Genomic DNA, 272,120 nt, shown 5'->3' with positions numbered 1-272,120 from the left:
TGGAGTTTAGACCTGGATCTATATCCAGACTACACTATATTATGGTCTCCAGCTGTGCCCCTATAAAGGTTTAATGAAAGCCAGTGGATCAAAACACTACTCCCACACATCTGTTCTGGGCAAGACTCAACAGCGCAGGATTAACTGAGCAGGCAAAGCTGCAGGAGTAAGCTACCTGCACCCTGTCAGTACTGTCAGAAAAACCTCAGTACATATACTGCTGTTCTGCTAACAGCAATAGTGCATTCTCAGGGTACACTGATGCTAAAGCCACAGCACTGACTTTAGCAAAGCAGAAAAAACACCAGAAATACCTCTGAACCAGCTATTTTTGGCAGCAAGGAACTTAAGGTAGGAAGTGCTTTATCTTGTTTTACAGGTAGTGCAGCAACAGTTTGGAGACCCTGTCTGTGGCTTTGGAATCTTATCTACTTTAATGCCAGCTCAGGTCAGTCTACACAGTGTTGGAATTGATGCTGTGAATGCTGTGTACACTTTTTTTCTTTACTTGGATCCCTCTCTAGTCAAAATTATAATCTCTACCCGAGGTATGACTGTCTGCCAAAGCAGAATACCACCAAAAAACATGATTGTGAAAAAGAGACATCGTCTAAAAGAGAAAACACTTCTGTCAGAAGGAACCACACAATTGCTCACTCCTAGTCTTGCTAAGATAACATTTCATCTTGTGCAGCCACAAACAATGAGAAGGAAGAGATTTGAAGTTACACACATGGGGTCACCATAGGCCAAAACTCTTCACTGGATTTGAAGTCCCCTCTTTTAAACTGAAGGCCCAGCTGTACCAAACCCAACACATTAAAGATGCTGAGTCTAAAAAAACCTTTGGGCAAAACCCCTTCCAAGTTTTAAAGCCCAGCTTGATGCAGAACCCAAGACCATGTCTCCCAGCTCTGTTAAATTTGAGTTAGATTCTCATGATTCCTTTTACTCTTCTGTAAACTGAAGCCCCTGTGATGTTACACTTGTACTGCCCAGGCATAAACACTGACAGAAGGCAAGATGCAGCAGAGAATCTGCAGGAATATCCAACATGCAGATTAATTCTGTCCTTAACCAGCTCCCACTATTCCCAGAGTTGGACAGGAACAATTTGAGTGGAGAAGGCACAGTGCCAGGCAAGCCACTTCAGCCCCCCATGACAGACTCATCTGCACTTTGCAGAGAACACCACAGTGCCCACAGCCCTCACTCTGCACTGCTGACTCTGAGCTTGTCTAAACAGCCCTGTAAGCGGAGCTCCTGAGGCCACATCCAAGTCCTTACACAACCTGGTGGCAGCAGGATGCTGTTCAACCCTTACGATGCTCGCTAACATTAGAGATTTCCAAGAGAAATCCAAGGGATTTTCTGGGGTGTTGATTCCAACACACATGCAAGACTCAAGCTACATGCATTAGGAGAGTTCCTCCTCCAGCAGGGTAACAGTTCCCTGCAGCAGAAGGGTTTCTGGTCATTCACTCCAAGGAAAGGCATCATCTCTGCAACTCTTCTTTACGGCATCAACAGAGGAAGCATCTTTCAAGCTCTCTCCCTAAAAACAGATGCTGGAAGCTGTTGTCTAGATGTCAGCACTGTCGGCTTTATCCTTTTTTGGCAAGGAGCACAAATTGCATTTGGAAACTGCTTTCCTACTGCTTCATAGAACTCCACTTTCTCTCTGCTATTGAGATGTGGTGCTGGTTATGGATGCTGGAAGAGGCTAGCACCACCATGGAGTCAATGCATCTTCTGCATCTTTGCCTTCTCTTGAGAAAGGGAAGTATCTTGCTATGATATCAAATTATGGGGAAAAAAAAAAAAGTTTAAAGTCCATCTTTGGAGTCATGCTGGGAGTCCAGCCCCAGCACACAGTGCCTCTGCACGTGTACTTGGCACATGGATGCCAGCAGACTGAATGTGCTGCATTTCCATCACCTGCCAGGCCTGACTCATCTCCTATCTGGAGTCACAAAGCCATAGCTGTGGGCTATGTCTGTGGCACAGCAACAGCACTGTTGAATCAGAGAAGTCATCTGCATCGGAGCAACAAGCAGCAACTTGTGAAGTGGGGTCACTCAAACAGTGCAGGAAGGTAAGACAGCAACACTATGGCCCCTTCCACATAACCCAGGCGCTGTAGTGTCCTTGTGGCAGCCACAGAAACTGAGAACTTGCAGCCATTTTGGCACTAGGAACCAGGAGAGGTGTGGCACTGCCACACTTGTGCAGCTGCTTCTTTGCACAGCACTGAAAGCAGGATAGTAATAACTGCCCAGCACTGCAAGATATGCTCAGATTGTGCTTTCCACAAAAGCCTGACAATGCAGGGTAACTCTTGCATCCCCTGTTCCACTTCACTGCAGTGCAACACTGGCAAGGACACTAAGCCATTCTGAGATGGGACAGTCAATCCCTCTTATCATTTTAGAATCTAGGTATTGTATGCAATGGTAATAAAGTTTATTACTGATATCTTTCAAAGGGGAGTGGAATAATCAAAGGTGTCCTTTGGTGGAAAAATCAAAGCAAGCATATTTCAGATACTTTCATCCCTCCACAATGATCTCCCAGTTTTCATCTCACAATGCTGTTGTACTCCCAGCTCATCCTTTCAGCTCTCTCCTCTCTCCAGAGGTTCCAGCTGTGAGACACTCCATTAGGACAAAGAGGCACCTGCAGGTGCTGAGATAAATAATATTTAATGTCAGCAGAACCTTTTGATCATAAATACTCTGACACTTAGCAGATGTCTCCAAATGATACCACTGACTATGTCTCCCGTCACATCACATGTTTTTTAGGTGTCCCTTCCTGTTAACCAAGCCTTTCAGCTACCACTGGCCTGCAACTAAAAGAAGTGGTTAAAAAATGATCCCTTATCTCTTTTGATCCCACAGACTAGGAATTTGATCTTCTTGTTCTGTTCTAAAAGCTGTTACTTTCAAGTCATTTAATCAAAACCAACACAGTTACAATTGAATACACCAAATCATACTTCCAAATCTGCTCATTTTGTGGGCTGAAATGATGCAAATGCCAGGGAAGCAGGTTAGATGACCAGCCAAAGCTTGGACATGCTCTAGGAGCCAAATTCTGCCCTGCCTACAGCCTGTCCTGGCTTCTTTGACACCAATATGTGCTCACATCTCAGAGCACAAGCAACACCAGTGCCCAGACTTCACTCTGCTCTGCCAGACACCTTCCTTTCAAAAATATGTCCTCGCCATCTCTCCTTGTGCTACTCAAAAAGAAATAGGCCATTCTGACCTGCACAAACTTCTTGGCCCTGGCACAGAAAAGGAGACAAACAATCTGGTATTAATGAGAGAAGTGTTTGCAGAATGGGAAAGATTTGCTGTCACCATTTCACAAATGAAGCAACCAGTCATGGAAAAGTACCTTCTCTAAAATAATTCAAGTCAGTCTAAAGACAGAAAAAGGCAAATCTTTTACTTTATGCCACTGTGGTCAAACTGCTGGACTTGCTGTAGAAAGGTTTCAAATTGATTCTCAAATCACACTCTTCTGACTTACTGCGACTAAAACACCTCATAATCTTTTATGACAAAAATACAGCACAAAGTACATAATCAATGAGTCATTGCTGATAACAAACTCACTTTGAGAAAAAGCAGTTTGTCCATGGCAACACAAACTTTCACGCAGAAGCAGTTCTAGGCATTCTCATGACTAGAGATTTATTCCTTAATATTATACCCTGCACCCAGCATCTGAAGCTCTAATTTACAATCACTACTCTCCAGTATATTCCGATTCTGCTCACTTTTAAAAACAGCCAACAGATGATCTGCATTTCACCATGCCAATACACTTATGGGACAGAGAAATTCAGCTAAACTTTATAAATTTTTCAGTCATTTCACAAAACGCATTAACAATGTACCTATAACTTGGCTTCACATTTCGTTTCTCCAGCAGGTAAACTCCTTTCACTGGATACTCACTTCAAACGAGTAGTATTCACTGACAAACAGAAACCCAAAATGACCCAGCCCTTAAGCAAACTTGTTTTTATATTCTATTCCCCATAGAAAAACACCTGCTTTATCCTGCCTGAAAAGTCAGCCTTGTTCTTAAAGGAATCTGGAAGACAGAAAATAAAGGATATCTTTTTCCACCTTTTTTTTTTTTTTTTAAGTTAATGTAACTTACCTGGAGTGCTTTGATTACTGAAATGAGTATCTTTTTTTCTCCTCAACTTCTTCCCTTCTACCAAGAATTTGCCACCTGCACTTTATATCATATCCTTCCAAAGGTGTGTGGAACCTGAGTGATCATCCAAAAATGTTCACCTCTTCTTTACTTCTCCTGTTTTATTCTCTCCCTTCTTTTGCTTTTCTATTCCCGTGCTCTTATACAAGTCCCAACAAAGGCGTGTCATGGTTTCCTGCCTCACCCTAACCTTCAAATTATCTGACACTCACTGGAAAAAAAAGATCTGCCTCCAGGAATCAAACTTTATTGAAAGTAAAAATGCTCCTTCCTATTAGCTCAGGTAGATTAACTATTAAGATCCCAAAGGTATAAAGGCTTATGTCAGGGAACGTGAACATGCACAGCAGTACTTTCTGATAAATGATCTGAGATCTGTTTGGGAATTTTCTTGCAGGAAATTACAAAGCACTTGCTGATGCCACTGCAAAGCTGCCTGCAAGTTAAGCATATTCTGCTGCTTGCAAATATAACAGGCTGAACTACCAGCTACTACAAACTGTCTGAAAACAACTCATGTCAGGGATCTGAAGTATTTGCCAACCCCACAGATAATTTCTCTGTTCAGAAGACAGCAACAGGAGCTCTTCAGAACTGATCAATGCATCTCCTAAATCCCAGACCTTGCATTTATATTTATCTTTAGTCAGATATTTATGCAGCATCTATTACTCTGCTTTTGGAACACTAATCAAAGAACACTTAGTTGTCTAAACAAGCTGCATCTGGTAATTAAGTCATTAAGAGGTCTAGAACTCAGTCAAAGACCTGGTCAAACTGCACTTGGCTTTAAGCCTTGACCAAAAGGATAAAAGTGGCTTTAGTTTTCTGAACTTCATGCTCTTTGAACATGACACAAAACTGTCCCTCTTGTCATCAACTGCACCTAAAACTTGCACTTCATTCATCTAATTTTACATTCACTTTCAGCACAATCCAGTGTGTGCTTCAGACACACACATTGTTCAAGGCAAGACAGAACTGAATGCACTGGGATATTCTAGCTTTGTAAAATCTACCAGTATGAGGGAGACTTACAGGAATGGCACACAGACTTCACTGGAGCAAGAGATAGGACCTCACATTTTCAGACAAAGTTCTCAGGATAGGAGAAATTTCCACCCTCCTTTACCTGTGTCTACTAGATTTTTTTAATGTATAAACAAAATGAAGCCATCACAATTTTGATAAAATGAGAAACTTACAGTATTTTAATCCCTGCAATGTTGTGACAAAGATCCTGGTTTAATGTTTATTAAGAACAAAGTGCTCCACGAGCAGCTCTTCATGAGACATTCTGCCAATTTCTCACTGCAAAGTTAAAGAAGGCAGAGGTAGGGTATAACATGAAGGTGATTTAAAAGGAAACTGAAAATAAATCACATCTTGAGAGCCTTTTGAAAATTGACCTCACATTTCACAGGGACAATGGAAGACAAGACAGAGTTGAGAGTGCTGTCTGCTGAAACACATTGATTAGTTCACTCAGGTCCCTGCTGGGCAAGTGTCAACGTCAATGACATAATTTAGAGAGGTCCTGAGCTGTTCCACAGCTTTTACTACAGTCAGTGATTGCCTCAGATACTCAGAGTCACTGTAAGCCAGGTGTCTAGCGGCAGAGTGCAAAAAATTGCAGCAGACCCAGCTTCAGGTCATCAGCTGCCACTCCCGCACTAACAGTGGTGTGTGGACTGGTGGTTATAGCAGAGGAGGCACCATGAGCTTCTTTTGGAGTAACAATCACCATCATCCCACCTCCCATCTGTCCTGTGCAGTTTTGATTGTAGAAGCCACAGAAGTCTGCTGAGATAGAGACATGTTCCTGTTGGGTGTACCTGGGAATGTTCTACCAGATGCAGAGTTTGCTACTTTTCCTGCTCCCAGCACAAGAAGAAGCTGCAGAGACACTGAGCTTTCAATCAGTACCTCGGTCTGGTAGCTAGAGACACCAAATCTCAGTTGAAGACAGCACCATTTTCCTGGTGAAAGATGCTTCAAGAGTTTATGGCACCTGATGCTTGCACTGAAAAAGCTGAGAAGATGAGGCAGGACTCTGCTCATTCACTGCTCCTGGAGCTGGGCTGTGCTACAGCACATCTGAATCACTTCTTACTCTGCAAGGGAAGTCCGAACATAAAGGTTCTCAAAGCTGAACCAGCTCATTCTGCTGTGGCCATTCTCTAAAAGCTTAAGGTGTGTTCATGGTTTAGAAGCAGACAAGTTATGATAACTTGTCACCTTCAAAGAAAGCTGTGAAGAAATGAATAAGGTGCACACTGGTTTGATAATTCTGTCTTGATTGGAACAGAAATTACACAACTCGTGAATCAGCCAAGAAGCTGATTGGAATAGTGCAGGCCCACACAAGGATGGTTTGCACAAGGAAGAAGAAACCACACCTATTTCTGTATAGCAACTGTAGTTGCCTCCATGCCTTGGTTTTACACAAGGCAGCCAGGCAGCCACTGAACCAACCAGAGCCTCTTGAGTCACCCCTTGACTCAATGCCCTGAGTCCATGGTTTGCACATCACTTGGGAAACTTACCATGAGTAACCTCAGGCATGAATAAAAGCCTTGCTGGGAACTGATCATCTTTTCTGCGGTGCAGGGAGGTGAGTAATGTCAGGATGCAAAAAAACTTTGCTAATTCCATCTCGCAGGTCCCAGGGTACTTGGGACCAAGATAGGGATCAAGCGTCTTGGCTGTTTATACTCATTAATACAAAGCTTGTACAGCTAAGGACTGTCTTTCCTCTCTCCTTCTGGCTTTATATAGCATTCCACATAGCTCCTCAGTGCAAACAATAAATAACAATATTTATAATAAAGTTATACATTCATATTATGGAGTATTATAAAACACAGTTTTTCAACAATGCAGGACAAACTGAATTGTACTGGCCCAGAGAGGTGGGGCTGTACTGTTCTGATGGGGTACAGGAAATGGAAGTTGCTGAAGACTTGGGCTTGCTGCTCTTATTATCACCATGTAGACAGGAGGAGTGGGTCTTTTCAGCAGCTGTAGACAGCTGTGTACCTCGGAACATGACACAAAATCTAATCTCTAATCCTGTGATTAGAGACAAGTCTGTACAGACACCAGGGCCTTGGCGCTGCCATGATGCTCTGCAATACAACTGCCTAACAGTTACTAGCAAGCAGCCCAGTCCAAGGACAGGGGATAGACATGTGCATTGTCTTGCGTCTGGGACTGCTCCTGATTATGTAAGTTTTGGTGACAGACAGATCCAAACAAAACACACCTCTCAGAGGCCCCCTTGTCCCCTATGCTGCTTTTTATGCACATCAATGCTTGGGCACATTTTACAATTCAGTACAGGTCAGGCTGTACAGCAGGAGTTGGCTGGCAGAACTAGGAGTTATCACCCAGACTCACCTCTAATGGCATCAAGGCTGTGATGTAAACAGATCTGTGTGCAAAAGTGACCAGCTGTTATCTCTCCCTCCCCCTCTCTCCACACCCCACCTCACTGCCCCCATAGAAATCAGGGAGCTACCCCAGCTGTCCAGCACACCACAGCATCTGCCAGGCAAAAGGGTTGTGAAGCAGATGAGCCTGATCACTGCCTCTCTGAGGGGTTTCACTGTGAGTTTAGGTTAAGTAATTTGCACCCATAAGATTCTTCTCCTTCACAGTGCTGGCGTGATGAATAATCCCTTTCACTTTGTCCTCTAGGTAAAAGCTGCCTGCAACACATGCTGCATATGGCAGCACAGCTATGAGCTAGGTGAGGCTCTTGTTTGATGCTGGTAGTTATTCCCAATGAGCCCACTGCCCAATCTGCTGCATCAAAAGGAACCAGTCCTTGACTATTTTTACCATACAAGTTGCATTCACAGAATCAAATAATTTCCTGTCTCCTGGCTTTTAGAGAACGGCTGCCTGTTTGAAAGTCCACCTGTGAACCCTTAAAACAGTTTTAGCACCAATGCCTTTTAGACAAAAATCCATGTGTGCTAACCTCACATGTTTCAGGGCTGAGCTACAGCACATCTGAATACTGAATATCTGAATATCAAACACTTCAGGCAAACAGCAAAGGGACACAATTAGTGCCAGATGATCTGGCTGTGGTGCTGCCAATACACACAGCGGAGAAAAGTCAAAGCAAGCTGTTTACAAAAAACTGTCACCATGGGAAAAAAAAAAACCAAAAAAACCCTAACAAAAAAAAAACAACCAAAAAACAAACAAACAAACAAACAAACAAACAAAAAAACCAAAAAAAAAAACTACCCCAAACAAAATATTTTAAAAAACATCTTTCTGGCAGCTCCAAAGAAAATTAGGTATTATTTGTAAACAGCTCACCAGAACATCCACGGTTGAAATTTCAAGCAATTAGTATTTCAAACAAACAATTCTATCAGTTCTACCTGTGCCAGTCCAAAGCCTTCAAGTTTAAGCACCCTTACAAAAAGCAACAGGGAGAATTGCAGAGCAAAGTGCATTCAGGATAAAAGCTGGAGACAAAAGCTGGACAAAAGCTTAGCTTATCTTGGAGATCTGCCTCAGAAAATTATGGGTGTTGGCAAATAAGCATTTCTGTCTGCAATCTTAACAGAAAATTCAAGGCACATATTGACAAAAAAATCCTGATGAAAAAATTCAGGCAGGCTCAGCTACAGTTTGTAGCAACTGACCTCCTATACAGAGAGACGGATTCTCGTTAGCAGGAAGGCAAATGCAGGGGACGGTGTCTGAAAGGTCTCTGAGAACAGTTTTCTTCTGCTTTCCCCTTTCCCAGTCCTACACATTCCTGCCCTGCAAGTCCTTTTCCCTGCTAAGTCATTTTGGATCAAGGATTATTTCACAATCCAGAAATCTTTGGGAACAGAAGTGCCACTGATGCTGTGACACTCAGGTGAGTTTGTGCATAGAACAAAAATATCTCCTGGAAGTACCTGGGCACTGAGAAGAAATGAAACACAAGATTGTTCTTAAAGCCCACAGCTCACACCCAGTCCAAGGAACCTGGCCAAGCATTTGGGATCACCGCTGGGGAAAAAGTGAAGAAAGCATCAGGCCTGTGGCAGCAGGGACAGCTGAACTGCAATCTTAGTCTAAAACCTATGACAAAATGGAAATCAAAACTCTGATTTTTTGTGGAGAACCGAGAGAAGGTCATCCCAATGGTGAATATAGTCACTTGGGACATGCAAACATGTACAGTACATGTACAGTAAACCTGTGATTTTCACATTGTTCTCTCCAACCCTGTAATTAGACAGTCTGCCCTGAGTTGAAGGGCCTTTGAGAAAATGCTTCCTTTAAAATAATCAGGTTTTTGAGGGAATTGTCAAGCTTAGGTGCAAAGTGTCTGAGGGGGGAAAATAAGGTGGGGGGGCTGTACAACCATGTTAGAACATATGTTCTCTGTATATCCTGTGAAGTTTTGGCTACCCCCATGAAAAATAAAGACTGAGATCAGTCAGCAAATTTCCTGAGTCAGACTTTGAATGGAAAGCTGCAGAGCTCTGTAAGATTTCTGTCCAGAGATGGTCTCTGTCCACATCATCCTTCTTCTTTGCTAGGAAGGTACTTCCTGTGATTAGGCTCTCAAGCATTTCAGGGTGGTGCTCACTTTTCACTGCCAAGGTAAACAACAGAATGAAAAATCTCTGCTGGGCTACTACGGTGTTCCCTCTAAGGGAACATGCTCTGCTATAAGCCCTGTTTATTGCCACTGATCATTATGGATTTATCATGGATTGGAATTTATCACCGTACAGACTGGTGTTATAATTAGGGATGGGTATTTCAGCTCACACCAGCTTTATGTTCTCCTGGGTTCTTCACAACCATAAATCAATTTCCAAACATATGCTTATCTGAGTATTGCAAAACAGTTTTAAATCAAGAGCTTTGTTTCCATTAGCATAAAGCTGGATTGGGCTTGTTCCTGTCGCATTTGTTTAGATCTGGATTAATAACACACAATAAATGAGCAATCTGGATCTTATTTTGGTTCCGAAGGTGACATAGCACTTGTTGTAACTGCTTGTGCCAAGAAAGTGTGTGAAACTGCTTTTATTTCTGTTTCTACTGCTATCTATTTGCTGAACTGGTCCTCAGAAAGGCTTGAATCCTTCTTGGCTGCTGTCATGCTGCACCTGCTTTTCCTGGGGCACACAGGCTCAACCTGCCATGTGCAGGCTTGCAAAGCCCCAGTTTAAATGGCACTCCTTTATTAGAGGATACATTCCAGAGGCATAAAATATTATTATCCGATACACATGACTAGAAGACTGCTGATCTCCTGCAGGACTGCAAGCACAAGATGGGACATGAGACTCGGTAAAACTGCTCTCCAGAACACACCTCACGTGGCAGCTGGAGCTTCAAACGTGTTGTCAGTACTGAGGCTGGAGACCCTTCTCTCTCATACTGCAAAAATTACTGAAGTAAAGAATAGTCAATCTCATTGAGACAGCAGCTCTCACATCTTCAGTTGTCTCTTCTGTGGCAACATTCTCCTACATTGTCGAAATTATGTTTCTAACATTCTTCTACCTCTTCCAGTCTTCAAGAATTTCCCAGTATCCTCCTCAAGACGGAGATATTAACAGTCCTCTTTCTATTTCTTTCATAAATTTTCCTCATCGTCTCTTTTTAGCAAGTAGTTATGGGAATTTATTAATTCCTAGGTTTTGTGGTCATAGGAGAGATGTTATTTCAATTCACATTGAAACAGAAATATGTGAGTTTTTCAAATTTAGTACTTCAACTGTGCCTGTATTTCCATAGGGAAGTTATAGGTGTCTTCACCAGAACATACTTCTGTCTTGACTTGTTGGGTCAATTGGTTGTTTACAAAGAGACTCCTTTATACGATGTTTGTAGAAACCAGTGTTCTTTTTTCAATTGGTCACTGAAAAAGTTTGGAGAGAGTAAAATCTCTACAGTGTGCTGCCTGCTCCCTGATGGTTATGCTGGAGATAACACAGATCTTTGCTCTGTTCATGAGTAAGTTGGCACAGACTGAAATTGGCAACCTTTTTTTCTCTGCACTGGGATTTTTTTTTACGATCTTGGCCAAAAGGTGCAAGGTCTATCTTGCTCAAGTTCTGCTGTTAAATATGGATTTTTATAAATACTAATTATTTATCTCTTTCACAGTGTACTTCACCTGTATCTTGTGTTAAAATGATAGCATTTGTGGACTTGCTTCTATTTTGACATACAGCACATCAACAATCTTGATCAAGTTTCTCATCTACATCTGTGACCCTGGCACAGAATTCTTGACCATACCAAATGTCCCCACAGAAACAGAACAGACCAGATCCACAAAGAACAGTCACAACACAGACTCAATACTTCTCTTCAGAAACCATTTGGAAAAAAACAGATACAAGGGTTAAAATAAGCCAGACCTCACACTTTCTTTTTTGCCTTGACTCTGAGTCAGTTAAGAACAGACAATTGTAAAAGCTGGAAACTGTGGCTGGAGTCACAATGCAGTTAGAGACACACCATTTATCAATAGTTAGAACAAGAATAAATATTTGAGCAATATTACAGAAGCAAAAAGTCATGGCTTACAGCTCATTAACAAGTATTTTCCAATTTTTTTTTATGATCTCTCACTGTTCTTTAATCTAGGACAATCTTTTAGTTTGCAGCTTTCTTCTCATATGGGTTCTTTCAGCACCATTCATGGTTATTTTATTTATGCTCCCATTCTCTCAGAATGGGAAACTTTCCAAGTTTCTCACTTTTCATTAGAGATCATGCTTCTGCAAGCAAATCTCTAGCCAGACACACCTTTGCCATACAAACCACAAGTGATATGCTAATTCCAACCCAAAAATGTGTGTTCAAGAATAAACAAAGAGGAGATTTTTGACCCAGAACAGAACAGATGAGTGTGAGCCCTCTCATATTATTTACTTCTGCCTTGTAAGAACAGAGGTAGAATCCTAGAATCACAGAATGGTTTGGGTTGGAAGAGACCTCAAAAATCATCTAGTTCCAGCCCCCTGCCATGGGCAGAGACCCCTCCCACTAGACCAGGCTGCTCAGACCCCCATCCAACCTGGCCTTGAACACTTCCAGGGATGGGGAATACACAGCTTCTCTAGGAAACCTGTGCCAGTGCTTCAACATCCTCACAGTAAAGAATTTCTTCCTAACATCTGATCTAAGCCTGCTCTCTTTCAGTTTGAAGCCATTCAGCTCTTGTCCTGTCACTACCTGCACTTGTCGTAAGTCCCTCCCCAGCTCTCTTATGCGCTCCCTTTAGGTACTGGAATGCCATCATTAAGTCATCTCACAGCCTTATATTCTTGACCATGCAGTCTCTGGAATATCTGCCCATGTCTGCTGGTGTAGTAGTAGTAAAAAGAGTAGTAATAATAACATAACAATAATAAGAGCTAATGACGTTTTTATAGAAATCATGCAGCTCTTTCATGCACGGTAGTCTTACAGTTAGCTCATGCGTAGTAGGAACTCAGACAATCCTAAGTTGCTGCATCTATCAAAATTCATTTAATTGAGATGTCACTCTTCGCTATGATTAAAACAACAATGTTAAGGGGACAACTGTGGGACCAGCTCTCCAATATGCCAGGGCTGATGGAGACATTTTTTCTTTTCATCAAGACTCATTTTTGTGGAGTTAGGCAGGAACACTTCTTCATTTTTCCTCCTGACTTCTTTCACTCATTTCTCTTGATGATCCCAAGCTGGCTGAGGGTCACACTGCCTTGCACAAGGGGGTTTTTCCTGGAATAGCTCACTATTTTTGCTAAACAAGTATTACATTTTGCTAAACAAGTATTTTGCTAAACAAGTATGACAATTTCAGTTGCATTGAGCAAAACAACAAACATATAAACAAGAAATATTCAGAGAAACATAATGAGCAGCAGCTGGCTTTACTGGGAAAGCCTCTACATAATCTGATTCCCAAGCTGCAAGTGACTCTTACTCCTTGCTCTCCCCAGTCAGGGACAGCAGTGGTTCTATCACTCCTTCACAGAACGTCACCTGTAAGAGGATCTCATTTTACAAACCAGTTTTTCTCCAGTACCAAGAACATATCTAAAATCAAAAGCAAAAGGATGAAAGACGGCATGATGGCAAACGCACTGTGCTCCAGCTGCTCAGCTGGAAGGGCAGAACCCTGGTGAAAAAGGAAGTTTTCCTTTCCAGGACTTGATCACTGACTTCAGGCTAGCAGATTATTTTTTCTAAATAGTTCTGAGCAAAACATTTGCAAGTGAACATTCAAAACTTGGATCCAAGCTATTTAAGTTGCCTCTGCTTCCAGTTTCTGGCAGGTTTTCTGACTTGGCTCTGAACCTTTTGACTGTGCCCATCTCTATTTTCATGTCTCTGCTTGAAAAATCCTGTTTCTTATCCAAAGCACAAAAGTATTGCCTTTTCCAAGAGCCAGGTCTGTTGTTTGTTATTTCTTCTCAGCAAGATGACTGGCTGGAAACTTAGTTGTTACTCAAACTTTTCATTTCACAGCCATTCAGATTCTCATTAATTTGCTTCCATCAGAAATTCGTCTTGTGAGACCTGTGATAACACGCAGTTCTCTCTTATTAAAATCAAGGCTCATCCTCACTCCATATGTTGTGTATTTCAGACATTCCTGCTGGCATGGAGCCTTTTGGGTATTTTTATTGCTATCATAGGGTTGCCAGATGCATGGTATGGTGGCTGCTTTCTTTGCCCAGTGCCTGCAAAGGTGCTTTTTGGATTCTACTTTAATAATATTCATTATTAAAGCTGTCGGCTGAAGGCTTTGTAACTACAACACCTAAAGGTGTTTTTAGTTTTCAGCATAAATTAACAAGTTCAGAACAAAATATTTACACCTCCTCCCCAAATATTAAAATTTGTATTAAGAAATCCTTCTGTTAGTGTTTAAAACACTTTTAAAACTTTCCATGAGGTTTCAGAGCCTCCTGATGTGATCTGCTCTGTAACTCCCATACTTGCTGTTAGAAAATGTCTTGAAGTTCCAAACAAGTATCTTGAGCCTACAATCACTTCCTTTCTTCCCTTTTCAGTATAATTCATCTCCTTTTATGTATTTAAATGCTGTTGTCACATACGCCATGAGAGTTTTCAACACCAAACTAAGCTTTTCCTGTTCCTGCAGCTTTCCTCAGACACTGAGTTTCCCAGGCCTCCAACCATTGGGAGCTACCTCCAGCCTTCACAGGGACTACCCGTGTACTTAAAGCCACACACATTTTAAGTACTGTGCTGAGCTGGGGACTTAATTTCTAGTGTTGCCCAAGGCTGTCAAACACATGCTGGTCTGGTTTAATTGCATGACATTTCAGTTAATTACTGTCTTGATGATAAATCTGGCAGTTTTGCAAATGACTTTAAAATTGTAACTGCAGGTAAAAAGTACCCTATTTTGCTAATGAAGGACAAGCAGTGCCAAAATATTGTGAACCTTATCTACCTGATGAGCAGGCAGTGCTTAACTTCTAGTTTTGTAAGGTATTTCCTTAAGGGTGCAGGCATGAACAGTGTGTATTGGAAACTGGTGTTCTTAATATGTCTGGAACCAAATTCACTTGCTAATAAACAGCCATGCCCAATACCTACTGCACAGCGAGACATTGATACACACATATATCCTCATCCATGAAGAGATTCAATCCCCTCCATCTGAGTACCCAAAATGTAGCAGAACAGCATCTGTGGCGCTGACACATGCCAAGTGTATGCAATCAAGCAAAACATAAAGAAATCAACAAGCCAATACATGAGCATAAAATATTATAATGAAAACTTAGGCAGACAGAGACCAAGTGGGAATAAGATGGAATGGAAACAGAGACCAAGCAACTGCCAGAGTCAAGAGCAATTAGCTCACAGGTGGGAGGGCAGTGAACCATGGCTGGGCTGGTGTTAAAGGGGCTATTAGAATTACATGCTTCTACTTCTGTTCTGTTTACTTAACTGTAGCTATTTGCAGTGTCAGCAGAATCCTTCAGCTTTTCCTAAAACTAATGCATAGTGTTTGCACAATGAAAGAACAAGCTAGTAAAAAAAGACCAGCATCTGGAAGCAATGCAAGTCAAGCGCACGATAAAAAATCTACAGTTCCCAACACACAAACAACTTAGCAACAAGCAAGTGTATGATCCAATACAGGACAACTGTTTCCTGTGCATTGTGTGAATGTGCAATATTCATAGAATGTGTCTGTGTCAAGTATTCAGGAACTGTCAGGGACAAATGAAAACAGTACTTTAAAGAATTAGGAAGAATGTACTAAGAGTGTTCATTCAATGCATTTTTTTAATACTTTACTTAGGATCTCCATTTTGTAAAATCAGTGGAAAAACACACTCAACATTCCTTTGTGGAATATATTCTAAAGATGCTCTGAACACACACCCATCTTTTCATTAAAACCTTCCCGATCTGGTAACCACCCCTTGGGATTCCTCCACCTAAGCTGATGAATTCACAGTTTAATTACCTACAGCACCAGTTTGAACATGGCTGTGGGACATAATTGTAAAGGGAATCTTGGAGTATAGCTGCATTAATTCTAGTAATGGCTTTAACAGACCAAAACACTGAAGAAGGCTCCATCTCCTACACAGCTTCTTCCCACAAAAAAAAGCACTTGAGCATTCAATCTTATCTCACTTTACTTACCTTTCTTCTGCCCAAATTATGCAGATGAATGAAATTCTTACAAATTAATTAAATGAAATTAGTTGTTGATATAAAATCGTCAATTCTCATGAAATCACCTAAGCTAAAGATGAAAATGGCACATGTGGTTTTGCTGCTTAAAAAATAAATGCAGCAATAATTAACAGCTGCAAGAAAGTTTGTCATGGTAACCTCAGTGTGAGGTTTGATCCTCCACATCTGGATGGTAAATCATTGCAACTTCTCCATCGTATCTGTGGGGATGGTTCTCACACATAGTTTTACTTAAAAAACTAAATCCTTCTTTGTAAGGAATACGTATGAGCCACATCTTTCTTATTTTGTTCCTCCTCTCCTGGTAACACACCCAAGTTATAAAAGTGCATCACTGAATGACTTCACCTCTCTGGCCTGTGCCTGAGGCTTGGCAATATGCATGGCAATCAATCTTTGACGGACTAGAATTTATATTAAAATGAAAACTTATTGATTATTTAGCTTCTTGAGGTTCTTTCAGCCTCTCCACTGCCTGGTGGATTCTTTAGAGTGCTGTACCTCAGGCTGGCTGTCTGGTGTCAAAATCAGACTGCAGGTTTGACTGTGAAAAATCTACAATAATGAGGCTGGCAGAGCTGATGGAGATCTGGCTGCAGCACTGAGCAGAAAGGGTAATTTCTTCATTTGCAGTTTTCCTGGCAGTGCTATGCAGGTACTCTGCCAGCATAAGCTTGCAGCATCTCTCTCAGTGTTGGCTTTTGAGATGTATTTGTACTTCTTGCCTGTAAGATGTAAGCATGTTTACCTGAGAAGTTGGACATAGGTAAGGAGAGCTATTTATTTGTACTAAATGGAACTTGAAACTCCTTGAGAAGGCAAAACACCAAGACCTTTCAGTAACAGATACTGGCACAAACATTTTCTCTGGAGGAGAGATCCTCCTCATTGTCATTTCTCAGCTCTGTCTATTGCCCTTTCTTTGTTTTTGATTTGTTTTTCCTGTTGTTAAACAGATCTTTTGAAAATCAGCAGTTACAGCTAGGCACATTAACTGGTTGGGCAAAGTAGAAGTAGCTCTTGCATGATAGTGGTATTTGTGAGAAAGCAGGTCTCTATATTTGGGAGGAAACCTTAGGACCAGGAAGTATTAAACCAGAGCATTTCACAGCTTCTAGACTTGATTTTACATAGTTAGAATCCTGCTTTAAGGGAAAAAAAGTCTGACCCAGAATTCCTCACTGAGATGGAAAAGAAACATGTCACCAAACAGTGTAAACTGTAGGGAGTAGATAATGATATCCATGATTAATCTTTGCACCCACATGTCACACATGATTAGGTAGTGTACACCCGTATGTGCACTGTTGATCCTAGAAAAAAGAATCCCATATAAGACTTCCTATCCAGACATCACGTGAACAGTTTCAAGACTATCCATTCCCAGTTTCACAGTCTCGACAACAGGCAGGGTATACACCATGTAAAATTTAAGAGTGGTCTATCTGCTCATCTAAATCCTGAGGAGCCTTTCAAGAGAAAACTTGTCAGTGCATACCCATGTGCTGAGTTACCATCATGCATTTAACAGTGATGAAATTGCTTATTCTGGCATATGCTACCCATGAAATGCTTGTAATTAACTCAAGGAAAAAAATGCACTAAACTTTAAAGCATCAAAACCAGAATAACTCTTTCAGCTGTGAACGAACTGCAAGGTTTCCCATTTCAGGAGTGTCATGTAATATGGCACGGCATTGCTGTCATCAAAGAGGCTGAAGACAAAGAGTGTGTTCTCTCTTGTTCAGTGTCATTTGATGTGCGCAGTGGGGGTCATTGCAGCCAGGACACAGACTTGAAGTCACCTGGGTTACTGAAGGGAAAACATCCCATCAGTTAAAGCAGGTGGCATTTGCTAGCTTGGTTCACTGAGCATCAGTTCAGTGTTCCTGCACTCCACTTAAGACAAATGTTCTTCACCCAAAATACAGTTGCCTTAATGTGTTGAGAGGGAGACTGGTGGCTTTCCCACACAGTGCAAAACACACTAATGCAGGCAGCTGCAATTCCAGTATCCTCAGCACCACATGAAATAATACCATTAGCTGACTCCATATGCCACACTTCCACTAAAGCTCCATCAGGACAGCAGAGCTCTGCTTCCCTTCAGTTCAGCAGGAACTTTTTCACTGACTTCAAATATCAAAAGGGCTAAGCTGCCCTTCCACAGGAAGACAACACAAGATCAGTAAAAATAATATAACAGTAATCATTTGAACCCACAGAGGTTCTAAGAAAATATTACACACTCATCAGTAAAGCTTTCTGTATGTCTGTGTAGAGAAAGAGACTCAAAATGCACTTATTTCAGATAGGAATATGAGTAGAAAATTTGCATTGAAATTGCTTTAGAAATAATTGAAAAAAAAAAACCAATATAGGTCATAAACACTGAAAAAATTATTTTTTAACGAGCCATGTATTTCACTCAAGAAAAAGGGAGAAGTCAAAGAAGCTTCACTGCCCATTTTACTTGCTAAAGGAAATGGCACTGAAGCCAATTATTGTGTCTTCCCTTTAGCTGAGTATTTTGGGAGAAGGGGTGATAAGAGAGTATTTATTGAGTTCCTGTTGTTTTTGAGTATCTTAAATCTTTTGAATTTTAAGAATTTGCCTCAACCTTTACATTAAGTGACAATTTCATATCTGTTCACAAATTTTGGTGAATTGCCAGCCTCACAATTCTGAGGCAGCTGTCCTTAGACATGTGATTTGTTTGCATAAATATTCCCCATCTCACAACAATCATGGACACTTGAAATGTTACATTGGTTATTCACTGTATGGAAACCAGGAGAGAGCTTTAAGCCAGCTGTCAGCTCACTCACAGTGAGCCTGATTGCCACATAAGGTGGTGGTAGTGCCTGACAACACTGCCACATTGAAATCTCAGCCCTCTAGATATGACTTTATTCTCAGCAGTATAAGAGATGGAAAACAGCCATGAACACTTTAATATTTCATCCTCAGGAAAAGACTTCTAAAATTTTACTTTATAAGGCTTTCTCCAGCCTCAGGTAAATGATCTAATTCATTTCCGGGGAGGAAGCGTATTTTTAAACCTTGCCTGCTGATGCTGCAGTTTGCTAGGGTGTGCTCAGTAGAATGGCTATTCTAAACAAAAAAAATAACCAGTGGTGCTGCTGAGGTGATGACGAATACTAGTCACTCAAGTCTGCACTCAGAGCAACAAGGAAACCCCCTTAAGTTCAGGAAATAGGAGAAGTCTCCATGTCTGCCTACATGCTCACTGGATGACTTGTTTTGGTACACCAGTTTAATCCACTGGGTCCAACCAAGGCCTCCAAACTGCTCAAAGCAGCTCATCTGCACTTGCAAATAAACCACGTTCACTTTTTCAGTTTCACCAATTCCAGCAGTACAGATAAATGCAAGCAACACAAGAGTTATGTGCACACAGCACAGAGTGAGCTCTTTTAACAGGTATATGAGAAAATGAAATTACTCTTCTAGCTCTGTTACAAAACTTTAACAAAAAAATATGCTCAAGACCATCAGAGATGGCAAAAGCTGTACCAGAAACTAGTTTGGGCAAGGGCTTAGATTTAAGAGGCTTGAATTTTCTTAAAATAATAATCAACCAGTTCTCCAGCAAAGACAAGAACACTGAGGGTCGTTTATTCTTTCCTTTGTATGCTACAGTCTCATAAAGACTTCATACTGTAATCTTTGACTCATAACGTCAGAGAAAATCCCACAGACACAGAAATAAGAGACAATTGTACGCCGACCCCTTTTATTAGCCCAGTGCCTCACCCAGTTGGTTATTCACACACACAGCAGTGAGAGCTACACCGCTCACCTCACCTGGCTCTTACATTATCTTTTGTAATGGCAAATTGCAGTGCCCCTCAGCTACAATAAATCCAGCCAATTTTTCTTTTCAAGACAGATACCTCAAAAATAGTAAGCCACAGATGTAAAGCAGACAAGGCAAAAAAAATTTTACTTTTGGTTTAGCTTATGCTGATGTCATTCTAGAGACTTCACTTTTAGTTACTGGGCATTTGCACCATTAAGAGAGCAGAATCCATCTCCCAAGGACAGGTTTTGTAGTAGTAAACTGGTTTTACTCCAGCTAGTCTGTAAAGTCCTTCCCTTGGTATATTTACACAGCTATAAGCAAGTCAGAACATCTTTCAGAGAAGTGAATTGCAGCCAGCAAAACCACAGCCCTAGGCTGATGCAGAAGTGGGTAGGGTTTTAAAACTTTCTGCAGCAGTTAGTGGTTAGGCACATAAAAGCACCCCACCCTCCTGCCCCAGGCAAGAGAGAATACACAGACAGTGCAGAGTGTACCTCATGCATCAGGATACATCACTTGGCTTTAAACAAGATCAACAGATTTCAGAAAAATGAGAGAAAGGGGTAATACATATGAGCCTTAAGACATAGTATGTTGACTAACATCCCAGATACTCAGTGGCAATGTTTAGGGGGAAAAGGCCTGGTTGTTGTGCCCAGCAAACTGTTAAATGGAAGTGATGCTCCTGACACTCTGGAAGAGAAGAATGCATAAAGCTCAGACTGGAATTTCTAAACTCCAAGCTGTATCCTTTACTATTACTTTCCATTTTGGCTTTGCTACTACAGATGATGCCCTTAGAATTAAAACATGTCATTGTCCTGAGAACGCTGATGTGTCAGCCCCAGTGCTCTTCTGGTACCACACGATTATTGAGAGGGGTAACACAGATAGTTACCTTTCAACTGTGCAGCCAAACTGGTGTACGCTTGGAAGAAAAAATAATCTGATCACTAAAATCTCAACACAGAAATACCAAAGAAAACAAAACCAAGGAGCACATTTTCCTTTTAGTTCCTTGGGGAAACTAATTTCTCTGAAGGGAAGTGGTATGCTCAGTAAATAGAGATCAATAATTTTATTACCCAGTGCTCAATTACCTACACTTTTTTCAATTATTTTACTTATCCTGAACTATTCTGATCACAAGAGGAATCAAACAAATCAAACAATAGCATTACAGTTCTTAATAAACACTGTATTGCAATGAATGTTCTACTGTGTGCACATACTGGTGATCTTAGCTGAACAGCATGAGAAACACTCAGCAGCGTGCCATAAACATGCCAGAATCAATGACACGTGGATAATCTGTTTTCCTCAAGGGAAAGAGATGAGCAGTTTTTGAGAGGAAGGTTTCAGTCTGAATCTGGTTTGCCAATTGAAGAAAACAGAATATCCATCACTTGTGTTTCTGCAACAGAAATACTGGAGAGTCACTGGATAGTGCCTGATGGCACTCTAGTTCCCAGCTGTGTCAGGGGCTTCCGGCCCAGTGCTGGGTGAGCCATGTTTTTGCAGTACTGTGTAAACACCAGGTAAATTCACAGGTAAATGGAGTAAACACAGCTAAACACTTAATACCAACCTGAACAAGATCTTTTCCTAGAGTCACTGCCCATCAGTGAATACAGTATTTCCTTTCCTCTACTCTAGATGTAGCACACTAAACTCACACACCCAATGTGTGGCACCATTGCTCCATAGTCCCAGTCCCAAACAATCTGTCATCTCACCTGGGGTGGGGCATGCGGGCGTTGCTCTAATTAAGTGCAATGATAATGCACAGGATGACTTTTTCATGTGTTATGTTCCTCTAAATTCTTACTGGAATCTCACCTGGCAAATGATCTAAAATCTCAAACTTTCTGTTTTTCTTGTGCAACTCATCTGTTAACATGTCTGTACAACAGAGCATGAGTAATTTAAAGCAGGGACCATCCTTGAGATTGAAGGAAATACCCTGTGAACTTGGAGACATGCCATCACAAAGCTCCAGAGTATATGAGATCCAACCCTCTTGATAAATTTGCAGCAGAAGTTCTATTAGCACTTTCGCTCTTGCACTCAGGAGTCCATTTTTAACATATTTAAAAATTAAAATATTTATGACGTTAAATTAGCTGAAGGTTTGAAAAAACAAACTCAAAACCCAAAAAAGAGGCAGATTTAAAAAATGCTTCCAAACTACCTCAACACTTGGGATATCGTTCAACAGTGTTTTTTTGGTAGATGGTTACAAAACATAGTACAACACCACATAAGGAAAATTCCCACATTTGCTACTGAAAATATTACTTCTAAATCAATTTCACCCACAGATATAATCTTATAAAAGGTGTAACCTTAAGGCCTCAAGTTCTCAGATTTCCCAAAACAGCTTGTTGTAGATGGGTTTTGAATGCTTTGATACCTTTTACTGCAGGAAAGTAAAAGGTTGCTATCAACCCTGTCAAATCCTACTTGAAGTGTGTGAATCTATGAAAACTCATGGTCAAAACCTCAGCAACTGCTAACATGTTATCACACCTACAACACTCAGTGCTTACTCACCTCTCAGCTCCAGACTCTCTCTGGTCTCAACAGAGATAGGAGTTACACAAGGTGAAGAGAAAATAGAGTGTCCTCATCTGCAGCAGTGAGGAGGAACCAGGCAGGAAATTAATGCAGTCCTGACAGACAAGCTAAGGGCATGATCGAGCGAGAGCTTGTGGGTGCCTGTACCCCACGTGCAGCCCTCAGCACAGTGCGTGAGGCATCGATGCACAGCTCGGGGCCCTTCAGCTGTGGGCAGTGCTGGAGGAACCCTGGAAATCATCCCTAAGGATTGGGAGCTGTTGTTCCTATGGCTTCCTCAGCTCATTCTGTTGGTCCTGACAGTTACAGCTGAAAAACATTTTGTACAAATCAGTTTTGAGAAAAGTAAATCCACATGGGGAAGCCAGGTGCGCAGCTGATAGAGACAGGAAGATCACTCTTGCTTCAGCAAGTGTCAGGGAACTCTCTAATCCTGAACTGCACAGTGCAGCCCCAGCTGGGACTGCTCCTTGTCACAGTCACCATCTCCCTGTTTCTCCAGTCAAATTTCTTCATTTTCTCTTCTTTCCCATAACCATGACAGTGCTGCTCAGGTCACACACCTCCAGTGAGTCCCTCAGTTACACTTTTTCCCCTTGTGTGAGGAGACAGTTCCTCAGATAAACGCTTTTGCAGCTTGAGGTGAGAGCTGTGGCTCCCTTGGCTGTGACAAAAGGGCCTACTGTGCTATCCATGGTGGGGAGCGCTCCATGCTGAGGCAGAGCCCTGCTCCCTGGCACAGGGACACTTGAAGGGACATTGTCTTATCTTCTTCAGCTAGGCCAGGGAAGGTTTAGGTTGGTCACTAGGAAAAATTTCTTCATAGAAACGGTGAGTGGAATTGGAACAGACTGCCCAGGTAGCTCCTGGAGTCACATCCCTGGAAGTGTTTAAGACTGAATGTGGTACTTGGTGTCATGGTCTAGTTGCCATGGTGGTGCTGGGTCATAGGCTGGATTCGATGATTTTAAAGAACTTTTCAGCCTAACTGATTCTGTGAGGTGGCACCTAGCCTCGGCCCAGACCCCAGCCATGGGGTGGTGGGCCCACGCTGGCCTACGAGACACAGCACCGCCTGGCATGCCCGGATGCAACAGGAAAGACTATGAAGTCCCCGGGGATGCTCCGTACTTCCCACTCGTGGGACCGGGATCAGGACCTCCCTCAGGCTCGGCGCCCGCCCCTCAGCCCCACAGCGCCTCCCCCTGCGCGCAGGCGCGAACAGCTCGCGCCGCCCGAGCACGCGCGGCGCGCAGGCGCGGGGCCGCCCAGGCCCGCCCAGGCCGGCAGCGGGAGCTTGAAGCGCTGAGGGGAGCGAGGGACGGAAGGGCGGTTCCGCCGGGCGCTTTCCTTCCTCGCCCGGGTCCTGGGGGATTTGTGCTCCCCAGGGGCCTCCCTTCGCTCCTCAGCCCTGCAGGTCGGTGCTGTGGCTGCGTTTTTGGGGTGTAGCACCTCAGAACGAGCTCCACGGGTCTGTGGCTCTGCTTATGGGCTGCCCAGCGTTCATCCTGCTGCTCTGCGGGTGGAAAACTAGCAAGGCAAAAGTTTGAGTGTTAATAGCGTTGTGTTAAAAGTATTGAGTGTTAATAGAGCCTTTTGTTGTTGAGACAGTAAAAGGAGTGAGTGCCTTTATATAACGTAGCTATAAGCAGGAAAACTGAGGACGTAGTTACAGACCTACCCAAAGTGCACAAGTCAAGTAAGTACTGAAAAGCAAAATTGTCTTTTCCCCTTCTAATTCAAATTTTCTTTACTTGCTGGACAGATTTTTTTTGTGCAGTGAACAGCATTACTGGTTGAGAATGCCAAGGATTCTTAGCCAAAGATACAGAAGAAGGATTTCAAGAGTGCAGGAGATCTGTGTGAATATGCTCCCAAGTAACAGCATCAGCAAACCAGTTGAAAAAGTATTTGTTATGGCCATTTAAAAACGAATTTGCATTAGAAAGTAAAGGCAGAGAATCGTAGGATTGCTTGGGTTTTTTAAAGCTATCTCTTAGACTTAAAATGATTTTGCTTCTTGGGAAGACTTACTACATATTTGTGATACCCAGTATGCATAAGAATGATGCTTTTTCTAGGCTCTTGCTTACAACAAGGAATAATAATATTAAGCTTTGATTGTATTTAATGGATGCTGTGGGCTTCCTGTTTAATTGATAGATTGCTAAAATACCCAATTAACTAGACTTCTTACTAAGGTCTGGGTTTTTTTAATAGAGTACCATATGTTCAGTTTTGAACAGCTGTGGGAGAATGTTGACCTCTAAGATAAATGAGGACCTCCATCCTTTGGTAGCAAGCCAGGAAGACCAGGGTTGCTGGGCTGTTAAGGCTTTGGCATGCTGAAGCTTTGGCACTTTTCATCTGTGAAGAGGAAGCCCCTCGTGCCAGCCCTGTGTTGCCTAGTTTTGGTTTGCAGGATTTTATTCTTGAGAGGCTTCTGTTTCAAAGCTCATAATTGCAGTTTGCAGGTGAGTGGAGGTGTAGCTGTTGATTTTCCAGCTGCATTCTGGTCATCAATTGCTAAATGAAATTAAACATTGCCAAATCGATTTGAAGTTGGCTCGTGCTGGGAGGTGTGACTTAACCATTTTAATTAAGGTGCCTTTCTGAGTGAGGTTGGGATGTTTCCTGTTAATCAAAACTTCCACCTGTGTGAGTAATTACTTTTTTAAGCAGCACCCCCAGAAGGATCAAATGAGACTGGATTGTTTTCAGAGACCTGGATACCCAATTATATTGTTCTGTAGAAAAGATTAATTGTTTATATTTGTGGACAACAAAAACCTTCCTGGCTCCATAGAGCTTTAGGAGTGAGGGGAAAAATAATATATAAAATGGATAAAATTTATATAAATTAGATATATTTTATATAAATAAATATATTTTACATAAAATTTATATAAAAATGTAAAATTGATAGTAAAAGACTTTATGGCAGTTAGTAGTGTCATGCATCCTCTCAAAGAAAAGCTGTTCACAAAGCAAGGTGCTACTTAGCACATGAAACAGTTGTGTAACTTATGCAAATGTCCTTTTTGAACATGCAGATGTCTTTTTTGAACATCTAATTCTTTTTTGAATTAGAAAATAAGCCTTAGAATTTCATATTAGAGCTTTTTATTCATTTCTGCAGCCAAGGGCTCCTTATAATGAGGTGACAATGACACCATAATTCCTTCTGTCATTTAGCAGAGACAGCTATTCATCTCGAGATGGAAGGGTCAGTGCTGGATAAATTGCCATCTTTGTGCAACACTCCAAAGGATTCTGGGGCACCACCTGCACAGGGGACTAGTTCAGGGAAACAGGTATAAAATTTCCTACTTTTCCAATAATATGATTGTTCATAGTAACAAAAATGCTGGTGAAGTCATGAAGGAGTCAGAAGTCACTGAGACAGTGCTTGCTGGAAGGCTGGAGACAGGCACCTTATACCTCCAGCTACGAGGCTGTGCAGGTAAGGAATGTGCCTGGGGTACTTTTCCGTGAATACAAAGTGATGGAGCAAGAAAACCCAATGTCATATTAATAAATTTAAATACTATATAGGGTGTGTGGTGGATTTTTTTCTTCTTTGTTTTAACCTATCATCTTCAGTTTTCTCAAATCCTAGTTTTCTGGGTTGCTGTGCATGCAGGATGACTTTCTGTGACTTCTGCCTGCAGTGGAACAAAGTACAATGCTTTCAGTTTGTGTATTCTCCATAGTGCTGAGCTCTGCTTTGGTTTATCCTGGGATGTGAAATGGTGACACTGTCACACTCAGCATCCAGATCTATGCAGGACAGGCCTGGTTTGAAAGCATTCCATAACTAATCCCTCATTTCTGTATTTTAGTGCATTTCTATAAATAAAAATGTTAGTCACAGATTATAAAAAATAGTTATTTTGAAGAACAAAAAGTCTTTCTAGAGGGTAGTGAATTATGTCAAAGAACATACCTCCATTAAACTAGGGGGAAATTGATAGAATAAAATGAGCCAAGTTGAAATATGCCTTTTTTTTTTTTTTTTACACGAACACCAGATGAGTAAGTTTGCCTCAACAGAATACAGGATTTTGTCCAAGAAAATGTGAAGCCACACCTTTCCATATCTTGCAGCTGTGTGTGCAAATACAAGTGAAAGGAAGAAGCTGACCTTGTTCAAGTTTTTGAAGGCTATACAGAGTATGAGGAAGTCTGGCTTTACAATGATAGTTAAACATATTACACATTCTATGTAAATAATAATGATTGGTAAACAGTTATTTGATAAAAATTTAAGAATATTCTGACCACCTGGGTTTTCTGGGTTTATTTTATTTTTTAGCAAATGAGTGCAGCTCTGAGGGAACGATTAAGGAAAACAAGACGTTCATTTAATGCCAATTTTACAGTGGCAAAGCGGCTCAAAATAGACTCTGAAGAAAAAGACGCTGCTGGTGCTGCCACAGGGTGCTTGCCAGAGACAAGTTCAGACTGTTCCAGGTTACAAGATGGTGCTGAAAACCTGGAAGGAAATGGTACTGGACATACATGTTTCAAAAGTCCCTCACAGGAGGGTGATCCCTCTGGATCAGCAGAGAATTCGGATGTGCTACAGGTTGTTCTTGGTCAGCAACAGTCCCTTGAAGAGAAAGTAAAGCTGGAGAAACAAGTGCAAGAGAAGGAAGAGCTACTTCGTAGGCTCAGACTGGTGAAGATGTATCGATCCAAGGTGAGGCAATACTTACTCACTGGTTTTTTACTGTGGTGGGTGTGTATTGTCTCAGTTAAGGCATTTTATAAGAATATCTGCAGGGTATCAGAACCCCCTTTATGTCAGCAGATGATGACTCTTTTTTTTTTGTTTGTCCCAATTTCAGAACAACCTGTCTGAGCTGCAGGCTTTGATAGTGAAATGGAGGAGTAGCACCCAGCTGATGCTGTATGAGCTGCAGTCGGCCTTTTCTGCAGACGGCAAGAAAGTGAGTCTCACTCAGCTCATCGACACTTTTGGGTTAGAAGACCAGTTACTGCACTACAGCAGAACAGAAGAAGATTTTGTAGATGCATAATCTACAGCTGCAGAGCTTTCTTTGCACAGACACAAAAGCAGACTGAATAAATTCTGATTGTGTCAGAAGTGTTGGTCAGACAATGGACTTTATGCTTTGGGATTAGGAGGTTTTCTCCAGACATACTTGTGAAGCTGTGTGCATACATACAGTAGGCACTGTAAAAGGCATTACTTAATGGAAAAAAAATCAAACTGGTGATGCTTTGGAGAATCTGGCTTAATGACTTGGTCGGTGAATTTTTATTTAATAAAAATAAAATTAAGTCATAGTTTAACGGGTAGAAAGCAGTCAATTTTTTTATTAGTGTCTGCATGGTTACTTGTATTGAAATAACTCAAATTGTCAATTCTGTTTATGTTCAGATGGGGAAGAGTTCAGTTTGTTTATAGATACACCCATTTTACACATCTTCCTGGTGCCAGTCAGCCAGTGAAGGCTAATGACAGCAGTTTGTGAGTTAAGTGAAGATAACTAATTTTCATTATGGTAATATTCCAGAGCTGAGATAAGATGTTTACACTAGCTTTAGCTCCTACTGAGGGAAATGTGTCATAATGCAGTTGCTTTCAGGTCATGGTTGCAGACAGTCTCTTCAGAGCTGCTGTCTCATAAGCATTCTGCTACAGCCTGAGGTAATAGAAGGGAAGGCAAGAAAATTGAAACCAGTTTTCTATTCTACATCTGAGAGCCAAGGTGTTTTCTCTCTTCAAATAAATAAGAAAAACAAGGCCTTGTTTAATGGGATTGCTTCAAACAGCATCATAAAGCTGAATAAATCTTTATAATTTCATTTATTCTCCAACAAATGCCTTTTTTGAAAGTTGTTTTTATTTAACTTGAAATTGCTTATTTTCTCATCATGGTACCTTTTGTTTTTTATTTTCCCTAAAATCACTGCTTCTCAAGTGTAGCAATACATAAATCTTAATGACTATACAACTCTCCTTGCTAGGAATCTTGTTTTCTTATTGGTTATACCCTACCTCTTTTGTCTGCAGGTTCTATATCCTGTGTCCTTAATAAGGGAGTAATTTCTTAGCTCAAGAGAAAGAAAATCAAAGATCATACAGAACCTTTTAACCATTGGTAAGGCTCATTAGACTTCAGCCTCTACCTACAACTTGCTCTTAAGAATACTGACTCTTGCTATCCAGAGAGAATTAATGCAGAACAGCCTTTATTGCAAATCACATTTTGAGTATTAAAGCACTATTTCTCTGCCTTTTTAAGGCATGTGTAAAAAGATGATGGTTCCTTGTGCAGGGGCCAGTTATCTTCCCCAAGGCTGGAATGATGCTGCTTCTAGGGCAGTTTTAGCACAAAGGCAAAAGGTCTTTTAGTAAGTGAGGTGTAATTAGAATCCTTACAAATCCCACTTAGAGATGGCAAAGCAAAAAAAAGAGATGTACAGGATCACAACTGACGTAGCAGAATTTTAAGCTGAGGGCTCAAAGCTACAATGAAATAGGTTTAGGTTCCATGTGACTTTATGAAAGGAGAAGGATTGACACACACCATGGAGCAGGGAAATGAAAAGCAGGGACAATGCCCAAGAAGGTAGATCAGGCTCCAGCAGTGGTTAATTTTATCACAGGTTCTTTATCTTTCTGTCGTGGAAGGAGCTGGCAGGAAAATGCATTGCATCTCAGTGTAAAGGGGTGGGAGATGCCAGCAACTATTTCAGGAGGCCAGATGCTTCCAAACCTGGTTTTCCTGTGATTCTGCCCGTGGCAGCAGCCACAGTTCCTGCTGGTTGTGGGTGATTATACCACAATGAGGCACAGCTGCCTTTGGGATGTGGCCAGGTTACACACATGGTTGTTTTCTGTAATGAGCTGTATGGTTTGTATAATAAAACCAGTAGAAATAAACCAGTAGAAATAAATCTCATAAACTGAAATATAACAGGGTTAAGACCAGGTATAAAAAATACAAATCAGACAACCACGCATCTTTCAAACGGAAGTTATTTAAAGGAATTGCAGAAGAAACAATTTGTGGAAAGAAAAGTTCAGAGAGAAAAATCAGCTGTCGAAAGTCTTTTCCCTTAGATAAGACCATGGTGTTATCAAGCTCTGATTTTTAAATAATATGGAGTGTTCTTGGATTCCAGCTTTCAATTTCTGATTGAAGAATTGCAAGCTGTTTTTCCTGTTCCCTTATAAGGTTCCGTAGATATTTCTGCTTCACAATCTCTTGGTAACGCTGCCTTGTGATCTCTTCAGAAATATCCCGTGTGTCTGCAGAAAACAAAGTATTAGTGTCAGCCTGTGCTCACAGGGGCTGTGCAGTCTATATGGGACCTGTCCTGGGGTTATTCCAATTTCTGTATAAAACAGACAAGCATTTTAAAAAAGGCTCACAGTTGGGTTTAAGAGCCTTTATAGTACAGAATAAAGCAAAATATTCCAAAAAGGCACTGGGCATGCTTTCTTTAGCTTCTAGCAAGTACCCACTGTGTTGCAAATCTCTAACTGTTTTCCACTAGTGGAAAGATCTCTCTGAGTTTTCCTAACAGTGAATACTATTCTTAGCTCCACATTACTTTCTCTGTTCTCTTGGAAGGGTGGAAAGAAGCCCATAGAACAGCTCTCAGAAAAAAATGAAAGCATGTTGCCTAATGAAGTTATTAATGACTGTAATATTTTGACTTGAACATTTCCAGGAATTCAGCTAGCTTTGGTTACAAAAGCCACAAGAGTCTCCAGGTAACTCTTCAGTAACCATGTCAGTTTTGGCAGGAAGGACTCTGCTCATTGTGCAAACACACAACAGACAGGCATTCCTTGCCCCTCAGCTGATGGTGGAGAACAGCACTGTCCAGCCTTGGAGTTATTTTCTGAATGTTTTTGCTTGTGCCTTAAGTTTATCACTGGACTCACCAGCTGCCTCAAAGATGTGCATCCTTTCTGACACAGAGACAAGCATTTCCTTCAGCTGCAGGCTGAGCTCGTAGTTCTCTTGCTCTTTTAGACAGATGCACTTCTTCAGCTCTCTGACTTTTTTCTGATGGTTTCTCACATTCTTCTTGTGCAACTGTCCATTTTGGGATGAATAAAGCAAATATATGAGGTCATACAAAACTGTTTAGACAAACTTATGTTTAGACAAACTTATGATGAAAAGTTATAATTTTAAGCGCTGTGTTGCACCTTGATAAACTCTAATGTATGTTGAATTGACTAGTAGCACATGGTAAGCTTTACTTTGGAAAGTGTCTTTCACACATGGTATCTCAGTTTGCAGAGTTCTAATTTAAGGACCAGCCAAGGAATAAAGAGGTATAGGTCAGGAAGAGAGCTATATTAAAGATAAAACTCAAAAGGCAAAGCGAGGAAAGGAAGTCAATGGAATCAGTGAGTTAAGGACATGCTCTAAGCTGCTGAAGCTGATGGATGGGCTGTAAAGGGACAAGATAATACTAAAGCTTGAAGAGGAAGAGAAAGCTGATGCCAACTAGCACAACTTGGAGAAAATCCAGTGAAATCACTTTAAAAAAAAGGACAGTCATAATTTCAATGATGAAATACATGAAGTAGCCAGCAAATCAGATCGTTGTGTCTCCTATCTTGAATACAAAGGGGAGGGATACTTTGAACAGGCTGGTGCTCCTGGAGAGACATTAAACAGTGAAAATTGAAAGAATGCTTCATTAGAAATGGAGGAGTGACTTTTATAGGCAGTGCTGTGTAAGAAATGATTAGCACATCTGCATTCAGATGCTCAGGATAGGAAAGTATTTAATTCCAGTAACAGAGCAAGTAGACAGGCTTCATCTCTGCAGCAATCCATGTGTGATGACTGCTTCCAAATACTAGAGAACTGCTGCTGTAGACAGCACAGCTCAAGTTGAGGAAACAGTTGAAAGCTAGATGGACAAATACATGATATATCTATATTTATATCTATATATCTATCTGTCTCTCAGATGTGGTGGTTCCCTTGGATTTACCTTATCCATGATGCCAAGGCTCTGCTCCATCCCTGACAGATGCTGAGCAATGTGGGTCTCGTAGTTATGCACAGTTAGGAACTGAAGAAATAAAACCAGAAAGAAATTATCTTATGCCTGTTCATTCTTAACAATTCCACCCTTCTATGAAGAAAATCATACTATGTGAAACTCAAAACACTGGAATTCTGCAGTGGTAAAGATTACTAGTGATCATAAATGGACCTTGTAAGCATATGCTTGGATGCTGTGTCAGTACTAGACTGTGCAGCTGTTAAAAAGGATGTTATCTATTATATATTTATAGTGGAAACAAGGGCCAAACAAGTATGTGAAGCTGTCAAAAACCCCAAGCTATGCTTTTGCTTGTAATCTAAGTTAACATAGCTGGAGGCCTAAGACAGTCTGTCTTTAGGCTAGAGAGGAAAATTATTATTTTCTGTCTAGTGGCTTCCTAATCATTCTTACTTCTTTTATTCTATCTGCATAGTAACTGACATATCAGAGAATTTATTGATTTTTTCCTTGCGCACACTGCTGCTAAAATACCTCTTTATCAAAGGACAAATGGTAAACCTCATAATGTTTTATGGATCTATAACAGGCAGTAGACAGGTTTCTGCAGATGTAGATTCATCCTTCCAGAGTACTGTCCCACCATAGTGCCAGGCAGAATCCTGTGGAATGTTCTAGTTAGAGGAGGAGAAACAGAAAAGACCCAGAAGGGGCTCCTTGCCTACAGGATTAAACTTCTTTCACTCACTGCTTCATTAACAACCCTCATTCCAAATGGTCTCAAATCCTTGCTCACACACGTTTTTATAAGCCATCTTTCTTTGCATTCCTGTTGTTGGGGTATCTGTTACCTTGTCCTTCCCACTAACCCCATATTTCTAATCAAAAAGTGACCTAAGTCAATTCCCTCAGGGCATTCAAATTCTGATTAAACTGGTAAATGCCTTTACTATGGGCAGTTTAACTCTCTCTGAAGGGCAAGAGCTCTGCTCATCAGTTTAATGAACTGAGCTAACGGCAACACTGGTGATAAATTTGCCACAAGAATTTTTCAATGCACTGTCACAACACCTCTTCGGAAAGCTGTTCTGGTGATTGGTGTTAGTAATGAAAGTCCTGTGGCTGTGATTCAGAACAAGCATTTTGTGGACCAGCAATACAAATGAAGATTAAGCAAAACATATATTTTGAATTTTCTTCTAATCCTTCAATTGAATTGCAATATCCTTACCTGCTGTCCAACAATTTCCTTTTCCTCTGTGCTTTATAGCTGTCCCACTGCTTATCTCCAACCTACCCATCCTTCAACATCCCTTACTCCAAACCTTTATGCCACCCACATCATCACCACATGACCATAAAATTTCCCTAGTCTTCTACATCCCATACTGCAATACCCTCAGGCTTTCCCTACAGCCTTTCTTCTTCCTCCTCCTTTCTTCTCCCAGTGGTATCCTTGGCTGTGTCCCACAACCTCTACCTCTTTCTCCTGGCCTGCCAGCTGGGCTGGTTCGAAGCTGCGTAGGTGCTGACACGCTGCCCCTCCTGCCTGCCGGGCATGGCACACAACTCCCTGCTCTGCTGCTGGGCCAGGGAATGGCAGCGGGAGGGTGGGACTCGGGGAGGCTGCCCTAGGAATGCTCAGGCTCCGAGCAGAGCAGAGTTTAAAAATGTCTGTGCGATACCAGGTGGGGGCACCTCAGATCATCCACTTCAAAAGGACTGCTCGATTTAAGAGATCTGTTCCTTGTGGCTGCAAAATCCTGATTCCTTATTCAACACCAATTTTGAAACACTAAGAGTTAGGACTAATTTTGCCTTAATTTATACTGTAACATCCCAAAGAATTTCATCACTGCTCAATCTCATGAGTAAGACTTCGCTTTGAAAGCTGAATTGTTGACCTATTAGGAATCATGTTTCTCTAGTAATAAGATATTTATGAGGTATACATATAAAACTATCTTTCTTATAGGTATAGGCAGCATAATTTTCTGCAGTTAAAATATAAATCAGAAAAAGCAACTCACTAGCTGGCAATCTTTTGAAATGGGTAGGATTACAATATCCCGAGCCTTCTCTTTCAGATCTTGTATCTGCATTTTCATTTTCTTGTGTTCCCATTCCAGCTGTATTATCTCTTTAGAGAAATCCTTAAATTCTACCATGGCAGTAATTTTTTTTTCTCCTTGAGCCTAAAAAAAATAGATCAATCTTAATTAACACACTTAACAGATTATGGAATAATTGTTTGCAACAAGATGGGCAAGTTTCCAAAGTCATAATTTTAGTCAATTAAACATGCTATACTGCATGCCTCTTTTCAGACTTTGCTCCAGGTGGTTATCTTTTAAGGAAGTTCATTCTCTTTTATGCTCTGTGTCAAAGCCTTAGATCATAGAAATAGATGAAGAAAATGACAACTAACCTCTCCCTCCATCTATCTATCTTATATAAGAATGGAAAGGCATTTTAGGTCTACAAAATACAAGCTTGCTCTGTTTAAGGTATTTTGCAGATGTTACTGAAGGTTTTGTGCAGTAGCAGTAAAAGACAATTTTTGTACAGCTAGAATGCCTCAAAAAAGAACATTTCATGAGGGCATGAAAAACAGTTTTAACTACCATCACCAATTTCACCTTACATAAAAAACAATTAATTTTTAAATTTAATGTGAGCCACTATTTGAATGCTTCTTAACATGACTGTAAGTTTGCCTTGAGAGAATTTTTGGACTGCTGCCCATGAGATTAGCATTTTCTAGTTACAATGTGTGTGTAAGTGATGGTGTGTCTAAAGACTGTCACCATTTCTTTGATCTGAATTGTATTGATCAAACATCAAGAAAGCAGTCTGCACTGCAATCTCTACATCATGAGAAGAGACATTAGAGAATGCTTAATAGTGTCTAGATTACAATTGAGCCTGCTGGTGTGTTGCAATGAATTGAAACTAGATGTCAGACTGGAGAAAAAGCTGAGCCCCTGAAGGACAATACATTTGTTTAGAAAGCTTAAATTTCCTCCAGATAATGTAAATTACCGCAAGAGAGCAATTCAGCTCCTCAACAACACTCCTATCAATGAGAACAGCATCACTGTACTCTGGGATCTGAGTACTTTCCAATTCCACCTGTCCTTGTTTTAGCAAAAACTGGACAGTCAAATTCTGCTGAAGCTTCATCTTCTCCTCCTTCAGCCTAAGATGGCAGAAAACAAAAACAGCATTTAGTGATTTCAACAGGATTATATACATCCTCCCATGATTCTCAGTGTTTATATTTATTACTGGTAGGTGGTATGTTCATGTGGGGCTTACTCTTTTACAGACTCTGTCCTCTATTTGCTGCTAAAGTGACAACAAAATCTGAAACTTCTGGTATATATATATACTTAAAGTTTTCAAGCACTGGATTCAGTTTAATATACACTAGCAGTGTTCTGGGGAAAATGTTATTACTGAAATGAAATCTTAATATCCATTGAAAAGAAAACAGAAGAGACTTCCAGCAAGGACACATTTTCCTGTATATTTTACTTTGGAATTTATGAAGCCTAGATAAAAGACTGCAGGGAAACAAAGGTGTATAATTTTGTTTGTAACTTTTGGTTCTGTGTTAGTGGAGTATTAAAGATCAGCTGAACATAGGAAAAGACAAAAAATTACCAAGTGAGCTCTTGGAAAGTGTTCTCTAATTCTGATTTCATCTTGTCATTTTCATCGGTTCTTCTCCGGAGACAGGTCTGCATCTCTGACAGTGCTAGGGCCTTCCATTTCACCTAGGCAAGCAACATTGTCACATTTCCAACCTTTTCAACTTTGTCAGTATGTCAGGGCAAGCTTCTTCAAGGACAGAAAAGCCAAGTTCTTAAGAAGGTATCTGTATATATAAATATGCAGCCCAGTATTTTGAGAATCTCAGTACATTTTATGTCTCAGCATATGAGACATAAAGGTACAATCCTTATACTCTGCTCAGGAAATTATTTGTTCATATATTAATAGTTTATTCATGTGAAGGGAAATCATATTTGCTTCTCTTTTGGTCAAATTTCATGTGTATCTGTCTCTGGATAATTCAGATTTATTCATTCATGCTTTTATAATGAATAAATACATCTCCAGAATGACCTTTTGTTAAGAATTTCTCTTTATAGTCTAGAAAAGTATTGGAATGCAATGGTGCAAGTGTAGAATGCTTATCAAAGAGGACGACTTAAAGAGGTAACGGGAATCAAATACCTTATAGTTTTTTTTTTGTATGGATAGAGAAAAGGAAAATGATGGTTTTTTATTTTTAATGAAACCATATCAAGATCACAATCACTCTGATCAAATCCATCCATATTAATATACTAATTTTTCCTCTGAAGAACTAGCTAGAACTAGGGAACAGGTTCACCTGTTATTCTGAATTGAATGTAGCCAGAACAAACTTTCAGAGGCTAATGGAGTATATATATCCTGCATTGTTATTTCACCACTAGCTTGACCCTATGTGACAACTCCACTAAAGTTTAAGATTCAAAAATATCAAGAAGTATATGGGCAAAATAAAGAATTTTACATACCAGCTCCTCATTCTTGATTTTATTTCGTCTAGCTAGACAAAAATGTTCCCACATGGACTGGTCTAAGCCACTAGGCTTGTGCTCAGGACTATCCACTTCATCCATGGCTTTCATTAAAAGGGAAACTGCATCTTGGTAATCCTCAGGTGATCCCTTCACATAGGGGTTAGCTGTGTCAAGGAGGGTTTCTGTATTTGGGGTCCTAGAGCACACACACAGCACAGACAGGATGTACTTTGTATTTTCTGTTGCATAGCAAAAGGACACAAAAAACTAAGAATGTTTCATACTCTCAATCTTTTGCGAAAAGCAAATAGATAAGACTATAAAAAAACCCAATATTGTCTTGGAACCTGATGATTGGTTAGACTGCATTTAAAATAGATTTTGTGGAGTAAATAAGGAAATATATATTAAAATAGCAAGTTTTAGTGTGATGGGAAATTAGCTATTGTTAACTATCCCATAAAAAGCAGGCAATATAATTTAGACTATTAGAATAAATAGTATTCTCATTCTTGACTCATGAAGAATATTGGTATTTAAACAATGGAATCAGAGGGGATCTTACTCTGGTCGATGTTTGTAAAGTTGTAAAAGCTCCTCAAAGAGATTGCCAGGTATATGAGCAAACCGCTTCATAAAACCATGTTCCAGGCTCTGGGGGTGGGGAAGAAAGCTTTCTTGTTACCACAATATTATTTTTTAAAAAGCATCAACCTGCCCATATCTTAGAAATACAGGATACAGTGCTTTTCCAAGTGCTCCCAAACATCACAGGAATCTGCACTATTTCATAAATTCTTCAATGCACACACTGTCCTTTACTGCCTAATTTCATTGATCAGTGAGTTGGCCAGAACTCTTGCTTACAGAGCAGTACATTCTTCTCGTTATGAAGATACAACATTAATTTTTAAATTCTGAAACTCCTTGTGTTTTCAAAAGTCTCACCTTCTCTTCATGTAATGCCTCTTTATAGGGGCCTGTGCAAGCCTCAACACCATGTTTTGCACTCAGGATTTTTCTTGCACCCTTGACCTATAGTAGAACCAAGAGATTTCAGGAATGAAAAAGCCAGCAGAAGCAGTGAATTCACATACAGTGATGAAGCTCACACCTTCTTATTTCTAGAGATAACCTTGTGAGCTATTTTAAGTAACCATACAGTGCCTTCTTCAGGGTCACTTGTAGATATTGGTGGAAGATGAAGAGCTGTGAAATTAAACAAACCTGCTGCTTAAGAAAGTAACAAATTTGTGTAAGAAATGCTTATAAAACTTTTGAAACATTGAATGTAACTATGTATGTTGATACCTTTTTTTCTATAAAGATTTCTCTTTCATGTCATCTCAGGTAAGACCAGTCAAAAAATCTCAGATGTTGTTCAATGGAGAGTTCTTAACTTTAGAATGCAATTTCCCCATTGTCATGGCAGAGTTCTGCTATGTGTCAGGATACTGAAGTCATGTTTTATAGAGGCTGTTAAATGCTAATACTCTGCTGGGGAGACAGTTTTGTTGTATGACAAACTTGTTGTTGTGACAGTTTTTGATGGTTTCCTTGGACCAAAAGTTGTACCAATGGGACCATTTAGAAAATGATGGGGGAAAAAAAAAAATTTAAAATTGTAAGCTGGTATACACTTGGCCTCAGATGGCTTTAAAACTAGTCCAGCCAGGTGGGAGTTTAGATGCCTGTTTGGAATCACTCCCTGCAGCTCACAACGGGCTGCTGGCAGCTCCAAACACACACAGACTGAGCAGGAGAGCTGCCATGTGGAGGCAGCAGTATATTTATTATCTGAGGATTCATGAACAGCTCCATGAAGACAAAGTGGGCAAATGGGATAATATTGTCCCACAAGATCTGGGAGAATATTGTCCCAGAACCAGCCTGCAGACTACCACAGTAAGAGACTTGCATTGAAACCTAGACCTACTACTGTACTTTCAGCTTGATACCAGGTACAAAAGAATATTATATGTAGCAAACAAATAATAAAGCAGCATGCCCTTCTGAATGTATGAAGTTTTACCAAAGAACTCCAGATGAACTGAGCTGAGTACCTATCAAGAAAACCAGAGGTATTTATAATGTATGTCACAAATTGAAAAAAAAAAGACTCTGTAAATTGTCAGAAAGTCCTTTATGGCAATATTTTGGTTTGGAAAGAGCAGACTTCACATGAAACTACACTGTAAACATTACACTACTCCTAACAACAGCAGTCCAAATGATAACTTACTTTTTCTTTTTTCTTTTTCATAAGGAATTTATGAAGTCCAGATTCTCTGGTGTCCAACTCTTCATCCAACAGTAAAGAATAAATGAGATTGACTATTTTGAGTTCTTCCTGTGAAGTGATTGTAATAAAAAAAGTAAAAATTTCTGCTGCACAGAGGTAGAGATGAAAAATTAATGCTTTTTGAAATACCTGGTAGATGACCATCTGTGATTTCAGTTTCTTTTCAGAGAGTTTGCAGACAATCTCATCAAAATTTTGTGTTGTTTCCTTGATGGAAGCTTCAATTTTGTTCCATTCATTTCTCAGAAACTGGGGAAGGGAAGGACAAGAGCAGCAATATTACATCTGGAGGAACAAGTAATTTTTATGTCTCTCTCAATATATATCTATATATATGAAATGATGGAGAATGCACAATACAGAAATATATAATTCAGCCAAAAGGCCACAGAAATTACTTGTTTGGAAAGAGAGTTCTGCCAGGCTACAAAGTTATGTTGTTCCAATACCACTTTGAAGAATAAATATAATTTTATTATTTGTGTATGGCATCAGCAACTCTGGGAATGAAACTGAAAAACACATTTTAGAAATACTGGTACATTTGTGAAGGAAAGTTACCTTCTTAGGATATCACAACTTTTATAAGTTTTTGCCCATAGGAATTGTTATAAATGGAGACTGCCTGATTCTGTCTAAGGTAAGATTTATTTAATATACCATATGATCTTTGATGATCATTTATTGTTAGTTTTTCCTATTTATTAGTATTAATTTTTAGAAGCTGCTTCTGAAAAAGATTGGAAGCTTTGGTCATGAGCACTGTGAACAAACCCATCTTTTCCTCATTTTAATTTACCTGTCTATAATCTTCTTTTTCTTCATTCAATTCCTTGACTTTTTTCTCATATTCTTCAAATACTTTCTTTTCTTCTTCAGTCCAAAGATCCTCAGGTCTGGATACAAAATCAGGTGGAGGAATATCCTGGAAGTATTGAAGAATAATATGCTTAAAAAGCAATATTGAGTCTAGATCAGCACACTAAGAAACTACAGCATGCACTAAATTTAACAAAAGGTATTTCTTAGTAAGGTACAAGCCTTAAGTCAAAATAACATATATTCTGTTGCTTTGGTCTGTTACTTGCACCATGAATATAGTATATATATCATATATATATTATATATATATAGACTCATTGGCTTACAGGAATACACTACTGGATCTTGCAAAATACAAGGATTTGATACTCAAATACTACTGGCAGTACAAGATACACCAAATTTTCTGTTTCAGAACCCCAAACCGAACTCCATGCTCACATAAGCTTCTATGTGGAGTCCTAATTTTCCAAAACTGATTGATTTCAGAGGAGTGCTTGGGTCTGCCCTACCCTTTTTCTGTGGCAGCTCTTCACATCCTTTCCTTCCTCTACTGCTGCACTATCTATATTTGGTAAGTTAAATGAAACACAGTGGTTTTCTGTAAGATCACAGGCTTCCCCCAGTAATATAGTTATTATAATGGTAATATATTAGATGTACATTAAATAGATGATGTTCCTACAGTATTCTCCTGTGACAGGAACAGGTCTTGATAGGTAATTCTACACAGGCAGTAGAATCTTGTGGTCTTTTTTTTGTGTATGCTCTCTTATGGAGTCTCTCTGGTCATAATGCAATTCTACAGTTCTCCAGCTTTCTTTGATCACTGAGGTTGGAGATATTTGCTGGTTGAATTTCACACTGCCAGAAGAGCCCAGAGGTTTCCTAAAGAACATGGCAGAAACACATCTCACCATTTTCAAAATGTCTTCCCTCCTGATTTCCAGCACTCCACCCATCATGTCATCAAGAGCACGCAGTCTTTCATCGTCCTGGGAAGAAACACAAAAAATACAAAAAAAAATTGAAGGTACAAAAGGAAGCGTAGCAATTGCAAGTTTTGGGGATGATAACAGTGTTTACCTCTAATTATTCAGCATGAAAAAGCAGACATGCTTTTTGAGGATGTGTATGAAACGTGAAAAGTTTCAGTTTTTCCTGGTAAACAGCTACTCATATGCCAAATAACTTACTAAAACTGCCATTTTGGCAGTTTTGGAAAGAACACAGGCATAGGTTACTTCTGGCCAACTGACAAGCTGTGATGAAGGAAGTTGTAATTGTGCATCTGTTTTGGGGCCAGAACCATCTTAGTTTTTTTGCAGATGCATTTTAAAGCCATAGGAAAGCACTATAGTCTTCTAGTCTGAATCATGGAGAACACAAGCTGCTGAATCAACAAACAGATATCAAGCAAAAAGATCTTGATTGAGGAGTGGCATGAATTTGGACATATATCTAGTTCCCAGCTACCTGATATGGTATTTTAAATTGCCCCTAAGCACATGTTTAAAAACTGTGAGTCTAACACTCTATTTTTTCTTCTCCCACTTGACCTATATAGTTCTGATTGTAAACAATAATAAGAAGGAAGAGGCACATCTCATCAATACCTACCAGTTTAGATTTATTCTGCCATACTACATTACTGGAATGTTTCAGTGCTATGCTAATAAGCAATAATAAATGAAATAAGCCTAAACAGAGACAATGGCCTGTCAAAGGGATGTTTCTTTACTTACTGTAGCAGCCAGGCGTCTTTCCATTTCAAGCTTAGCCTGCATCTCTGCCTGCTCTTTCTCCTCTTGAGTCATGTATTTCTCAGCTTTAATCTGAAGGCAGAAAATGAAGTTTGTATCAGGGTTCTTTTCTCTAAACGTGATCACAGGGACTAAGAACCTTTGGAAAAATGGTGGCCCTGGTTTTGGCTGGGATGGAGTTAACTGTCTTCCAAGCAGCTGGTGTACAGTGTGTCCCACAGCCTGGGGATTGCTATGTTGGTGGTGAGCAATTGTTTTTCATTTGCATCAGTTGTTTTTCTTGGGTTTTATTCCTTTCTCTTTTCATTATTTTCCTCTTAATTACATTTATGATTATGTTTTAATTGCATTAATTACATTACGATTATCATTGCTGTCATTATTATTATATTTTATTTCAGTTATGGAACTGTTCTAAAACTGTTCCACGAGTTTTCTCACTTTTACCCGTCCAATTGTTTCCCTCACCCTGGTGAGAAGGGGCAGTGAGTGAGCAGCTGTGTGGTGCATAGTTGCTGACTGGGCTTAAACCATGACAATGGTATAATACAAATTCTCAATGTTTGCTGTATCTCTGCTGTATGACAATATTCCTCAAGTTGAAACTTCTTCTTTTGGACAGCAACAGAAATTACATTTAAATATCCTAAAATATAAACCACCATCACTTTTGTTGCTATTAGTTGTGTTTTGTGTATGCCTTCTCTTACAGTGGGATAACATGGACTGGTGAGAGAGAAAAGAAAAATGGGAAAAGATTGACCAAATGAGCAGATAAGATCAGTGGAATTTATTACATAAGAAATATGGTGTTTTTTTGTAAAGAATTAACTGGATTTATAAGTACATTACTAAGTATGCTCTAATACTTAGATTTTTAGTTTAAAACTGCTTTGTTTCAAAATGGCACTCAGAGAAAACAGAGAAACCCTTAACTATGGAAGCAATTCCTGAAAGCCTGGTTTGAATGTTAGAAACAGAACTTCTATCTAATTTGTGGGCATTTTGAAAACTTTTAACAGCAATAAATTAAGTTTGTATAAATTTTTCATTTCAGATTGACTTATTAAGTATTTTCTCCCTAAAAAAGAAAGGGAAGAAAATGGACCAAAAAGATGATTTTATCTATACAGACACATCTGCTTGAAGGTTTTTCAGTAGTGACACAAAATGACAAGAATTAGAAAGGTGGGTTTGAATGGATCAAATACAAAGATGCATTTCTCAGACACCTCTGAATCCTGAACAGTGAGCACTCGCTCCGGCATCTCCTCATCTGTAAGGACTGGCTCCCACACTTCCACTTGAAGGTCAAGCTGCTCCAAGATTTCTTGGATCTTCAGGTTTCTTTCTTTCACTCGTGCTATCTCCTGCTCCTTTCGTTGTACAACCATGTCAAATTCCTCATTAAAAGCAGTTTTCACTTTGTAAATGACGTCCTGGAATCCCAAAAAAGGAAACTGCAAGTTCTGTTCAGGTCACATCCATCCATGTTTATATACTACTCCTCAAGCATCAGAATCATGAATGTGTGTATTTGTGTGTGTGACAAGGAAATAAACTGGTAAAACCTTTTTGTGAAAATCATAAGCATAGAGTTCAAGTTTGTTAAATGGACTTAGATGATCTGTTTTTTCTTTTTTTTTTCCCCTAGAAATTTTAATTCATTTTCTTCTACACATTTGGCATTTAAGAAACAGTCTGAAAGAAACATGCTGCTGCCAAAGCTAGATGAAAAATTAGGTTGTCCTCTATTTGCTTCTTTTTTGGCCCTCTCCAAGTGACTGAAGGAGCAGCTTCAAAGAAAAAAACATGTGACCTGTAAATCTAGAGACTGTAAATCACAGGTGCAGGGAGGCAGAGCAAAGGATATACTTTCCTGATACAACCTGCAGTTTCAATATGTTTCCATGTAAGTAAAATGTGCCCATTAAACAAACAAACATTGGAAACTGACTTTTTAAGAACACCTTAGACTTTATAATCATCTAAAAAAGCATGTATTCTTAGTGGATAAATTCTTCTTTTAGCATAAAGAACTTATCTCAACAAAGGAAAGCAGAACTTTAAAGAGGGTAAAGCATATGTCTCTCTTACTGTGTTAATTTACTAAAATGCACCATGAAAAGGATACAGATATCCTGAAACTGGATAACCAATTTCATAAAAACTTTTTCTTCCACACCCAAGCTGGCAAAGGCACAGCACTAAGTGCATTTATCAGCTTTTGTCTCAGTTACTCAGAGACTGGTGAGTAACAATGGAGACTCTCCATTGTTTAGTGTCAGTATGTCCAAAATCTAACAGTGGCTGTGACTCGTGTAAAAACCAACAGATACAAGAGTGTCACTGCAGTAGGACAGATTTCAGAAGATATCACCTTCAATAATATTGTCTGATTGAGTTTCTGCTCCTTTGTGTGCAGGTCACATTGGTGGTATAGGATAGATGTGTCCCCACCATACTGAGAGCTCAGGCTTCCATTTAGGCAGAAAGATGCACCATCATCAGTCACTGCTCCTGCTGCCTTCTCTCCTTCCTCAGATAAAGCAGTCTCAGAGTCAAGATTTTCCTTCTGAGCCTGCAGATCAGAAACATGACAACTGTGTTAAGTTTGTACACAGTCCAGTGGCACACAATGAAGAAAATTCTAGAGGTTATATTCTTCAATTAACTCAGTGATCAAAATAATACAAGTTGAAATGATCACATCTGGAATATTGGGTCCATTTGTAGGGTCCCAGTACAACACTGGGAATATTGAAGTAAGTCCAGTGATAGGGCACTAATATCAGTAAAGATTTTAAACATTTTATATGTGAGGACAGACTGAAAGAACTGGAATTGTTTACCCTCAGGAAGGAGAAGGCTTGGGGGATTCTTCTTCCTGTGGGAGTTGTCAAACATGAGAAAAGGTAGCACAGAGAGCTTATGAATTCTTTCACCATGGAGATACTCCAAGCCTCATGGACATAGCCCTGAGTAAATGCTCCAGGAATGCTGAACTAGGTAACTTCCAAAGGGTTCTTCTAACCTCAGCTATTCTGTGATTATTTAAGACTAATATATTTTTTTAAACAACATTTCACCTTTATTTATGTTTTTAAATTTTTTTGGCCAACTTAAACAGCAAGAAAATGGGCCTTAGGTATGTAACTAGATAAAGAAGTTATAAGATCTTCTGCCAGCTCAGAAGATCACAATCTGTACCTGAAGATCAGCTGTCTCAGTCTGCTTTAACTGGAGAACTTTCTTCAAAGTTTCCATCTCTTCTTTACTACGTTCCTTCAGTGGATAATTCCTCACTTCACAATCCCTATGGAAGCACTGCTCAAATTTAAAATAAAAAACCCCAAAGTAAGAAGTTCTTCATAATGCTTCTGTCAGTTCATTTGTTCAATATGAGAATGCTAAACAGTTACAAACTGCTTCAAATCAGGAATAAAACTGAGGATCAGTTAGTACAACAGACAATGTATTAAATACAGTTTTAAAAAATAATCCACGGGTGTGGTCTCTTTATCCATGTTCATCTACAGGATTAAGCCAGAACTAGTTTGTTTGGTTGTTTTGTAAAATGACTTGGTCTTTCAGTACCCTTGGGATAATTCAGTATCATCAGTTTGACTCATCTCCCTCTGTTTAAAATAGGCAAAATCAGGGTTAAATTTTGCCTTTATTTTCTCTGTAGCAGAAGTCATATGGACTAACAAAGAAAAATAGTATTTACTTCTCCTTTTAGCAATAATGTGTAAATATATTGTCTGAGATCAAGGAATTAAAGAATGCCCTATTTGCTTATCAGCACTACTTTCCACTTTAGAAGGTAAGATCTCCCAGGCTCAGACAAAAATTAACAGAATAAAAGATTTCCCCGAGCCTTGGGAAGAAGTAAAGTTTTTCCCACACCGTAAGCAAATCAGAAATATGTTATTTTGTCTCTGTACCTTAAGGTATAATAAACTACTGCAGAAAATGTCTTAGAAAGCAGAGGTTACCTTAACTGCACGTTCTTTTACACACATGTCATCCCAGCACTCATATTTGATTAAATCCTGCAAATAGCAGTAGGATAAAATCTCCATCTCAATCTCTCTCCTTGCCTTTCAAGAAAAAGAAGAGAAAATAACAGGATGTGGTGCAAAGCAACAAGATGTGGACAATTTGCATTGAGTTAATGAAAGAAGACTAACAAATTAAATGAATTATCAATATTTCATCATACTGAAGGCATCATTTTCTATGAGAAGAAAAGCATTCTAGAACTTAAACAACAATCTCAAGGCCACAGTGTGAGATTTATAGTTTCTGGCATAAATCATATTCCAATTTGCCTTCTCTGCCTCAGCAGTTTCACCTGCTTCAAAAGTGACTTAAATACTTTTCTGGTTTTCTGCTTCTCCGCAGTGAACAGCAACTTTGAACTAATCTTCTCTTATTTAATAACTTTTCTCCTTTCCACTGACAGCTTTAAAATGTTCCCCCATTCTGCCATACCCTGGCCACATCTTCTTCAGCTTCTGCTTGCGCTTGTTCCTGTTCTTCTAAATCCAGGTTGAACTCCCAGAGTTCGAGTTTCTCAATGTCTGGCACCTGCTCATTTTCATGCATCATTTTCTGAATCTGTTTAAAAAAAAAAACCATAAAGAATAAAAAGCAATTTGAATGTGAATAGAGGAAATGCTATTTTAAACACTATTGAACTTGATATCAGAGAAAATTATTTTAATTACCTGCAATTTTAACTGCCTTATGGGAAGAAACAGAAGAAAAAGGAGAGGACAGTCTTTTTTATAATGGAAGGTTGTTAGACAAGCAGAAATTAGCTTGCTGAGGGGACAGATAGCTCAAGGTATGAGGCTGGTACAAAATATTCATTTGGAGCAAAGGAAAATGAGAAGCAGACAGTAGCTCCTGGCAGTTTCAGCACTGGTCCCTGAAGAAGCACATCTCTTCAATGCCTGTCTGCTCAGAGTTTATGACAAAACTGTAACTGAGCACTAGAGCTCACAGCCATAAAGGAAGTGTTCTTTTAAACAAAACTGGAAAGCTGAGCCATTACCCTGGTAAGAAACTCACAGTTTCACGCAGCTTTCTAATTCCCATTTGCAGCTCTTCCTTCTGGTTAGCAAACATCCGCGTCTCTTCTCTCATAACCTGACATACAACAAATGCATTGTTGAAAGGCAAAAAAAAGGCAAGAGAAAAAAATACTGAAGTAATCTAAAGGAACATTATCTGTACAGAAAATAAAATGCCAGAGGGGTTAATAACTGAAGCAGACATAACCCTAATTCAACAGGATGATCCTTAGAATTGCACAAGAGAAAAGAGATTTTATAGCCAGGTCACACTGTAAACTGGTTGTACAGCAATAGTGCTGGAAAAAAAAAGAAAATACTAAGGAAAGATGTAATTACAAGTGCAATGCTTACAGACACATTGAACTGCATAAAGCCTACTCCCAGAATTTTTTAATCCTTAGATTTTTCATCATTGAAAATTTTCACTGTTTTCATTTTTTATTGAGCAACCTGCTTGTTTTCTGGTAATAACCATTCTTGGCAACTTTTTGACATATAGTATAAAAAGTCTTTTAAGTTTCTAAAATAAGTCAATTTGTCAGGCTTTTCTTTCCCTTGTTTTTCTTTGCCTTTTTTTTTTTTTTTTTTTTTTTTTTTTTTTTTTTGTATACTCCTTGTATATAAGTGTTCTTCTGGCCTTCAGAGCTCCTCAGAGCTCCTATTGTGCTAGGCGCCTTCTCTGATGTGTTTATAACCTTGGCCTAGAATTTCTGAAAGTCTAGATTGCAATGATTAAAGAAAGGGCCAAATGTGAGTAAAACTTTTGCAACTAGATCTGTTTACAGCAAATACTTTGGTACTCCAAATGACTAATGACCCTTGAAAACTCTGGCTTTGATTAATACTTGTTTTGTGAAAGTACCTTCTGTGTTTTCTGGCCTATCCATGTTGTGCCATCAGTATTTGTGATGTCTCCATCTTCTTCTGTCACCTGTGCATTAAAAGATTTCAGTGGTACCTCCTGATGTTTATATTAAGGATATAAACATCTAGCTCAGGTACTTTGAGAGTGAGTGAAAGAAAAAGTGAACTCCCATTAGAAACACCACCACCACCTTGAAATTAGAGAGTGTTACATTTTTGTTGCCTAACTAGTCCCCAGATCTGATCCTGCAAACCCTTGCTATTATGCAAAGCATTTTGACTCAAATGATTGACTGGACTAATCTCTGTAATCCCTATTTTGGTTGATTTCAATAAAAAACCATACAATTAGTAACACACAATGTACAGCAGTAACATCACACTGGGAAGGACACGTAACTTCACATGAGGAGAAACTGACTTTCACAGAGTTTTCTGTGGCTGAGGAAACCAAGTGAAACTGAAGATGTGAATGTCATCTTCACATAAATATCCTATTTCTTTGACAGTACTTTTCCACAAATTACTATTTAAGCATATTCAGCCTATCCTCAGGAGTATTCTTCTGCTTTAACAAAAGGGACAGTGTATTAAGGACAATTTTTATCATATACAATTTTAGGATAATGATCCAACTTTTTCCCTCATAAAAATAAAGAAAGCACTTTAAATTTCTTTACTGAAAGTGATTTTGATGTGGATTCTGGGTCCAACTTCCATTCTGCCATAGATTTTAAAACAGAATTTTCATCTGAAGTAGACTTGTTCAGTATATCACGCAGAGACTTCCAGTAAAGAGCAGCTTCCTCAACTCCAGGAACTTTCTTTATCTCCCTGGTAAACAGAAAAGGAACTGATGTGTTTTTTGTATATTATGGAAAAGGACAAAGTATTGAATATTCTTTATAACACAATTATTAAATTGTTTAAAAATGCATATTCAATATTTTTGTATTGTTTGAGTTCTAGAATTGCATAAATAAGTTAACTCTCCACAGAAATAAAAATTCTGAAAGATGGATTACCCATATTAGAAATATTGCTCTGACAGAATCATCTTTATTAATCTACCTGAACACTTATTTTCCTGCAGAAAAACTGTACTTGCAAATGTCTCTTACTCCTAATGTTGCTAAGAGCTCTCTAAAGCCACAGTAGAATTTCCATTAAAGCTGTGATGTCCCCTTTTTGCTGAGCTAAAAGAGTATCTCAGATTACATCCCTTACATCCCCAGAGAGCCCTTTCCAGAGCTGGTTATGTTTAGTAAGGCCAAGTGCTCAGTCCTGCATTTTGGCCACAATAGCCCCCTGCAGCGTTACAGGCTGGAGATGGCGTGGCTGGACAGAGCTCTGGCAGAAAGGGACCTGGGGGTGCTGGACAACTGACTGAACATGAGCCAGCAGTGTGCCCTGGTGGCCAAGCCAACAGCATCCTGGCCTCCATCAGGAATAGTGTGGCCAGCAGGAGCAGGGAGGTCATCCTTCCCCTGTGCTTGGCACTGGTGAGGGCACACCTTGAGTGCTGTGTCCAGTTCTGGCCCCTCAGTTTGGGAAGGACCTTGAGGCGCTGGAGCGCATCCAGACGAGACAATAAGGCTGGTGAGGGGCTGGGAACACAAACCCTGTGAGGAATGACTGAGGGAGCTGGGGGTGTTTAGCCTGGAGAAAAGCAGGCTCAGGGGTGACTTTATCACCATCTACAACGCCCTGAAATGTGGTTATAGTCAGGTGGGGGTCGGTCTCTTTCTCCTGGCAGCACTGACAGAATGAGAGGTCACAGTCTCAAGCTGCACCAAGGAAAATACGGGCTGGATATTAGGAAAAAGTTTTTTTATGGGAAGAGTGATAAAGTTCTGGAATGGTCTGCCCAGGGAGGTGGTGGAGTCACCACCCCTGGATGTGTTTAAAAAAAGACTGGATGTGGCACTTGGTGCCAGGGTTTAGTTGAGGTGTTAGGGCATGTGTTGGACTTGATGATCTTGAAGGTCTCTTCCAACCTGGTCATTCTGTGATTCTGTAATACTTCTCAGAAGATATTCCTGTATGTTGTGCTGCAATCAGACCCAAAGTGTAAGACTTTTCCTGAGCTAGGGAGGTCAGGCTGCCTCTGAAGATGAGAATGATTTTATTTCTATTCAATTCTTCTCCTTACTTTGAGACTAAGAAAAAGAAAGTCTAGAATCACAAGCAGATGCAAAAATTAATCTATCAGGTTACAAGAAATGACACAATCAATATTAGTCTGTCACTTTATACATACTTCCACTTCAGACACACCAGGGCACAATCATTTTCACCGTTAACTAGGATGAAATTGCCGTCCAGGGAGAATACCATGGATCTGATTCCCCCTCCTTGATATGAGTGACAATGCTTTTGAGCAAGTATATCCTAGAGAAGTCATAGAAGCAGTATCAGCAAATATGTTTTTATAAAGAAATATGTCTTTAAATTATTTTTATTATTTAAATTTAAAAAATATGTTAATGTTTCTTTATTTTTAGATAAAATTCAATCCAAAATGGCAATACAAAATACATAAAATACTAGGGTTTTTAAGTTTAAAAGGTTTGACTGGACATGAAACAAGTTTGTAGTATATTGATTTTGCAGGCGGTAAGAACAGTAGCAAAATTATCTTTGCTAAAATTCACTGAAGAAGGAAGTAAGTGGTTTGTACGCTTGTATACACATTCATTATAAAAATAATTGTCTTGTATAATGCTATGCCAGTTCATTTTCAACATAAATTTTTGTCAAACACCTTCTATTCAAGTGAGGAAAAATTTACAGTTAAAGGAAGTAATTTTCATACTTCTGTCTCACGTAAATTAAACAAAGCCTGTGCCCAGACGCCCACCTACCAGAGTAGAAGAATTGTAGATAAACAAAACACCATCCTTGGCTGATGCTGCCAGCCACTGGCTGTTGGGTGATAAACAGAGCAAACCTGATCCAAACTGTTTGCTAGGAATCTTCTTTTCAGATGAAAATACTGATGTATCTTGAAACTTATTCTGCCAAACAAGTAAAAGGTTAGCAGCAGTTCAGATGATATCTATGCCATTTGGAGAAAATTAATGAGAGGTTTGTGGGTTACCACATGCATTGCAGTTTAAATTGTTGTTGGATTACTGAGCTGAGGAAGTAGTGCCATTTCTGTGCTGCTGATTTGCTTCTCATTTCTGCAAAAGGGTCTGGATTCATTACATTTGAGCCTGAATTTCTTGGCTCAGAAAGGATGGGACATGTCAAGGAGGAATGCTGACCTTATAATTCACCTTTTTACCTGCCTTGACTCTTAAACCTATGAGCTGCAGAGAGCTGCAGCTCCTTAGCAGGCAGTGACAGTGGCTTCCTGAAGCCCCCACTGCTTCCTTGTGAGGTTGGCTTTGCATCTGAGACTCCTGGGCTGACATTGGCTCAGTCCCTTCAGGAGCTGCATGTCCAGGTTACTCAGCAGACTGCACAAACCCACAGCTCCAGCTCAGAAGCCACTTGTGAAGTGCCTGCAAGCTGTGTGGATTTTAAAAACCAATATAATAGAACAAGGACATTATTTTTGCCAGGTTTCTGAGCAAGTGGTAGGATACTGAAAGTTGATGAGTATGTATGGAGTAGGTATTTTGAGTGGAGAGAGGACTTTAAGATAACATCCTGCTATATTAATTTCATCTGCAGCCTGTGTTTTTATTTAGCTGGTATTTAACCACCACCCACAATAATGCAACTTCAGAGAATTACCTCTTCAGAGAGGTGGTATTTACAGATGAAAGGTGCACAGGAGCAGTAGCCATACACAGTGTTATCCTTCAGTCTGACTGCTGAGCTCAAAGGGAAATCCAGATCATATTGCTTCTTTTTCAGGTCACTAGCATTAAACATTCCTTGTTCATTCACATACTTATCATTATCTAAAAGACAAAAGAAAGAGGGAGGAAGAAGAGGCATGACTTCCACTAATACAGGTGCTTTGTCTATCATGTAATTATGAAAATGATCCTCAGCAAGGAGGGAGCATGAGGTGAGTTTTCAGGGATGTGACTGGAAATTAATTAATACTTAGATTTAACACCAGCTCAGTGAGTTGTGCTGATGCAGCACACTGCAGTGAAGCAGAGCAATAGCTCTGCTTGCTCTAAAGAACTACTGGAAACAGTTTAACCACCATGATGTGACTATTTGCATACACTAATTTACTCTGCTTCTTGAGTATTACGTCAACATAATTAGTGCTAATTTGTTTGCATGTAGGTTCATGTCACTATTTCCTTCATCTAGAACTTGTTTTAGGAATCTCTGCCATGAGGAACACACAGCCTGGGTGGTATTGATTAAACTCACATCTTCAAAAAGGCATTTTATTCGTTGATAAAATTAATATATTTTATTAGTTAATAAAAGTGAATAATATAAAGTTAATATATTTTATTAGTTCCCTAATTTAAGCTTTAAAGAGACACCAGAAATTAAGACTGACAAGGCACCTGATAAAATGTTGAAATGAAGACAATAGAGTTATTGTAGACAATCTACAATAACTGTAGATCTTCAGCAGCTTTGAAAATAAAGCCCCATTTTATATATCTAAACATAGGCACAAAAATAAGTCCAAAACTAGTGAATACTTAAAGAAAATACTAAGTTTCCTGAAAACGATAAAACTACTTTTTGAAAAGTCTGTAAAATGTAAGGTCTTTTAAAAATTAATTGTAAATAACTTGAAAATCTGACATTAGGCTTAATGCCCTAGAAAATGTAAGTATATATTTCAATTTTTACCTGTTATCATTGCTGAAGACAGACGAAAAATTTCCAGTCTTGCTTGTTGGACCTCTGCTACATTAAGAAGTACCATCACTTCAACTAAGTCATTCTTAAAGTCAGAAATTACAGAAAGATGGAGCACTTCATCTGCCAGCACTGAAGGAGGTAAGGAACATCAGTGGAAATTGTTATTGTGGCATGGTAACATTGTTGTTATTAAAATATGCTGTGACACAAAACGAGATCCCTGTTGGGAGCACAGCTCAGGAGTGCTGCATGCACTCGGCTCCCCTTGAGGGACTGGGTTCTGGGAATCCCTAAGCACCAGCACATTATTGTTACATTAAATAGTCAAATCTGAATTCACCTCAAGCTTGAATTGTAGCAATTCTGAGGCTATCTGGCTGATAACTGCCAGATAAAGAACAGAAAAACCCTCTTCTAACAAACCCTCCAGACAATGAGAATATGATCAAGCAAATTACTTAAGTTATTTAAGGAGATATAATTCTGTTTGTTAAACCAATTAAAATGATAAAATAATGTCCTTTATACTTAAAATTATGGTGAAGATCTATACACACAGATATGATCTGTAAGAATAATGCTTTTGGAAAAATAAACTCACAAATTCCAAATTTTTTTTGTGAGTTAAAATTCATCATATTTTATTGCTCACTATCAATCACTGAAGCTGACAATTTCAGCAGTTCCCATGTTAAAGATGTCTGTGGTAGAAATTTGAAACAGGAGATTACACACAATGATTATAACCTACAGTATTTTAGTCCAAATTCTCACAAAGTTCTTTAGTTCTTTGCCATCACTATGAATTTTATGCTGGAGCTGTGATCAGTTTGTCAGCTAGTCCATTCTTTTCCCTGTGATTTATACATACTCTGAAAGAAAGGTAATATTGGTACATTTGCTAACTAAAATTATAAAGGGGAAAACAAAAGCAAAAACCAAAACCAACCAACCAAATCCTCCAAAACAAAAAATCCCAAAAAAGAACTCTGGCCCTTAGAAAATAGGTGGGAAGAATATGTTTAGTCATCCAAGAAAATAAATAGAAGGAAGGTGAATGGCTTAGCCTGACTGACAAGTATACTTTAAATGCAGAAAATAGAGAAAAGAAAATGTAATTAATGTTGTTACATGTATTACCTATATATCCCAGAACCTGGAATAATTTTGATGGACGAGCATCTAGAATAAAGATGTGTCCTTCTGTAGCTCTTGCAATGAGGAACTGGCCACTCTGATCATAACTAGGTAAAGTGCACATCCAAGTAGAAATCAATTCAATACAGTCAATAGAAAGACTCAAATAATTTCACTCCCATAACTTGCTGACTTCACTGAATGCATAAACATAAATTTCAGCTCCTGGGTTTACAGGTTTAGGGTCAGATATAAAGCCCAGTGCTATGAGTGCAGTTTCTAATTGAGTGGGAGGTGAATCTAAAGGTAACCATACTCTACAGCAGTCTGCATCAACAACTTTGTTAAGTCAAAATTTCTTTTACATTCACTTTTTTTAGAAATAAAACTATTACACAGATCTTAATATTATATTGGAAAAAACACATTTTTGCATTGATTTAATTTTGAACAAGTTGCTTTCTGTATCTATATTTAAAGTTCTGACTTAGGTGGCTGTGAAAAGGGATACATCTGAGTCTCAAATAAGAGGCAGATTTATATTAAAGAGTTCAAAATCCATTCTATCTTTTGTAAAGTAGAGTAAAATACTCTCAGAAATACTCTCAGATTATAACTGGGTGGTGGGGAGGGAGGGATGGAAACCCAACCAACAAAAAATCCCAACCAAACAAAACAGCCTTTTAGATCACTAGAGCTAATTACACGAGGACTGGTAATCTCCAGAACTTCAAGTAAATGAATAATCAGCAATGGTAACAAAAATCCACCATATAGAAAGAGATGACCAAAAGGCTTAGACTTAACTTCGCAAAACCTTAAATTAATATTCAGTGAGAAATAACCCTCTGAAGTCAGATACATGGAATTGTGCATAATTACTACATAAGTATGATATCCTTAAGAAAGGATCTTATACACCAGTATCTTCTCTGTTCAGTTACACCATCTTAAATACAGATTTATTACATTTCTTTCATATAAATCCTGCTACTACCTCTTGCAAGCAATTCAGAATATGCTGAAAAAGTGTAGAAGCCGTTAAAATATTTTAATTTTTTATCTGTAGAATAAAAAAGTCACATTTTTTTGTTCAACTAATATCACTACTCAACAAATAAATTGACAATATCTCAACCCTACTACATACTTACTGCAAAGACAGCACTGGAAGTTTGGAAAGAAAAGTCCTGTGAACAACTCGTGGAGCTTCAGCTTTGGTAACATCAAGGAAACAGATTTGACCTCTTTGGGTCCCTACAGCAACACTGTTGGAGGAGGGACAGCAAGCCAAAGAAGTTGCCTAGTTGAGAAGTAGAAGATTCTTAAAAATTCAACATATTTTTATATATTATGCTATTTGTTACTATGCAATTTCCTTTGCTATTTAAAAGTCCTTAAAATTTGAAGAAGAAAGCACAAGTGGTTTATTTAAAAAACATGTTTTTAACAAAGAAAGTATTTAGAGACATAATGGAAATTTTATCTATACTTTGTAGCTACACATCAAAACTTAATTCTGTTCTTTATAGAGAAAAAACAACCATTATATCCACTCTCCAGATTTTAAAAGAAAGAAGTTTCACCTAAATAAAACAGTGAGTGCACTGTTGTGTGTATAGCTGTTACAGAATGGAGTTTTTTTCTTTACTATGTCAGATTTCAGGGCCTGAATGCATCTTAAATCAGGACAAAGCATTAACAGTTTGAAATATTTTTATCAACTCAATTCTTAAAGCCTGTTTTTCATTATCAGTCAAGGCATTTAGCTTTTATACTTTTGAAACTTTTCTGTTACTCATTAAAAAGAAAAAAAAAAAAAGGAATACCATAAAAATTTAGATTTTTTTTTTTTTTACAAAGATGTGCTGCAAGATGCATCACGAGGACATTTGGCTGAAATGTTTCCTCTGCTTTGAAGTCAAGATAAAAACATGACAGGATTAGCTCAAGGAAACATTCTGAAAGATAATCTTTAAATCTCATTGATGGGTTGCTCAAAGACATTACTGAGCTTTCCTCAGCAATGATTGATGCAAATCTGTGGAATATGATGCTATCAATTTAAAAACACAGAAAATTTTAAGTATCAGACATGATATAAGCTTCTGGTTACTTGTACCTCAGTACCAAGGTTTAGCTTGCTGAGGAAAGTTCCATCTTCCAAGGACCAAACTTGTACTTCACCTGCAGTTGTTACAGACTGTTGAACAGAGAAAAACAGAGTCAAAAGAGGATGAAATAACCAAATAGTCTGGAACTGATTAGTGATCTCCTATAGAATATAGATTCAAATAATTGCTGAGCATGGCAGATTAAGGGTTACTTGGGATTATTTTACTTTTCATTAAATCCATGTGCTGCAAAGTACACCTGCTTAAGGAACACTTTCAATAATTTTTGTGCATTCGTGCAGCTTCTAGCAGAATGAGACAATTTAGGGCAAAATTTGTTAGCTGATCAATATTAGCACTCCTGACATCCTGCCAGCAATAGAACAACCTGCTTATAATTTTATTTGCAAAGGAAAGGCCTGGAAGAGAGGTCTCATCTCACATGAAAAATAATGGGTATCAAAACAATTGAGTTCTTCCTATATCCAGGTATTTTGTAATTCCACAATTACAAGTAGTAAGTTTTACAAGAAGTAAGGCTAGAGATCACTCAACCTTCACACTACTCATACACAGTCAGGTAAAGTTTAGTGTTCCCATGCTAATGGTGAACAAAGAGATTCAGCCAACTTGATAGACTATGATCCCAGGTTTTCTAGGCTGGCTACCTGGAGAATTCATGACCTGTAAATGAACTGTGGATAAGATATATGTCTTGCAGGAGTAAAAGCAAGGAATTTCTAAGAATGGACAGGTGCATGAGTAAGGCCTTCTTTGTCCCTGGACCCAGCACAGAGGTATCTCTCAGGACACTCCAATCTGTGCCGAGGGCTGAAAAGATCAGTAGCAACTGTTGGACCACATCAGTTCTCTGAACTGAATCCATCCTTTGCTCAGCTGTCTTCCTGAACAATCTAAGTCATACAAATCAGCAGCAGAACCAATACAACATAAATTATCCAACCTGAAATCCAGTATAAAAGTTCTGACCCTTTTATAGACTATAGCTGAATGAATGCCATTTACTTCCTTAATGAGAAGTTACACAACTGTAACAAATATCAGAACAACCTGGCTTCTGCAAGGCTTTTCATTTTGTGCCTTAGCAACATACTGGTTACCTGAAAAGAGCTATTATTCTATATTAGAAATAATACAATTACTTACCACACAGTAGTTGTTCCCTGGAGTAAGAAAATCAGCTGCCAGAAAACAACTGCTGGATGTGTCCAAGAGTTTGACAGCTTCTCCACTATGGGCAGGTCTATAACTATAGACTGTCCCCTGATAAATAAAGAGAAATAATCCATCACTGGGATATGAAATTCTTCATTAGAAGCTTTTGAAGACTTCAAAAAAAACCCTCCCATCTTTCTGAGCTTCACTCTTTGAACTTTTATATTTGACTCTAACCTGCGGTAAAATGTGCCCAGTAGGATTCATCTGAGTTTAGAGGATTCTATTAATTTACACTGGCTAATGTTAGTTCCTTTTAGAGCACTCCAGCTAACCATATTTTCAAGAAATTTTTTCTCAAACTTGCTTTAATAAAGTAGTTAAACATACCCAATTTCATGTTACTCAAGAAATGGATAAATATTCTACACCAACACTTCATGTCTGCAGAGAAAACAACCCTACTGCAGAGTCACAGTAGGTCTCATACACCCAAGCTACACTTTTCTCCCTGTGCAGGCACACATCAAGCCTGGAATTCATGCCCAGTAGATCCATGACTTGGACACATGAGAGACCCTGAACATGTACTCAACTGTACAGACACAAGGATTTCTGTTGGGAAATCTCAACATTAGGTACTTTATATTACACCATCTGTAGGAAACAATTGTTCTGCGCTTCATTAAAAGTATTTCCAATTTTCAGTAAAAACACAGAATGGACTATGTTCACTTCTGATAGAATTTGTTGACTTGTGTGATTACATTAAAGATTTTGTACTAATAGTACCAGCATATTCATATAGCATCCCAGGAATATCCCATTATGTAGTGCTGTTATCTCCAATGTTGTACCTGGTCAGTGACAAGCAGCAGACTGGTGTAATCAGGAGAAAATATGAGGCTGGATATGGGCTGTGAGATATCAGCACAGATTTTTATCTCATACTCCAGATCTTTGATGTGATAAAAGGTTAAAAAGCCCTCCTGTGCAGAAAAGTACAAATCCACATGAGGTCTATGTCACTTATACTATCTGGCAAACTAAACTGCAAGATCATCTGAAAATCACTAGAGCAGCAGAGTTTAACTGCATCCCATCACCAGTGGTGTCATTTGTCTTTAGCAGGTTTAAATCAACCACTCTAAACTGAAATAATAAATCTATTGAACATAAAGGTGTTCTTTAATACAATTCTTAGTGACAGTCCATGTTTGATAACAACAGACTCTCTCATTAGATAATGTTTTTGATTTCATATTGTTGTTTTTGAGACAGTGTAAGAATTTGTCTCCCACTTGAGCAGGAATGTACAATGGCATTTTCAGATTGGGTTAGATATTGAGTTAGATTTTGCACAAAATAATTTGGCAGTTCTATTGGCCTTTTTCTCTCCTTTCCTATTTTGTCCATCCTTCTTTTCTGTTTCTCTACAATATTCTTAAATAAAACCAGTATTGTCCTCTTTTATTGCTTCTTTGAGTACAAAAATTGAATCCTTTCACACTTTGCTCCCTTGTGTCAAGCCTTAACAAAGTAATATAGTCAACACCAGAGAGAAACTTTATGGTCGTGCAGCCCTTCACTTTTTCCTAATTCCTGTCTTTGCAGTGAACTCTGCAAATATACTCCATTTAAATGCAGATTTTCACACACTCAGAGTAAGTTAAAAGCACAAAGGATCCTTACATGTCCAGCTGCATACAGTCCCTCATTACAAAATGCCATGGCAAGTAAAACTGGGTTTTGCACATTGCTTGGTTTGTGACCTGAAAGCACAAAACCAACATAAAATATCAAATTTAATTTATTTCAACAATGCGTTGCAACTCCAAATCTGGGATAATTTACTATTTTTTTGTGAGTAAAAGGATCATAGAGTCATTTCGATTGGAAGGGACCCTAGAAGTCCTCTAATCCAACCTCCTGCTCAGCACAGAGCCAATTTCAAACTGAGAACCATCTTCAAAGTTGGATTATGTTCCCCAGACCCATATCAGCTAAGGTTTGAATATACCCAAAAATGGAAATTCCATATCTACTCTGGGTAATTTGTCTCAATACTTTCACTGTGAAAGTATTTATTTCCTAAAATATACCCAGAATTCCTGTTGATGCAAACTTCTCTGTAACCTTTCATTGGATAGCTAAAGCAATAGTAAAATCCCTCATTTCCTTTTCTCCAGGCTGAACAAACAGTTTTCTCACACCAAATTTGTATGTAATGTACTAAGACTGTAACAACCTTTGTGGAAATGTGCTGAACTTCGTCCATTCTTTTTTGTACTGTGGTCCCCAAAATAAAGTGTTTGACCCCTAAATCTTAACTCAGATAAATTATGAGTGATTGCAGTTCTAAAGAAATGCTAAAACTAAGCAGTAGGGAATCTCTTCTAGCACCACTTTAAATTTAAATTAGAATGAACACAATTTTTTTCCACTGTCACTATTTCTCCTGAGGCCTTTAATTTGGCTGTCTCTTAGTAAAAAAGCTATTAATCTTTTGTCATGTAAACACACATAAGATTGCCAACCACGTGTCTTACAGAGGCCAGTGTGAGATGAGTTTTTGTAACCAGTGGCTTCCAGCTGTACTCACATATTATTACTCCCAGACATCAGCAGTGCTGCCTAAAAATCTATTAGCTTCATTTGAACATAGAAATACCTTTCTTTTTCTGCACTTGACTACGAATATAGGACACCACATCTGCTATTTTCTGCATGACCTCTGCACAAAAGAAAACAATTTATAATGTCAACCTTGTTTGTAGATCAATATTTCAAAACAAGTCAGTTGTATTCCACTCTATTCAACAAAAGGCCAGGTTCAGTATGCTAAATGAAATATGTGCATTCTTCCTGAATATCTACCATTTCTGCCATCTATGCAACTGAGTAAGCACAGTTCCATTATTCAGTTTACAGCTGTAACAAGGAGATAACATGGACTTGGGGTGGAGAGTGGTTCAGATGCAGATTTATCTTCCTTCTAGTACCAAGTTATGGTATTCTTATTTCTAACAATTATTTATTTTTTTTATACACTTAAAAGGAAAATTCAGCCACTCTGAAAACAATGCCTAAGTGAAATGTTGTGGCTGCTTATGAATCTGTTTGCAACACTGTGTCAGGAATTCAGCATGTGCTTGAAGCTGGCCATGCACTTAAGCACATTCTGCTATATAGATACAGATTGCAGTCTGTTTTAAATTAAGCAGAAGCTTCAGTATAATATAAATACACAGGATTTTGTTACACAGTTTTAGGACAGGACTCAAAGATGAACACACAGGCCAAGAAAAAGCCCAAATGGCCAATATTATTGTTGCTTTCTACTCAACTAACAAAAACAGTTCTGGTCATACTTCAGGTTTGTATTTCTTGATGATTTCCAACTCTTGATTTGCTAAATTTAACAGTCCGATAGTTTCAAAACGAGAAATAATGCTGATTTGTTAGGTTGTTTTAAAAGCAGCCTTCCATTTTGGTGTTAACTACCAAAAATGAAGTCGGGGTACTTAACTGCAGCTTAAAAAATCATGTACTATATGAAAACAGAAGAAAATAAGATTACCAGGAGATAATCTATTACCATTAATTCAGTGTTTGTTAGGGCAACAGCTCTGTGTTAGAAAGAAGTATATTCCAGTAGTCCTCCTAGCCCTGACCAAAGTATGAACTTCATGTGCACCATAGGATTGACACCTTCCATCCCATCAAAGGATGATGGGGTACAGATTGCCTAAGGAACAATTTTTGCTGGCTGTGTCTCAGCAGCCTCCATTTAGAAGCCCTCTGAATGGGCACAGAAGGCAGTAGCATTTAGCAGAGGAGACCCCTCAGCATTCCCAGAAAAAGACATTCAGAAATGGGCTGCCCTTGATGTGAAACTTTAGTCAGTCATAGCCTGCTAAAGGTCCCTATGAAAAAAGACAGGTGGGAATGCATATAGGGCACACAAACTGTGCTGGTGACTTGCAATCAATCAGAGGTCCTCCCATTCCAGAATAAATTAAAACCAGATTTCTCCATTTGAAGCCAAAGATATCTTCTGTTCACTCTCTGTGCCTTCATACATTCTGCCAGTAAAGCCTGGCAGTGTTTGCAGCCTTGTTTTCATTATAAAATAGTCTAAGTAAGAGCTTCAGTTTTGTTTTTTGAAGACTCATAAACCCTCAAAGATCATATCTAACTTTATCTAACACAGCAAATGAAGACTATCCAACATTTCATGCAAAATAAAATAAATTATTGGTACTTAACTAATAGTAAAAATAGTACTGCTATTAGTACTACTATTAGTAGCTTGTATATTAATAGTTTGATGTTAATCTAGTAGGGCTGGCTAATAAGATCTGGACTCATGGAAATATAGTTAATTTAATCAATGTTGATGTATTTACAGGGTTTGGTTTTTTTATGAAGAAAAATGAAAGTCAGTTATTGGGTGTTAGAAGACATTCTCATATGTTTACTTTACTAATAAAAAAACCAGGGTTCTACAAACCAGCTTTATAATTTCTGGAAGGTACCCAATAGAAGAACAGAAGAAAGTACAAAAGCCTTTCACTTACCTACTTTCCTCCCTGCTTGAATGAAACACACTCAGCTATTTCTTACCAGGTGGAGCTTTTTGTTGAAGAACAGAAACACTGTATTCCTCAGCATCGATTGCCAAAACATATCCTTCTTTACATCCCATGTATATTTCTGAGGCTGCAGTCCAGCAGTGGGCAATGGGATGCACTGAAGTCTTAATACAATTTCTAGGCTTCAGCATGAAAATAAACAAGTTCAATCAAGAATTGACAAATATCTGTACAAGCTGTTACATACACTTCAAGATAAGAAAAAAAAATCATTACCTCATAGAGTCTGACATCATGTTTAACATCAGCATATTTTATTCAGTTATCCCTTCACTGAAGCCAGTAACTTGACAAAGAACATTCTCCAAAACAGTGTATGTCTGGAGACTGTGGTGGAGAACTCACTTCTCCCTCTAGAAACTTGTTTAAATGGTGAATCATATTTTCAATTAAAAACTATATATTTTTAAATTTGCATTTGTCTGAATTTATTCTCCAGCACTTGCATCTGTTACAATTTTATCTCTTAGCTTGGAAACCCCTCCAGTATCTTCCCTATCCTCACAAAAATATTGACCCACCGTAACAAGGGCATTTCCCAAACTTTTAATGATAGAATTATGATAAAATTCAACACACTGAGCCCTTATAAAGTTCTTTAAATGTCAAAAGGACACTAGAAGCCCCAATTTAAATGGTTACTTATTATGACCTCACCACAACAAATGCCTTTCAAAGTGTTTTTTAGAATATTCTTCCACGTTACAGCCAAAACGTGAACATGTGGTTTTTGCATACCTGACAGTATTTTTTTTAAACAGAGTTTGTTAAGCTTATCTTATTGTATAATCCAAATTGCTCTGTAAAACAGCTTTGTCAATCTTTGTGCCATCTGCAAATAAGTGCTAGAAATATCCCTGACCTGGACTTCCCAAGTGCCTTGAATTTCATTTTGCTAAAATAACTCTCGTAAATCTGTCCTCCATAAAACAGGAATAACAGAACTTCTCCAGCAAGTATTATTAAAGACAGAGAGTGGCCTGTTCAGAGACAACAGTAACGGAGGTCATAAAATTACCATGACAGAAAGAACCAGATTAAAGAGAATTCAGGGAGGGGAAGAGGGAGACAAAACACAAGAAAACCGTGGGAGAACATTTAAAAGAGAGGACTCAAAGCACCATGCATGTGTGCAGAAGTGGTGAGGATCACTAAGCAATATGATGGATGAGAAAAAAGAAGGTTCTACATATGATTCTGTAAAACACCTGCTGTCTCACTAAAGGTTCTATAAAAAGAGAAAATATGGATGGACTTGTGATGAAAACGTAGGACAGAGATCCATAAGTACCTAGATTTCATTAGAAAAATATACCAAGCCCTTGTTATATGATTCTGGGTAAGTAGCTTATATTCTATTTATTTATGCTTGCAAAGCATTTTTAGTTTCTCAGGGGGAAAATGTTATGGAAATAAAGTACATTAATATTTACTTTATAAATCAAATATGGCTGACAGTAACAAATTTATAGCAAATAGGGCTTTACATCACCCAGAAAAACATCTAATATAGGCATTTTCACTGATTTTATAAGGCTTGAACAGCACAAATCTTTGGGAAGGTTGTAAATGAACTCCTGCAAAACAGAAGCTATCTGAGTAAACACAATTTGTGCAATGTTCCTTTGTACCTTCTGCCATGACTGTCTTTACACCTAAAAATATGCTAAGCCTAGGATGAGACTATGTAAATCCCAAACCAGGTTGCTTCTTGGACTGTGCAATGGTATGGTGGTGAATAATAATAATAATGCTGTATTTCTTTGAACTTCTCTCCCTTTTGAGTAGCACCTCATCAGGGGAAAAAAAAAATCCATGATGGATCCTTGCCACAAAAAGTTTTATAAAAAGACAATGGAATAAAATTGGTGCTAGAGATTAAATCGATTCAAGTGGGCTTGATTGTTCCACTCTGTTCTGCACTGAGGCTGCCTCACCTTGAATACTGTGAGTAGTTTTGGTCACTGCGATATAAGAAAGACAATAAACTATTAGAGAGTGTCCAAAGGAGGGCTAGGAAGATAGTTAAGGGTCTAGAGGGGGAGCCATATAAAGAGCAGTTAAAGTTATTTGGTCTTTTCAGCCTGGAGAAGAAGAGACAGAAGGGACATCCACTGCAGTTACAACTTCCTTGTGAGGGGAAGAGCTGGGACAGACACCGATCTCTGCTCCGTGGTGACAGTGACAGGACCCAAGGGAACGGCCTGTATCAGGGGAGCTTTAGATTGGACATTAGAGAAAGATTCTTCACCAAAGGCTGGCTGGGCATTGGAAGAGGTTCTCCAGGAGGTGGTCACAGCACCAAGGCTGACAGAGTTCAAGAAGAGTTTGGACAACATCCTCAGGGACAGGGTGTGACTCCTGGGCATGGTCCTGTGCAGGGCCAAGAGTTGGACTCGATGGTCCTTGTAGGGCCCTTCCAACCCAGCATATTGTGTGATTCTGTAGTAAAGCACATTTAGAAAATTCTGATCTAGAAAAATCTCATGCAAGAAAGAAAAGGATGGAAAGCTGTGGGATATTTCAATCCTTTCCCTCTGCTGCCCTGCTGTGGTTATACTTGGCTGCGTAGCCAGCCTCAGTAGTGGTTCTGCAGCAGGGAACACTGACACGCTTCCAAGAGGCAAACAAGCACACTGGGCTTGCTCTTCAGTGCTGGGGTGTTGGAAAGAGGTGCTTAACTTGACAGGACAATCATAAGCATGTGATTTCCCTCCAGTGTCAGGGCTTAGAAGATCTAAGAGTGCTCAGTTTTTCTGCTCGGTTAGAGATGGGGTTTACGTGCAGAGGCATGAGCAGTGGAGAAAATCAGTGCTGTAAGGCATAATAAATTCAAGTCCTAAAAAAAAAAAAAATACTCAGCTACCATATCCTGGAGCAAGGTGAAGACATGCCAGAAACAGATTCACTGCCTCCCAGTGTTAACCTGTGAGTGTAGGACCTCCTAGTTTAGTACATAGGAAACAACATACCACCACAACAACAAAAGGAACAAGAGCCTGTATTTCTGAAAAAAACCCCATTTCATTTCTAAATAACTTGTTCATTACCTACCAATATTGACAACCAAAATACACACATCTAAGAAAACTGGACAATAAATAACTATCAAAATATTTAAGAAAATTAAATCTTCAATGAAGACTATTAGAACAGAAAATCTTACTCCAGAAATATTTCTATGGATAAGGAGAACATAATCACATTGAAGGTGCTAAAAAGAAATTGAGGTTTTTCTGAAGGCAGCTGGGAATGCAAAGACCCTATAGAGATCTCTAGTACATATATCTAGCGTGGTTAAAGCATAAACTTTTTCATGTGGAAAAGTCCCCAACATGGTTCTGCGAGTTCAAGCATAATAACCTACTACTACTGCACAGAATGGCATCTATTCAAGGACTAATTCTATTAAGCCTCAGAGACCTAATACAGGAACTGCTTTTTCTCCAATACTTCTTGTAATTTACTTTACAGAATAAAGAACAAAGTGGGTTTTGCAGATTTCATTATCTGCACATAACATAAGAGGCAGTAAGGCAGAAGATCATGGCAAGGCCCCAGATGAGCATATATTATCTTCACTTTCTATGTTCTAAGTGATCTCAAATATAAACAGTTCACATGTATTTAGAATCAATAAAGGATTTTTTAAGAATTTTTTGATTGTCCTGAAAATCATAGGAAACTAGTTACACAGTTAAAAACCTCTACCATTGTGAAAGCATGAAGCAACAAAAAGATGATGAAGTCAGGAAAATATAATTTCCTGGTTTTACTTTTTGACTCTACTTCACACACTAATACAGAACTCCCATTTGTCCATTGAGAAGATGCAATATATAATGCCAGTGTCATCTTATGCATGCCAGTTTTGGAGTCTCATATACACCACAAGCCACCAAATAGAAATTGATGGTGTTAATCTTAGAAGAGAATCCCAGATTTGCAAATTAAATGTTTTCACACTTCTAGCTGGTAGTCATGTGAAAGTAAATTTCAAACAAAATGAGGAGACTTTTATAGCCTCTAAAAAGAGGCACCTCAAGGGAAGATAAAAAGTAAACAATCAAATACAAGCGAGACAAATGGCAAGGTCCAACACTTACAGTGGTATGGGAATGTATTTCAGAAGCAGGAGTTTCTGTCTGGAAAAAAGCCTTCATTCAATGTTTTCATAGTTTGAAATATTTTCAATGTCAAAAAGAAAGCAATCCCAAAGGGAAGTAAGGATATGTGAGGGTTACCATCAGTTTAGCATGGGAATAAGTTTTCAAGTTTTCAGCAGGTCATTTTAGCTTGGGCACAGCTAAATGCTGACACACTTCATATTGCTTCTGGGACACAGATTCAAACCCCCACTGCACAGATATATGCTAGGAGCTGTGTCAAACATCTCAACACTGTACTGCACTATGCAGCAGCATTGGGCCTTCTCAGTCTCCTGGAAAAATGGATTTCAAAAATATTGTTAAGGTAACAGATCCATTTATTGGGTTGTACCTATTTAATAAGCATTAGAATTATGAATTTATTAACACCTATATGTATAGAAAATATAAAGACTTGCAATAGTAAAAAAGAAAAAAATCAGCAACTACCACAAATGTTTCTGCTTCATCTCCTTCCAGTCCAGCAATGGCTGAAATTGGCAAATCAGGGCCATAGTATGGATCATCATTACGAAAAAATGGGAAAAACAAATCCTCGGGAGGACTTATGACCCCTTGTTCATCAGGGAGTTCCACAGGGCTGTGAAAAGGCAAAAGACACAGTCTGAGGAGAAGAAATATGAATAGCAACCACTGATACAAAACAGAGAAGCTGTTTTCACACTGGGCTTTATTTCTGCAAATCGAGTGGAGGAAAGGTGAGTATGCCTATGTGTTTACATATGCATTCTGTAATGCCAAAGGTAAAAACCCTTTGGTATTTTTTTCAGATCACAAATTAAGGCCTTGTTTATACTTTTACTAGTGCAACTGTGAATGAGGCAATATGTTGATTACATTAAGAGTTAATGAGATTAAACACAGGTGGGAATGGTAGAGTAGCTGCCACTTCGAAGCACAGGTTTTGTACGTCAAAAACTCCAACTTGAGTGATACGTGCTACTTTTACACCAACCCCAAAACACATTTTGGGATAAATAAATTCTAGTTTTGCTGTGCTCAGTGAATTGCACTGACAGAGTCATGCTCTCCGGACCTGTAAATTAGCCACAAAAGCTGAAAATCACACAGAAAACTGATACAGCTTTTGGTTCAATTTGTGATTAGAACAAGATATTGTTTCTCTGTGCTTACTAGGAACAAATTGATCCAAATTTGATGGTTTCATAGCTACAAAAGCAATTTCTCAACATAGCCATGTACAGAAAAGCAGTCCAGGCACTATATTCAGTCACACAGCTTTTGATCAACACTGCCAAAGCAGCTGATTAGTATTAGCTTCATGGTGTGCATAATCTGGTCATATGAGTACTAAGAAATGAAATCATAAATTTAATTTGCTTGATTGACTAGACAGATTTATAGTGGTTGTGATTTAGTAATTACTGACTGCAATACCTAGGTGAACTAAGTGGGACTAAATCCTTTGCAAATAGATGTGTGCTGCTAGTCTTTATTATTAAAATATAGATGTTGCTCTCAGCCTGAGGGGTGTTCCACTCACTGTCGTGTAAGAAGATGCTCGTCCTTGCTCCTTTCAATGCACCAGATGGTAACAGAGCTCTCAGCAACAAAACACAGCTGCTGCCAATTCATGGGGTTAAAACTCAGAGAGGTTCCCGTTAGCCCTGGCTGAGACTCACTGCACAGGAGGATATTTTCTTGCCAGTTCCTTCATTAAGGAGAATAAAAGAAAATCAAATCCATTAAACAGGTAAAAAACATTGAAGCCAAAGGTCTGGATGTGATTAAGGCTGATATTCAAGATCCAGTTTGGAAAACAAATACTTTGTCACTGACAAAAAATTTCTGCTGTCAAAACAGTAAGGTCCTCTTCAGAAAGAAAAGGATGTGGTTAATTAGCCATACATGCAATTATTGCTGCTAGAAAATGATTGAATAACTGACATTTTAGAAACATTATCAGGCACTCCCTTTTGTGAAAAGACCAAAGGTCATGAGAAATGGATTTTTTTTTCATTATCTCTATCAGCGAGTACTAAAATGGGCCCAAACAATTAATTCTTCAGCACCCCAGCCTTGCTCTTCTAATCTGTAACATAATGACTGTAATGCTTGCAGCTGGAAGGTGTGATAATGAGGAAACAAACCACATTCAGCCTATGATTATCTATGGATTAATTACCTAGATAATACAGTAATTGTGTTGTAAGTGCAGACATACAAGCAATGGCTGCATTAACTAACTTGGCCACAAACCAGGGCAGAGTTTGTGTGGGGCTGTTATGTGTAGCTAACAGAAGACTGGGAATCTGCTTTCTGCTGACTTTTCTTTTGTCCAGTACAACCTATTTTATGTTCTCCTCATTTCATTTGCATATTTTCAATATTCAGATTAATATTTGATTGCATTTGCATTTTTAGGTGCTATTGAATAACTGATCAACATAATTTGAAGAAAATTGTTAAAATTGTTTCTTAATTTATTGGACTGTTAATCTAAATAACATTTATAGCTTTAGTATTTGTAATTATTGCTGAAAGGAGAAATTTAAAATGCATACACTGCTGTAAATAGATTCAGTATAATCCCTTAGTCTGGCTGTAAAAAAATTCACTCTTAGAAATGATCACGAAGCAAACAATGGTTAACATTTATAGCATATGCAAAAAAATGGGAAATATTCACATATATGCAGTTGCCCTCATTAAAATTACAGGAAGCTATAAACTACAATTCTGACTTTTACAGATATCAGCTTATCTTGCTTTCTAAAGATCTGTCAGCATGTTCTTGTCTCATACCTACCAGATAGTGCCAAGAGGGTTTTATGGTAGATAATTTACTAAGATCTGAAACTATGGTGACACATGTATCAGAAAAGGAATCTGACATTAAGTTTCTCCTTTGAACAGAAAAGAATAAATATTAGGGATAAAATATCTCAGATGAAAGGCAGCTTTTAGTTATCCACAAGCTCTTTATATTTTGAGACTGACATCTTTCAAAACATCTCCTTACACCTCTGATTCCAAACTAGCTGCTTAAAGTACTGGGGCTGTGCAATTGTCATATAGTCATGACATCTAATGCTCTACACTGTGATTTCTGACCTTTATACACACATATATCTTCAATGAATGCACAATATAATCCAATCACAAAAATGAAGGTCCTGATTTCACAGTAAATTCACATACCTCTGTTCAAATTAATACACATTCTAAGCTTAACATTCTAATGTCATTGTATTTTGTTACTAAATTCTTTGTGACTTAGGGTGGTTTTTATGACAATTACCTGCTGATAGTTTTAACATGCTAATTCAAACTGGTTAAAATTGTTTGGCCTTGGAAATTACTACTACTTTAAAGCATTTAAACATTTCTAGGTATTTCTGGTTGTAAGAATAAGCTAGAGAAGTCTTTAAGGATGGTGCATTTTTGTTTAAGAGCACACAGTGAACACACTGGACCACGTGTGTTACTTCTGCTGTAGGTGACAAGGGTGTCAGCTGTCAGGCCAGTGAGCCTTCGCTGGTTTCCAGTGTGATATGCACAGACATCCTTCTTGAACTACTGTGTATGAGCAGAGTTCACAGCAAACGTTATTCTTCTTCAGAAGAGATAAAGAAGGGGCATCTGTAATAGTATCTACTCTCATTACTGAAATTCTGAAATTCCAGAAGTTTCTTCATCTTCACTCATAATTGTACAAGAAAAGATCATCAGGAAACTGAGACTATACTGACTATTCCTTACATGTCCTCACTTGCCTCTCTCCTACTCCACCCTCCACATTTATTTTGAAGTGCTCAGACTCCACAGTCAATGGCAGCTTGCTGGCAATGAAGGCAAGAGCAGGTTTGTATTTTATAGTACAGTTAAAATATTAAATATTTTACCTTTCTGTATCTGCACTGCATTATATAATACTTCACATCAATGAACAGCAAATTATGATCTAACCCAATGATCCAAGTTAGTGTAATCACTGAGCAAAATTGTAAGCCAGAACTAGGATCAAGCAAAAGTAATTAAGAGGACCACTGAACAGTCCAGGAGGACAAACCAGTGCCAATCGGCTTTAGAACCCTTTTCCTCTTTTCAGCAGGCAACTTTCTTCCACAACCAGCATGGTGCTCAACCTCCAACAGTGAACAGATAATTAACTGATGCTGAAGGCTCTGGAAGCACTCCAAAAAACAAAATTTGGAAGAAGGTAAAAGAACTTTGCTACCACTAACAGTCATTTTGACTAGTGTCTAGTAACACTAGAAAAGAAACAGCATTTTTGGTACAGAAAGTTTGCAGACAATAATCAGTCAGGAAAAAAACCAAGAGATGAAGGCAACCAGTATGTGTTCCATATTTGTTAGCTTAATCTATGCTAAAACACAGCAGTCACACAAAAATATTAATTAAATGCAAATGGTATAAGAGAATTTTGGGTTTTTTACTCTTACCATACTGAAAGAACAAACTCTGGGATTGAAGAGTAACTGGCCAGATATGGGCCTTTAAAACTAAATGCAAGTAAGGTATAGTCCAGCTGAGCATCACCTGAAATGTAAAAATAAAGAACACGGTCTTTGATTGTCCCAGACTTTATTTTATAATACCACAGATACTCTTCTCACTTCCTTTATATCCATTTTAACTCTTTAAATATTCTTCAGGCCCTTGATTTCTTTGCTTCTCTGCAAAGATTAATATTCACTGCTTCACTGCATATTATTCTTTTGATTTAATCATAAAAATGCTCCCTATGAATTTTTTCAATTTCCTTTCCAATAATACCTTGAAATTGTAAAGTATTTTTCCCCAAGTCCCATAAAATCCTTTGCAGTCATAATTTTATTTAAATACATGAAAAAGCAAGTATCATGATCCTTATTTAAATGGCAAGGGAACTGAAACATGAATAGGGTAAGCAACTAAACCAAGGAGAGAAATTACATGAAGCAGGCAAAAACATACATTAGATCCTGGACTCCAAAGTTTAACTGCAAGAACCCTCATTCCTCACATCCCGGATTTCTCATCTGGCTTTCAGCAGTCTGCTTGGGAGTCTACTGCAGTATGATTTTATTGCTTATTCTGACTACATTTTCCTAAAACTAATTCCATTTAACTCATTTTCTTTTCCTTTTAAATTAACTTCATTATGTACAGTCATATTCCTCCCTAGCTTAAACCTAAATAAAAATAGTGCAGTGGAAAGTTCCTTCCACTGCTTTCCACGAATCTCGTAATGAGAGAGTACCCTGTCACATGTCCTGTGACAGGGACAAACAATCCCTGGTTTTCAAGTCTTATAAAAAGCCCCATGACTTCAGAAGCTGATGATTAAAGTATTCTTTCAATGAAATGGTGATGATGAGGGTTACTACATCACTACCTTTTAATTCTGCCAGTTTTCTCAGTTCTGGAAAAGTGTAGATGTGTATGAGGGGATTCAGCTGCCGGTCGGAAAAGGCCACCACTTGGCTGTTGGCATTTGCTGCAAAGGCTCCCACCTGGCCAGTCTGACACTGCACTGCTCTTGTCTTCTTTGTTTTGATGTCCAGGAAGAGGATGTAATTACCACAAGGGTAGCAGAGAGTTTGATTGTTGACAAAGGCCAAGTTCTTGTTTGAGAACCCCTGAACCCAACTGCAAACAGAGTAACTGAATGTTAAAACATGAATCAGACACCTGTCTCAAAATACTCTGCAAAAGGGAATGCTGTAGCCTAAGTTAAACCGAACTGATGATTGGGATTTGTCAGACTCATCCTCATCCCAGTGTTGCAAAACCATAACAACTAAGATCTGGTATTATGAGTCACTAGTTCACTGTTTCCAAAAACATACAGTCACAACATGCACAAAGGACTGGCATAAGAATATGAAGAGATGCTTTTCTTTCTTTCAGTTTTCACTAAAAATAAAGTCAGCCAAGTTCACAGGCTCTGGTTTCCTACTCATATATCTCAGCAGAGGGTATAACTTTATTTGCAAGAATTGCATGGGTATGATCTGTACTTGGGACCCAACTGTGTTTGCTTAACCTTTTTGCACTTTCATAGTTCATCTCATGCACATAAAATATAAAAGATATAAAGGTACAGCTTCTGTTTATATGAAGCAAACCAGGAGGACTGTTCTGCTTTAAAGACACCAGTACTTTAACATGGTAAAACTCTGGAATGTAAACAGGATGTGTTACACAAGGACTGAAATAAATTACCAAAGAGGACTCTGTTTATGAGCTTACAACATGTCAACAAATTTGTAACTGCTTGCAGATGTTTTTGTTTTTCAAAAAGAGTGGACAAACATCAGGATCGTCTTACCAAAGGGATTTGCATTTACCACCAAGTGAGGATGTCAGTTTAGCCTGCAGGTACCACAGCAGGAAAGTTCCTGCAGTGTCAGAGACACCCTCTGTGAACAACACTGCTGTTAGCATCCTCTCTTTGAATTTTTATTCAGAAACATCCCATCTCTGCTCTTGTTCCAAATCAGAGAATTTGACTGGGAGAGACCTTTGCTCTCTGCAATGACCAGAAATATTTTTATGCTCCTTTCACAAACATAAGTCAGTCATAAAATCAGCTCAGTTGCTGATCCTTTGTACTATTCAGAGAAGATGGTACTAAAGCCTCAGCACTCTCATACTTAGGAATGTTTTAAAATTAGTGGTCTTGAGATAAATTTATGACCAGCAATAACTTCCTATTATCTCTATTCGGAGGAGTTTCTGCTCTTGGCTTCCTCTGCTACACAGGAGTCAAGCGGAGCCAGAGAGGAGAGGGAGCACGGACAATGTGCTTGTGGAGATGAACTGGAAGCCATGGCAACAGAGGAGACATTTCAGCTGACAATGTTTTTCTCGGCCTTCCTTCATACAAGAACAGTTGTATGGGGTGGCATGGCACATGAGACCTGTCTGAACACGCTTACAGAACTAGCTCTGTGCTTTTCAGCAACATTAGCTCTGAATCACTGGAAATGAAGTATTCCTAACTTCTGTTTGCGGAGGTCAAACGAAATCTAGAAAAAACTTGTATCCAGGGATAAATTAATGTGGGTGACAGCGCAATTTATTATTCTTATACATCCAGTAAAGCCCTAAGGGGACAAAGGTTCAGGCCGTTATATATTACAGAGATAGATAGATAGATGGATAGACAGACAGAGAGAGAGATAACTACTGTGCGAGCGACCACGCACTGGAACAGGGTTTTTTTTCAGACAGGCTGCGGAGTCTCCGTCACTGGAGCTCTCCCAGAACCGTCTGGATGTAATCCCACGCACAGTGCTCTGGGATGACCCTGCCTGAGCAGGGAGCTGGGACCAGACGACCCACTGTGGTCCCTCGGATCGCCCCGTTCCGTGTCCTGCCATCCGTGCCCACGGTTCTTTCTCCTTCCCCCCGCGCTGTCCTGCCAGACCCCCACAGCGCAGCCTCCCTTCCTCTCCCCGTCTGACCGCCCAATTCCCAGAGCCGCCGCGGGCTAAGCACAGCGCAGGACACCGCGCACCCCTCCCGGGCTCAGGAGCGTGTGGGGACGATGCCGGCCGCCCCCACCTCACTTCCAGGGCGGGCCCCTCCGTGCCGGGTCCCTGCGAACCGGGTCCCTGCGAGCCCGGCCCCGCCGCCATGCCCGCCGCCGCGGGACCCCCGCGCCCTGGCAACAGCAACGGCGCCCGCCATTGGCCGGGCTCGGAGCACGCAGCTGATTGGCCCGCGCCCATGTGCCAGCCAATCAATGAGCACGGGCGGGTATTTAAGAGCCCGCGGACATGACCTCTCTCCTGAGCAGTGAGAAGCGTGAGGGGCGTTGCACGAGCTCCTATTGTTGATAAGGTGGGGTAGTTCTGCCCCTGAGCTGCTGATACCTGTGCCCTTTCACCTGGGCGGTCATTGCTGTTGAATTTAAGAAGCAGGTGCTGAATTAAGTGTAGGAGTGCATCAGTCTTGGGGGAGGGACTGTGGGTTCCATCTCTTGGTCACCCTGCGTGTCCCTGCACCTGGTCCAGTGCCATCTGCCTGTCTCTTTGCAGGACATATTTTCTGTAGCTGTACCTATTTTCTCATTGTGTTTTATGTCTTTCTGGAGTCACCATCCCTAAAGGCATTCAGGTAGTGGTCTGGATCTGGTGCTGGGTGATGTGGTTTAGGGGTGACAGTTGGACTTGATGATCTTGAATGTCTCTTCCAACCCTGATGATCCTGTAATTCTACAAGGTAAAAAAGTTCTTCTTGGATTGTGTACAATAAAGCTCCTGAAGCTTCAGAGTGAGCTGAGGAGAAGTTTTCCCCAGAAAAAAAGAGAAAGTACACCTGCAGCCTTTCCCTCTGTACTTGAAGCTTTTAGCTTGGTGACACAGTAAGAACCTCCAAGTATTTAAAGAATAGATTTTCTTTCCTAGGGGAGGATTGTTATTTATCGTGTGTTGTTTGTGTTAGCTTGCTGTAACTTCCCTGTACAGTGGAAGTGTGCAGTTTTGCAATTCTGGTGTGCACTCACAGTGCTAGAAGGCAATGCATGGAGAGTGGCAGTAGGACAAGCCCATTCCTTACCTCCTGTCTCCACAGGCACTCTGCATGCCAGGCAACGCCAGGAGACAATGAGGAAGTGGATTTATTTTCTTTGGTACTTCAGAGGGCCTATTGTAGCATGTGGGTCTTGTGATGCTGGTTTGAGTTCCTACATGCCTGTCTCCAGGCTGTGAGTCAGCAAACTGCCTGTGTGTTTCATAATTGCTATGACAAGTTTCAAACTAATCTGCTCTATTTTTATCATGCAAAATTTTGCTGAATCTTTACTAAGGATAGGTACTTAGAGGAACAAGGACTATGTCCTCTAACACAATTGGGTTGTTTTTTTTTTTGTTGTTGTTTTTTTTTTTTTTTTAATGGTAGGAGAAATTTTTTTGTTGGCAAAGAGCGCCATATGTACAGGTTGTGTTTGCCTAGGGCATGGCAGACTTGTGCAACAAATTACCACTCCCTTTCTGTGCTGAGCTGCTTAATATGCACATAATCAAGAAGCAGTGACTCAACAAAAATCATGTTCTTCCATTGCAATGGATAATGGTGTCAAGGTCATGGTTATGTTACTAGTGACCACCTTGGTGTTTATCTGCAGGTGAGACCACCACAGAAAATAGTGGTCTGTGTTATCTGGTGCCTGAGGCCCAACTCCAGTGACAAAACCAAACCAAAACAGGTAGGACTTGTCCCCTGTGCAAGCATGGGGAGAGAATGCTCTGTTACCCTTGGGGGTTTGACATTGCCAGGAAGGCCAGGATTTTCCCTCCCTTTGGCACAGCTGTTCCAGCCTACTGGTCCTTACAGATGTGCTGTTTCCTATTAATGTCCAGTGCCAACCTGAAGACTGGTGTGTGGAGCCACAGGAAAGGAATCACTTTACCTCTGTGGTCAGAAATCAACTTGGACACTGTGTGAATATATGAAAATCATTAAGAGGAAAGCACGTCCATTTCCATTATTATACTTCAAGGAAAGCTGGTACAAGAAGGCCCTGGTGCCCTAATCTCAAGTGAAGAGGGAGCAAAGGGATGGAGAAGACTTCAATCTGTGCTTTGGTTCTTTCTTCTGCTCTATGCACACACTGATGTTCCCACAAAGATGTTTGCACAAGCAAGCATGAATCCCTCATAATTGCACTGTAGTAATTAAGTTATATTTAACTTTTGCTATGCTCTGTTGTTTGCTGGGTTATTATCTCCTCTCGGGGTTTTTATCATGAAGCAGAACAGCTGCAGGAGAGATAAACCCTTCATGTTACCCTCAAGGTGGGGTTGGATGGAGTTTTGGTGGGTGATGCAGGAGGAGGCACTGAGGGGAACCTGGTACCCCAGCAGCTGCTGGAGGCACTGAGCATAGACACACCTGGCCCGTGAGGGGCAGTTCGGCCGTGGGTGTCCTATCTCCACGGGAATACCGGAGGTGGTTGTGCAGTTATTTGTAAACGAGGAGGGAGAGCATCGAGAGCAGCTGAACAGTGCCTGTCCCAGCCGGGTGGGGCGGGCGGCCAGCTCAGGGAGAGACCATCGGGCAGCTCTGAGGGGCAGCAGCGCTGTCCCGGGACGAGAGGGAGGCGGGAGGGAGGGAAGGGAGGCAGGGAGAGAGGCGGGGCCGCACTCCCGTCCCCCCGGCGGGCGGTGCTGGCGGCCCTGGGCCGGGCGCTGCCGAGGGGCCCTCCCAGATCGGAGCCGTCCCGGATCGGAGCCCATCGCGTCCTGTCGGGATGTCGGGCGATCACTCCCGCAGCCTGGGCAAGGGTAAGCGCCGCGGGGCCGGCACAGCTCACGGGCTGGGGCAGTGCCGGCGCTCACAGCCGCTCTGCTCTCCCCGCAGGCAGCGCGGCGCCGGGCCCGGTGCCCGCGGGGCTGATCCGGCTCTACAGCATGCGCTTCTGCCCCTACGCGCAGCGGACGCGCCTGGTTCTCCGCGCCAAGGGCATCAGGTGAGCTCCGCCCGCAGCCCCGGGCCCGCACGGAGCGGGCGGCGGGCCTGGCTTCCTCTGTTTCCTACGCTAAACATCCCTGAACGAACTGGCTGGGGAGAGGCTTCTGTGCGTGATTTTGCTCTGAAGCTTGAATGAGTAGGGTGTGTATGAAAGCAGCTGCATAAAGGCCCAAAGTAAAAACCCCAAGCTGATTTTCTTTTATAAGTTTTACCCTGTGTAAATGTGAGCAGAGACATAACATTCGCTGTTTGTTTTTGATGTGAATGGCTGTGAAAATTCTGGAAGCTACGGGTATTCAGTGTTTCTGTTGTGGCACTGCCCAACAAAACCACTCCCATTAGTGAGTGAATGACGTTTTTAAAAGAGGAAATGTGCTGTGTTCCTATAACATTGTCTTGTTCTTGTGCTGTAGTAAGTTAATAAAATTCAGTGCTTGTGTTTGTTTCAAGATAGCCATTTCAGCATTCTTGAAAGGGGTCTAATGTCTCCTCAGGTAAAAATTAAAATTAACCATTTTTTCCATCTTTTTGTGGTTCTGCCAAGTTCAAGGCCTGCTAGTGGTTTGTTAACCAGCACAGGGCTGGGAGTTCATGCTGGAATAGGGAATGCTAACAGGTCCCTTGAAAGTAAGGTGAGAGTTGAGTTAGTTAATTTTGTTTTTTACATGTGTGTTTTTGTTTTGGAGGAGTAGATGCAATAAAACTTTTGGGTCAGTTTAAATCTGTTTTTATTTAGTGTCTTTGGACTGATGTTGGAGCTGGAAGATTTGTTGTAGCATAGTGATTTTGGAGAGGTTTTATGGCTACTTAGATGTGATAGTTGTTTTCTGGTAACATCTTAATTGTTTTGAAGGTTCAGCTGTGTTTAGCAGACCTTTGGACTTAACTGGAATTTTCTGGGGTCACACGTATAACTCAGCATATAACTTCTGGGTTTTTTAAAATATAGACATATTTCCCATGTATTCATTTCAATCAATATCTATTTGCCTTTACCCTAAGCACTTGTTCCTTATGAGGCCATAGGTTGGGAAGATAAGTAGGAAGGATGCTCTCCTGATTTGCTCTTTGGTGTAAGGGCAGGTTAAGGTTCAGGTGCATTTCTTAATTGAGGTGTAGCTCATTTGCAGTCAGCTGCTTCTTTCTTAGACTGTCCCTGAACTCACATGTGTGATAAGTGTGCTGAATTCTAATCTTTGTTTTTAGCCTGGTAGCTGGGTGCTTGTTAAACTAATAAAAGACACACGTGCAGTGTGCAAACAACTCATTGCAAGTCAGTGTATGCTTTCTCCAGCAAAGTTGGTAGTACTTCTGTACTACCAACACATTAGGTTGGATTAGTCCTGCAAACAGCTTCAAAGAAAACAGGGGAGTACAGGGGCTTGGGGGTTGAGCCTCTCAAGTACTAACTGTTGAGGTGACTGCATTTCACCGTGGTATGGACTGGAGCAGAACTGAGCCTGTCTGGGTCTTGTTTCTTTTGCTCTTTTAGCCATGAAGTAATCAACATCAATCTGAAGAACAAACCTGACTGGTACTTTGAGAAGAACCCCTCTGGGCTGGTTCCTGTTCTGGAGACCAGCAAGGGCCAGCTGATCTGGGAGTCCCCAATCACCTGTGAGTACTTGGATGAAGCATTTCCAGGGAGGAAGCTGATGCCTTCAGACCCCTATGAGCGAGCTTGTCAGAAGATGCTCTTGGAAGACTTCTCAAAGGTACTGTGTGATCAGAGTGGGACTGTTTCTGACTTCACCATTGCACTAAAAACTGCAGCTCTGTTGCTGATGTTGCTTTCATCCTTGAAGGCAGGTTTTGTGTCTGGGATGAGCATTTCAATAAGCAGAGGGGATGTTTGGGGCCTTTTGCTGTGAGCACATACAATCCGCTGTGTCTCTGAATTGCTCCCAGAATTATGTGCAGTGATGGATGCAGGAAGGCATCCAAGGAAGTGAAAGTTTGTGTGACAGATGTAGGTTTTTGAGCATCCTACAGTAGAGCAAAGGTTAGCAGACCAAACCAGCCAAATATTTGAGACCTGGAAAGTGACAATAGCTGTATTTTATTCTGATCCTTTCTGTAGGAAGTACTGTGTGAATGCAGGATGTGGGAAGTGCCTGACTGAGAGAGCCTAAAACCATGGACAGGAGATGGCACGTGACTGTAAACATGAGACTTGTGTAGGGAGGCTGTTTTTGGCTCTTGTTTGGGGTTGGAGCTGGTTGACTGGGATTAACCTCTCTGTACGTTCAGACATACAAAGCGTGTGAGTTGAGGAGTCTAGGAAATGAAAGAAGTGTGAAAGAAGTCACATGGATATGAAAGAAACAGAAGATGCAAATAGATGTGGACAAAGAAGGGGAATAAAAGGGAGAGTGTATTTACAATAGGCTTTTGTAAATAGACTGAATGGAAAGAGGGAGTGTGTTGCAAGAAAGAAAATGTGCAGATAGGAAACACTTCTCACTATTCTCTTCTTATTACAAGACTAAAGTTCATTACTGTTTGTATTAATTCTTCCTCTAGGCTTTTCCTTGCCTTTTATGAAGTATAGAAGATTTTTATCAATGGACTTTATGTAGCTCTTTAACATCAAATCTCTTAAGATTTAATTTGCATTTAATATCTTAGCATCTAAGTTAACATTTTAAGTTTGAGTGACTAACTTGTATTCTTGTAATAGATGCATTAAAAACTTTGTACTTTCCTTTGTATAGATAACATCCTTGCTTTTCAAGCATGTTTTGGCAGTCAAAGATGGACAGGACACCGCTTCACTGAAAGCAGAGATTGCTGAAAAGTTTGGCAAACTTGAAGAGGTGAGAGTATTTCATGATAATGAGGAGATCGCCAGCCTTTATATGTTCCCTTTTTTCCTGTCATGCTGTGGCATTTGGAGGTAGATCTCCTATTTAGTTGGTAGTTACAACGAAACAATGTCTCAAATTATTAGCCTCAGCTCAGGATGCGCAACGGCACCATTGGAATAGATTTCAAGGACCAAAACTAGCTAAACTGAACTTTATCTAATGATGAAGACTGTGTAGACTTCTAGAGATTTTTGAATTCTAGCAGACTGCTGTTGTCTTGGATATCTTTGTTCTGCTCTAAGTGAAGGAGACCTTGCAGCATGTACTAAGAGCAAGGGCTGAAGAGTCTGGGCTGCTGAAAAGCATCTGTGCTGAAACTGACCAGAGCAGATACCTTGGTGATGACATAAAAACTTTTGCATTCTAGAGGTTACCTTTGGGAATGTGTGGAAGCAGAATGTAATGTGTGCTTTGTAGAAATCCAGCCCTGGACCATGTTCTGCTAGTGGGGATGTAATGCAACTTCAGTGGAGCTCTAGAATTGTCAGGTGGCTTTGATGCTGTGTTAGCCACTTGACAGTCCGTGTCAGTAATGGTTCTTGGCTAGTCTATACAGCTGTTGGACTTGTCTCTGTCATGAACCCATTCCTTCTGTCTTTAGCAGCCACAGCCAATGCCTGGGTGGGTCAATGAAGAAGAGTTCCTCCAGAGTATTTCTGTTCTGGTGCAAAGCTGCCAATAACCTTTTAGTACTTTCCTAGTTCTCCTAGCAGTCCGGTGCATTCTGCTTTCCCATCACCTTGGGCTGCCAAAACACAGTTGTTTCCAGGGTAGTCTTGTCCATCTGGTCAGACTGAGGCTGGAGTAGTGCAGATGACAAGTTCTTGGGGGAAGTTGTGTTTCACTTCCCTAAAATACAGATGTATTAAACATTAAGGAAGGATTAACCTTCTTCCTACTTGATTAATACTGTGAAATGACTTGCTGTTCCTTCGATGTCTATTTTACTATACCCTGAATGATTTTACAGCAGCAGCTGATGGTCAGCTGTGAATGAGAGGCTGAAACAGAGCCATGCAAACTTCCCTCAGTCTATTGTAAGAAAAATTCCAGAGGGGAAGTACTTTGGAACACTTCTGTATTTCCATTTCTGCTGCCCGACAGAGGGGGCTGTGTTCCCGTCGCTGCCCCTGTGCAGCTGCTGGTTGTGTTCTGTCTGACACCTGGGAGCTCAAAAACTCCATGCTTCCTGAAGGGCTGCTTCAAGATTTCTACTAGATCATAGGGGTTGTGGACAGGCAGTAAATGCCATGTGAGTTATAGGGGGTGTGTGTTCAAAAATACCAAGTTTTGTAAGGTCTTTTGAGTTCCACCTTTAAAACAGCAAAGTGCCCGAAAATAGTCACTAATTAATCTGGAGCCACTAATCTAATGAAAGAAGAGAACAAGCTCTGGAGGGTCCTTAAAGCATATTAAACTTGGATGACCATGGCACTTAAAAATGCATCAGAGTCATAAATGTAACAGGAGAGCTTGCTGCATGCTCTGTTGGCCCTGCTTTCTGTGTTGAGCTGTGAGGAGGATATCTTTCTGGTGTAAGTTACACTTGCTTCCTGTTGCCTTTGCACCTGGAATCAAATGCAGTTTGAGATGTAATGTTAGAAATGCTTCCCTGATACCACTTGGCCTCAACTGCCATGAGAAAAGAGTTCCTGCTAAAATGGTGCTCTAATTTAGCAGGATGATTAATTTAGCTGGATATATTGCTCAAGAAATGCATGTTTGCTGCTGTGTTTGATTAGTCTGTGCCATTTATGCTTTATGACAAGCAAGAAATCAGAAACATTCTGAGCTAATCTCCTCTTTGTTTGTGCACATGCTGCAGCTTGTTAATGGTTCATATTTCATGACAGATTTTGAACCTCTGGAGAAGAGCTGGGCTGAGTTTGTGCAATAGCAGCTGTAGTATTAATCTTAACTATACTGACTCTGCTAATAATGCGTGCACAAGAGAAATGTACTGCATCTCCTTCATTTGCTCACTGATCCCTCTAGTATGCCACTACTTCCACTATGCAGTGGGGTTTTTGTGTAGTGTTCTGCTGCACTTTTCCTTTGGGGGGCAGCTGACACCTCTCACCCTTCCCAGGTTCTGTCCAAACGCAACACGATGTTTTATGGTGGGGACTCAGTCTCAATGGTTGACTACATGATCTGGCCATGGTTTGAACGTCTGGAACCATTCCAGCTGAAGGAGTGAGTACTTTGCCTGGCTTCTGGTGTGTTCTGAAGTGCCTCAGTATCAGTATTCCTGGTGTACCCTGCAGCAATGGGCCACACTTGAGGGCTGCTGAAGGAAGCTTGTATTCTCTTGCAGTTTGGGGGAGCATCCTGCTCTAAACTGGACATTGTACTGGGACAGAGAAAGTAGTAAAATGGAATTTTTCAAGCTGTTTTGTTTCCTTGATGCCCTCCAAATTTTCCATTTGCGTTACTCAGTCTCTTCCTTTTTCCTGTAGCTCTTTGAATCACACCCCAAAGCTCCAACGCTGGATGGAGGCCATGAAGGAGGACCCTGCTGTCAAGGCTACAATAACTGACCCACAGACATACAAAAACTACCTCCAGCTGTATCTGAAGAACAGCCCTGAGGCATGTGATTATGGGCTCTGAGGTGCTAGTAGGAAGGTGCTGGCTGAAGTGTTAGTGCTGTTTTTCGGTGTGGGATGTCAGTGTAATTTGGTGGGTTGCATTCATAATGGGGAATATATCTGCTGAAAAGGCTGAGAAACCTTCTGTGAACTCCAGTCCTTCCTGTTGGGGGAAGGATGTGCTGGCTTCAAGGAGATGGAAAGTCATTGTTGGTCATGAATATTACATAAAGGAAAATGTCTCCACTCAAGAGGTGATGGTCTGTAATCTCTGGGCTCTCTCTAGGCATTGCAGTGGGCAGTCCCTGAACTGATGCTGTTACCTGATTTAAAAATTGTAATACTTGTGTCTTGAAAATGAATAAAAAACAAGCAATGTCTTCAAACAGTTTTTCCTCCCTGTTTCTGGGCAGCTCTTAGTCACTGGACTGGTTCTAGTAAGGGCTTCTAGTTTTTGTTAGATATGCTAGGGGAGTGTATGGTTATAATCCTCTGCCCTTCTGAAGTACTGGTGTGTTTATTCTAGGTTCTAACCTAAAGGCTGGAGAAGTGGGTAAAGCCAACAAAAACAATATCCTGAGCAGAAGGACATTTATTTTCTGTTCTCAGAATTTGAAGCATTGCTCTGCTTGTCAAGGTGTAGGTAAAATTAGAGAGCAGAAACTAAAGGAGTTTAGTCAGAACATTATGTTGGTGATGTCTTGCTGCTGGTGAAGGAAAGAATGTGTTCTGTTTCATCAGGTAAGTGGCAGGATCAGAGCTTTTTAGTTGAACATCTTTGAGGCTTGTATGTTAGTATAGCAGTGTGGGGACAAGATTATTTCAAGCACAAGTAGTCACATGAAAAACTTCTTCCTCTCCTGTTTTTTCCCTTTTTTTTTTCCTGTTCACATCTATGACTCATTCTGATTTTGCTCAGTTCTGTATGTCTGTCAGAGCACTAGCAACCCAAACTAGCCATAATTCCAGGGGATAAGCACACAGAAATAAGGCAAAGCAGAGTATCCAAGGGCAGGGCTGTGGTTCCCATGGGGATGAGGTGGTTGTTGTGAGAGTTCCAAGACTGTTCCTATCTGTCTTCCATTGCAGTGAGGTATGAGGTAGCATAGCAGAATGTGGTGGTTTCATGGATTTCATGGTAATTGAGACACTGGGAGTCTTGGAGCTTTTCTGGAGGAAAAGTAAACTGAACTTTTTCCTGTAACATGTCCTGCCCTGGCATGGTAACTCTGAGGTGGTGCATGCTTGTGTAACTTCAAGTAGGAAAGAGATTTGATTGTGGATAAAAGAATGAGCTGGAACTTGGTCTGTGGCTCTTGGAGGGGCTTGTTTATGCTCTTACTAGCTTTAATTCAAACTGTGCAGCTTTTCACCTCCTGTTTATCTTTGTGGCTTTTAAACACATCTGTCACTACTTAGAAAAATAATAATTACGCTGCTGTTCCTTCTAGAATACTGTAGCTTTTAAAAGAGTTTCCAGTTGGGAAGTGGTGCAACACATGTTTCATAGATTGTCAGAGGACCCAGAGGGAGCCAAGAGCTGTCAAGTGTTGTCAGGATGTGGATCTGGGCCCTTTCATTAGATGAAAGCAGGGTTTGAGCTTTATAAAGCCAATGTCTCTGAAGTAGTGTTGGTGGGATCTCAATGGCAAACTTCCAGGAATTAACTGCAGAGCATTTTGGTTTTATTAGCAGCTCTGCTTTGTGTAGGGCTTGTTAAAAGCTGTTAGGATAGTGCTAGAAATGTGTTACAATTTGCTCCAATGTGTTATTTGACTGTAGTGGGAGATGTGACATTAGGGAAATCTAGTAATAGGTTAAGAGCAGAGATCAGCATCCAAAAACTGGCTCCAGCCAGACCACAGTAACCCAGAGATGGTGTTATCTGAACAGAAAGAAATACTCTCCCCATCTTTATTTAGTGGCTGTAGTGTACCATTATAAATGTGCTACTTCAGCAAAAAAAAAAAAAAAAAAAATAATTTACCTATTAAATATCTGTGTTCTAAATCCCCAAGCAGACAGCTCGGGTCTTGAACTCATTACAGCACAGCAAGAAATGCAGGCCTCAGGCAAAGTGTTTTTAATGTGGTAATGAATATGCAATACTGGCCCAGTCTGGAAAGGAAAAGACAAGTTATGTGGAAGGGACTGGCTCTCTCCTTTCAGGGTGGATGGGTGTAAAGGAGACATTTGCATTTTAAGCATTGGTCAACAGAAGAGAAAGATGGAAGTCTGTAAGGAAAGGATCAAGCAGATGAATAGCTCTCCCCTTTGGTCAGAGCTCTCCTTAAAACCTGTGGATCTGGTAGTGCAGTAAGTAGGTCTTTACTTGTCTTCTGCTCCATGTTTTTTGCTTGAAATTTGCTAGCACTCTTGCTTTTGAAAAAAGAGGGTGCTTGTTTTTGTTTTTTTTTTTTTATTGTGCCACCAGCTCTTGCTTTTGAAAAAAAAGGGTGCTTGTTTTTGTTTTTTTTTTATTGTGCCACCAAATATAACTGCTACTAGCACAGGTTAAAAAAGATAAATTCAGTGTCAAGCAAACAAGGGCAGAGTCTGTCTTATAAAAATAGTGAGTTAAGTAGCATGATGGATAATAGATACTTCAGATTAGCAAGGCAGAGGGCCTTGTTCTGTCCTGCATTTGTAGCATGTCCCTGTATCTTTACTGACATCCTTGAGGTGTTTGGTACTCCCATACAAGATGTGTTCCAGTGTTTGTTCATTATAATTTTAGGATCCCTTATATTGAAGCTAAGGGAAAGGTAGAGGGGAGCCAAGACAGGAGGAAGGAATGGGGATCCCAGGTTTGCAGATCTGGGAAGTTTTGCTGAGTTTTGGGTAAGTTGAGTGGGAACCTGGGCGAGTGGGACTGCAGCTCTAACAGAAGGCCCTTGCTTGGGAAATTGTTGCAACGTTTCTGTCTAGGGAGGTATTAAAAGGGCCAGTGTTTCTTGCTCTGAAAGTGGTAGTAACTGGATATACTGGTTTGAAAAGTTTCAAAAATAATGTACTACAGACAAGTGGAACTCTTGTGTCAACTTGACGCAGATGCCTGTGGATTTGTTGCTTTTTCTAGTCAATCAGAAAGGAAGAGAAACAGAAATCTCAACTTTTTGCTGTTTCGCTTAATGTCACATTCTTGCATGCTTCATTTAGCAGCTGTCTGTCCTGCTCACCAGACAGGCCTGGCTGTGAGTGCACGTGTTGGGCATGAGGTGTTGGCACAGTGTTACATGTCCTAGGACTGCTCTCCCCAGTTTTCCACTGTCATGGCATCTCTAATGTTCCCCTGCATTAGCAGGGTTTGAGAACTGGCTGTTACCCTCTCTCCTGTCTTTACTAGTAGCCTGATTATTTCACCACCGTTCCTCAGACATGGATTTCACTTGGGAATGGCTCATGAAAATGCAGTACCTCTAAAGTCATGAGGTCAGGGGCAGTTTTACTAAATCACCCCCATTTTCTGTAAGATGGAAACAGTCTTTTCTACTGCTAGCCCAAAGCCAACAGGGATGGCAATTGCTGATTTATGTGAGTGAAGTAATGATGCCACATGATATCATTAGTATTTTTCCCCTTCTACAACACTTTGATTTACCAAAACAGGAGTTTCAATACTTGTCAGTGAGATGCAACTGTGCTTGGGGTAGAATGTGGCAGCTGTTTAGCAGTCTGCAATAATAGAGTCCAGGAGTGAGAATGCAGCCGGTATGAGGGGGCTGATGTGTGGAGCCTGTTCTGTGCCTCTCACAGCATCTTCTGGTGAGCAGGAAGCAGCTTGTGAGAGCTGCAGCACGTGCTGCAGGTTTGTGTCTTAGAACCACCACCCTTGGCAAAGCTGATGGAAAAAGCCATCTCTCCAGTGGAAAGGGAGCCAGGAATAGGGGCACTGAACACAGCCACAAGCTGGGTAGGGAACAGGCAGTGTTTCCTGTAAGCTGCAAACCATTTGCATGAGTCACCTATGTGACTGCACAGCAAAAGCATAGGAGGGCTGAGAAAAAAAGAGGAAAAAAGCTGTCAGCTTCAGACTGCCTGAAGAATCAGTGAGGACTAATAGAGACATTATGAATTAATACTGTCCTTCCTGCAGCTTTCTGCAGCATTCCTTCTACCCCAAAGGATGCTTTTGTACCTTTCCTTCTGTCACTCAAACCATCCTCAGAAAGGAGCTCTCAACAAGAATGTGCTTTGGGCCAATCCACAGGTTGGAGTGCGGGTGTTTTTTTCCCCTATACATTCATCACAGAGCTCTTTTCTCTGCCTGTTTAGGCTTGGAAGCAGAGTTTGTCTCCTCTTACGTGTAGTAATTAAGGTGTGGTCATTAATCAGCTGTTTGTGGGAAGGCAGCTCTGATCTAACCTGTGCATTCAAGCCCACAGATTTTGTGCCTCAGTTCCTCTCCATATACCTTATGTGTCTTGGCTGTTCTCTGCTGGCCTATCTCTGCTCTGGATCAAACCTTTCACTTCCAAATCTTTGCCAGGTGTGGCTCTGGCAGGGGAGTCAGTGTGGGGCTCTGGTAGACAGCTGCATGTGGGCAAGCCTTGCTTTTCTCTAGTTTTGGATACTGGAGGTTTGTAACACTGACATGATGTGATAGCCCTGAAGGTGAACTGAACTGGCAGGAATATCCTGCTGAGAGTGCAGAACACCTCTGTTCTGTGGGGAACTCCCAGGTGATGGAGGCAGGAGGGGCTGCTGTGGATCATCTGTGCTTACAGGCACAGGAACCATCCAGGGCTGCCCTGCCCTGCCTGGTGTGAGCAGGTAGGGATGAGACATGTTCACAAGCTACATACCATCTCCCTGAGGATTTGGGAAATCCCTCTGTGCTGTCTGATTCCCAGCAGAGGGCTAGAAAGCAAGACTGAAGGTTGGGAGCCAGAGAATGGATTTCTTGGTGCATCTGGGGAGGTGAAGTGACTGATGAGTCAGGCTGTGCACTGTGGTTACTGATCCCAGACCTGCCTAGCTCTGCCCCAAGCTGTATTGCACTGTGTTGGATTCTGAATGTTGGATGGTCTGCACAAAGGTGCCTAATTGGACTTCCAATGGCATTATAAGTGTCATGGCTCTCCTGCCAAGTAGGACAATACAGACAGAAACTTAATCTTGTCTCCTTACATGGTTGAATCTCTGAGTTGAGACTGTTAAAGGCTGTGGGCCCTCCAGTGGATTTGAAGATGGTGTCACATCTAAAATAGACTTATTTTCCTGCTGAGTGCCTAAGACACCTTTAAGAACTTCACTGGTTTTATTTTTATTTTTGGGCATGATTTTTAACATAGTGTCACAGTCAGACATTTTACAGGCACTCAAATATCTGAACAGGCTGTATTTAAATGTTTCACCTCAGCACTTTCTGTGCTTTCCCCTCAGAACAGATCAATAAAGCTAATACCTTTCTTTTCTCCCTCTAACATTCTGGGTGAGCTCTGGTTTTAGCTAGACAGGTTTATAATTACTTGTAAACTCAGAGCCTTTATTTGCAGAGGTGCTGCCTTTGAATAATGACTGAGAAGCTTTGTTCTCTGCCTCTGCAGCCAGAGATTTTACTTCCAGCAGTTGAGGAATCTCAGATGACACTCTTAAATGCAACATAACTGGAAAATGAAGTTTCTTTTGAAAAACATTGTAACATTAATTGATCCACAGCAGGGGCTTACTCAGATTTCCATTTTGATACCAGACTAGTCCAATAGATATGATGGGAATAACTGCTTGCATCCATCTTCCCTCAAGGCTCTGCTGCAAAGTTGGGTGGATCATTTTGAGAGCAGCAGAAGCAGTAACACAACTTTGCATTTTCTCACAGCATATTTCTTCAGGTCAAAGAAGACATGAGGCTACCTTTTATTGCACTGGGAACATTTAAAATCCCTCTTTTGTGCTTTTGAAGCATTATGAGAGTCTTTGTCTCCTATCCAATATTCCTGCTTGCTTAAAGATTATCAGAGGTTTTTCTGAGCTCTCTCAAATTGAGTGAAAGTTGTTTGATGGATTCAGAAGCTACTTGGAAGGAGATGAAAGCATAGGCCTTTCCCCCTGGCCCAGATGTGTGAACACAGAGACTGCTAAAAATAACCTAGTTTATGTAGCCATAAGAAATTTATTATTTCAGAAAAAGGACTGCCTGGAATTTTACTTGGAAGGGATGCAACAATTCAATGTTTGGTTGAACCCAATGACCCAACACCTTGAGACATCCTTTTCCCAAACAAATAAAATCCAGTGAAATATAAGTTAAAATCTCACCCTGTGCCAGTGGCACTTGAGGACAGTCCTGTATTAGCCTTTAGTCCTGCAAGCAACAAACCCTAATGCAGAGCTGAGCAGAGTGGATGGAACCTGCTCAATGTATGGGCAAATCCTGAGCAGTATCCCATTCTGAGACCAGTGTTACCAGTCTGATCCCTGCTGGTACCTTACTGAATTCATGTTAGCATGCTTGTGAGTTGCCATATCCTCTGAGGTTGCTTTGCTATTTTTTTTTTATAGCACAGGTATTTCTGCCTGCTTGAAATAAAGGAGATTGTGTCTTCGCTTACAGCTACCCCATGAGTGATAAAAAGTCATTAGACAAATTTTTAAGCTAAAAACCAATCTCTAGTGGGTGGCTTTCTCTTTCTGCTCTGCTTACTCTATGACAGATAATACTGCAATAATGGTCATGGCATGGTTCAAAAATCTGCCAATTGCCCTTCTGAAAAAGGATTATTTTAGGGATGTTACCCTTTATGTTCCACAGCAACACTGAAGCAGTAAACTGAGGCAAAGAAAAAAAGTGTTCTAGAAAATCAAGAGCTCAATGGAGAAAATGTTGCTGAGCTAGTCAGATAGCTTTGAAGCAGGATGGGTTTATTTTTGTTTGGTTTGACTTTTTTTTTTTTTTTTTTGTTTTGACAAAGTAGTTGCACCAAACCAAGACTGCTGATGATCCTGGGCTACAGAATTCCCCTTCCACCAGTGTGTGGTTGACCCTGGGAAATTCTAACTTCTGGCTAAGTAGATTTGGGCTGCAGCTCTTAAGTCAGCTGCTTCTCAGACCTAACAGTGGTGATTCAGCCCCAGTGAGCACTGGAAGGCAGAGTTATTAAAAGTGTGCAGGGCATTCTGTGGAGCTGGAAGACATTTTGCTAAGGAAACAGTGGTGCTTTTATTATATGAATTAATGACTAGCTCTGGGTATGCTTCCAGAGCCAGAGCATATTAGAATATTAACAAGGAGGTGTCATTCCCTTAAACCAGGCAAAGGAGTTAAGCAGGATGTGGGTGGTTGCTGAACTTGGCTGTGGATACCCATAAAATAAGCAGGTAAAAGGATTCCTCTGGGTGAAATGGAAATTTAGATTTCTTGTTCAGCCCATAAGGGCAAAATCTATCAGCATTATTTAGGACTTGCCACAAAAGAGGGTGTTTTTGAGCAGACATATTCAGAATAATTACTTTGATTTCCTGTGGATTCATATTCTCAAGAAGACTGGCATCCCTGGCATTATTCTGGAATAGCTATCCCACTTTATGTTCATGTTGCAGTTCATTCTGGAATCATTTCTCCAGAGATTCTTGCTGCTGGGCTCACTGTGCTAGGATCACACTGGAAACATCCCCACTCCTTCCTTCTGCTCTCTTAGAAACATTTTTGCAGGGAACTAGAAACAAAAGAAACTTCATGCTCATTTAGATTTTGTACAAGACTTCCTTTATTATAAATAAAGCTGCATGAGAAGATCTATACAAATTCAACAGTGTCCTGCTATAGAAGCAGCGGTTTAAGTACAGCCTTGTCCATCAAGGAAGACCTTTGTCTGGAGAGTTCTGGTGTTACTGCCCATCTTGGCTGCATTGCCAAGATTCATCTCTGTACTAGTTTTGCTTCTGAGCTAACACGTTACACACAGACCCCCCCCAATTCTAAAAAAAGGACAAGTAATAAATAAAGCTGTTTACCAGGTAGGGTCCTATGACAAAGCTGTTACAGGTGCCTAAAGTCTAATTTCTTCACCTCAGAGAAAACACTGCAAAGACTTTGCATTAAAAATGGCTGGTGAACGAACACAAAATCCTGCTGCTTGAATACTGGATAAATTTTTGGATCATTTTGCTAAACTACATCTTTATACCCCTGTATATACCTGTATACAGAGCAGCTTGGAAAGAGAGAAACTCTTTTCTGTGGCTGCTTAACAGTGAACACCCAACACCGCCCCTTAGAAGACATGCAGCTCCTGTACAGCAATAATAACCTTAGACCAAGACATTTTCTAAGGGCAAATGGCTCCTGAGGCTATGCTGTAGATCAGTGGTTGCTATCAACTCACCACTAATTCCACTGCTTTGACAGAGCCTGTAATAAAATATTAAAACCACAAGCTGAGGGCTCAGGGAGTGGCTGGAAACCAGTGGAAGGCACTTGGAGTTCATGTGTTGAATTCACTTGGTTAGCAAATGACAAGAACAGTATCGAGAGTCCAGGACAGGCTGTTTACCTTTCCTTAGGATGTCTCACAGAGATACAGGCATTGCCAAAGAGATGTTTGTTACTCAGGTGCCGTAAGCAGTTTGGTTTTAAAAGGACATTTTTCACTTTAAACCACAAAATCTCGCTTCTACTCCCATCCTTAAAAGCTGCTTCCTATGATTACTCACCTAGATTTCAATCAAGGCAGAACTGCCCATGGGCAACACTAAAATGTTTTAGGACATTTTTACTGGCTGGCAGCTGATGGAACTGAATTGTCTTATGAACCTTTTTTTGTGAAATGTGAGCATGGGCTTTTACAAATAGGCTAGTATTTGGTGGGCAAAGATTTGATCCAGAAGAGACAAGGAAGTCCAAGGAATGATGTGCTTCACATCATGGCCTCCTTGTACCATGGCAGATGTGTGATCCAAAGAAACACGGTGTAGCAGCCTCTCCTCTGATGGGACGTCTGTACCTTTGGTTTGCAAGGAAGATCTCCACTCTGAGGCTGACTGGAGCACAGCTTATAATCACAGATAATATTTCCCCCCAACAGGTATGAATGGGTCCCCTCACAGCCTAAATGCACAGACCAGATCACTCCAAAAGTGCTCAGGGAAAAATGAGCATATTGCATGTAGGAAAACTAAGCCAAGCAATTTGCTTTCAGTGGAATCAAATCCATAAATTACTTGATTCAGATCCAGCTTCTGTTCAACTAAACCCCATGGGAATACTTCAGGGTCAGTTTGGGCACAAGAGAGAACAGGCATACAAGTACAGAAAACAAAGAACAAAAGATTCAATCCACTTATCAGTTCAGGTTCCCTTTGAGTCTGAGCAGCAGTGCTTGGGGCTGTGTAAAGACGAGTTTGGGCACGTTTACAAGCCCTTTGGTGTTGCAAAGCTTTCTTCTGACATTTTAATAAGGGAGTTACCTTATTCTGTTCAACAGCCTTTTCTTCTGATGGTCCTCCTGCTCAACCTTATATAAAAGTTATTTTTCAACTCTGAATGTCATTTCCTGAGAGACCTGGGTCACAAATTTGTTTCTGTTCTTTGGACAGTCTAAATTTAGACTCCTGACAGGAAATGGCAGAGAAATTCTAATTTCTCTCTGGCTGGGCTAGGAGCACATTTAGATCAACCACAACTGCTCCAGCGTGACCTGCCTGCCAGCAGTCTATGTAAAGCTGGGTCTGCTACAGGCACTTTGCAGTAAACCTGGGCAGGTAAAAATGGCAAATCACCTGGGTTTGCAAATGACTTATGCAGCTTCTGAGGTAGCCTCCAGGCTCCAGTACTGACCCACCCTCCCTGTACCTTGCTTGTCACTACCTGCTTGCCATGGCCCTTGAGATTGCTCCTGCTCTCTTTCCTACTGGGGAAAGCCACCTTGGCTGTACTAAGGAAAGCCAGGGATTTACAGCACTCGTTAGCGTCAGCAATTAGTCCTGCCCTGTTGCTCTCCTGGCAGTCTACCAGAAACTCATCACCAAAGATGCTGAAGCAAGCACTATGATCCAAGACTTTTTCCTACTGTCACTACCCACCAGCCTCTTCTCCCCCATTCCTACCTACCCTTTACTTTCTGTTCAGAGACCTTACTTAACTACCTATGGTAATAAAAGCCAAGGGAGGCAGCACTTTGGGAATAGCTCTGTCACCATCTGTGCTTTCTTACAAACCAGGTGTGGAGACAGGAGTTACAGCTTTCTCTGCCTTTGTGTGTGAAGTGTCCCTCAGTGGTGGCAGGACAGAGAAGAACAGACACCAATGAGGTGGTGAAACAGTTTTTACCAGGAAAAGAGACAAGAGGACATGTCTGTGGAGAGTTTGCTTATCAACTGGATAACGCTGGATAACAAGCTTCATGCTGTGTGCTGTTACCAGCAGTGATACGGGATTGAATCTTCTCTCTGATGTGATAGAGAGGATTGATGAAAAGAGCCCTGTGGAGTGATGGTAAAAGCATCCCTGATGGGTCCTACCTCACAGAACAACCACCCGCTTGTAAACAGGATTAAGGGAAGCCCTAGTGTAAAACTTTGCAGGAAATCCTAGTGTGAGAAAAAGGTAGGAAAGGCCCCCTAGCACTGGAGGCCAGGCTTCTGGGACTAGCATAAAGCAATTATGCACTGGGGCCCTGGTTTGGAACCCACACTCAGAAGAATGAGGATCTCCTGAGTCCTCTCCTTCAGCAAAGCCACCTTCTGGGGCTGGGCAGCCCAATGGCACAGCACTAACATGCTTCCTGTGGGATTTCAGGCATTTCCATTTCTGCAATGTTTTGGTTTTTGTTTTAGCACACACCTCAAGACTCTCCCCTGGCCTGAAAGCCTGCAGCAGCTCTCCCCCTTTGCACTCCCAGCTCAGCAAATTACAGTTTATAGTGCAGGTCCTCAGAGCAGCAGTCTTTAAAAAGATTGAGGAGAATGTACAAAGTAGCTTTTGCCTGCATATGTGGAGCAGAAGGGATGCAACATGGATCATAAAGCAGCTGCAAGCAGCACTGCCCAGATCTACTACATGTGCATCTTTTTCATCCCTTCCTTCTCCCTCCTGCTGGCCTTGGCCTAATTAAAACCATGTGCAGAGAGTCACAATCTCATTTGGAGGGTGATTGTTCACTCCTGCTACCAGACTTCTGAGATCGGCTTCATTGCAGGATAATTTTGGAGAACTGCTTCTTTTGTGAAAGCAAAACTTACAGCAGTATAGAATCAGAGTAGTTTAGACTGGAAGGGACCTTCAAAGCTGATACAGTTCAAGCCCTGCTTTTCCTTTCTCTCTAGGCTGTTATCACACCTTAGTGCCCCAAGGTACGGAAAACAAACAACCCAAAATATCAGAACCCAGTAGTGGTGTTTCTTTTAGCTAAGATAATAAAGGTTCCTGTTCATGAATCCATACAAAATGGGCAGGAATGTAAATCACTAGCCATGTTACCATGGAAGACTTGAATGAAATGGTCTGAAGACAGACCCTGCTCTGCTACATCCTCCCAGAGGAGAAAAAAGGTGCAGGGGTATTTTTGAAAGACAGGACAAGCCATTTAAGTTACTGCTGCAAGTTCAATCAAGAAGGCTTTTGTTTTCTTCTTCTCCTTTTTAACTACAGTACCCTTTTGCAGCTGTGCTTTAAGGATCTCCATCCAGTCCAGATCTTGTGCATGACCCTCCTCCTCTCCACACCAGCATGTAGACTTATGTTGCACTTCCCATTGGTGAAAGAGCTCCTGCTGTCTGCAAGCAGACAGGCTCCTTTGATCCCAAGATCCTGTCTTTGATTCCTCCACCCTGTTCTTATCTGCCCCTTCTGAAGGAAATGAAGTATTTGGCCACCATCACACCCCCACCCCCATTTGCATTGCAGGCATCTGAATAAATTACTTCTATTTGTTGCTCACCACTGCTGTAGCATGACTGAAGCACAATAGAAAAAATATATTCTTAGCTGCACAAAACCAAGCACAGCAGTGGAACAGAAACCTACTTCACCACCACATCTTCCAGTTTCTCCCTATTCTTCCCCCCAAGCCTCTTCCTTTCAGCAGGAACCATGGCCCAGGACTGGTTCAGCTCCACACAAGAAGCTCCATTGGCAAAGTCAGTTGTCTCCAGAAGGCTTCAGAAAGTTGCCCTCTGGACTTGTGCTTAGAGTTTGGCTTTGGTTAAAGGGGTTCCTTACGGATCCCATTGGTGTGTGCAAGGGGAATGTGCACCGTGTACTCATTTATCAATGCAGACATGTTCCTGAGCATCTCGTGGAACGTGTCCACCATCTTCCTGTAAATGTCCCTGCGTAGCACAAAGGGACGGAAAAGGTTGAGAGGCTCAGCCCTCTGAAATATGATGGGGAAACCCAGCTCTGCTGGTACCTTCCCATTGCCAATAAAGAAGTGATAAAGCTTCTTTTCATGCAAACATTTCTCTAGGAATTTCAGCATGTCCTGTAGGCGGGCCTCCAGCTTTTCTGGGGCCCAGTCCTGGCTGGGACGAGCCTGCAGGAGATGCAGCAGCACTGTCTTCAGGTGGTAGTTGGTGAGCCCGCTGGGACCTGTGAGGCTGCACTGCTTCCCATGGAGGAAGGAGAGGATCTGAAGGCAGCTGACGTGGCAGGCATTGGCAGGCAGTGTTTTGGAGACCAGCTGGATGAACCTCCTCTCATAAACTGCAAAAGTGAGAAACCAGTGGGTGCTGGAGGGGATGTCTGCTACCAGGCTGCTCCGAGGGAAGTGGGAGATGAAGTAAACATCAGAGTTCTCATACTGCACCACAGGGGTGAGGTTGAAGGCAATCGATTTCCCCGATTTAAATTTTATCTTCAGGGCTCCTGGTGAGTCCAGGAGGCTGAAGGAAAGGTCAAATTCATATTTGTGGGAGATTCTGTTCCAGGCCTTGGTGACAGCAATCTGGAACCACTTCATGACTTGGTCAGCATCCAGATATTGAGTATTTTTGAAGCACAGGAGGTCCTCCATCTCACTGCTGGGCCTGGTACTACTGACTTGGCTATGGAGGAGGCACAGCATATCTTCCCCTAGTTTAGTCTTGTCACAGATGCAACCTGTCTGATCCTCATCTGCCCTGCACACCTTGATAGTGCCATAACCTTGTTCATCTGGGGGAAAAGAGTCACCAGAGCACCAGGTCTGGCAGCAAAAGCAGTAAGGCTCTGGGGGAGCAAAAGGCACTATCAGATCACAGACGAAGGGTTTACGCACTCTCCAGTTCTCATACATGCTCCCCACGCCCATGCAATCTTCCACTTCCATGTCAGCATCCCGGTTACAAACGCTCCTCAAGGCCTCCAGCAGGTCATCTGCAAAGCCTTCCACCATCTCCCGCATCCTGGCCATGTCTCCAGTGGTACCCAGGATACGCTTCTCATAGAAGCTGGCCAGGACAGCCTTGTCGGGCAAGGCCACTCCTTTAAATGCTTTCCCCAGGACTGCCATGTCATCCTCTTCTCCTCCTATGTCCTGCCAATTCCCTTCCTGGAAATCCTGCCTCCAGAGCTCGATCAGCAGGAAGATGACCATGGAGAGGGCAGTCCACATATCCCATCGGACCTTCTCCTCTTTGCTTTCCTCCACTACCACTGCAGCCTTTTCCAGAGCCTTCTGTGTGGCTTCCTGGTCTGCAATTTCCTGCTCCAAGCGCAACTGCTCCAGCCGCAGGCTCTCCTCCCGCTCCTTCATCTTCTGGATGATTTCTTCTGTGTTCTCGGGGACGGTGCCATTCTCCTTAGGGAAGAAGAGCGGGTGGTTGACAATAGCTGTAATCACCAGTAGGCACACCCGGAAGAGTCCCACGGGCATGGCAGTTCCTTCCCTGGAAGAGAAAGAAAGGTGAAATAACCCATGACTTGGAATATATTCCCTCAGGTGCAAAACTGAAAGAAACTCCTCATGCAACAAGAACTTTGACATTCTTTCCAGCCCAGGAAAAAAAGCTTGAATCTAGAAACCACTAAGTGCACACCCATTTCTGCAAGTTATCAACCAGCTTCCCAAAGAGGCTTTATCAGCTGATCGTGAGGATGAAAGTGGCTCTTATCAAATGAACTTGGAAAAACAGAGCTCTGAAGGCACTTCCTGCTGTCAACCCACTACGATGCTGTTGGACAGTATGGAAGGGCACGTCCTTCCTTTGCCTCTCCTTTCAAATTCCCTGGACAGAAAAGGAAAGAAATAAGCAGGCAGAACCTCCCCAGCCGTCTAAAAGCAGGACTAGAGATGAGCACTGCTCTTCCTCAAGATAAAGTTAATATTTCAGATGTGGCAGTGGCATAGGCAGGTCTGTCCTGGCTACGTTCCATGTTAAGTATGTCTGGGAACCCACACAGCCTGCCTGGATCAGGGCAACCTTTATGGCCCTGCTGGTGAGCTGCACCTTGGTGGGAACAAGCCTGCACAGTTTTGTGCTTCTAAGCAGGCATTACAGGCAAAGCTCCTCCTGCCTTTCAGCACCATCAGGATGAGGCTGTGGAAAACCCTCCTGGCCCCCAGGATGCCTCATGATCGCAGTTCCCAGAAAAAGGGCACAGACAGAGACTCTGCTAAAATGGAAAGTGTTTCCTTTAGCCCAATGGTTCTAAAAGCACCAGGCTCCTTATTTTTGGTGCTTACTACACTACTGACCTGTGGAGGACGTTAGTAAACACCATGGCTCTGATCTAAACCATCTCCCCCAAGCACCCCTTAAGCTGGCTTGCAGCCAGCTCACTCCTATTTGCAGTGACCTCAACAAGGCTGTGAGCCCCATCCCAGCCATGGGCCAGCAGCAGCCCCGTGTGTCACCCCTTGCACAGGCCCTTGGCATGACTGAGACCACTGGGGTGTTTTGGAGTGGCTTTGTGTGGTTACTGGCTCTGCTGCTCCAGCCCCACATTTAATAAAGCTTTTTGTGCCATGGGGCTCACAATGAAAGGATTTAATTCCCAGCCTTCTGGGACATGGCCCCATTGCCAGGGTCTCTGCCTTGTGGTGACAAAGCCTCCTAGAGGGCTGGGCCAGATGGTGCCCAGGCTAAAACCTGGGCTGTCTCCTCCCAGCTGGCATTTCTGTTTCTGGAGGGCTGGCATCACTATCAAGAGCCCAAGTGCCTGCTCAGGGCAGTAAAATCTGAGGTTGTCTGAGGTTGCTGTGATGTTGGAAGCTCACCAGTTCCCCTTTCTAGCAAAATCACCTCTCAGTCCTAGCACAGGAAGATCAGAAGGACAAGATGGACAAGCAGGGACATTTCTTCCAGCTGGGAAATTTTAGGACATCTGCTTTAATGCCTCAAAAGTGCTTGAGAGAGAAGGGTTTCTGTTACAGAAATAAAGTCTACCAATAACATACTTCATCAATCAGACCAGAAATAGCAATCTCATTCCTAAGTAATTCTGCTGTGGGAATGAAGCCGTTTCACAGAGAGCCAAGAGATGGTGAGGCACTCTGTGTGCTCTAGGGGCTCAGGGCTGTAATTCCCATCCTCTGGAATAGCTCCTTCCTGTCTTGAACCCAGCATGTTTTGGTGCCACAGCAATCCTGCTGTCCCAGCATCTGGGCAAGAAGGAAAATATCTCTGGCAATCTCATTTATACCTCCACAGGGCACACAATAAAGATAGATCCACCCCAGTGGACCTTGTTATGGTAACTGCACAACAAACTGCTGGTTTTGATTGCAGGAATCTGGATTTCCTCAATGTGAGCAGTTACTGTACATGGGAACTGTATCCCTCAGCACACAATTATCTTTGCTTATGAGAGGGCTGAGACTGGAATAACAAGGGAAGGGAACAGGATTGAGATGCATTGTTCAAGCAGCAAGAAAATTCACACGGTGCTCAGGATAATGCTCCATGCCCCTCCCTGTGTAACATTTACCAGCTACCTTTTTTTCAGATCCCATACACATGCAGAGATGAATGTTCTTATGCAGACATTGCTCTGGAAATAGTTTGTGGCCCTATCTTGTCCTTTTTTACATTTACATTAACTCTTTAATTCATCAGGCAATGAATTAAAGCTGAATTAATCCCCAAATCTGGGTGTTCCAGTTATTCTGTGAGCTCCATACCCGGCCACACTTTAAAAATAAACTGAGGTTGCCCTGCATTGCAAAGGGCTTTATCAGTTTGCTGGGGCAGGGCAGGAAGTGCTGGTGAGTTCCTTTCCTTAGTGCTACCCTCTTGCAGACCACGTGTGCCTTCCAAGCTTAAAAATAACATGACCAGGGACCAGGTGCCTCCTTCTTGCAGTCTTGACCAGGATGACATCACTGCTCTGCTCTGCCCGGCCACTGTCCCCGCAGATGAAATGTTTTACTGTTACCACTTTACTTCTGAGGTGTGTAAGGCTGAAAGAAACCAGCTTCCTTAGGATCTCCTTTCTCATGCCCAGCTGCCCATGGTGACACTGCTGCCACAGGTTACCTGTCCCAAAGCTCTGCTAGCAGCAGGGGTTAGGCCAGACAGCCCCAGGTCCATCAGTGGCTGGCTCAGCTGAATTCACTCCGGGTCACACTGACATTGTAGGATACCCCAGCTCATTTTGCAGCAACCTCTTCCCTCAGCAAGCGCTACAGGCATCAGCCTCTGGAAACTGGAAGTGACAAGATCTTCAGATCACACTGATTGGCAAGAGGCATGTCTGTTTTCAGCCCAGAGCAATGGTCAAAACTGCCCTTTTGCTACTGCAGCTACTCACTCCAGAAAATGAAGCCAAACATTAACCTCAATGAAGGCTTAAGGTCAATGCTGCTCAGTGGCCAAAGTCAGTGGAGCCTGCCCTTGGCAGCAGCCAGGGTGGAAGGGCAGAGCATTCCCACACCTCTCAGACGCAGCTTTTCTGGCTAAATGAAAGACTCAATAATACAGGTGAAACCAGTAGCACTGCCTGTTATGGCGCTCCAGCATTCCCCATAACAAAGGCTGCTCTTTTCCCTTGCTTTTAACTTCAGCCCAAGCTATTTAAGTCTGATAAAAATATTTATGCCTGCTCAGGCTGAGACAGCTTTTGTGTGGGGAAGAGAGAGAGAGTCCAAACCTTTCCAAGCTTGAAACTAAGAAAGAGAAATGGCAATTTTTCAATCTATGCATCAAATTTAGCAAAATTTCAAATATAGGGGAAAAAAATAAAAGGTATTTGTAAGTTTTAAAATAGCAAGTTCTCTGAGCAATCTGCAACCTTTTCTGAATTTCTCACCCTGACAGTTTTTTCCCATTTAGAGTATAAATGACATCTGGACTCAGTAACAGGCTTACATCCTACCTACCTTCTGCAGACCCTCCTGTGGCAGTCCTGGGGCTCCAAAGACTCCCTAGAGAGTGCTGTGGTCACAGGCAGGCCACTTCTGCCAGGAGCCAAAGTAGCCTGCTCCCTGGGCCAGGTGAGAATGCAGAGACCCCTCTTTTCTCCCGTGGGCACAAAGCAGGGAAAGGTGCAGGAAGACCAAAGAAAGCTGCTTGGGAAATGAAGAAGGGCCAGGGTATGTGAAACCTCAGTCTTGATGTGAAGCTGTCTCTGCTCACTGCCCAGCATGTGATGCTACTTGTTCAAACCTGCCTCTGGCACTAGAATTCATTTCTTCTGGGCTTTTCTGTGGCACTAACTGCTGTAGCAACTAGGGGCTTCACCAAGTTTAAGGTAAATGACCACTCTGCACAACCCTGGGAAGTGAGGGGGCAGACACCATCCCACCCTCCAGCTGGGAGTGAGGTTTCAGAGAGATAAAAACAGCTGATCACTCTGTTGCCTGATTACAAACAATCAGCTGCATCCTGCAGCACTTGGTATGTTCAAAGGGTCCACCAAGATCACCCACAGCCCTCCACCCTCAGCTCCCAGGCAGGCTGGGTCTCATCCTTTCAAACCTGAGGCTTCCTCCCCAGCAGGAGGATCCTGACCAGCTCCAGAGACGATGCAGGAAGCCCCAAGAGAGGAAGGGGAATGGTAATGCTGCTGTCATGCAGTTCAGGTTGGTGCCAGGAAGCCACAAGCAGAAGGAGGCCAGCTCTCACCCTAACTGATCTGAAAGCCCTTTGCTGCACAATTTACTAATGTTTGGCTTGCCTGGAGCACAGTTCCAGGTAGCACAGCATAAGGAAAGGGAAGCAGCACAGGAAGAAGCCTTCACAGAGCCAGGTAGCAGCAGCTCCACCTTCAGCTTCTTCTCCTCACCTGGGAGCATCACAGAGCTCATACAGAGTTTGTGTGGACCAGCCTGAAGCTGCTGCCCTGTGGCAATGTGTGCCCCTTCCCAAGCCACCCTGCCACAGGGGATTTCCCTGAGGGGCAGCAAAGTCCTTCATGGAGATGATGATACTCAAAGTTATAACAATGTCCTGTCCCTTCCAGCTACATGTGCTTAATTTCTGATGACCCTAAGCCTTCCTCACATCCTGTTCCATAGCAGCTTCAGAACCTTTTGACTCCTGCTCAGCCTGGCAAAGGAAAGAAAGAGATGGCAGCTTGCAGCTTGCCTCTGCAGGCTGCTCATGTGCTCTGAGCCCAGATAACCCTCCACCTTCTCTGAAGACAAGGGAAAGTATTTCTCTTTCATTAACAGTGAACTTTCTTTACTCAGGAATTCCTCATGCACCTTTATTTTTTCAGCCATTTTATTCCTCTAAATTTTGAATCACGGTAAGCAAAACATGCTCTGGCTGTTGTTCAGCAATAAACCAGGCAGGTTTGTTGCTGAGCTGAAGCTTTGATTCTTAAATTGGAAAAACCCAAGTCAAGCCACTGAGTGCAGTTCAGTATTACACTGGAACACGCCAAGACATCACTTACAACACACTCGATTGCTTCCTGCAATCTGGCTGACACAAAAGGCAATGAATAGGTGGCTGCTACATTGTGTTTTGCTTTGGTAGGCTGCAAGAAAAAAGCATTTCAAGTAGATGATAGAAAATACAGCTGGTTGGGAGGCTTTTTTCATGGAAAGCTGCCAAATTTTTGAAACCAGAACTTTCATGGGAACAAATATGATTTCTGACTCTCTTATTGGGAAGGTCCTTGAGGTTTGGAAAGGACTCTCCTACTTGTTTTGACTGCAGAGATTAACAGGTCAAACCAGGCACTAAACCTGCAACTGGAACTTTCTTACTGGGAAGATGTGAACCTCAGTCTGAGGGGTTTCAGGCCCAGCCCAGCCGTGCTTCCTCATGGTTGAACTTCTGGGAGCTCTCTAATTCCTTCTCTTGCTGTACAACAGCGAACAAATTGCCTTTTGGCCTTTGAGTGTTTAGTCTGAAAAAAGCTTCTGCTGCATATATGAAGGTCTAGTGAAGAAAAAAGTTTGCTGAAAGCCCTTAGTAACGCATCTATCCTTCTCCAATTTGCAAGTATCACTGCCACCTCTGCAGGTATTCACAGATATGATCCAGCTGCCACTGAAAGAAATCATAGTTTCTCTCAGCAGGGACTACAAGCTTTGATTTGTAAGAAACTTGCACAATTACAGAGAAATGTGAATTATAGAGATGCATGTCAGTCAAAAACTGGGACAGATGCAGTTTCTTAGACAACCCCACATCCACACAGCACAGAGCACCCAGGATAGGCTCTTGCACTCCCATCTCCTGAGCACTGTCAGCTGCAGCACACACAGCCCAGACAGGAAAATAAGGGATAAAAATCCAATTCAGAGCCTGAGCAGCACCAACTTGTGCTGTTCTTTCAGCCATTATGATTAAGCTGTGTGTAGGACATCAGTGGGATGAGATGTCAACTGGGACAGAACAGTGCCAGCCACAGCAGCTCTAACTCATGTTCTGACTTGTTTATCAGCATTAAATTAGTGCTACAGACAAAAGTACGGAATTCCAGCTGCCAGCACCACCACAGTTGGTTCAGCACAGACAGGTGGGATTGGGCTCTGTCTTTGGCTCTCTACCAAAGCCTCAAGTGGGGAAGGACCAAATGCACCAGTACATGAGGTATTGGTACACTGGCATGCATTGGTACAATACATGCAGGGGCCTGGATGTTGAGACTGGTAACAGAAGCACATTTAAAACCAGAACAAGCCACCTGGCCTGCACAGGACTACGGCAGTCAGATATGGCAGAACAACTGAACAACTGCCTTCCAAACCATGCCTGGAAGCCACACCCAGATTAGCTGCTTGGCCACAGCACAGCAGTTGGACAAGGCCACTTGCCTGACAGCTATTGTTCTGCTGTTTCACTGAGAACATGAGCCTTTCGTAATATCCATGGACATCCTGTCCCAGGCCTGCTGCAGTGCCAACGGGGTCAGTCGCGCAGCCCGCGTCGGACATCCTGCCCAACAGGTCTGCTGTGCACTTTCGGAAACAATATTTTCCTCCTGGGGGTCACCAGATCAGGTATTTCCAAGGAAATGCTGATGCTCATCCTGTGTACAGGACTAGATAGCCCTCCCTTCCCACGGGCAGGCGGATTCGGGGGGAATAAGCACGTGAAGGGCACTGAGAGTGCTCTGGAAGCAGACACTGCTGTGCAGCCTCAGGTCCAATGAGAGATTTTGCAGCTTCTCTCCAAGCAGAGGAGAGCTTGACTGGCCTAGGAAAGACAGGTAGTCTCTCTCCTGTCTTCCAGTCATGTGCTGCCTTTGCCATCAGGAAGCTTTTTCTCAAGCCTTGTTAAGTCTCCCTTGCTGCAGTTTGAACCCCCTAAAATTCCAGTGCCCACTGTGGGTACAAGTAGGATGGATTCTTTGTTTTCTTCTTGCAGTAGCACGCAGGATGTTCAGAGGTACTCCCATCTTGCCTCAGCTTTCACTTTACGCAGGTGCATTCACAAACTCTTGCCATAAAATCCCACAGTCCCCCATACCCCAAAACCTAGACAGTACAAAGTATTTTTCCTGGCTCAAAGGGGGCTATTTGCCTTCTAGGGCTCTTTTCCAAAACCCAGAGATGTGGGCATGTGTTAGATTTTCAGTTTGATCAGCAACTGGGGATTTATTGGGCCCATTTCTAAATTATTGTTTCTCAGTGCATACAGGTATCATGCCACTAATCAAAACATGCCACTAATCAAAACATGATCCTCTTTCTGCCCCAGGAGCCAGAAGCCACTATTAAAGGCAGCTTTAATGACTAATGAATAACACAGGGACACATCATGTCCCCAAAGCACTCACTGTTTACTCTGTGCAACGCTGGATCCAAGAGAGGGTGCCCATGGAGACCGAGAGACAGCCAACAGCATGAGGAGTGTGTTACTCAGCATCCTGCTCATTGCATGAATGTGTTTTTATTGCTTTTTGACTGTGCAAGCCAGCTCAGCTCCTGTCAGCAAGCAGGACATATGCAGTCTGTGGAGTGCCTCGGGTTCCCTCTGATATGGCCAAGAAGGGGTTGTACAAATTGGAACATAGTGTTGGCTGCAGGAGAGGCAGGAGGGCAAAGGTAGGAAGTGTGTATGTGACTCCCACCCACGGATTGAGCTGTTGTAGTAGGACCACAGCCAGGAACAGCTTGTGTTTTTAAGCCATATAAATTTTGTTTGCTTTTGTCTGTTAATAGTGAGGAAGACAACTGGAGTAGACCAAACTTTTGTGGGTTTTGTTGGTTTTAGGATCTTTTGGGGTTTTTTGGTTTTTTTTTTTTTTGTTTGTTTGTTTGGTTGGTTTTTTTAAGAGGAGAAAAGACACAGGCAAAGAAAAAACCCTTAGCTTACCAACCTTACCAGCACCCTCCTCCTCCAACCCAACATGATGGCAGCCTGGGCAATAGTTGGTCATTCCTTTGCACAATGCTTTATCAGCACAGATGGACAAACATCCCTGCTGCTCCACCAAAAGCCTGATAGTGTCAACCACAATGGATGGAGCGTTGCCACTGCACAGATCCTCTCTGACCTCCATCTGGTGCTCATGCTGGGCCCTGCTCTGGCTGTCACCCCCCCAGCCACACAACAGCTCCTCACACGTGAGGCAGCCGTGGCTCATGGATCCCACCTGGCAGTCACCTCAGGGAGTGGTGGTGAGTAGAGAAAGAGATTAATTGCCAAGATGTTTGTTTAAATCTTCCCTCCTTTTCCCCGCTTAGTTCTCAGCAAGGTGGAGAAACCCCACACCAGGGTTGTTCAATCAGGCAGTGGTTACTCTGGCTCTCCTTATCCTGTGTTAAGCATATGCATCCTTGTACATTCTACTTAATCGTGCACCCACTGGAACAAATGCTTTGGTATTAAAATAATTGGTGGAAGCTTTATTAGAAAGTTGATTTCCCAGCAGGGATACAGCACTCCAGCACATCTCAGAAGAGCACATGTGGATGCTGGCAGGGCTCAGACATGACTCGCAGAGTGATTACATTTTACATGTGAAATTTCAGTCCCATTTCAGTCATGAACAATGAGCACTTACATATTACAGATAGTAGAAAGCACTGCAGTCACCAGACACTTCCACACTGAGACATTGAACAAAAACACAGCAAAAAGAACTTATCATCTTGGGTTGGGAATTTTGCTGATCTGAGATCTTCTACTCCATCACAGTCTTGACTCAGTTACAAAGGCACACTCATAGGTCAGGAAAACTGCAGGCTCAAGTATCGCTTAAACAGGACCCAAAACCACTGGATGGGATTGAAGGTTTGTGTGATATTGGACCATTGTTTTGCTAACTAGTCACTGCTGTTTGTATTCAAACAATAGGGAAAGAACTGTATTTAAAAGCTGGCTATTGTTGCCAAAACGTCACCACACAAATCAAAAGCAATGCTTTATTCTGTTGCCTGAAATTCCAGCTCTTTTTTTTTTTTTTAAACACAATATAGTTCTTTAAATAAACTAAAAATCAAAACACAACCCAACCGACTGTGAAAGCCCCTGCAGGGATGGGTAGAGGGTGTGGAAGGAAGAGAGAACAAGAGCACTTGTACTGCATTGCCCCATTTCCTTGCCCCTCACCAAGATGACTCCCTGATCTAAGCAGAGACACTGTGCATTGCACACAGCCTCTGAGGAAGAATCAAATCCTCTTACTTCATTACCTAGTGACTCTAGAAAAGATCAGGAGAAACAACACAAATGCTTTGGGAAGCAGAAATCCCAGTCTTGGCTTAGTTGCCATAAACCTAAAAACTGCCAAGGCAGACGCATGCACAAAAATATGTTGGCTGCAGAGTACTTCTGGCTAATCCTGCTCTTCAAAATGAGTTTGAATAAATAAAAAGCAGCAGAAGAAAGCAAAGTCATACAAGAAAACAAACTGCCCCACTTCCATACAATATTTCCATGAAGCTCATCCTTTCAGCACCCATGGCCACCAATCCAGAGCCATTTTCACCCAAGGGAATAACTCAGAGACAGGCTATTGCCACATGCACTCATAGTTAATAATTTTCATGTGCTCTCTGCTCAGTCAGTCCCCTCTTTACCAAGAAAATGAAACATCTCTAAGCTCTTTGTTCTGCTGAAGAATTTGTAAACTGAATGCTGTGAAGAAAAACTCTAAAAAGACTCAAGGGGAAAGGAGCAATGTAACTTGCAGTGCTGCAGCAGAAATATCAAACACACATATATTAAGGTTGTGAAGCCACGTGGTTTTCATTTGGGATGTGTGGGTGAACACATACGGTTGCTTTCTTTATACCCTAAGCACAACAAAGGAAGGCTTTGTTTGAAAGCCAAGGGACAGCCTCTCAGCTCACTTAAAGGCTAAGTTACATCGTAATGGGAACTGTGAGTCAGAGCTGTGGGGCCCCTGCTCACAGGACAAAACCCCTCTGCTGCAGCAGGCAAGGAGCTCAGCAAGGAGCAGAGACCCAAAGCGTCCAGGACTAGCAGCAAATACAAGGCTGAGCTGAGAACACGTGTTGTGGATGACTTAGCACACAAACACACCCCTTTCAGCCAACATTCCTGCCTGTAACTCTGTCAGAGCGTGAGATCATAAACCTGCACCTATTCCAAGAGCACGATGCAGCTATGAGTCAACAGGAAGGTGGGATAAACACAATCCAAACATCTTCAGACCATCTTTTGATTTTGGCTGCGGAAGAGTATGGCCATGATTCTTAGACTGAGCATAGCTAGGTGGGAGCTGAGAAAAGTAGCTCACCAGATGGGACCACACTAGAGCTCTGTCCTTAAGTCACCTACTGTGCCAGATAATTTGTGTCATTGTGTGTTACAGGAGGGGAGGATCAGCTGATGGATTCCAGCTACCCAAAATAAAGACATCACCTCCATTCTTGCCCTTGTAAGACTGGAAGATAAGGGCAAGTTTTAGTTATCATGAATGAGTTGCAATCTGCAGTGCAGAGGTGTCTGTGTGCTGCAGAAACTTCAAGTATTTTCCCTCACATTTCCAATAGTCCCAATGTATTTGGTTGCTAAATCCCCAGAGGGCTTTAGAAATCAAATTCTCCTCTGAAACCAGTGGTAGTAAGTTACCTGAATATCCAGGAGGAAACAGATTAGGATCTAAGCATTCTGGGTGCAGATACAGAACACTAAGCCCCTCTGAGAAGCATTATGGTGTGAATATCAAGTGTGACATTTTAAGCTTGAGAACATCTCCTTGGCTCTGCCTCTGATATGTGTTAACACTCTACAAGAGTTTAAAAAATAGGAGGAAAAAGAGGTCTGAAAAAGCAATAGAGTTTATTTCTTCTGCCTACACGCATGGCTTACACTGCGCCTCGATGATTTCTGGCAAGTCTCTGTTTAGTTTGTTCGGAAAGGCTTCCAGCAAATCTCTGCCTCCCAAGGCAGTCTAGACTACTGCTTAGCTGCCCCTACCTGCAGGAAAGTCTCCTTATCACTGCATGTGCTTTCTCCAAAACAAGCAGTTTGGATCCCTGCAGGGATCCTGGCACAGGCAGGTGTTATCTTGTCTTAGGGAGCTACTCTACCTCTTTGCAAACAGCGTGGGAACCATTTGCTCCCATTCCTCATCAGGTGCTCACCACTCACCACCAAACCCTCTGCAACTTGGAAGAGCTGAAAGCAAGGCATTCTCAAGCCAATTTACATTGGTTTTTCTGGGTCTTACCACAAACTCTACTTTTTCAACTGAAAGCACCCACCATCCCCAGAGGCAACCCAGGGAAAGATGAGTTGGTTATACAGGTGGCTCAGCTGACACCTTACAACTCACGTCCCTTTTTCTGCTCAGGCATAAGAACCTTCTCTACGTGCTCTTCCCCTGGTTTCAAAAGTGAAGGAACAGTAACAGTTTTCCTTTGCCAGGCAACCAGAATAACCCAATGACGGTGCCTAGCAGGGCTTAAATGCTGCAACAGCTGGCTGCAATGGTCCTCATCCTTGCCAACACCATGCTTGGTTTTTCTGAGCCACATATATGGCAGTGGATGCATCAGATGTTTTCTGTATAACTGCTGAAAAAGCATCTCTGCCTTGAGGCAAATATTGCTGATACAAATAAGGTGCTAGATCAGCCAGAAAAACCTGCCTCTGGAGGAGGGATAATAATGAAACATGGTGAATGGAAAGGAAAAAGAGAAAGAGCTTCATTTACACACAGGAGAATGGCAGTGGGCCAACTCTCACAACTTTGATCGGGGCTGGCTGGAGGAGCATGCCAGGGAACTCTCTGAGCTGAGCTTTGCTAGAGCAGAGCAGCAGTTTGAACTCTGTGATGGGAAAAAGGGGACAGACACCACCCAACACAGATCCAGAATAAATAAGTTAAAAAAAAAAAAATCACGTGGAGTGCATGAGCTAACAGGTACTCAGAGCTGTAGCAGGACATTGTGGCAGCCAGGAGTGCTGCTCTGGCAGCTCCCTCTGTCATCAGCTCCAGTTCTCGCCCTCCCACCACTGCTACCCGTAGAGTCTCCTGTCACACACTTGCAGAACAGCACTGCCAGACATCTTGGTTTCACCCAGTTCTCCTTTCAGTGTGTTTTTAGGGGTTTTCATACAAACATGAAAACTCTACATTTTGCTGGCTTGTCAAAGCACTATTTCCCTTTGTCTGCCTCTGCTGTCACCCTTGATCATCTGGAAGTTGTCCAGGCACTTCCAGGCATCTGCTCTCCCTCTAACACTTAGAAGAGGGGAATTCCAGTACTTTCCCAATCTGGATAAGGTATTTCTGGCAAGTTCTCCTCCACAGCAGAAAATGCATCAGTAACTGATGTCAGCAAAGCTTTGGACCCTTTGGTTCCCCTCTGCCATCACTCTCTGACTAGATCCCAACTGTACCAAGCAGTCAGCTATGACCAATTTTATATTCAAAGTCCAAAGGGAGAGGCTTTTAACACTGATCTTCCACACTGAAGCCATTTCCAAATTAAACCTTCACAACATTGCTACTTTTGCTTTGCAAGAAGCTGTCTGTACCTCACTGCTGGGAACATTTCTAAAATATGAGCCACACCAATTTCCTTTCAGCATTTCTGCTGCAAGGCTCAAGATCTCCTAGTGAGAGCCCATCAAGAAGCTTTTTAAAATCACATCAAATCTGGAAGGAAGAATGACCCCTGGAGCACTTACCTGCTACACAGCTTTGCAGGTACTCATTAAACTTCGCATTACTACTATCACCGTGATGTAGAGAAGACTAAATTCAGTCACCCGCCACTGAAGCACAGCCAGGAAGTCTGCAAAACACAAAGAGCATGAATGAGGAAGTGCAGGCAGAAGACGGGTACGTAATGCAGTTATCTAAATGATGGATTGATTAAAAGAGAGATTAACTCACCCCCTTACCTAATAAAATGATCATAAAAGCTCAAGAGACCAGGAATAATCAGTTTGAAGTGATCACGGAAGAGTTAAAAAGCTGCTTCTCCCATGGGTGTCGGCAAGCAAGGACTTCCCTCCTCTGACTCCATCCTCACCCACCAGCACTCTCCTTTTAAAATGGATTAGGGTCAAATGAGCAGCTGCATAAGTGCAAGGGCTGGGACAGTTTTGTCTGGGATTGGTTTGTCTAGAAAAGGCATCTAGCTTCTGTAAGCAGCTTGTAAGGTAGAAATACTTGCTCGGGGAGTTGGGTTTACAGAGCTAATGGGAGAAACAGAAAACAGAAGAGGCAGGAAGCAAGGGTAAGAGCACAGGAAGATGTGAAACGCAGAACCGCAGAAGATAAACTACAATATTTTAGGACAGAGAAGTGAAGAAATTTTATATGCAACAGGAAACAACCAAGAGGAGGAGAAGACCAAAGCTGGTTGCAGGCAGACAACAGAGACATTCCTCTTCCCCAGCTGCACACAAATGGGTTGGGGAGGAGGAATGCAGCACCCTCATTTCCAGCTACCACCACTTCAAACCTTCCCACTGTCCTCGTCCAAAGCCTGATGAAATGATCAGTGTGGGCTAAGCTGAGCTTGAAGCCCATTTTCAGGGCTCAGCATTAGGTTGACGCATCCTTGCTCTCTTGAACTTCTTCAGTTCACTCCCTCCCACGTATCTGCTTTGACCAGACAGTGTGTACAGTTTCACTTCTCTGTTTCCATCTTCCACTGTGAGGCCAAATTGGCCAAATGGGCTCTGCCCAGCCCTCCCATCTTGCAGGGCTGCTGGTGCCTCTGCTCAACTGGTGTGCCACAGCATCACAGACTGCTGAACACAGGAGAAAGACACCCCAAGCCCCAAAGGTCTGGATCTGCACTGTAATATCCCAGTGGATATTTGTAAACCCTCGGGGCCTGCAATGTCTGGTCTTGTGGTGGCTCAGGGCCAGTGAGGTAGAGCAGGTGTGTCTGCTTAGAGGAAAGGAGCTATTAAATGCTGGGCAGGAACTGCTGCTATGGGACATACAATTAACTTGTTAAGAAAATTTTTGCATCTCAAATGAGAAACTTTAAGTTAGGGTCTCCCTCAACTTTGTTTACAGATGTTGGAGAGACCTTGACTAAGCCTTATGGGTTAGCCAAAGTCTGGAAGGCCAAAATGATGTCTTTCCAGAACCTCCAGGCTGAACCACTCTCTCAGCCTGTTTTGATAGGAGAGGTGCTGCAGCACTGTGATCATCTTTGTGGCCTCCTGTGTACCTGCTCTAAGAGTTCCATGTCCTTCCTGTTCTGAGAACCCCAGAGATGGATGCAGCACTGTGGGTAGAGTCTCAGCAGAGTAGAGTAGAGAGGCAGAACCCCCTCCCTCGACCTGCTGCTTCGGATGCAGCCCAGGACTTTGGCTTTCTGGGCTGTGGGCACACATTGCTGCATTGGTCCAGTTTTTCATTCAGAGAGACCCCAAGTCATTCTCCACAGGGCTGCTCTCAGTGAGTTCTCCCAGTCAGTCCTCATATCTGGGGTTGCCCCAAACCAGGTGCAACATCTTACACTTGGCCTTGTTGAACTTCCTGAGACTCTCGTGGGCCCACCTCTCAAGTTTGTCCGGGTCTCCCTGGATGCCAGCCCTTCCCTCTGTTGTGCCAACAGCACCACTCAGGTGTGTGTCATCTGCAAAGCTGCTGAGGGGGCACTAGATCTCACTATGCCACTGATCCAGGTATTAAGGACACCAGTTCCTGAGGGACATGACTGGCTCTGACCTGGACAGAGAGCCAATGACCACAACTCTCTGGATGCGTCCATCCAACCAAATCCTTATCCACTGAACAGTCAACCCTCCCAATTCATTCTCTCCAATTTGGAGATTAGGATATCATATGGAATCACATCAAAGGTCTTAGAGAAGTGTAGGTATATTACATTAATCTGTCTTCTCTCGCCAAACATTGCAGTCACTCCATCATAGAAGGCCACCAGATTGGTCAGGCATGATCTGCCCCCAGTCAAGCGATGCTGGCTACCTCAAATCACCTCCTTTTCTTGCATAAGCCTTCTTAACACTGCTTCCATGAGGAAGTCTGAGCAGCCCAGCACCATGTTTGTTTTTAGCCAGCCCTATATGAGAGCCTCCTCTCCTTGACAGAAATGAAAGCTGTCCTGCTCCAGTGAAGCTCAGCAGCTGATCTGGCCTTCGGGTCATGGCAGTAAAACCTGTTTGTTTTGCTGCTGGTCAAGGTTGGCTCAGCCAGCTTGGCATGGCCCACGTGTGTGTGTGTAAGAATAAGCAAGCTAAAAAAAGAGTCCTGCTGCAGCTACACCCCAGGCCAGCTCTCCATCCCTCAAGCTGCTTGAAGGTTGGCCACCTGCCTCCCTGCCTGCCCCAAGGAGTGATTGGGCAGAAGGTTTTGCTTACACAGCTGAGCCCACATCCCTGTAAAACCTGGAATTCATGGCTGGGTACATGACAATGCTGCCCAGTGCACACCCTGGCCACTCTCTCTCCCTCCAGCCTGGAAACCAGAGTCTCTACCTCTCTCCGCCACCAACAATTACAAGTGCCGATGGAAAATATGCTGCCTGGCAGCAAACCTGCTTTTTCCCCAGTATAAATGGACTGTAATAACACTTGGGAGAGAAAAAGCTGGCCCACCCAACAATCCATTTTAAAGGGGATCTAAAGGAACAAGCCAGAAGCTTTTTTCAGCTTCCTTTTCCATTGCACCATTGCTATAGATTGCAATTGCAATTCCACAGAGCAGAGCGAGCAGGACAGGACAGCAAAGGACAGCAGGGAGACTCATGCAGGCTCTTCTTGGAGCTCATATTCTGTGCTAATTCATTTGCAGGCAAGTCCAAGATACTGAAACCACAGCCAACAGGTAGACAGTTGTAAAAGCCAGACTAAAATTGTCCTTTGGAACACCCTAGAGTTTTACTTAAAAAACAAACTCAGAAATTAGTGAGATCAGCTTGTGAAACACCAGTGTTAGGTTTCTGTGGATCAGGTTCCTTTCCCGTGTTAGTCATTGCCATGCAAGAAGAATCACAAGCATTGGCATCCCTCTGAGACATCATGCAGAGACACACAGGAGCCCTTATTGCCATGGATAGCACCAACAAAAAAACAAAACAGGAGCAGTACATGCAGCTTTTGGCTGCCCTAGCCATCAGATGGCCCAAAACAATTATTCAGGAAAACCAAATTCCTGAGTCCCTGACTAGGGCTACTTAAATTAACTTGAGGGGGAAAAAGAAATGTTAAAAAAAAAAAAAAAAAAAAGGGTTCTAAGTATATAATAATGTTCCAAGCAACAAAAAGAGGAAGACAGGTGAGGGGCCACCACATGAGCTCTTGATAAATAAGTTCAGTGCCTTTGGTGTGCACAGGGTGCTTCTTCCTTGCCAATGCCACTGGACACAGACAGATCACTGAGTCCTGTACACACAAGTCATGCAAGCAAAAAATAGTATGATCTACAGCTGGGAGCCAAGAAACCCTAAGAATTGGTCCCAGTACTCTGCTTCTCTGAATTTGGGAAATCAATTCACCTTTCTCTACATCTGTGGCAATCACACATAATATGTGCAGTTCCCATGTGAAAGCAGCACGAAGCATCTATTGTGTTGAAAACAAAGCTGAAGAGAAGGCTTGAAGCTTTTATTCCTAATTTGTATGCTCTACTTTTGTTTGAAGACTGAGAGAACCCCTTTCACTTATACTAAGGAAAATCTGATTTTAAAAGCAGATGGCTATGAAGGTGGCCAGAATCACTTTAGTCAGAGCTGCAGAAGAGCATTGCCATCATCAGCAAACCAAACTAAAAAACCTCACACAACATAATATGCTGCACTATCGCGGCTCTCCTGTCCTAGTGCTGCTTTCATGGTAGCTCAGGTCCTTGCCTGGCAGGTCATGGCAGACACTTGAGCCTGAAGGGCACGCACTGGGTATGGAGGAGGCCTACAGCCCTCATTAAAAACATATGAATAGTAATGTTCACTCAGAGACACTGCTCATCTTGCCTGACCACGTAAAGATGCCAATAGCAACATGTCCTATTTTCCTGAAGGATTTTAGCATGGCAGTTCCCAAGAGAACTGCTTCAGTGGGCGACTGCCAAGCTGAAGACGCCAAGGCCAGTAAGGCTCACGCTCTGCACATGAGTTTTACAGCCCACTGACCTCCAGTACCACAGTCCTGGCTCACTCTGCTTTGAGCTACAAATACCTGCTGGCCACCTTCAGAAACATGCCTACACACGTGAAGAGCAGCTCTACTGAAACTATCCTCCAGCTCCACTGAAAGCTTCACTCCTGTCTGTGCTCTTTAGTGAGATGCTGTGTATCTCAGAAGAAAGAAGTTTTAAACCCATGTCGCGTAACACTGAACAAGCAGCGAGGCTCAGTGAGGCTCAGTGATGCATTTTCTATGGACTGTACATGTCCGAGGTCAGCGCTGGCCCCAGGACACCACGGGCTGTGTCACCGGCAAAGGGCGATGGCCGAGAGGTCTCCGTTCACTCGGCTCGGTCCCGCCGAGTCCCGCGGGGCTGCGGCCGCTCTCCCGCCGCCCGGCGCGTTCGGCTCCCGCCTGGGCTGCAGGGAGAGGGATGCCCAGAGCTCTGCAGGAACTTTGGTGGGCACAGTACCCCCTCCCAGGGGCCCGACCCTGCCTGTGCCCCGGTACCCACCGGGACGGAGAACACGCACAAAACAAAAGTTACCCCGTCAGGAGAACCCGGGGACAGCCACACCAACGCGACCCGCCGCGGGCAGCCCGCACGGCCGCTCCGTCCCGACCCGCATCCCCCGCAGCCCCGGGCGCGCTCCGGGTCCCCGTGGCCCCGGACAGACTCACCGGGCCGGGCCGGGTCGGCGGCCCCGCTCCGGGCGCTCCGCGCACACCGGCGCTGTCGGCGCGGCGGCTCCGCGCGGCGAGGGGCAGGAGCCGCCCCGCCCGGGCTGCCGCTGCTCTCCGCTTTGTTGCTTCTCTCCTCCTTCAAGCCACCCCCGCCAGCCCTAGGAGCCGAGCCGTGCCCCGGCGGGCGGCAGCGGGCTGTCTGATCTCCCCCTCGGCTCCCCCATTAGCTTCCCAGATGGTGTTGGACCGAGGGCACGGCGGACGGAGAGGAAATGCGCTCATCTTGCTTCTCGGATGTGTTCTGACCTCCTGGTGGTCGTGCCTGAAAGTCAGGAAAGCAGCTGAAACACGGAACCCCATGTACTGTTCTTATCAAAGCAAAGGAGTAGATCTTGGAACTGCTGACCCATTTTCGTGCTCTAAGCTGGCACAAGTAAAAAGCTGTGGGACTGCTAACATCCTTCCCCAGAAGTGGCCCAGAAGCAGTACTAGTTTCTCTAAAATCATTGTGTATCCTGAGTTGGAGGGGACCCAGAGGGTCAAGTCCTGGCTGTGCACATGACAGCCCCACCATGTGCCTGACAGCTTGTCCGAACACTTTCTGAATTCTGACAGGCTTGGTCCTAGCAGGGATGAGGGAACTGAGGCACAGCAAGTGTTAGCTAATGATCGAGGCCACAGTGAGGGGTTTTTGAAAGTGTTTTTGAACACCATCCTCATTCTAGAGTTAAGGGCCATCTTGTATTTCTCACAAAAATGTTTTCTCAACAACTGTCAGTTTCACAGGAAGCTTAAGGGCACGAGCATAGTAACATCTATGTGACTTAAACTATATTGTGCCCCTCTCTTTCCACAGGATTGCAACAACTGGTTTATATTACTACTGCTCTGGCATGCTGCATGTTCTCCACCACTGCTTTGATTTTTTTTTTTTTAAGCTCAGATGGTGGACATGTGTGGTGGTGGGTGACAATCTGTGTTTTATGTTGCACTAAGACTTTGTGCTATCATGAATTCACCAGGAAAATGTGGTGGCATAGATTTGTTCTGAAGCTGGCTAGCACATGAGTGATAACTGGGACTGTTAACTCATCCTGTTCTTTGTATTTCCTGAAGCGCTTATAGAATCAAGTAACGGTTTTAGTGTTGTTCCAAGGGTTTGTGATTGTAAATGTGTATACGGGCATTATTTCCTCAGTGTCCAAATCAAGTTTATTCAGTTTTATTAGCAACCTGGGTGTTATTAATGCATTCCTTCCTCATATGCCCTAATCTATGGAAATATCTCTAGCAAGAGCAGTACTGGAATCTCCCTGCTTCCCTGCTGCAGGACCCAGCCTATCTGATGCATTGTTTATTTCCCCTGGGAACTTCAGAGCAGCAGGAAGACAGAAGGCAGCTCCTTTGCCTGCATCACAGCTATTCATCACCTAACCCAGAGGAAAACATCTATTAAATATCACCACATAAAGCCCAATAAGGTAGAAATTACTGATTCTGAATGTGTATCTATATGGATATACACACTGGACAATACAAATCACTATAGGTTACAGTGGCTATAATTTATATGTATCTGCAAAATTTCTCTGGGATACAGGGAAAAGACCTGAACATTTTTCACAGGAAGGCTCACATCTCAACAGATTATATTACATACCTGCCATCCTAGATTCAGGATCTACTTTCTGTGCCACCTAAGATGGTATAAAATTATTATAACAATACAATACACATAATGGAAAACTCAAACCAAGACACATTAATTTGATTTGTATTAGGGGGCTTTTGATGCAGTTCAGCAGTCTGAAAGAGGGAAAGCTAGAAGCAACTGACAACTCTAGGACATGATTCATTGTTTGACTATTGCTGCACTGCAGAAGGCTTGAGATCATTATCTTGCTAAAGGTAGTAATTTATTTGATAATGAACCAAGCTCTGCTAACCTTACTCACATGCTGGGCAGACCCTGAAGTTGCAAGCAGTGGAGTAACAGTACCACAGTTCTTCACACATTGGGACTTAACTATGGCTCTGTGATGTGGCTACTACTGCAGCAGAAATCAGATATAATAATATAATTTCTAAAATGGACTCTAAGATCCCATCAGCAGGTGGAGGACAAGAGCTGGATTTGGGCTGAGACTCAAATTTTAGGTACCTTTCCCAGCTGTTTTCAGATATGTTAGATGATTGAGAACTTATTCTTTCCACTAGTATTTATAATTCATTACAAAACCATCAATAGTTCCTTAAACTATTAGAAAGAGTAAATAAAAAAATCAAAGAATACTGGAGACAACTTCAAGCCTGGAGTACACAGAAGATTACATTAACACTTCACAAAGAGAAAGCAGGAGTGATAATCTTGCACTTGTCAGGCCTTGCTGGGGCCTACCCTTGTGTAAGCCTGAAGGAGACTGCAGCAGGACAGTGCTTTAGCAGGCATGGCAGGAGCAGATCGAGGAGAGAAGGGAGTGGGGGACTCCCACCCATGGACATTTCACACCTTACATATCATGCAAGGACATGTGCAGGGAGATGGGATCACCTCCTCACAGCTCACCATACAGTGTCCTCATCTACCCCCTACACCTGACCTTATAAACATCTTAAATCGCTGGGATTTCTCCACCCGTCTCTGGGTATTAAAATTCTTCTAATAGCCTCTTCCTTCCAGAGGAGTCAGGTGTCAAATAGTGAAAGATGCCTAACAAATTTTTCATCTAGGGAAAGATTTGGTGGCTGAGAATTAAAAGGCTGAAGAATAAAATGTGAGTGGAACAGGAATATGGTATTAGGGCCTGGATTCTGCTGCTGGAACCAAAATGCTGTTGGAAGGCTAATGAGCATACAATGACTCTACACATATTTGAAACTCATTTTTAAATAGACCCAAATGTTCCTGATTGGGAAGACAGCCATGGCTCAGAACTGGTAAGCAGGTAATGGAAATCATTGATTGAAGAAACCTAAGAGCTCTCCAGGGCCAAGTGTATTTAAAAGCCTTGTAGGCTTTCCTTTATAGCCTCTCCAGTGATTAAAGATACTGGGCAACAGGATAGGAGGGGTTACTTCTATCAGACCATTCCTTCATGTACAGGAAGAAAAGTCCCCCCATCTCACTCTCTAAAGCTGAAGGCCAGACTCATAGCATAAACCATAACACTGGTGATGGTAGGAGCCCAGAGTGAACAGTGATGGTCATGGGGATCTGCAGACTTCCAGCAGTCTTGGAGAATTCCTGTGTTTAGCTTGCAGGAGGGTAACAGAGAGGAATTTTCTAACACGCCACAGTGATCCCAGTTTCAGAACTGGCAGGAAAAACTGGGATGGAAAACTGTTCTGTAGTTTCAAACCATACTGGGGAATAGCAAGTTCGACTTAGTTTCAGGATTATTGAATTAATTTTATTCTCATCTATTTTTTATGTAGAACATGTAATTGTACATTATACACAGACCACTTGTCAGCTTTAGCTTCTCAGAACTAGCCAAGGTCTTTATTTGGGTGTTTCTATTAATTGAAACATTGCCATGATTTAACTTCATATGAAAACGGTAATGTTTCCTCTCTTGAGATCATTAGCTCAACTCTAGTGCCAAACATGATCAAAGGTTACTGTTATTTGAGATCTGTTGCATTATCTTTATGAACAAAGTAGAAAGTCTCAATCCAATTTAAACTGAACAACCGTTCTTGTTATAAAACTATCATTAAATTTGAAAATAACAGGTGGAGAGGACATTAAAAAAGAATATAGTAAAAATATCCGTTAGATAATGAAGTAATTGAGAACTATATAGCATTTCCTTGTCACTGGAGAAAAAGGAGCATTTTCAGTAAGCTTTTGTTCCTTTTAACACTGCAAGACTGATGTAACTCAGAGAAGGTAATCTGGTTTGCAGGGTATGTCCCAGGATGTCAGCCCACTGACAGAGCCTGAAGCATCTCTGCTCTTTGGGGCCATGAGGCTCTGCTAGATTTCCATCCTGCTGGGGAAATTACAAGACTTGCAGTTAGATTAAGTAATATTTATATAACATATTTGTAATGAACGTCAAACAATAACTCAGTATTAGCAAATCGGTAGATAACTTTTGCTTTCCTTAATGGTAATTTTCCATTGATGATGTTTATCTGAGTAAACGGAGCAAACCCGAATTGAAATGCAGAGCCTCATGCGCGATCACGTGCTCACCCCGCATTCCATCCCCGGCATTTCGGGATGTTTGTAGCCCGGTCTGGGGTGGGGAGCGGTGCGGGTCAGCTCAGCGGCCACGGCCGCGGTGCGGTGCTGCCGCCTCCCGACAGCAGCGGGGCTGGGAGGAACCACCGCAGCCCCGCGCCTTCCTTCAGCGCTTCATCCTCTCCTTACAAGGCTCCTTTTGCACTTTCCAGAAGACACGTACTGTCATGGTCCCTGCCCCAAATGGCTTACATACTCCTGGGTCATCTTATGATGAGATTTTACTTTATTATTTATATCTCTGCAACAGCCCATAAATCCTTACATTCAGGAAGTAATGGCTTATCATTTTCATGCTACTACAGTTTAAAACGTGCCTTAAATTAACTGCACAAGGGTTGTGACCTCAAATAAATCAGTGAGCAAACATTTTTTCTCTAGTAACCCTTTCTGCATGCACACCAACACACCCCACTGACGCAAAACTCTTTTATGCAGCTGGTGAGACAAGTGATTCTTCTTATTTACCATAAAGTGCATGTGCCTCTTGAACGAAGACATTCAGGGAAATAAATAACAATTTTTTCAATGAACTGAAACTTTCTAGGTCTGTCTTGTCCTTGCTATTAATGGAGATTTGTTTGTTTTTATTTAAGGTATTTTTTCTTCTGCGGCCATTGGAGTTTTTTGCTCTTATTAGCAGAAAGGTTTTTGCAGAGGGGGACATATGCTCATCTTAAAAGGGAGAGTTAAAACGTGATCCCACTTGAAGAGCTCCACCTTGTCCAGAGGTTCTCTCCATGACATGATTGCATCATTTATAGCCATGACAGTCACAGCAAATTGCAGGAGAGCAGATGTGGTTATTTACACTTCACTGATGAATCTCGAGCACCGAATTTTAGGTGGCTCGTCCTCAGCTAAAGTAAATTCTTGCTAAGGTCAGAAACCCAGGTGTCCTCTTGAGTGTCAGTGCAGCTCCATGTTTATGAAGCTGTTGAGGCATTCTCTCGTTGTTAATATAATTTGTTGCAGAATTAATTAAATGTGAATATTTGGGTCTTCACAGTCACACAGATTTGTGTCCTGGTTGCACTTATGTGCTATGACTTGTGATGTTTTAAGGCTTTAAAATAAAATGGGCTTTTGCATGAGCTACCATGGACTCCTAACACTCACCCCACTATGCCTGCACTACAGTTAGAGATGTGGCTGCCACAAGGGTGAACTTGCAGAATTTGGGTGAATTTAGCTCAAATGGAAGTTGTCATGAAGACCAGCCTATACAATCACACTTACACAGTCTCAGAGGACACAGATCATGAGGGGTTTGAAAAACATATGAATAGAATCACAGAATAGTTTGGGTTGGGAGGGGCCTTTAAAGATCCAAGCCTATGCAGTGAACAGGGACATTTTCAACCAGGCCAGGAAGCTCATGGAAATGTCTTAATAAATGGGTATAATTTTTAAACACATTTATGCTGTTTCCTTCAAGCACAAATATGAACCTGAAGCCCAAGGCTGACTATCTCCCTTCCACTCCTGATTTGCTTTTAAAGAGATAAGAAACAGTATTAAAAATATCAAAGTTATATATTTGAGATGTAAATTGGAGGGCCTTTTTTTGTTCATCATATAATATTGTTTTTTAAAATTCTGAGCATGTCCCCTTCCTCCAGCAGTATTTTGCTCACAAAATTAAAATTGTATCATTTGATATTTCATTACATGTGCAGTTGTTTTATGTTGAAGGTCTAGAAGTTTGGTCCTCTTCAGAACTGAAATCCTAGAATCAAGGAATTTATCATAATCATCTTCCTTGTAATCTTATTATGTAAGAAACATCAGTACAAAAGAAAATGAGGAAAAAGGGGAGTACAAAACTTAGAAAAGGAACTTTAGTGATTTTTTTTTTATTAGAAGTGTGCATTGAAATGATTGAATGTTTCAGTGTATAGGGTATTTTGTAAATTAAGTCACACATAAAAAGAATACATTATAAAATGTGTATTATTCTCCAGTTCTAGTGGTAAAATCAGGCCATTTGAAAGCATCCATTTGAAACTGCCTATTTTGCCACGTAATCAGTAAAATAAAGTGCTACAATTCAGGCTTCATTAAGCCAGCAAGAGAAAAAGTTTTCTGTCATCAGTATTTGTTTTAAGTGGTACTTTAAGGTCCTAACCAACATGCATGCTGCTAGGGAGTGTATACATGGTACAGTACATTCCCTGCCCTAAAATGCTATCAGATGGAAAAATTTGTGTGCTTAGAGAGATAAACCCCACCATTTCAGGGGTTAGCTGGGAGTGGAGAGAACAGTAGCAGCTGATCCTTGAGCCACCACTGCCTCCCCTTTTCCTGCGCCATGGATTGTGCCAGAGCATCCACATGCACAGACAGGCTACTGTGAATAGCTGGGTACAATGATATTCTGCCAGCCTGGCAGAAGTCAGGCTCCAAATACCATCTGGCATGTAGTGACAGGACAAGAGGAACTGGCCTTAAGCTGAAAGAAGGTAGGTTTAGATCAGATTTTAGGAAGAAATTCTTCACTGTGAGGGTGATGAGGCACTGGAATAGGTTGCCTAGAGAAGCTGTGGATGCCCCATCCCTGGAAGTGTTCCATCCCGGGCTGGATGGAGCTCTGAACAACCTGGGATAGTGGAAGGTGTCCTTGCCTGTGGCAATGGGGTTGAAATGAGATGATCTTTAAGGTCCCTTCCTACCCAGTGTATTCTGTGGTTCTATGATTTGTACTCCCAAACTGCACAAATCCCTGTTTATTGCCTTCCATGGGATATGCCTTGAGTGGACTCTGTACAAGAAAGACAAGGAGCGCTGGAAAGGGTCCAGTGGAGGCCATGAAGATGATGATGGGTGTGGAGCATCTTTTGAATGATGAGAGACTGCAGGAGCTGGGCCTGTTCAGCCTGACAGAACAGAGAAGACTGAGAGGGATCTCATCAATGCGTATAAATGTCTCAAAGGCAGGTGCCAAGGGCATGGTGCCAGGCTCTGTTCAGTGGAGGCCAGCAACAGGACAAGGAGCAACGGCCATAAACTAAACTACAAGACATTCCACTTAATGAGGAAGAAATTCTTTACATTGAGAGTGGCAAAGCACTGGAACAGGCTGCCCAGGGAGGTCGTGAGTGAGATCTCCCTCGGTGGAATCATCAAAACCCACCTGGAGACATTCCTGTGTGGGTGGGACCCTGCCTTGGCAGGGCGGTTGGACGGGATGATACCGGAGGTCCGTCCAACCCTAACAATCCTGTGACTGAGCTGGCCCACCCTGCCGGCCGCGCTCGGCTGCTCTGCTCCGGGAGCCTTTTGGGCCAGAGGGGAAACATTCCTCGGTGTCCTTGGTTAAAATCCCCGACGGCCGAACTTCAGCAGCAAGACGGACACACAGTTGCTGCAGGACAAGTCACCCTTCGCCAGCGGGGCCATCCCTGTACGCGGCCGCCGCCGGCCCGTGGCTGACGGTGGCCCCGGGCCCAGCGCGGCCCCGCCCGCAGCCGCCGCCGTTGCTACGATACCACAGCGGCGCTGGCTGCGAGCAGCGGCCTCGGCACCGCCGCGGGCCCGGGCCGCCTCCGCCACCGCCCGGCACCGGCACCGGCACCGGCACCGGCACCGCCCCTGCCCGCGGCACCGCCACCGCCGCCGGCACCGCCGCCCGTGCCGACACCGGCACTGACGCCGACCCGCTGCACCGCGCCCGCCACCTCCACCCGACGGCAGCATGGCTGAGGTAACCCGTCACCTGCCCCACCCTTCCTTCCTGTCCCCTGGACAGGACGAAGGCTGCACCTCAGGATAAGCCCGACAACATCAGCTGTGTATCATCTGTAGCCATATTCCGTGTTTATGTGTCACTGTGTGAGCAGAGCTTAGTTAGGTCCTGTGCTGAAAGTAGGAGCGATCAGCTACTTGTACCCAGGCAGTAGTAACTCTTAAATTTTAGGAGCAGCTGCTACATATAAGATCGTGGGTGTGATTCCTGCCCTGCCTCCCCCTCCTCGCTGCTCGTCTTTTAACTCTACAGTCACAAACATGAACAAGATCAAGACTGAAGTACCTGAAGGGAGCCTACAAGAGAGCTGGAGAGGGACTTTTCACAAGAGCATGTAGTGGGGACAGGACAGAGGGGAGCAGATTCACACTGAGAGTAGGTTTAGATTAGATTAGACATTAGGAGACAATTCTTTACTGTGAGGGTGGTGAGAAGCTGGCACAGGTTGCCCAGAGAATTTGCAGATGGTCCATCCCTGGAAGTGTTCAAGGCCAGGTAGGATGGAGCTCTGAGCAACATGGTCTAGTGGAAGGTCCATGGCAGAGAACTGGAATAAGATGATCTTTAAGGTCCCTTCCAACCCAAACCATTTTGTGATTCTGTGGCTTGGAGAGGAGGATTAAATGAGAAGAAAGTCCCAGAGCAGGTTTGAAGGAGGGATGCATTAAGTTTCAGCTTACAGCTCATAGCTCAGAGTGTTCTTTGATGCTGGCCAGAGCATGGGCTCAGCGTTAAAGTTACCCTTGAGGTTTTCCTGCTGACAGGAATGCTGCTTCCCTATCCTAGTGGGACCACCTCAGAGGTGCATTTGCAAGGATTTGGCATCAGAACTGAGCTAGCTGAAAAATGTCTTCTGTGTAAGGCTTAACTGTAGCATTTCCCACAGAGGAAAGACTGAATTGTGTTGGCATTACTGGAGCTTTGAGATGTGCTTGTCTGCATGTCTCTGGCACTATCTGGATAGAAATCATAAACTAATCAGACTTTAGAGGGTAGAGAACTAGGCAGAATTAGGGTTAAGATACTGGGTTTCCTCAGTGGTTGATGAATTATTCAAACACTATCACAATGATGGTATTTTATAGACTTGTCTTTAAAGCAGTTGTGGGACTTAATTATAAGAACTCTGGCTGGTAAAGCACAAGTTATTTCAGTAAAATTGGGGGAGATGTGTTTGAAAAATAGCCTACAACATACATATTATATGCTAGCAAAAGAACTGTTATTACAGAAAATTTTGTCATGCTTTCTTAGTAGCTGTGATACGCTCAATATATTACTTTTTTTGTATTCTGGGGTCATAAGTGAGATGTTGAATTCTTCCTGTTTGTTGATTATTTCACTCAGGAAGAGTCTGACAAACCATATCTAGAAGAAAGTGCCTTTGAAGCACTGGAAAAGGACTCCCAAGAATTCATCAGTATATTGAGTAGAGATGAAGCTCTGGAAAAATTCCGTGTCGAATATGAGAAGCTTCTTGCTATTATGAAGAAGTCTCGTGAAAATGAAAAACATCTCATGGAGAAATGCAGGAAGCTGAGTGCTGAGCTTGTGGAAAAGTCATCCAAAGTAGCTGTGCTTACCAAACTCACTCATGATGATGGGGAAACTATATCATCATTGAAGTCGGTAAAGTTTTAAATAGAATGAAGTATGATCTGGAATTGTTAATGAAAAACATGGTAATAAGAAAAGCTCCTGCAAGAACACTTGATTTTATGTAGAGAACTAGCTGGAGGATTAAGCATAGAGCTGGCATCTCCAGTTGTTTAACCTCTGCTTTGCTTTGTTTGCTCAGTCTGGTATATTTACAGGTTTCAGTCAATTTCTGTGTTTGTTTGCATTAAACCAACTCTGCCAGCTTTCAAGTACTTACTAATAGTTTTTGTTTAAGCATTCCCTCTGTAAAATGGCACATTTTCAACTTAATGTACTGTTTTTGATTCATTATATCTTTTGAAGGATTGCTTGGATATTAACTATTGCCAGAACATTAAAAAAAATCTATTTTTTTTTGAAGTATGGATTTTAGGCCAGGGAAGTGACAACTTATATAAATAAATGTTTCACAGTGCTTTTGAAAAGGAATCCTATATAGCATTTCAGTGTGATTTCACCAATTTACTCTGATGTGTTGTTTGTTATTATTGATTTAAACTCTGTCAAATCAAAGTGCTTGGCTCACTAAAAACAGTTGATGTTTTTAGGCTTACAGTGAATTTTCACTGTCAGAAACCTAAAGCTGCCAAGTGATTATAAGACTGTGTGTGGAACTTCTTCATTCTGATGGTTTAAAAACTTAGCTTTGTGATACCTAGATAGGCTTTAATTTAGCACTTATTTGGGAAACCTCCATGCCTTACAATAAAGTGGTTTGTTCTAGTAAAATTAAGTCAGTGTAGCAATCCAAAGTGATTTTTGAGCACTACAGAAATAGAAGTTCTTTGAAATGGAGTTTCTTGTCCTTAGAATTATGAAGAAAATACATTCAGAGTAAATATAAATAGCAGCACTGTCATCCTATGGCCACAGCTTGCAAACACGTGGTGCTGCCCAAAGCCTCTTCAAGGAGGAGGAAAAGTGTGGAAAATCGTGTTGATTTTCACTGCTGCTAATCAAAACCTGGTAGATGAACATCAGGAACCATGATGATCCTTACAATTTCCTTTTTGCTATCACATGGCAATACTCTGTGTGTGAACATTAGGAGAGGTGATCCTTCAAGACGTTCCCAAACTGAGGAGACGTCTTGGTAACATCATAAACCTAAGGAGTGGAAATATTGGGAAAACAAGAGCCTTTCCAATTTCAGCAGCTAATTTGAAGCTCAAGCAGGATATGACTGAACCATACCGCCTACTATTGAACCCATTAAGTGATTTTCTAGTGAAAAAGCTGCTTTACAGTATGATCCTGCAAGAAGAAATGTGCAATGCACAACATGGAATGTTTCATTTCTAGGGCTGTGTTGTGAGTCAAGTATGCAGCTGATACTTTTTCAGTTGGTTATAAGAATTAGTCCTCTTAAAGGTTCAGGAATTATTTTGGTATTGTTTAAAATGTTCATGTCTTTTTTGAGGTTTTGCTTGATAAACCCTTTATGTTCCGTATTATTCTTCTTTCTGAAGGAAAGTTCTGTAAGAGTTGTAGTATTTCACTGCAATTTTGTTATCATTCAAGCAATATGGTTCTCATGTATCCAAGCTAAGTGTTGAAGGAAGTTCAAGTGCTAAAGTAGCCAAGATTATATTCTTCAGTGCTAAATTCAACAAACAATCTGTCCTACAATTTAGTTATTTATAAACCATAAAAGAATCCTGATGGGGCTGTTCTTGTAAAAATTGAACAGTTGCTGTAAAAATGGAATAGTTGCTCCAAATTAAAGCCCTACATCTTGGTGACTTGATGGGTCATTAGGGTAAGAAATAAAAGTTGCAGAAGAAAAATTTTTCTCCATGTGAAGCCTGTTTGTAATCAGTAGGGTTTGTTTAGGGCAGGGGTTAAGCACACAGATCAGTGGCTGGTAGGAGGTGGGTCAGTGATAATCAATAGCTGTTAACTGTCAGGTGGCAGTTAAATGATCTGTTTTGTAGTTTTAATAAACTGGACATAACAATCTGCTGTTTACAGTAATATCAAAGGAGCAAAGGGCCAAGCTAATCATGAAGGGAATACAATTCTATTTTTCATGGCTAGGGCACTGATCCATGAGTCTGCACTGGAAGAATGCTAGAAGAGGAATTTGTAGGAGCTTGTACTGCCCTGCTTGGAATTACCAAATTTTCAATTTCCAGGCGTATCAATCCAATATAATAAGAAAACGTTTCATTAATTCTCAGTTTCTGAGCAATGAAACTGATGTGATCTTTTGGGGTATTTAATGAAAGCAAAGTAAAGCAGTCACACTTCATAAGTCCTGCTTCACAAGTTCCAGTGTTCAGTACTTCTCCAAAGATTTTTGAATTATTCTAACAGCAAACATCCAGGGTACTTCCTTTAATTATGCAGCAGACTGCCATGCATTACCTACCTATCTTGTACTGCAATTACCCTGTGTTACTGGCATACTGCAATCTTTCACACTGAATAACAACGTGAATATTTCTTCTATGAAGACTTCCATCATCAAAATTTTACTCCTTTTTACTGCTGAAAATAACAGATCTATTGATCTGCTCTTACAGCAGAAGACACAACCAAGGAGCAACTACAATGAATCTCAGTTTTGCTGATGCTGAAGTCTGTAGAAAATTCTTATTTAGATTTTGCTTATTAGTGTTGCCATCACCCGTGTCTTCTTACTTTATTGATAAAAATTGTTATTATCAATACAAATTCAATATAATAGTTTTTACAGGCCAAAGATAAAGTTCAAAAAGCACAGCTTAGAGTGACCTTAAATCAGTGCTTATCTGAATGGCCTCCCTGACTTGAGTAGATCACTTTTGCAAATACTCATCAGAACAGAAGACTCTCTGAAGCCACTAAAACCTTTCAGAGGCTAATTGATTTTATTCCCCAGTTCTATTCCCCAAAACTCCAATCGTAATGATTTAATTCACCAATTTTAATCAGAGTCTAATCAGCCAGCAGGCAGCTCTGATGTAAGTAATCAGCTTTAATCTTATTTTCAATTTACATTTTTCTAGAGAAAGGGTGGTTGACTCTTACTGGTTGACAAATCTGAAACATGTTTATTTACAGTTATGTTTTATGCTTTTCTGCCAGTCAATATGATACACTGTGTCTTTGTGCCATTATTTCAGCCCAACATGCACTTATTTAAATTTCAGAATTTAGCATTGTGTGTAAGATATTAATGAATGAAAAACTTATAATTTATTAGATAATACTTAATGCTTTATGTGTGATCATTGCTGCATTGAATGGAAATTAGAACTCAAAATGTATGACATAAAAATTGATTTTATATATAAAATTGTTTAGAAATGCTTGATACAGAAGTGAAAAAGCACATTTTCAGGCTAAATTTTCAGGCTAAGTAATTTATTAAGTAATGAAAATACTGTTTGTAGGTAGTGAGTTTAATTGACTGTAATTTCAGAATTTCTGAGCAAGGAAAGCTCATTGTTTACCTCTTTATTAGTATGTGTGGAAAAAAAGGAAGAGGAAAGATTCCTCATCTTTATGTTCCAGATGGTTTCTCAAATTTGGATATGCTGAGCTAGTTGAATAAATAAAATGGAAATGTATTCCCTCTGCAGTTTGAAGAGGCTACAGATGTTATACTTTGTGTTATCTTTCAGCAAAATCTTGTAGCCTGTTACTTCTGCTAGTTCTATAGTTTGAGTTTTTAATTTAGGCAGTAAATAGCTAAATATTACATATATTTGATTTTTAAGGGTTCCATAAGTATATTAACAATATAACATAACATAGGTGTCATAATTTAGAGTTTAACATTAAATAGGGTTTTTGTTTTAGAAAACAGAAATGTCAATTAAAATAAAGAATTTCTGTAAACAATTTGATATAAATTATTTTATTTTCTTCCTTGTGGAGATGGTTTCTAAAATTTTTCTAAAGTATTTTTCTCCTGCCTCAATTTCATATGATGCAAGTAGGAGTTGAAAGGGATTTTATGGCCTGATATAATGATGCTTCTATTTGGCTTTCCTTGGGGAGACCCTAGAGCTAATGTAGAACTGCACAGCCACACTTGGGGTCTAAATCTGTACAAGATCATGAAGTCCAGAAGTCTGCCAGGAGCCAGCTGAGGAAAGAGCATCATGCTGTGATTTGAAGCTCAGGGACGTCTAGTGTAAAAGTAGTATCTTCATGATTTACTGTGACTTCAGGAACTTTCTTTCCCATCCAGTCACTTGCTGAATTTCTGCATTTCTTTTAGCACAGGATTCCAGAAATGGTATGAGCTTCATTTGAACCTGGCAAGGAATAAGATTTTTTTTTTTTTTTTTTTTTTTTTGATTCTTAGGGATCTGATTCAAGGGAGAGAGATGCAGAGGAAGTTATACAATGAAATGAATCCTCCTCTCCTATCCTCTTTGTGGGTGTCAAACCCTAAGCTTGTGAGAGGCACACAAATCTGTCATTTAAGTAACTCCATGTGTTAAAATTTGGCATAAGAAAAGTGCCTTGTCTAAAAAACTAGTTAAAATCAAATTACACTAAGTCCTCACAGATGAAAATGAACGAAGAGGAAGAAAAGTTGAGTAACATCTTTTTCTCATCCAAATCAAATTGGATTCTCATTGTCCTAATAGGAATTTACAGACATAAGGTATTTAAGTAGATGATAGCTTTGTGGGCACTGAATTGTCAGTAAATTTTTACTGATATTGGTGGTACTCACGTGATCAAAGCCTCAGAGAGTCCATGCCCTCAGCCAAAACAAAAGATACCAACAGAAGGGGACTGTTGTGAACCTAATCATGAAAAGGCACAAAAATCTATTTTTTCAACTAAGTAAAGTGCAAGGCAATTAATTTCTAATTTGTGGTTATTTTTAAACACAATTTAATTTATTTAATTATTTTCCATTTCATTCCTAGGAGCTTGAAAAGGCCTGGAAAATGGTGGATAAAGTCTATGAAAGGGAACAGAAAACGAAGGAAACAATTGATTCACTGCAAAAGGAAATTTCACGCCTAAATAATTTAATGAAGGAAAGAGCTGGACAGGAGTACAAGTAAGTTTTCCTCAGGGAGAGGGAAAGCCTGGTCTGATTTTCTATAATTCTATACCTTGTTTAGCCATGTAGACACAGTGGAAAACATAGATCTTTTCTGTCTTTTACTTTTCTCATGAGTACACATTTATTTGTGTGTTTATGCAGTGAGCAAGTACAGAATCAGGCTCTGACTGAGTTCATTCAGTATTGGATTAAGCTGAAAGATCAAATAAAATGAATACTATGCACTTTCTCAGTATGTGTCATATTGTTTTATCTGACAAACTCTTCAGCATACTTTGAGAATAGGATCCTGTCAACATTTTTACATTTCACAGCAGCAAGGGCAAGTAGATAAATCAGGAAGGCAGGACACTTGATTTCTCTTCTGTTCCAGCTTTGTTATAAGGCTCTAACACTGTCTGTGTTCTTATTTGTGTTTTATACACTTTCAAGATTATGTTTCGGTTTTTTTAACCAAACACATAGATGGACCTAGCCTGAGATGGAGCCTCTAAGCCACTGCATTGTGCACATAATAATCATGCTCTGGAGCTGCTCAGAAGCTGTCCAGAGCCTACTGTTTGTAGTATCAGGTCTTCAGAGACTGCTTATGCTGTAACATGAAGTTAAACTCAAAGATAAGATTAAGTGTATTGACCCCATGGCCTGTGCACTTTCTACTGAAATTGCTGGTGATTGGCCTGCCTGATTATGGCTTAAAATTTTCACACTGTTTAAGGTATTTATTTATAATATGCATGCAGGATATGTATGGAACATGCTTGTCTCTGCACTCTCTGTGTATCCAGGCTGCAAAAACAGGAGGCCTTCAGTGTGCTCAGGCACTTCCCCCTCCAAGAAATGTGCCAGCACATAAACCACCTGGGTCCATGACAAATCTACTCCTTCACCTTTTGTCTCTGACATCTTCTGGATCTGTTTAACAGCTTTCCTTGGATCTAAAACCTTGGTCATTCAGTCTCCCCTTAGTATAACTCCTTAAAGTCATCTCTCTTTAGCTGCTTTTTGCATTTTCCAGCAAGAGCCAGGAGCTGTTACTTTGCTGACACCTCACTCCTGTTTCCAGCTCTGCCCAGGCTGCTGCCAGCTTACAATTTCTTCTTGAAGTTCCCTCTGTATTGCCCTCCAGTTCTGTGCTTAAATACCCTGTCCAGTGACAAGGCCATTAGATAAAGTAACTCCTTTGCAGATTTCAGCTTTGAAAACCCAATAATCTTTTAGAAAAATTAGATTGCTTTTTAAGACTGAGCTTGAACCCACAGCTTGGACTTCCTTTCATATTGGAAATGTGTCAAAACAGAGTCAGTTTTTATTTTTACATGATGTGACTGTAAGACATACCCTAGTCAGGTGTCCAGTCAGGTGAGGTGCAGAGAGACAGGTTACAACAGTATAACATTTTTAGTTATATTAAAACTAAAATTAGTCCCTGACTAATTTTGCAGTGGGAATAGAAGAGGAAATTTTTTTCCCCTGTTACCTGGGGAATGGAAGGTTTATTCAGACTCATGAGGATGTGAGACAACAAGAAAGAGTTTTGACTTGGCTGATGGTGACTGCTCACAGCAGATAAAGCATATAATTCAATTGACCATCAGTCTTCATACAGAGGAGTTTGAAATAAAAAAAAAAAAAAATTAAACTCCTCTTTCTCATAAAAGTCTTTGTCTGGCATAGGAGGAAGAACAGAAATGGCCTGTGACACTGCTTGACTATTATTTCCTTGCTTCCAGTGTTGAGGATTTGCTAAGACTTCAAGAAGAGGTAACAGAAGAGCGAGACCAACTGTTGTCAGAAGTTGTGAAGTTACGTCAAAGTCTCACTGAAATCACAGAGCAGCAGCAGGAAACAGAAAAGGCAAAAAATGAAGCAGAGCAATCTGTTTTGCAGGTTTGTGCTGACCACCAGATGGTGATTTTAGGCTTTGTCCTGAGCCTTTCTCCACCCTTGGAATTGATCTCCAGTGACTGGGACACTACCACCTGTTCTTTTGCATCTTTTCAGGAGTGCTCTGAGTGGACTCTGCTGTGAATGACTTTTATATTTTTCTGTAGTTTTAGGCTATGTACTTTGCAAAGTGTATTGTCATGTATCAGCTGCTTCCACAGCTTCCCAATACCCCAGTGAGGCCAAGGTTGTTTTTTTGTGAATTGTGATAATCTTTAATGCTGAAGAAATGGGATGTTTTCTGTATTTTAAATCCTTATGCCTCAAAAGAGACACTTAGAACATGGACCTGGAATAGGGATTCTTGGTCCCTTGCTGTTGGCAGTGGTTGCCATATTATGAGATACCATCATTCTTAAGAATGTGTCAAAATCTGTATTAAAAATAATGAAGTTATTTTCTCTCCTTTATGGGAAGCTTTTTCCAGATTTTTGCTTTTTTCATCATTAGGTACCTCCTACTTTCTCCTTTACTCTGATTCTGGATTACTGGTTTTCCACTTAAATTTTTCACAACACAATTGTCTGTAGAGAGCAGTCATACTCCATCTCAGCTTTACATGAAGTTAGGCTTTCTATTTTTCTGACCATTTGAGATCACATATTGTGATCAATATGTATGGATTTCTTGAAATGTGTAGAGCAGCTAGAGATAAGAAGACTGAGGATCAGTGGAATAGCCACTGAATGGCAGGTGGAAAAAGATGGAAGATGGCATACAGAACTCTGATATATCAAATATATAAGCATGATAATGAGAAATGAAAGAATTAAAGCAGAATATAAATAGGGGTGGAGCAAGACACCTGGAGAAAGGAAGAGTAGAAAATCACACTTAAACAAAGAACAGAGAAAAGGTAGAATGAGCATTTAGCTTTCAATTTTTTATAAATCACAAATAGGAAAGTAATGATCAGTCTAGGTTTCATGCACAGAAATTGTTTCTATTTATAAAGCAGATGATGGTAATGTACAAGAAGAGAATATAAAATCTTTGTTTTTCTGACAGCATTGTGGGCATGAGAGAAAAGAGTAAAAACTTGTTGAATCTTGGCAGCCTTAATCTTCTGATACTCACTTCATCAACCCTTAAATTTACAGAATTGTTACAGCATTTGTAATCACCTCCCATTCTTCCAGTATGGAATTATTCTCCACTTCAGACTGCTTAAATGACAATGTCTCTTTGAAGATCCTGTTGAAGAAGCTGTTAGTTCTGGCAACTTTTCATCTGTGGACTCAGAGGGGGAGGAATCCTTAAGCAAAGAACATCTTTCAATTGCTGGTCCCTGGCTGAACCGAATATTTCCATATGGATCAGCCCCCTGTGACTCCTCTCTGCTGATTCTGCTCCATCAAATTTTTGTGAAGGGAGAGAGCAGGAGTCACAAGACAGTCTATTAAATATGAGAAAAATTTCCTCTTTCAGATTTCCCACATAGGAACTTTGAGAGTAGAAAGATTGAGACCAGTTGGGAAAATGAACACTGGTCTGACATCTCTCTATTTCCTTTAACATCAATGTAATAAGTGTTTCTGCTAGTCAGAGAGAATAATAAAAAGAAAAATCCTTGCAATACAGCATCAAGCCCCAATTAATTTTGATGCTGCATTCAGAAAGTACCACTTTGCAAGTAACTTATAACAGTAAAGATATTTATGCCACTGCTTCTCCAGATGAATGCTTTTATGTTTGGACTGTATCAGACCCTTCTGTCTGGGTGAACTGACTGGTGTTTAACAAATTTTTGTCATCAATAATAGGGCCCACATCCAGAATTTTTTGTTCAACCATTAGAAAACAATTACTTCTGAGAAGATCTGGCATACAATGATCGTTGCAGTAATATAGAAGCTCTTGTTTTTAAAGTCAAACAGAATCAGAGAGGTGAGAGGACTTGTTTCCTGAGTAAAAGGCAGCAGAATTTAAAATTGTTTTTTTCTCTATTATTATAGCTTCAGCAAGACATCCAGCTGCATCAAAGCGAGGAATTACGAGAGGCACGAAAGAAGGAAAAAATGGAGACTGATCTGAAAAATCTTCTAGCTGAAATGGATAAGAAGCAAGCTGAGGTCCAGAAGTTGCAGCAACAAATAGAGAATGACAAAGAGGAACAACTGAAAATAGAAAATAATCTTAAAGAGCAGAAGGTAGGGTACATGGCACACTGTATTTATCAGGTCTAAGATTTGAGTAAAATCTGTAATTAAGAAGAAAATGGATTTTTCTGAAAGGAAAGGGAGGGAGAGTAAGTGATTAAATTTTAATAAACATTAATTTTTATATAAATATTAATTTACTAATAAATAAGTATGTAAAGCTTGCTGACAGATTTCAGATAGATTTCTCACAGAAGTCGGTAGTGGATCACAATGATATCGTTCATCTTGAAAAAATCACAGCAAATGAGACACAGTCTGTGGAGAACATGGATGATCTATAGGAGCAGGAGACTGCCAGGTTGGACTTCTGGCTATATTGCCAGCGTTGCTACTGATTGTGTCTAGTGGCATTGGTAAAATAATTTTACCTCCATCCCCTTCTTTCTTCTTTTTCACAATAATTTTTATCTGCCTCTCAAGCCTGTGAAAGGGCAGGGAACTGTCTTCATAAACCTTTGTGATTTATTTTCCTCATTCTGTTTCTAAAAACTTTATCTGTACATGTCCTAACATAGTGTTCTGCAAGTGTGTGAATTTTCAGGTTTTCAGTCCATTTCCCCTGACTTTGAGAAACTCTCAGAGAAGCAATTTCAGTTAATGGCAGGGGAGATCTCATCACTGTAAACCAGTCCTACCTCAAGGGAAACTTCCTTTTGAGTTGTGTGTTTCTTGTAAATTTATAACTTTTATGGCTTTTTCTTCCCTTCTGGTCCCTGAATTTAAGAAGGTAGAGGTCTGTGCCAATTTTTAGTCAACACAAAGTCTTACTAAAATACTCAAAAAAGAGATAGAGAGAAGACTTGATTAATTTTCTGAATATCACTGATTTGATGCAGCTTTTGAGGGCAGCTCCATCATCTGCCATGGCAATCACATTGTATATACTGGTTCCATTACATTCTTGCTCCTTTTAATAGTCTCTTTGAGCCTTTCAAAGTGTAGATTTTAGGAGCATTCAATTATCCAAACTGTCCTGGAAACCGAGAGTTCACATAAAGTGCTCTGTGTGGGCTGATTAACCAGACTTCTGCATTGTCTTCCTTGTCTGTGCTGGCTTGAAGGTGTCTGTGAATGCCTTAAATGGTCTTTTGCATGAAGTCTGTCCAAAACACAGGCTGTCCAACTCTGCAAGGGTCAGGGTAGAAATCTTCTAAGAGGGTAAGACAGCTATGCAACTTCATCAGGTTATTGTCTCAGTTGAATTGTAGTTGTTGTGATGCCTGCTATTCTTTTATTCTTACTCTTATTTTATAAGAAATTTCTAATAAAAGGCCCTTTCTTGTATGACATTGAAAATGGTTTGATACAGCTGCTGTAAGCTGTATCCCATCCCTGTCCAAGACTGAATAAAGGGTTGCCTGAAAGTGTTATCCTGACATTTGCAATATATAAAGGAGTATTTCTTGTTTTTACACTAGGTTCTACTTCTCTTCCTTTAATGTTTTTTAAAGGTGCAATGTATATTGACTTCATCAGGAGTGAAAAATATGATAGTTGTTCTTTCCTCATTTATGTATGTAATATCTGCAAGGAAATTTCCATCAAGCAGAAGATAAATCTGGTAGCTCCAGTATTGAAATATGTTCTGTATAGAAACCACAAAACCACTAGTCCATATGTTTAACTGAAGAAAAATTAAAGAGCAGAATGCTTTGTCCTGGTCTCAGCAAACCATGTACCCAGAGAAATGTTATCAGCACATTAATGTAGGGTGCTTGCTCATAAAACAGAGCTTCCCTGCCCTCTGCTGATTGAAGTGATTTGAATCTTATACTCATTTTCAATAATTGTATGTATCAAGCTGTATTATGTGATGGTTGCCAGATGCCTAACAAGAAGTAAAATATCTATTTACCACCTGCAATAAACACCTGCTAAGCTTCCAGAAAAAAAAAAAAAAAAAAAGTTACACTGGGTCTGTTGTTCATTAGAAATTATGATTTCTCCATGTCATTATGACCATGTATCATATTTAGTAATATTAGTAATTTCATCAACAGGCTGGTTTTTAAGCAGACAACAATCTGCAGCAGCTTTTGTCTCCTGAGTAGCAGGAAAGTTTGGTCTTCAGGTGTATTTAGGTATTGTAATGAAATTTAGAAGAATTAATAGGATTGTTCTTTAATCTAACAGACCTTGAATGAAAAAGCTGGTAAGGAACTTGAGCAATTGAAGATGAAACATCAAAAGCTCACACAAGAGAGTGAGCAGCAGAGTGCAATGCTTGATGATGTGATGAAGGACATTGGTCAGAAGACGGCACAACTGAAAGTAAGTTCCAGAAGGTGCATCCTCCCAGCTGTGTCATTCCAATGAAGTCTTACCACTTGGGACAGGGATGACTTCAGTTCTTGTCCTGATAGTTCCCCACAGGTAGTTTTGGAGGAAACATGAGTAGTTTTTAGGAATAATCTGATGCTGGATGCCATTCGTTCTATGGCAGGTAGTCTTCAGCCCTCTCATCTGACATTGTAGCACCTGTTCTCCTGGAGGAGTTGTTTCATAAAACACATGAACCAAAATGTTCAACACTGTTCGTAAAGAATGGGTGGTCACAAACATGGGTCTCTTTTCAATCCTGAGATCTTCAAATAAGAGGGATGATTTTCTTACAATGATGAACATAATTTGAATTTTGCCAAAATCCATCGAAAAATGGTTATAGATGATAAAAATGGTGTCCTGGATAGTTTCCACTGAAGAGAATTACTTTCAACACTAATTTCTTCTCCCTTCAAGTATCGATTGAGAAAGTTGAATATAAATAACCAAGATGGTGTTTACTTTCAGATATAAATGGGTTTGTTGCCTGACTTCACATTACTTAACAGTCATTTCATACAACTCAGAAGCAGATGAGTCTCTGTTGAGGAGGAATTAAAGGATTCCTGCACATTCTTATTAGGGTATTTTGAGAGCACTTGACAAAGGGTAATGTATAGATGTTGGATGCTATTATGCTATTTACCATATCTTGCATTTTGTGTCACCATTGGGGTTAAAATACTAAACATTAGAAAATTCAGGTAGAAAATAATTATATTCTTGAGTTTTATTGAGTATAACAAATTCCTTTGTTGAGTATAACCTAAATAAAAAGCTTGTTTGCTTGTTAGTCTGATAGAAACTAACCCCTGACTGATTAAAAGCTCAGTTCACAACTAATATGACAAAAATGATTCTGATTTGGATCCTTAATGGAGGATGATAGGAGCTTTCTTTCTGTTGTATTTTACTAGTGAAACTGAAGGCCGTTTTTCTTACTTATTTGAAAAACAAATTACTCTCTTTTCCAGGTTATCCAGTTTTATCATTACCAATGCCACCTTTATTTAAAACTTTACAAATATGACTTACATCTGGGACTTCAGAGTGTCAGAGGATTTTGATTCTGTGATCTATCTGATCCTGATTTCAGGAAAAGTTGATGGAACTTTCAGAGTCATGCTCAAGGACTTCTGGGAAGAAAAAATAGAGATACTGCCCAGTTAGCAGTTAAGCCAGCTGCTAAAGGTTAAGAGCCCTAGTCATGATCTGGGGTGCAGTTTTTGTAGGGATTGTGCCTGCAATACCATCCTGCAGTGTGCTGGGCAATGTGAATTGTCAAACTACTCTTAAACCTCTTGAAGCTTATTGTCAGTAAGAACTAAGAAGATTCCCATTCTCCCAGAGGATGCTTCATAGCAGGATTCCCCTTCTCACACAATCAGTATCTGAGGCTGTAAGTGGAACACAGTAGTCTGTGATGGCTGTAAAACCTAGCAGTGGCACTGAATTATACAAAGTTATACTTCTTAAAAGGAAAAAGACTGATTGCTGTTGTGATTATTGGTTATGTTTCCCAGTAACCAGTTATGCAGTACTTTGCTTGATTATTTTTTCCTCTATTGTATAGCAAATGAGACAGATTCTGGATTTTGCTTTTTCTTTAAAGCCATAGGTTATGAAAGAGATGGGGATAATACATACCTGCTATTTATGGACATGCAATCAAGACTACACTATGGATATCTTTCTCATCACAATCACTGTGCCTAGTACTTCAAATGAAAATTGATCTGCCTGTTTTTAATTAACTGGACTAATTGGGTAGTGCTGTGTGAGGTTTGCAGCTCGAGGTTCTTTGTTGATCATCTTCAGCCCTAAAGTATAAGATTTGATTATAATTTTCATTTCCCAAGCTGGCTTTGTTTAAATTATTTTAAATATTTTTCAATTAGCTAATTATCTTTCTGCAGCTGACCCACAGCACTTACATGTTTTCTTCCTGAGTTTCATGGAGTAAGTGTACACCAAATAAAAAAGCATTTTCTTCCTTCTTTCTGTGGATGTTTTCTCTCCCCTTTCCTTGTTGCTGTTCTGTAGGAGACAGAGGATGAAGCAGCTCATATGAGCCTTGAAATTTCAAAGCTGAGCAAAATGAGAGATGTTCTCCAGCATAAGCTGCGTACTGCAGAGGAACAAAAAGTTGATGCAGAACATGAAAAAAGCATGCTAAAAAATCAAATAATCAGACTGGAGAAAGGTAGGTGCTTAAGAGATAGGTGGATCTGTTTTCTGAGTTCTTTTAAGTTATTCTAGGTACCCAGATAAGCATTAGCATCAGCTAATACCTAGGGTTGTAAAACCTGTTCAAAACTACTTGAATTGGTTATGTAATGTCAAGGTTTTAAAAAAAGTCCACTAAATTGTGGATTTCTGCATTTTTAACAGCTGTACAATTTGAACACAGAATTCACTGTCTTTCCTCTTTTTCTCTAGAGTTGGAGACAGGCAAAAAACAGGCAGAGACTGACAAGAGAGCCATAGATGGGCTTGTGAGGGAGAGGGATATGCTAAACCAGGTGAGTTTGCATTGGTCATATTGATAAGCCTCACAGCTTGAGAATGAAGTGCTTGTAGCTTCAACATTCACAGCAACACAGAAATGTAGAATACATAATATTAAGTTAAAGCCTTCAGATTTCCCTAAGCAGATGTACAAACTACTTCTATTCTGTACATTGAAATAGTATTAGTATCCATAAACACACAGAAGATTTCCAAGTTTTAATGTATAAACCATCAGGGAGTTCAAACTGCAAGCCCATTGTTTGGTATCCAAAGAGTTTGCTATATCTGTGTTTTTACGCAGATCTTTTACTCTGTATCTTATGACGTTTGGTACTAATCTAGACAAACTGTTTGCTAATAGAAGAACAACCAGAGTGTTACGCTGTGTAGCAGCTTGGCAGGTTGAGTAGTAATCCTTGCTTTTAGAACTGTTTCTCATACTGATTGCTTCCCATCAGCCCAAGGTTCTTGTACTGCAGTATAGCATTTCATGTTTGTGGGCAGTCCTGAAGTGTTATCTACTAAATTCAATGCTAAAACATGATTTCTGACATGCTTTATTTGGTGTAGATTCACTGTCCTGTGTCTTGAATCTAGCAGAGGTTCTCATTTGACAGGTAACAAATATTTGTTTTGTATAGGGATGGAAATTTTGAAGTGGGACCAGGAGGCTGATTTTGTAAAGATGATATGTTGATGTTTTCTGTTTAATCTTTATGCAAAATTTTAAAGTAAGCTTGGTTAATTTCAAGCTTGAACTTTCTATTGAAGACATGAGAAAGAAGTGTATTTGGCTTTATTATTAATGCTACTGGCTATTGGCAAGCTTTACCATCAAAATGCCTTAAAGCTGGTAAGGATTTTCCAGTTATTAGTTATATCCACTTGTAAACAATCCTGTCAATTTTATTTTTTTTAATGCAGACACTAGTGCTTTAACTTGAAATCAGTAAAAGCTCTATTTAGCAGCTGTGCTAGAGATTTTTGTTGTTTAAATCAGATTTAAGGTTCAAGTATTTCAACTGAACAAATTAGATAAGGAATAATAACATTGAAAAGTCCGTAATCCGCTTTGACAATGGCATGCTTTTGTCATAGTGGTGACAGTGTTGCATTTTCAGCTCAGGACTCATTATATTTTGTTCCCTTTAGAACTTGATCAAGGCTACAAATGCTACTCAGAAGCAGATAGATTTGGTGAAGCTCTATGAACAGTCAAAACAGAACTTGGAGACTGAAATCCAACATTATAAGATAGAAGCTCAGAAACAAAGGAAAATTATTTACCAATTGGAGAAGGAGAGAGATAGTTTCATCAAGGAACTGAGTGAGCTCAAAGAGAAGGTAGGAACAGCTCTTTGTGCAAGGGGTTCTTTCCTGTCTTACTCTCAGAACTGTGAAGATGATATGTTAATTTTCCTAACATGCCAGTGGGAGAAAGCTTGGACTGGTGGTCTTCATACCCTATACAAATATTTTTTGCTGTCAATGCATGTTGCCTTCTACTGCTTCAGCTCTCTCTAGGGAAACCTTATCAATGGGAGAGAGACTTGTTAATTCCGTGAGAGACTTGGAGTCCAGCCATGTATTGCTCTTATTCAGCAATCAATTGTGAAATGAAGCTAGGGCTGGAGTTCAAACCAAGGCCTCTTGACTTCTTATACACGAGTCCCACAGTTGAAACTCTCATATGCATTTGGAAGTTACACTTTGATTGTTCTGTCTTATCTGCAAAGGACCTTATCTTGCATACAACCACTGTCCTAAAATTGAGGCCAGTGAGACCTAACAGTGCTTGACACCTTTGGAAGGTACTTAACATTTTGAAGGCTTACTTCAGTATGTGAAAACATCTCAGATATTCAAGATAGATTGCAAAACAAGTTTTCCAGGAGCAGCTGCAGAGAAATACTGCATAAAATTTGTGTTGCCTGCTGCCCGTTTTTATGTATAACTTTATTCCTGATGAAGTAAAATCAGGAACATGTTTTTAACATGTTCCATTAATTGCTGAATATCACATTGGAGAGCCCTCCAAAGAGCTCATCGATTTACTGGGATTAGCTCCCAAGCAGTTTCAACTCAAAAGTTATTTGCTATCTTTTCACAGTAAAATTATCCTTCCAACTTCATTTGACCAGGGGCTTTTAAATCATTTTAGAATGGTGTATGCTCTATTGCCTGGAATACCTCTTGTCATTTCCTTGTAAATAATATTCCACAAAAGTGAGATTTGTCTTTGTTGCAAAGTCATATTTTGCTTCTTTCCCTCATAGTGCATTTCTAACAGTGTAGATATGAGTTAAGAACATTGTAAACTAGGGACAGAGAGTAATTCATAATACTCAGAACTACAAGGCTATTTCTTTTCATTCTATTTGGGGTTGCCCATAGTATTTTGAGGGTGAGAATGACAAATGTTTGTCTGCTTACTTTTTCTTTTTTTTCCCCTGCCAGTTTGGGTGTAAATTTTCTATCATTTCTTATAAGGGAGAGGCTCAGTAAATGGCTTATGACACTTGAGATGTTTGTATAATCCTGCCTGCATTGTGACTGCAGCTTTCCAAAGGACTGGCAGGCTTCCTTGGCTCACCAAAGGGGCAATTCCTGGCTCTCCTTACAGGTGAAGAGCAGCAAGAACAGTTTTGAGCACGGGAGTATGTGAGACAGCAGTCTTGTCCTTCAAGTCCACATGCAGGGTAGGAGAACATAGGATCAGGATTATTATGTAAATAGGTAATATTTAGGTTCACTGTTTGACCTATTTAGACTTGACAAGCTGTGTCAAAACTACAGGAGTTATTTCACAGCTGCTGGGGAATGAGCTACTGATGGCAGTAAGACCATGGCCAGTCAGTGTTCTTCTGTCACTTTTTGCCACCAACCTGGTTTTTCAGGAGTTGCACCCTACCTTTGGAATTGCATAAGAGTTAGAAAAGAGCCAAACCCATCTAAGGCCAGAGACGTAGCTATTCTGGCTCTGAAATATCTCTGGCTATTTATAGCAGCACGTACTATGCAGAGCTGCAGAATTAATCTTTCAAAATCATCATTTGTAGGCACACAGTTTGTGGTGATTGGGAGTGGGGCTGTGGCTGAGCCCCATCCCCAGTGGGCACAGCTGTGAGCAGCAGGTGAGCAGCACTGACAGCAATGAGCCTGGAGTGCCCAGGGGCACTGACCAGCCACCAAAGGGAGCAGAGGGCACACAGGGGCACTGCATCAACATGATGAGGGTAAAAGGTTGGGCTGAAGAACAAGAGGAGCAGTCTTCTGAAGTGATGTGGTGTTATTCTGTATGGGCAGATGCCTGAAGCCTTCTGGTGTGGTGTGGTATGGTATGGTGTTACTGTGTTTGGGCAAATGCTTAAGGCTTTCTGAACTTGCATGGTGATGCTCTGTGTATTGTGGCAACAATCATTTACTATTAACTGATGAACAGAGTCAACAAAATTATATACACAACAGTAAAATATTTTTAGGGTGAGAATTCGTGCATGACTTCCTCTTCTAACTATTGCCTTGGCTGACTGCTTATTTTCAAGTTACTGCCACTTGTTGAAAAGTCTTACTTCTAGATTAGCCAGCACAAATGAGAAACAACATCCTTGCTCTTTGTTATGTAGCCTGTATTACTGTGTACAACTTTTAGCAGATTTTTTTCCTTTTTGAATTGAAATTCTTAAATTATGAAGTGTTGGTTTCTCTGTGTAAGGTTTAGGCTGCTGAAAAGAAGGCAGTGAAGTACACTTTTCAGTTCCATCTGAACTATTATCTGGCTGTGTTTTCTGAGGAGTCACAAAACCAGTCTTTAATATGTTGACTTTTTTCAAATACACTCTTTTAAAATGTTGAGTTTGCAGTTAACAACCTATCCAGGAAAATAAAAATATACATTTCCTTTTTTGAATTCACATAATCTTTTTGAAAACCTGTTTTTCAATAGGCATATCATTAAGGCCATGGCAGCACTTCCTAGAGTGGTTAAAAATGGGTAAACAAATAAGGACAGCACCATTACTGACCTATTGAGTAGGTTTATAGAACTAAACAGGTAACCAGCAGTAGATGATACTGAAATGTACAAATAAAAGAGGTACAAGGATAGAGGAAAAACTATGAATACCAAATCCTTTTTGCTTAGCTTTGGGCCCTTATTGCCAAATCTGAGGGGTGTAGTGTGCCTGTTGACTAAACAGGAATTGAGCATGCTCAGCCTCCCACGGGGCTGTGTTGTGAAACACTGCATGTATCTATAAGAGAGAATAATTTGCGTTTAATCATTCCTGAAAAAGCAAAATCAGCATCTAGCCTGTAAGCACAACTCAAAAAACTTTTTCCACAATCTTACTGCAGTTATCTTATATCAGGAACAAGCAAAACACAAATGCAGTGACCTACTTTCAAAACTTGCTCCAGCCTATGATCACCATAGTGCAGATAGAAAACATGCCTTATTGATTTCTTCTCTGTGCTATCACTATTGGCAGATTGTTTAAACAGCAAAGGAAAAGGCAGGAGTGGGTTATAAACTGGGATAAGCTCTTGTTTTTGTATTGCATTGTAAGCATTCCTGGGATCACCTGAAGTCAGCTACAATGTGCTGGAATTGTATTCCTGCTTCTGTAATAAAATTTTTGATATTTATCTCTCCCCTATCTTCAAAGTTGGTTGGAGGTACTTGGCTGGTGGAATATTTAATTATTTAAGCTCCTGTCCCATAGTTAGGCCTCCCCAAGGCTTTACTGCTGAGGAAGACAATGCTGTAATTGCAAACTTTGCAGTTATTGACTATTTGATGTAAGCATCTGTTTTATTCTTCTGCTTTGACATACAGGCATGTATTAAAGTCCAAAACTCTACTTTCAAAAGTGGAGTCAGGAGAACAGGATATGAACTGCATTTGGACATTGACTTCTCTCCTGGATTTTGTCGGTGTGATTCCTCAGCTTTTTTTTAATGCCTAATTTTTTTCCTAGCTTTAGGGATGGCATTGTTTTCTCCTCCTGGGTAGTGAACCTGGTAAACTGTGTTTTTGATGTGTGTGCCCCTTAGTATTGTTTTTCTTTCCGTTTTTTCTTTTTTGAATGCTGAATTCTGTATGAATGCTACTTCCTTGAGCTCCTCAGTTTTCAGATTTGTACAGCAGGAGAAAAAGAAAAAATTAATTAATAAAAATATTTTTAAATTAAAAAATAAGTTTAGAATCTCCTCATAATGATTAGCAACGATTCGTATTTTTGCCCCGTAACATAGCAATTATGTGTTCTTATGGTAGTAACTGCTTAATAAAGGTGTCTGTAAAATTTTGTGGTTTTCTTTATTGATACTGCATGTAATCATCTTTCTATAGTCTACAGTACTCCATTCTCCTTAGGTAATCTTCACATAATTATTTCTAATCTTTCATAGAAGCAACTAATGGTGATTACCTACTTATTTAGACCAAGTGTAAGTTACATTAACTGTCTTTCTTATTATAGTAATTATATCTGAACAGTTTGTAGTCATCAACTCTGTGGTCACATGTTCATTAAAAAAATTTGGTTGTTAGAATGTAAGAGTGCATGTAGGGCTTCTGGAAAAACATATGTGTTAATTCATCTCATCATACAGCTGCCATCCAAAACAACATCCAAAATCTAGATTTGCTTCATAAAGAAACTGAGTCTATTCTTGATGGAAGCTTTTATGTTGATATTATTGCATCCACCCTGTGGCAATATTTTCTTTCAGTAGCTTGTTTTTAAGTTCAATATGTACCCCTCTATAAGTTTTAGTTTTGAGTGAAACCTAGGTATCAGATTAAAATACAATTTTGTCCAACATAAGCAGGTCAGAAAGGTTAAACTTGTATTTGGACTGGAGCAATTTTCAGCTGTAGTTAAAACTGCATATCACAGGGATTTGAACTTGTCATTTTCAAATCACAAATTTTGTCCCATCCTTCTAATCTTGTGATGATGGTTTAATCATGTTAATTTCTTTCCTTTCCTTTTGCTCCAGGTTCTCAATCACATGAAAGATGTTGAAATGCATCAAATTCAGATCTGCAATTATGAGAAGGAAATAGAAGTGCAAGGGGTTAAACTAAAACAGCAAAAAAATCTTTGTGAAACTCTGAGAGCAGAGAGGACCCTGTACAGTAAAAATCTGATTGAAGCTAAGGTAGAAGGATACATTTTTCCTTGTGCTTCTCTCTGCTCTTTTTTTTTTTTTTTTTTTTTTTTTCCTGATTTAATTTTAATTTGTTAAAGGCAAGTTCAGTGGATCAATGGCAGAAGTGGTTTTTTCATTCCTGTGGCTTTTGGGGAGATGAATGTTTTAGGTCTCTGAAGTTTTATCTACACCATTTGTATTTGGACTGGAAATAGGAGTCCTCAGTCATGATGTGGAAATATCCCTGCTGCAAACCATGTGTAAAATCATGGTACACTGGAGCCACAGACTCATAAAGCCATCCTGCCTCCAGTCTGTTTTATCCCTTTAGGAGTTGTATGCATGTATGTGAAATAGGGTATAAGGGGAATAAGATTGCCTCCTTAGCCCTGAATGAGTATGAACATTACTGTGAATAATGATTTAGGAAGCAGAGAAACACTTTCCCAGCTGAAGAGGAATTTTCTGACGAGAACCAAAAGCTTCCACTTTGCTTGTTTCTTTCAGAGAGTGCAATTTTCCTCAGGAGATGATTCTTTCCATTCATATCTCCTCCTTGGGGATCTCACTACAATACTAGGAGAGCAGAGGAGAACTTAAGGATATATTGTTATTCTGATGTAAAGATCTAAAATACTACACAAATCCTATTGTAATTGGCAGATATTGGGACCCTGGATAGCTGTCATTTTAAGCCTTGGGATATTTCCAAATAAGTATTTATGACCTGTATAGTAAATTACAAATTTATACTTAGGTTTGAATAGGTAGGTGTTTTATTTGAGAAGCACATGGGAATGAACTGTCAAAGTTCCTAACAAGCTGTGTGCTGAATTTTATGAGGAATGCGCCATTTTGCCATTTATGTGGAATGCTTTACTTGACCTTAGTCAGCCTCTCATCTGGTGGATTCAGTGCTGGGATTCTTGCTGCTCCCAAAAAATCTGTCAGGAGAAATAAGGTTGAAAAATCACAATTTATTTTTTTCCTAGTTATTTTTATTTTAAAACACACTAAATAAATGTGGTTATTTATAAAAAACAGGAATCTATGTGCTGAGTTAGAAAATGGAGAAGCCTTTTCATCTTTTGGTTTTGAATGTTACATGGTGGTAACACTATGCTGTTCACAGTTCCAGTTGTTAGAGGCCAATATGTAGACTTTAATAGCTTGCTTGTCATACTACTAAACTCTTTTAGCAAGTCCTGTGTGAGAAAATAGCTGACCCCAAAAGATGTTTTGGCCAAGGCAGTGTTATGTTTAGCAATGAGAAAAATAGCTATTCAGTGTTCAGTAACAGGTCATCCAGTCATGAAAGGAAAAAAAAAACAAAACATAAAAGATTGTTGTTTTAAACATTATGGCAAATTCTTTCTCATTTTGGGAAGTAAAATTTGCACAAGCCTCTTTAGGTAAAGCTGGATGCAAATATTTTTGGATTGCTTAATGTGAAATAATCTTATGCCCACCTTGCCAGTGGTCTCCAGACCACCATAATATTCAAGCCATTAAAATGGAAAAGGCATCCTGGCAGGCTGTTATTATGATATAAATAGCTGATGCTTTCATCCTGGGGCTTTCTTTTGGTGCTAGGAGTTCATTTATTTAAGCAAGTTGATTAGGAGACCAGTTTGCAAAATTGTGTATTCTTACAATTTTGCATTAAATAAAGAATTAAGAATGTATTTGGGTGGGTTTGGGCTCTCTGTGCTGAATCTGTCATCTTTTACAACACCAAAGAGATTTATAGGCTGTGTACCAAGGGCAGCTTTTAATAACTTTTGCTTTCATGGAAGTGGTTGTATGTGCAAACAGCTGAGCGTGGTGCCTATTACTACTAATCAGTGCTCTCTCTGTGCTGCTTGGGTGAAGATTGCCATGACTCAAGATCTTGCTTAGCTACATTAGCACTTTGTGCAGGTAAAATCCCTCATTTGTTGAGTAAATCCACACCTATGGTGGATAGAGCTGAAGGAGCTTTAAGCTACCCTGGTTTGGCACTGGAAGAGGGTGTATCACGTGAGAGATTGTGATGTCCTCTCTCTGTGAGGTGGTAGGCTCTGGCAGAGGAGTAATAGCCTCTAAAGCTGCTTTCATTACATCCAGAAGAACATAACTGTCTAATCATTGACTGTTAGCTTCCATTTCATGGCATAGCATGTGCTGTCACTGTGGTGAGCTGAAATGCTAATTTTGTACAGGCAGGCAGCTTTGCACTGTGAGTAGAAGTGTTCCTACTGACCTGATCTCTCTTCAGTGCTACCAGCCTTTTTGCTCTGTTCAATCTTCAAGTACATGCTAAATATTTTCACAGAGCCTTCTAAAAGACTAAGCCCTCTTTTGAACTTTGCACCTCTGTCCAAACTAGCATATATATTGGTATCTTACTGAGGGCTATATTTGTCTGCATAAAATAAGCTTCTCTCCAAAGATTTGTGCCCAACTATGCATGACCTTATTGGAAAAGCATGTTATTAGAAGCATGAAAACAGATGGATATGATCAGAATCTTAGTGATTTGGATTTACTGCTAGTTCTTATAGTGTGTCCAGCACTTTAAATTAAATGTCTTATTAAACTCATGATTGATGGTCATTATTTTTGTCAGTGTATCTTTAAAAGGGTTTTTTATTGCAGTGTCATGCTGGCTTAAACAAAAAACTGTTGTTTAATAAAACTGTTTTCTGTTGGATTAAAAAGTGGTGTCTTATAGTAGGTACAACACATATACTTTCATGCACCATGGCTACATTTTCCAATGTCTAAATAGCCTGAACCCAGCATCAAAAACAACTTGCTTTAACCCTCTCTGTGATCACACTTCCTCTTCTATTAGGATGAGATAGCAGAAATGATGATGAAACTGAGAAATTCCACACGTCAGGTGGATCAGCTGAAAGAGGAGATCAAAGAAAAGGATGTAGCCCTTGAGAAAGTACAAGTGGAATTCCAGCAGTCAGAGGCTGAGAAAGAGTCGGTGAAAGTAAGACCCTTGACACAGATACTTTCTTTCAAAGGGTGGGCTCCGTGATTTCCCAGACTGCATTGTGTTCTGACCTGTGGTAGTTGTTTTACTGTATTTTAATAAACTATCCTGTATTTGAAGTACAAGATCTCAGCACCCTTTAGAGATACTAGTTGCAGAAATCTGTGTATCTGACAAATTTAATCTCTGCCTATAATTATAATAAAAGAGTCCAGAATTGTCTGTTGGAAGCTTTAAATCTCTTGGTGACAACATTTTTTACTAAAATGTTCCATTTTGCTTGCAGAGATGTTGATTTTGTGGATAAACTGGTTCTAGCAAACTCTTTAATGTAGACCCTTATAACTCAACTTTTTATTTTTAAGAACTTTTTCTTTCTACTGTTTTTAAGTGCAAATCCTATTATATTGCACAATGTTGTATTTCTATGTAACTAGCAAGCATTAGCCTTTTGGGAGTTAGGCAGTGCTTTTTAGTAGGTCCCTCTGCAGAGAAAGTTATTTTAATATTGTGGTATAAAGCAGCAAGATTCTGTCTTAAAGGAAATCTAAGCTTGATGCTCGGGTTCTTCTCAGTGCTGCTGCAGCCCATCCTTAGATAAGCTATTAGATTTGTGGTGGTATTTCAACCCAGTTTGCTGTATTCTGAAAAGATTTATGGAGTTGTGTTCACAGGAGTTTATTTTTAATCTTCACTAGGCACTAGGAAAAAAAAAATACCAGGAAAAAATGCAAACAAGACCCCCAAAAACCAAAAGTTCCCTGTCACTTTTCACGATGTTTTCTTTTGTCAGTTTATTGCTTTGCTGCTATGACTCCTTGAATTTTCAGCCTCTCTCAGCACATAGAGTTATGACAAGATGTCAATAGGCTTTGTAAAAGGGTGATGAATTTGTATTCTTGTACCTGATCTGTTTCAGAGATGTTCTACCAGTGATGGAGAAGTCAAACAGCATCTCATTCCCTGTGTGCAGCTCTCTGCCTTAACTAGTCCCCAATTCTGTCCCATCATCTCAGAACTGTCTGCCATTTATTTGACAAACATATGATTGCTGCATGGTTTACCCACTCAATTATTCACCAGCAGGTTTGTCCATACACTGACATGACATTACTGACTTGCTTCAGGGCATTGTGGTCTTCCACCTGAGTGTCACTGCTGAGTACTAAACTAGAAAAAAAATCAGAGGCAGCTGATTGTCACAGGCACCAAAGAACCCAATTATTTGTGTTGCAAGCCAGCATCAATTTGTCCTGTTTGCACTGATGTGAAGGAACTAAGAAAGCTGTTCCTGGGAAATAAGTTTAAAGAGTGTGCTAAATCACAGAGGACTGGGATTCGTAGGAATGAGGTTATACAGACATGCTCACCTCAGATGGCATAAAGGCCTTAAAAATATGCAATCATGGTAAATCCAAGCTCTATTAAAGCCAGTACAATGCCATCTTTTTGCTTCAGTTGGCCTTCATGCAGGGCTGCAGGTTAGAGTTAGACAAAGTATCTCAATATTGGAGAAAAAAAAATATCTATCTGTGGCCCTCGAAATTGGAGCTGCTGGCAAGTCAGGTGATTTGTATAATTTTGTAGATGTTTATGCATATTTTTTCTGGAAATCTGAATATGAAATCTGACTTGTTATTTCAGCATTCTGTGTTCAGTCCCAGTTATTACTTGTGTAAAACTCCTGCTTTCCTCTCACCTCTAGTATAGCATACCAATAAAAGTATCACTTGCACTAATATTTCAGAATCTAAACAAGAATTTAGTTTAAATTTGGTTTGAGATATTGGTGTAGGTCCCATATATGTTATTTTTTTCTTGCTGACTGTTCTTCAGTTCTTACAAATTCTCTGAACTGACTTCAGGTGAGCTGTGCTGATTTACAGCAGTTTCAAACGTGACCATTTTTCTGCTTGCACAGTGACTGTGTTTATTAATTTCCTTTTCTCTTACCTGATGTATACAGACCCTCATGCTGTGGTTGTGGGCATATTTAATCTAACTGAAAATCCTTGTGTGCCTTTAAGTATTTATGTTCCTTACTATACAAGGCAGCTCAGATTTATTTCAACTGAGTGCGTTCCAGTGAGATTTGTTTATATGAATGTTTGCTGACCACATTTAATGCCACTTCTTGTTTACAATTCATATTTTTCTGACATAAGGAGACCATAGAATTGTGATCTATTAAAAAAAATATTATCAGCAATGCTGAACACAAGAGCAGTTTTACATTTGTGGGCAGCTTTTCTACAGTGTTTATTGAATTTCAGGATGAAGTGACTTGCATTTTATTCAACTGATGAATATCTGACACTGACTAAGAGAGCTATGTCTTACACATATAGGAAAATGAGAATTTTATTAAAGAAAATAAGAATGGAATAAGCTATTTTATTATTATGATGGAACTGTTTGTCTTAAATCAATGTTTTTGCAGGTGCACCCTTCAACACAGCCTCAATCTTTCAGCATTAGATGATGCTTATTTTGAACATCATTCTTTATAAGGGTCAGAGTTGTGGTGAAGTCTTTGAGTTGAGGCTTGAAAGTTTCCATAGCTATGACAATGAGCTGTGGTCAGCTAGTTCGACCTTGCCTCTGATTGCCTAGCAGTGATAAAAACTTCTAATAATCCAGGATGACCCTATTATTTTTTATCTACATACATGCCTTAAATTGAAGATTTTGTGCCAGTGGGATAGAATGACAGGGCAGATTCCAGTGTTAGTTTATGTTGGTGCTGGGCAGTTGCTGTAGCAGTGCATTGCTCCTCCTTGCTTTGGGACACCCCCTCTTTTCACAGTCTTCCCCATTTACACATCCACTAAACAAAGTGCTGTGGCTCTTAAATCTTGCTGTTCCCTTCCTGGTTGCCACCAATTCTTTTACTCCAGTCTGAAGCCTTTCTTGAGTTGATGCTGTTTTGTACTATACAGGAGAGATTGTTGCCCTTTTCAGCAAGGTGAACTGTTCTTTCTCACATCCCAGACTGACTATGAATAACAACTCCATTGAAGAGCTTTCTAAATATGTGCTGTATAATTAAAAAAAATAAAATTAAATAAGGTATCTCTGAATTACAAATTGAACCATTGTCATAGATAAAAATACTTTCACATTTCTATTGTGTATGAGACGATTACATTAAAATAGTATTTATAGTATTTTTTATGGGTCTTCAAGCTTGCCTGTGTTGTTGATTAGTTCTCAAAAACTAACAAAATGTGTACCTCTCAGGAAGGTAAAATAATGTATGAAATATTTGTAAGTAACTCTTAATTGTAGGTTTCTGTAATGGGAAGTTATTAATTAACAGTTGCTCACCTATATTCTTTATCTTCATCAGGCTGAACTGCTTAAGATGACAAAACAGGCTCATGAAGCCAAAGCCTATATTGAGAATCAAGAGGCAGAAGAGAAAAGACTCCTAAAAATCATTTCTGAAGCTGATGCAGAAAGACTGAAGCAGAAGAAGGAATTTGATAAGGTTGGATCCCTAATTTGAGTTTTCAAATACTCTGCATTCTGTTCCCTCATTTGCCCAGTGTATTTTTAAGATGAAGATTCTTAGCTACTGTGAATGTAAGAGTACTAAAGCTTTATAATGCCATTAAAACAAAAATGTTAAGATACTGAAGTGAACGAAATCTGTAGTTTGTACTATTCAGGTGATTGAACCCTTCTAGGGGAAATTATTAGGTTCTTGCTGTATTTCTTTAATTAATAACAGTGAAACCTCTTAATGCCCATGATTTTGACTGATACAAGCATAGTCGCAGTACTCTGGGATTGTGTGAAGGAAGTGTAACTGAGTTCATGGCTTTGCCCGTGCCCACAGTTGCTCTGTGAGAGACGTGCCCTGGGGACGCAGCTCATTCACCGCAACGATGAGGTGGCGCTGCTCTACGAGAAGATAAAGATCCAGCAGGCCATCTTAAACCGGGGCGAGAGCGAGTACCGGCAGAGGTTGGAAGACATGAGGATTCTCAAGCTGGAGATCAAAAAACTTCGGCGTGAGAAGGGAATACTTGGCAAGAGTGTGGCTAATGTGCAGGAGCTCAGGTAGGAAACCCAGGGGAATGCATTTCCATAGTGACTGCAGCCATGGTTTTGTGGTTGAGACAGAAAATGTAGTTTATACATAGTAAAGACTTGTATCAACTGTGGAGAAGGGCTTTCTTTTGTTTGACCTCAAACACAGACTGGATTAAATTCATTAAACAATTTACCAACAATTAGGAAATTTGAAATATCATAATAAGGAAAGAAGAGATCTTGGCTAAAGTTGAAATAGTTTCTGTATTTCCCTTTGTACTCTGAGTTACTGCCTACAGAATAAACCTGACAGCAGCAGAAAAGGTGTTCACAGTCCAGTGAGCTCCTAAGTGGTACAGTGGTACAAGGCCTAGATTAGTGGAACTCCTTTTGGTTAAGCAATCCACAGAGTATGGGAGACACTTGACATATTCAGAACAAAATCCTGTTTTTGGAGCTCTCTCCTTCTAGATTTAGGTGCAGATCTTATGATCTATGAGAAAGTTTTAGTTAAATTTTCATTGAAGATTTTGTTTCTTTAAAACAGCAATTTTCTAGCACCTGATTTATCTCCTTCTTCCCCAGCTTAATGCTTCCTCTCTTGTTTACCCCTCATGTATTTGAAGTGTATTCTTTCCTGATAGGAAACTGGATATTTTCTAAGAATCAGTCTTGATTTGTAAGGAGAGGCAGTTATGTTTTTAGCAGATAACCATTGTACCAATTTGGTGTAGCTATCACAGTTTTGGGTGAGATCTTTACTTTATCAGTGTGATTCCGTGGCTTTCAGCAGAACAAATTAACTTCAGTCCATGGTCAGTCCCATTGACTCCAGTGGAATTATGCCAGTTTGATTTGGTGAAACAGAAAGGAGAACTGGGCACACAGCATTAGCAATTGCAGTTTTCATCGACTGACTGCAGATAGGAATGGAATTTGAACTTGCTGCCCAAATGCATTCAGCTGAAAGTCTGTTACTGTATTGAAACTCAGTGACGGTATTGAAGTGTAGTGTGCTGCATGCCATGATGGGTGGATCAATTCTTGCTAACTGCAGCAGCAATCTCATACTTTAATGAAGTCCAAAACCATCATGAAAACTGCCTGTCAAAAAGATTCCATTTATCACTTGTGCTGCTAATTAGCTTTCCCGATTTGCCAATTGGAAATGTGAGTTTTTTTCCCCTTCTCCATAACCTTGTCCAACCTCACAGTTAAAAAAAGAGCTTTTTCTCTCTAGTGAGCTAAATACACTTCTGAGCTTAGCAGGAAAAGATTCAGTGGTGGAGGAGGCACATCTCAATCTTTCACCCCCTTTTGACATTGGTGAATTTAGAGGATCCCATCACTAAAGTGACAAGGGTCAGATAATTACAAAATGTGCCTTTTTTCCTGCTCTTAAACCCCCTATCCCCACCATAATAGCCTAGTTTTCAAAGAATCTTGGTAGTGCTCAATTAATTTTAAATTCAGCAACAAGTCACCTCTGAAATTCCTTGAGGAGGTGTAACAAAAGAAATCAAAGTTCAGTTCTCTTAGGCATGGTGTCCATCTTACTTAGGTCCTAGAGTGTGCTTTATTTGATGGATTGTGTGAGCCATGTACATTTAAAACCTTTCAAACACAACCTGTTAGATTCAACACAGGAGTAACTTGGATATGACCCATGACTGATTTGTAGGTTTATGAACTAACTGTCCTTCTGGCCTTAATGTACATGGGAAGATGTGAAGAGTGAGGTTCAGCAGTCTGTGGAGTAGATTCCCTGGGAGCCTCTTTTCTGAGCTATTCTTAATGAAGCAAGAAAAGAGGTCCAAGTGTGTTATTTTATGGTTCCACCTGTTCAGTGGTATTCTGTTGATACATTTTGCCATCACAGTATTGCTGCAGTGGCAAAGTGCCTCTTTGTGCTTTCCATGTAGTGCTTCCTGTGCACCATAGTGCATGGGAGACTGATTTGTTAATGTCCATGTTAGTGCCTTGGTCACATCAAAGTATTTTTGGCGTGTTTTTTCTTTCTATTTTATGCTGGTCTTCAGATGGGAGTTTAATCACATGCAGAAGGAACTGTTAAAGGAACAGACTCGGTGCAAAATTTTGGAAGAAGAGCTGCAGAAGCCCTTGCAAGTTCACAGATGGAGAAAATTAGAGGTGATGTGTGAGGATTTTGTGTTTCCAAAGCCCCTATTATGACATCAGTGACCCAGCAAAAGCCTATTTCAATTGCTGTTATGCAAATGATGTGGAGGGACTGGGCAGACTGAAATTTCCATTGTACAAATGGAATCCTTACCTGCTGAATGCTTTCCTTGCGCAATACAATCGGTGTTATTTTTGTGGCACTTTCTCAATGAAAAATTGCAGGGAGATTTGTAAAGAGACAGTGAAGTGCTAAAGGGAATAAGAATCATTAGGTGAATTTAGAAGGGGGTGATTCCTTAACATGGATGGTGAGAAATAAGAGGATAGGGGAAAGATACAATCTTAGCCTCACTGAGCAGAGAGATGTATATGGGAATGCATATGTGAAGAAAGACAGTAATTGAAAGGCTAATAGAATAGGTAGATTGGAGAATGGACAGATATGAAGTCAGAAGGTAAATTACATCTGAGAAAAAAACAGAGAGTCCTCCACATAAACAGTGGTGGACTCACAAGGATAGTCATTCCAGGTAATGTGAGTTCAACTGCTTTACATAAACAGCAAATGTGAGTTTTCTCATGATTTGAACCTGCCAAGTGAAGGGGAAAAATAAAAAATCCATCAAGCATAGATGAAATATATGAACATCAGTTGGCATCACTGGATATTTTTGATGTAAGTCAGTGCCATCTGAGATTCCTCAGTTGCATGGATCTCTGATCTGATGCCAGCCTGGGTTGCTTAGCTTGTCTAATATTGAGTGATAATGTGCTCTGTCCCTGCAGAAGCAAAGCTGAATATTTTGACTGTGCTTACTAGTGTGATAGTAAATTTCTGATCTTTCCATGCTGAGCTTAAAGTTGGATGGTGTGATTAGCTTTTGTCATGGAAGGGAGATATAATGCAGGATGTTGAACTAGGTTAAACACATCTAGGTACAAACTCTAGCAGCACTTTGTAACAAAGAAAAATCAGGCCAGTCAAAACATCCAGTGACGGGAAAATGAATGTATGAAGAGACTGGTAGTGGGAAATCATGTCTTTCCATTCTAGGTAACTGGTTTGTATTTGGAACACAGAGAGGCCAGCAGATGGCAAGATCCATATGAAATAATCCTGATGGGGTTTTGGTTCAATTCCTAATGAACAAACACTCTCATATCACTACAGTAGTCCCAAATTGGCACCGTGCTTGGGCAGTGCTATAAAAAAAATCAAGGACTGAGTGGATCATGAGGACTGGTCTACTTTTTAGCCTGGTTTCTCAGGAGATCTGTTGTGTTGTGAGCACTGCATGTGTATCTGTGTCAGTGTCCTAGTTATGCTTGAATTGATTAGTCAATTTAGATAAAATCAGACAAAAGATTAAGAATAATGAGATACTGAGTTCCTTATAAGCTCAAGCGAATATAAAAGAGCTGGACTTTATTGGAGCCTTTACTGCAGTGTGAGTTTAATCCTTATGAGACACCCCATGAGACAGGAAAAGCCAGATGGGAGGGAGCTGTTATGAGTCCCTGAGTGAGGAAAAGTTGCAGTCAGAGTTTGCCCTTCACTGGAAGATCCAACAAGAAGACACAAAGTACTGGGAAAGTAAGCTGGGCTGGCTCCTCTTTACAGAATTATTTCTTTGCTTCTTAGAGCTTTCTCCAGCTTCTATCTATGCCAAAAGAATGAAAAGGAAGAGATGGAGAGACAGACAGCTACTAGCTCCTGTTCTTATGGGCTGTGTAGGTAGAGGGCAACAGTACAGTGCAAACACTCTGTCACCATTTTAAGCATTTAATTCCATTGAAGAATGGGATTTCACATGTATGGGCACTTTAGAACCCCATAATAATTCATCAGTGTACCCCCCAAATTTGTTCCTCTTAAATTCTCCACCTGTTTAAAGACTAAATTAGTCTAAATTAAAGTTAGTCTTCCTTTTTTTTAAATAGAAAAATCTTCTCCTTAAAAATTAAATTGGCACTGTTTGAAATTCTTGAACAGCAGGAAGTACTTGCACTGGTCTTAATTTGTCAGTGGACAGTTCCAGTTGCTGCTAAAATAGAGATAATAAGTTCCAGGACTGCTTGGATACATACAGTTTTTTAAAAAAATACCTGAATGTGTCCTCTCCTAGCCCCCCTTTTATGCTTGTTATTTTTGAACACTGAGATATGGTTTTAATTTGCAAAAAAGAAACAGTAACTTGTTATAATGTATAATTTTTGAGACTCCTTTGTTCTTTCCTAGGCCAGCGACCCCACTACCTATGAACTGATTCTGAAAGTTCAGAGACTACAGAAGCGACTTATCAGCAAGACAGGTGAAGTGATAGAGAAAGAATTTCTCCTTCAGGTACTGCAGCATCACTATTTTATTGCATCTCATTAATATATTTGACTTACTCTGTGTTCTCTGTCTACTGACATGTGCTTCCTGAATGTTATTTAGATGTAACTTTGGATTTCTTTTGCATGCCCTTTAGGTAGCTTTAGATGGCAGCAGTGACTCACTGGAAGAGAACAAAAAGCATCAGATTAGTTGATTTTTATATTCTGGTTACTGATACCTGGTCAGCTCTGGAAAATGCACTTAAAGGTTGGCCTTAGTTTATTCATGTTATAGATTAGTCTTCAGGTCAGTCTTAGACTATTTGAAAGGTTTTTCTGTGTCAGTTTAAACAAGTATGCTATGACCAGAACATGAAGGAAAATTCCTGATTGATTCCATTTGTGCTTTGCTTGGCTTTTGGCAGGAGGAATCCTAAAGAGTTTGTGTGATTTAGATATGCTACTTGCTGGGGCATGTTTGACTTCAAGGTTTTTGTGCTGAACTTTGCAAAACTTTTTTGTGATAGCTTATCTTTTTTTAAACTGTATCAGATGTCCCTTAACCCCAGTGATAACAGTAAGATTTATGCTGTAGAATGAAGGAAAGAGTGTATTCCTGTAGTGCAAATGTTGCTATCAAATATAACAGAGGAGGACTCCAGAGGCTTCTGGCTTTAACCAGAGGTGTTAATCTGTTCTCTCTGGTGACTGTAGGGCTAGCTAGAGATTACCGGCTCTAGATGTGATTTTAACACTTTAAATACCCAAATAGTCTTGATGCCTGTGTTGGGTATCACTCACTGGAGAGTAAAATGTGACCTGAATCTCCCTCTGTCTTGAGAAGAAGCTCAGCAGATCATATCAAAACAGGGTTTGTCTCTATTTATTGTTTCATGGGAAAACATTGATCTGAAATTTCGTTTGAGTGTAATTTATGGTGTATTATTCCTCTGCTTGGAAAAATGTGATCTTTATTTCACTGACAGCATTTTAGTGCTATGCAACAGCGTAAAATGTAGCAAAAATAGCTCCCAATTTACTGTGCTTTGCACATGCACAAAACAAGTTCTGTTAGATAGTCTCTATTGCATATCTGGCCTTATCCTTAGTATGCTCCCATTTTGCTATTTTCAGCTGAAGAACTGAGATATAGAGGTATTAAGTTGCCTGCACAAAAAAATCTTTGAAATAGTAGGTATTTGAGCTTACATTTCTGTACTAGCCATTGGTATAATCTTTCTGTCTCTGCAATGGTCCTTCTATGGCAACTCTGTGATTTTTTTTTATTATTTTTCTAGATTTAAGACAGGGCTTGGCTATATAAAATCTAATTATTATTGCTAGAATTGCTAATGAGTTCCTTTGTGTTCTTAATTCAGGCACCAATTTCCTGTGTAACAATGCTGAAATGAAGGTTTCCCTTGGAGAAATAACAGTGAAGGCCAAAAATACTGTGCTCCACACTGTGTTCAGGGATTTAACATCAATGTTTCTGAGCACTTTTCTGTTTTTCCAGAGCATTTTGAGTCCTTCACCATGACTGAAAAAGGGCTCTTTCATAGCAGGATGTGGGTATGAGGAGGTAACCAGAGATGGAGGACCAACCCAAATTTGTTCCCGTGAAGGGCTCTAAGGGCTACTGATTAGCTCACTGGCACAATTATCACAAATTAAGGGTACTAGCAGAGCTGCTTCTGCTGAGTGTCTGGATAACCTGGTACAAGGCATTTCATTATCCTTTGGACTGGTTGTCCTTGGTATGATGGTAGTATCTCTTTTGTAAAATCATACCCTAATACTCACCAAAACAAACCCCTTGCTAATAACTTACTAAACTGATGTTACCAAATTCCAAACTGCTGTGGTGAAGGAGCAAGCCCAAGGATCACTTCCAGCAGAAGGAAATAAACAGAACAATCACATCAGCTTTCTGGAGAGAGCTGAGTTTCACACACCAGGAGGGTGTCTTCACTAGACCACCTTCTGGGCAGTTTGAAAGATTTGAAATGTATTTGAAGTGAAGTATTTGAAGGGTAGTGTAGGATTTGATCCTGACTGAAATTTAGAATTATGGGAAACAGCAGTAATTTAGCTCCAATTTCAGGAATTTTAAATTTTCTTCCCTCAATATAATTTGTATGTTGAGAGTGTTCTTCTCTCTTTTTTCCTATTTTTTTAAAAAAGAATCCTGGTAAGCCCTTCATGCTTAAAGGCATTCAGCATCTTTTTAATATGGGTCTCTCCTGAAGTCAGCTCAGCTCAGTTACTGCTCATTTGCAGGAGTGGGGGAATTGCTGATGACTGGCCTGTGCCTACTTGGCAGAACATCCCCCATACTCAGAGCTGGAGCCTGCAGACTGAAGGATACAAACTTATTAGGTCAGAGAACCACTGCTATCCCTGTGTTATGTTTGCTTGCATAAGTCACACTTCCTCAACCCCAGTCATCTTCATTCACATCTTGCCCTGTGACAAGGGCATAGCCCTTAATCTCTTGCTTGCCATACATAATCTTCTTCTATGTGTGTGTGGCCATCATTTTAGCAAATAGGATATTTGTTTAAGGTGAAGCTTGTATCTGTGTCTATTGTGCATATTATGTAGCCTAAATTCCCTCACATCAAAGTGTATTAATGAAACAGAGTACAAAAAACCTTGTGTGTTGAACACTGAGTATTAAAAATAATAATAATATTAAATATTATTAAATAATATTAAATACTTTAGAGTTTAGAAATAACCCATGTGAGGAAATGGTTGAGCCCAGTGTCAGCAACCTGCAGTTTGATTTGTAGGGTCTTCACCCTGCTGCATACTCATGCAGAGCCGTAATGTTTTTATAAGGGAAAAATAATTCCATTTGTATTGTATGCACTGTAGCTCTGTCTTCCTTTTTTACTTTTTGGTAAATGGTCTTTTAAATAAAAGTGCAGGGAACAAGGTTTCAGCTGGATATATCACAGTATATAGATTCATGTAGAAAAGCATCTGCTTACTTTACCTGCTTCTGATGTGCATTTGATCATATCCTTTTTATTAGCTTTTTCATTGTTTCTAACCTGTAATTTCTTTAAAACTGAGGCAGATGTAGAAGCAAGCTACAATCCATGCTACGTGATTAAAAGAATGATTTGCTGTGTTTGAGTCAGAAAATTTAGATTGCTGAAAATATGGGAAAAACCCAGCTTGATTCTAAAATCTCATGCAAAAATTCACCTTAATCTCTCTTAACCGGTCATCAGGGCACATTTTTTGGATCAGACATTTGCTGAGAGATAGTGAATATGCAGCATGCTGAATGTTGGGTTTCGCTAGAACAGCTTTTCAGAGTTGAACATTTCAATAAAAATGTAAAAGTTTCCTCTGTTAGAGAAATTACTGAAGTCTTTTCTTGTTTCTGATTTATCTGTGCCCTGTCACCACAGCATCTTGGGTTATAAGGTATCAGCTCTCATATATTAGATAAATATGGTCATCCTGGGATGCTACCTTGAAGAGTAGCTGCAAAGCAGGTGGTCATACTTTCTCTTTTAATTCAGGCATTCTCACAGTTGTGAGCTGCTGTGCTGATGAAAAATGCTGTCTTAAAAATCAGATCCAAACCCAAGGTCTTGAATACTTATGGTCAATAAAAATCCAATGGCATTTTTTTCCAAACATAGGAAATGTTATTTCAGGGATAGCCAGTTTTCCTCTCTGAGTTGCTACCTTCCTTCTGAATTTGTGCAGTCAAGATAGAGCACGTTTTTGGTTCTTTTCTAAACTGTTGAGTAATATTGCAGGGCTTTGTGGAGCAATATGTTGTGTGTTGTCCAGGAGGTCTCACGGATGGGTGAAGGTCTTTGTGAACACATGGGGGATGAATGATATGTTGTAAGGCCACAAGGAATAATTATTAATAAACAGGAGTGCTCTGCAATTCCTGACTGCAAAAATACAGTTGCTCAGTTTGCATGTGGGGCAAATCCCTCTTGTGACTGAAGCTCTGTTCTGCTGTGTACTGAGCAGTGATGAGGTAAACTTACAGTGGAAAGTATTACCTTGTTAGGATTATGATTAGTGTGGTTTTAGGAACTTATCCCATTAAAAGTGAATTATGCACTGCTTTATTTGTTTCAAATTTAGTTCTTTCTCTTCAGAGCGAACTCCTCTAATTTGATTTTATGTCTGACTGAGCAGAATTTTATTCAGCTGCATGTCTTGGAATGGATAACAGCATAAAGATTCACATTATATGTCAGTTACCACTTTTGTCAGTCATCTCAGAAGATTGTTCATAAATGTAAAATGTAAATGTAAAAGAAAGTGCAATCTAGATTATTTGTTCAGGGAGGCAAAGGCAAATGTCTTATTTAAGCCTTGCGTGTAGTAGTGAAAGCATTGTTTTTCTGTACATAGGTATTGTTTGAAGTTGTCAGCAGTGAAAGCCCAGGACTGGGCAGTCAGGATGTGATGCTGTGCTGCCTGTGTCTTGAGCTCATAGTTCAAAGAGTGCAAGGGCAAAAGGCATGATTAGCTCATGTATCTGACTCAGAGATTACAGCCAGATAGCACCCACAAGTCCTTGCACTGAGCCAAGTTTTGAGCTAAGTTGCAATCCCTGCAGAGAACTGACTGTCCCAGTGACAGAGAGTAGGAGGAATTGAAGGGATGCTGCTGTCTCCAGCCCTGTTCCATTTCAGGTATTGTGAGATACAGGGAGGGGAGAGCAAGAGACTTTCTCTGTGACCTTGGCAGACTACTTAGCTTTTGCATGCCTCACATCAAGTAAAAAGGGAATAAAATAATTTCCATTCTTGTTCTGGTGTGTGAATGAATATATTAGAGACATGACTCAATTCAGTAGCGAAACACTCAAAATAGGCAGATGTTTTATTTTATTTGTGCTAAGTTGGTAGTAGAGCTGTTCTATCCAGTTTGAGGTGCTCGTTGCTATAGTGTCTGAACATATACATAACCATCTTTATTTCTCAGAGCTGGTACTATAGTTTCATAAAGAAATCTGCTTTAGAACAGTGTGTTACCGTGTGGGTTTATGCAGGTTGGCAGCTATTGAAATCAAAGTTTTCTCCCAAGAAATGGGGAAGCTTGGGGATTTGCTTCCCTGTATTTGTTATGCCTTTCCCCCCCATTCCTTATATAATTTTATTTTTTTTTTAATCCTGTGGTTTTTTTTTTTTTTCATCCCACTTTATGGGAGCCTAGTCCTTCTGAAAAATAATTTCTTTCCCTAGCTTGGGAGTTTCATGAGGCATGCTTCTTCTAAGTTCTTTACTCCTTTCAGTGCTGAAGTGGCTTCCACATAAGAGATGTGTGCTTAAATGCTGACTAAGAGATTTTCTTATCAGACAACCTGCTAGGAAAAATAAGAGAATTCTCTCCTATCCCCTACCTTTATTTTTGTATTAATAAGACCCAGATGAGTTTTTTCTTAGGTGTTATCTTTGCATATTCAAAATGGCAGAGATTTATTTTACCCTCTCAAATTTGACATTTATTTGTTTTTAGTGCTCAGTGTAGATTCTACTAGGATTTGAGAGTATAAACTACTTGCATGTTGCAGGTAGGGTACAGAGTCTGAACTGAGAATTTTTTTGGCAGAATTGTCTATTTTCATAAAAAATAACTGCAATTCACTTCAGGGAGCTAATGACTGTAGAATCCCTAAAAGTTTCTTTTGACCTGCCCATTATTGTTCCTCTGTCATCTTGTCTTTAGAGAGATTTCAGCAGAGGTAGCTTGGGATAGTGCTTTGTATGCACTGAAACTTACAGGTGAACTGCAAAATCCACTGCCAAAATGTACTCCTTTCTTTACTGCTCCTTTTCCGTTTATATATGAAGTCAGCCTTTTGAAGGGATTTTCCATCCAAAAATGAAAAGGGAAATTTTCTTTTTAGCTTTTTATAGTGTAGTAGGACTTGGTGCTTTTCTATCTCTGTTTCCTGGAGGATTTGAGTTCCTCTTGGAAGCACTCGATTAATACCCTATCTTACAGCTCAAGCTAGCAGTTCTCTCAGCCCTCAATTAAAAGGGTGAGTATATTGAGCTCTAGCCTTTTCTATGCTTAAAAGCCCCATTTCTACCAGCAAAAAAACCACTTTTCTGATTTAGCTTATAGCAGCTCTTGAATGGCAGAAGAATTTCCTGCCAGAAAAATTGCATCTAATTGCATAAGCAGTAGCTGGCATAAACAGATCAGCACAAAGGAATTGCACCACTAACTGAACTGAAATTGGCCAGACTTGTCAAAAACCACGAAAAAAGAGCTGTTCAGGTATGTAAACAGCAAGCAAAAACAGACAGAAAATATTGGCCCACTGTTAGATAGGAGAAGTGAAATAGCAACAATGCTTTAAAAGAGTGAAGTTCAGCAAGGACAAGTGTAAGGTCTTACAGCTGGGAAATTCAATGCAGGAGTGCAGGACAGCCTGGGATCCACCTGGCTGGGCAGCAGCTCTCTGGAAAGAGACCTGGGCATCCTGGTGGACAACAAGCTCAATATGAGTGAACATTCTGCTGCTGCAGCAAGGAAGGGCAGGAGGGTGCTGGGTAATGTCAAAAAGGGCATCATGGCAGAGGTTATTCCACTCTATTCAGCACTTGTCAGGCCACACGTAGAATACTGTGTTCAGTTTTGGTTCCTGCTCTGTAGAAAAGATGGACAGGCTGGAGTGGGTCCAAAAGAGGGCCACAAAGATAATCAAAGGACCGGGAAGCTTGCCATAGGAGGAAAGTCTGAAACTACTGAATTTGTTTGGCTTTGAAAAAACAAGACTGAGGGGAAACTGTATATCCATGCTCCAGTATTTAAAGAGTGGTTAAAAAGATGGTGGAGATTTTCTTTTTACAAGGAATTACATGGCAAAGATGGGGGTAATAGGTACAGGTTACTCCTGTGGAATTCTGATTGAACACAAGAGGAAAGTTAGTAACAATGAGAACATTTGGAAGGCATGGCAATAATCACCCTAGGGAAGTGGTGCATTTCCTAATGCTGGACACTTCTAAGATCCATCTGGACAGGGTACTGGGCCATCTTGGATAGATGGTGCTTTTGCTGAGAAAGGTTGGACCAGATGATCCTTGAGGTCCCCTTACAACCTTCTATTAAATGATTCTGAGATTTAAAAGGTGTCAAGATCTAATCCCAAAGCCCTTGCAGGAGTGGTCTCATTAAAGGGACAGCAAATTTACTGTTTGCTCTCATAGATGGTCACCAATATAAGCAAATGGGAATGAAAGAAAGGTTGGACCATATGAATCTTGAGGTTTACTTCCAACACGGTATTCTATGATTCTGACTGAGAAACCTAAGCTGCCAAAACTTCTAGCCATTGATCAAATGGTTCTGGGGGAAGGGGTGGGGGAGGAGAAAGGCAGAAAAATGCTCTCCTTTCCTTATAAAAACCTGAAGTGTTGCTATGTACCTTCAGGGAACAAGAGAAAGAAAACAGTACCGGGTGGAGTGTGAGGTTTGAGGTTATGACTCCAGTTCTAAGTTGGTGACTGGAATTTCAAGGGATTTGCATTGAAATATAGAAATGGGAAATACCATAAGGACTCAGGCCTAACATTTACTTTTTGGCTTTCAGCTGGATATGAATCATAAAGAAAAAGTTTACTTCCCCAGTGTCATGCAGAATTAGGCGGATGTGTCAAAGGCACACAGTAAGAAAAGCCTTGATTTAGACTCCAAAGACAAGCTCTGTTCTTTTTTCATATGAAAAAATAATGTGTGCCCATGAACTCTGGCTGCAACGCAGTTCTAACTTGTGATGGATAAAAAATATCTCACTACCAGCTCAATATTATGATGCAAAACAATCTACTGAATTAGTGCCATCAAAATAATTTCAGTCCAATACCTTGAAACTTATTTGAACTGGAATCTCCAGTGCAGTATGAAGTGACATATGGATCAAGTCACCCTTTAGGACTACTCTTAGATTCTTTCCTTCTTGTGCAATTCTTTTCCTTTTGTTGTGTTTGAAAGGTTCATTGCTAAAGTAGGACTTTGAGTTAGGATTTTAGCTTTGACTCTAAGTGGAGATGTTTTGTTTTTAATACTGGTTTTAAATTGAAAGATTGATGTCTTTCAGTAGTTCTATGTCTGGCATGATGATTTTTCCATGCAATTAGAGTATCTCTAGTGTCTTTTTTTCTAACACTGATATTTTTTTCCCAATTAATTTAATTATTTAATTCTTAAAATTTTGATTGTGTAGCCAGCAGCGTTCTCTGAGTAGGGCAGAACCACTCACACTAAGCCAATTGCAGGATAATTGTGTTAAATCTTGGTGCCATTTACCAGGGCTCATATGCAATCCTGTGATGATGTAGTAAGGAATCACATCTCAAAAACATGAAAGGTATGAGTCACCTGTGTGAAGGTCTCTTGATGGTCTACATACCTACCTGAAAGTTTTGTGTAGACTTTAATAATTTAATAGATATCTGAGGAATGTCCAGTTCTTGCCCTAGCTCTCCTCAGGAAGGAGTTGATTTTGTATTTATGCATATTTCCAATACACTTCTTGGTGCATTAGTTTATTTTAGACCTTCTAATCTCAGTCCATCTAGAATTAGAAGATGTTCTATGCTATAGAAATTTACAGCATGATAAACTGCTCTTAAAAACACACTGACATTTAGATTCTTTCCCTCCTCCCACATATGTTGCAATCAAGTGGAAGAGAATAAAGTCTTCCCAGAAAAATAGCCTTTTTTTTGGTATGTTTGTTTAAACAAGGATTTGAAAAAAAGGGTAGGAAGTATGCTGATCACTTTAATGTCACCAAGTGGAGATAATTGGCTGCTCTTTAGGGTGAGAAAATAATTTTCCAATAAAAATAGTGCAAATATTTCTGGCACTGAGAAATGGGAAGCAAAGCAGATTACCTATTGAGCAAACAAAATACTTTTGGTTAACAGTTTTCTTAGTGGAAGAGAGAATTTTTACTGACTCTTTGTGAAACTACCCCACCCTCATAAACAAAACACATTTCCCATGATAAATGGTTCTGGACAGAAGCAAGGTGCAAGTTTATTTGAGAAAATAACTTCTGGGGATCTGCACCATTTTTAGCTCATCTGATGATGTTTTGGTCAGAAATATTCAGATGTTATTTACAAAGCTGAGAAAGTTGCTGGCAGAGTAAAAATCCTTTAGGCTTTATAGATGGCAAGCATACATGAATGCTGAATCTGTCTTACAAGTTTTTTAAAATAATTGATATATTTACTTGAGTTTGAGCTTGAAAGAGAACTCTAGTGGGTCATCAGATGTCATCCCTCTTTATTGTGCAAGATTGTTTTAATTACTATCCTTCATAGATGAGTGTCGAGCATAGTTTTGTGTCCTGCATTCTAATACATGTACTCCCAAGTCCACAAAGTTTAGCATGCCTGAAGAGGTTGCTGTCTTCAAGTACACTGTGGCTTATTCTGAGTTTTCTCCCACATTTGTAACCTCCTGGTGTAGTCCAGGCCTGTTATTTCTGAAAAGCAAGGAGCAGGAGTATTGACACAGCCACCAGCATGGGGGGACTGGGAGACTGAGTTTCATTCCTCTGTGTCTTCAAGGAGTTTTAGTGAATTTTGGCAACTCATGTTGCCAACTCATGAGTGCCTGGACACTCCTTGTGTCCAGAACTCTTGTAGAATGAGAAGAGGATCACTGCCCTGGCTGGAAGCAGTTCTTCAGCATGTGTACAATAAAGATTTAATACCATTCATATACTGAAACAACAATGCCATGTAAGAACCTAAGACACAGCACTGTCATCTGAAATCTGCATCACCAAAACAGAAACAGTGATCACCAAAGTGTTTTATTCAAATACGTTATGTTTGGTTTGAACCCAGAATCCTGAGCGTGGATACCTTGTATCACTGGACTAAAAATATTTTGTAAAATGACCCAATCCTAAAGTTCTTAGTCAGAATTGCCCTTAACTTCAACATTACTTTGCTAGGAAAAAAGCTTGGATAAAAAGTTCAGGAATTGCTCCAGCAAATAACAACTGAAAACAACCTTGTTTACTCCTCATTCCTGTGTTCAGCATGTATCTGAGAAGGAAATAAATCTGCTGTGCACCTCAGGGTAAAGTATATTAATCAACCAGTTATCTTGTTAAGGGAAAATAAATGACTCGCTGTGCTGACTGAATACATTGCAGCGCACAGACTTTGCAGTGCTGTAGCAATCCGATACTGACTGTCAGCCATCCAGAATCTGCTAGAGGAGCTGAAATATTGCAGGAGTGCAGGAGCAGTGTAGCAAAACATCCACAAGCCCATGTTCTATAGGATGGCCCAAAGCTAGAGGTACAGCTTTAGTATTCACCCTTTGGCAGGTGTTCTTGTGTTAAGATGAGAGGTGTTCTGCTCTTCCCTCAGGAGCAAGATATGGACAATCTACAGCATCCCAGTCAGTGATGGATTATTATCCTGTATGACAGTTAACAGTTTGCTGTAACAACAGCAAAACCCTACAAAGAAAAGAAATTGCACAGGGACAGACAAATTTTGTTCTATTCTAGTTCTCTTATTTTCATTCTTACTGTGAATGGTGCTGTTCTTGAGGGAACACATGCAGAAAGATGCTGCAGCTACGGCTGTTTTGCAGCAGTTAGAGGAAGGAAGGCAGAGTCACTGTGGCTGGTTGGTTTTTTTTTTGGAAGGTTGGCTTAAAATGGTACACAATCAGGTGTAGAAAGCACCCCATTTCTCCACTCTTCTTTTGAGACATCCAGAAATGTGCTGCTGAGTGCACAGGAGCCATGAACCTCAGTAGGGAGAGTCTCTGCCAAGTGGGGTGCATCAGTCAGCCAAGTGCTGCACCTCATGGAGGCTCAGAGCTCAAGGCTTCCAGTGCCTGTCTAAGCAGATACAGCTGCAATCTTAAACAGGGAATGGGACACTTGAGCATAGCAATTGCCTTTACATGGACATTGGGATCCACTGTCTTTCCCTTTCCTTTAGTCCTGTTTCAGTTTCTTTGAATTTTAAGAAGCAGGCAAGGGGAGCTGAAACAGAACTCCTTGAAGAATAGCAGAGTCTCGGCTCTAATTACAGTGAGCCTGAAAGAAGCCATGCATTAAAACATTCATGATTTCAGAACTGCTGCTGTGTGTTTCTTAGATGTACTATTATTTCTTAATAGGTTCCAAAGTGTAGCAGGAGACTAGTCTTTTCTTCCCTGAGGTACTTGACATATGCAGGGGAACTTTGCTGTCCTGTCAAAAAGATGTATGTAGGCTTTACTGCCTTGTTAGACAGGTATTGTAGATTTAAGTGGTGGCTTGACTTTGAGACAGCTGTTCAGAGGTAGCAATTCCAGAACACCGAAGGACTTGAAGCAAAGTGCTCTCATCTTTCAGGGAAATCTAAAGATCTAAGTCAAGCAGGTGACTAAAGAGATGTAGGTGCCTAACTTAAAAATAGATGTTTCTTGAAGGAGCCCTGCAATCCCTCTGACCCTTCAAGGTCATCTGTCAGATCAGTCTGAAGTGAGAACAGAAGCTGGGTCTACTGGGAATCCTCATCCCAAGCTGTCACCTGCAGGAGCAGCTAATCATTATCAACAGAGCTATGATAATTCTTCTTTGATTAATCTAAAATTTTAAAAATCTAAATGGCTATTGAATAGCTGAAATATATGCTGTTACACTGACATTAAAATACAGAGGTTTTTAAGTCAAATAGTCTAGATCTGAAGAAGAGACTTAATTTTTTTTTTCTTAGAACCCTGCATAAAGTAATTATTATACAGTAAAAGGATCCTCATCATTTGCTTCGTACTTACTCACTTAGAATATTTAGAAACCTTGTTGATAAGATTTGTATCTTATCAACTTCTGATCTCCTCCAGGTCACTTCAAGACAAACTGCTACTAGAATGCAAAACAAAGGTTTGTTTAGAGCTCTCTTCAACCCAGCTGTCAAGCTGCAGGCACTGTGAAAATAGTTGGAATATTTACATCAATCCATGTCATGTCAGGGGCAATTCTCACCTTCAAGGAACAGCTCACTTTCATGTGTGTGTGTATTTCTGCTCACACATGTAGAATAGGAGATAATTGATTTCTGCAATGTAAAGTAGAAACACTGTGATTAAATGAGCTACTCTGAGTAATGATTTTGTAAACTCTTGTGTAATGTCAATAGTAAGAAGGGTAGCTGTAGCTGTTATTTCAGCAAGACACATCCATGCCATTTTCCTTGGATAGATTCTTAACCTTGTGTCTCAGAGTTCAGAAGTTGAAAGGAGCATATGTATTTATTTGTTCATTGGAAAAAATACTGTTTTCCTACACCCTTATGAGGGAAGATCTGATAGTAACAGTTCCTAGCAATAATAATAATACTAATAAGTTGCAGCTGCACTCCAGGTTCATACTTTGTTGTTCATACTTTGTTGTTCCTGGAAGACGGTGATATTGCCGCATTTAGCTCTTGCTGTTGCAAAAAGCAGCCAAGGGTGAAGACCTTGCGAGGTGCTCCAAGGTTTCTTTCCTCTCTCATTAAGCTGTTTTGAAAATGCCAGTCAATTTGGTACAGTTTGCTCTGTGCCAGAGGAAACAGAATTGCTCTTGAGAAGCATTATTATCATCTGGAGAAATAAGTTACAAGACCAGTTTGGGCGATGCAGATTTCACCAAAGATGAGACTATCCCAGCCTTTCCTTCAAGCTGGTGGTTTTCACAGGAAAACCCAAAACATCTAGCACAGTGTTAGTGTTGCCTCACTGTGAAAGGGCCTCAGTGTCCTCTTTAAACTTAATTAATACATCCAATAAAAAAACCTCACACTGGTGAGATTAAGAAGTGTCTAGGTGATAATGAAAAGAGGAGCTGTTCTAGGGAACTGCATCCTTGCGAGGGTGTTTGCTGATGGATGCGGAATAGACAGGAAAGAGCAGGAGCTTTTGGAAAGTGTTTACAGAGAAAGTTTATACTGCACATTTTTCACAGTGCTGGAGGCAACTTTCTTCTGTTATTATAAAATTTCTGAAGGTCACCATATGCTAATTTTTTTTTCTTTACCTCATAAAACTTTCAAAGATAGACGTCCTGAGCCAGCAGCTACTGCTAGGTATACACAACAACAAATAAATGTAGGGCTTATACAGTGAAAATGACTATGGCTAGATATGTGTGTCTGTGTATGTATTTAATCCAGATTTCTGTGTCCTGTTTAACACTTATGAAGAGGAATCACTACCCCTGAGGATGCTCTGCTGCTCCATGGCATCATAAACAAAATGTCTCTGGAGTTCTGCACAGCCCTGGCATTTTGGTTATAGTGCCAATAAACAAGAAACCCCCCATGGCACGTTGGCTGACTTGTTATCCCCACCAAAGCCATGAGGAACTATGGAGTGCTTGCATGGTTGCTATATTGCCTTCACCACTTACTGCTTAAAGGTTTTGGAATTAGAATTTTTATTTAGGTTGAATATTTTAGGGACTGCTGCCATATATTACATCACACACTTTTGCACTACATCTTTATCTTGTGGAGTTTTTACTTTACCTCAGTTGCTGGAGGCAGGAGCTGGCATAATTTAAATTTACTCTGATGCAAAGTTTTTGGACTTTTTTGGTGTTTTTTTTTTTTTCCCTTTTTTTTTGTTTTGTTTTGTATTTTTTTTTTCAGTAATTCATGTGATAGAAAGCTTTTGGTACATGATAGGATTTGTGTGGGTCTCGTGGAGAAGGCTCTTGGGGTACTGCTTTGCCAGGTAAATTTGTTGAATTATCTATTTGGAAAGAACTGATAAAAATGAGGAAGCTGGGACTGCAGGGCCTATTTCTGCTGTGAAATCATCTTCATTAAATGTATGGTCATCCATCACCTCTGGTTCAGAATAAAACCCTGGGCTAACTAACAAGATGTGCCATTTCCTGGTGTCATGGTGGGGGACAGGATGACACAAAATGAGGTCACATCTTTAGAGCTCTGTTCCAGCCTGGGACTGGTGAATGCTTCCCATTCCCTGTCAATGGCCGTCAATGCCTTGCTGCCACTTTGGGAATGTATCTGATGGTACTGATGGTCCTTCTCACATGGAAAAGCAAATGGTGCTGTGCTGGTCAGCAGCAGCAGCTTCTTTTGAAGTTGGGTTTTGCTGGCAAAAGTGATTCTTCTTGCTGAAGATGGAGGCAACTCGTGACCACCTGATCCTGCACAATCAACTGAAGTTTGCCAAATGCTAGCCAGTCTTCTACAGAAGAAAATATTTTTTTTTCTCAATTTGCTGTAAAGCAAGCAGGCCAGGAGAAGTACAGAATATGGCTGAGACAGCACCTAGTTAAATTTAGGGGAAAGCACCACTTACTTCCCCACCTTCCCTCTCCAAATTAATAGGTGAGAGACTTAGGGATGAAGAAAATTACTGTCATGGCTGGGCTACAGACAGATCTGTGAGCTCCTCAGAGATCCCCTGGGAAACAAACCTAAGACAAGAAGGGCTATTCTAAAAATAATACGCCATTTTATTTGTAGAATTTTTACAGCAAGTATTCACAGAGGTCTTGAAATTCTCTTTGGAATGCCTGAAATTTAGCTGTAATCCTCAGCCTGAGTGTCCCAGCATGCCCTACATACACAAAATGAATGTGCCATCATCTCTCCACCATCATCTTGGCTTAGTTTGTGTCATAAACCAGTGAAGCTTGTTGATGTTATGGGCTCAGTCCTACAGTCAAACGTCTGCTGAATTCCATGGGAATTTCATGGTGGAAGGGTCCCATAAAAAGATTTGTTACTGGCCTAGACCTGATCTGAGCACAGGTACATTACTCTTACCAGTGGAGGCTTAACAGCGTGGGTTTACAGAGATTTTATGGATCTTCCTTCACCTCAAGAAGAAGAGCTGTGCCTCACAGTGTATTTGTTCCTTGATGTCAAAACCTCACAACCATGGTAAGGTGTGTGTTGTGATGGCAGCCTGGTGTGAGGATGGAGGGAAATGTGAAGGGAGGCAGTTTGGGATGAGCTAAAGAAACCCAGTCATAATGAATTGACTTAATCTATTACAGAAGACAAATTTTTTCTTTATGAATTTGTGCTGATATTTTTTTCTTGGTCATTTCTGATTTCTTATGTGTAGAGATGGAAGTACCTGCAAATGCACCTTGTGACTCACATAGGTTTACTCTTGTGGTTGGTGTTTTTAAATTAATTGAAATTAATTTATATCTTTTAAATTTATTTTTTGAATACTGAGGTAAAATTTCAGAAATTTAAAAAATGCCAACCTGTGAATACAAGCTTCTGCTGAGGAGGAAAGAAGTATCCAGGGTTTTCTTTAATGTTTTGCTGACATATGGTGCTTCTAACCCAGTGACAAATTAATTGACTAGATGTAAAAGAGATGGACAGTGCTCAGCAAGGAAGGACAAGATACGCATTATAAGACATCTGGTTCTGCCTCTGTTGGATTATGGATACAATGTACATTGGACACCTAACGAGTCTCTGCTGCATAAAATAGATTCTCCTTACAATAGAATTGCATGCTTTGTCTCTAGATGAGGTTATTATACACACCATTGCACAGTGTTTGAAGAGCTTGGTTGGCTTTTGTAGAGGGTAGGGAGAGAAAAAGTTGGAAAGCAATTACACTTAAGACCTTCAATCTATCAATTGCCCCATGTTTATCCAAATTACCATTACACTACTACTACTACAAAATACAAATATATGATACATTCAGGGTTGAAATGTTAATATTGACTGGCCAGATTTTGACAAGGTGGATTACTCTTTTGCAGTTGTTTTTACCTTGAAGTAAAATTTATCTCCTCAGAAAGAAAAGCTGGTAGTTGGAATACCACTATGAAGTGGAATAATAACTCTTCACTCAGACTGAATTCTCAATTTAGTATTTGTTGCTATTCAAACCTCAGTCTGAGACTACTCAGGAGGTTTTGATTTTTCCAGAGATAAACTGTGAACAATTTCATTTATAAGGAACTCTTCCTCAGTAATCTGCATAGTTTGAGAACATTGTTTGCAAAAGTAAGGCATGATTTGAAGTGATTCCATTTTGGGGTCCCAACTTGTGACCATTGTAGTGCATAGTTTTAGAAAATGATGAGGTCTAAAAGCTCCACACTCCTCATGTTCTTGAAGACTGGACACCTAAAATTTTATACCTTCAAAATAGCAAACCACTTCTAAAAGCCGTGGCTTAACCACTGAGAAAGACCAAATGTAGCAGTTTTAGATGGTGTGATGGCACCATTTCCCACATCAACAGATGAATTCTGTGGTAAGAGTTGTAGAGAGACCTTATAAAAAAGACAGTTAAAAGGGACTTTGCCAAATCCAGTATAAATAATCACCTATCCTGCCTTCTTCTTGGAATTTTTGTCTTCCTCAGTTAAATCTTTTGTTTGCTAGTCTCCTTTTTAATTCCAGTTTTCAATGTACCAGAAAAGAATGTGATCTTACTAAATAATACTATTTAATGATCTTAGTTTTCCAGGGTAGATAGTAAAACTATTGTAATGTGCAAAACTATGAAGGTGGCTTTTTTCAGAGCTTTATTCCTTAGACTACAAACAAGCACACTCTCAAAACACAGCTGAAAGCAGCATTTCAGTACAGAAAGCTGTAAGTGGGTCCATGGTGTGGTTTCTTTTCAGGCATGGCAATATCCAACTCCCACAAGTATTACTGTTCCAACATAAAGGATGAGGAGACACATGACAAAAATTACTTGGTAATTGTGCTAGTCATAATTGTTGCTGTTTATAATTTCTTTCCCAGAGCCCCTGCAGTTAAACTGAAAGGTTATATATATATATATATATAATTATCTGTGTGTGTGTACATGTGCTTTGCAGGATTTTCTTTGGAAGAAGTAACTCTTTTGTACAGTCCTTTGCTGACATTTCTATAGCCAGCTCACATCCTGTTGGGTGAAGCTGAGATCTTTAATGTAAGGCAGTGTGACTCATAAGAAGAAAGATAGCAATAAGCACACTTTCCAGTGATTAATTTCCCAGCCCTGGATACTCTTCCAGTAAGTGCTGAGGTAGAGAGTGCTTGCTGGTGATGGTGTTTAAGAGCATTTCATTCATGGTTTGAAGTAGCTGGATGTTTATCTTAATGAGCTCTCCCATCGCTATCACAACAACTTTAAATACCTTATGGCTAGTGAGGAAAGCCTGACACACAGGCAGATTTGTTTCTCCAAATACCTTCCTGACTGAGTTGCAATTTCCAGTGAGGTTGATTTCCTCTCAGGCTGTGCTGCTGCTGTAGTGGTTTGCTAAGAGCTCCTCCTCTTGTCCCTTCCTTAGGAAAAGGAGAAGCTGTACGTGGAGCTGAGGCACGTGCTGGCCCGGCAGCCTGGGCCCGAGGCCACGGAGCAGCTGCAGCAGTACCGGAACATCCTCCGGGAGAAGGTGAAGCAGATCAAAGTAAGAGGTGCCCACTGTCCCTGGGGAGGGGCTGCAGCCTGGCAGAGGGGCTGCAGGGGATCCTCAGGGAACTGTGTGCCTGCCCTAGTGCGCGAGACCGGGAAAGCAGGGTTGTCACTGCATCTCCTCAAGGGACAGCACAGAGCAGCAAATGAACTTATATTGCACATTGTTCTACTTTGTTTAATTAAAATAGAAGAAAAGTCTTATTACAATATGAGTTAGCAGCACAATGCTGTAAATACGTTTTTTTACATGAGCATTCTAGGTTATTGCCAGCTTTTTATTCAGCTTATTCTCCTTCCCTTTATCTTAAACTATTAATATCTTTAAGAAGCAAATCAAAGCCATTTTTTTTTCTTTTTAACAAACTAGTGGGAATATACTGAGAATCCAGTCTTAAGTTACTATTATTTCTCTTGCCATGTGTACATGTATATTTAGATTTGCAGATTTTGTGGAGATGACAGGAGGAACCTGTTCTAACCCCTTGTCAGTTGGAGGGAGGAGTTCCTGCTTCCAAAAGAATCTTGTAGAAAATTTTAAAATCATAATATTAAAAAGCGATTCTTTGATAGAATTCTATGATATTCTATGAATAAGCTGATCCTCTTCTATTCTTGCCTGCATGAGAGATCAGTCTCCCCAGGAGTTCATCTACTTCTGCAGCTCCTGTCTCTGTTGAAGTCATCATCTCCTCTTCACTGCATCATAATCACGTCTATACTAACCACGAGGAAAAAAATGCAGGAGCAGATGGGCCCTTAGGAAACAAAGAGGCTGTTATGCAAATCTTAGCTTTCCATGGAGAAGAAAAACAATGTAGAAAATGTAAAATAGAAGCCGAAGTTTAGCTAAACTGAACGTGATTTGAAGTTTTCCATACGGTCCTTATTTGTCCTTAATGCAGGCAATTGCTGCTTTGTATTTCAGGCACAGCATGCTGTAGCATGATGGCATGCATGCCATTTTGGGGTGCCAGGTCAAACTATTACTCTTTTGAAAGAAAGAAGGTGCACTATGCATGCTCCTCCTTTTTTAAAATTTTACTGATTCACATATAAGTGGCTTTGTATTCATATTTGAAGTGCCTGGTACTACTTTGCCTGTGTGGATTGAATTACCCCACTTAGCAGTGCATCCCTGTGAATAAACCCTGTTATTATAAAATAATTCCCTGATTTATTAACTTTGGTTTTTTGCCCAGCTTTATGTCCCAGAAATTAAGAGCTAATGTAGCTATTAATGCCATTCCCGTAAAGCTTGGAGTGTATTTTACATGTTGTATTATGGTTAAATGACATAACCTTTATTTTGTAAGATGTTTTTAGGTGAACAGAGGTGAGATCAAATGAAACATCAAGTGGGAAAAAGAATTGTGTAGAAAATGATCATGTCATACATCATCAAATATAAAAAGAGAAAGCGCTTGTAAAAGTATTCACTTATGTGTAAGTAAAGCAACATCTCCTGTTTCTGCTGTTTGTGTTTTGTTTATTAGGTTTTGTCCTCAGAACTGAGTATGTGTGAAACACAGAGCAAAGAATACAAACATGAAATTGAAAGACTTAACAATGAGCTTCTGGAAGTGAAAAAGAAATATCTGTCTCAGAAACGCAAGGAGCAACAGAAGAAGTATGGGAAAACAACAGTTTTGTCTACACAACTTTCTGCATAAGCTAGATTTTTGTTTTAGACCCTTTGGATCAGAAAGTGGCCAAATTTGACTGAGGTGATACAGTTTTGTTGCCTAATTTTCCTGAATGTTATCCTCCATGTTCCTTCAGTCTGGTCTGGATTTACCATGATCTATGGCCAGGACAAGAACATCCATCAGAGATGTTGCTGAACACATTCTGCAGTCCAGTTAAATTATTGATACCAATGAGATGGTGCCCAGAGAACACAGATTAGTGTCTTTTCTCTGACATCAAAGCATAGAATTATAGAACGGTTTGGGTTGGAAGGAACATTTAAAGGCCATCTAGTCCAACCCCCCTGCAATGAGCAGGGACATCTCCATCCAGATGAGGTGCTCAGAGCCCCAGCCTGACCTTGAATGTTTCTGGGATGGGCATCTACCACCTCTCTGGGCAACTTGGGCCAGTCTTTCACCAGCCTCATAATAAAAAATTTTCTTCTTATATCTAGTCTAAATCTACCCTACTTTAGTTAAAAACCCTTATCCCTTGTCCTATTGCAGCAGGATTTCTGGGCTGTGAGTGCACATGGCTGGCTCACAGCCTCTCACCCACAGCACCCCCAAGTCCTGCTGGGCAGGGCTGCTCTCCATCTCTTCATGCCCCAGCCTGGATTGATGCCAGGGCTTGCCCTGACTCAGGTGCAGCACCCCACACTTGGTCTTGTGGAACCTCAAGAGATTCCCATAGGCCCATTCTTGAGCTTATCCAGGTCCCTCTGGATGGCATCCCATGCCTCAGGTCAACTGCCCCATTCAGCTTGTCATCTGAAAACTTGCTGAGGGTGCTGAGGGTGGGCTTTTAATGAGAGATTTCTTAGATTTCTGCAGTCAGATGATGTGATCTGTTACCAAGTTTTTCTGTATGCACAGAAAGCCTTTTGTCTTTATACTCATTTCCATCCTCAGCTGGTGCCTTCCTCACACACTAAAACCAATGGTTCTCTACCACTGCTGAATAGCTGCCTTTATTAATTCTTCCTTAATTTCAGACAACAAATGATTTGATGACTAAATTAGCAAAATAATCAGTGATAAACAGTGACTTTTGTCCATCTGCAAATTGCATAATGTCACCTTAATGTTTGGAATTAGCAACAATTGTGCAGTGCTAATGGCCTTTCTGGAGCTTTAGGATCAGTATGTGAGGCTACCATAATGCCTGATAATCCATTTCCAGCAGCTAAATGTCTCCTTCACAGTAGATTTGATGTTTCCATTTCAGACTCTGGCATCGTGTCTCTTTCTGTTCATAAAATGAGGAGAAGTTTACCCACATTTTGTTGTTATATCTCACCTAGAATTAATTCCTGTCATAAAAACTCCACTTGAAAAGGACATAATTGCTTTTAAAAAAAAATACTGTGCGAGTTGATGGTAGCTGAATGGGGGCATGCTATACAGCAAAAGAAATTTCATATTGAAAGTAATTTAGTGCTGGATACACTGTTTATAGGTTCAGGATAGATACCTGCTAATGGGGCAGCTTGTCAGTTTGTTATTTTGGGCAATCATGCCTGTAGTCTGATGAGCATTGGTGTCTCTGTGACATTAGTGTTTTGGAAGCACATTCAGGTACTGTTAGTGGTGCTTCTTCAGGCTGGCATCATCTTGTGCCCCCCAGAGCCTCAGAAGGCACCAGCCTGTGCTGCCAGCCCTGGCTTGCACCTCTCTCATCTTGTGGCAGCTGAGGGAGGGGTGGTGCTGGGCTTTGCTCTCCTCTTCCCCTCATGGCTTTGTACCCCAGTCAAGCCTGTTGGACTGCATCCTGCTTTGGAGAGCCCAGAGGCACAGCTGGGCATACCAGTCCTGGGTAACTGCAACTTCTGCTGTCTCTAGGCTGTGCTTTGTGTTGGCAAGGGAAACAACCTTGTGCAGCCCTCCTTCTCCAGCCTGCCAGGTGTGCAATACACTGCTGGCTTTCTGCAGCAGAGAGAACCTGGTGTGCAGTCAGGTTCTTCCCCAAGGAGTCCTCTTCCCTGCCATCCAGCCATCCCACAGCGTGCTGCCTCAGGCAGGGCTGGACAGGCAGTGCCTGCTGTGTGGATGCTGGCCAAAGAGCCAGGGCCATTTGATTCATACAATCTCAGATATCTCTAAATTCCAGCTGACAGAAAACCACTGACTTGATTCTCTATCTTGCTGGCTAATGTTAACATCATGTCTGAAATAAATGTAGCTGGTTTTGCTAATACAAAGAGGATCCTGTCAGGACAATAGCATTAACAACATTATTGACTACCCTGGTATGAAAGAGAATTAATACTCTCAGATAACCTTACACAAAGTTATCATCTAAAGTTTTTATTGATTTGCACAAGATAGCTTTGAGTTGTGATTTAACATCGTGGTACTGAATAAATGTAGCTTTGTATGTGATACTCAAGGGATATAGTGACAGTGGGAATTTAGCTTTGTTTTGTGTTAAAAATGAAAATTCAGTGTTTAAGATTTTGGCTGTGAATTTGAAATCCTCTTTTTCAGCTCTCTGATTCTGAATGTTGCTTTTCCCAGTTGTCTTAGCTGTTCTTGTTCTATCTCTTCCTATTTTTAACTTCAGCTCCTTGAACCTTTTCTGCGTCACTATTTTCCTAGTTGCTTCTAGCACCCGGATCCCATTTTGATCTTGATAAGGATTTGTGAGAAAATATGAAGCTTAAATCCACACCAGAGACCTAATCCAGCAGTCCTATATATGTAAATAACTGCACTGAGGGATGTCAGTAGTAAGTGGGAGCTTTTGCACGTGGCTGGTTGCACATTAATTCTGCATAATATATTATAGTATTCAGTTGCATAGAATTTTCCATACTGATGAGCACATCTGTTTGTTGTCTTCATGAGGAGCACGAGGAAAAAATGAGCATGGATTCTGGATAATTTCTCTTCCCAGACTTGGAAGCCCAACAGTGAGATGGGATAAGCCATCAAAATACAGAATGTTAATTATGGCTGTCAGTTGCCATATCCATTAGGGCTACATTAATACAGTTAAAACCAGTTATAAGTGGTTTTCATGTGTTAAGTTCATCTGTGCCATCTTTTGGCTATTCTTCTACCTCTGTATGGGTCAAGTTTGGAAAAGGATGCATAGCTAGACATCTGACATGGTTTCCCCAAACTTCTTCCCATCCAGACAGTTATTTAGGGGCAAACAGAAAAGTAATAATTACAGAAGTGTTTTCCTTTCCCTTAGTGGGGACTGAGCAAAGATTCTCACGTGAGAAGGCTAGATTTTGTAGAAGTGTCACACTCACATTTGTTTTACAATCCCAGTGACTTTGAAATAAAGTAATGGTACTGACATTCTTTGTAAAGCCTTGAGACTTCTGCTGTTGTGATAAACTAAAAGTTCATAAAGCTCCCCTTGGTTAATCTTAAGTGTCTCAGGACCTCTCTCTGAAGCATCCAGGAATATCACAGTGAGGTTGGAATATTGCTCTTTGTCTTTGTAGTGCTCTGCTCACCTCCCCAACTTTGTGAGAGTGGAACCAGCTAACTCTTGTTCCCTCCTCTTGAGGCCATCAAAGTCAAGACCTCCTGGATTCTCAGATGGAGCAGCTCCCTGGGGCTGTCAGTGTACCTACAGCATTTTCTGCAAACAGACAGGGCAATTATCACTGGAACTTTGTTAAAATGTGAAGACAGATAGCACTATATATTCATTGAAATTCAACAAAGGACAAAAACCTCCCCATTGTGCCTTTGATGAATATAGCTGTTTGTTTGGAAACAGGCATATTCCAGCTAGAACAGGATGGTGATTAGAAATCTGAAGTCATGGAGCTCACGTATGTACTTGCTCTAATGAGGTGCTCTGACCATTTTGGGGTGTAGCACAAAGAAAGCTCATTTATTTCTAATTTTTAATAATTCCAAACCCCATCGGTGGTTTTGTAATTACATCCAAACAGACACCTAGTCTTGGAGGTTTAGCCTAACAGGCTTTAATCAACACTTTTAAAATTGATACGTGGTTGCATCAAAGAAACTCTGGAGGACACAGATTTCCTTGGTTTTTAAACATCTCTGCGCTGCAGAATGAAAGATGAATTTTCTGTTTCTTTGTTTCTATTTAAAGGGAGAAGGAGCGATCCAGCATTGATATGAGGACAAAATTACCACCCCTCAAGACTGATGTGCCTCACTTCAACATAGGGGGCTTTCCTTCAAGCAAACCCATTCCCAAAATTGCAGTCTAGGAATGCACTCAACTAGTTGCATTCCTGTTCCCAGTTTCTTGTTTGAGAAACTGTAATTTTAAAAGAGATTCAGAATCTACTGAAATCACTGTATAACCTGCAGGAAAAAATGGTATATTGTATGCAATAAAACACATTTTTACGCTGGAATTACATTTTATATTGCATTTATATATTTTACATTTTATATTGGAATTAACATAGTTCTTTTTACAACCTGTATACCAAATGTGCCCATTTGATGCCAGCAGATGCCTGCATGGATGTAAATGGATGGTGGAGATATTTCTTCTTCAATACTGTGTCTCTATTTAGCACTGTAATGCCACAAAATGCCTTAATATGTAGTTATTTCTCTTTTATCTACCTCAGTTGTAAGCACTCATTCCATTTATCTTCTGACTCAAAGCACCTGAAAGAAATGAGAATACAGAAAAGAAGAAAAATTAATAGGCTGATGTTTCAAGCCCTGCTGAGCAAATGCAAAATTAACAAGTCTTTACTTAGATGTACATATGTAGCAGTTCTCTGTGTAGGTAGTGTATAATAGGGTTTATGCAGTGTTTGCTACGGTTGTTAGGAAGATCAAGGAAGTTTGTGGCCACAATGTACATTATTAAGAGCACGATTTTGTTTACTCTAGTAGATACAAAGTGACATAATTATGTCTGTTCAATCTGGGGGGACTGTGCACACTCACTGGGACATGCTGTTCTCCCACACAAATCCTTCCGAGCGATTAAAACTTGGACTCAAAACATGGCAAACTTTATGCTTTAATTTCTAGACACTTGGGCATTTTTGTAACTTTCAGAAATTGTTTTTGTAATACAGCAGGAGCCCTCCAACCTTTTCAGCCAAAAGAGATTTAATTACCATTCATTAACAAGTGAAATAACAAAGTCACGGCATGAGGTGCTGAAGTATAGGAAAATTTCAAGCTGTAAAATAAAATGTTTTGAAACTGATTTGAACGTGGAAGTTTTTTTTTTTCCCTGCCTGGGGGATAAAAATACTTGTCCAAAGAGATATGCTGATAAATATTTCACATCTAGGAAAAAAAAAAGCCCAAAAAAACCCTTTGCAAAGATTTTGTTCTTTTCTTTGGTGGAATACATAATTAAATATTAAAGCTACTGTGGGAAACTTTAATGGAAGTGTTTAATTCAAAAGAATCAAGTTAAATACGACAGGGATCTACTTTGCTTTTACATTGGGGACCAGAACACTTAGTCATCAGATCCATTGTATTTTTCTTTTGTCCCCAAAATAGCTATTATTGCTTTTCTCATTGTCAAGTGCATTATGCTAAAGTTATCATTTTAGGGCAGTCATGCTGTCAGAATAGTGTCTTTTGTGTATCTGACGTGTCCTTATAGATGGAATAATTGACAGCAACTGACATGGGCACTTGTGTTTGATGGAATCCCAAGTAGGTTGTACTGAAGCTTTTAGGAGCTGGTATTTGCTAAGGTCCAAAGTATCCTGCCTGGAGCTGGATTTGCTGTGCTTACACTGGCAAGTAATTTGTATTGAAATAAATCATCAAAGACACATTTATTAATTCACATGAACTAGAGGCACAGTTGGACTCCAAGAACCCCATCACTCTGTAGAGAAGCTGCTGATGGATTACACTCCAAAATGTACAGTGTGCCCCTTAACTCATCCAGAGGTAATCCGAGTCTGTGCAATCTCCCACAGAATCATTCAGGTTGGGAAAAACCTCCAAGATCATCCAGTCCCACCTTTGGCTGAGCAGCAGCTTGTCAACTAAACCAGGACACTAAGTGTAACATCCAGTGGTTTCTTGAGCAACTCTTGAGCAGATGGTGGCTCCACCACCTCCCTGGGCAGCCTGTTCCAATGCTTAACCACCCTTTCTGTGAAGAAATTCTTCCTGGTGTCCAACCTGGGCCTCCCGTGGCACAGCCTGAGGCCATGTCTTCTTCTCCTGTCACTTGTTACCTGGGAGAAGAGGCCAAGCCCCAGCTTCTGTCAACTCCTTTAAGGTAGTTGTAGAATGATAAAGTCACTCCTGAGTCTTCTTTTCTCCAGGCTGAGCCCCCCAGCTCCTTCAGCAACTCATTTTAGGACTCTCTAGACTTTCCCCAGCTCCTTTACCCTTCTCTGAGCACACTCCAGTCCCTCCATGTCTTTCTTGGGGTGAGGGACCCAGACCTGGACACAGCACTCGAGGAGTGGCCTCACCAGTGTGGTCTCGCTTTCTCTCTGCTTGTTACCAGGGTTTAGGAGACAAATTGTCTCAGCGGTCAGGGGAAAGGAGGGGAAGCCAAGCAGATGGAATTTGTTTCCTACTTTCATATATTTTTATGAGTGCAGTAGTAAACAGATGCTTTTCTGTCTTGAGTTGTATTAATAATAGCTTGTACAGCATGAGTAAAAAGCTTTTCTGTAAATTATTCTTGACCTAAGTTTTTCCTGTCTTTAAAATGGTTGGGATGGTATTTCTCTAAAGACTTGCAAAGGTAAATTCACTTACATTGAAAAGGTGGCTAGTCTTCAGTCTTCTAGATTAAAAAAAAAATGTAGGGGACTGCAAAATAATGTGATTTTCTCGTACAACAAGTTCTTCCAGCCTAAAGAGCTGGGAATTGAATACAGTAAATTTCACCTACAAGGTAAAGAAGCTTTAATTTGTTCATCCACAATTTCAGGCATCAAGATGTGAATGTGCTGGCTACTATCTTCAGTTTTATTGCATTAGTTACTTACTACCACAGAAACTAAATTCACAGGTTAATTTGGAAAAGAAGAAAAAAAAAAGACAAGAAAATATAGTCATCAAATTATTGCCAGTAACTTTCAGCATAATCAGGAATAGAACAACTGCAGCCAGTTTAATTTATGGTGCTAGAGAATGAAAACCATTTCTGAGTTCATATAATAGAACGGATTAAAGCACACCAAATCCCTTCCCCCCTGGTCTATAAAAGTCAGGGAGCTTGAAAAATTGCTCTGGATGTCTGTGAACCCAGCTGATGCTGAGGTGCTTTTAGTGTTCAAGGATTTGGCTTGCGCAGCAGGGAAAGGCAGAGCGCTAATGAGAATATCATTTGTTCACTTGCTTCTGCATTGTGAGCAGCAGCTCTGAAGTGCTTCTATAAGTTTTGTTGCAGAAAAATGTTAATTGAATTCCAATCTGTGCAAGATGTAGCAAGTATATATTTAACTTCTTGTTCCTGTAAAGATATGTGAAAAGATGGAGGTGAAGGGCTATGATCCATGGCACTTAAGTTAGAGGAAATCTTTCTTCACTTTAATTGCTTTGGATTGGAGCTTGCACAGTAAATCCATCTTGGAGCCTTTTTTAGTGAGCAAAGTATGTAATATGGTTCACTTTCAGAGCTCTTGCAGTATGTAGATAATATTTTAAGTAATTTCACATCAAACTTAAGCTCTGTCTGGTCTTGTTTGGCAGGTCTGTGTTCAGTGTATTGCATGAGCAGGACACAAAAAAAGACACCATACACTGAACTATCAAGTTCAAATATGGGACCATGACCCTTCTGGGATCACCTGCCAGCTATGACAGACACAAGAATCCAGTCCTTAATTTACCCTTGCTTGGTGAATCTGGAGCAGCAGATTCACACACACAGTAACATGTCCTGCTGCTGTAAATCTGGGAACCCTTTGAGTCAACAGCAGTGAAAACCAGGACACAGCTCAGACCCTGTTGTGCTGAGATCTGCAAACCCCAGGACGGGCTGGGGAGGCAGGGAGAGGGGCTGAGAACCTGGCACATGCAGGCTTTTAGCAGCAGCACAGAGCAGAGGCTTTGCTGTGAGGGGAGCAGCAGGTGCTGGGCCCTGGGGCACTGATGGGTGTGGAGAGCCCTGCTCAGCTCCTCCTGGGCACATTTAACAAGCTCAGCCCTGCAGCTGAGCTCCTGGTGCTGTCCTGTCCTTCAGGGAGCCACTGGTGCCTGCTGTGCTGACAGGAACAACTTCAGTGCTGCCTCCTGTGTGCTGGCCAAGACCAAGCTGCCCGCAGGATGAAGAGGGGTGGATTGCACTTCCAGAAAAGGGATCTGTGCGTGTGGAAAGCTCAGGTGGAGAAGGTGAAAGGTTTCTCTCCCAGAGCCTTCAAACAAGGAGCGGCTCCGGAGGCATCCAGCAGCATGGCCCAGAGCACTGCCTGCAGGTGGGCTGTCGATTACTGTGTGAGTCCACAGTGCCTGGAGTGCCTGGTCTCAGGCTGCTGTTTTGTACCTTTGTTTAGTGTGACACTGTTGTGTCCCAAAAATGTTGCAAGATAGAGCAGAGAAAGAGATCCCCTTGCCTTATTCCCTGTTGCCCACGTGAGGTTAACAGAGGGCAGAGGTGGCAGGGGAGGCAAAAAGAGAAGCTGGGCAGCAAAAGCAGTGCCTGCCATCACTGAAATGTTAATGACTCTTCCTGAAAATGGAAGATAGTTGGACCATCCCAACTATCTTTACCCAAATTTGGGCATCTAAATCATGTATATTTATTTGTATTTAGGCACTTTAGCAATTGAGTATTATTTTCCTAGCTGGTGGTTTAGCTGTTGTGCCATCTCCTCTAGCAGAGTGTATTTTTAGTGTGCTTAGTGCATTTCTAAAAGCAGACACTTGATTTTGATGCTCCTTCTCTTCCCTACTTGGATGCTTTGTAAACAGCCTCACACAGATCAGTAACTTGTGCTGTTCAGCATACAGAAAGATGTCAGGATCTCATCCCCTGGGCTTGTCTGGGAGCCCTGTTTTCCAAAGGGGAGCTGAAGCCATGCCTGTAGCATCTGTGGGTGTGAGGGAGCAGGGCAGGACCTGTAGGACATGCTGCAAGTGGCTGAGGTCAGAGCAGCTGTCTGCCCCTCTAAGCCTTACCCTTCAGCTTGCTTTCTCCCTGAAGTGGAGCAGCTGTGAAGGTTTACTGAAATTTTTGGTCCCTCTGCAGACCTCAGTACGTTTAAAAAACCTATAAACCTCATCTTAGATAAGTTGGCTTCTTCGTGGTCGTGTTGTTTTCGTTTTTCTTTTCTTGTTTTTGTTTTGTGGGGGTTTTGTTGTTAGTTGTGGTGTTTTTTTTTTTTTTTTTTTTTTTGTGATGAGATCTTCAGCTTACCCAAGACCCAGGAAGAAAAAAAAACAAGTGCAAAAGTTGTTTTGAAGGACGTTATATTTGCAAAACGGATCTCGACAGATCTGAGTTTCCTTCCATGGTGGCCAGGAGCCTCTCTTTTTGGTGGTGGGCACTTTAATATGCCCAGGTGTGAAGTGGATATAAAAACTACGATTTCAGCCATTCTAAACTGATTTAAACTTCACAGTGCTTCACAGCAAGAGCCATTTCTCAGGGCTCTTTCTTGGCAGAAGACTAAGCAGTAATTTAAAGCCATTTTAATCTGAAATGAGAATCTCTACATGGGGTTTGAATGCACTTCAAGTGAAGTATGTATTTGCAACTTTTGTTGATCCCTCTTAATTTTCCAAGTGTCCCTGTAGAAACAAAGCATGTTTGTGTAGTGGCAAGATGCAATGATAGCTCAGACTTATTGAGACCCATAAGATGATAAAAGTAAAAGTACTAAAGGAGTGGTATATTTGGCATCACCCTGGGATGTTGCTGATTAACCATTCTTTTCTACAAAAAATATAGACACTGATCAACATGACCTCCCCATGAACAGCCTGAAATTCTATCCTAAGAACAGAGTGTTTCTGGAGGAAAGATTGGTATTTTGTTGAAAGAATAAATAAATAAAAAAAAAATTAGAATGCTGTGCCCAGCTTCTGGCAACAGCACATTTTTCTAGGATTGCTTTGACATTCATGTGATCACGCTGAAAGCTATTCTGTGGCAGCTGAGCTGCAGGAGCTGACCACAGGTACTTAGCTGTCCCCAGCTGCAGAGTAAAATGTGTTTGCTTAAACCATCTTTCTCACTTCAATGAAAAGGTTGCCCAAAGCAGCAGTTTAAGTAAGCTTGTTTTACTTTGCAGTCAGGTCAGGCTATGAGCAAAACCGTGAGGGGTGTGACCCTAAGGGTGGTAACTCACAAATTTGGTAAAATCCTCAGAAGGGTTTGGTTTTGCTCTGTAAAGGCTGTGCCTCTCTGCAGCCCCCTTTGATGAAGGATGTTCAGAACCTCATGATGTTGAATGACAGGGCAAACTCTGGGAGTTACCTGGGAAATAAATATCCTTGCTTCTGAGCCCCCAGTGGAGCTACCTCCTCCCATGCAATTTCTGTGCTATTGTTCAGAGGTATTCCCTCTTGGCCAGTTAGGAAAACTTATCATTGGAGTTTTATTTTAACTGAGTGTACACAAGTCTTCAGAAATTGCCAAGTCCCTTGCTGATTCAGGTGCTGTAGAGGAAAAAGACAAGCAGACCTGAAATGTCTTGGACCAGACTTTTTTAACAGCCCTGCATTGATTTATTTGCTCAGTGGTGAGCTATTTGCTAACTCCTGGTGCTTGCAGCACTCCTGAATTTGCAGCAGCTTTGCTAGTCAGCTTCTCTTGCCAAAGTTACCTTCAAAATTCCTCAGAGCAACTCTGCTGTGGCTTGGTTTTAGAGTGGATTCTGTTGTCCTTGTTGCAGAAAAGCTGTTTCAATTGGTATGCAGCACAGAAGAGGAGTGATGTGCATTAACTGGAAGAAGTGAGCAATTAAGTGAACTTTAGTTACAGAAGTCAACAGATTTCTGCCTGGGTATACGAGTGAGGGTTTAGGGTATTCCATTTTCATCTAAACGGATCAAATTTCTACTTTGCTTTTAAAATGGTGTGGGCTTAGTGAATCCAAGTCTCATTTTATTTTGTTTGTTTTCTGAATTTCACCATTGATTGAATGTTGATGGCATGCAAACCATTCCCAGTCCAGAGAGACCCTGACAAATCAGAGAGATGGGCAATCATCAACTGTATGATTTTTAGCAAGGGCAAGTGCCAGATTCTGCACTTGGGATGGGGTTGTGTGCATAGATTGGGGAATGAAAATCTGGAGAGCTGCGCTGTGGAAAGAGACCTGGGAGTCCCGATTGATGGCAAATTGAACAAGAGCCAGCAGTGCCCTGGCAGCCAGGAGGCCAAGTGTGTCCTGGGGGGCACCAGGGACAGCATGGCCAGCTGGGAAAGGGAGGGGATTGTCCTGCTCTGCTCTGGGCTGGGGCAGCCTCACCTCCAGTGCTGGGGCAGGTTTGGGTGACACAATACAGAAAAGACATTAAACTGTCAGAGAGCATCTGAAGGAGGCCACAAGGATGGTGAAGGGTCTGGAGGGGAAGCTGTGTGAGGAGTGGCTGAGGTCACCTGGACTGTTCAGCCTGGGGAGGAGGAGACTGAGAGGAGACCTCACTGCAGTTACAGCTTCCTTGAGAGGGGAAGAGCAGGGGCAGACACTGATCTCTTCTTTCTCATGACCAGTGACAGGGCTCAAGAACATGGCATGAAGCTGAGCCAGGGAATGTTAGGAGAAGGTTCTTCGCCCAGAGGACGATTGGGCACTGGAACAGGCTCCCCAGGGAAAGTGGTCACAGCACCAAGCCTGACAGGGTTTGAGAAGTGTTTGGACAATGCTCTCAAGGCATGTGGTGTGACTCTTGGGGTGTCCTTGCAGGGCCTGGAGCTGGAGTGGATGACCTTGATGGGTCCCTTCCAACTCAGTGAATTCTATGAATAGCTGCCCCTTGGTCAGTAACTCAGGATAAGCAGCCTGGATGGATACTCTGAGGGGCATCCTCAGTAATGAGGTGTTTCTGTCTTACAGGACTCCGGGGGCTCGGGAGGTGGTGTTTCTGGTGGGTTTTGCTGTTGGTAGACCCCATGGTTGATCCTGGGAGAATGAATGTCCAAGAGACTCCTTTGGTACTGATCTGGTGTTGGAATATGTTCTCCCCTCTACTTCTGCAGCTCCCACCCAGCTCTCATGGTTAGGTGGATATCTCATGTGGATAGGTGTCAGAAGAATGGGATCCATAACCCTGGGAGATCTTATCCTTTCTGTGGCTAAGTTTAAATTTTACATAATATGAGGCAAATGTCGGTGTTCACAAGGCACCAACAGGCCCCATATGCCCAGTTCTGATGCTGTGCACAAGGGCTGGCTGGAGCATGGATGAGCTCTGTCCTCCTTCCCCAGATGTGCCACCCTTCCCTGCAGCTCCAGCCAGCAGCAGAGCTGCCATGGGGATGCTCGTGCCCAGGGCTGTGTGCTCTGCTTCTGCATGGGAACAGATGCCTGCAGATTCCAGAGCTGTCAGTCATGCACCCTTCATAAGCACTAAAATTCAAATCAGCTGATATCAAGGGAAATTACATGCCAGCATTGCTTGTCTGATCAAGAGCTTCACCTTGTGCTCTTGAGGGATGTCTTGTAATTTACTTCAGGCTGAGGGATAACTGATTTTTTTTTCTTTCCTATCTTCTTTAGTGCAAGCTGGCAGCCAACTCCAGAGCCCTCTGTCCCCCACTGCCTCTCCCCTGCCTGTTCCCTTCACTGGCAGCCTGCAGATTTCTGCTGGGCTTTGATCAAGTTTTGCAGCTGGGACCTTCCTTTCTTCACTTTCTTTTATTCCATGTGCTGCCAGTTCTGGTTTCCTCAGCACCATCCTGTGTCCCTGGGCTGCACCCACTTTGCCCCTGGCTGCCTCCAGTCCCTGAGCTGAGGCATCCAAACAGCCCCAGGTCTGCCTGGAGAAAGAGTGATGGTGTTCACTGCTGTACCCCAGGATTGGCCTCTGCCTTTATCCAGGCATCTGCCCTGCCTGGGTTGGAGATGAATTTTAGTGAAGAAGCAAAGCATGATGCAGTGACCATCTCTGGTGCTCTGTCAGCATCGTGGGCAAGACGGGTCACTGAGATTTTTTCTTTTTTTTTTTTCTTTTTTTTTTCTTTTTTTCCTTTTTTTCTGGAGTTGAAGATGGGAACTTGAGACTTTGTGTCATATCTTCAGCTAAAATTCACCTGAGCACAGTGCAAAGGAGCATTGGGGTCTGTGATACACTCCTGCCTCCTGATATAAGATAAAACATCTTCTCCTGTAACCTGCTCGATTCCCTCCTGTCACCTTTGCCCCCAGCCTGGTGCATGTGTGGACAAATTCCCCCAGGTGAACTCGGCAGGGCTGCACTCTGCGGAGTGCCCCTCTCCTGCCCTCTTCCCCAGCTCACCAGGACAGGCCAGCTGTGCTGAGAAGCCACTGGAGTTTAGTTAAGCCTACCATGAAGTGGAGTGTGGGGAAAGTCATCCCCTAGGGCTGGGAGAGTGCAGGGCAGCCTTGGGAAACTGCCTTTGGGACATGCCTGATGGGACAGTCAGCAATCCTGGGGGGAAAAACCAACCCTTTGGTGGCTTTTATTTGAGTCTAGGAAAAGCAGTAAGGCTGGGATTGCTGCGCAACGCTTCCATGAGGAAATGCCTACATTTAAGGCACAGTCCGTAGAGTGATGTGCTGCAGGCAGAATGTTGCTCAGGGAACTGATAAGCGTTGGGAGCAGAGATCCTCAGGGTGGATGAGAGGCTGAAGTGTTGTCTCCAACGTGACTGTGTGGTACCTTCATCCCTCTCCTCTCTGATCACCTGCAAGGAAGAGAAAGGCAACAAAGCTTTCACACCATGGCTCGCATCTTCCTTGTTTTTGTGTTGGACTCAAGCTGAGGGAGAAGGGAATTTGGAACAAAGATGTTGTGTTAATTGCCTGCTGGGAGGAAGGCTCTTGCCTAGGATCAGACGTGGTGAGGTCTGTAACCGTATTTCACCTTTCTCTAGCACAGATGAAGACTGCATAGTCCAGATGAAGACTGCAAGGAGAGGGGCCAACACCAACCAGATCAAAACAGCCCCGCTCAGACACTGCATCACATCTTGCACAGGCAGCTGGAAGCACAAGGTATTTCTTCCCTATGGCAGAGTCCCTCAGAGAAAAGTTTCAGGTGCGCAGGATTCAATCATCATCCCAATTATCTCCCAGCTTTTGGCCCAGCAGTGATGAGGACAGGCCCCCCAGCCCTGCTGCTCAGACAGGGCAGTGGAGTGAAGCTGGGGAGGGCAGCTGGGAGATGCTTTGCAGGCAGAACCTCAGCCAGGTCCCCCATACCAGGCATCCTGGCTCTGGGCATTTTTTCTCTTTGATTTGTCAAGAAAAGAACCCAGTTTCAATGTCAAGCCTTGGGCAATCCCTTGCTGGTTCAGAATATTACAAGCATAGCTGCAAATCTACCAAGAAGTTTTTCAAGTCTCTGCTTTCCCTCTGGAATCAGCCCAGCAAAAGCCATGTCTAGGTGAGAAGCTTCATCCCTTTTTTGAATTTTTTTCATCTAATACCCTTGTCAAATACTTGCAGGCAGCTGCAGCTCAAATCATCTCGTGCTTTTCTTGTGATTGCTTTGCCTGATATCATGGTGAGCATTCATATCAAGTGAGTGCATGATAGATGGTTAGATTTATGCTTTATGTTGTGATCTGGGGGTATAAATGTATTTAAGTGACTTATTCAGCTTAAAACCCAGCACAGTTTGCTGCTCTCTCATCAGCATTACAGGCAGAGAGAGATAAAATAGTGGTGGTAATTGTGGCAATGGAGTGTCACTGACAAACAATATGAGCACAAACCCCACTTTTAGAGACAGATGGAGTACAACTCCTCTGTAATTTCTCTAGAATTATTTTTAGAGTGGGACAGACTGAAATCCCCTTGGGGAGAAGGGCATCATGGAAGGTGAGAAGGGCTGAGGCCATAAGAAAACATCAGGACTTTGATAAGTTTATTGCTTATTTAAGGAAAAAAAAAAAGGGCAAGAGAGAGAAAAGAACCAAAAAGTAAAAGACCTGGCAATCCTAGAAACATGAGCCATTTTCCAGGGAAACTGCTCCCAGAACTAGAGCAGAGTTTAGTGGGTGCAGTGGTGATTAATGGAGCTGTCTGGATCACGGGATTGTAACCACAGCTCAGGGCTGTGCATCAATCACCAGGGTGCATTTATGGCCCTTTCATGCCACCCCCTCCTTTAAATCTAATTTACTGTGCAGATCAGTTGCCAAAGCCCCTTTGGTCCCACCTTGCCGAGCTTTCCTGCTTTGCTTGCAGAGTTTAGGGGTGGCAGAAGCTGCCTCTCCTGTGCAAGGACTGGTTTCCAGGCTGGTGTGTCTGCCAGAGGGGTCTGGGCTGTCTCACGGCTGCCTTTAGCAACTCTGCTGCTCCTTCCTAATAGCTGGTGCCTCCTCCAGGGCCAAGGGAGCTCTGCTGCCTGGGAATATTGGGGAAGGGCGTCCCTTGCTGCAATGGGTGTGAGGCTGCCCTGCTCCCTTGTGATGGAAGATCTCTGGGGTGGGTGGGTGCCTGTTGGTCACGTCTTGCTCCACAGAAGAACTAAAAATATACCCCATGGGTCAGACCTCTGTACTGAAGGGTTTGAATTATTTCTTGGTGGGTTTAGGATGTTGTTCTCATGCCTGTTTGCTTGGATGGTGAGCACCATGTGGGAGAAGTTTCTAAGGTTTGGTGGGGAGTTTTTCTGAAGGCCCAGTGTGTTTCCAGGTGCTGAGAGGTGGAGGGAATGCAAGGGCCCAGGCTGTGCAGAAGCAATAATCCCCCTCCAAATGGTGTCAGCTGGGGAAATTAAAATAAGGAATGAGAAGGAAAGGTGCAGTGAGTCTTTCTGGCACAGAGACTGAACATGAGGGAGCAAACATTTTTGCACTGTATACGTGTTAGCTTTTGACAACTGGATGACATTTTGGCTTGCTTGCTGAGCAGGGGATACAGAGAGACTAATGAAGAACTGGAATAATTTGGGATGCAAAGCTAGAGACTCCTGGGAGACACAAGAGGAACATATGCATAATCTTAACATCTTTTTTTTGTCCCAGATCCCCAAGTCTCCTTTCTGGGAACTTCACAAACTCTTCCTCTGGATGTTGCTGTAACAACACCCTCCTCTCCCTGCCCCTCTTCATGCTTCCCTAGTGCAGCAGCTTTGGGTTTTTGTAAGGGGCTCTGCTCCTCTGCTTCCTGACTGCTTGGCCAGGTCTGCTGGAGAGGAGGCAGGACTGTGCCTGTGACACAGCCTGGTGCCTGCTGTTTATCCAGCTGTGTGTGTGTGAGCTGTGTGGAGCCAGGGTCAGCTCTGCCTTGGGCTGTGGGGTCTGCTGGGGTGCTCTTGGCTGCTCCTGCTCCTTTCTGGAGCCACTCGTGGTGGTGCTGGAAGGGTTCTGCCCGTGCTGGATGCCCTGGTCACCATTCCAGCAGGTCCTGAGCAGCTCAGCTGGAGCCACGAGGGCTCACCTTTGCTGATGGAGGCTGTTGCCATTGCTGGGTGGGCACCTGGTGCAGTATGATTGCTCCTGATTCATCCCTGAGCTTATGTAAAGCTTTGCTTGGTAAAGTCAGCCTCGTCTAGGGAGAGCTAAGTGCCTGTACCTGTGCAGTAGCTGGATTTGATGGCAGTGTTGGCAGCAGGATGTTACAGGGACAGGTGGTGGCAGGTGGAGCACTGGAATGCTCACATGTCTTGGGCTGATGCCTGCGAGCACAGAGCCTGCAGCCCTGCTCAGGCACTGCCAGAGTCCTCCCATCTCTGCTGAGCCCACTCTGCTCTTTTGTCAGAACTTTTGTGGGACTTTTAACAAAGGTTTGGTGCAAGATGCCACTGCCTGACAATTTGGTGAGTAGTGTTTCCAGTACAAAACTGTGTTCCTTATTTATGGTGCAATGTGAGAGTGTAATGATTGCATTCCACATGGGAAAATTAAGCAGGGATCTTTGTTGGGAGAGAAGGAGAAGGGGTATTGAGGTGCACAGCAAGTTTAGTGCACTGTGGAGCATTGGAGCATCTTTCTTTTGTGCTGGGGCTGCAAAGTCTTATCCCATGTGTGAGATACTGGCCAAATGTTGAGCTAAAAGCAGCCTGACTTGCAAGGACCTCATAGTCTCAAAGATTTAAAATGATGCTCAGGAGAGCATGCACTGTGGAGAGTGAACAAAGGATCATGGGCAGGGACTGAGCCACCAGGACAGACTTTCCCTGGGCTCAAGCAAGTCTGAAGTGCCCAGATGAGCTCTAAAGACTCTGCTTTTAGAGTTGTATGAGAAGAGGGTCTTTGCCCTGGCCTGTGAGAGCAGCAGGTGCTGGTGAGGGCTCTGGCTTACAGGATTTCTGTGGACAGCACCTCCATCCCCACGGCCTCTGTGCCAGGGCCTCTGCTCCTGCAGAGCAGCTGTGTGGGTGATGGGACTTGGAATTCTGGAGCATCCTCCTGGAGCTGCTCTGTCATCTTGGGGCAGATTCTCTGCTTTGGAGGCCTCCACAGGCAGGATTGAATTTGCTTTTTTGCAACACTTGTCTTTATTACTGTCACACAAATGCTGTGATCCTCTCCTAGAGTGTCCTCTCTCCACCCTTCACTGAAAGTGGCACCACATCTGCCAGATATTGGGGTATGGGGAAATAGCAGAGGAGTTGATTCTTGAAGTGAGCAGCATCACTTTTTTATCATTAGAGAAAGGACATTAGTGAGTCCCAAACTCTCTCACATGAGAGCTGCTATGCCAGGGCAGGCTCTTCCCTGGCTCTGGAGTGCACATTTCCCTGATTCTTGCCTGGGGATCAGTGATGACAACAGGAGACTTCAAGGCACCCAGGGCCACATTACTCTAGGTTGAGAAATGACTGCACCATGTTGCTGCTGACAGGATTTCTCCTCCCTGACTGCTGAGGCAGGGGCACAACACACTTTTATTCTGAATGTCACTTTTCTTAATTTAAAGTGTGTTGAGAACACAAGGAAAACAGCACAGCTATGCCAACATGCTGCTCCTCAGCACTGCTGTGTGTTTAGGATGGGAAAGCTCTGATTTACAGAGCTGAAGATGTATTTTCCCATCCTCTGCCTAATTTTTATTTTATTATGTTGCCTTTTTGCAATTATCCCCTCTGGGGATATTATTTTTTCTTTAATATCTAAATCATTCTTAAAGGCAAAGTCATCACTGTTCTGGAACTATGAGTAGATTTTATTTTTATTATTTTATTTAATACAGCAGTCATAAGCAATTTTAAAGCACTGCTTTTCTGTATAAAATGATCTTCCCTTATGGTTTGATGTTGATGCTGCAGTCTGATTTATTGAGGAGGGTTGTAGCAAATGACATAAATACTCAGAAGATAATTGTGTTGGTGACGAAGCCATGCACAGCACATATTTAAAAGACAGGATGCCTCACACTGTCTGCTGCCAAGATTCCCTGGAGTATCCAGCACACAGGGGTAACTGCATCAGACTGTAGGGCTTGTGACCTTCCATCCTGGATTTGGTGCTTGACACAAGCTCAGCCTGGCACCAGCTTTAAAGCAGATGGCAAAAGTATTTGGATCCTGTCTGCTGAGGCAGATCCCAGTGGGCTGTGTGGGTTCTGTAGGGGTGGCTCAGGCCCAGATGTGGAGGGTTGAGTGAGAGGGAGGGGAAGGGCAGAGCTGTGGGAGCCTGGAGGAGCAGCAGTAGAGTGCCAGGCCCTGCAGCAGGACCAGCTCTGCATGTACAGAGGGGCCCTGGGCTTGGCCCCCACCTCCTCCTCTTTGCCTTCTGCTGCCTCCCGTGCAGACACCACCCCAACCAATGTTTTGGTGGGCTGAGCTGCTGCACCGTCATTAACATCTGATTTGTGGGGGCATAAATGTGGCTGGCAGCAATTACCATCTGTGCTGAAAGTAAACACAGATTTTTAGCCAATAATGTAATTGTTGGACTTCCATGCAGTGTAAGTTTTTGTGGAAGCCCTGCTGCCAGGGGCTGCATGCACCCTCTGCTCTCACTGTAAGGGTAGGGAGGCTGGTTTTGTTTTTTCCTTTTGAAGCAGGACTCACACCCTTGTTTTCTGGCTTTTTTATCCTTAACATACACCAAAAAATATTGTGTGGAAGCTGCAGGTTTGAGGGGAAGAGAGAAAATGAGATGGTGTGAGGTGGGGGAGGAGAGAGCAGGGAGGAGCAGCAGGGAAAGAGATGTGATGAAGAGGTATTTAAGCAGTAGGAAGGTGGCTTTGTGCCTTTGTGGTGCCACTGGAGAGACTGTAGTGTGGCTACAGAGCCTGCTGTAAGGGCTGAACTTCACTGGCCCTTGCAAGGTAGGGCTGTCTCAGCCCTGTGGCTGGGGGCTGGCTGCTCTGAAGGATTTCCTTGTGTCAGGTGGCCCTGGCCATGGGTGGGCTTGGAGTTCCATCCCTACTGGAGCTGTTTCTGGGGAGGCTTCTGGAAGCCTCTCTAAAGTTGAAAGTTATTTTATTAGTTTTTCCCCCCTACTGGTGGATGAAATGCAGACTGGTGGTAGATGTGACAGTGATGTGCTTGTTTGAAGTTTGCATTAAACCTCTTTGGTCTAGAAACCAAAACTGCAGGCTCTTCTCTGGCCTCTCTCCCCTTCCAAGCTCAACAGCTCAGAGTAGGGCAAACTGCACTGAGGTAAATTAGAAAAGTTTGAGTGACTGCATTCAGCTCAGCTTCTCCAGTCTCAGATTCCTGCTGCTCCAGCATCCCCAGAGAGCCCCAGGGCAGAGAAGGAGCTGATCTCTTCCAAGAACTGCAATCCTGCAGCTTTGCTGGCTCTCCCCTCTCATAACCAAGATGAACACCCAGGGACTGCACTGAGTATCCGTGGAGCTTTGTCTGTCTCATCCTGTCTCCTTCAGCTTCTCTGGTGTGATGACTTTTGCAGAGTGAACCTCCCCTGCCTCTGCCCCAACCCACTGCATACCTTGAATGGAATATCTGTGCAAGGAATTGGACATGCTGCTGACATAACCCTGGGAAAAAAAATCTGTTTTATAGCTAGGAGTCACACTAAGAAAAAAAAAAAAAAAAAAGTATATTGAGGGCTTCTCTGTTGGAAACAGTGAATTTTCATAGGACAGTAATGGACACTTTTACTGTCTTTGTAGAGGATTTTTGTTGTAATTTTTCAGACTCCTACACTATGACAAGGGGCAGGACTATTAAAACAGAAGGATGAATTCTTGGCTGTCTCCCTGTGAGGTACTTCAGGTTCAGTACAAAGTGTCTAAGTAATGGGATACCTCACACAGCTGCTTCATTTTCCTGACTCCCAATGAGTTGAGACAGCAAATACCTCAGCAGCCGTGGAGCTCTGGCAGTCTCATGCAACATATCTAAGGGTGATTAATCCTGAGAAATAGCTTGGCCATTTATCTAGCTCAGGTTCCATTTGCTGTATTGGGTTGTCTGGGCTGTGCAAAATGTAGAGCAAAGGAACTGCAGGCAGGGCAGGATGCTGGTGCTGGTGTCAGCTCCTCTCTGCACTGGTGTGACCTCCAGAGCAGAAAGGGTGCAGAAAGGGAGCGAGGGTGTTGCAGTGTAAGGGGTGGACATCCTGCCCAGTGTCCTGCCTGAGACAGAAAATGTCCAGGAGCTGCGGCAGGTGGTGGGGAGCAGCCTTGTACCACCCATGGGGGAGCTCTTCCCCATCCATCCTCTGGCACACAGTGCCAAGGTGTGTCAGCATGTCACTGTTCAGCTCCTCCAAAGGTCTGACTCAGCTCAAGGGGATTATTTAGCCTCTATCAGGCTAAAGTAAAGCTTGTAGTGCTCTGTTCTGTTTTCTTCGTCTCCTTCTCCTGATTTGGTGCAGCTGGGCTGTCTTTTCTCATGTCCTGCCCTGCATGTCCACTTGGAAGCATGATTTGCATAGAGGTGATGGATTGTGCTTTCTAAATAAAGCCCCTGTGCCCAGGAAGATAATGAGCTTTATCCTGAGGCTGCTGTGCACAGGTTGGGTGAACTGGTCACTGCAGCCATGGCAGGACCCTTCTTTGCCCAGCATGGTAAAAAGGTTGCAACACAGGAGATGCTCAGTCCCTTGCTGAGGCTGCTGTGGAGATGGCACATCCTGAGATGGCTCATGGAAGGTTGCAGGAGCACTCTGAAACCCAGGGCTGCAGCAGGAGTGAGAGACACTCAGGCATAACTTGTGCTGCCCCCAGATGCTCCAGGCTTTTCTTCCCTCTGGTTACACCGTGCACAAGCAGAGGGGACTGATACCACAGCAGATCTGCCTTTCTCCAGACTCAGGGCAGGTGCTGATCCCTCTGCTCCAGCAGGGTCAGTGTCTGTGCTGCTCCTTTTGGTGTTAAAGACGAGGCAGGGCTCATCCCGGGGAGCCCGGGGCAGGGCTGCGTGCTGGGAGAGAAAAGAGAAAATCGCTGCCCCCGTGCAGCCGCTGCTCTTCCATCGCTGTCATATCAGAGGCTGCTCCCCGTGTGGGGCTGGCTCTCAGTCCAATGTGCAAGCATTGTGCACAGAGGACGTGACTCTGTAGCTCTTCCATCGCTGTCATATCAGAGGCTGCTCCCCGTGTGGGGCTCTCAGTCCTTGCCCTGTGCACAGAGGACGTGACTCTGTGTGCCCTGCTGGGGGGAGAGCTCTTGTGGCTTTATTCTCTTACACGCCTTGGAGGGAGCTGTTGACGGATTAAGACTGAGCTGCTAAAGCAAATACTTCTCCAGGACCTTGCCCTTTACTTTGGTTTGCTCCACCTGAAAAGTCTGTCTGGGTAGCGGCTACTCAGGCTCCTGTTTTGAACTCTTGTGCCAATTCCTCTGCTGATAATTGCTGTTTCTGTGGTATGAGTACAGAGAGAAAGCAGAACTACTCCTCTGCTTGCTTCTGCAGCCAACTGAAAGCTGCAAAATGCCTCCATTTAATTGCTAGAGATTGGTTTATTCTGGGTGCTTGTGGGAGGCTTGTAAGCTTCTGAAGGGCCCCACAAATGTTTGTGTTCTCTTAGAGATCAGGAAAGCTTAAAGGGGAATAAGAGCCAGGGGAAACAAGGCATGAAACAGAGCAACATTAGAGGGGGGAAAATTCTGGACACAAGGCTCTGCCACTGGCTATGTGCTGGAGTATGAAGAAAGACAAAGTGACTTTCTCCACAGACTGACACTGTTGCTCCATCACTGCCTTAGTTTGAAGACCCCACAGAAATAATTTGGGTGTTGACAGGAACTAATTGTGCTCTTTTTCTCAGCAGTCCATCTAATCTTCTCCATTGATGTTTCTGCAGTCTTTCCCCTTCTCTTTTAAAATTAAAGGTATTGTTTTTCCTCTTGGGGAGCTGCCACTAAAAGAAGCAATGTTGGAGGCATAGAAACTTTTCTCAGTCACTTTCTAACTTAAAAATACTGACAGTCTTTATGAATGAAAAAGAAAATTCAAAGAAATTTTGAATGCTATCACAGCTGGTTGGGAGTTTTCTAACTAAATGCATTTTGGCAGAATGTGTCAGCTTCTTGAAACTGAAACTCCTCAAGTGCTTATTTTAACAAAACTCGCAACAGCGAGGTGCTCTCAGCTCCATGACAAAAATTTCTGGCTAGAAGTGGGGGAAAGGAGTAGGAGCAGCTAATGCCTTGGTGCTGGAGTATTTGCTTCTGATGGGGAAGGTCCTGGCCAGACCCAGCTTTGGGACACTGGGTGTCTTGAGGAGCTGGCTTGGTGGTGGGAAGGGAATGTCCCCTTCAGCTGCCACTGAACCTCAGTGCTCCCATGACTTGTCCCTTCCCTACAGTGTCTGCAGCTTTGTACTGTGGTGTAATGCTGCAGTGGGATACACGAGCTCCTGGAGTCCCCATGGATCTTGTGGGGGCAGCAATCTGTGGGTCACATGAAGCTGTTTGACAACATGCCAGATCTGTGAAAGAAAGATTTTTTTTTTTAATTTAAATTTTTTTTTAAGGCCAAACTACTTTCCCTCATGAAAGAGAAATGAAAAGGAGGCAGGGGGCAGCTACAGAGAGAATGCACTGGAAAGGCTGTTCTTTCATTTGGGGTTAAAAGCAGATTTCTGTGCATTTCAGGCTATAAGCCCTGGTAAGTGCAGCTCTAGGCAGTCTGGAGCTCTGTGACAAGCACTAATTTTGAGAGATTGTTCCTTGCTGATGGACAATTACACACCAATCACAGCAGGAATCTGAGCATGGCTAATGTAAATGGCCTGGCATTTTGCTATTTGGGAAGTAATGCTTTTTGATTTGTTAATGTTATATAGCTTTTACCCGGTACAATAAAAGTTCAAATGTTCTCCACCTGTTTCATTATTTCTCAGATTTACTCAGTAAAGGCAGGAATGAAATACATAGGCACCGACATTGTTTACAGTTACAGAAAATTGCCATTTTACTGCAGGTAACCACTCCTGTGCATGCCACCTGTAGGGCTTGGAAGAAGGTAGGCTCTTGTCTGGGGCTTGTTCCTGATGGGTCTTGAATTGTTAAATCCTTGTGCTACTGAGTCCCACAAACAACAGGACCAGCCCAAGGGACCTGCATCTCAAACAGGAAGCTCTTTGTGAACGTGGTGTCCTTGGGCGCGTGAATGTGTCATCATCAGATGGAAGCTGTAGGGTAGAAAGACAAAATAATAAGTCTGAGACACATTTTTTTTCCTGCTAATGTACTGTAGCAATGAGAGGTTCTGGACAAAGGTCGAACTGAGCTGTTTGGTGTCTGTCTGTCAGAGTTGAGAGCAGTTTTGACATTCAGGTGTTGCTCTGAGTGTGCACAGTATCACTTCTCTCTCAGCAGCACTGCCCAAAGGTCAGTGCCATCTGCCACAAGTGCAAAACCTCACACAGCTTATGATGCCATGGCTCGGTGCTGTGAATTCCACTAAAAAGATCTCACTGATACTTGGGAGGTATTTAACTTGGAAATCTGCCTGGAAATTGGTCCCCCCCCTTCTCTCCCTCTCTCAGGGATTTTTTATTTGGATCAAATATCTGAAAGTTTGGTGTGAGAGCTCTAGGGTCTGCTCAAGGAAATGATGATACTCAGAGGTGTCTCACTCAGAATTGTGTCTCAGACACCCCTGATGACAAGTGCAGCAGAAATTCTGAGGGTGCCTGGGGGTGGCTGTTGTTGCACTATGCAATGAACTGGGATCCAGCATCATCAATGAACTGGGATCCAGCATCCCCATGCATGATTAAGTGGGCTGGTCAATAAATCTTTGGGTAGTATGAAGCACCAAACTTTAAGGGAATTTAACTTCCTTGTGCCAAAGAATCCACTCATGAGCACCCAAATTCATCTGAGAGCAGCTTGTTAGTAGCACCTAGATAGCACAGTAATTGGTGAGCTATAAATACCAAAGGCAGACATAATATTAAACAGGCTGTGTCATCAATTAGCTAATGACAGAAGCATAGAAACATTGGATAAAAATAACCTGTAGCAGCACAATACTTTCTTCTCACCCCCCTCCTACTCTCCCTCCTCCAGAAATTAGCAGCTCTGGGACACCTCATTTTTTAATATTAATAATTTAGGAGCTGTAACATTCTGCAACGAACAGTGTCTGATCTGAAAAGCATTCACTTTTTCAGATTGCTTTGCACTTCCAATCATTTTCAAGAAGTAAAGCTGGTAAAAGCAGTGGGATTTGATGCATGGGATTGTTTCAGGTCATGTAGTGGAGCCTGTGGCACAGCTTCTGAATGGAATTTGTTTAGTTCAGTGGCACTTATGTGATGGCAACAGCTGCCCATTGTTTCTCAGTGTGACACAACAAAGAGCACACAGACACAAGGCATGGAGGGGGACCCCAAAAACTTAACTCTGAGCTTGGATTTGCAGCTGTCAATCAGCTGTCAACCAATGCATATCAGATCAATAAAACCTGGACTTACCCTGATGGAGACAGTGTGGTGTCAGAGTCTGTGTCAGGCTTTCATTGCACAGCAGAGCCCTGATCCTACCTGGTGCTACAAGTGGGTAAATGCTGTCATGGGTGGGGAATTCTGGCTCCCTGTGGAGCACTGGCAGTAGCTCCTGTGTTTCTCCTTGTTCTCCCCTGGGCAGAGCATAGGGCTGTGTTCCCCACATCAGCCTTGAGCAGCCTCGTGGCATTTTCCTGGCCCATAGAGAAAATTGCAGGGGGATTGAGAGGACTGACCTGCCCATCCCTAAGGAGCAAAGCCCCTTTCCCTCTGGATGTGTCTGTTGTAGAAGAGCACAAGCTTTGTGAGGCAGGGATCTCTGCAGCCACAGCTGCATTGCTCTGGTAAGGGCAGAGAGCAGATTTCCTTCAGGACTTTTTCCAAAAGTGCTGAGCTTAAGAGGTTGTGAAGGAGGAGGCAAACAAGGTGGACAGACAGACTAGCTACAGTGTGAGCTTGTAGACCCTGTCCTTCAAGTTTATCTGCCCAAGAAAACCCCTTAGCAAATTTCCAGGAAATAAAACAGAAGCACAGAAAGCTCTCCTGAATCCCTGTCCCAGCTATTAATACCCTTATCAAGCTTCTTGCTTTGGCAAGGAGATGTTCTGGATGTGTGAGGCTGTTCTGAGAGCTGGAGTCTGGGAGCCTTTTTCTCCCTTCTAAGTTTGTCTCCATGATTTAATAATTGCTCAAGATCCTTTTTATAAAGCAGCAAGACAAGTGATCCATGACTTTGTGTGGATTTTTAGGTGGGTGCAGAGCTGACTGGAAGGCTGTGGGATCACTCCCTGCCTCTGGAAGCCTCAGTGCTGCTGCATGCCTGGGTCATGGCTGAGCTTGTCCTTGAGCTTCAAATGGAACCCTGGGCTCAGCCTGGTCCCCAGGCAGGGATCACAGGTGGCTTTCAGGGCTGAATTTTGATGATGTTCTATCTGGGATGGTGTGTAGCACAAGCAAAAGTGGCTCCTGCTATCTGCTCTGCCCCAACTATTTTTGTTCTGTTTGCTTGATGGGGCTGGCAGTGACAGTTTAAGATTTGGGCTGTGTGGGTTAAGCCCTGCAGCAGACTTTGTGAGACACTGGGGATGAGGATTCACAGAGGAAAACTTGCTGCTGATCTTTCCAGCTCCTTTTGTAGTCAGAGAGCAGCCCTCTTCCCTGCAGGGTGATTCAGAGAGGCTAAATTCAGCTCTTTCTGTGAATCAGCCTCTGGGGCAGCTCACCCTGCAGTTGCCATCTCCACAGCAGCCCCAGGCACTGCAGCAGGGGCAGGGCCGGGGTCTGCAGCACTCCTGGGAGCAGCAGGGCTCGTGGTGCTCCAGCCCCATGGAGCTGGAACACATCGTGAGTGCCACGTGCTGCGTTGTGGCAGGGAACCCCCCGAGCAGGGAGTGATGTGTGCTGACTCCATGACTGCAGAAGGCTGAACAAATACTTCATTAAGCTCTGCTATATTTCACTGTACTATACTATACTATACACTAGATCACTAAAAAAACCCCGTTGCCCTTGCCAGGCAGTCCGATACCCACACATGGATCCAATTGGTCAATGAATCCAAACACCATCACCAGAGTCCAGTTAAGAAATCCCTTTGGTAAACAATCTCCATAACACATTCCACATGTGCAAAACAACAGGAGCAGCAAATAGAGATGAGAATTGTTTATCATTCCCTTCTCTGAGCTTTCTCACAGCCTTCCCCAGGAAAATGCTTGGGAAAGTTGTGCCTGCTGCTCTCTTTGAAGAGAGCTGTGGCCGCATGCTGGTGATTTGGAGAGTCTGGGGTTCCCCAGGAGAACTGTGATTTGGGGAACCTCCTGACAATCCTGCTTCATATCAGGGAGTCAAATCAGGAGAGCTCTGCACAGCCAGCTGCTCTGTCTGCATAGCCCTGAGCTGGGAGACTCAAGGGCCAAAGATGGCAAGAAGGAGAAATGCTGAACCTGAGCTGGAGCAGCGGAGAGAAACAGCCATGATGCAGCTTTTGTCTCCACTGAAATTGCCTGCTGTTTTTTAACCAAGTTAAATCTACTTTGTTTCTATGTAAAAAAAAAAAAAAAAAAAAAAAAAGCATTGTAAAGTTGAAATTCAAACATTTTGACTTTTACAGCTTTTTCAGGTTCATTTCCTGCATTTCCTGTCTTTTTCATCACATCATTTTCTCTCTTGCAAGCTGTGGAGATTAGGATAGGGTTTAATGGGGATATCTTGAAATACCTCAGTGTTTGAAAATGGAAAGGAAATCAGTTTATTTTTGTTTGCTTGCTTCTTTGGGAACTTCTTTAGGAAAAAAACCCAAGCAGCCAACTCAAAACAAAAACAACTTCCAGATATTGCACGCCAAATGCTCTGTTTCTTCTTTTCCCCTGGCTAAAACACCTACCTGTGTGCAAGAAGCAATGCCCTTGTCTCGTTGTGGGCAGCCTGAGCCTCATTGATGGGCAGGCTGGAAAAGCTTCTAAAGGAAGGCTCTGGCTGCCTTGTGCTGCTGGGATACCCAGGCTTACAGCAAATCCAACCAGGACAGGGGGAACTGTCGTGGATAGGCTGAGAAAAGAGCAGTGGTGGGCACAGAGAGCAAGGGTGTAGGGATGGAGCTGGGCTGGAGGGGGGCTGGGAAGGGAGGGAGGGTGCCAGGTCCTGCCAGGACTGTGGGGAGCAGTGGGAGCTGCAGCCTGTTCCCAGGAGAGCAGGCGGGGACTCCTCTCACTGCTCCTTCTTCCCACTTCTGGCTTTTGTGGAGCTCTAGAAATTGCAAGCGGGGGTGATTTAGCATGTCACTGCTGAACACGGGAGCCTTTGTGGTAATTAGCTTACTGCTAATTAGGAATATCTTTGGGTACTTTGCAGGAAAGCACTGATCCATTTATAACAAGTCATCACTTGTGAAGCCATTATCTGAAATACGTTTCCCCCTTTTTATATAAAAAATTGTCTTCCTTTTCTTTCTTTAATTTTTATATCAAAACATGTTGAATATGCCTGTCAAGGATGATAGGTCTTTGTAATTTAAATGTTGCGAACATATCTTGTGAAATGTCTCAATAAGTAATTTTATTATTTAAAAAAAAATCAACTAAAACCCCAAACCCAGAATAACCCCACAATAAAAGCAAGCATGACTAACTCAGAGTAGAAAAAGGACATTTATCTTTTTAAAATTGAGAGAAACTTTTGAAATTCAAAGACCTCTGTGTGCACACCTTTCTATGTAAAATGCATGGCTGCATGTACAGGTGATGGAGGTGACACTGGTCTCTTCCTTGCTTGTGTATGAACAGTTGCTCTGGAGAGAAACCTGTGACCTTTGGGTGCCCAGCTTGTTTCATGCTATGAATATTGTGCTGTTAAACTGCAGATGTTTTATGTGTAGCCAAAAGATAGAAATCGAACATGTCTCAAAGCTATTTCACATAGAGTGAGTAAAAAATAAGTGAACTCTTACAGTGAAGCAAAAAAAGCAATGGTTGAACCAGAACAGATTTTAACCAACAGATTCATGGTAGTGCAGAGAACTGATCTGAGGTGTGTGAACAGTGCCTGAGTCTTATTTATTCCCAGACACATGAGTTACAGGGCTGATGTCCTGCTCTCTGCTCTGGGAGGCAGCGTGGTGTGCAGGCACTGCTGCCCCCCTGCCTGCTGTGCTTCTCCATCCCCACTGCTTGTTCCAGCAGGTTCCTCTTTCTCTGTTTGCTTGTGGGCTGTGTGAGCAGGAGGGAGTGGGCTTTGCTGGGCTCACTGGGGTGTCTCGCTCCAGCTCTGCACTGGAAGCTGCTCGCCGCGACTTGAAGGGAGGAAGATAAATGCCACCTTGTTCTCCAAACCTTTATAACAGGTGATGATGGCAAGCTAGGCTGAATAAATTAAAAGATGTAAGAGCTCAAAGGGGAGGAAATATTGTGTTTATTTTGAAAAATACATACCACTTGTTACAATGTTTTCATGTCTCATTAAGTTAGCTTAAATTTTCTTCCTAGAAACTGTATGATGTGCTACTCACTGCTCAAACTCAAAATGGGATTTTTATCATTGGTGCTATCTGTTTAAAACATGTTTGTCAGTAAATTCCTCTTATTTCCCCTTTTCTACCCACCCCTGGGTTTAAATAGCTCATAAACAACAATGAAATCAACAAAAATTGTTTTGTTATTCAAATGAGACTTCTTTTTTCTACTGAAAATTCCTTTCTCCCGACAAACTGTGTTTTTTAACAATAACAATTGCCTAAAGCTCTCTGATTTTTCTTCATAGGCAATCATTCTGGTCAAAAACAAACAAAATAGGGAGCCTATTAAGCTAGAGCCTCTTTTGCATACACCTGCAATAATTATTGAGTTATGCATATCAAAATGAATAAGCTGTTGCACAACATAATTGGTTAATTTTAATTAGGCAGGAGCTCATCTTGCTGCTTTGATACAGGAAGCTCTTGCTTGTAGGCTGGGCAGTGGTTAGAAATGGACAGGGTACTTCACAAATACAGGACAGGTATCTGTGAGGCTGGGGAGGCTTTGCCATCTGTCCACAGATAACTTTTGGTACTTTCCCACTTGCTAACCTCATGCCTGTTGCTACAGACCCTGAGATGTACTCGGTCAAGGGCTGGCACTCATGAAGTGCACAGCCTGCCTATGTGTGTGCCTATAACAAATATCTAGAAATCTTCACATACATTAAAATAATTAACTAAGCCTTACTGTGACTTAGTGAGATATTATCAACATCATTTGACATATCATTGAAAGAGACATGGAACGTTTGAGTGATTTGACCAACACTGACTTGCTCTTGCACCAGACTTACAACCAGCTATGAGAGGGGGGATCCTTGCAGGCAGCACTGAGGGGGGCTGGCAGAAGGACTGGCTGCTCTGCAATGGTGCTCTGAGGGATGGGACGTAGCACAGAGCTGGTGTTCCCAAAGGGAACACACTATTGATGCTCTGTAACCTGCTTGGGCCCATGGTTGTCATCAGAAGTTGGGTGTGGCACCAGGTGGCATAAGAGGGGTCCTCAGGTGGTAGTTGCTGGTGGAGGAGGTGGGGAATGCATAACCTCCATGGGGAGGCTTTGTGCCACAGTCACAGGCAGGGGAGAGAGAATGGAATCACAGCAGCAGTAACAAGCAGCTCACTATTTTCCAAAAGTTCTGAGAGTTTAAAGTGCTCTGTGGATGAGGAAATGCTTTCCCTTTTCTTTACTCTGGCTGACAAATACTCCTCACCCCCATGTCTGCCCTTTGGAGCGACGTGGCTGCCCCAGCCCTGATGGGAGGGCTCCCCTGAGCTCTCCCTGAGCTGCCACATGGAAAGTCCACCAGTCTGAGCAAATGCAGCCACAAAATGGGCTTCAGACTCCTCAGGCTCAATGTTTATGAATTGCACTAAGGAAAACTGTAAAGAATCTTCCTTTGGGACTATGGCACAGGCAGGAGAGCCGGCAGGTGGAAACACAACCATGGGATGGGAACCTTTTTAATCAGTGTGTCTGCCTGCATCTTTCTCCTCTGTATCTCCTGCAACCACTCTAATTGATTTCTTGGCAGTGGAAATCCTTTAGAACTCAAGTTCTTAACAAGCCAAAGGAGAGCACAGAATCAGTTTAGTGCTCTTAATTGACCAAGCTCTCATCAGGGTTTCTTTATCCAGCAATGATTCAGATCTGGCCATAAAAGCAGCACTATTACTGAGGTGTGGGGTGGGGGGAGCCTGACCCCAGACAGAGCTGAGGCAGATGAGGAAAAGGCAACAATACTAAAACAGACAGTGAAATTGGTGCCTCTAGCTCACTGTGTTTGACAAGTGAATAGAGTGTCCCCTCACAGACTTGCTTTCCTGGGACAGGGCTGTGTGATGCTGCTAGCTGCTGGCTGGTCCAAGTGTGGTGTGCTGAGGCCAATCTTCAGGCAAGATTTTGGCTGCTGATGAACAGAGGAACAGGTGACTCCTTTGTACCTGTGTGGGAGGGTTGGGAGCTTGGATGGAACAGATACTGAGCAGGGAGAGATGAGGTAAGTGGTTCACTTTTGCATGCATTTAAATCCTTTTCTTTTCCCTTGTTCTGCAATGTTTGTTGCTTTTATGTTTGTTTGTTCCAGAGAAAGAGGGCTCTCCTTTGCTCTGTGGACAAATGACTTCAGCTTCAGGACAAATGATACAAACCCAAGGGGCTTTTAGGTGTCCTTTGCCAAGGCCTTGCAGAACTGTGTGATATGGGGATAGGCACATTCCAACAAAACACTGATTTCACCAGTATAGTGACATTACTTCTGTCTTTCTATCCCCAGCCCCAATGCATGTTATGAACTGGGACACATGGAAATCCTTTCCCCTGGATCCAAGGAGCATATTGTAGTTAGAAGGAATGTGATGGCATTGCTGAAAGGATAGAGAAAGGAAAATCTTTCCCTGACTTGCCACGTGTTCTGTCTCAGCTGTGGGAAACAGGAGGAAGATCTTTCAGTTTGGGTTAATCAGTAAGAAGAAAGCCATGCTCTGGTTGGCAGTGGCACGAAGGAGGGGCCTGGTTAATGAGAGAGGAGGATTTTTGATAACAGCTCAGGAGGCAGTGGCCAAGTTGTGTCATCTTTGGTGTGCTGGTTATTAAAGCCACAGGCAGCAGTGGGTAGGTTGTGAGGAGGGTGAACCAAGTTCCAATCAGATGTTGCATCAGCTGCTCTTGAATGTGCACTGCAGAATTTGGGAAGCAAGAACTGGGAGAGGGAACTGAAATTCCTGGTGTGCATGCTGGCCTCAGAGCAAAAGTGTCGGTACACAGTGCTTTGAGATTTCTCCAGTGATGTTTAGCACAGGCCTGGACCTTGTTAGCACTCTCTTTGAGCTATTCTATATAAAGTACCTTGATCTATTTAAGAGATAGGTATTGGCATGATGTGGGCGTTTTTTTATGTCCTCTAATCTTCTAATTCTGAAGTGTAAGTGAGATTTGAAGTGTGACATGAGAAGTGGTGCTGCAGGAATTACTCTCATCCTGTATGAATTTACAGGAGTATTTCTGGGTAGCTGAGCCCTGTGGATTTCTCCAAGGAGAACTTTTATGCTATCTCTGGTTTTCCCACTGCTCCCTTATTGTAACCCCATGTTCACCACATGGATAATGCAGTGAAAGTTAATGAAGTGAAACTTTTCTTGTAATTTTGATTGTTGTGCTTACCTGTAAGGTTTGGCCTTTTTTTATTTTTTTTTTTTTTTTTTATTTTTTTTGTGGGGCTGGGGTGGGATGTTTAAGACTCCAAAACTCTGTTGTAAAGGAGTGTGACAGGAGACAGGCTGTGTCCTGGGAAAGCAGAGCTGGCTGTGAGGCATGAGGGATCACAAACAAATGGTCCTTGGGCTTTGCTCCTGGGAGTTAGATGGATTTTGCAGTTTGCCATGGGGATATGGTTGTTTTCCCTCTACCTCAGCTGGTCCTACCACTGCTACTCTTCCAGGAGCTGTCCTTATGTTTTCTTGCAGGGGCTGGATGCTCTCCCTAATTGTCACAGAAGGGAAATGTCACAGCCCATGACTGCTGAACGAAAAGGTCTCAGTTTGAGCAGTGGAGCTGCATGGCCTGGGAAATGGAACCCTTCATCTTTATCCCTGCCAGCTGGCATCTTTTCCACTGCTCCTTTTCTCTGTAGTGCCACAAATCCATAAAGCACACCAGCCTGTCCATTGTCCCAGAGCCTCTAATTCTTGGCACGAGCCCTCAAGTTGTAACCATGGCCTGGAGTGGCTGGAGGGTGTGAAACCACCTGGGCACTGAAGGGCTTTGATGGAGCTCTGAGTCCCAATGCCAAATTCTTGTCCACTGCTTGGTGGCCCTCTACATTGATGGTAGCATTCAAGCAAGGGGTGGTGAAAGGACAAACAAGCCCAGTGTTTATTCCAGAACTGCACAGAATAGGGCTGGAAGGGACCATGGGGGCCATCTAACTTTCTTGTGCATCAGGTTTGGCCTCAAGCACCAGATATATTTTATCAGAAACCTAGTCATGTTTGCATAGAAAGAAGCTTGATGAGAGCCTGAATTTCATTGTCTGAAAGTAGGCAGAGACCTAGATCTACTTTGCTGAAAAAGACAAACTATTTTAAAAGATGTTTTTGGAAATCTAGGCAGTCTTCTCAGTGCTGTGTAATGTCTCAGTGTAAATTCAAAAATCAATTGCTTTCTTTTACACTAAACAATGATTAAGCTGTTTAAACCACTTGGCAAACAAACAGCTGCAGCATCCACAGAATGAGAACTTCTGGAAAGGACCATAGTGATTGCTTGGATACTTGTTTTTGATTAAATTAGAATACACATATATTTCCCCCTCCTCCTTTCTTCCAGTGCTGAGATGGGTTATGCAGAAAGCTCTGAACTTGTATTTTACATTCTTGTGCATACCTCTGAACCCATCAAATATAAATATTTGAAAGTTTGACTTCAACTGCTCCCAGTAGTTTCTAGATTCCCAGATGAAATGCTAAACTGCATAAGAGTCTGAAGATGAAACAAACTCATCAGTAGCAAAGCAGACCTGAAGATTACATATTTTTGGTAATTGATAAAAGCACCACTTTTTCAGACCCTTCATAAAAGAATGAATCTGTGTATTAAAGCCCCAGATTATCTGTCCAGACTCTGTAGCCATAGAAATCAAAGGCAAACTGTCAGTTCTCCTTCTGTTTTCCTTTCCTCTCCAGCTGGCAAACTTCAAAAAAAGGTTTTTTTTTCCCCTATGGGAACCTAGGAGGAAATCCTGGAAAACAAACAAAGGTTGATATTCTTGATGGGCAACAGAAAAAGCAGGGGCAGAAATCAAGGTATTCAGCTCATGTAAGGCTGAGTAATCTGCAGGCAGCGAGGTGATGGTTTGTCAAGACATTGGGAAAATAGCTCTTAATTCCTCACTGTTTGTCTTGTGCCTCTTTTCCTTGTGCAAGAACCCTGCATCCCTGCATAAATCAGCTCCATCCTCTTTGTAGTGGATGGTTTTTGTGAATGCCACAGTTATATTAATTTTTAACATGCAATATGTTCTCACCCACAGGCTGAATCCACACGAAGAGGCAGGGTCTGCTCTGGTCAGGGTATTTTGAAAGCCCTGTTGCTGCACATGATCTCCCTATAGAAGGAAATTTCTCCCTATAGAAGGGAATTTGGAAGGAGTTTCCTGTTGTTTCTGTGATCTTGCTGGGCTGTGCATGGGATGTCGTGCAGTGGGTCACATAATGCTCTGCATCCAAAGGGGTGGCATCCCTGTGGGCCTGGCTGCTTGGGACAGCAGGTACCTGCACTGCACACACAGCATGCCTCCCTCACAGCTCCTGCTCCTGAGAATTTTCATGATACCTTTGTGCCTTCTCTGCTCTGGGGCTGGCTAGAGAGCTGCCTGCCCTTCTGAGCAGTTCAGAGGAGGCTTTCCAGCTGCACACAGCTGTGGTGGAGGACTGGCCACTGTGGGCGACAGCTCAACACAGCAGTGCCTGATGCCTGCAAAAGGCAAATATTTTCTGCTTGTATGTATGGCCTCCAAAAGTTTATTCTTTTTGTCAGCTCTCTTTTTTTTCCCTTCTGGTTTTTAACTTTCTGCTGCTACTTAACTTTGTAAAATAATGAATGACAAAAAATATGTTCTTAGAAATTCATGCCTGAGGCTGGGGCTTTTTCTAAGTAGTTTTGGGTCTTCAGAGGGAAGCTACTACTAAGCAAAAATTACCATAATTAACTATAGTAAACTGCCTGCCATTTGATGTCTGAGACTTAAAAGCTTCTGTTGGGATCCAGACGGTTTCTAAAAACAAGGCCTCAGTGGCCTAATTAAAAAAGAAAGGGAGGAGAGAGAGAGAGAGGAGTAGGAAAGACTGGTGATAAATCTAAATAAATCACAATGGGCTGACAAGAGGAAAGGTAAGTTCAGCCTGACTTCTTGGTCCAAAAATATAGCCTGGGAAATCTTGCCCCATCATGCTTTTCCTCTGAAGCAAATGGTCCCCTGTTGCTCTGGATCCACTTCAGTGGAAAGAAATTTTGGATCAGTGTTTCTCAGAGCATAAAATAGAGACATCCCCTTTAAGACTTCCAGTCTTGGGAAAACACATCAGATTTTGAGTAAGTTCACCCAGAGGCAGCAGCAGCCCTTGTGATGAATGTGGGCAGCACAAATATTTGTACAGCAATTAACTGCTCAGTGCAGTGATAATAATGCAAATATGTTTTTAGTGATAGTGCTTATAGCAGTTTAAATTGGGGCTATAAATACTCTGATTTCCTGGGGAATGGGTATTCACACCAGCAGAAGCCTCTTTCTGAGCTTCTAAGTTGTTATGCTACTGCCTCTGTGGGGTCAAGCAGATTTCAGAGAATCAGACAGAATATGACAGAAGGTGCAGTGCTGGTCACGCAGGGACACCTGCAGGGGTCAGGCATATTGCAGCAGGGAAGGCTCTTCCCTAGCTCTTCTGCATGTCAGACTGCTTCTCTGCCCAGTGAAATGGGAGGGGTGAGCCTGCTTCTTATCATCTTGTGCTGGAAGAGGCCTGAAAAAGGAGTTCATGTGGTCGTGTTCATGGACAGTGACCCCTAGAAGTGACAGTGGTGGGCTCTTGTTGCTTTCTAGATGCTTCCCAAGGCCTCTGAGTGATGCAATCAGTTTATGTTGTGATGTTGGAGGGTGTTTTCCTGTAAGTGCAGAAGCTTGTGGGTCAAATCCTGGCTCACAGCACCACAGGGCAAATACCAGCCTCACCCTGGTGCTGTCTGTGCCTGGTGGGAAGGATCCCTTGAGGCCATGAATTGCTATGTCACTTGTAACATGTCATGCACACTTGTCGTACAGCAGCATTTTGCACTGTCTCTGAGGCTGTGGCCAGCTGTCCAGCACAGTGCCACTGGACAAGCTTTGCTGCTGGGTATTTGGCAGTGCTGTACAGCTGCAGCACAGACGCACATCTGGCTGTTTTGAGGGCCAAGTGAATCACAGTGGGAATTGCCACCAGAACCAAGGGTGTTCCATGGCTGAGGACCTGGTGATACCTGCTCATGCTGCAGGTATGAGGGAGGGAGCACGGACCCATCAGACCCAAAGAGTGCACCCAGAGGGGGAAATGTGGTTACCACACAGTCTCTGGCCTCAGGCTGTGTCTGGCCTGAGTTGTGTCTGGGGTTGAGCCTGGTGACCTCTCATGGATGAATGGAGCAAGCTCTTAAGGGAGATAGCTGCCCCCAAAGGGGCAGTCAGGACACAGCTGCCCTTCTCAGCTTCTGCACCTTGCACCTGCAGGGTTTGTGGGACTCTGTCTCGTCACACTTGTGAGGGGGAAGGTGACACAGGTGAGATGTGTCTTCCAGGCCGAGCTCTACCTTGAACTCTTCTCACAGCCTCCATCAGTGCTGCTGGAAGCAGAGATTTGGAACCTCACAATATTTAGAATCTCACAACTTCTGGCTGAAACAAAATAAGGAGCAAAGAGAACTGCTTGGAGGAGTTTGAACTTCTGAAAGAATAATTAAACTTTGCCCTTGAGGAGAAGGGGCACTGAGTTGCAGTGATGAAGGTTAGTTATTTCCCTATGCCCTTTAATGAAAGGGATTGAGCTCAAATTTCTCAAAGCCCTGATGCAATGATGTTTTTCCTAACTGTCCCTTTTGGCATTTTGGGTGGTGGGAGAAGCAATTTATTTTCCTTCTGATGTTGACTCATCCTCAGTTGTATCTCTCTGATGTTCAACCGAGCTTTTGAGTTTGGCTCCATGGATCCTGCTGTTCTCCCTAAGCCCACAAATAAGGCTGTAACCATGGCAATTCTGTGCTGCTCAGACAAACCATCAGTGCTGGGAACTCTTGGCCTAACATCCCTAAAGGGAAAAGCAAAGCTTTCCTTGCTCTGAGAGCTCAAAGCAGAGAGGAAGGGAGGAGCCAAGAAGGGCTGCTGGCCTCTGTTGGGCTGTGTCTGTGGGGTCCAGGCCAGAGCTGAGGCAGCCCTGGTGGGTCAGAGCAGAGATCTGTGACAGCACCGTGCTGCCACAGCACAAGCACTGCACAGGATGAGCAAAGAGTGATCTACTCTCTCCACATCTATGCTGTGCTTCTGGTGATCTCAGAGGCTTCCAGAACCAGACATTGTGTCTCCTGCATTTATCTAAGTGCTAAAAGTCCTGGGTCATGTTATGGCTTCTTTAAGGCTGCATAAGTGCAGTGTGATTCCACCTACTAAAACAGGATCACCTTGCCAGTCCTTCCCATGCTGTTACCATTACAGATGTCATAGCTGCATCCTGCCAAACTTCCTTAAGGCAAACTCCAAGCACAAATGAGAAAAAGCTACTCTTTTGGCCAGTAGAGCCAAGATGTCCAACAACTAGAATAAACTAGACCAGTGAAAATACGATTATATCCTGTGGACTTCAGGAGAGAAATCACCTATTTGTCTAATATAAAGAAGTGTAAAATGAGATGTGCCATGTTTAATGGAAGGTGTAGTGCAGTAGGGCACCTGAGCTGATCCAACGCCTTCATGATCCTGAATTTTTTCACTTTCCATTTATATATGATTAGTGGCAGAGCTATTGTCAGCTTTGATTTTGGTTTTGCTAGTCAGCTCCTGCTGAGACAATTTAACTCACTAAGTTGGCACAAAAAACAAACTTGGCCAAAAGTTTTCCCCCAGGATAGAATAAAGGAAGCACATTCTGTCAGATGAGTGAGCTGAACTGGCTCTGTGGAGGGTCTGACACAAGGACACGGGAGGACAAGGACCGGTGGCCAATAATCAGGTTGGGGGAAGAAAGGAGGAGGGGTAGGAAGACTGGGACTAACTTTTTGGTGTGGAAAAAAACTTTTTAAAGTAGTCTTGTATGCAGCTGAAAGGTGCCATTAGCTGGCATACCTGGCATTGTGGGAGATTAATCCTGTTCACAGATTTTCAGCCACAGTGGCTGGGTCACACAGACTGTGTTAGACCCAGTGCCAAAGCCCAGCATGAGGACAGTGTAGTTTCTCCTGAGAAAGGAATGGGCTTGGAGTTAGGAATGGTTATGTCCTTCTCCCAGAAAGCCTCTACAAGATTGTTTACATGATTCTGCCTTGAACCTAATTATTCAGCAGAAGCTCCACATGGAGCTGCAGTGTATCCTAGCAGAAGCAGAGGCACTGCAGGATAGACCTATTTTACCTCCCTAAACAGCATTAGACGTGACAAAGAAAGCAGCTGTCTAAGCTACAGTTGTTACAAGCTGTTTTCCCACCTCCTACCTACCCTTTGAGATGATAATGTCTGCAAAACGCAGCGGTATATGTACAGTATTTATGTGCTATAAATTATAGCACTTACTGTGAAGTGCACTGTGGAGATGGAGCTCCCTTTTCTTGTTCTCTGTCTATCTGGGACATGTATTCCCTTTCTTGGTGGAAAGGCAGGGCAGCAGCTTACACCTGCAGCAGCAATTTCTCCCAGGAAGTCAGACACAGGTCTAGATCGAGTTGCAAGTGACTTGGTAGCTGGAGAAAATACTTTGGGGTAGTGGTGGAACTGCTGGAGGTTTCTGGATCTCTCCCTAGAGATCCAGGGAGGTGTAGAGGCAGAAGGGATTCATTGTACTTGGTAATCCTGGGGTGATTTTGGGCATTTTCCCCTAATGACTTCGTTGTTGGGGGGAACTGGGTATAGGGAAGGCCATGGTTCTTTCTCCTACCACCTGCTAGGGACTGAATAAATTTCTGTGGCTTTAAGTATTGCAGCAGTCTCAGGCTGCCCAGCGTGTAAGGGGCAGTGTCACGAGCCCTGACAGATGTCTGTGTGTGATCTTGCAGGTGAGACCTTCTGTGTGGACCCGTCCATCAGACCCACAGAGTGCACCCAGAGGTGGAAATGTGGTTACCACAGGCTCCATGCACAGGCAATGCTGGAAAAGGGCCATACCTTCAGATAGGCACCTGGACCTGAATAGCCCTCGTGTGGCTGCTCAGCAGAGCAGTGTCAGGAGTCCCTGCACATGCAGTGCTTACCCTGTGCCTTACTGCTACGTCCTGCCCATGTGCCTTGCCTTGGAAGATCTGCCTTGTGCTTCACGCCAAAAATGCCCAATTGCACCACTAACACAACATAAACTGCAGGTTATTGATGTCAGCTGACTGAAATTTCACCAAATTTGAAGCTTCAGGAGTGAAGTGCTGGGCTGCCTTCTCCCCAGCACTCTGCCAAAGCACCTGCTTCTGAGCACCATTCCTTCCCTTCCTGAGCATCTCGTGCCAGAGGCCATGCTGTCTGCAGCTCCCTAAGGCACACACTGTGTGTGGATATGTCCTGACATCTCCTCTTCCTCCTCTTCCAGATATATGCAAGTCCTTTCTCTCATCTTTTCTTACACTTTTTCCTTTCAGCAGCTGAAACAGCAGAGTGAGAGGTTTTTGAACTCTGGCTGAACTGATGGGATATTTTCATAATACTCCACATTTCCGCAATTAGTTGTGAGAGTTTTTAAAATCTAATTCTATTTATTTTTAACAGGCACTGCTCCTAGATTTACTGAGCTGAATGCAATTGCTTAGCTTCATTATTCTGTTGCAATAGGTCTGCTAGCAATTTTATTAAGACTAAGGGATGAAAGGCAGCAAGTTTCTAGGTGGTTATAGTGTGTGTTTGTAGTGTAGATAAGGCACAAGGTCGAAGGCTCATAACTTTAATCACTAGAGGAAAACACCCTGGAGAGACAGGATCTTATTGGTATAATGACATGGAAGTGAGTCATGAAAAAGGAACTGCTATCAAAACTACCCATTCCTCTTTGCCTGGAGAAGCTGATGCTCAGGAGAGATAATTTGTAGAAATGCTCTAATGTCACATCTATGGCCATTTCCTCTCACACGTTATAGGCCAGGTGTGAACTTGAAATGGGAATCCCCCAAGCCAGCTCCTTTCTATATCTGCTAGCTGGAGAGAGCTCCACCTTTGTCGATGAAACTCATGCTGAGGGGCTTCCTCTCCCTGCAGAAACCCTGGAGTTTTCCATGTGTGCAGATCTTGTGGAATCTGGCAGGCTGCTGGTGGTGGCCCTGCCAGTGTGGCTGTGGCTTCACCCTGTGCTGCTCTTCTCCCCTGCCAAGATCCCGTTGGTGTCCTGCATGATTGTAAAGAAACATCATCATCCTTGGGCCTGGCTGTAGCTGCAGCCATCCATTGTGCATGGGGACTCTGCTTTCCCTAAGCAAGCAGGTCATGGAATGCTCTCATTCTTTCTTATCCTTATATGCTGATGTGAAAGCAAAGCTTCAGATTTTTGCTTGTGTGTCTGCTTTGTCACTGTAGATGATGATGATCATCACTACTGTGATGTTTGACAAGTCATGTCACTGGTTCCAGTTTCCTATCCTTACACACCCTCTGTATATCTTACTAATAGTACATCATAACATAATCCAGGAATTCCAGGGTGAATAAACAAATTTTGGGGGGTTGAAGAGGTAGCCTTTAGAAATGCTAAGTGATAATATTGTCTCCCTGTGGAGGCTGTTAGGAATTGTAACATGACATCTGAGGAAGAACTACCATTATAGCAACACACAGAAGCCAGATGGGCAAGTGATCCACACAGCTTATGTCAAGAAAACAGGAAGCATCTGTCTCTGTGGGTAATGGAAGAAATAATTAATGGATCCATGTACAGGCTGGGAGATTGATAGCTGTAATTTAGCAGTGGCTGTTCAGCACTTCTATCAGCAATGACAAAGTGGCTTGCAGTGTTACCTGTTTCTTAATCAATCTCTTGATCACAGTGTGAATGGGGCAGGGCTTACCCACTGGAGAGAGAGATCTTATAAAAGAAAGCAGCAGTGAAATACAACCATATGGGATACCATATGTGTGGACAACATCTGCAGAGGGCTTCATCTTTTCTTTCTCATATTTTTCCACTTCTCATCTTATTGAATTGTAAAGGGTTATTATATTAATATGTAGATCAGCTTCACAGCCATAGCTGAAAAGCCTGCTGCTGTGAATCAAACTCCTGTGGCAGGAAAACCTGAGCAGCAGAGTCCCATGGTGATGTCAGAGAAGCAGAGGATTGCTGATTTAATGCTCCAGTGTGCAAAGTCTGGCCCTGTTGCAGGGAATGGAGGCTGGTGGGGAGCTGTGCATTACGTGGTTCAGTGTTGTGGGACCACCAAGGTCGGTGTAAATTTCTGGCATTACAGGCACTGTGAAGTCAGAGTGCTCACCCTCATTCCATAGTTCTCATCAGCTGACTGAAATTGTCTGAGCCTTCTGTAGGTGGAGTAATGTGACAAGGGTTAAAGTGCTCAAAAGCTTGTCTGTTACCCCAGCCCTACATCCCAGAAATTTAGTGTGAGAGATCACCTCTGACTGCTGGTGTTGCCGGGTCTATCCTACACCTTGCAGTGCACCAAGCCCCCTGCAGCATGCTGCTTGCTCAGAAAACAGAGCTCTCAGGAGTTTTCCCCACCTGGGCTCTGGGAGGAAGCAGGACATGGCAAAGCTGGGCATCAAAAATGAGCTGCAGGTCTGTTCTTGATCATGGTTCCCTGTGGCAGAGACCTCAGGGAGTTTTCAGTGATTCAGTTATGAGGAAGAGCAGGAAGATGAGAAGGCACCTCCAGGGGGGAAGAGCACAATGTCATGGGCACCAGTCCCTGGTCCTCAGCTGAGGCTATTTTGTGCATAGGTATTCATTGGTAAAAGTGCAGGGTAGTCCTGAAGGCTGACTGGTTCAGACACAACTTAAAAGCTTTGCTGAGGAGTAGCTGTAGTAGAAGCAAGCAAAATCCAACACCTGTGCTGCAATCTATAGAGCTGGCTTTGCATCTGGAGAAAATATTTTAAAAACGTTCTCAGGTGGCTGAGGGGCAGCGGGGCCTGTCCATCTATGAGCTCTGCTTCCTGATGTGGCAAGTGAGTTATACCTGACAGGTGTCATCAGGTTATATCCTTTTGTGTGTGTGTGTAAATCAGCAAGTGGAAGGCCTTGCCTTTCACCTGACATGGCCCCAGTTTTGAAATCTAGTGCTGGAGAGAGACTTATTTTGAGGACAGAAAATTGTGGTTTACTGTTTTATAAGTCTGATTCTGTTTATAGCCCTTTTCTTGTTCTGTTCAACTTAGTGAAACAGATTTCCATCCGGAGTAAATAATGTAACTGTTCCCTCCAGTGGAACTGTGATGATTCACACCAGCTTGAGTTTGGTTCCACTAACCTTAACTCCTCAATGCAATCAACTCTAACATAATTGCACTCTCATACCCATGTTTCAGATCTTTGAGACTACTGCAGCAATTTTATATAACCTGGGATAAGTTCAAACCTGATAAAACTTTTCTAAGATTCACCCAGCTTCTGCTGGGGATGGAGATGATTGGGATTTGATAGATCTTGATTTCCATATGATTCAAACTTCCTGAATGTGTAGGGTTTTTGGTGGCACGGTGGGTACCCAATGGCGCTTTGCTCAGGAGCCCTGGTGGCACTGGTGGCTTAGTGGAGTGCCCAGGTGTTGGCACCACTACTCCAGTGAGCAGCTCAGGGAGGGCTGTGGTGCTGCTCTCTGGTTGAGCTGCTCTGGAGACAGCCGAGTGGAAGGCAGGTTGGAAACAGCCCAGCACCTGCATCTTTTCCTTTGGTGTGATGCTTTGGTGCTGTGGTTAAAATGCAAGGATTTCTGGACAGGGCTTGTGCAGAACCATGGAAATTCACCCTGTGCTGAGCAGAGCAAGACAGCTGGACGTGACAGGGGGTGATGGGGAACCACAGTGGTTCCTGGGCGTGGGTTGGACTGCATTGATCAGTTCCTTTCATTGAAAGCCCTGAGTCATTAGACAAGAAGGGATATGAAAGAAGGAGGAAGTGAATTTACATTAAGGAAGTGGATATTTTCTTGCCTTATCATCTGGTTCCTTCATCCACCTCAAGGTCCAGTTGTTCATCACACAGCCCTTTAACTGAATGCTCTCTCTTGCCACATTCTTTTCTTGATGGCTTTGCTGTACACTGAGGATGTACAATGAATCCTTCCATGGCTGCTGCAGTGACTGTGGCCAAGAACCCATGCCATGGCCCTCTCACCTCCAGGAAGGATTAGAGGGAGCAGGAAAGAGGCAATGAGCCACCGTAAATTGAGACTGTGATGTACTACAGAGCTTTCTTCTCTAAATGTCCTCCCTTCGCTGAGGAAAGCAAAGAGGTTTGGTGATGGATTTCATGGAAAGGGACACCTGAGAGCAACAGCTATTTGAGAAGAGAGGTGTGCTTTATGGAGAGATTGTTTTTGTTTAAGCTAGCTTGGCTGTCAAGATGACAGCTGTGTAGAGATTGTGTGGACAAATGAAGTGAGAGCTAATGCTTGGCTAGAGCAATGCAAGCTTCCCAGGGGGTATGGGTTTGCAGAACTACATGAAATCAGATTTCAGAGATCAGCCATGCTGAAAAGGTATTGACTGAAGATAAAACACAAGTACTTACCTGCTTGTTTTCTGCACTGCTTTATTGCTCACTTTTGTTTGGCTTTGCACTAAGTAAAGGGATCTTTGTATTCTCTCTCAGTCAGGTCTACCCTTTGCAGGCCTGCAGAGGTCATCACTCTTTCCTTACACAGAAAAGGCTGAATTACACAGAAGACAAGGCTTTGTATTCTGAGTGTGCCAACAAACAACATTTTTCATGGTTTGGCCGTACCTGCTATGGACTGATGTGACTCCCTTCACCTCTTGAAGGATTTTTTCCACATTTTCCAGTATGGGGTGAGAGAAGAAATGAGGCCAAAGAAATTATGTGACCAAGTAGTACCTGCTGTACTGTCCCTGGCAGTGTAGGGGAATCATCTGGTTCCTCTCCCACATTCCCGACCATGGACAGATGCTGCGAAGGGAGCTTTTTCTGTGGGTGGCAGACTCTTCTGTGCCATGGAGGTTCTGAAGGTTGATTTAAATGAAAATTCAAAGGTCAGGAATTTTCCAGAGGACCCTAGGGTGATCTTCTGAGGAACCTTTCCTTGATGTCTCCACAGGCATGTGGAGACTGTGGCTGCTAGCCATGGACTACTAAAGCTGACAGAGGCTTAGAATGTGAGATCTACTGGCACCATTCCCATCTGGGAGAACACAAAGTGGTGGCTTGGAGCGGTATCACCAAAATCCTGCCATTGGTGGCAAAGCTGGGGGGTGGCTTGAGGTCTTTTCTCCCTCTTCCCTGTGCTACTTGGCTCTGCTTTCCCTGGGACCAAAAGAGTGGTTATGAGGACTGCACCACAGGGCAGAGTCTTGCTTTGTGTGTGGAGGGATGGGGGAAGTCTCAATGGCAGCCTGGACCATGAGACTTCTCACATCAGGGTTGCTACACAGTGAGAGCTACAGGGTGTTATGGCTATCCTATTAGACTGCTAATCCTTGACATGCTCTCCTGGGAAGTGCAAGATCCAGCCTATGTTTCCGGATACCCTCTGAATCCCCTCAGAGCTGAGAAGAAGAGGGTCATGACTGCATTTCCCTTGAAGTCGAAGGAAAACTCCTGCTGACCCCAGTAATTACAGATCAAGTACTTCTTCGTTCTGTCTCTGCAATCAGGCCTTCCATCTGTTTCTCTGTAAAAAGCATCAACTACCTCAGAAAATCCCATCCCCGCTCTTGGCAGCTGGGGTCATGCAGGACTCATTGAAGAAAGTAAATATAGGATGTGGGCATGCCTGGCAGTGACAGCTTTCTTGTGGTGCCAGCAGGCCCTTTGCCAGGTAATGCTGAACTCCTGGTGAGAGCTTCTCAGAGCACCTTTGGGATGTGTACAGAAGAGTTCTGTGGTGAGATGAAATATTTAAAACCACTTTGGGTTGAAGCGAGGTGGGAGAGCAGCAGCCTCTTTAATCTGTGTGCAGCTTTAAGACTGCATGTGAATCATTGATGAGGAGGGAAGAGTGTTTCTAAAGCTCTGGCAGGTCATTAAACCTGGTGATGGACTCATTAAACAGGGAGCTGCATGGAAAGCCCTGGACAAAAGTACTGGAGTATTTCACATCTATTGCCCTGTGGAGTGCCAGCACTTTTTACCTGTGACTTTCAGGGTATGGTTGCAGGGTATTTTATTAATAAAGGCAAATGTCTTAGGCCAGTGGATAGTGTTACATAACAGAAAATGTGCAAAAAGCTTTTTGATCTGTCAGGCAAAAACATAAGAAGACTCAGTAGTTGGAATTCAGGACTCATGGTGTTTCTAAACACCTGATTGCGCTGCAAATGGGGGTTGGGTAAATCACCACTGCCAAATCTTCTATCTGGGACTTAATTGGGCTGGGGAAGGTGGGGGGAGTGTTGCAGTGTTAGTGTTCCCATGGCTTCAGTGGAAGAGAAGTAGAAAATGACATTTCCAAGTGGTGTCCTCAAATCCATGTGTGTTCACAGTTTCTGCTGGCCTCAGTGCCCACACCACAGTGCTGCTTGACCTCTACTGTACCTGCTGATACCTCTGTGCCTCAGGCTTTCACTGACCCACCTGCAAAGACTGCACTTGCTGTTTGATGGGCTGGATAATTTTCTGGCCATGGCAATGACAAATGCAGTGTCACATGATCTCTTCAAATGGTTTGAATTTTGTTCTCTTTGGAGAGAATTTTGCTTTTCAGCAAAACTGTGATGAAGTGTTGGCCATAGATCTGAGTACACCTGGACTTGCTTACAGGCCCTGTACTTCATTTCTGATTGTTAAGTACACAGATCTAGATACTTGAATATATTGCCCTGTTGGCTTTGGATGGGTTTGCAGGATTTGAACAACAACCCTGATTGCTGTACATTTACATAGCTGTGTTCCAAAGCACTGTGCAAATGTCACACAGAGGAGATGATATCTGCCTTCCTCAGGGGATGGACACTGTCCCTCACCTGGCAAGCAATCAGCAAGTGATCTTTTCTGCAGAAAGCTGCAGCTGTCTGCCCTTGCTTCTGTGGCCCTCAGGAGAGAGTGGGAACAGCTGCAGAGGAAAAGAACCTTCAAATTTGCAATGGGTAGGAGGAGCAAGAGGTTAGCAATGTGGAGGATGCTTCTGGATTGAGAACTCTGAGTTCCTCTTCCCTCTGTTTTTTGGTCTGGAGGAGAATGAAAGGAGCTGGAAGGACTTAGAGGAAGGACTTGTGGGAGAGGTGTGGGGATTTCACACTCAGATGAGGCCTTAAGGCTCAGGTAAGTCCATGGATTGCTTGAAGCCATAGGTGGTGGCAGGATGGTGAAAGAGCTCCATTCCCCTTGTGGGGTGTGGTAGCTGCATCTTGGTGTTTATAGCTTCTTCTTCAAGTTATGTTGGGACATCTTACTTCTAAATGCAATTGCTTCTGGCAGTGTGGAGAGCTGATGCTACTTAATATTGCTTAGGCATTCAGAAGAGGAAGTGTAAAATAATTAAATATGAAGTTCTGCTGCTGCTGCACATAAAGTTATCAAAGCTGCTCTGGTTTTGTCCTCAACTAAACAGTAATTGAGTTGTTCCTTTTGCTTTTTATTTTTTGTTCATTGCTTGAAACAAATAAGCTCTCCCTTAAATGAGCTATTTTCAGAAATCCTGTAAGCAGTGTGCTCATTGGAGGTGGGAAGAGGGGTATGTGTGAGGGTTTGGGAATGCACAATTGGGTATAAGGAGTGCAGTGGGAAAGAACAAATGAATTCTGTCACTGTAAGTGAAGATTAAGCAGTGAAGAGAGTGTAGCTTCAGCTGGCACTCATTGCATGAACAGCTTGGATATTTCAATAATCAGTTTAAAGTTGAGTTTATCAGGCTTTTCAAGGTGTGTGGTTGCAGTTCAAAGCCATTGAAAGTCAAGAGAGATTATGACGGCGTGGAGTAAAAATGCATTAATGAGATCTCCTCCACTCGTGTGAGGAGGAGACAGAGCTGGGGCTGTCAGGAGCAGTTTTCTGTTGCTTATGATCCTCAACTCCTATTCTCAACTAGGAGCAGGAAATGTTGTTTATCTGTTGAAAGCTCAGACACTACCTGAAGCCTAACCACCTCTGGACTCTCCTAGCAGTCTGTGGCTCTCCAGTCCCATGAAAGCATCTATTTTCTTTCCCTTCCAGTTGAACACAGTGGCCTGCAGTGGACAGGCAGAGATAAGAGCTTATCCTTGCCCAGGTGTGCTCTTGCTGATGGATGTGCACGGGGATACCCAGAGGCTGTGCTGCCTGTGGCACTCCTCTGCCTGTAATTACAGGCAGCAGCTCCTTTAGATGCTGCACTAAGAAATTAATCTTTATTTCCCGTTTAATCAAAAACATCTTGTTAGAACAGTTTGTTCCATTTTGGAGCTCTGTGGTGTGGGACCCCTCTGATTTCCAGCCCTCAGAATGGAAGGGATTCTGTCCCTTCTGGTTTCTCCAGTGTGTAGCCAGTCTTCAGTTGAGATTTTTGGCATCTAGCAAAGGGCATCCTTGACCTTGACTACAGTCAGCTGTCCCCCAAGCAATTACTGCAGCTGCTCTCCTTTTCAGCCCATGGGGAGGTTGAGACTTGACCTAGAGGGAGGAGTGGTGCTTTGAGATCCAAATCTCTGCCATGGCTGGATGTAATGGTGTCAGCAGGGAATGTGCTTGCCTGGGAGTGTTTTTTGTGTTTGTGCTTGCCTTTTTACTCTGCACCAGAGGCTGGTCTGATCCTTCTGCTAGGCAGGTAAATGTGTATTTGCATAATACCTCTTAGTGAGAGAGGAGTGAACAGCCAGCCAAACTTCCATCCCAACTTCCATTCTTGTCTCATGAAAGAAGAAAATTGTCTGTGTTCTATTTCCCCTCTGGTGCACTTGATATTAGTCCATAATCATCTGTGTCTTTTTGTCTTACTACTTTCAGCAGATAAATGTAGCCATTTTTTTTTCAAATCCAGTGGGACAGTAGAACATAGAGAGACAGGTGGAAAGGAAGTTCAGGGGAGGAAATATCCCAAAGGAAGCTACCACTTTTTTCTGAATCTAAAGGACTGGAAGAAAATGCATTTGAAAAGGATGAAATTACAATATAGTTCATGTGGCTAGAGGATGAGGAAGGATGTATGTGCACTTGCTGATTGTGAGCTGGGGAATAGCCTACAAAAGGTTGCTGAGAGCAGCAATATAAAATTAAGAAAAAGGTAAGCTGGAAGCTGGAAAGAATAAAAATTTTCCTGATGAGAGATATTTAACAAGCTGCAGGTGATTACCTTAAGGGAATGGATAAACTCTCCATTGCTGGGGCTTTTTAAAGTAAACTGGATGAAACAGTAAGAAATATACTCGAGGAACTAATCTTCTGTCAATTTGATGGATTAATGACCTAATTGGTCCTTTGGTTTCCTTCCATCTCTCATGCCTACTGTTCTGCAAGCAGCAGCTTCTAGTCATTAGGAATAAACTAGGTGAAAGGAATATGTTACTGGAAATACTAATTCACTTTCCAGAATTTGGTCATTTTCCAGACCTCTTGGTCTTGATAAAGCTTTGGTGCTGTAGGAGACAGAATGAGTGTGGGGCCCAGAGGCTGCAAAACCAAAACTTACTTTTTGCTTTCCCTACAGGGCCTTGAGTTGTTTCTCTCTCTTGCATAGGATATTTTTCAGAGACCTGGCTATTCTTTCAAAGCTATGGCAAGTCATTGCCTCTTCTACATCTGTAGGCTGGTCTGCACCACCTTGCCCTCTCTGCAGGCTCCTTGGGGCTTCTCCAGAGCACAAATAGGCAGACAGATGGTTTTTACACCACATTCCATGGGTCTGGGCTATCTGGTGAGGCAAACCAGATGGCAAGTTTTGAAAACATCCTTTTCCCTTCCCCATGTGTTTCCACCTTCCAAGTTTCCTGTGCTGCCTAACTTCCCAAATGTCCCATGCAGAAATCACATACATGATCAGGGAAAGAGGGAGGGCATGATGGCTGTGTTTTGGTATTGTTGGTTCCTGGAAATGACTTCCTGTGCATTGGAGGAAACTTCAGGATTGTTTAGGTACTTGAGAGACCAGAACCTGCTGGTTCATTGAGAGAATATCAAGGTGGTTCTGGGTAGACACAGCAAGACACAGAGCTGTGACTTCTACCTAACCCATTTCATCCCAGTAACAATGAAGAAATTTTTTTCCTTCCCGATCTCCTTGACTGTTCACTCTTTCCTTTGTCTTTTTCTGCACCATTTAGGACATGTGGACCATGGCTATATCCACTGTGCTGCTACACTCAGGATTTCAAGTACTGAGAAAACTGTCTTGTTTCTAGCTTCCTTGTCATCTCTTTCCCTTTGTACATCTGCTGGTAAAACAACCTGGCAATAGATGAAACTTTAAATACATTAGGCATTCATTTACATTTGAAGAGGGAAATAAAATATGCATGACTCACCATAATTCAGATTCATAGACTGTTTCCAGATTACATTTCTGCAATCAAAATTTGACTTTTAAAAACAGTTTTAATGACTGTAGGTGGTGGTAATTTCCCCCCTTTTTTAAGGTTTAAATGGTGGAGTTCTCAGGGCATTCAGTGAGCACTTCCTCATTTGACAGAGGTGATCTCTGGATTTCATGATTTCTTTTCAGAGTCTTCAGGTCTGGCAAACTGTGAGAGTCATCAGTCCCTCTAACCTTGGGTGGGGTTGCACAGACTGAGCCTTGGTTGGAATTGGTCCCAGTGTTTTTTATGTTCCTGAACTCAACTCAGTCATAGCCTGTCTCTTATCTCATTTTCAATGGCTTCTTTTCTCAAACTGCTTACAGGTGTCTGTTCCCTTGGCATGCAGAGTGCATTTACTGATTTTAAATTGGCCAAAACAGCCTTGGCACATACCACTTGAAGCTGCAGCTTCTATAACCCCCTTATGTTTTATCTTCCATTATTTTGGTGTTTACATTATTTAGTGCTGTTCCATATTGCCCAATTGTAAATTTACAGAAAGGAATGGCAGTGGATTGGAACCACTGATCCTCTGTCTGTAGTTCAGACTAATCTTAAAATCATTGGTTCACAAACTTTATGCTGAAAGGAGGTTTCTTCAGACTGTATCCTTATCTTTCTCAGTGCAATGCTGGATTTCTGCATGTATGGGAAGGGTTGTGAGTGCACATGGGAAGACTAGTGCAGATCTTGGGAGTCGTTTGAGAGAAGCAGTAGTGAAGTTTTTAGGTAGTGAAGACTTGTGCTGGTGAAGGAGTGATTTGTTATGTTTGTTTGTAATATCAAATGCCAGAAGATTAGAAAAATAAATGTCTTCTGAAAACATTTGAAGGGGAATGGCCACTGTGCTGTGTCTGTTTCCTTTGGCCACTTGCGCTTACTGAGAGCCCTTGGAATAGCAGTTCTGCCACTGAATTGAACTGTGTACCATGCTGGTTAGTTTTAGAATGAAAATGCTAATGCACGATTTCTGTGTCAAGCCAGCAGAGCTACATTAGCTGGCTGAGCTGCACAGTGCACCTGTGGAATAGAGACTGCATCTCTCCAGGGTACAAGGGTACAGTGCTCCTCACCCTGACCCCTCTGCTTTACTGGGATGGTTCCACCTGCTTCTCCTGGAACGGGAAGCATCTTGTGTGCTGCTTCTGTGATGGCAGAGAAGAGGGAGGAAAATCTCCCTGTGCTCAGCTGCTGACCAACAACCAGGCTGCAGCATTATTATTAGTCATGGGTGTTCCTGAGCTGAATGTACCAGCTGAACTGGGACTCCAGGGAGGTGACAGAGACAGTCTCTCAAGGCAATTTCAATAACGTGAATGTGGCAATTTTGGAGTTCATATTTTCTTTTAGAAGCTTATACCATATTTGTGGTTTCCCTTCTGAATTCTGCTATGGCCTGACTGAGCAGGGATATGGAAGAGGACATGAAAAGAGGCTAAATCAGAAGTGTGAGCCTAAGAGATGTGGGACAGTTTGACTTGGAAGTCAAACTGTTTTTCTTTTCCTGGCTTTTGTATTCTGGTGTTCTCAGCAGCCACCAAAGGCTGATCTTTCACACTGGAGTCTGAACTTGTCTACTGCTTTGAGGTCTGTGTGTGGGTGCTGCCTCTTGGAAATGCTTCTGAGACATGGCCAGCTGTGGGCTGAGTCTTCAAGCTGTGTAGGTTTGTGGTGCAGGGGCAATAGTACATGACATACAAGCAAATGGTGTGAGTACCATATGGATAATGGCTATTTATTAATATTCCCTTTTCTCTGGATGACATTTGGCAAACTCAACAGCTGGACTGGCCTATAAAGGAATTCAAATGACTTCTTGGAATGGAGACATTCACTTGTTCTGTGAAGATTTTGGTAGAAGACACATCACCTGCAAGGGTATGCTGTTTTCCACAGATCCTGATCTCTTGGAGTTCTATTTCTGTTGTGGATTCATGTGAGGCTTAGGAAAGCCAAGTGTAACCCAGCAGGTGGTTGTCAACTTTATCATGCTGGCAAGGTGTGGCAGCAGGATGAAAGTCAAGAATTATCTTCCCTATTGATTTAGTGTAACCTCTATTCAGCAGAGAGCACAGCTGAATGCAGATACACAGCTCTTCCTGGCTGTGTGGTCCTTCTCTCTCCTAACATGGGTGACAGTGAATAGGAATATAAATCCTGACTGCCAGGGTGCCTCCTCTTTTGAACCTGTGCCATTGTGTCATGTTCTTAGAAGTTCCTTTGTGTCTCAGTTAGAAATTCCAGCTGTGGGAGTTTGGTTCACCTGTAAATGAAGAGATTGCAGGAGAGGGGAATAGCTACAAAATGTCCTTTTTTTTTTTTTTTTTTTTGTCCCGAGTTGTTTTCTCCTGTGCTCACTCACCAGCCAGGGTTAAGTGGGAGACTTGCTCCCAGCTGAGCTGAAATGTGGCAGCACTGCACCACAGAGGTTTTTAATCAAACAGATGATCTTGGTATCAGTGTTGGGATGTTATGTTTTGAAGCTCCTCAGTTTTATTTCCTAATGCCCTTATGATGTCTGTCCTTGCAAAAGCTCTGTGGTGTGTTTGGAAGTGGCATGGTGCTTTTCATGATCTTAAGCATGCCTATTAAAACAAAAAAAAAGGCCATATTGAAAATCCATTTTCTCCTTGCAGGTCTTGAGCAATTTTGTAAGATATAATAAGATGAGCAATCTGGTTCTGGCAGTGAAAAGAACAGATGCCAAGCTATAATTTCCCTTAGCAGAAAATGCTGTGGAGTCACTTTGTGTTGTAGAAAGAAGAATCTGTGTTATTAATAGAGGACAGTTAAAACTTGGAGTCCTGAGAGCACACACTTCATCTGGTCTGTGCCATATGGAGGATGGTAGGCCGGGAGACATCCTGGCCAGCCAGGAGAGATTCCAACATGGAGTGTAAGAGGTTGTCTGTACCTTGACTTGGCAGCAGAACTGCTGGGTAGCACATCTGATAGCACCAAGAGTTGTGTTTCTGACTATAGGAACTGTTTCTATATTTTTTTGAAGGCTGGCCTCCATGGAAAATGGCAGAGCAAAGCTGGAATTACCCAGTTGCACTGAACTGGTAACTGTGGGGCCCTTTTCACACTTCTCTGATGAGCAGATTCAAGGAATTGTTTAAAAAAAAATAAAAAGTCTTCAGAAAGCTGTAATTTGCCTTTGAGAAAATGTACTTTTTCTTATCTCCAGAAATATTCTGGGTACTTTGTTATCCCCACCTCCTTGCCAAGGTCAGACACCAACAAGCTTCTGGAACAGAACATCTGCCCACTTTTTCTGTGGGTACAGATGTGCAGTACTGGTGGTTGGTGCTGAGTCACAGGGGTAAATTCACACCTGAATGTACTATGTATTAATATCCCTGGGCTAGCAAGCTCTAACTTGTTTAGGCAGTTTACAACTTGTTCCCTATTCTGTCCACCTCTCTTATTATGATTGTGTTAAGTGTTGGGTCACAAGTAACCTGTTTTTCTGCAGGCTGTTGCAGAGACAACATTGCACTCTCAGCATCATCAGATTTGTTCATCTCCATTAACTGATGGGCTTATGCTTTCCTTTCCTCTCTTCTTTTAATGTATTTATAGAGACTCCTTTGTTGCCTTTATGTCCTTGTTAGTTGTAATTCAACTTGTGCCTTAGCCTTTCTGATTTATTCCAGCTTGCCTATGCTAGTCCTTTATACTTTGAGATGCTTGTCCTTGTTCCCACTTTCTGTACAGTTGCTTTTTTATTGTTCAGCCTTAAAGTGCTCCTAATGTAACCATACTGGTTTCCAGCTATGTTCACTAGCTTTGCTCTGTACCAGGATAGGCTGCTATTGTGCTTTTTGTACAGTCCCTTTCAGCAGTACCAGATCCTCTGCATTCCTCTCTACCTTAGATTATCTTCCCAAGAGACCATCCCTCACAGTTCTGAGTGTGTTCAAGTCTGACACCTTTTTTTTTTTTTTTTTTTTTTTTTTTTTTTTTTTTTTTTTTTAAGTCCACTGTCCTCATTCTCCTGGACTCTTTCCCTTCCTCTGCTGTCTTATGATCACTTTCATCTGCATTGTTTTCTGTCCTTTCAGTCCTTAACAGTTTCTCCTTATTGGAATCAAATCTAAATTCCCACTATTTACCTCAGCCTTTTAAACAAAGACTCATCACCATCAGAAAGGACCTAGACTGTTTTGTATCGTGCTGTTTTCAGTAACCAATATCCTCCAGAGAAGGTGATACTTCTGCTATTTACCCAGAAAATACTCATCCTCTTGCTTCTCTCTGGATAATTCTCTTCTTCCCACTTTTTCTTGAGCAAGAGATCTGGAACAGGACCTGACATTTTTGTTTTCTGAGCAAGCACTGCTGCCAAGAAGTGAAGCATGCCCCTCCTTTTTTCTGTTGTTATTCCCCCCAAATATATGTGTTTATAGCTTCCCTTTTTTCTGTGTTCTTATTTCTTATAACATCTTTGAAGTAGGGGAAAATTCCAATGTTAGACACCAAGTAAGTAAAACCACAATGGGAGCCTTTATAATCTAAACCAGAAACTTATTTTTCCTTCACAGTGGGCTTTGAGTTACAGTGAAACATCTCTGCTCATTACTGGGATCCAATACAAAGCTGATAAACTAAAGCTGGTGTATTATAGCTTTGTTTTAAATGCTGTTTGCCCCTCTCCTTAATGGGCTGTATCAGAAAATGTATTTCCTGTGTCATTTGAGGCTTCTCCTCTGATACTTCTTATAAATGATAGGGTGAGAAGAAGCAGCCTTACGTTGCACAGGTGAAGCCTAGATAGGATATTAGGAAAAGTTTCTTCACAGAAAGGGTATGGAGCACTGGAAAAGTTTGCCCAGGAAAGTGGTTCACCAGCTTTGAGATATTTGGAAGATGTGATTTGGTGGTGGTCTGGACTGTGTTAATTTTACAGCTGGATTTGATCTTAAAGGTCTTTCCAACCTTAATGATTCTGGCCTCTCATGGCTTTCTGTTAAAACAGTCATTCCTTTTCCCAGGATAGGCGTATTTGCAAGCTTGGCTGGTCTCAGGTGACATGGATGCCACTGATTTAATAGCAGGAACAGGTAAATGTGCATGTGAATAGGGACAAGCATTGTCAGTAGAACTGATGCATAGTTAAATGAGGAAACAGTACAGATGCAGAACAATAGTTTTTATTGGACTTACCCCTCTGCAATATTTGATAGGTCCAGTGATGGTGGATTGTACTAATGGATATATCAGCTTGTCCCATTACTTTGGAAAGCCACTTTTTTCTTTTTCTTTCTTTTTTTTTTTTTTTCTGAATTCCTGGGCTGGAAGTATTAACTTATTATATCAGATGCTGCTAAGTCTTGCTGACTTAGGATGGTTTCCAAGAAGTTATTTACCTAAGGTGAGAAAGAGAAATGATTCTATTATAAGAAGCTTAAGAGATCATTTGCCTTTCATGTGAGCTGATTGATTCAGCTAGTTCAGATCACAGATGGGCAAATGATTTGACTACCAGCTGAGCTGGGATAGCAGTGGTAGGTTCAAATTTCTATTCTGCTCTAGAGTAAATCCATTGCCAAAATCAGAGGTGTTCAAAAGCCTGACTCTGAAGAGGGGTTAGAGATGCAAGTGTTTGATTTGGATATCACAATCTAAGAAGTCTCCTCTTGTTTGAAGGCATGTTAAATACCTTTCTATTGTGTCTGGAGCCTGGAAACTTTAAAGGTTCTTTAAAGGCTGGGACACAGTTTGCCTACAGAAAGAAACTCCTCATGCAAGGTACAAGTTATCAACTATTGGAATAAATTAGCCTCCAAACTCATGTGAACACCCTCTTTCAGACATGAAGTGGCCTTATGTTAGAGGAATGAGTGGCAGGGCTTTAAAACTTCCAGGTCAATGATACCCATTTGGGAATGTAAGGAACCCTAATTCATGTGTGCGGTCTCCATCCCCCTTGCTAATCTACCTCATTTTTCAGAGCATTTTCGTGATGAAATGACCCACAGTTACATCTCCTAGGCAATTACTTGAGCATAATCCTCACAAAGACCGGTGGCAAAAAATGCAAAACCTCTTCTCTATAATTTTAACTACTGTCAATATTTCCTATCTCTGGCAGCAATACTACCTGAAGTCTCATTCCCTCCAGCTGTACTATCCAACCATCTGTGCCAAGTTTCAAAGAATTCTTTGCATCCTGCTATATCTGTTTGTCTTTTCTACATGGATCTATTTTGAGGCTCAGGCCCCGTCTCACAGGGACGTTCCAGTGGTGTTGCATACCAAGGCAGGCAACTGCAGCAGTGGGTTGTGTAGATGTTGAGCTGAAGAGCAAGGCCTGTATATTGGACTGTTCCCAGGGAAAAATCAGCACTGAATTGGTCTTCATATTACCTTTTGCACCTTGGTAATTTTTCACCTACACGTGAACAGACAGATCAACACTGAGTTCTGAAGGAAATAATTTGTTGCATTAACACATAATTATTGGGGAGCCCTGTATCATCACATGAAGTATAAACCTGCTTCTGTGTGCAACAGGATAGCCATCTGTCCTGGGTATTTAACCTCTAGACCTAACAGCACAAGGACAAAAACAGAAAAACCTTCCTATTAGAGCATGGGGATCAGAGGAGGCCTGTGTAATTACTAGCCATTAAATAAAGTATGCCCCTAAGTCTTCAAATGCCAAGGCACATGTGTAATTAGCTGATAAATAGCAAATGAATAATTAGCCAGCAGCAAAATGCAGAGGAGCAGAGGGAAGATATTCACCTTCCCTTTCTTCTTGCAGGGAAGAGCACTATGCACATTGCTTACTTTAATGAAAAGTTGGTTATTGGGTTAAAGACAGAGGACTCAGAATTGGGACATTGTACTTCACAGGATGTCTGGACCCAGGATTTGCTGTCTTATGGACCACTGGTGATATTTATATAGTTTGGAGATGAATGGTGGTCATGCCCTCTGTTATTTCATGTGGGTTGTGTTTGCAGAGAGTCTGAGGGAGGTGGAACAGAAGCTGCTGCTGAAGTACCTGGCAGTTATTCCACCCATGGAAATTATCAGCCTTGGGATGTTTGTAGGACTGGATTTTTGGGTCCAGATGGCAGGACTGAGGCTAGATTTCCAGCTGCCTGGTGCTGGTACAATGCTGATGATACAAGGATTGCTCCAATATCCTGACTTAGAACCCTTGTGATGATGGCAAGGAATGGACCCTTATTCAGGTCACTGTGCTGAGCTACAGCACATCAGCTGAGTTTCAGTGGACTGTCCTTGACTGCTGGGTTAAAAAACAAGCAAACAAAAAATCTCAATTAATTTTAATCTACTTTCTTTGCAGTCTAAACTGTGCTATATAATCTCACCCATTTTATGATGAGTTTCTACATTTACAGCACTTCAGAAATGTCATTAATCTGCCTGTATGAGCTTCTTCTATTTTAATAATTACTAAATCTTTAAAAATAGTTTCCCTTTAAGACACATCAATATTTCAAGTTTTGACAAAAGTTGGAGTGAAACAAATAGAATCAGGCTTAAGAGCTGGAATCAGATTTCTTTCAACTAACTCCCCAAATTGGGAATTTTCATATCAAAGGGTGTATTGAAAGGTGTATTGATTGTTCTGAGTGCCTGAAAACTCACCATGTTTAGTAATATAACTCTGGTCTAACAATGTGAAGCAGACTCATTGCACAGTGTCCAAGAAATGGGCTGTTGAATGGAATTACTTGTTTGCATGCAGTGTGTCACTCAGCCTTTAGATGTCTCCTGCTGCTGAAATCAGCTTGGAAAGGGCATTCCGTGGCTATCAAGGAAAAGGGAATGTGAGTTTTGCTGAAACCTCTTTGTTACCTTTAATGGGTGACTTTATATGTGACATTCTTTTTGAGAAAATATCTAATGCCATACACCATGGCAGATCACAAGGGTGGTTAGTGATGCTTCTAGCTTCCAAATCAGTTGAAGCATTTCTTCCCAAAGCAGCTTTTTGGAACTCTGAAGCTTATGATTATGTCTAAATGATTATGTCTAAATATAACATTTTCAGCAAAGTATATATGTATTTCTAAAGTTTGAGCACATAGAAATTAATTCGTGATCATAGAACAGCAAAGATTTTTTTAAACATTAGATTAATATAAGAAGAAATAGAATTGGCATGCTGGAAGTGACTTTAGAACTACTCTTTTATAAGTACATACATAAAAATTATTTCATATGCATAAGCTTTTCCTCTCAAATAATCCTGCAGCATTTTGCAGATGGATGTACTAACTATAGCCAATGAAAAACTGAACATTAAAATGCAACCTGAGAAGTGCTAAGATTCAGAAAAAATTGCAGATTTTGAGAAAATTGAAGTCTTGCTTGCTTCAGAAATTGTTTTTAAATGCTGAGTTTTATTTTCCTCTCTCTGGTTTGTATAAAACTGTCCCCACTAAAGATGCAATTTTTTTTTCTTACAACATTTTTTTTGAGAATCTTTTGTGTTTTGCATGATTTTTCCTTTCCCCTCCCCCAAAATACACTCATGAGCTGATGTCAATCTGATAGTGTTGAATACAGCAGTGACTCCACCACCCAGCTTTACTTTTGGAGTCAAGGATATGAAATAGCAAATCAGAATCAGGAAATTTACGTGAGCTGTGGTTCAGAGGGTTAAAATCTTTTTGGGAGATGAAGGCTTATACCCTGCTTCTTTCAATTAGTGCACCACTGTTTTGATTATCAGGATTAATGATCTTGACTTTTGGCTCTCAATCAAAGAACTATGTCTCCAGTGCAATTCATTTCTCCTACTGAATAGCTGGTTTAGAAGCCATTAAATAACCTCCAGAATCTTCAGTGTTGCTAGAAGCAGCTAAGACTGAAGCTGCAGAGAGTTTCTGGTTGGATTTGATTAGGTAGTTTCTTTATCCCACTGCACTTCTGGAAAATTCCAAAGCTTTCTGTGTAGAGAACTCTCTGGATATATTTGTGTTGGAATGACCAGTGGAACCTGGTGGAAGGGGATGTGTGAAATAGGCAGAAATCATCATTGCAGAGTGTGTGACAAGATCCTGTAAGGCTGAAGAAAACTTGTTTTAAGATTCCATCCTTCAGCAAAAGTACAAAAATTTGGCAATCTTACAGGAAGAGTAGTCCTTTAAAGAACTCTGACCTAAGTTTTCACTCCAAAAGCTTTGGAAGCAGACGTGTTTCTAAACAATTTGAAAGACATTATTTATATCACCCTTAAGAAAATCTGACATTTGTTGGGATTGGTTTTGATCCAAGTGGTCATTCCTGAGGGTATAGAAATAGATTAGACCAGATCATTTGCTAACTGTATCTTCTGCAATTCTTTGATTATATCTCATTTCATACTCTATCCTGGGATGTGAAAGCATTGGAATATTTGGAACTTCTCCTCAATGATTTTTTGCTCACTTGTGTGATGGGAATGTCCCCACATTTTCTGACTGGCAGTAAATCATATACTATCTGTCTAGCTGTAAGGATAGGCAGGCATGCCTTAATTGATCTGTCTATGATTGCTGTAACTTCTCTTATGTCTACTTTCCCTTTCCATCCAAGCCTGAGGATCTCAGAGATGGCAGTAAATGAAAGAGAATGATGAAAGTCCTTGGAGGACTGAAATGGCTTCTTGTCAGTCCACACCAGATTGCCTTTAAGAGTTAGATTTCATGACAAAAACAGGCTGAGGCTTTCAAAGTATAAATCTAAGCCAGTGCCATGCATAGGGAATATGAATCTCTGCAAATGGCTCTACTGGGGGATGAGAAACCAGATGCAGATCCCACAGTGCACCACAGATTCTCTCTGCTGTTTGCCACCACAGCAGCTCATGGCCTGACCTCCAGGGAGACACAAACAGGGCACAGAAGCACTGCACCGAGAGCTACCAGACAGAACCCAAAGTTCCAGCAGCCAGAAAGGGGAGGCTGCTCATCTTTGCATTGCAGTGAATCTCTCTGCAGAGATTCGCATTACAAGAAAATCTCTGGGAAAGAGTACATCTCGGTGGCTTCAAAAGCCAGGCTTCCATGGAGCTCCTTACAGTGCTTTCAAAGCAAGCTGCCTTAGGCTATTTCATGGGTGCTCATCAGCTCAGAAGAAGCTTCTGGGAGAAGATTTCTGCCGAAATTGCTGTCTTTGTTAGACTCTTGGCTGTAAAAGTTTTGTAAGGATGTCCTTGGAAGGCCTTTCTGTAGACAAAGGATTTAAAATACCCAAGAACATGTAGGTATTTGTAAGTGAAAAAATTACCAAAGTCTTTAGATAGCTCGTGTGATTGGACCCTGTAAATACACTTTTTATCAAGCCTCTGTTATGGCAACACATTTCCCTTTGTGGATTTCTGAGGCTGTTCTGGAGCTTGATGGGAACCCATCTGGTGTTTGGATCCCCTCTTAGAGACTGCAGTGACTTGTTTTGTGTTTGCAGACTTCTGACTGTCACTAATGGCCAAACAGCAGGGAGCTAAGAGCAGAATGGTGAGGAGGGTGCAGAGGAAAGGTCTTTCACCCCATGTTCCTGAGGTTGTCTTAATTAAGGCATAAAGGGCAAGCAGGGTTTTTTCCTCTTATGCACATTGAAAACAGCTGTTTGTATGTGTCAAAAACATTTCATTCCCTTCATGGCCTTCTCTGTGTATTGATTTGTTCAATTAGTAGTGCATGGCATGTTTTTCTTTTTAACAAAACGATGTGGGACTTTTGACGTTCAAAGGATTGGACAATGCACAGGAAACACACAAGCTGTTGGAAATAGTCTTTGGTACAGAGATCCCTGGGTCTCTTTTCACCCAATACTTACAGCTTCTATAAAGCACAAAGTACTCCACTTTTCCTGTCTTTGCAAAGTATTTATGACAATAGAGACATATTTTGTTACCTGTAATTGTTGAGACCCTTATAATGCCACTGACTGCAAGACAAAAAAGTGAATTCTATAAAGAAAGAAAACAAATTCAAACAATTTTAGTTGTTTTGTTTCTGAAGTGTTGACATCAAATACTAGACATCAAATGGAGTGAAACAAAGTCCCTAATGTCTTGTTTTTTTGAAAAGATATAATGATCTCTCCCTCTCTGACAGACAGTTTATTTTTGGTCACATTCAAAGCTCTGTTTCCTTTGCTCCTGGTAATGGGAGGATGTGCCCCTGAAATGTGTCTGTATGAAACAAAGATGGAGTTTGAACTGAATGTTTTAAGAAGGATAATCAAACATTTGTGCTGCTGTGTTCTTCCCACTGTGCCAGATGTGAGCCAGAGACACTGCTTGATGAGAGCACAGAGCTGAGGTCTGGCTCCTCGGTGACCTACTGATGGCACAGCCATACTGATTCTCCTGTACTATCACTGTCCTCCTCTCTTTTTATCTTGCAGTGTTGGACTGCAATTGGACAGTTCTTCAGCCAGATTCCAGAGGAGCTTTCTGGGCTCCTCTGTTTCATTTTCACTGTTCAGAGCTTGAGGTTTTATAGAATTAATATGACTTCTAAGTGGAACGGGCAAAACATTTAAAGAAGCTATAAAAATGTTGGTAACTTATTTTCCCTCTTTACTATATTTTCCTCCTGTATAGATTGCTCAGATGGAACTCATGTTGTGGAGGAATGGAACCTGGATATTTCTGCTCAGAACAGGAGGGGGTCTCTGTCAGACTAAAGCAAACCTGAAAGGAGCCCTTGGCAGTATATGAGGGTTGGGATACTGCTGGCTTCAGGAAGCTGTGCTGACACTTGTCAGCTTGGCATAACTCAATAAGGCTGGCCGTGTGCAGTTAAAAGTCTTTGTAACTCACTAAGCAAATTTTGCCTCAAGGTTAAAGTGCCAAATTCCAGTAGAATTTAAATATATCTTCATTAGCATCTTAGAAAATCCCATCATCAGTGACCTGCTGGGTAGCCTCCTTTTACTGTACATTGTGTTACCTGCCTTTTTGTTTTAATTTTTTGAAATGAACTGGGCTGATGCTCATCAGGAATTAAATGTCTCATTTCTTGGTAGAGACATTGAGATCAGTGATTTAAACGTTTTCTCTGAAAGAGGTGGGGGGAAATTCCATTTTTAAATTTAATGGAAGAAAAATTACTTGTATGACAGGGGTTTATCTAGGCCAACTTGAATCCTGTAAGTCTCATAAAATGCTTACTTATTTCAGGTTGGTCTGTATGTGGATTGCTAGTTCCTGATTTTAGGAAACACTGACTGTTTAGTCAGTATCTGAGGCCTTAAGAATTGTTTAGGTTAGGTGAAAAATAGCTGGTGCAACTAAACTTTCCTGATATAATTGCATTCATCCAGTGAATGTAGGCCAGACTTTGTTTCAGTTAGTCTGCCCTCAAAGTCCCTTTCTTTTGAAATACATACTCACTTGAGGAACCTCCCATGCATGAGTAAACAGTCAGTCTAGTTTGAGAGTCACGATTTCCTTATCCTTCACTAAAAGGGAAGTTTCATTTTTCCCTCCTTCTACCCAAAAGGAAGAAGGCTGGAAACCATTCCTCTGGAAAGTGGTATGAGCTCTTACAAATCAGAACAAGTTAGCAGTGAGACAGAGGATCTCAAATAGAGCCCTATTTGGACTTCGGGAATTAGAGAATGAATTTATTTCTAAGGCTTTTTGTTTAGTCAGCATATAACCAACATTTTTTTCTCTTCACACTCAAAATACTGTCTCATCCATTCTTTTTTTTTCTGTACCCTTGCTTTTTGTCTCAGTGTGCTGAATACTGTGGTTCCCAGAAGAATGTGGGACAGACATCTATTGTCATATGAGCTGTGAAGGACCCTAGAGATAAAAATTATACAGTTAGAGCTGTTGCTGGCAGCTCATTGAATTCTGACAGCTTTGCTCAGGAGAGGAATAAATTTATTGAGATGTATTAAACTCTTCATCCCTGCCTTGGAAAGGGAGGCCTCTCATGGCTGCAGGAGGACAGTGCTGAAGAGCGGGTGTACAGTGTCTGAGAGAGATGGGCCCCAGCTGCCCATCTGACAGGAGCAGAGTTGCCTGGCTGGCTTTCCCTTGTTCTGCTCAAGGGAGTTCCCTTGTGGAATTGAGTGCCAGCAGCCATCAGTCTGGGGAAGGGCTGAAATCCTCTACCTGCTCCTGCTGGGGTGCTCATAGCAGGACCCTGGTCTGTGTGCAGGGTTAAGGTGGCCTTGGGCAGCTTACAAGGGGCATATCCCAAACAGCTGCAGCTCTCAGAGCCTCTGTGTCTGTCTGATGTGTGACATGAGGACACAGCCCACTCATCTGAGGGCATGTCTAGCCTGATGAATATTCCAAACATGGTAACTTCATACAAAAGCCTGTGAACCTCTTCACCACAGCAAGTTCTGCTCTAAAAACAAAACTGTCCTCTCTTTAAGGGGCAGATCTGATATAACACAATGACCTTGGTGCTCTGGGGAAGCTTCACTCAATCTTCTGCTGAAGGCGACTATTCATTCACTCTGCAGCATAATTGCCCTATTTCAAGGCTAGAGCCACCTTCCCTTGGGACAGGTTTCACCTTTGCTCAGCTGAGCATGTGTAGGAGTGATCCACAGGAGCACATGGAAAGCAATTTAAAGCAGCAAATTCCCTGCTGCTTTCAGAAGCTGTTAAATCAGGCAGCTCTGGAGTGAAGAGGGGGTAAAATGCAAGAAATTCTCCCATTCTGAATAGTTCTTTCTGTTGTGAGCTGACATGGCTATTTTCCTCCAATGCTAAATTCTTCCAGTATAAATTTTTCAACAAGGATTTTCTTTTTTTCTTAACAGCAGTGGAAGAAAAAAAAAAAAAAACAAGATAAAGGTGGGAATGTTGATGAATATGCTACATATTTGTAGTCTGGCATTTCCTCTAACTCAATAGATCTATAACAAAAAAAAAAAAAAGTTTGGATACAGACGAGTAATATTTTTACCACTTGTTTGGCATTGATTGATGGAAAGATTATGTCTGGCTGTTCTGTCCTGAATGACAGAAATAGGTCATGAGGTTGAGTCAAGTTAATAAATGATAAAGGGTACTGGTCCAGATTCTGTCTGCCTCCTACACAGTAAGGGTTTTAATCCAGGCAGTAAACATCTCCCTGTGATTTGCAGTGGGCTGTGCTGGTGTGTGACCCATAGAATGAGGCAGCTCTTGCTATAGAAATGAAGGTCTTTGTTCCGGTGGAATGTCCAGTGGAAGTGGTCCTTAGACACTGCTATGGTGCACTCTTCCCATCACTTCCAAGTGATTAAAAGTTTTGGTTAGTTTAAGGCTTCAGCATCTGTCAGTTTTGGATGGTTGGGCTGAGATTCTGCTTGCCCTTAATCCTTCATGTCAAGTTAACCAGACCTGGCTAAGACCCTTCAGTTAAAACACTTGACTTCCTCAGCCTTGTTTTGCTGCTTACCACACATACAGTGAAGCCACAGAGCTGATTTTATGCACGGCCTGGTGGGTTTGATTGGTTTGATTTTCTGGGGACCTTGAAATACTTTCACCAACATGAGTTAGCTCCTCCTGATATGAATAACCATTTCTGTTGTGTTTAGGAGAAATACCCCAAATAGATTGAGAACAGCCATGCATGGAGAACCAGTCTGGACAGGTTTTTATTGTTAATTTGTGATTAATGGATAGACAAAATCTGCAAGTGAGCACACCCTGTGCTACTTCTAGAAATCTGTAGAACTAATCTGCTGGATTTCTTGTTTGACCTATTTTACATAAAATTCCTGGCAGTGTAATGGGTATTAAATCAGTAAAGATATGTGCAAATAGAATACCATAAATTTTTCCCAACTCTAATGAAAAAGCGAATACTCTTTCAGATTTTTTAATTTTATGTTTTGCTAGCTGATAGCACTTATTACAGAGGTCTCTCTGCTCTAAAATTGAACAGATTTCAATTGAGTAATGCCTAAAGTTCCCATTTGTAAACAACTCATTAACAACTTCTTTTAACTAAATGGTTATTAAAATATTATCTTCCTCTCCATCAGATCAATAGGACTTTCTTCAGATATGTGTGTAGCCAGCTGTAACAAACAGTGTTCTTATTTATACTGGGCCTGTGCTGTTCATGGTTTGTCTATGGTTTGCTAATGGTTAATGTCCACAGCAAAGATAGCAAACGAAATGTGATTTATCTTTTGTGCCTGACCAGTCTGTTGGTGTCCTGTTATGGGGACTCCACTGAACAATCCACTATATCAAGGGTGCTCTGACTACCTTGATCAGGGGCATGTACCAACAGTGTAAGAGTTGACTCCTTTATTATAATTTAGGAAGAGACCCCCCCCCCCCCCCTCACCTTTTCCTGGATATCCCTGCTTTCAGGTGATCATATTATCTGCTGCTGGCAGCTGCATTTAAGCTGAATTCAAAGCAATACACAGCCAAGCTCAAATCACCAATTAAAGTTGCTCAAGACAGTCATTCAGCGTGCACCAAATGCAATTCTTACTCAACAGGAGTCCCTATGGGGAGAGGACAGTTTCAGCCCACTGACCCAGAAGTTACAGTAGAGTCTTAATTCACCCTTATGCTATTTCTTTCCTTTTAAGCAGAGCCTGAGTGACTCCAGTCATGCATACCTTTGTTTCTGATTGGTGTAAAAGTCCCTTGCTTTGCTCTAAAAAATATAGTCAGTGAAGTATAGAGCCCATGCTGAGTGAGGAGTGGTTGTACCTTGCAGGCAGGTAACTTTGGGGTGGAGGTGTGGGTGAACCAAGCTCATCTGCAGAGAGCTATTTTGCCACAGTTGCTGGTTCAGCAGCAAGACATCTCCTACCTCCTTTGGTTGACAGCTGCTGTGTGATATATCAGCTACCTGGTACCATTGATTTCCCATCCCTGCAAGGATTACAGCAGAGCCTGGCTGCCATGTCTCCAACTGCTCCCACCTTCATCTCATCCCTCTTAGGCTGTACAGAAGGTTGCAGGCTGTGTTGTGTGGGGAGTCATTGTGGAATACATTTTGGACATGCCAATTGCATTCCATCCTATAATTTCTGTGCTAACTTCTGCTGGAATGTGCATAATATAACTTCCCAGTTTTCTCTAATTTTGCCCACAGTCATCATCCCACACAGGGATAATTGTGCTAATTGCCCTTTTTAATATAAAGGAAACATTAGTTGAGAACTGAGGATTGTTATAATAAATTTCCTGGAACATTAAGTAATTTGTTTCTCACAGAGTTGTTTCTCTCTGTACTCCTGGTTTCAATCACTATATGCTCAAGTCGATCAGTATCTTGCAATATAGCAGAGGGATTAGTTTGAAAACTCCTAACTACCTGCCAGTGGAAAGACAGGGACAATATTTAATTTAAGCCCTTTGGTAGCTTATCATTCATAATTGTTTTGATTTGAGATGCCACACTACAACTCGGAGATTGTTTTTCAGTGCTGGAGGGAGTACTGTGAACCAGGCCCATGTGGCTTCTTTACAGGAAGCCAATGTTACAGCAAGGAGGAGAAATCTGATCTCTCAAGTCCTTGTCTGGGCTAATAACTGGGACCCTGCCCCCATTTGTGTCAGCAAACAGCTTTGGTTCCTGTTTGCTGTCTTATGGATAAGAAAGAGAGATTCACTAAGGAGAATTGAAGCCCCCAAACCCTTGAGAGATCAATAGCAGAGCTGGCAGCAGCTGGAAGCCACTGAGAGCTTTTGATGCAAGATGTTGCCTTGCTGTTCTTAAACACATTCAATTTAAACTGCCTGAGTTTTGTGCACCTTTCTTTTTTGTCTAAATTATGTGCAGCTTTCCTGTTACCTGCTACATAAATGGCAAACCTGGCCTCCCCCAGAAGCTGCTTTCTCTGGAGGATGAAGCTTTTAAAACAAAACAACCCTCCATCACCACATCATCTACAACAAGCCCAGGATGCTAACACCAAGAGCAAAACAAGCCCAAACCCCAAATTGTAAATTCATGTCTGTAATGCCCTTGGAAGCAAAACTGCAATGACAGCTGCCCACTTGCCTTCTAGACTCACAAACCAAGTAGGTTTCTTTGAGAAGCCCAAGTGTGTTTTTGTGTGTCCTCATTCCTTTCTAACCAAACCTCAGGCTGAAGTTGCACCTTTGAGGTCACTACCCCAGAAATTGTCTTAACTTTCAAGAAGTTGCACCAGGAACATCAAAATACATGAAGACTGCTTTCTAGCATGGCTGTTGACTCTTTTTGTCTCCCATCTGTAAGACTGGGAGAGAGAGAAAGAGCTGAATTTTCTGATGTCTACAGAAAAACATTTCCCATGAAGAGACATTCATTTCGGGGTATCTTTTCTATCCAGCTACTTGTACTGAAACTATTTTGAGGAGGTTCATGTCTCTGAAGCCTCCCCTGGTTCATGAAACTGGTTTGAAAATAACCAGTTAGTTAAAAAAAAAAAAGGATGAATGGAAGGGGCAGGCACTCCTGAAGGGATTTCCAAATTGTAATGAACATGTCAGAGGGCATATAGATCTGTGAATTAATACCATTAAACTGTACTGCCTGGAGTAAGATTTGCTGCAGAGATTACTTTCAGAAATAGGAAGTTTTCTTCTCCAGATATATAGATATTGGGCTGTGCACAGAGAGTGGAGATACCAAGGTTTACTGTAGCTGCCTTTGCTTCATGTTTGGGTTGCTGCAATGCATTTTCTGCAGAGGTGTTAGAATAAATTAAACTGAATTCCTCAGGGGTTGTGCTTGCTGGGATGACATGAAAGTCAACCCTGGCTGTTGTCCCAGGAGACGTATGTGGGAGCAGATTTGTCTGTATGATTTTACTGGTTTACTTTGAATTAAGCACTCAAACTCAGTTCACTTTGCTAAAAGCAAAATATGTCGCAGCACTGCTATAACTTGAGAGTTAGAAAAAAGAGTTGAGCTCTCCATACTGATTGATTGAGAGGTTCCTTCTCTGCCAGAGGGGTCCTACCTGGACTGTTGGACTGACCTTCTACCCTTGTAGTTGTGCACCAGACAGTATGGACTTTGCTTTTGAAATCAGTATTGCTTGAAATGATGGAAAACTAGGAGATGGCACTAGTGGAAATGTGTTACCCTCATTACTCACATGATTGCTCCCTTCCCTTAAAGACATGGCTTTGTTATGGTCTAAGCAGTTTTTAAATTCAACTGAGTACATGACAAAAACTCTGGCATTGGTGCTATTTATAGACTGCTCCCAATATTTGGTGGATCTAATGAAAGTGAGGGCCAGCATCTTCCAAAAATTTGGTACTGATAGTCTTTTAAGAGGTGCTTGTGCTTCAGCACCAGATGTCATTATGAGAATTTAATGAATACCTATATGGTTACTTTACAGCTGACAGCCAAGATAGAACAGGCTGTGCACATAATCAACTCATGGGTTTTGAACAGTTGTTGAAAAAAAAAGTCCATGTTTCGTTCTTGGGGTTCTTATATAGGGGAATAAAGGGACTTGTCTTATTCTGAGAACTGTTTCTCCAAATTCTCAGTATTTTTCCATTCCCTGCTCACCCAGGTGGGAAATGAGTTAAACTTGTATTAACTACTCATAATTTTCAAAGATCTTTTTCTCCTGATCTGTGTTACTTTAATGAGGAGACTTTCCATTGTTTCATCTTTTCTTTGTAATGACACGACCGTTAATCAGGTGTTAACCAGGGAAACTAACTCATCGTTTTCTTAACCTATCTTTATTTTGAGGATAAGCAGCCAGATTTTTGTTCTCTGATTGCTCCAAATTTCCTATTGCAAACTTCTCCCCAGCCTACTTTTTTTTCTAGTTTTACCTATGTGACTGATTTTTTTATTTTTTAAATGTTGTGTTTAATGGCAGTTGTTTTATTAGCAGCACGGAGAATTGGGCTGCTTTACCCTAGGGTTAGGGACAGAATTCAATAAAAAATAAAAAAAAAAAAAAAGAAAAAACATCCAAGCAGAAGAAAAGCAACATGTTCACACCCAAAGAGCAGAGACAGTTGGCTAACTGGTTTTGCTTGGCACATGGAGTTCTTCTGCCTGCCACCAGTCTGTACTCTGCCTAGAAATAACATTCTCACTCATGTTGCACCCTGATTTGGCTCTATGGCTTTATTTGGTAGAGAAACTGCTGGAATATCTGACACCACTCTTCAGCCTGGGACATAACACCCCTGTGTGAATTGGCTCTTATTCCCAGCTCTTGCTGGGCCTGGTCTTAGCTGCCAGGCTGCATGCTTGTATTGCAACTTGCCACTAACATCTGGTAATAAATATAGAACTTTCTGCTTATTGCCCTTGATATCTAATTATATTCTGAACTGTTTTTCTTCAGTGCACCTCATAATGTCCAGCTACAAAAGATGAGGAAGACAAGTTTTAACAATTCCCTGCTTAAAAGTGAAAGATGACAGTCACAGTGGTGAACAATCCTGTTATGTTGCTCCTAATACACTTCCTGGTGTGTACTCAATGGATAATAAGGACCACTGCTCGATGGCCAAAGATGAAATTTTTATGATCATACCCTAGAGATTTGATGGTTTTCAGTTTCCCATAAAGAAAAATGATGTGGTTTTAGTGTGCTAAGCACATGTAGCTTCTGATACTTTCAGAACAGGGGATTTAATGGGATATCTCAGCAGCTGAGTGTGTCCAGCCAGAGGAAGCAGGAGACACTGTAGCAGTGGGTTTTGCTGGAGTTGGGCACAACATATGGAGGGCAATGGTGCTTCAGATCAAGAGTGGAAACTTGGGATGGAAAAGCATCCTGCAGACTGGCAAGCAATGATGTGAGTGTACACCTGTAACCACTGCAGCATGGATGATCTGCCAGGACGATCATTAAAGAAATCAATGTGACCTTGACAAGCACATGGCCTGGTCAGACAATATTGATTCACTAATGACATGCTGTTGCATAATCCTCTCCTATTTGGGTCTGATGGTTTCTAGACATGATTGATTTCAATGTTTGCAAGGAAGCACATAAGAAGTAAAGAACATAAATTATTCTGTGAAAGTTGGTTCTTGAAAGTAAAAAATGTTTTGGACAGCAGAGGAGAATACGGTAGCAGGCTGACAGACTTGTGTATCCTTTTCTTTTTGTTCATCATATTTTGAATCTTAATGCCAACTTCTCATAGAGTCACAAAAATGCTTGGGTTAGAAAGGACCTTAAAGTCTTCTCTTCTGCAGGCTGAACAGTTGCAGCTCTCTGTCTTCACAAGCGAGGTGCTCCAACCCTCTGATCATTTTTGTGGTCCTTCGCTAGACTTGCTCCAACACGTCTGTGCTGAGCGCTCCAGAGCCGAACACAGTGCTCCAGGAGGGGTCTCAGAGACCAGAAATAAAGGGGCAGAAACACCCTCCTTTTGTGCTCCTCAAGGACGACAAAAGATCCACTCTTCCTTCCCACCACGCATCCACAAAGAGTCCAGTTCATTGCCATAGACATCTGGTATTAAATACCCAATTTATTTGTATGGCAAAGTACCAGAGAACACACAAGACCTCCAGGTTTTTGCTAAAATTCTGTATCCATGCAAAAATTGAATGTGCTCAAAGAGCTTCAGAATGAGGACAACATCTTCTTTAAGGGGGATTCTTCTGGCAAGGGGCTGAGGAAAGAGTAGAAAATGTTAAGAGTTGAAGACTCTAAACCTCAAAGACTTCCTTTTTGTCTACTTCAGCAATCTCTAAGAAGTTTCTGCCTGGGTTATTTCAAACATTGTGCGGAGCTTGACCTGACTTAGCAGTTCTACTCCTGCTTTATTGCCTTGTACATTTTGAGGAACTTCAACTTGATCCATTTTCTAGGGTATATTTTTCATTCTATAACTACCTGTCAATTTGTTAGTTTTGGATTGTGTTTTCAAGGAAACTCCTAATTCAGACTTGTGCAACCATTCATCAGGTAAAGGACATGGATGAAAAATCTATATAGAAAATAGTTTAATGTCTTCTAGCTGGCTCCTTCCTTTCAGGCACCCCATGAAGGCTCCAGTTCTCATTCAGATATGGTTTGCACCACTGAATTGCTCAGGTTTGTCTCCGGATATACTGAGAATTCTGGAAAGCTGGAAAGAAACTAGTAAGGGAATAATGATAATGGAAGCATTTTTATAATTTAGTGTCTTGAGTTTAACCGGAAGCTCAAAAGTCATCCCCATGCATTCAATGCAGAATCAGTCTGTACCTGTAAAAACTGAAGAGCCATTGGTTTCTCAATTCAAGTTTCAGACGGGGCATTCTTTAACTGTATGAAACTCCTCAAATCAAATAGGAATAGAAACGTTACATCTTGGCTTTAAAAATTCATTCAAAATGGTTTTCTATTTGTAAAATATTTAAACATTTGCCTGCAGTCTCAGGAATACAAGCAAAATTGTTCTACTACATGAAAATCTCATGAACTAGCTCAGAAATGGAAGTCTAGATGCAACTGAAGTTTAGTAGATGACTTGTATATATAACTGTAAATTATTCTGCAGAAGAATTACTTATTGAGAAATGTTTTATTTCATGACAATTCCATAAATGTAGGAAAGAAATATATATCTCCAAATACATGTATATATAATGTTATCATATGAAATATTCTACAGCAGATATTTGAACCTGCCAAAAGCAGTCCAGGGCTCTGCTTTCACTGAGCCTCTGTGCCTTTCCATCCTCCTGAGTGTCTCTTCATCCTTCCTTCTATCTCTGCTCCTTTGACCAGGACTGTAGTTTGCTACAGACTGTGCTTTTGCAATGCATAAAACTGAGTGTCTTTGTGCTGTCAGCCAGTGAAGACAGTTTGTGTTCAGGAAATTGTTCTCTCAGTACTGCCTGCCTGAACCCCTTTGCAAAAGTTTTTTACTTGACTGTTTTTTTCCAGCTTCTTGCTTGTTTGCTACCTAAATGTGAACACATGGGAGCACCAGAGGGGTTTCTTTTATGTTTTGTTTTCCTTGCTTTTTTTAGAAAAAAAGAAATCAGTGAGTGGGTTAGTTCGGGTATGATCTGGATGGGACCTGTGGTTGAAATGGACAGCTAGAGAATATTCTTAATTTTTCTTCATGGCCAGTCCTCTCCAGAGGACCTGGGCTGTGTTACTTCCACACTCAATGGCCACATCACCCCCTGAGGCACATCTCCAGCTGTCACCACCTCCCGTGTTGGCCCCATGTGGTGTGGTGGTGGCCCAGGGCACATTAGGGGAGTTGTGAGGCTGTTGTGCTGGTGCCTGTGCACAGCTGCAGGTGCCCTTCCCACTGAGGCGTGTGCTCGCCTTTGCAGCCAAGAGCAGAGGCTGCTGTGGAGCTCTGCAGGGCACAGAGCAGGATTCATTAACATATTTATGTTGTTCTACAGCCCAAAGAAGCAAAACTATGATGCGTTAAAGCTACTTATCTATTGCTTATGACTACTGCACTGCTTCTGTGTAATCAGCCAGAAAACTATCTTAGGAAGCCCTATTTTGCTTCTTTTGATGTCAAGAAGAAAAATCCCATTTGCAGCAGTGGTACAGAAACAGGAAGGAGCAGATGCTGGAAAAAAATTCATTTGAAAATTATCTTGAAGAGGGAGAGAATGTGTAGAAGGGACTACAGAATAAATTTCCCACATTTGATTAGGTATGTGACACAAAAACACCAGAAAATGAAGAAGCCTTTTAAAAGGGGTTGTTATAGGGCTGTAAGCATTGGAGACTAATTTCTGAGGGCTGGAGGTGACACTGGGCAGAAATCTGAAATGTAAAGAATTTTTGTCCTCCAGCACCTGCTAGTGCTGCTGGGACTCTGGTGACTCTTCAGTAATTCTTGTCCACATGAAGGCACCACAGGGCTTAACATCGTCTTCCCCCAACACATGCAGGAGTCCTTAACACACATGGAGTGTGTTAAGTGGCCAGCAGCTCCACCAAGTATTATGGCAGGGTTTGAACCTTCCTCTGCTGCAGCCTTGGACAGAAGGTTTTGGGAGAGAGGCAGCACAGAGCACAGTTCCTGGGGGTGAGCATGCAGCTGTTTTCTATTTGTCTCATAGAAAACTTAGAGGCTTGAGTTGGGTGCTCTGGTTTGGCTGGGATGGTGCATGGCTGGGAATCCACTGTGTCCCTCTCCTGCCATGCAATCTCTCATGCTGGCTGCCACCCCCAGCCAACTTCCCCCACATTTATTGTCCAGCAGGATGCCATATGAGCTGGAATATCCCTCTGTCCAGCTGGGGTCAGCTGTCTTGGTTGTGCCCCCTCTCAGCTTCTTGTGAATCCCCAGCCTTCTTGCTGGCCAGGAAGCAAAGAATCTGAAGTCTTTGACTTAGTGTCACTAACTGCTGCTCAGCAACAGCTAAAACATCAGCATGTTATCAACATTATTCTCATCCTAAATCCAAAACACAGCACTGTACCAGCTAATAGGAAGAAAATTAACTCCATCCCAGCTGACAAAAGGATAAGCAGTGCCAAAGGCATTGATAAGTGCAGAATAAAGTGACTACTTTTAGCCAGTTTAGAGCAGCTTGCACAGCATGCTGGGTTCACAGTAACACTCTGGCCTGCTGCAAGCTTGAGAGAGGCATTAGCTTTGCAGATCTCTTTTTACTGTGTGAGTGTTGTGCTCTTTCCTTGTCTGCCTGCTTCTGGGAGCAAGGGGTAGCCCAACTGCATTTCTTCCCCTGTCTATATTGACTTACTGTTAACATTTCTCAAAGCTTTTTAAACAAAAGTAAAAAACTCCTGGCCCCTTTGGGAAGACATCTGATTTTTCAGATTTTATCTTTACCATTGATTCCTTTCCAGTTACTTCAGCCAAAGGTGAGGAAGTGATGTGTGAATGATGGATCATCTCTTTTTGCAACTAGTCTGGATGTAAGGGTCAGCTGTTAAGCTGAGATTCTTACAGAAGCCCCAGAAATAGGTACTTTCTACTTTTGTGCAGCCAAGACAATTACACCAGGGAAACACTCTACAATGCACTGAATTCTCATTTTTGCTCTTATACTTTTTTCTATTCCCCTCTTGTCCCCCAGAGAGTAAACTGGACAAAGACTGCATCAGGGATGTATCCTGTGAGGTCAAACCCATTGTAGACATTTAGTGTGGCCTCCACAGGAAGAATTGCTCAACTCCAGTTGCAAGAAAGTGTCGATAAAGGATTCCTGTACAGAGTTTACTTTTAAAAGCATTTGAAATTGGACCTAAGCTGACTTGAAGCAGCGCATAGAAGAGAAGAATAATTGACCTGTAGTTCCATCTGATAGGGGTCTTCAGGTCATCATGACTTAGCAAGTGGGCCTATATTTAAGTGGGGAACACTAAGAGAACAGAGAAAGCATCCTCTCCTTAGTTGTCAGTGATGCTCTAGCATTGTTTGTAGTTATTCTGTTTCTCTATTAGCTGTAAATTGGTCTGATAAAAGGTCCAGCATTTTGGTGGACCAATTAGTGGGAGAAAATGCATCTTTCATGGTGCAGGCCAAAAAGGAAATGAAAGTTTTTCCAGAAGTTTGCAGCAAATATTTCCAGGACATTATAATGCCACCTGGCGTAATGCACTTCCTAATTCAGAGAAAGGAGGCACAAATAAATGTGCAAGAAGGTTATGGTTTGGTGGTCAGTTCCAGGTTTCCTTGGTTAACCAGGTACCACACTGGACAATATTTTGCATAAAACCATGATTTCAAACCTTGGAAACAGAACTGCCAGGCTTCTGAGCATTAGAGAAAGAAGAGGATGTATGTAGCTGATCTGCCATTCTGCTGAGGCCAACTTTCATGAGCAAATTTATTCCTTGGGGTAAGGATGTAAATAAGCTCTTTTTCTGGAATCTCAGCACCACGAGTTTAGCTTCTCTCTCATACACAAGGGATGGGGGGGTTTGGCCATCAAGGACACAAGGCAAAATCGTGCACTTGGGATTAGGTGATGTCACCTGTTTGGAAGGACTTTTTTCCCACCTACCCATCAAAGTCCAGCTTAGACTGAACAGTCTGATTTTTCAGTGCTTTTCCATTGGCCTTTAGGCAGTAGTTATTCCTGTGGGTGATGTATGGTCACCTGCCTTGTAAAACATTCTCTAACATGGGTATGAGGGCATAGTCAAACAGAATAAGGTTTAGGAATTTTAGATGATGTGTGGTGCTGGTTCCTTGTCTTAAACAGCAAAGCTGGATGAGGGGATTTCTGGAACTTTTTCCCCTGACAAAAGGGATATTTTAAACTAGAATAATTTACTTTTCCAGTTTCCAGGAGAACCCCACAAACAGCCTTACTAGCAGGCCTGAGAAGAAGGTGAACCTCCTCATGAACTGGAAGACGCAGAATTTGTGTGAGAAAGAGAGAAACATTTTAAGCTGGCATCAAAACCAAAGATGCGATGCTACATTCCACTATCTCCACAAAGTCTCTGTAGAGACATAGATGCTTCAAGAGATGCTTTAGTTCAGAGCCTTCAGTAGATATCAGCCAAATGTCAACCCAAAGGAGTCTCTGACTCACTCCTGATCTTTCAGTCTGTGCCTGGCTCTCTATGTGCCCTTTAGCTTGACTGTGCTTGAAGATGTAATTTGATTGCCAGGGCCACCTCCAATCCCTCCTTTCTCCTTTGTGTGTGTGGAGTTCTTCCACCCTGATTTGTTCCTCCCACCCAGCCTTTGTATAGAGCAACCTCCAACACAAAGTGCCCAAAAAAGGATTGTGCAGTTGTGTCACCATTACACCTCGTCACAGCAGGGAGGTGACTCAGCTGCCACCCTACGTGGCGTGGATGTGTCACCAAGTGAATGATATTTTCAAACACAGCAAAGTTTGGAAGTGGAGTAGAGGAAAAAGGAGGAATTAGGCTATTAAAGGACATTGGGAACACTGATGTTTCCAATAATCTGAAGCTTTTAGTTTAAGAAACATACAGTTTAGAGAAGTATGTTATTGCCACCTACATTGTGGTGTTTTTTTTTTCTTTCTTTTTAATGGTAAAAGGAAGACTGGTCTAATGCTTAGAAGTTTTGCATATGAACTGAGTAATTTAAATTCAACACTCTGTTCTGCAGCAAATTTCTTTGATTTCTTTTACCCCAGCTTTAAAACAAGGTTGAAAATAGTGCTCCACTTTGAGACCATGGGGAGATTTCAGTCACAGTCCATATACATTGTTGTCATGGAGTAGATCTGTGTGATGGACTCCCCTGGTGCATCAGTTTGTGCAGCATAGGGGGAGCCCATTTGATGGGTAAAACCATGGAAGTGGAAAACTTTATTTTAGCTGTTGTGGAGGACAAAATGCATTCACTACTTTTGGTGGCAGAGCTTGAACTAAAAATAAATCTACTATTTAATGTAAATCTACCATAGACAAATGGGTGTCAAGGCTGTCATGAAAATTAACATATGGAGGCAGCTTTTCCTGAAAGGACAGGGTACCTGCATTCTTCAGATACTAGAAATGGTGAAATAGGAGTTGATGAAACCCAAGAAATTAGTCTGGGATTTTGGGGAATGAAATTTATAAGCACAGAGTTCTTTTGCTACTATATAGAAATTACTTAGGTACAGTGAGCCGTGGTTTACCATTTGTAAATTGGGAAAAATATCCTTATCCTGACTCACAGTGGTCCTCAGTCCTAATGCTAATTTATCAATTTTCTTATAGACCACTTATGTGCCATCCTGATGTCAGCAACTCGAGAGCCTCATTTGGATATAGCCTAAAACAAACTTCCCCGTAGCTTCAGAGATATTGTGGGACCATTTGGAGGTGTTAGACATGAAGTCCTGGCCAGAGTCCAAGTTTAGTGTAGTTCCAGCCTGTTTCCCAGAGAATCTGCTCTGTGTGTTCAGGAGGACATGCTCTCGTCTGTTCTGCGTGTCTGTTGTGGGCTGTTGAAGCAGCTGACACGTATCACCCCAGAGGAGCTGCATGCTATAATGGGTAAATCTCTGTGTACGCTAAACCAGTGCATGGCATTTAAGAGTTTTGAGGTTCCTTTGGGGAGAAGGAAACTTACATAACAGGATGAAAGAGCATTCTGTTTAGATGGGAAGAACCTAGATATGTTCTTTCTTTGGTAGAGCTGTAATTCCATATCCAGTGCTTAATGAACAGGCGACAATGATAAATGTTGGAAGAATATTGCTGTTGAACAAATGTTTCAACCCAGCAGATGGAAACATGGATTCATTTAGTCTTTAAGTGTTCAGAAACATGAAAGAAAATTTGTGGAATGAATCTTCTGTGTCAAGAGGTCCCAGTCTGTGCTGTCAAAAACATTAACTGTTTTATTAACTGATTAAACTTACTTTAAAACAAGATAGGAATCACTGCTACCAAAAAGTTGATAGTCCAACACTTGTGATTAGAAATCATTGTATATTCCCCAGCTAAAATGTCACTGCATGTTAATTCTTTCCTTAGTGATAATTACTGAAGATTTATATGGAGAATGATCACATTTGATTTTGCTTTTTATAATGGAAGTTCCACTTGTGGGATGGCTTTTTTCTCTTCCTGATCATACTGTTAGCCCTGTTTCACACCACTTCTGATCTTCGTAACTCTTTGTGATTGTAGGTGACAGAACTGTCTGCTTTTTCCCAACAGAGTTTGTGTAATGGTCTAACAGCTCTCTCTCACTGGAAAGAAGGCACTTCATGTATTACAAAGCTGGTTTTCCCCCCATTCCTGCATCTTGTTGGTGTCATCTGCTGAACAACTAATACAACATGCTCTGTCTTTTCTTTTGATTAGATCCTGCCTTAAAGACACAATTCTTATTAGTCTTTAACTGCATGCTTTGACTGTGATCCTTCAGTGCACTCACTATGATTCTTTCATTCTTGCCCTTGGCCATTTTCTGTCACTTTTTAAGTTTAATTTTGTAAGTGGAAAGGCAGAGTAAGACTGTGCCTTATGGGAATTTGCTAGTAAATTCCCATGGCAATGAGGGTTTTATTTTTCAGTGGGAAAAATAAGTCTCAGTTGTGGGTGGGGAAAAAGGCTGAAAAAGTTATTCTGGTAATTGTTGAGGAAGACTGACATTGAAGTGCAATAATGTGTAGCCCCTGGTACACCTTGTAGAATCAAAAAACTTCTTCAGGTGAGCATGTGTTGTCAAATTGCCTCAACACCAAACTTGAGTTTCTTGTTTTGTATGACATAGTAATAAAGATGTGACTAGGGGAGGAACTCGGGTGCTTTTGAGTTAATATAGATCCAAGTCCATGCAGCATCCTGACTGTCAGACTTCAGTGGCTGCTAGTCAAAGTTCTCTGAAGGAAAACTTTTTGCTGAATGGTTATTGACTTCAAATTTGCTTGTGAAATTTTTTAGTTGCTTCTAAAAAGCATAAACACAATGCTGCTTTTCATAAAAGCTTTTTAAGTAAGTCCTTATTATCTTATGAAAAATATGTTCTTTCAAACCCTCTGACAGGGCTGGGAGGAACGAGCAACTTGCATACTTTTTCAAGTCTCTGCATAAATAGGAGCAGACAGCAAGAAGTGGGGGGAAAAATGGAAGTGCTTGTAAAATAATTGCCATTATTAAACATGCATAGTTTGGTTTTGAATCTTCTTTATGAGAAAAACCAAGTGCCTGCTGATTTTTACAAATTTGAAGTGAAAATATAATTTTCTTTAAGATTTTGAAAATACTTTTCCCCCAAACTAGCTCTATTTTTAACCAAAATTTCATACAAAAAGGTGAAAATGTGGCAATCCAGCCTCTGCAAGTAACAACACAGTGTGAGTTAGCAGGAAGCATGAAGTGCAGGGAGCCCTGGGCAGCAGCTACCAGAGCCTGCTTGTGAAGATGAGAAACCACGATAGAGCCTGAAATCTGAGTAGTCTCCCAGATGGGGAAAGGAAAATGGTGCTTATACAATCTCCTGCCTTCTGTTGCTGTCCCAGTCCTGTCTGGCTGTGGTTTTGTGCCAGCTGTGATGGCGAAATGCTTGCAGCATGGGAATCTTTGGAGCTGGAGAAGGCTGGCTGGCACTGAGGAAATCGTGTGCATTTACCCTTGACTTGATCCACAACCAGTTTTAAACTGTATGACAATTATCAGCAAAATCTAATAGAAACATTAATTTAAATCATTAATAATTACATAAATAATTAATTTTCCTCTTTTGGACTTTTCAGCAGACTGTAATGCTGGTCCTTAACCCTGGAAAAGGGAGGGAAGTGACATAAATCCTGGTTCCAGTGCCTCTGCTTTCTTTGTAGATCTACCATCTCTCCAGCCTTTGGTGATGCCTGACAGCAAGCCACAGAGGTGGATGTTTATAGCAGATACTTGCTAACTTCTGACAAGGGAAGGCAGCTGGAGGCTTGGAGTTACCATTTAGTATCAGAGCTATAGACTGTAATTCTCTGCCTTTGAACATGTGAGTAGGCTTACTTGGTTCTTGCCATATTCCCTTTCCCTCCTTACTAGGGTGGCTATAACATCCTCCCAAATGCAGTTTCTGAAAATGCTATTACAGAAACAGTTCTTATGGTGGAAAGCCAGCCCAGCATCCTCATCCTGCTGCTGCTAGAATCTGCCTTCCCTGCTACCACAAGCACTGGGAGCTGTTGACTTAAGACCTGACATGGAGATTCAAAGCTAATAAACGTGCCCTGCCTTCACAATGTGTCCTCCTCATTTTGCCTGATTGCTCTGATTGTGCTCCAGGGATCACTGTCAAAGGGGTCAAACTGAGGAATGTGATCCTCCCACCACAATCCTGACAGTATTGAAGTCAGTATTGAAATCAGTCTGTAAGGGCTGAGCATTTAAGACTGGAGTGTTGTGTTTGGGTGGCTGGGAATTCATCTCTCTTTCTGGCTGAGGAGAGTTTAACTCTTGTTGAGTGGTCTGGTATCAGACAGATGGGCTAGTGGAAGGGAGCATTGCTGACCCTGACCTCAGTGCTGGGCCATGTTATGTGCTGTGTCATGTCACTGCTCCATATGGGACAACCAGGGGATTTGTCCCAGCCAGCGTGGGGTTGGGGCACACAAGTCCTGCTTGACCAACCTGCTCTCCTGTCTCCTGACCTGCCCAGTGAATGATGGAAAGGCTGAGGATGTGTCTGCCTGTGCTTTAGTAAAGCATTTGACCCTGTCTCCCACAGCATTCTCCTGGAGAAACTGTCTGCAGATGGATGGGGTGGGAATACACCTCAGTGGGTGAGAACCTGCCTGTGTGGCTGGGCCCAGGGTGGTGGATGGTGCTGCACCCAGTGGGCAGCCAGGCACAACTGGTGCTCTCCAGGGCTCAGGGCTGGGTCCAGGCATGTTTCATATCCTTTCCAATGGTCTGGAGGAAGGGATTGAGGGCAGACTTACCAAGTTCACAGACAACACTGAGTTGGACAGGAGTGCTGATCTGCTGGGGAGTAGGAATGCCAAGGGAGCTGGACATGCTGGGTTGAAATGCCAGTTGTATGAGGTTCAGTAAGGTGAACTGCCAGGTCCTGCATTTCAATCACAACAGCCCCACATTCACAAGTCTGTGAAGACTGTGATGTGTAATGCTTATTCTTAACTTGATGTGCTGGTTCATGTGCTATGCTGGTATGGAGCTCTTTGAGCATGGATGCATGAGACAGGCTCTCAGGTAGTTTGCACTGTGTCTGATACCTGCTGCTCCTTCTGTGCACAATATAAAATCTGCCTTTGCTCTCCAGCTCTTTTAAGACTGTGCTGGTTTGATGGCTACAAATTATTAATTTCTCTTCCTACTCTTTATACGGTCTGCTTAGTATGAAAACAGTTCTTGACAGTGACTGTCTCTGCATCACATCCAATATCACAGTCCCAAGTGTGGTGTGATCTTTAAGTGCATTTTCAGTACCTCTGTAAGGAGTTTTTGCCAGAGTACTAAACCAAATCCTGTTGATGTGGGTGCATTTGTATTACAATGGAGTTCTCCCTCTTCTTCTCTCTCAATTTGGTTTCCTATTTCCCAAACCCAGTGCTGACATCAGGTACATGTATCTCGTCACATGGACAATGGCTCCTTCTCTAAGCTGAACTATTCCTGTCTCAAAAGAATGGAGAATTTTGTGACTTACCCTAGGGCACTGCGGTGTAGCTGGCAGCGATAAAAAAAAGCTACAGCAGGGAATGAAGGAAGGTCTTTTCTAGATGATTTTAAGTTCAGGATGTACTCACAATTGAGCTTTTGTTTGCTGTTGTTCTTTTTAAATAACTAAAAATTCAGGGAGTGTATTGGGGGAAGCCACTTCGGTATGTTGGGTGCTCATCTGTCCCGGAGGATGTGGTGTGAACAGGGTGGACAGTTTCCTTCTCTGTGCAGAACAGAGCAAGGATTGTCTGGGTATGAGAAAGGCAAACCAGTGATCCTTCAGACCACGGCCTTGTTACTCTGTGCTTTTATGTTTGAAATCAGGAGATTCTTTAGCTCAGCAATTTGTACTGTGCTGTAAGACAAAATGAATGAAAAGTGCAGTCTAGGGAAAAGACTGAGGCTTTCTTGAGTTTGCACTGAGCTTGCCCCCTTGATATTTTTTTTTGTTCGGTTTGGTTTTTTTGGTTTTTTCCTGACATTTGCCATTTCTGTCAAAATATGTAGGGAGGTCTGAGACTTTGTTTTCAGAACTTAGGACAGACTGGGATTTGAAGGAATACATGGATCACCCTTAATGTATATATATGTTATGTATAATACAAAGCTGGATTTCTCACCTTTTGGCATCATGTATGGCTTGATTCTTACCACTGTGACATTATTCTTCTTCTTCAGAATGATGCACAGCTTTAGAGTTTTGGTGGAGGAGGGAATGTGTTTTCCTATGATGTTGCTGATACCTTTACTTGGGGGTAAAATCATGAGTAGAAATCCTGGGTAGCTCAATCTCATTTGTCAGATTCCAAACTCCCGAGTCATGTCAATGAAAGGAGGCATAGAACCAAATAACATCCCCAAATTATCTTGTGTATGTGCCTGTTTTCATCAGTCCAGTGAGCAATCTCTCTCCCTCACACCTGAGGGTTACACTGCACTGCTGCTGTGGGAAGGTCCCACATCTCCAGAGGCTGTCCACCTCTGCAGCATCTCTCCTCAGGTTTGTGTTCCTGAGTGTGCTCCTGGCTGGTAGCTCTGCCTCAGGCCCTTCTTGTACTCAGTTCAAATGAGACATGAAAGGACAGTGGAATTATTCCAGCCTCTTCCTGAGTCTGTAGGGATTTTTAAAAATGTACTGTTTTACTTTTTTCTTCTAGAAAACTCCGTGCACGTTTTTCCTGTTTGCAGGGGTTTGGATTTGCTAAGCCAGTTCCCTTGCTCATGGGCACACCTTTTCCTGTTTGAAACACAACGGGAGACTACATAGTCTGTTTGTTTCAGCACCTTTGTAAACCTCATTTCAGGAAGATAAGCTGTGGAACTGGTGCTGGATGAGGAGTAAATGTGATGAATGGCATTTCTTACCCTCATGTTCAGGCAAGCATTCAGGTTTGTTTCATTTGCATGGAAGTAGAAAGGTATGAACAACAACTTGAGTGCTGCTTTCTCTTCATTATTCACCTTGTTAAGTCCCTATTTTGCTGTGTTTGCCTTTCCTATAATCACATATGTTCTTCTTACCTACACACACTTTGGATGTGCCTTGATAGATTCAGCTCCTGATATAAATTTTGAGTAACTGCCTTGAGTTTAGTGGAGCTTTTATTTAGCTACAACTCTCTCACATGACATGCAGTTAGGGCAATATAAGCCAGAAATTAATCAGGAACAGTGTTTTCATAGCTCTTGACCTCCCAGGGACAGATGCTGGTCCCAATGCCTTTCCTGTCTCATTGGCTTAAGAGTTGCTCTATTTTACCCACCAACACAGCTTGACTCTGCTGCTTCTTGCCCAGGGCTGTTCCAATGCCATAGGAGGGTAAAAAGAGGAAAGAGAGGCATGCCCTGGAAAACACTGCAAGTCTTCCCAGCATTAAACTGAGTTTTTATCCATCTTTCTCCTGTGACTTTTAAATTGGTCACAGCCAGTTACAGTGAAGGTGAGGCCATGCCCTGCACATTACACACCTGAGTTCAGAAGTGACAGACCTTTCTGGGGAGCTTCCAGCAACAGCAAACACAGAGCAACTAGTGATGAATGAATGGGTGAGTGTTTTATTGTCGGGCTGTGTAATGCTGTTATTGTGGCATGGGACAGGAGTATTTGATGTTGTGCTGGTCACTAATTCATGTGTGAAGACTCAAGCATTGATCAAGTGTGGATTAAATGCATACTGGAGATGTTTTCTGTGCTGTGTCACTTCAAAATCTCTCTCATGATTCAACACATCCAAAGCAAATAATTTTCTGTTTCCCATTTGCCAGTGAATATGTACCATTTAGTTTGTAATTGGAACACAGTACACTCTGTGTGTCTCTGCTAAATCAGGAAAAGTGGTCCATTTTCTAAATTGCACAAGTATTTGTCACTTTTGTTTTAAAATGAGAGCCATAAATTTTATGGGGCATGTGAATATATGTATTAGTTTTCCCACACAGGTGAATAAGTCATACTGTGATCTGACATGGGCTTTATGATCCTGCTCAGGTTATGTTCTGTGCTAAATTTTATCTGTTGCTTCTATATTTAGAATTGAGCTTTGATTTTTTTTTTTTTTTTTTAGGAAACAAAAATATAATAAAAATAGGCATATCAAAAGGACTGTGCTTCTACATGTTTTTCATAAGCCAGGAGATACAATGAGCTGTGGCAATTTGGCATGCTGGAGGTGCTTGACAGTCCATTGCGTACTAAATATGGTACATTTAAAAACTTTGATTTTACACAACTGCGGATCCATTTGATAAATGTGTTTTCTAGGGAGTTTTTAAATACTTGTATTGGCTGAGCAAAGTCCTCTAATGCTTAATGGGGCATGATAGTGGCATCAGCCTAGCTGTGATGTGGAATGTCAGCTGACAGGGGAGACAGAAAGGGTTATGTTCCTAATCTTATGGGGGATGAAATGCAAATGAATTAATGGAACAGAATTCCTTCACACTTCTGGAAATACAGTAATTTTTTCAGGTCAGCAAACATTATGGAAACCTTACTGTCTCTGCCTCTGAAGAAACATGTGCCCTTCAAAAAGTGAAACTTCTCTAATTTTGTCCTTTACTGGTACTACCACTTTGTATTGAATATATGGGATGTTCTTGGGGTTTTTTGGTGGAGAGGCTGAGGGAGGGAAACGGAGGCAATTTGCAAACAACGTGACTTAACATGATAGGAGTTAATCAGAATTCCTGTGCCAAGCCAGCATTACTCAATAAAAGCACTGCTGCTCTTTCTGAGAGAATAAATATCTTTGTGCTCTTCAGCTGTCTCTGTATTTTGGTGGGGGGGAGGGGAGAAAAAGGGCTCAAAGAAATGGTGTAGGATTTCAGTCTGCCTATTATTTGTAAGATACATGGCATTTGTAGCGCAAAGAAGATGGCAAAGTGCAGTGCAGCCAAAAGTGCTGATGCAGAGTTGGAGTGGGGTTATCTGATATGCCTAAAAGAGCTTTTGGTAAAATTTTGTCACAGTTGCTCAAAGAAATAGAATTTAGGCCCTTGCCAAGAGCTGTTGAAAACCCCGTTTTGAGCTAAGATCTTTTTTCTGAGGTTAACAAGGCAGGAGCTTTGTGAATTTGTGATGCAGGATTGAAACCAATGAGGAAACAGGAAATAAGAGGAAATCTGGAAATGCTTTAGAGTTGTTGCTGGGGCCAAGTGTGGCTGGGAGAGTGACTGTGGAGGGATGAACCTCACTTTTCAGTGCATTGGTCTGAGGGGTGCTAAACTGAGGTGTGGGCTGGTTTGCAGGAGCAATGGGAATGTTGGCTGAAATAAGGACTACAGACAGATTGACACTGATCTTATTTGTGTTCTCAAGGACTGAGCACAGGGTAGTGGGATCTTATCCTCAAGTGGAACTGTTGGTCTATTTAAAATATTACTCTGGGTTTCACTGGTCTTACCTCAATATTATTGTTTATCAGTAAGAAACCAACTTGACCAGAAATATGGATACAATATGCACTCTAACACTGACCACCTTTAGCTCAGGAATGTATCATGTGAAAGCTAGGCTTACTTTATACTTCAATGAAATCTTGTCAGCATCTTGTTCTACCACACATTTTTCTAAGATTCAGAGACAATTTCTGTCCTGTTCTATCTCTTTTCATCAAAAGCCAGATTTTCACAAGAGATAGTCACTCAGCAGGTTTTATTTTCACACAGACCAGTTTCCTATTCATTGCTTGGGGTGTCATAGGGTGATTCTAATTTATGTCCATACTAAGGAGGCTTTACAGGGGATTTAAGCAGATTGAGCATAGGCAGGACCAGACAAAACAATAATTTATCTTCCATTTTTGCAATTGCACAATATGAGAAGGATTTTATGAGCCAGGTGGCCAAGGATTGGTGAAACCTACTCTTCTTCCTTATAAATTGAGGAGTTACCTCAGAGCACAAAGCTCTCATTAGATCTGGAAATTCAATGCCTTGATCTATCATAAATGTTTTAAGATTAATATGGAGGAGGCTAGATTTCTTTTAGTATTTCTCAATTTTAATTTTAGCCTCGATATTATTTCCCAATGGAGGAAGAGTTGTTTTCTTTGGAAATATCACAAGTGGTGGAATATTGAGAATTGAGCAATCATTTTTTGATGCTTACACACAGACATCACCAAGATGCAGGGATACTTACAAAATGCAATGTTCAGGTAGAGTGACCTAGAGAAGTTTTTTGATTAAACCTCAGTAACCAAAGGAAGGTGAGTGCATACCTAGCAGTTAGCATGAGTGCATGGTAATGAGGGAGGCATCCTAACTTTTGTCTTTGACATGTATTGTGTGATTCAGAGATACTGGAGTGTATAAATGATACCACCTTCATTAACTCAACAACTGTATCTTCTTGATTCAACTCTGTGTTTCCAGTGCTAATTAAAAGCACATCCTTTGACTCCTGGAGAGTTTCTTTGAAGTGGTGTAGCTTAGAACAGGCTGTGGTTCTAAATTTCTTTCATTCTCATTTGCTTATACTGACAACCAGTATAAATCTGAAGGCAGAAAAGTAAATTTATTCTCCCTTTAATAGGACCACTCGTGCAAGGGCTCTGGGATTAGATTTTAAATTGGCACTTTTTAAACCTTTGATACAGTTACAGACTCAGTGAGCCATGCTCACCTTTCATACAGCTAGACCTAGCTAGAAATTAGTTTTCTCCTTTGTCAAAATATTTTCTAATAAACATTTAGCCTTTCCACTAAAAACAGCGCAAAACACTCAATAACTAATATAGTTTAGCTGAAAATATACAGCTTTATTTCCTCTTCTAGAGAAACAAAACAGACAAAAAATAGCTAGGAAAAAGTAGACATCATCTGGGAATTCTGTTTAAAAGAAAATCTTGGGGAAGGAAAAGAAGAGGAAAGAAGCACCAAATGAGCAGTTTCACACTTCTGATCACCAGTAAAGACATACCTCCTCTTTGCACTGCCTTCTTCACCTTCCTCGGGTTCCCTTGCATTATCTCTTTCCTGTAAGAAAGAAAAGAGTTGAAGTGAGGCGGCAGATATATCCCTGCTGTTGTGGCTGTGACAGAACTGCTCTTCCCTTGTGACTCTTGTGACAATCAGGGAGGCCAGGGCAGGTGCCCTGAGCATTCTGCAAGGCAGCAGAGTGCATCAGTCTCTGCTGGGTTTTTCAGGGATTTGTTTGCGTGTCTGGATGCGTTATCCCTGGAAGAGAAGTGAACTTCTCTCTGTGAACAAGGGTGAGCAGAGGCTGGAGGTGGTTTTGTGTGGCAGGGAACTGTGTGGTCATGAAATGGCTTTATTTTCACAGTGTCCTGGGTGTTGGAGTCTTCAGTGTCTCCAGGTTAGGACTGGAGCTTGTATTTAAATAGCAGTGACCAGATATTTTAAAAAGATGTTTCCAGGATGAAACCCTTTTGTTACTGAGAGTATTGTAACAATCTAGGCTTTAATATTGCTTCTCCTGAGAGATATTGGCAAGGAATTGCTGATTGTACTTTCTTTATAATCATTGCTATGCAAACCAGCATAAATGCTACTCCTGCAGGCACTTGTGTCCTTCAGTCTCAGCAAGAATAGATCAATGCACCATGCAAGATGAGGAGGGTTGTGGAAAGCCAATATGCAGGTCTGGGATAGAATGAGACTTCTGAGGCAGTAGAATTGGGAAAGGAAGCATACAAATAAGGAGAAAGTCCCCTTAGAGGTGAAGTGCAGTCCCTGTCAAAAATAAGTTTGACTTCTGCTCAGAGCAGTGAGTGAAATGAATTTAAGGTGCAGAAGACCTGACCAGAAGGCATCAAGATTTCTGGGCTCTTTAGCTAATTTTGCCATTGACACTATCATAGTTGCCCAGCTGAACCTGTTCTAATTTTACATCCTTTGAATCATTTGGAAAAAATCAATATATAACCTGCATTCCCATTCAAGACTTATGTAGTTTGCAAAGCTCTCTGGGATCTGCTGGAAGAAGGGGACAAGAATGTCATACACATTCTGTTGGTTCCTCTGGTGGCAGGGTATATTCAGAGCAGATGGGGTTGCCAACTTACTGGTTCATTGTGGAGGCATTTTCTCAGTAACGAATGAGGCAGAGGAACAGACTGAGAATTCTGCACTCCAATACCCCACTGAGTGTGCTCAGATGGTAATGTGGAATGTCTGCTCTCTTCAGGGATGTAAAGTACAGCATCTCAATGCAGAAAAACAGGCCTTTTAGGAAACTGGGCCTCTAGATACAGAGGAAATTGAGAAATGGAAAATTAAATCAAGACAGTTTTTTTCTCCCTCAGATAAAGAATGGTCTCTCCTTGCAAATGATGAGAAACCTGAAAGATAATGCAGCAGCTGGGGACTTCTGTATGGGCTTAACTGGAAAGAGGACAACTAGCAGCAGACAGTGTATCCCAACAAAAAGGTTGCTAATAATCACATCCCTGAATCAATCATGAGCAGAAGAAATTAGGGAAATAAGGAAGAAGATAAAAGTCAATAATCTTCCTTGTATCTAATGAAGTCCTCTTGGACATGTGATTTCTGCTGGGATGTTCTAATGCATCCAGGTTCATTCTTGGTGCTGTAGCTGTTACAGATCACTATTGCTATGGTGTAAGATAATGCCAAAGTTGGGTTTCATAGTGTGAGGACTGCAAAGAAATACAGTAAATAATCACATCCTCCAAAACCTCTTTTGAAAAAAGTAGAACAAAACTATCTTTCTCTCCAGAATTACCTGACACTGCTGATGTTACAGAAAGAAGGAAAACTGAGAATAATAGGCCACACTGTCAGTGCCTATTCTATTATTTATAGAAATATGTGCCAAAATAAAATTAGTTTTGGCCATATTCTGGCAAATGAGCAAACATTTAATCTTGGTGTCTGCTCACAGTTTGATTTTGAGATTATTTGATCCAAATCTTCATTTAATTATGTCAGCTGCCTCCAGGGCTCCCTGACCTCGTGTGTGTGATGTGGAAACAGGTGACAGTAGCTGCTGAGGGCTATGGATGTAGATTCTCCCTCATTTTAGGTGCCTGTAAGAATTTATTTTGGATTCTCATGCACTACTTAATTTCTAATGAGGATTGTGAACTTGGGTTAAAGAGGCACTTTCAAATATTTTTATTTTGGTGCTGAAAAATTGGACATAAGATGGTAGTGTGTGCTTGCAGCCCAGAAAGCCAACCTGCATAAAAAGGAACATGGCCAGCAGGTCAAGAGAGGTTAATCTGCCCACTTGTTTCTACTCCCTGAAACCTCTCCTGGAGTATGGTGTCCAGCTCTGGAGCACCCAGCCCAGGAATGGCATGGACCTGGTGGAACAAGTCCAGAGAATGGCCACAGAGGTGATCAGAGGGTTGGAGCACTTCTCCTGTGAGGAAAGGCTGAAACAGTTTGGTTTGTTAATCCTGGAGAAGGGAAGGCTCCAGGAAGGCCTTACTGCAGCCTTTCAGTACATAAAGGGATTTATAGCACAGGAGAGACTCATTACCAAGACTTGTAATGACAGGACAAGGGGCATTGGTTTTAAACTGAAAAAAGATATTTTATATTGAGCATAAAGATTTTTTTTTTTTTCGTTATGAAAGGGGTGAGCCACTGGCAAGGTTCCCCAGGGAAGCTGTGGATGTCTCATAATTGGAAATGTTCCAGGCTAGGTTGGATGGAACTCTGAGCAGCCTGGTCTAATGAAAAGTGTCCCTGCCCATGGCAGGCAGGCTGGAATCAGATGACCTTCAAAGGTCTCTTCCCATCCAAACCTTTTCATGATTCCATGAAATATTCCTATTAAGGGCAATAGGAAAGGGAGACAAAATAAGGGGGATGAAATCTGTTGTAGAAAGGAATATAAAGAGTAAATGAGCATTACTTTCAAGAGCTTTGCCTTGGTGGCTGCACAAATAAAAAAATCCTCTGAAGAGAAGGAATTCCTGTTCCCTGTGCCCCAGGAGATGCCTTTTGCTGCACCCATGGACTTCCAGCTTAGGCAGAATAGGAGGAGGCTAAAGAAGAGAAACTCCTATGGTTTTCTTTGTGAGGTCTAGCAAGGAGAAAGAAGTAGACAAGCAAGATCAAACATAAAAGGCAGCTGAGGGTTCAGCCAGCAGTACTAAGAGCAGTGTTACATTGCAGGTGTGTGTGCAGCCACATCTACAACTGCCAAATCTGGTGAGCAAAGATTTAATCCCTCTGGTCTCAACTCAGCCAGCACTACTACAGATTTTTCTTTTTCTGGTATGCAGGGAGCACATATGAGTTGTTTTGCCATCTGAAAAAGGAGACTTCTATTCTGGCTGGTGTGGAAATCTAAGTCCAAGACCTAAAGGAAACCTGATTCGAGAATTAGAGGTATAGAATCCCTTCAGCTGCTGCAGGAAGACACGTAACCTCAGTGTGAATGGGGTTGCTTGAGCTCCCTCCTGTGTCTACTTGTGTGATAAAGGTGGGCCTCAATGAGAGACCTAGGAAGGAAAAACTCTTTAGTTGCCAGCTTAAAGTACTTCTGAATCTCCTGTGCTGGTAATGCAATGATGAAGAGAATATGGAGGAAAGTCTAGCAGGAAGAATAAGAAATATTCTGTTCAGTCTGGGAGGAGAAAAGTTAATTGCAACATAAAAATGCTATTATGGTAGTAATGAGAAATCCACTTGTGGAAAGCAAAGTGTCAGGCTAAACCTGCTATTTCTAAAAGTTACTCAATAATTCAGGGTTTCAGTTAATAAAAAACCTTGTTTAAAAAATCTTTTAAGAAAAATTTAAAGATAATATTACCTCTGTTAAGGTATTTGTGATTTTTTTTGTCTCTCTTTTCTGTGGTTTTCACTGAGACCCGAAATCTCGGTATTTCAAAATTTCATATCAGTGGTCTTTGAAGATGATATTTTAACCCTGTTTTGTCCCTTTTTCCTTTCAGTATATTAAGGAATACTGGAATGAATAACTTCCAGCTGATTTCTTTTTCTGTTTCTCTGTTACTTTCATTGTTTCTTTTGCCACGTTGTCAAGCTTCCAGGGCTGAAAAAGTATTGAAGAGGTGCAGTGTGAGGAAAGGGAAAACACACGCACTCCACAATGGAAAAAGAACAAAGCAACATAAAATCTTTCATTTCTCTGGGTCAAACTGCAAAATGTAAAAAGGAGGAAAGAGAAGGAGATCCTTCCCTTCCCTCAAAATAAGAAAACTGAACTTGAGATGCTGTGTGGCCAAATGAAGGTCTTTTTGCCTTTAAGTTTCTCTTTTTCTTTGAGGTACCTTGCGAGCCCTATGAGAAGCTGCCATTCCTTTCCAACAAACCTTGCTTTCAAGGATCTGCTTGCAACTTTGAAATGATTTTTGAAAAGGGAAGGAAAAAAAACCAACCCAAAAAGGCAACCCTGTGAATGGAGAGCATTCACAAAGAGGGATAAATCTGGGTCCAGATGCTCCCCACCTGTTTTGGTTTTTTTTTTTTTTTCATCCACATCTGATTCCATGCTGTCCTGTTGCCAGCCAGAGGGCGACTGAGTGGGGTCAATGACAAGGTGTGGTCATCAGTCTCTAAACTGGCCCAAGAGAGAAATCCCTTGGGTATCAAACTTATGTTTCTAAATTCCTTAAAAAGGACACAATAGTTTCAGCACAGCCACTATGTGATGAGCAGAGGAGTGGACACTTCCTGTGGAATGTATATCTATATAAAGAGGTAGGAGGTGTGGGATGGCCAAAACCCTGCTCAGAACTTTGGTTTTGATATAGTGAGGCAATTTTGATATAGTGAGGCTATTTTACAAAAGGAAAACTGGGAAAGAGGTTTTAAATTCCAGGGGAAGGGAAATCAGTACTGGTTTGACCACTAGAACTGCCGCCTTTCTCTGTGTTTGGACTACAGTCAACCCCTTCCAGATTAATAATCATAATAGAGAGATTGAGCTTTGATCTGATCTGATCTGATCTAACCTGTGGATGTGAAGATGAAAGGTTAATTCCCAGGGCCACCTGCTTTCCTTTACCTTTTTGGTCTGAACGCATTGTTTCTTTGTCTTGCCTGCCCACTTTTGGCATGTCTCTTGCTGTCTTGTAACACTAATCCTGGTTTACATCTGACTCTGTGCAGAGGATGCAGCCTCTTTGAGCAGCAGCTGCCTATTCAGAGATGCTTGCAAGTTTCCTTTACTATTTCCTCTCCTCTCCTGGCAACTCCTCTCAGTATGATTTATGAATTGCAAGCATAGCTGGGGGTGATGCGAAGTATCAACACCTCTGAATTCCAGTGAATAGGAGCTGGGTAATTAATAATACCAAACCAGGAGTGTTAGCTTTGCATGGAGATCACGTAGCAGAGAAGCGTTGTTCTGTATTCTTTGGGAATGGGGGAAGTGAGTCCTAACCCTTCCCTGTGCTGTTAAATCTGCATGTCATTTTCCTTAGATAATTAAGTAATTGCAGCCTTTCAAGGAGAGAGGCTCCCTCCATTTCCCCTGGTAGCTTGCAGATGTAGTACACACACCTTGCGGCAAATCAACGCTAACGATATTGCCGTGCGTTATCGCAACCTTGGAGTAGAGCAAGCCCAAAGAAAAATGCTCACCCCTTGCAGACTGCATCATGAACATTAGGATCTTCTATGTAGCAGACTTATTAATTGCATTTTCATTTGTGTGCCTGAATTTTAACCCTTTTGAGATTGCTCCTCTGCTTGTGAGTGCCTCTGAAACTGCCAAGTGTTGGGCAGATTCAGAAAAGGGAGAAAAGACAAGGGTGGTCTCTGCAGTACTGCACTGGAACCTGGACATCTGCAACAAAGCTAAGGAATAGATTCAAACCATCAACAAAAGAGGGAAGTTGTTAAATCATGTGGTAGAACACTGAATAAATATACTCTGTGTTGGAGTAACAAATGTTGTGGTCAGGTGGTCTTTCAAGGGAAGAGGTTCCCTTGAACCTTCCCAAACCTTTCAGGTTTTTGGCCTCTCCACCCTTTGCCTGTGAGAGGTTTTGCATTGCAACAAATCCCTGTACAGGTTTTCCTCCTCCTTCCCAAGATGAACTCCCTGATTTGCCCTAGTATATTTTTATTTTGTAAAGATCAATCTCCTTAACTGTTCTCATTTTCAGTCTGTCTTGAAAACAACAGAAAAGTTCCCTGCTTTCAAGTCATAACCTAACTTCAGAGAGGGGATTGTCTCTTTGCTGCATTTGCAGGCCTTTACCTGGAGCCTGACAGGAACTCTAGTCATTGCTAAAGTTTAAATTATTATTAATTTAGCAATTGACAATTTTATCATGGAAATACATGCAGCTGTGATGCCTGGCCTTTGCCAGCCAGAATTCCTTACACTGTGTGCATTATTCTCTTTCTGGGGATGGTGTTATCTTTCCTAATTTCCTTTGGTAGTGTGCAACTTCACTTGGTCTCCTGTGAGTTGAAGCTGTTGGCCAAGACAGCCTAGCAAAGGCTGTAAAAGCTGCCACTTAATTCTCTCCTGCTTCCTGACTTAAGAGCTGTTGGGAGCACACATTTGGCCGAGACTCTCCCATTCAAATGTTTCAATCTCTGTTTACATGATACTTGATTTACCTGACTCCTTTAGGAGTTAATTATTGCTGATTCAGTGCACAGGGTACCTGGGGACTGCCAGGACTGGCTTGGTAAGAAACATCTGCATACAGCCAGCTACCTACTGCTGTAGTTTTGTGTTATTTTTCTTTATTTCCTTCTTGATTTGTTTCTTCTGTGCTAAGTATACAACCTTCCCTTCATGTTGACTAGTATAAAAGTCTTTCTTTAGTCCTGTAGTTCAATTTCTCTCTTGTTTGGGGTTCTTCTCAAAAGAAGGGAAGGAAATAGCCATAGGTGAGAATTCTAAAAGGTGGTGTTTGTTGTGGAAGAGAAAAGAGCACCAAGCTGTTGCAGGTTCAACATCCTCCTGTGAAGTTCCACCATCAAAGCTGGGGTTGCTGCCAGACTTGTTTCTCTCTAGCTTGCTAAGAAAATTCTGCCTTTGTGCACTTACACACAGAGAAATCACTTTTTAGCTTGAATAGAGGAGAAACAATACCAGCTCCTTCCCCTTCTAAGTCTATCTCAAACTTAGGGGAAGGGAAGAGTGGAAGAAGGAAAGATTTGTCTGGAAGAAGATAAAAAATAGAAAAAGGTAACTGGGGAGGGAACAGAGTCTTAGCGAGAGAGAGAACTGTTGCTGTGTCACTGACCATATCAGCCTCATTCTCCCAGTGTGTGTTTCCAATGTGGGATGAGAAAGGCACTTTGTCATTTTTTGGTCTTGTTTCTGCAGGAATGGAACAAGCATAGGGGAGGTTTCATGTTCACAAAGACTGTATTTGCACAGCAAGGCAGTATTTGCACTCTGCGTTTTGGTGGCTGCAAAGCCAATCCTAAACCCTCTTAGGCATGAGGCTTCATTAACAACCAGAAATGAAAAGCTGATGACAGGTACACAAAATTTCCAGCAGTAAGGAAGATTCCTTTTCTTCAGGGAACCTGCAAGACTGAGACATACCTTGGGACAGGAAAGGAGATGAGGGTCATTTAGTCTTTCTGAATCAATGATCTAATGAACAGTAGCCATATTTCTGGTTTTAATCAGCTTTTCTCTAAATGGGGTATCTCAGTACTCATAGAGTATTCTTAGATATTGTAACATCTTAAGCCATTATTTGTCCTCTCTTCATAATATGTGGCATAGTTGGACCCAGCTTTTAGATGAGCTCATTGAATTCAGAAGACAAAGAGGGGCTGAAGGTTTAAATGCCCTGATCCAGAGCTAAGTAATGCTAAGGAGCATATTTTCAAAAACTTGGCAAATGCTTCTCTGAAAGTCCAGTATCTCACTGTGGTTCTAAATTATTTGAAATCTGGGAGATGGGGGATCCTGTATTTCTGACTGGAATCTCTAAGATAAAAATATATGGAACCTTCAATATACAGTGAATTCAATACCGTGAACTTGTGTGCTGCACAATTTATCTTTGTATATGCTGCAAATCTGTGCACTCATTCCATTCTGATAAGCTCTTCGGCATTCCTGATGATGCTGATTATCAGCAGAAGGGGCTTTTCTTATCTTGGCTTTAAGATGAACAACAAAACCCAACATTAACTAGAAACATGATTTAAAACCTGCTGAATTTCCCCAGAAAATTGAAAACACCCCTGCCTGCTCTGTGTCTCACCAAGTCTCTTACCTGCACTGTGCAGGCTATGCACCTTTTGGGCAGCCTTATCAGTGGGTGAAGGGAGTGCAGCTGTCTGAGCATCCCTGAAGGAAAAGGGCTCTTCTGCCTCCCACACATATGGTGTGCAAATAGATAAAATCAAAAGGAGGGATGCAGTCAAGTTGGTCACCAAACCTGGCATGACATCTCGTGCTGGTGAGCCTGAGGTAGGATTCTCAGAAGACGTTCTGCACTCTGCTCAGCCTCTACCTGCTGCAGTCCCAGCGTGGCCTGGGGCACTTCTCCTACTCTGGGGCACTGCATCAGTGGTGTTGATCCAAGAGACTGGTGCAGTGAGGGGATCCACTTTGTGAGGACCCTGTTCCAAGATCAGCTGAGATCAAGTAGTCCTGCCACTGTCCCTTGATCCAGGCTGTGTAAAACACCTCCCTTGGTGTGCTGCTATGTGGTACCTGTGTTTCTGGCTGCTGTGCTGGGCTGCTGGACTCCTACTTCATCTTTCAGTGCAGAAACCAGACTCCCTCTTGCAGCATCTGCAGAGTTTTCTGCAGCCCTTGTTCAGGAGCTTTGCAGCAAGTCTGTCAGTGCCATGGGCTGGCTATGCTTCAGTCAGACTGTCTGCTGCACACCCTGGCTGGCTGTGCTCAGAGAAAATCTGTCCCATAAAGGGGGTAGTACTGCAACAGCAAAAATGGTGGAGGCCCTGCCTGCAGGTGATGTTTTGTCTGAGGGTACAGGGATACTTCAGCTTTTAATGATTTTTGTTTAGGTAGATTCAGGCTTTTCCTTGGTAAACAAGACAGCATTATCACAGAACTGCTTTGTTTTCCAGTGACTGGTCTCACACATAGTAAATAGGTTAAAGTTAACTGGAGCAAGCATTGATTTTTCTTTTAGTATGTGTGGGATTTCCTCCCTTGGGAGGGCTTGAGTAGTGCAGGAGACCTTCAGGGGAGGATATGAGTGTGTGAAAAGAGTGCAGTGTAGCTGGGACATGAAGTTTTTTTTCCCCCTCTCTAAATTTTCCTTTTATGATCTCTTACCTAACTCTTCTTCCTTTCTTTCATGTTCCAGCTCCCACTCAGAAATTTCCTGGGGGAATAGTGACTGGAAGACACGCTCTGGGAATGTGCAATCCTGCAGGAGGAGAGGGACATGGAGCAATGATAGGCAGAGCTGGGCAAAACAGAAGGGTTGGGGTACTGGGGAGCAGGTCCACAATCAACAGCGGAGGCTGTCATGATGAGGTTATTGATATATGTGATAGAATTTAACATTTCATAATTATTTTTTTCCCCACATGAAAGTTACAGAATAGGAAAGGAGGAAAAAAAAAAGAAAACCCAAATAATCAATGCTGCTTTTGAAGGCTTTGGCAATTGCCAGGCTCTATTTGTTTCTTTCTTTAGATAGTGTCATTAGTCTTCTTCCATCCAATCACCCCCTCCAAACAAACATAACTCCCCCAATTGCTTTTCTCTCCTTAACTGAACTCAGCTCCCCCTCGGTTATAGACATGTTCTGCTACTTTGTATTTGTGCCACAATTTGCCTTCCGGAACATTTACTTACTTACTTAGAAATCCTCTGCATTGCCTGGTGTTAGGGCATATGGTTTTCTCTACATCAATTAAAACTCAACATGGTCCAACAGAATATAACACCAACCCCTGCTTCTTTGAATGGATGTTTGCAGCTGGGTGGGGATTAAAGCAGATCATAATGGATTAGATCAGGGATTAAAACAGCCTGTAATGGATACTGTGTTGAACTGTTCCATTTCTATTCTTGGATATAGACTGTACAAATCTAGCGTTGTCAGATGACATCCTCACTGTCACTCTGTCATGCAAGAGGCCAGGTTTTGAAGCAAATCTGTTATTCCTGCAACAGGGATGGTACAAACTGGAAAAGCCCCTTTTTCTGTGCGCTGGCGACGGGCACGCAGTTCGCGAATCGTGCAGGAGATGGGGGTGTTGCTCACATTACCTTTGTTTTCTAGAGAAGGAAAGATATTCGAGAGCACGGCTGCTGCTCTCTGGCACTGCTGAGGCAGAGCAGGGAGATTCTAGTACGCAGTCCCACATCATCAGTGGGACTCCCCCAGCTGTGCATCCTGGTATCTAACGGCAATAAGCAGGCACTGATGAAGGCATTTTAGCATTTGCTTCAGAAAGACCAGAGCTTCCTGTGAGTGTCTGTCTGAAAAATTAAGGCTTGGGATGATCTCACTGGCATAGTCGGCACTGAATGTCTGGGACTGTCCCCGAGTGTGGCAGGTGACAATGACACTCACAGAGGAGATTGCAAGGAATGGTTCTTCAGACTGCAGGGTAGAAAACGCCTGCTATTGAAATGGTGGAAGTACTGTTCTAAATAAAGGGCTAGGCTTCATGCAAGTGTTCACCACCACATTCTGTGCCATGTCCAGCACAGCTGGGCTCTTGTGGTGACAAAGAGAGATGTGGTGGACACAAATAAATGCTTTGTCCTGGCAGGATCCGTGAGATGAGATGTGCCCACTAGTCCTGTCTTGGTCTGGGTGGGCTTTGGCCATGAAGTCAAAGATGCTGCTGCACAAAGGAGTGACTGATTAGGATCTGGACAAGGACTAGGTCCTACGCAGTGTTCAGCAAGGCTGAGAAGATAAATGGGACTGGGTGGACTGCACTGTAGGGGACTGGCTAAGTTGTGACAATTGCTAGCATCACAGTAGTTTTGCTATGTGGTGCCTGGGATTCTGGATGTGTAGAGATCTTCAGAAGCAGCAGTGAGCTGCTGCTGGGTCCAGAGGGACTGCAGAAACTTTGATTATAATTTAAGAACAAGTTCTGCCTGTCACAGCTGCAGCCTCACTGCTAGAGGATGGCATTAGGTGGGCAGTGCCTCTCCTCACAGTGCACAGCAATGGCAAGACATTGGGGTGGCATGAGTGCTGCTAATGCCACATACCTGGGGACTCTGTTCCTGCAGCAGTCGAGGTTGGGGAGCAGTGGGGTCACACCCTGCTGTTTGCTTACAGGCAGAAGCAGTGTGCAGCCTCGGGGCTGGTGTGGCCCTGTGCATGCAGGGTAGCACCTGCCACGAGTGTGTGCAGTTTGTGAAATCCCCTTGCCTGAGGTTTTGTGGAGCAGCTCTGGCTCAGGCCCACGTCACTGCTCCCACACAAATAAAATGTCATCTAAACATTTTGGCAGCACAGTACAAAAGGAGCCGATTCCAAGCCAGGAATACCATCCATTGCGTTGGGAGTGGGTGATTCGCTTCCCCTACCCCCACCTCCCACGTTCCCTCTCTGCGTTGGGAATTGAGGCTAATAAGGGGCCGCGTTTGTGGATAGAGCCCCCGCAGCCTTCCTGAGGCTGTCAGCGCTGCTCTGTGCGCACCGGCTGCCGCCCCTATCCCATTCCTGCAGGACAGCTCTTTAGCGACCGCTCCCCCCGTTTGCAACAGGCAGCGCTGTGTGTAGCCCCTCTTCCCTCCTCCGGCTCTCTCCTCGCTCCCCTGCGGCAGCCGGGCTGCACGGACACCCCAGCCCGAGCCGGGCTCTCTGCAGCAGGCGCTGACCAAGCGCCGGGCAGCAGCTGGCCAGAAACCTCCCCGCTGCCCAGTGCGGTCCTGCCTCTGTCCCCCGCTCCCTGCCGGGCTGGGAGACGCGCGATAGGCGGGAGAAAGTGCTGAGCAGCCCCCGCACCGAGCCTGGGCCATGGGGAGGGGGCTGACGGCGGGGAGAGCCGTGTAGTTGGTGGACCCGTCTTTGGACGGCAAAGAACGGCTGATGCGGGAAGTAGGAGGGTGGGACGATTAAAAAATCGCTAATTATCGACACTTTTCAAAGGGAGGAGGAGAACGGGAGAAGGTCGACTGTGGGTTTGATCCGAAGAGAAAGTGCCGACGTGTTGCTGCAATGAATCGGTCCGGAGGGACGTGGCACTGGCACAGATGGCGATGACAAGGGTGACCCACAGGGACGCCCCGCAGCCGCGGGAGGCGTCAGCAGCCTCCCTCTCCCATTCACAGCCTGCCATTACTCACACCTTGTCCGGGGGCTGAAGCTGCAAAGGCTTCTTGAGCTTGGCCAGCAGAAGACAGGTGTCCTGGCCAGAGGAAAGGCATCCGTGCGATGGGAGCGGGAGCGCTGCGCTGCCGTGACCTAAAGAAATACATCCCCCTCGCTCCTTCTCCCGACACAGTCCCGAGATGCTGCTGCAGGGAGCTGCCTGCAGATACTGCCCTTTCTTCGTTATTGGCCCCACACAAATCCTGCTAGTCTCCCTTGCTGGACGGTGGCAAGGTTGCTGGGATTCCCACGCACACGCGTGAGTTCCCGCGGCCGGGAGGCTGCGCTTGGGACGGGCACATCCACACGCACGGAGCCGGCTCTGGAGGGATGCTGCTGGATGGCCGGGTCCGCGGGTGCGCTCTTACACACGGGAGGCACCCAAGAGCCGCTCATCCCAGCTGCGTTCCCTCGTGCCCCCGTACTCGTGGCTGACATCCAGCCTTTGTGCGTACACGCACACACACAGGGCGAGGAGCACCCACACCGCTGTAACACGAGTCTATGTACATATACACCAGGAGAAGCGGGGAATGACGGCTGCTTTCTCTCGGCCAGGAGCACACATACCAAATCAGGAGAAAAGGCTGGGTGATGCTCCAGCTGATTCGGTGCAGCGCGGTGTCCCGCTCCCGCCCCCGGCCCCGCTCCCGGCCCCCGGCGGCGCGGCGCGGCGCGGCGGGTGACTCGGCGGTGTATTTCAGCGGCGGCGGCGGCTTGGCAAGGCTCGGGGCTCCTCCCCCCGTGTGGTGGTACCCTCTCACTTGATCAAATCCTTGAACGTGAACAGTTTCACTGAAAAGCACTTTTGAAAAAAAAAAAAATATCCAGCAACAGTAAGGAACAGAATCCAACTACTGGGGAGAGTTTTTTTTTCCTTTTTCCTCCCCTTCTTTCCTTTTTTCCTTTTTTTTTTTTTTTTTTTTTTTTTTTTTTTTCCCTGGTCATCGTCTCAGAGGCTGAGAAAGAGTCAAGAGAAAAGCGAAGAAGAGAAAGAAGAAGAGCGAGAGAAAGAGGCGCCTTTTGCAAATAATAAATATTATAATTAGAATCCGGCCCCTTTCTTCCTAAAAAAAAAAAAGAAAAGCCCTAAACGCAGCGCCTCATCCCCCCTCCCTCTGCAAGCCCCCCGACTCGCTCCGCAAAGGCATGGAGAAGGGGACCAACTGCTTTCCGACCTGCCACACCATTTTTCTCGCCTGGACATGGTTCTTACTTCTCTCTTGGTGTTGCACCGGCGCCGAAATAACTTGCAGATCCTGCTCATCTCCATCGCCCTCCTGGCCGTCCTCCTCGTCTCGCCTTAGGCAGGAGCAGCGACAGCCGCCGCCGCCGCCGCGAGGATTACGGAGCTGGCCGGGCGGCCGAGCGCGGGGCTCGGTCGGGGCGGCGGCCGCCGCGGAGCCGGTGCCGGGCGCGGAGCCGGGGGGCCAAGCA

General features: G+C 42.0%; 6 protein-coding genes across 11 annotated transcripts in view; 4 read left to right on the top strand and 2 right to left on the bottom strand.

Annotated features, from left to right (window-relative positions):
• Positions 1-23,636: 23,636 nt before the first annotated feature.
• On the top strand, positions 23,637-28,157 carry SFR1 (SWI5 dependent homologous recombination repair protein 1). 4 transcript variants are annotated; one of them, XM_041461298.1, is made up of 4 exons: positions 23,637-23,780; positions 25,559-25,677; positions 26,679-27,065; positions 27,214-28,157. In XM_041461298.1, the coding sequence occupies exons 2-4, from the start codon at positions 25,582-25,584 to the stop codon at positions 27,403-27,405; spliced, it is 675 nt and encodes a 224-aa protein (XP_041317232.1). In that variant the 5' UTR covers positions 23,637-23,780; positions 25,559-25,581; the 3' UTR covers positions 27,406-28,157. The 4 variants fall into 4 exon arrangements, with proteins under 4 accessions (XP_041317232.1, XP_041317231.1, XP_041317235.1 ...); XM_041461297.1 differs by having other exon boundaries at positions 23,637-24,062; XM_041461301.1 differs by lacking the exons at positions 23,637-23,780; positions 25,559-25,677 and adding an exon at positions 25,688-25,826.
• A 1,261-nt stretch (positions 28,158-29,418) lies between these two features.
• On the bottom strand, positions 29,419-72,184 carry CFAP43 (cilia and flagella associated protein 43). Its single transcript, XM_041461145.1, has 39 exons — positions 72,147-72,184; positions 70,195-70,448; positions 69,260-69,356; positions 66,337-66,504; positions 65,262-65,412; positions 60,635-60,785; positions 58,680-58,742; positions 57,701-57,780; positions 56,866-56,997; positions 56,000-56,116; positions 54,841-54,921; positions 53,873-54,021; positions 52,722-52,825; positions 51,570-51,710; positions 50,532-50,701; positions 49,652-49,804; positions 49,048-49,178; positions 47,468-47,621; positions 46,786-46,854; positions 45,919-45,996; positions 45,337-45,462; positions 44,838-44,942; positions 44,050-44,166; positions 43,220-43,420; positions 42,072-42,278; positions 40,822-40,911; positions 39,994-40,071; positions 39,054-39,179; positions 38,384-38,503; positions 38,195-38,302; positions 36,901-36,987; positions 36,518-36,606; positions 35,947-36,148; positions 35,042-35,154; positions 34,418-34,574; positions 33,406-33,570; positions 31,361-31,441; positions 30,291-30,444; positions 29,419-29,648 (listed from the first exon to the last, which is right to left on the bottom strand). Exons 1-39 carry the CDS (start codon positions 72,182-72,184, stop codon positions 29,491-29,493), a joined length of 4,965 nt encoding a protein of 1,654 aa, XP_041317079.1. The 3' UTR covers positions 29,419-29,490.
• Positions 72,185-74,949: 2,765 nt separating this feature from the next.
• On the top strand, positions 74,950-81,122 carry GSTO1 (glutathione S-transferase omega 1). The gene is made up of 6 exons (XM_041461520.1): positions 74,950-75,091; positions 75,168-75,276; positions 76,771-76,993; positions 77,993-78,094; positions 80,235-80,341; positions 80,605-81,122. Exons 1-6 carry the CDS (start codon positions 75,058-75,060, stop codon positions 80,756-80,758), a joined length of 729 nt encoding a protein of 242 aa, XP_041317454.1. The 5' UTR covers positions 74,950-75,057; the 3' UTR covers positions 80,759-81,122.
• A 7,305-nt stretch (positions 81,123-88,427) lies between these two features.
• On the bottom strand, positions 88,428-112,625 carry LOC121350138 (inositol 1,4,5-trisphosphate receptor interacting protein). Of its 3 annotated transcripts, none has more exons than XM_041461192.1 (3): positions 112,270-112,625; positions 107,164-107,270; positions 88,428-94,542 (listed from the first exon to the last, which is right to left on the bottom strand). In XM_041461192.1, exon 3 carries the CDS (start codon positions 94,527-94,529, stop codon positions 92,880-92,882), a length of 1,650 nt encoding a protein of 549 aa, XP_041317126.1. In that variant the 5' UTR covers positions 94,530-94,542; positions 107,164-107,270; positions 112,270-112,625; the 3' UTR covers positions 88,428-92,879. The 3 variants fall into 3 exon arrangements, with proteins under 3 accessions (XP_041317126.1, XP_041317128.1, XP_041317127.1); XM_041461194.1 differs by lacking the exon at positions 112,270-112,625 and adding an exon at positions 112,136-112,174; XM_041461193.1 differs by lacking the exon at positions 112,270-112,625 and adding an exon at positions 107,380-108,058.
• Positions 112,626-120,175: 7,550 nt separating this feature from the next.
• Positions 120,176-176,866, top strand: CFAP58 (cilia and flagella associated protein 58). Its single transcript, XM_041461514.1, has 18 exons — positions 120,176-120,224; positions 121,614-121,895; positions 126,800-126,936; positions 128,676-128,832; positions 130,845-131,039; positions 133,185-133,322; positions 135,417-135,576; positions 135,813-135,895; positions 137,037-137,228; positions 141,891-142,052; positions 144,880-145,026; positions 148,379-148,519; positions 148,871-149,094; positions 151,107-151,218; positions 153,449-153,553; positions 170,846-170,965; positions 172,467-172,600; positions 176,746-176,866. Exons 1-18 carry the CDS (start codon positions 120,216-120,218, stop codon positions 176,864-176,866), a joined length of 2,619 nt encoding a protein of 872 aa, XP_041317448.1. The 5' UTR covers positions 120,176-120,215.
• A 94,966-nt stretch (positions 176,867-271,832) lies between these two features.
• Positions 271,833-272,120, top strand: part of SORCS3 (sortilin related VPS10 domain containing receptor 3) — a 266,055-nt gene continuing 265,767 nt past the window's right edge. The window contains exon 1 of the mRNA XM_041461143.1: positions 271,833-272,117. Within this exon, the coding sequence (XP_041317077.1) occupies positions 271,833-272,117 (285 nt within the window). The remainder of the gene's footprint in view (positions 272,118-272,120) is intronic.

Source organism: Pyrgilauda ruficollis, unplaced genomic scaffold (assembly GCF_017590135.1).
Source record: "Pyrgilauda ruficollis isolate IOZ18807 unplaced genomic scaffold, ASM1759013v1 scaffold15, whole genome shotgun sequence".
Lineage (NCBI taxonomy): Eukaryota > Metazoa > Chordata > Aves > Passeriformes > Passeridae > Pyrgilauda > Pyrgilauda ruficollis.
The sequence above is the reverse complement of the archived record's forward strand: the minus strand, read 5'-3'. Positions and strand labels throughout refer to the sequence as shown.

Bases quoted from the DNA above. Each gene is read 5' to 3' on its own strand.
- SFR1 (XM_041461298.1), top strand. From the start codon at position 25,582: ATGGAAGGGTCAGTGCTGGATAAATTGCCATCTTTGTGCAACACTCCA. The intron at 25,678-26,678 runs GTATAAAATTTC...TTTATTTTTTAG, and splicing joins GGACTAGTTCAGGGAAACAG to CAAATGAGTGCAGCTCTGAG. The intron at 27,066-27,213 runs GTGAGGCAATAC...TCCCAATTTCAG, and splicing joins TGAAGATGTATCGATCCAAG to AACAACCTGTCTGAGCTGCA.
- CFAP43 (XM_041461145.1), bottom strand. From the start codon at position 72,184: ATGGCAGGACACGGAACGGGGCGATCCGAGGGACCACA. The intron at 49,805-50,531 runs GTAATTCTCTGA...CTTGTTTGGCAG, and splicing joins AATACCACCTCTCTGAAGAG to AATAAGTTTCAAGATACATC. The intron at 31,442-33,405 runs GTGAGTTGCTTT...TTATTTCTTCAG, and splicing joins TTTCAAAAGATTGCCAGCTA to TTCCTAACTGTGCATAACTA.
- GSTO1 (XM_041461520.1), top strand. From the start codon at position 75,058: ATGTCGGGCGATCACTCCCGCAGCCTGGGCAAGG. The intron at 75,092-75,167 runs GTAAGCGCCGCG...CTCTCCCCGCAG, and splicing joins CTCCCGCAGCCTGGGCAAGG to GCAGCGCGGCGCCGGGCCCG. The intron at 80,342-80,604 runs GTGAGTACTTTG...TTTTTCCTGTAG, and splicing joins GAACCATTCCAGCTGAAGGA to CTCTTTGAATCACACCCCAA.
- LOC121350138 (XM_041461192.1), bottom strand. From the start codon at position 94,529: ATGCCCGTGGGACTCTTCCGGGTGTGCCTACTGGTGATTACAGCTATT.
- CFAP58 (XM_041461514.1), top strand. The intron at 121,896-126,799 runs GTAAAGTTTTAA...TTTCATTCCTAG, and splicing joins CTATATCATCATTGAAGTCG to GAGCTTGAAAAGGCCTGGAA. The intron at 126,937-128,675 runs GTAAGTTTTCCT...CCTTGCTTCCAG, and splicing joins AGAGCTGGACAGGAGTACAA to TGTTGAGGATTTGCTAAGAC.